The sequence below is a fragment of the Mobula birostris genome, chromosome 7, assembly GCF_030028105.1.
Source record: "Mobula birostris isolate sMobBir1 chromosome 7, sMobBir1.hap1, whole genome shotgun sequence".
NCBI classification, from domain to species: Eukaryota; Metazoa; Chordata; class Chondrichthyes; order Myliobatiformes; family Myliobatidae; genus Mobula; species Mobula birostris.
In genome coordinates this window covers 71,747,429-71,989,865 of record NC_092376.1, presented here as the reverse complement: position 1 = coordinate 71,989,865, position 242,437 = coordinate 71,747,429, and the positions used below count along the sequence as shown (strand labels likewise).

Here is a 242,437-nt window from a genome sequence, read left to right as displayed (position 1 = left end):
GCTAAGTTGGAGCCTGGTCTAGGGGATTATTAATAACACATATATAAAAGGAACAGAAAATGTGATGGCTGACTGTCTGTGAGGTGTTGACAACTTCAAACTCGCTGTGTTAGCCAAATAGCTGATAAAGATGTATATTTGTGTGTACCAAATAATGTATTCATGTTTGTAATTTTTACCCCCCGGTAAAAATCCTTAAAGGGGGGAAGTGTGACAAGAATACACATAGATAAAGATGTAGCTGTCCTGGGCTGGCACCGGTGGAATCAGCAGTTGGTCTGCCACCTATCTTCAGGAGAAAGAGAGATAAGGAAGACAATGGAGCAGCATTTGGAGATGTTAATGAAGGAAGGAGAGCTGTCAAGAGCGGCTCCCCCTTTGAACCCCGAACTGTTTGAAGTGATGGACAGGCGATACCCAGCAGGGGGATAAAAAGGGACAGGTTCGCTAAGGCAGAACACACAGACGATACCCGAGGTAACGAGACCCTGGAAGCGGTGCACCTCTCACAAGTCGGTGGGAAGCTTTTGGATGGCTGATCGCGGGATCAAGCCATAGTTGCTCAGGGTGGAAAGGCACGATCGGCGGGAACCTGGTGTGTGTCCACCCTTGCCTGGGTGCTGGGTTCACCGCAGAGAAACGATCGTATCTGGAAACGGAGGGGTCACGGTCGGTGACCTCAGATGACATCACAAAGGACTCGCCCGAAAGCTGACTGCGAAGGTCTGTGTGGAAGCCTTGAATATTCATTCGTTTTTGCTCTCTCTCTCCTTCCCCCACACCGTCCATCTCCCACGGCAGCGATTACTGCGAACTGAACTGAACTAAATTGAACTGAACTTTGCGTCACTTTGAAACTGGTCATTTACCCCTAGACAACGATAGAGCTTGATTGATCCTGTTATCTGAATTCTGTGTACATGTATGTTTATCATTGCTGAACTGTTGCATTCATTATCCTTTTGATTAGAGTACTGTGTTGCTTGTTTCTTTAATAAAACTTTCTTAGTTCTAGCAATCCAGACTCCAACTGAGTGATCCATTTCTGCTGGTTTGGCAACCCAGTTACAGGGTACATAACACCATATACAACCACCCTTTTCCTTCTGTGTGCAAGCCAATTCTGGATTCACAAAGCAAGGTCTCCTTGGATCCCATGTGTCCTTACTCTCTGAATGAGCCTTGAATAGGGAACCTTAACAAATGCCTTGCTGAAATCCATATACACTACATCCACTGCTCTATCTTCATCAATGTGTTTTGTCACATCCTCAAAATATTCAGTCAGGCTCATAAGGCACAACCTGCCTTTAACAAAGCCATACTGACTATCCCTTATCAGATTATGTCTCTCCATATGCTCATAAATCCTGCCTCTTAGGATCATCTCCAGCACCTTGCCCACCACTGAAGTCAGGCTCACTGGTCTATAATTCCCTGGGTTATCTTTACTCCCTTTCTTGAGCAAGGGAACAACATTTCCGACCCTCCAATCCTCTAGTACTTCTCCCGTCCCTATTGATGATGCAAAGATCATTGCAAGAGGCTCAGCAATCTCCTCCCTCACTTCCCACAGTAGCCTGGGGTATACCTCATCCAGTCCCAGCGACTTACATAACTTAATGCTTTTCAAGGGTCAAGGACATCCTCTTTCTTAATGTCTATATGCTCAAGTGTTTCAGTCTGCTGTAAGTCATCCCCACAGTTTCCAAGGTCCTTTTCACTGGTGAATACTGAAGCAAAGTATTCATTAAGTACCTCCGCTACCTCCTCCAATTCCATGCACACATTTCCACTATCGCACCTGATTATCGCACCTGGTCCTATCCTCACACAGCTCATCTTCTTGCTCTTCACATGCTTGTAGAACTCTTGGGATTTTCCTTAATCCTGCTCGGCAATACCTCCTCATGGCCCCTTCTAGCTCTCCTAATTTAATTCTTAAGCTTCTTCCTAGCATTCTTGTAATTTTCTAGAGCTCTAACAGTACTTAGTTTCTTGAACCTTTCATAAGCTTTTCTTCTTAACTAGATTTTCTACATCCTTTGTACACCACAGTTCTTTAATCCTACTATCTTTTCCCTGCCTGAATGGAACATACCTATGCAGAACTTCATGCAAATGTTCCCTGAACATTTACCACATTTCTGCCATGCATTTCCCTGAGAACATCTGCTCCAAATTTCTACTCCCAAGTTTCTCCCTAATAGCATATTTCCCCCTACCCCAATTAAATACTTTCCCAAATTTTCTGCTCCTATCCCTCTCCAGCGCTATAGTAAAGGAGATAGAGTTGTGATCACTACCTCCAAAATGCTCCCCCACTGAAAGATCTGACACCTGACCAGGTTCATTTCCCAATACCAGATCAAGTTGGCTTAACTACATATTGTGCCAGGAAACCTTCCTGAACACACCTAACAAACAGCACCCCATCTAAACCCCTTGCTCTAAGGAGGTGCCAGTCAATGTTAGGAAAGTTAAAATCACCCATCACAACAACCCTAATATCACTGCACCGTAATAATTGCTCTGCCTCCCGTACTGACTTTAGTTCATCCAACTCCAGCTCCGGATCGTCAATGTGGTCTTTCAGGAGCTGGAGTTGGCAGCAGATGTAGTCATCAGGAAGACCATCAGGTTCCATGAATTCCCACATCCTACAGCACGGAAACAAGCCATCTTGGCCCTTCTAGCCCGTGCCAAACTCTTACTCTCACCTAATCCCACCAACCTGCACTCATCCCATAACCCTCCATTCCTTTCCTGTCCATATAGCTGTCCAATTTAACTTTAAATGACAACATCAAACCTGCCTCAACCACTCCTGCTGGAAGCTCGTTCCACACAGCTACCACTCTCTGAGTAAAGAAGTTCCCCCTCATGTTACCCCTAAACTTTTGCCCTTTAACTCTCAACTCATGTCCTCTTGTTTGAATCTCCCCCACTCTCAATGGAAAAAGCCTATCCACGTCTACTCTGTCTATCCCCCTCATAATTTTAAATACCTCTATCAAGTCCCCTCTCAACCTTTCTCTGTAACTTAGGAGATGAAACCCAGGCAATGTTTTAGTAAATCAATTGTATTGACATCTTTCCTATAATTCGGTGACCAGAACTGTACACAGTACTCCAAATTTGGCCTTACAAATGCCTTAAACGATTTCAACATCACATCCCAATTCCTATACTCAGTGCACTGATTTATAAAGGCCAGCATACCAAAAGCTTTCTTCACCATCCTATCCACATGATATTCCACCTTCAGGGAACTAAGCACCATTATTCCTAGATCCCTCTGTTCTACTGCATTCTTCAATGCCCTACCATTTACCATGTATGTCCTATTTCGATTTGTCCTACCAAAATGTAGCACCTCACATTTATCAGCATTAAACTCCATCTGCCATCTTTCAGCCCACTCTTCTAAGTGGTCTAAATCTCTCTGCAAGCTTTGAAAACCTACTTCATTATCCACAACTCCACCTATCTTAGAATCATCTGCATACTTACTAATCCAATTTACCACCCCATCATCCAGATCATTAATGTATATGACAAACAACACTGGACCCAGTACAGATCCCTGAGGCACACCGCTACACACCGTCCTCCAATCTGACACAGAGTTATCCACCACTACTCTCTGGCATCTCCCATCTAGCCACTGCTGAATCCATTTTACTACTTCCATATTAATGCCTAACGATTGAACCTTCCTAACTAACCTTCCATGTGGAACCTTGTCAAAGGCCTTACTGAAGTCCATATAGACAACATCCACCGCTTTACCCTCGTCAACTTTCCTAGTAACCTTATCAAAAAATTCAATAAGATTTGTCAAACATGACTCCATGTTGACTGTTCCTAATCAGACCCTGTCTATCCAGATAATTATATATACGATCTCTAAGAATATTTTCCATCAATTTACCCACCACTGACGTCAAACTCACAGGCCGGTAATTGCTAGGTTTACTCTTAGAACCCTTTTTAAACAATGGAACAACATGAGCAATATGCCAATCCTCCAGCACCATCCCCGTTTCTAATGACATTTGAAATATTTCTGTCACAGGCTTCTCATGCCTGTGCACTGGCTACTCACTGGAACAACATTCGCTATCCTCCAATCCTCCAGTACCTCACCTGTCACTAAGGATGATTTAAATATGTCTGCTAGAGCTCCAGAAATTTCTGTATTTGCCTCCCACATGGTCCAAGGGAACACTTTGTCAGGCCCTGTGGAATTATCCACCCTAATTTGCCTCAAGACAGCAAACACCTCCTCTTCTGTAATCTGTACAGGGTCCATGACAGTGCTGCTTCTTTAGACTCTGAGTCTGTCTCCCCAGTAAATACAAATGCAGAACATCCACGCAATATCTCCCCCATCTCCTTTAGCTCAACACATAGGTTACCATTCCGATCTTCCAGAGGACCAATTTTGTCCTTTGCAATCCTTTTGCTCTTAACATATCCATAGAATCCCTTAGGATTCTCCTTCACATTGCTGGGACAACCTCATGCCTTCTTTTAGCCCTCCTGATTTCTTTCTTAAGTGTTCTCTTGCATTTTATATACTCCATAAGCAACTCATTTGTTCCCACCTCCCTATACCCACTATGCACTTCTTTTTTAACAAGTCCTCAGTTCTTCCAATCTCCACCCTCTATGCCAATTCATCACCAACTTCTATTCAGCCAACAACAGTGGTGTCATCACTGGAGCTCTTCACTGACCACACAATCATGGGTTTTTCTGGTGGTGGAGGGGAATAAACTGGTCCAAATGTGTTGAATGTTCATCTTCTCTGAGCTCAGAGAATCAACGCCGAAGATTAGTGTTGTGTGGGCTGACTGTCTGAGTACACAAAGGTCCCAGTTATTGACAATGTTGATATGCTAAGTAACAGTGTTTAGTCTGGTATGGCAGTCCTCCTTGACCTCCAGAAGTAGGGTGCAAAGTAACTTGGCTCTAGGTGACTTGTTTGATGTTGGTAAGTTACAGAGCTCCATTGGCTTATGTTTGACTGACGCAGATGAGAACGTCTCATGTTTATGTCAGTTTACAGACCATATTGTGAGTAGCCAGTCCTTTGCTGTGGGTTAGCAGCTGGTAGATACTTTTAATTTCAAAACCAATTATTGCTTTTTCTTTATGCTTCAACAAGTCTTATTTTTGAAAATTGTTTGGTCTTGTTTGTATTCATTCCTGCTCTCCCTACTCAATAACGCCTAAAGATGTCCTACATCTGACAACTCCCTAACACATGGACTTCACTAAGGCCTTGACAAGGACTGCATAGGGCAGTAATCCAAAATTTTAAGGCCTATGGGTTCGCAGATCTGTTAACAAACTGGATCCAAATTGGCAAGTAGCGGGTTGCGGTGGATGGCTGGATCTATGATTAGAAGCCTGTCACTACAAGGCCTTGGTGAACTATAAGGACGGATGCTAGGATCCCTTCAGTCTGTTCCATATAGCTTTGGATATGAATGTAGGAGGTATCCTGAATTCGGACTTCCAAGTCCCTTTGCACCTCTGATTCCAGAATTTTCTCCATGAATTAAGTAGTCCACACCTTTATTCTTCCTGTCAAAGTGCACAAACCCACAGTCCCCATGCTGTATTCCTTCTGACACATCTTTACCCATTCTTCCAACCTGCCTATGTCCTCCTACAGTCTCCCTGAATTCATGATCCCACCCATACCGTCACCAATCTTAGTATTGTCTGCAAACTTAACCAAAATGTCATCAGTTCCTTCGTCCAAGTCATTAATATATAAAGTGAAAAGCTGCAGCCCTAAAATCAACCCCTGTGGAACTCCAGTCGGCAGCAGCAGCTATCCAGGAAAAGACCCTTTTAATCCCACTCTTTGATTTCTAGTACGTTGTCCCTAACACCATGGGCTCTTACCTTGTTCAGCAGCTTTATGTGTGGTACTTTGTTTAAGTGCTTCTGAAAATCCGGACAAATAACATCCACTGACTCTTCGTGCTTGTTACCTCCTCAAAGAATTCTTACAGGTTTGTCAGGCAACATTTCCCCTTAATGAAACCACGCTGACCTCCTCCCAATTTATCATATACTTACAATTACAGACCAGTGAGTCTTACTTCAGTGGTTGGAAAGCTGATGGAGAAGATCCTGAGAGGCAGGATTTATGAACATTTGGAGAGGCATAATATGATTAGGAAAAGTCAGCATGGCTTTGTCAAAGCAGGTCGTGCCTTACAAGCCAGACTGAATTTTTTGAGGATGTGACTAAACACATTGATGAAGGTAGATTAGATTATGAGGACACTCAGTCCTCATTTATTGTCATTTAGAAATGCATGCATTAAAAAATGATACAACGTTCCTCCAGAATGATATCACAAGAAAACGCAGGACAAACCAAGACTAATACTGACAAAACCACATAATTATACCATATAGTTACAACAGTACAAAGCAATACCATAATTTGATAAAGAGCAGACCATGGGTACAGTAAAAAAAAGTCTCAAAGTTCTGATAGCCTCATCATCTCACATAGAAGGTAGAAGGGAGAAACTCTCCCCGCCATGAACCTCCAAGCGCCGCAAACTTGCCGATGCAGCACCATTGGAAGCACCCGACCGCAGCGGACTCTGAGTCCGTCCGAAAACTTCGAGCCTCTGACCAGCCCTCCGACACCGAGCACCATCCTCTGCCGAGCACTTCGACCCTGCCCCGGCCGCCGAGCAACAAGCAAAGCCGAGGACTCGGGGCCTTCCCCTCCGGAGATTCTGGACCACACAGTAGCAGCAGCAGCGAAGCAGGCATTTCAGAAGTTTCACCAGATGTTCCTCCGTGCTCTCACATCCGTATCCATCACATCAGGATTGTGCACGGCACCCTACTTGATAAATAACAGACATCACCACCAGAGTGGCTACTGCAAGCTGCATCACGCTGCCATCTTCTCCTCCCGCCATAGATGTAATGTATATGGATTTCAGCAAGGCATTTGATAAGGTACCCCATGCAAGGCCTATTGAGAAAATAAGGAGGCATGGGATCCAAGGGGACATTGCTTTGTGGATCCAGAACTGGCTTGCCCACGGAAGGCAAAGAGTGGTTGTAGACGGGTCATAATCTGCATGGAGGCCGGTGACCAGTGGTGTGCCTCAGGGACCTGTTCTGGGACCCCTACTCTTTGTGATTTTCATAAATGACCTGGATAAGGAAGTAGAGGGATGGGTTAGTAAATTTGCTGATGACACAAAAGTTGGGGGTGTTGTGGATAGTGTGGAGGGCTGTTAGAGGTTATAGTGGGACATTGATAGGATGCAAAACTGGGTTGACAAGTGGCAGATGGAGTTCAACACAGATAAGTGTGAGGTGGTTCATTTTGGTAGGTCAAATATGATGGCAGAATATAGCATTAATGGCAAGACTCTTGGCACTGTGGATCTTGGGGTCCGAGTCCATAGGATATACAAAGCTGCTACGCAGGTTGTAGCTAAGAAGGCATATGGAGCATTGGCCTCCATCAATTGTGGGATTGAGTTTAAGAGCCAAGAGGTAAGGTTACAGCTCTATAGGACCCTGGTCAGACCCCACTAGGAGTATTGTGCTCAGTTCTGGTCACCTCACTACAGGAAGGATGTGAAAACCATAGAAAGGGTGTAGGGGAGATTTACAAAGATGTTACCTGGATTGGGGAGCATGTCTTATGAGAATAGGTTGAGTGAACTCGGCCTTTACTCCTTGGAGCGGTAGAAGATGAGAGGTGACCTGATAGAGGTGTACAAGATAATGAGAGGCATTGATCGTGTGGATAGTCAGAGGCTTTTTCCCAGGGCTGAAATGACTAGCACGAGAGGGCATAGTTTTAAGGTGCTTGGAAGTGGGTACAGAGGAGATGTCAGGAGTATGTTTTCTATGCAGAGAGTGGTGAGTGTGTGGAATGGGCTGCCGGTGACAGTGGTGGAGGTGGATACGATAGGGTCTTTTAAGAGACTCCTGGATGGATACATGGAGCTTAGAAAAATAGAGGGCTATGGGTAGTTCTAAGGTAAGGACATGTTTTTCTATGTTCAATGAACTTCCACCCTTAATACAGGATAATGGTCTCTAAAAACATAACAACTGTTGTAGCGTGGATGAAATTATGGGAGAGACAGAGTCACTGGTAGATACAGAGCAGCTTCTTTATTCGACACAACAAGGTACAGCAGGCATCAAACAGACGGAGACGTTTTTGGTGGAAAGGTCTGCTAGCCCCATGTGGGCTCGATATTTATATGCTAAACACAAAGGCAATTGCTACTTAAAAAGTTATAGACAATGCATAGACAATGCTTCCTTTTGAAGCTACATACAAAACATCACACCTCCTAACTTCATCCTTTCCTTCTGACACCAACATGTCTGGGTTGGTATCCACAGCCTTTAGGAATGCATTTAAATCCACAATACATTTATTTGGCATTTTACGTGCTAACATAGAAGACAATTAATATTTATAAAGTACAGATAATACTGTCTTTGAAACTACAGCATCTGGTCAAACTACAGCGCCAGAAGCATCTGGTATTCACACCTTTTTAGGAAGCGCATTGTTGTGAACTCAATCCACAGTACTTTGTCAAATAGAAGTCTGGTGGCCAAAGTCATTTAAGTGTAAACAAATCATCTACCCAAAAAAAACACTAACAGTACCTCCACTTGGCCTTCCTGGACAAAATTTAAATTATATCAGGAAAGACCAACCTAGGAGGATCTGCTCAAATGGGGCCGCAAAAATGCCCTGTCTCGAAATTTCCCCCCTCCCCCCTGAATTTTATGTACCTCTATCTATCCTAGCATTACCAAATGTTGAGCAGAGAGGCTGTTCCAAGTCTTTAGAAATGCGGCTCCTTTCGTGTGCTTGTCGGCTCTTTCCCTGCAGGCTGACTGCAGCTTAATCACGTTCCTTTGTCTTCAGCCCTTTATCCTCTGGTCACTGAAACTCTCCTTCCAGGAGCACCTACAGGCTTTCTCATCGATGTACAGCAAGGGGTTGGGGTGGTCTCTATGTAAATGTCTGCAAGGACCTCTCCCCGGTGGCACTCCCTTCCGAACTGTCCGGTCGATCACTGGCCCAACTGCTGAAAAGGGCCCAACTCCTCAGACTCTGGGTGACTGCTTCCAGATGCTGTGTGCAGTCTGAAATGCCATCGAAGTGGTGGAACTTGCTGTCTCTGCTTTAACTCAAAAATCCCTCCCCATCTATTTCCCAGTTAATTTTCTATACTATGCTATAAAATTAATCATCTACCTTCAGCAACCAGCCTTCTTTACAGAGTACCATCATCATCATCACACTTTGCTATTCATGGTTTTCCAACGTGCTGTCAGTGTCTGCTGCTATGCTCTCGGCATTTCCTGCCTTTGCGTTTTCTCCGGGCATGTTTTCATCAGCTGTGGTCAGGTCTGGCATGACCAGCTGGTGTTCCTCTCTTAGGTTCTCTGTAATTACAAGGTTAATGGGTACACTTAGTTCCCATAGAAACCATCCTCTCTTAGGTTCCCCACTCTGTTTGCAGGAGCAACAAGAGGGTGAGTCATACGCTTTAATCTGGGCCCAGTGTTTCCACTGGCTGCCTTGCCGAGTCTGTACACAGACACACGTATCATTGGTTAAGAGTACCATCTGTGTTCCTATCCACCTGGGGGCAAACCCCGGCCTTTCTGGCAGCACCCTCACCACAACTTGGTCGCCAGGCTGTGTATTCTGTTGGTAGTGCGCGTTTGCTGCCCCTGACTTGTCCAGATTATTCCTCCTTTTCCTGAATCTATAACAGCTCCTGCTTCCTATGCCAAGGATCGTGCCCTCATTATTTGGACATGCCCAGAAATACACTGGAAGCTGCACTCCCCCGATTTCAAGTATTTGTGACTCGCTTCTTTCTGCTCTTACCGTTTTCCCTTCTACTTCCATAATATAAATAGCCTGTCTGGTTGTTGGTAAGGGTAGGTCAGTTATCGAAACCGATGCCCCTGTGTCCACTAACATATTGCATTGCCGGCCCCCTAACAATGCTGTTGTGTACATCCGCGGGTCATCAGCACTGGCAGTGGGGGCCGCCGACAGCTATTTTCCTGACTTAGAAACCCTCTTTACTAGTTCTATGATCTGATCAGCAGTCAGATTGGACAGACTGGGTGCTGATGGGGTGAGTGACTGGGTGTCTGCCGTCTCCTTCGCCTGGGTTTTCTCCCTCCCTTTTGGACACTGTCTCCAGCTATGTCCCGATAGGCCACAGCTGTAGCATATCAACTCCTTCATTGTCTTATACCTGGTCCAACAGTCCTTTGCTAGGTGTCCCGGCTGCCGGCATGCAAAGCAAACTCTCCGGGACATCACAACAGCTGCATCCACTATACCCACTTTACGATTTCTCTTGCCTTTTCTTTGGTCTATCTCACTGGCCCACGAAACTATCGCAGAGTAGGTGGACCCTACCGTTATGCCTAAATCTAAAATGTCCTGGTGGGCTGAACTCAGGCCTTCCTTCAGCATTTTTAGGAAGACTGGGTCGTCCCTCCCTGGATTATCCAACTCGGAATACTCCTCATATGCTCGATACTTACGTTCTGCATAATCTATAGCTGTCTCATCAGCTTTCTGAATCACTGCCATTATCATTCCCCAGCTACTCGCACCTCCCCCCAGCTGCTGCCTCACTTCCCCTTTAAAAGAGCGATATCTTTCTTCATTACTGGCACTCCCGGTAGTTGCCTGTGTACCATCCCGCACCCCCTGGGCCATCCTGTCCCACGTATTCCTCGGGCACTTCACTTTCACTAACATGTGTATATCTTTAGGGTGCATCTGGTGAATTTCAACCATTTCCTCGAGCTTGCGCCAGAATTCTGAATTTCCACAGGCGACTTTAAGTGAGGGCAACTCGGACAAAATGCTCTGTCTCTCCCCAGGGATGAAGGCCTTATGAATAGTCGTAATCAAGGTCAAGGGCTGGCTCGGATCATCAGGGTTCTCAACCTGACGTTTCCTGACTTCAATAGGTGCCATTCTAGTTGATCTATCTGGGTAAAACCTCTCCCTGAGATATCTCCACACTAATTCCCACACTACACAAAATATAAACGACGGGTACCAGTTAAACAACACATAGTTAAAACCGCAGAGTATGTATTCCACAATCTGCCACCTTTGAGTACCCGGACTCATGATGCCTGCTGTATTCCTTTGCATTACACCTGCACACACATACACTAAAATGCAGCTCCCCGAACGAGTATACACGCCCCTACTCTGGCGTCTCGAACCGTACCGTTGGTTACCACCTTTTGCAACTGGCGGTCCAAGTCTCACCAAGTTAACCAAGTTAACATGCAAAGATTCCTCACTTACATATACACACATGCACACGCACACACTACTTTTATATCTACCAGTTCAACTCTCCATGTTCGTGATACCTCGTGTTCCCGTGCACCACCGACTGAACAGATCCAAGAGTGAGTGTTATTTTAGAAAAATACTCGATCAACTTAGAATGCTAGGAACACAGGCCACACGATGGGTCACAAATTATCCCACCCCTGACACCAAATGTTATAGCGCGGTCGAAATCACCGGAGAGACAGAGTCACTGGTAGATACAGAGCAGTTTCTTTATTCGACACAACAAGGTACGGCAGGCATCATACAGACGGAGACGCTTTCGGTAGAAAGGTCTGCTAGCCCAATGTGGCCTCGATATTTATATGCTAACCACAAAGGCAATCGCTTCTTAAAAAGTTATAGACAATGCTTCCTTTTGAAGCTACATACAAAACATCACACCTCCTAACTTCATCCTTTCCTTCCGACGCCAACATGTCTGGGTTGGTATCCACAGCCTTTAGGAATGCAATTAAATCCACAATACATTTATTTGGCATTTTATGTGCTGACATAGAAGACAATTTATATTTATAAAGTACAGATAATACTGTCTTCGAAACTACAGCACCTGGTCAAACTATGGCGCCAGAAGCATCTAGTATTCACACCTTTTTAGGAAGCGCATTGTTGTGAACTCAATTCACAGTACTTTGTCAAATAGAAGTCTGGTGGCCAAAGTCATTTAAGTGTAAACAAATCATCTCCCCAAAAAACTGACTCTAACAACAACCACTGAGTTCAGGCTATCGGGCCTATAATTTTTTTGTCTTTTGCCTCACCCCTTTCCTAAACAGTAGTGTCACATTTATGATTTTCCAGTCCTCTGGTACCCTCCCTGACTTTAATGATTCTTGAAAGTTCACCATGAATATCTCCACAATCTCTTCAGTTACCTCTCTCAGAACTCTGCAGTGTTGCCATCTGGTCCAGGTGATTTATCCACATGAATTTTGAGAGGTCTCTAGATTTCTGTTAATCAGACAAGATATTTACTTCAGATATGTTTAGTGTATACAGTAATTTCATTAAAATTCCTTTCAGATTCAACAGTAGTTATTTTAGTAACATTACTCAGCATCCATGTTGGTCATTTTACTTGCTATGAATGGTGCTTCACAATTTCATGCATGAATTTCACGTCATTGTTTGTCCATTTATTTATATTGCCCAAATCACTTCTTAGTTTCTAGCTTCTCTTATCAGGTCACAAACCATGAAGTCATGACACCATTTGGTATTGGCATAAAACAATGATCTTGGCAAGAACTACAGATGATAAATTAAAAACAGATTGATTTAAAACTCATGTGAGTGAGCAATAAAGTCAGCAGTCCAATTGCAATTTTGATTTATTGTCTAAAGGAAGAAACATTAATGAACGCTATTTACAGAATAAAATAAGGATTTTTCTACAATAATGATTAACTCTAAAACGAAAACTGAGTGAATGATTGTAGCTAACTTTGCCATCTGGAAGGGTAAGCCTATCAACAGTAAAGGATGGAGAGATTTGAGTTTTTAAGTGCTTTATTTCCAATGTTTCACAAGGACATTTTGAACAATTGCTTGAATTACTAATTTATTGCTTCACTAATGTTTTTCTTAAACCAAGTCTTGTTATATTTAACTGTGTGAATTGCTTTCAGCAGCTGCATTTGGAGACATGAAAAGTACCTTTGACAGAATGAAGATATATTACACTCAACTTTTCTATAAAGGAAATTTTGGAGATTATCTAGGTCGGTGGTTATTCATAGACCACAATAGTTGCTGCACTTGCCAGGGACATATTATTTATTACAGTGATCCATTGACTAATAATATACAACTTCAATAGTGGGAATGCTCTCGTTTGTAACAATGGGTGACTCTCCAGCAGCTGTAAACTTAGATAAAGATCTGCCTGAGGTAAGATTCATTACCATGTTACCTAATCTACTTCCTTATTATTCAGCTGAATCATACTCTGTCAAGTCAGCTTCTTCAGCGCTAAAGCTGAATCCAGTGATATGAAACGAAATGCAGGTTAAACTTTTGAAAACAATCATTAATACAATGACAATTAACTGATGATTCTAGATATTTTTTTAATTTGATAGCTTCAAACAATTATATTAATATTTATCAGTAGCTTCAAAGTGCAGTAGTACAGATAAGAATCACTTCCCTGCTGAGCACTGAATCTGTGAACACAGTAACATAAGCAATAAGGAAAGAGAGGTGGAGTGAATTAATTTAGCTAAAAGGGCAGCAGGGAGTTATGGATATTGAAATTGTGCACTCAAGATGATAACAGTATTAGGAAAAATTTAACCTTCCCCAACTAGCAAAAGAGCAGTAAAAATGAAATATTACTATAAATTGCATGCGGCAAAGAACCTTTCCAAGTCAATATGGTCATTCTTAAATACAGTGCCTATAAAAAGTATTCACCCCCTCCCTTAGAAGTTTTCAATTTTTTATTGTTTTACAACATTGAACGACAGTGGATTTAATTCAGCTTTTTTGACACTGATCAACAGAAGACTCCTGTGTGTCAAAGTGAAAACAGATCTCTAAATTAATTACAAATATAAAACACAAAATAATTGATTACATAAGTATTCACATCCCCCTCTTTAATATGACACACCAAATCATCACTGGTGCAGCTAATTGGTTTTAGAAATCATATAATTCATTAAGTGGAGATCTGTTTTTGGAGACTGTGCAGTCAAGATCTTTTAATTGATTGTAGTAAAAATACACCTGTATCTGGAAGGTCCAACTGCTGGTGAGTCAGCTTCTTGGCAAAAACTACACCATGAAGACAAAAGAACACTCCAAGGAACTCCACGAAAAGTTTATTAAAAAGCACAAGTCAGGAGATGGATACAAGAAAATTTCCAAGTCACTGAATATTTCTTGGAGTCAATTATCAAAAAAAATGGAAAGAATATAGCACAGATGTAAATCTGCCTACAGCAGCCCGTCCTCAAAAACTGAGTGTCCTTTAAGAAGGGAGCTAGTGAGGGAGGCCACCAAGAGACCTATGACAACTCTGGAGGAGTCACAAGCTTCAGTGTCTGAGATGGGAGAGACAATTGTTGCCCAGGAGCTTCACCAGTCACAGCTTTATGGGAAAGTGGCAAAGAGAAAGCAACTGTTAAAAAAAATCACATGAAATCTTGGTTAGAGTTTGTAAGAAGGCATGTGGGAGACTCTGAAGTCAGCTGGAAGAAGGTTCAATGGTCTGATCAAACCAAAATTGAGCTTTCTGGCCATCAGTCTAAATATTATCTTTGACGCAAGCCAAACACCACTCATCATCAAAAATACACCATCTCCTACGTGAAGCATGGTGGTAGCTGCATCATGCTGTGGGGATGGTGCACTGCAGCAGGCCCTGGAAGGCTGTGAAGGTAGAGGGTAAAATGAATGCGGCAAAATACAGGGAAATCCTGGGGGAAACCTGATGCAGTCTGCAAGAGAACAGCGACTTGGGAGAAGATTTATTTTCCAGCAAGACGATGACCCCAAGCGTAAGGTCAAAGCTACACAGGAATGGTTTTAAAAAAACCTAAGTTAATGTCCTGAAGTGGCCAAGTCAGAGTCCAGACCTCAAACCAATTGAGAATTTGTGGTTGAACTTGAAAAGCACTGTTCACTCATGATCCCCATGCAATCTGACAGAGCTTGAGCAGTTTTGTGGAGAAGAATGGAGTGTGAGGGGATCCAGGAGTGCCCCTATTAACTGTTTGAAGAAAGACAGAGAGAAAGTTATTTACCACTGATGTGTTGCTTTTGAAAAGAGAAAGAGAGAGAGAGGAAGATTAACAGTTGGACTGTCACTTTAAGGCATTGGAAGTAACTTTGGATTTCTACTGAGTTTTACTTTGGAGACAGCACCGAGCAGCTTGAAGGTTGCTATGGTGACCGAAGGTGGTGTTATTTAATGGACACTCTATGTTATGATTTTCAGCAGGTTGTTGATATTTCTTCAAGGACTTGTTGCCTGCTCGTGCATTTCTTCACAGACAAAGGAGGGAGGGACTCTTTGAATGACAGGTGATGCTCAGCCTGGTGAGATAAATGGGAGGTCAGATGATACAGACCTCAGACACATGATCTGGACACTGAGTGAGCATTGTTGTGCCCGCAGAGAAAGTGGGTTTTGAAGGACCGATCAGGCGGATCGATTCCAAATTGCTATCGTGTGAAGAAGGGGTTGACTGGTGGGGAGTTGTCTATGTGTCCCCCCTCACCTGGGTGATAGTTCCACCACAGGAAAACCGGTCCCCCGGTTAAAGTCACAGTTAGTGAGTTGTAAAGGATTTCGAAGGACGACGAGAAGATCGACGGCATCAGCTCACCTGAAGACTCAACTCACTCTCTCTCTCTCTCTCTCTCTCTCTCTCTCTCTCTCTCTCTCTCTCTATCACTACTCAACTAAATACCATGGACTGAACTGAACTTTACTCAACATCATAAGACTGTGTCTTTTTACCCCTAGACTTAAAGAAGCTTAGTTTTTCATACATCTAATTCCACACTTACTTTTATATATAATCATTGCTAACCTGTTTGATTTATTTACATTGATATTACTGTATTGCATAGTTACTAATAAATATTAGTAGTTTATAGCAATACTGGACTCCAAAGTGTTTTCTATTCCTGCTGTTTCTTTATCCCCGTCACAGGGTACGTGACAGGGGAAATATTGCATGACCAAATGTGCAAAACTGACAGAGACCCATCCAACACACATCAAAGTTGCTGGTGAACGCAGCAGGCCAAGCAGCATCTGTAGGAAGAGGTGCAGTCGACGTTTCAGGCCGAGACCCTTCGTCAGGACCCATCCACACAGATTCAAGGCTGTAATTGCGGCCAAAGGTGCATCTACTAAATACTGACTTGAAGGGGGTGAATACTTATGCAATCAATTATTCTGAGTTTTATATTTGTAATTAATTTAGATCACTTTATAGAGATCTGTTTTCACTTTGACGCAAGTGTTTTTCTGTTGATCAGTGTCAAAAAAAGCCAAATTAAATCCACTGTGATTCAATGTTGTAAAACAATAAAACAAGAAAACTTCCGGGATGGGGGGGGCGGGGTGAATACTTTTTATAGGCATGGTATGTCTATTGCATATTGTCAGCTGTTGCTTCAGTAGAGGTGGCTTTCTCATCAGTAAGAGGAACCAGTGCCAGGAGACATCAATAAAGCATTTTGTTTTAATATGCTATATGCAGGGTTACAGGGACAAGAGTGGATCACTTTGCCCGTTTGATGTCTTGAGTCTCCTTTGTCTCTTTCCCACCTAGAGCTCATGACATAAATCATGTGTGTCAAAGATCTTCCCTGTGAGTCTAGATGGAAAAACAGCATAAAAAAAACAACTGAACATCCCATGGTAATTCAAAAAGAGGGACTTTGTAATGAACCCCTCTGTCCCTGGTAATAAGTTTTAACTCTTATTCAAAAATGGCACAGTGTAAAGAAGATTTTCATTTACAATGCACCTCCATGGTCTCTGAATATCGCAAAATGCCTTCAAGCAATGAATGTCTTCTGAAATAATTATTTTTATCATACTGAGACAATTTTCACTGAGTAAGGTTTCGTAAACAATGAGATAATAAGCAGCTAGTCCCTTTTACCATGTTAGACAAGGAGAAAATATCAGATGGACTCTAGAAAACTTCCGCTATTCTCGCAAACACAAGGAAATCTACAGATGCTGGAAATTCAAGCAACACACACAAAATGCTGGTGGAATGCAGCAGGCCAGGCAGCATCTATAGGAAGATGCTGCCTGGCCTGCTGCGTTCCACCAGCATTTTGTGTGTGTTCCGCTATTCTCTTTTACTTTGCACCAATTGATCTTCGATGTCACTGTGAAGGAGAGGTGGGAGCTTGCAACCAAAAACAGGAAAATCCTACAGTGAAGGAAGTTTTCAATGCTGCAATGAAATATCAGTCTACAAGTCTTAAAAATTATTAGCAAAATCCCTGCTGAATAATGTGGACAATATATTGATGAATGAATATTTTCAGAATTAGTTTTGCTTTGCAAAGCCAAACAAATTTGATTGCATAGCTTGTATCAACATGGTTATGGGCAAACATCTTAGGAAGTCATGGTATCAGGACAGCAATCCAGCAATGGCAACAAGACAGCTTGAAAACTAACTTAGGTACTTGCTGCATTCTTTTTTTACATCTACATATAGTAGGTATGTCAATATTTAAACCAAAATAGATTAAATTGGCATCAGCTATGAATCGGTTGGCAGTACTTTAAGCTCTGAATTAGAGGTTTACAATCCTCTCCAGTAGACTGAACACAAATACAAATTCCTCAGTGGGGAGCTGTAACCATACTGCACAATTGAAGATGACATATTTTAGATAAAATGTTTAACTTGTCTGTCCTTTCAGAACATAAAATATAGTGTCAATAAAAAAGGGTAGAGAGTCCTCCCTGTTGTTATGGTCAGTTTTTGTTCTCCAATGTTGTCTGATTATCACAGTGTCACAATGGGGACACTGGTAGTGGACCCAAATGCAAGACACAGACACTGAAGTACATGGAACAGGACTTGACTAGTGTAGGGACGTGACAGATACAGACAAGGAGCAGGGACAAGAACGCAGACTTGGGCTTGGACTCTGAGCCAGAGACTGGACAAGGACCCAGAACCTGGGTCTTGCCTTGGGCTTGGGCCCCAGAATCAAGCAAGGACATGACATGACTGCAGGACTGGAGGCTGGGGTCTTGAGGCTTGAGGCTTGGAGACAGGCTTGGGGTCTTGAGGCCTGCAGGCTGGAGCCTCGGCTCTTGAGTCCTGCAGGCTGGAGACTGGTAACTCAGGGGCTGGAGCTCAGAGACAGACTTGGAACTGTACATCAACATAGAGCCAGGACTTAAGCTTCAAAAAGCCAGGACTCATCTTTAACACGACACTAACATGAGACTGGACAGTACATAGACATAGAGCCAGGACTTATACTTGGACAAACCGGGACTCAACTTTATCTCCACACCAAGGTGGGACAGGACCATCCGTCGGGTAACAGCAGAACAGCCAGACTTACCCAACAGAGGCAAAGACAAGACAAGACAGGTACCCCCGCAGGGCAATGGCAGAACAGCCTGACTTACCCCACAGAGGTGAGGACAAAACAAGACAGATCACCCCGCAGGGCAATGGCCGAAAGGCCTGACTTACCTCACAGAGGCAAGATCAAGGAGAGTCAAACACCAAAGAACAACAGACAGTTCCATCTCTGCATTGGCGATTGAACTCAACAGTGGTGTAGGCGAGGTATCCAGGCAGAGAGTCAGGCAAGAGAGAAAAAGACAGGGAGGGAAACAGGACAGTCTAGCAGGGAATCCCTGGTTTGCAGAGGTATTTAGGTCTCAGCCCTAAAATGAGAATCATGTGCCCACAACAGAAACTGGGGAAAACCAGAAAACCCGGAACAAGGAACCATGGACCGGACGGTGAACCGGAACACGGACTTCACGGAACAGACCATGACACACAGAGCTTGTTTGAAGCACTCAATACAACCTAATCGGCTCATTTCACTCTGGGGCGTATGAAGTGAGGAAAAGCATTACACAAAGATAAGCTTTCTTACTCCTTCCTCTAAAAAATATATCCTCCAAAATGTGTAATGCTTGCTGAAATCCTATGTGGCCAGGAGGTCTATATATGTGTGGTGTCAATGCCACAAAACAAAGCATTAGATGTGCTAACTGGCTGTGTTCTGCTGGTTTGTCCTCGTTGGTCTTGTACTTGCAATTTCAGCATTAAATACTCTGCTTCTCGGTAAGTATAGAACAACAACTCAGGAAGCTAGGCTATAAGGTAATTGAAAGGTTCAATGTGAAAAAGAACACTGTATCATTCTGTAAAAGCACTACTGATTAGAAATATTAGTTGAGCCATTGCAAGATTACAGGACTAAGTGTCTATTCAATCAAACTGCTTTGATTCATGTCAAAGGAATTTGGAAGGTGCTAGAACACCTGACGTTATAAGTAACTGCCTGATTAATATATCAGAAGCTTTCTCAGATATGTTGCCTACAAAAACCGTTGTAGTCGGATTGCTGCTTCTGTCACTTTCATGCTTCCACTGAGCAGCATGACCATTCCTTGGTCCAATATACTTTCCAACCAGGGGCACAGAGGCTGGGCCACAGTTAACAGAGTTCTAGTTTGTGCATGCTCACAGCCACATATTTCACCTGCCATGCAGTGCTCCATCCTCCTTGCCAGGAAAGAAGTTATCCCACTTGAGTAAGAAATCCTCCACAGTGATTAAATCTTCAAGCCTGAATGGGACAAATTAAAGTTTAAGATGCTGCGGATGTCTGTGTATAGTTGTTGTATTATATAATATACCAGGGGTGATTGATAAGTTCATGGCCTAAGGTAGAAGGAGATGAGTTATACAGCTCTCGTTACATGCATATGCAGTTCAACTCTTTGAGTGATTATGCAGAAAGTTTGAGGTTAATAACTCATCGGGGGTGATTGATAAGTTCATGGCCCAAGGTAGAACAAGATGAGTTATTAACTTCAAACTTTCTACATAATCACTCAAAGTGTTGAACTGCATGTGCATGCAACAAGAGCTGTATAACTCATCTCCTTCTACCTTAGGCCACAAACTTACCAATCACCCATGCTGTGGGCACTTTCTGGAGGTCCAAGATCCGTATGCTCCATGACCGCTGGACTAAGTGTGTAAGTATAGGAGGGGACTATGTTGAAAAATAAATGTGCTAGGTTTTCTAAAATTGACTCTTTCTACCTTAGGCAACGAACTTATCAATCACTCCTTGTACAGTGTATATAGATGAGATGCATTCTCTATTGAGTTGGAGCTTATAGCCAAGCAGGGAGGAGTGTTGTGTATCTAATATTTCAATAATATCTGAGTAATATTGTAAATATATTATTTGATTAAACATTCTTGTTTGTTCAAATAATTCATTACGGGTTATATGTAAAAATGCATTAATTTTATACACCATCATGCTACCATGTGATGTGCGTGCCTCCCTAAAAGTAAACTCCATGTTACACCCATATTTCAGACTCCCCACGTCTTCATTTCAACTAATTTAGTGTTTGGAAGTTACAAAGCATAATATAGACCCAATTGATGGGAATTAGGCCTTGATGGTGGAAATTGGATTTAGGCACAAGAAAGATAACAACTAGGATCTGCAGAAATTAGAACAGACTTACTGTAGTTGGGGAAAGAAAATGAAAACAGAATCTCTGACCATAGTTAGAAATTGAGTCAGCATCATTGGATGCAATGGAACCGTCCTTAGCTCTTATCACATGCAGGGGTGCAATAAAAGGGTGTGTGATCATTCAGGCCAAACTGAACATATGTCCAAAGCCTTTCCCTGTAAAAATACACATTGTTAAACAACGTCTGGAAAAGGCTACAAGAAACTAAAATAGTTTGTTGGGAAAAAAAATGGCCCAGATCAAACTCATCAAATGCATTCCAAAGTGGATGTAATCTCACCATGATATACATCAGAAAGAGTTCCAGTATTGACAGAGATATTATTTCAGGACTGTTATAAACCTCAATTGGCACAGCTTTACTAGGACTGCTGTGAGAACTAATTACGTGAATTTATGGAGGACTAATATAATCACTGTAGAATCAGAGGTGGAGATCTATACCATGTAGATGCAGTAGAGGGCAATAGAGTGTTTGTTAAAAGTACTAAAACTTCTGTTAAATGATCTGAGGGAAGTGGTGTCAAGAAACAATGATCAAAATACGATGCTGAGACTGTGATTAATATTGCATTTTTAACCACCTTGATTTGCCTAATGCAGAGCAACCCTTAAAATAAGTCAGGAATTGTCTACTATGGAAATTAAGATCTAAATTAAGACACTTATAGGATGTGGCCATATAATATATAATATATAGAATGGCATGCTAGAGAGCTAAGTCAAAGGATAAGAGGGATTCAGATGGCAGAGCAGCATGAAATAATGTACATACAGCCTATGGGTCTTGCTTGTTGAGGAAACCTGCAGCGATTTGTTGGGGAAAACCTTCCCACCTGGGTGACTTAAGAAAATTTATGTACCATTAGAAGTCACGCAGAGTCATTGTCAGGGACAGAGTAACATCACTCAACTAGGAATACCACAATGTAACACCATCCTACCTGCAGACACAACTCCAAATGCAGAGAAGGTGGCAGTGTACCCGAGAAGCCACTTAATAGATGGTGACAAAGCCCTTAAATAAATGGCTGGGAGAATGGATCCACATGGTTGTCCCCAGACCTGAAAGGATCCTTGTTTGTGCTAATAACACAGTGAATGAATTGAACTGGGATGGGATTTTAAAAAAGGATTCTGGCATTCCTTTACATTGGGAATTATTTTTTTTGCATTGGCCTCTATGAGACTTGGTTAATTTTTTTTTGTAGGTATCTCATCAATAAAGATGAGTTAAAGGATTCAGTCACATCTGTGTGTAGCCAAAAGAGACTGCAGATGTTGAAATCCAGAGTAACAAACAGAATGCAGGACAACTCTGTGGGCCAGAGGAAATAAAGGTAGAAGTCAATGTTTCAGGGTGAGACTCTGAATCAGGAATAAGAGGGAGCAGGAAAGTTTGCCAGAATATAGCAGAATGTAGGGGGTTAGGACACAGGCTGGTAGGTGATAGGTGAAACATTCATCCTTCCCCAAATGGTTTTGTCCATCGACCTCTCTCCATTTTATTCCACCTGTCACTTACCAGCTTCTGCCCTTTAACCGTTAAATACTGGCAACCTTTCCTGTTCCCACACAGTCCTGTTGAGGATCTCACCCTGAAATGGCAGCTCACTCCTTTTGGACCCACTGAGTTCTTCCAGCATTTTATTTTTTTGTTAAATCACCATGTTATTTTATTACTTTGTCAATGCACCTCTGTCACAAAACTTGGCAGAGCTGTTTGAAACACATTTATTGCACTGCTGGGCACAATTACTCTCCTCAGCCAAAGAAACTGTTCAGTACATGCTCCTGGGTTTTATACTTTATACTTTATTGCCACCAAACAATTGGTACTAGGACGTACAATCATCACAGCGATGTTTGATTCTGCGCTTCCCACTCCCTTGATTACAAATATTAAATATGAAAAATATTAAAAATAGTAAAAATTAGTAAATATTAAAAATTTAAATTACAAATCATAAATAGAAAATAGAAAAATGGGAAGCAAGGTAGTGCAAAAAAACCGACAGGCAAGTCCGGATATTTGGAGGGTATGGCCCAGATCTGGGTCAGGGTCCATTCAGCAGTCTTATCACAGTTGGAAAGAAGCTGTTCCCAAATCTGGCCATATGAGTCTTCAAGCTCCTGAGCCTTCTCCCGGAGGGAAGAGGGACGAAAAGTGTGTTGGCTGTGTGGGTCGTGTCCTTGATTATCCTGGCAGCACTGCTCCGACAGCGAGCGGTGTAAAGTGAGTCCACGGACGGAAGATTGGTTTGTGTGATGTGCTGCACCGTGTTCACGATCTTCTGCAGCTTCTTTCGGTCTTGGACAGGACAACTTCCATACCAGGTTGTGATGCACCCTAGAAGAATGCTTTCTACGGTGCATCTATAAAAATTAGTGAGGGTTTTAGGGGACAGGCCAAATTTCTTTAGCTTTCTCAGGAAGTAAAGGCGCTGGTGGGCCTTCTTGGCAGTGAACTCTGCTTGGTTGGACCAAGTCGGGTCATTTGTGATATTGACCCCGAGGAACTTAAAACTTTTGACCTGTTCCACTTGTGCACCACCGATGTAAATTGGGTCGTGCGGTCCGCTACTCCTTCTGAAGTCAACAACCAATTCCTTTGTCTTGCTGACGTTGAGGGATAGGTTATTGTCTTCACACCATGCCACCAGGTTCTTAATTTCCTCTCTGTACTCAAACTCATCATTACCTGAGATACGGCCTACAATTGTTGTGTCATCAGCAAACTTATATATTGAGTTTGATGGAAACTTAGCTTCACAATCATAGGTGTACAGTGAGTACAGCAGGGGGCTGAGTACACAGCCTTGTGGGGCACCGGTGCTCAGAGTGATTGTAGAGGAGAGCTTGTCCCCTATTTTTACAGCCTGGGTCCTGTCTGTGAAGAAGTTGAAGATCCAGCTGCAGATCTGAGTGCTAAGGCCCAGGTTCCGGGGCTTAGGAATCAGTTTATTTGGAATGATGGTATTAAAGGCAGAGCTGTAGTCAATGAAAAGGAGCCTTATGTATGCGTCTTTATTCTCCAGGTGTTCTAAGGAGGAATATAGGGCCAGAAAGATGGCATCTGACATTGACCTGTTGCTCCGGTAGGCGAATTGCAAATCGTCGAGGTTGACCAGTAGGCTATGGATGATGTGTGCCATAACCAATCTCTCGAAGCACTTCATAGCAATTGATGTCAGAGCCACAGGTCAATAGTCATTCAGGCATGCCACCTTGCTCTTCTTCGGCACTGGAATTATCATTGCCTTCTTAAAACATGAGGGGATCTTAGACTGAAGCAAGGAGCAGTTGAGTATGTCAGCAAACACTCCAGCTAGCTCGCTCGCACAGGCCCAGAGAACCCATCCTGGGACGTCATTGGGGCCCATCGCCTTCCTTGGATTTATCTTCAGGAAGGCCCTTCTAATGTCCTCCTCAGTGACAATGAATCTCAATGCCACCAGGTCTGGTTCATTCAGAGGGAGTGGGACACTCCCCTTCTGTTCAAATCTTGCGTAGAATATGTTAACATGAGGAATTCTGCAGATGCTGGAAATTCAAGCGACACACATAAAAGTTGCTGGTGAACGCAGCAGGCCAGGCAGCATCTCTAGGAACAGGTACAGTTGACGTTTTGGGGCGAGACCCTTCGTCAGGACATTAAGTTCGTCGGGAAGAGAAGCACCACAGTTATTGATATTCCCAGCCTTTTCTTTGTGCCCAGTGATCTCATTTAGACCCTGCCATAGTCTACTGGCATCCCTTTGATTAGCCTGGGCTTCCAACTTGGCTCGATATTGCCTCTTGGCACCCTTAATGGCTTTCTGGAGTTCACGCCTGGATTCCGTGTAGTGACTGGTATCCCTGGCCCTAAAAGCCACAGCTCTAGCCTTTAAAAGGGACTTGACCTCATAATTCATGCAAGGTTTCCGGTTAGGGAATACCCGGATCGTCTTGCGAGACACACAGTCCTCCGTGCATTTCCAAATAAAGTCCGTGACAGCTGAGGCATACTCATCGAGGTTAGCTCCCTAGTCCTTGAATACTAACCAGTCCACCGATTCAAAGCAGTCACGGAGGACCTCATCCGTTTCCTCCGTCCAACGTGACACTACTTTTGACACCATGACCTCCTGCTTCAGTTTCTGTTTGTAAGCCTGGAGGAGGAGTACAGCCTGATGGTCCGATTTTCCAAAGTGAGGTCATGGGATGGAACGGTAGGCATCCTTGACTGCTGTGTAGCAGTGGTCAAGTATATTCGGGCCTCTAGTGGGGCAGGAGACATGTTGGTATAACTTTGGCAGCGCCTTTCTGAGGTTGGCCTGGTTAAAGTCCCCGGCTGTAATGAGAAGGGTTTAGACTCTATATCAGTATTACCGAATGCTTACTAGTAATCTTCAGCTCTTTTAAATAGAAAAGGCAAAATTCTATCTGTGCATATAATCTAAGGGCAATTTTACGTAAAAATAATTGATTTTTGTCATCAGATATTTGCCTTGAGTTGTCTACTCCAAGCTGCTCCTGGAGACTGTGTATACAACAGTATGACTAATGTCACCATACCCTGGTAATTGATATGCTGAACAAATCTGTCCTTGGATATAAAGTTAATTCTATTCTATAGATTCTTCACCCTGACAGGTGTGCTGTTAGATGTGTAATGGCACTTTCCGAAGGATAATCTCATGTGTAAAACTGAAGAACATGAGCAAGGTTGCATGGAGAAAGACACTTACTATACATCTGCAGCATCTTTCATTGTCACGTAGGATTCTTCGATGAAGTAAATCTTCCTGAAATGATTCCATGGAGAGGATATCGGTCATATCTGATTAGTGTGAAGAATGGAATATGGTCCTTTATCTACTGAGACTGTGTCAGTACTTCATTGTGTTTAACACGGAATAGTCAATTGCTTCAATCACTTAAACTGAATCTAATGATCTCATGGCTCCAAGCAAGTACCACAAGCACTTTCTCATCCCTGAATGCAAGTGACTTCACGAGTTTGAAATGTTAACCCCCCCCCCCAAGCACTTCCCTAGTTTTTGCATGGAATCTGCTTAATGTATTTTCCACTCCATTGACCATAAAGGTGAGCATCCATCATCAACGTTGATTATCAGGCCAAAGCAAGAAGGTTTTCAATCATGGTTAATATCTCTTACGTGGTGCTCCTACAAGGAGTGTGTATGCTGTGCTGAGGTCAGGATGCTTTAAACAGTGAAATACCAGGATGCTGGGAAAGAGCATCTAAACAGCAAGAACAGTGGTTAATTCCTTAATAGGCTAGCAGTGCAGACAGTCCTGTCAAGATGGAGGGATATTATGCATCTTCTGAGATTTCCCACCTGTTATGTCGTGGTGGCAATGAATGCAGTGCGGAGAGAGTCATTTGTCCTGTGAGAAGATTCAATGATCGTGTCCAGTGTTCAGATGAATCATTTTTAAGGGATCATTGAACTGACCTCTGATATAAAGTTCGATACTGAACTGTTCCCACCAACTAGGGGCTCACTTTCAGGTACTCTTCATCTCATGTTCTTGAAATTTATTATTTATCGTATTTTTATTATTTCTCAGCTTGTTGGTAAAACTTGAGGTGCAAGCATAGCCAAGCACACTCATTTCTCAATTGCTAGGAACTTTTGGACTATTCTAGTGGTGTACAGTATTGTGGCTTTCCGAAGATTTACATAAATATTCTCCTGTAGGCCTAATTGTTTATTGTTATTGTGTAGTGTCTTTGGGATGATACCAGTTGTAGATATTACTATCGGAACAATATATACACTGCTCATGTTCCACAGTCTTTCAATGTCCTCTTTTAGTTCAGCATAATTCTGGTGTTTTTTGCTTATTAATTTCTGATGGAGAAGATCCTGAGAGGCAGGATTTATGAACATTTGGAGAGGCATAATATGATTAGGAATAGTCAGCATGGCTTTGTCAAAGGCAGGTTGTGCCTTACGAGCCTGATTGAATTTTTTGAGGATGTGACTAAATGTGTTGATGAAGGTAGAGGAAGTGTATATGGATTTCAGCAGGGTATTTGATAAGGTACCCCATGAAAGGCTTATTGAGAAAGTAAGGAGGCATGGGATCCAAGGGGACATTCCTTTGTGAATCCAGAACTGGCTTGCCCACAGAAGGCAAAGAGTGGTTGTAAACGGGTCATATTCTGCATGGAGGTGGTGACCAGTGGTGTGCCTCAGGGATCTGTTCAGGAACCCCAACTCTTTGTGATTTTTATAAATGACCTGAATGAGGAAGTGGAGGAATGGGTTAGTAAATCTGCTGATGACACAAAGGTTGGGGGTGTTGTGGATAGTGTGGAGGGCTGTCAGACGTCACAGCGGAACGTAGATAGGATGCAAAACTGGGCTGAGAAGTGGCAGATGGAGTTCGACCCAGGTAAGTGTGAGGTGGTTCATTTTGGTAGGTCAAATATGATGGCAGAATATAGTATTAATGATAAGACTCTTGGCCGTGTGGAGGATTAGAGGGATCTTGGGGTCCGAGTCCATAGGATATTCAAAGCTGCTGTGCAGGTTGATTCTGTGGCTAAGGAGGCATATGGTGTATTGGCCTTCATCAACCATGGGATTGAGTTTAAGAGCTGAGAGGTAATGTTACAGCTGTATAGTACCCTGGTCAGACCTCACTTGGAGTACTGTGCTCACTTCTAGTCACCTCACTACAGGAAGGATGTGGAAATTATAGAAAGGGTTCAGAGGACATTCACAAGGATGTTGCCTGGATTGGGGAGTATGTCTTATGAGAATAGGTTGAGTGAACTTGGCCTTTTCTCCTTGGAGCGGCAGAGGATGAGAGGTGACCTGATAGAGGTGATAATGAGAGGCATTGATCAGGTGGATAGTCAGAGGCTTTTTCCCAGGGCTGAAGTGGTTAGCATGAGAGGGCATAGATTTAAGATGCTTGGAAGTAGGTACAGAGGAGATATCAGGGGTAAGATTTTTTACGCAGAGAGGGGTGAATGCATGGAATGGGTTGGTGGTGGCATTGTTTAGTTCAATATTCTGGGTCTGACAACACTGTGTATTGAGACTGATACCACCGAATGTTCAAGCACATTTGGAGGGAAAAAGTAATTCACATGGATGGTTTAAAAGCTTCTGAAGACTGATAACCCAAACACCTAAAATCAATGTTGTGAGGGCTGAGTCTGAGTAAACTAATATTCCAACTATTGATCGGATATGCCTGTGACCATGTTTCATGTGCTAAGTGAGAAAATCAGTCTGGTCTGCTAGCTTCCTTGGACATAGGCACAATGGTGCAAATAACAGCCCTAATTTGACATAGGCTAGTTAACAACCCCATTGGCTGATGCATACAAGAATGTCTCAGGGTATCTTCACTAAGCAAACCACATCTTTTAGCAAGCAACACCTTGTTGTGGGTCAAGCAAAATGCGCTCTGTAGATGGTGCTGCTTGGTTTTCAAAGCTGTCCTCTTCAAACTGATTGCTGCTTGCAACTTACATTAAGAACTGAAGACTGGTTCTCACTTAAATTATCTGCTATATTCATAATTCCATAACTCCTCAATCCCTATCAATAGGACGGTGAGAATGGACAAATATCATACGTGTGCAGTCAAAAGCTGCAGCCTATCAATGTAAACACTTGACAAAAAGGCCAGGAATTTTTTGGGAACCATTTGTAGAGAACTAAAATGCTAATAAGGAGGGAGAAAATTCATCATGAGAATAAACTGAAAAGTAATATCAAACAAACAGTAAGAGATTCCAGTATAAAAAAGGAGGAAGTTTGCTAAGGTAAATGTGAAACCTCTGAAGGGTGACCTCAGAGAATAAAGACAAAAAAGAAAATAGTTGATAAACCAACAAAGTACATTAATCTTTGGAAATGTCACATTGAAAACATCCCAACAATACCAATGAGCTCATATGAGATGAAGTTGGAAAATATGAAAATTCCTATCACAAAGGACGAAATATTGTAAACATTAATGGGACTGAAGGCAGACAAGTCACCAGGTCCTGGTGGCTTATTGTGGGATTTCAAGGAAACAACTGCAGTGATAGCAAAGCCATTGGTTGAGGCTTTTCAAAACCCATCAAGTTCTCGTAAGGCACGAGTGAAATGGAAAACTATAATAGAGTCCTAGTGTGTATAGGACATAAAGAGCCCTTTGGCTCATCGTGTGGATGCCAGCATTTATATCTTCCTACATTAAGCCAATTTGTCTGCAACAGGACTCTGGTGATATCAGGAATTTCTTTGTTGCCACCAAGGCAGTATATGGCCCAAACCATCATGGCCTAAACCCACTTTGCTCCAAAGTTGAGTAAAGGCTGCTAAAGGGCAATGATGCCATCAATTCTCGATGGAAGGAACACTTTCAGGAGCTACGAAGTCATAGCATCACTGTTGATATTGAAGTCATCAACCAGCTCCCATAACAACCCATGAAGTAGAACATGAGTAAACCTCCTAGTATCAAAGAGGTGCAGATGGCTTGCAAGAAATTGAGGAATAACAAGGCCACTGGGTCTGATGGAATTCCAGCAGAAATCCTCAAGGAAGGAGGCACAGAATTTTTAAATCATATTCATGACCTACTTGTCAAGATCTGGAACCTGGAGAAGATTCCAGCTGACCTCAGGGACACACTGATTGTCACACTCTTCAAAAAGTGTGACAAAGGTGACTGTGGAAACTATAGAGGCATCTCCCTCCTCTCTACAACAGGAAAGGTAGTCACGCAGATTTTATGTGACCGGCTTTCATCTCTGGCAGAAGATCTCCTGCCTGAGTCTCAGTGAGCCAAAGGAACATCTGACATGATTTTTACAGCACATCAATTGCAAAATCTTCCACTTTATATGGCCTTCGTAGACCTTACAAAAGCATTTGATTCAGTAAATTGTCCTGCCCTTTGGCAGGTACTGTCCAAAATCGGGTGCCTGGAGAAATGCCTCAGGACCCTGCAGCTCTTACACAATGACGTAAGTGCAACAGTCACCAGCAACAGCAGCTCTGAAACAGCACCTTTGAAGGTTGAGACTGGGATCAGACAGGGGTGTATCATTGCCCAACTCTGTTTTCCATTTTCATTGCAACTATTCTTCACCTCACATGCCAAGACCTCCCACAAGGAGCCTAGATTCTCTATAGGACATATGGGAGTCTCTTTAACCTTAACAGGTTCAAGGCAAAGAGCGAGGTGTCAACTACTTCCATCATGGAGCTCCAATATGCAGACGACAACACCATTGTAGCTCACTCTGAGGAGGATCTACAGTGCCTAATGGATGTTTTTGCCAGAGCATACGAGCTCCTGGGGCTTGATCTAAACATCAAAAAACCCAAGTCCTGCACCAACCTGCTCCAGGTCAAGCTCCTAAACCTCCAACCATCCAAATTGACAATATCCCTCTGGAGAACACTGATCATTTCCCAGTCTTGGCAGCCTTCTTTCTTCAAGAGCCAAAATTGACCTTGAAATAAATCACAGAATAGGCTGCACGAGTGGAGCTTTTGCCAGGCTGAGAAAGAGGGTTTTTGAAGATCAGGATATCAAGAGCAACACCAAGCTTCTAGGTCTTCCCCTCCATGCTATATGGAACGGAGCCATGGACAACACACAACAGGCATATAAAATCCCTAGTAACTTACCATCAAAGATGCCCCTGAAAGATCCTGAGAGTTAGTTGGAAGAACAGGCATACTAACTCTAGCATCTTAGAGGAAGTTAATATTAGCTCCATAGCCACAATCGTGACTCAACACCTATTGTTTTGGGTCGCCCACATCATCTGTATGCCTGACTCCCGCCTCCCTAAGCAACTCCTGTTCAGCCAACTCAAGGATACAAAGTGAACTCCTAGAGGGCAGAAAAAGTGGTTCAAGGACGATATCAAGACCCACCTGCAGAAGTGCCACATCATCCTGAATGGATGGGAGAAATTAGCACAGGATAGGGAAAACTGGAGAAGGTCTGTCTATCAGGGGACTGCACTACTCGAAGAATACCTCCACCGTGCTGCTGAGACTAAGCGGCTTCAACATAAGGGGAGACAAGGAAAGGCCTAACCAGCTATATCCACCATCCCTTCAATGACCTACACCTGCCAACCCTGCAATAGAACTTGTGGATCACGGATCGGCCTCTTCAGTCATCTCAAGACCCACAAGTGACCAGATCAACCACCAGGAGAAGAATCATACTCGACTTTGTGTGATCGCTGGTGATGATGATTAGGACAATATGCTTCTATGCCCTACCTATTTAAGTGATTCTTAAGTATAGCAATTGTATATGATCCCCCCACATCTTCTCGCAAAATATTCCATTCTCTGTGTAAAAATATTATTCCCCAAGATCTCCCATAAAACCAATACACTTTTGTTTTGATACACCTGTCATAAGGAAAAGATTTTCACTACCTACTGAACTTTTGGCTTAGTAATAAATCGTCTGTTCAAGAGGGAGGAAGACAAAAAGAAGATAGGTACAGGTCTGTTAGCATAACTTCTGTTGTTATCAAGATGCTGGGAAAAGCAAGAGGACTGGAGCTTCAAAATAGGGAAGTATTGTACAGGCAACACACTTGGAGTACTTGATCCCCTTATTATGAAGGGAAAATGGTTAAAATGTAGATTAGCTTGAAGCAATCAATTCAAGTCAATGAGATTTTATGACAGGTAATTTATGTTCAGCAAAGTTGCTAATGTTCCTCAAGGATGAAACAAGTAAAGTTGATGGCGAGGAACTTGTAAATGTAGTGTATTTGGATTTTACTTGAACATGTGAGAAGTATCACATAAAAGGCAGGAAAAGAGTTTACGGTATTAGGGGAACTGTGTTAGTATGAATTGACGAGTGTTTACAGCTTAGAAGATGGAATAAATAAGCCTTTTATAGACTGGAAGCATAACTAGTGTTGTGGCCATCAACAAAAGTCCCCAGGGGACATGCAGCTGATAGTATAGAAGTCTATTTGGTACACACAAGCTGACAGTATTTGGAATCACTCTGGAGGAAGACTCCCTGACCCAACATTACATCACATTTTTATATGCTAAAGAGCATGACAATTTTATATAGTTACAATACATTCATAATCGTTACTTGAATGATGTATAACTTTCAAACACCTAGATCTTCGCACCACCACTCCAGACACCCAAATTGAATGTTAATCACTGCTATCTCTGAGTACACAGACAGGTCAAACAATTTAGCTCATGCAAACAGTTTAGCCCAAGGAGACCAATGTTCTGAGTTGCATTCACGCATATGTAAACATCTCAGGTCAATGGAAGTTTCCTGGTTTGCAATCAACCTCAGTCGGCAGATTAATTTAGCCCAGAAAGACCATTAGTCTGAGCTGCATTTTAAATTCATTTGACAATCCACATTCAGATCTGCGGGATCTCCCAGTGGCCACCCATTTTAATTCCACTTCCCATTCCCATTCCGATATGTCATCCTCTACTGTTGCGATGTCATACTCAGGTTGGAGGAACAACACCTTGTATTCCGTCTGGGTAGTCTCCAATCTGATGGCATGAACATCTATTTCTCAAACTTCTGGTAATGCGCCCCCCCACCCGACTCTTTCACCATTCCGCATCCCCTTTTCCCTCTCTCACCTTATCTCCTTGCCTGCCCATCGCCTTCCTCTGGTGCTCCTCCCCCATTTTCTTTCTTCCATGGCCTTCTGTTCTCTCTTATCAAACTCCCCCTTCTCCAGCCTATGTCTCTTTCACCAGTCAATTTCCCAGCTCTTCTTCATCCCTCTCCTTCCCAGTTTCACCTTTCACCTTGTGTTTCTCTCTCCCTTCCCCCACCTTTTAAATCTACCCCTCATCTTTTTTTCTCCAGTCCTGCCGAAGGGTCTCAGCTCGAAACATCGACTGTACTCTTTTCCATAGATGCTGCCTGGCCTGCTGAGTTCCTCCAGCATTTTGTGTGTGTTGCTTGGATTTCCACATCTGCAGACTTTCTCTTGTTTCAGATCTGAAGACTGGTTGCTGTTGAAATGAATATTTGCTATATTCCATAACACCAGAATACGCTCTAACAATTAGTTTAATTCTCCAAGGATCATTTCTTGGACTTCAATAGACACATATGCTGGAATCTGAAGCAAAAAGAATGCTACTGGAAGAATTCAACTCCCTGCCTATCCTTTCTGTCCATTGTTGCACTGTAACTAATCTGGAGTGGTGGGAGTGCACACAACATTTAAAAGCCTCAGGGGGAGAGGGTAACACTTGCTCCCCCAGAATCCAAAACTCACAGAAGAGGTCACCGGTGGAAATATTAAGCTCTTCACACTTCTAGTGTTTAAAAACCCCTAGCAAAAGGGGACATTGACCATTGGAAAACTCTCCTTGTAATTAGCAAAAATCTGAACATTCACGGGCTATAAACCCTTCCAGTTTATGAACAAATCCTTCATAAACTGGATTGCTTCAAGAGAGGCACAATAGGAACATTAGTGGAGTTGGTAATGGCCTGCATCTCAGGACACAAGATATCACATACTCTTCTTTGTAATTAAGAATACAAACTCATTCTCCTTGAACACAGGCATTGGAAATCCCTCTGAGTACCAGAGCAATTTTTAATTTGCATTAGGGTTTCTGCATCAGCTTTGTTTTGTTCAGTTGTTCTCTTATGCTGCAGTAAGCAGCAGGTTGAGATATCTCACAGCCACCTGGAATGAACTAGATAGCTACAAGTTGAGAATTTCCAACACGTTGACCTCTACAGAAAGAATAGTCGAGATGTGAGAGGATAGCTGAGGGCTATCCCATAGAATGTCACTGATTAATTTATTTTATCCTTTGAAACCTGCGCCCCTGAACAAATTGCTCCTTCCAGAGACTGCAGTACAACCTTGTTAGAGTGAGATTTTTTGGGCAGATGATTTGTTTACACTTAAATGACTTTGGCCACCAGACTTCTGTTTGACAAAGTACTGTGGATTGAGTTCACAACAATGCACTTCCTAAAAAGGTGTGAATACCAGATGCTTCTGGCGCCATAGTTTGACCAGGTGCTGTAGTTTCGAAGACAGTATTATCTATACTTTATAAATATTAATTGTCTTCTATGTTAGCACGTAAAATGCCAAATAAATGTATTGTGGATTTAATTGCATTCCTAAAGGCTGTGGATACCAACCCAGACATGTTGGCGTCGGAAGGAAAGGATGGAGTTAGGAGGTGTGATGTTTTGTATGTAGCTTCAAAAGGAAGCATTGTCTATAACTTTTTAAGTAGTGATTGCCTTTGTGTTTAGCATATAAATATCGAGCCCACATTGGGCTAGCAGACCTTTCTGCGGAAAGAGTCTCCGTCCGTATGATACCTGATTGTTGTGTCGAATAAAGAAGCTGCTTTGTATCTACCAGTGACTCTGTCTCTCCAGTGATTTCATCCACGCTACAACAGACCTCATTCCTGTTCCCAGACAGTCATAAAGCACATGGATATTCTGTGCCCTTGAAGTCTCCAGCTCACCTTGAATTTTCCTTGCTTAGCCAAAGATTTTCACTAATGAAAAGAAGCCATTAAGATGGTAACTGAGGCATCCATAGTTGCTCAGCAGTTAGAGGTTGCCTCTAGCACTGCTTGCTGGTTCAAACACACTGGGGGCTCTGTGAGATCCTACAGTAGCCGTGTTCAGTTGTGGGTTGCCTTGGAAAATGTCTTTGAGTCAACAGAGTGGCCTGTGAATTGCTACTAAATTCTGAATGCAGTCCATTTTGCTCCTTATTCTCCCAAGACTGTTTAAGACACAGCGACATTTTGCAGATGGCTACAAAAACTATTAACTATTCTACTAAACATGCATTTTCTGGACTATGATCACTGCAATCCGCAGCCTGTAATTTCCCTTTGGGAGTTACACATTTGAAGGATCTGTGCAACCTGGCATTTTTGCGGTATCCTGAAAGATTCGGCGAACTAGATTCTTGAGAATGCAGGTAAGGCCGTGGAGGCCACTGCTGATGTGAACTTGGGGCAAGGTTGAAGCTACGGCCCAGATTGTAGCAGCGGAGCCTTGGGCCTAGAGTGAAAAACAAACCAATGTTTAACCAATTTAAACGCCGAGCCAGATAAAAATCATTAAGGCTTCGAGGATGAACCGGTGTTCATCTCACTACACCGTGAGGTTTTACTTGCCTCAACACTGAACTGACACTGTAGCTGTGGCCTGCAACCATCAGCACTCACCTCAGTACTGAACTGGCTCCGTGGCAGAGGACTCATGCTCAGGGACTCTGCTGTTCGTGTTCTGTGTGTTACTTATTTGGTTTTTTGTTGTTTGCATGATTTGTTCTTTTCTTACACATTGGACGTTTGACGTTTGTGTGGGTTTTTTTGCTTGTGGATTCCATTGTGTTTCCTTGTTTTGTGGCTGCCTGCAAGAGAACGAATCTCAAAGTTGTATATGGTATACATACTTCAATAATAAATGTACTTTCCACTTTGAATCTTGAATTATTATTGGTTTCTGAAACTTTTTTGCAGAAGGAGTTGAACAAGACACGAGACAATGATTAGTCTGATGCTGGGAAAATTCCAGATATGCAAACTAGAAATGAAAATTCCCAGGCCATGTTCATAATTTCAACCCAGAAATGGACTACTGATGTCATATAGTAAGAGTAAGTTCAATTTTGAATGAAATAGCATGACAGAAATGATAGTATACAATCGCAGGCAATAAAAATCCACATCCAATTTTACAGTTGAATAAGCAAACAACACCCTTCCCTTGTAGTCCTATCTACAATCTGGGACTTTTGTTTTCACACCTAACTTAGAACGTGTGCTAACCAGTGAGCTGCTCTGAACTGTGGGCCACATTGTTTCTTCCCGTGTGACAGGGTGCACTGCTCAGCGGGAGGCTACACTCAAATGGTCATCAAGCTCCAGCAAACTAGTCCATAGGATCACTCCAAGAACAAGTAGCTAGTTACAACTCAGGAAGTCCTTGATAACATCTGAGGTCCTCCCAGAGAAATCACCAGTTGTCATAGCTGTTGCTTAAGTTAATTGCTTGCAATTAACTTTAAAACTACTTTAAAAACACTGCAAGTACTTTTTGAAGGTACCATTTAAAATCCAAAATTATCAATTACTTTAAGTACCAAAAAGCTCATGCAAACTTAAAATAAAGAACTAATTTAAGTCAACTGAATTAAATCAAATAAAGGGTCTATTTTCTACAGTCCCAGCAGCCGTGCCTTGAAAAATGAACAGGAAAACATTTGTTGAAATGAGACGATATGATTCATTGAACTATTTAATTACACAGGGCTTTACTAATAGTTCCGATAAATAGTTAAATGGTGCCAGAGAGCGTTGAATCTGTGGAATTTGTTGCCACAGGCAACTGCGGAGGCCAAGTCATTGGATATATTTAAGGCAGAGTTGATAGATTCTTGGTTAGTCAGGACATGAAGGGATTCGGGGAGAAGGTAGGAGATTGGGGCTGAGAAGGAAAATGGATCAGCCATGATGAAATGGCGAAGAAGACTTGATGGGACAAATGGTCGAATTCTGCTCCTATATTGTATAGTCTAACTAAAGTCCATAAAGATAACAAGCAGACCCACTGCGCTGCTTTTCTTAGGAGGATACAACCCATTTCCAGTCACCACCTCTGATCTTTCCTCTGTCCTCCAATAATTCCCCTAGTTCTCAACCACAGGGCAATATTCAAGAAAGACAAAGGTCTCAGTTTAAAGCTGCTTCAAATATTGTGGGTGAAAAGCACTCACCACCAGGACTTGGAGAGGTGAATCCAGTCTATGAGACCATTTTCCAAAGGCTTTTGGTAACTACCGAGGGATTATTTCCATTTGTTCTCCGTAGAGAAATTGTGAGCAGATGACATAGATTCAGAACTTAATGTTGAAGAACTCTCAGATTTCTTAAAGTGAATTAAAAACTCAAAAAAACCTACAAGAAAGCATTATCTGTTTGAAGGCAACTTGGGGTGATCATGCCTTCTACTGGTTGGTGGACAGCAGTAGGGTTGATAGTGGTGAGGGAGGCTTTAGTAATTGGCTCTTAAAGGACTATTTACATACTTTCATGAGTCTACCATTTTCTTTCAAAGAATTTTTGTTCTCTGTTTTGGACACCAGGGAAGATTGCCACCAGAAAGTTAGAATGCATAGAGAGGCAGCAGGAAGTGGATGAAAAAAACAGCCATTTATCACCTGTTGGTGATTATATCTAAACTCAAGTGAGTAAGATCTGTTGGTTATAAATGAATCTGTGTGCATTTCGCAATATAAAAACATTAATGATAGCTGAGCAGGATAAGCTAAGCAAATACAACACACCTTTGTGGTCATTGTGCTTTGGTTAGGGTGAGGAAAAGTGGAACAATCACCTTGTAAAGCTTTTTTCAATTAAGCATACCTGAACTGCTCAGAACTCAAGAAAAATACATGAATTGACTTCTGAGGAAAACATTTCCGTGTAACCTTTTTCACTGTTGAAGTCCCAATCCTGGAATGTAAATAGGCTAAAAATACCAGTTACATTTCTGGTTCAACAGAATTTTTAATTGCATGACTGAAGTTAACACCAATTAAAATGAAGATCTGTTGCAATACTGTACTCACTTAAAGGGGCATCATCCTTTAATAATAACATTTTAATATTTTGTTTTATTCTCAATTTGATTATGTAAGGGGGTCCAGAGGAGGTTCAGAAGGATGATTCCAGGAATGAAAGGGTTATCATACAAGGAACATTTCATATCTCTGGGTCTGTACTCGCTGGAATTCAGAAGGATGAGCGGGAATCCCATTGAAAGCTTTCGAATGTTGAAGAGCCTGGACAGAGTAGATGTGGAAAGGGTGTTTCCCATCGTGGGAGAGTCTAGGACAAGGGGGCACAGCCTCAGGATAGAGGGGCGCCCTTTCAAAACAGATGCGCAGAAATTTCTTTAGCTAAAGGGTGATGAGTTTGTGGAATTTGTTGCTACATGCAGCTGTGGAGGCCAGGTCGTTGGGTGTATTTAAGGCAGAGATTAATAGGTTCTTGATTGAACACGGCATCAAAGATTACAGGGAGAAGGCTGGAAACTGGGGTTGAAGAGGTGAAAAAAAAAGGATCAGCCATGATTGAATGGCGGAGTAGACTCAATGGGCCAGGTGGCCTAATTCTGCTCCTATGTCTTATGGTCTTATGGTAAACTGAATTTGAAAATGTATTTATTCATGGGACCTGGGCATCACTGGCAAAGTAAGTACTTGTTGTCAAATCATCCTTGAATTGAAGAAGCAGCAAAGCATAAACTGGATCTGGAGACAGAAAGAGCAACCCAGATATCCCTTCCCCATGAGTATTAATTATCCAGTTGGTTTTTGGTGATAATCAAGTATTTTCATAGTTACCATTTCTAATGACAGCTTTTTTTGTTAAAGATTTATTCCAGATTAAGTGTTTTATTACATCATGTATAAGAACTCTGATTTAAGTGCAGATCTATTTAACTGAATTCGCTTTTGTCAGCTGCCTTGTTAATTTCAGACATGCAAATGGATACTTCTCCTGTCAATGGAGCGACAAGGGAGTATGCATGATGGTATGACAAAACGTAGAAATACAGTTTGTCAGTTGATTAAGAAATTTGGTTCAGTTTTCTTCAAACAGGCAATAAGGTTTCGTAATAATCCCTTTTGTTACATGTTTACTTAGACTTTCCATGCAATGTACATTGTGTTCTTAAAGCACAACGAGTTGGAGCTGATGCTGCCAGGCGATGTAAACAGCAGTTGGTAAAAAGTCAATCATTTCACAAGGACATGAGCTGAATTTTAAGCTGTGCTGGAGGACTTGATAGAGAAGCTATAAAATAGGGTGTAACTTCAGGATAAAAGATCTATTATTTAACACCAAAATGAAGAGGAATTACTTAGAGGGCTGTAAATCTTTAACATTCCTTCTGCTAGAGTTACACAGAATTGACAAGACCAAGCGACTTAATAGATAAGGATACGGGGCAGTGTGATGAAACCAAACTACAGAATCTACCATGGTTTTATTGAATGGTGAGAGAGGTTACAGCAGCTGACAGAATGTACTCAGGTGCACATCTCATGTACTAATTCTTCACTGAGATTCTGATAATGGAACTTTTCATAAACACTGGGTGGATGTGGGGCTCATGCTAACAGTCCTCCCATTAGATAGTCAATGTTACTCGTTTATTTGAGAAAAATAAACACCGCCTTATAGGCCAGGTAAGTGTTATGTCACTGGTGGAGAAATTATTGGAGAAACTTCTAAGGGATAGAGGAATGTCTTGTAGACAGGAGGCAGCGAGTGGGAATAAAGGGGCCTATTCTGGTTGGCTGCCAGAGAGTAGTGGTGTTCCTCAGGTCAGTATTGGGATCGACTTTTCACATTGTTTGTCAATGATTTGTATAATGGCATTGATGACTTTCTGACAAAGTTTGCGGATGTTAGGAAGATAGGTGGAGGGGTAGGTAGTGCTGAGGAAGCCATGTGATTGCAGCAGGACTTAGACAAATTGGAAAAATGAGCAAAAAAGTGGCAGATGAAATATTGTGTTGGGAAATGTAGGAATACGCATTTTGGTAAAAGGAGCAATAGTGTGGAAGATTATTTAAATGGGGAGAAGGTTCAAACATCAGAGGTGCAGAGGAACTTAGAAGTCCTCGTGCAAGACTCCCAGAAGTTAATTTACAGGTTGTGTCTGTGGTAAAGAGGGCAAATGAAATGTTGGCATTTATTTCAAGGGGAATAGAATATAAAAGCACGGAGATAATGCTGAGCCTTTATAAAACACTAGTCAGGCTGCACTTAAAGTATTGTCAACAGTTTTGGGCCCCATATCTCAGAAAGGATGTGCTGTCATTGGAGAGTTCAGAAGAGGTTCACAAGGATGATTCTGGGAATTAAGGGGTTAGCATTAGGAATGTTTGGCAGCTTTGGGCTGTACTCACTGGAATTTAGAAGAATGCAGGGGGATCTTATTGAAACCTACCGAATGTTGGAAGGACTAGATAGGGTGGACGTGGAGAGGATGTTTCCTGTGGTGGGGGGATCCAGAACTAAAGAGCACAGCCTCAGAATGCTCTGGAATGCTCTGCTACAGCCCATGTTGGAGGCCAAGTTCCTGGGTATATTTAAGGCAGAAGCTGATAGTTTCCTGATTGGTCAAGACATTGTAGGATATAGTGAGAAGGCAGGTGTATGGGATTGAGTGGGATCCGAAATTAGCCATGATGGAATGGCAGAGCAGACTCAATGGGCTGAATGGCCTAATTCTTCTCCTCTGTCTTATGGTCTTATCTGGAAAGGCAGGGACTGATTATGAATAATCAGCTTTGAACAGAGGAAATCCTCCCTCACTAATTTGAGAAGGTAACTACAAAGATTGCTGAAGGCAGGGCAGTAGACATTGTTAATGTGTACTTAATAAAGCATTTGACAATGTCCCATGAGATAGCCTGGTCCAAAAGGCTTAAGCAGGTGAGATCCAAGGATAGCTAGCTAACTGGATTCAGAATTGGCTTGGTGATGGGATGTACTGGGATGTGGTGGAAGGATGTTTTCTCTGTTTGGAAGATTGGGCCAGTGATGTGGCACAGGGAATTGTGCTGGACCCTTTTTTTGATGTGACTGTAAGAGGTATGATTAATAAGTCTGCAGAAAATGTGAAAATTAAAGATGCTGGGGCTCATGAGGAAGGATATCTGGCCACAGCCAGATATAGATCAGAATCATACTGATGTGGAGATGTTTCTACTGAGTAACAGAAGACGCATCTCTCGGTCTAGCACACTCACATACAGTCAAGGCCTGGATAAACTTCCTCAATGTGCAACACCTTCCTTGTGTTAGGCTGTGTGCCAGCTCATAGGCAGATGAAACAAAAACCAGTCTATCCAGTGCATATTCTGTCCAAAGTCCAATCAATCCAATCAGGTTCATTTTGCAGAAGCAGACGACGACTGTAATTGAAGTGCATGCTGCACTACTAATCTGACTCCTGATGGATGGTTAAGTGTTTCTAATGAGGACGAACAGCTGGAACTACCAATGGCTTCTCTTAATATTGTGTTTGTCAGGCTTGTTGCTACAAAGTAAGTAATCATTTTTGTATTTGTGAATGGCTTCTTTTTAAAAAAAAGAGGGCAGAATCCCCTCCTAACTCACACTTTGACAAGTTTCAGTCAACATGGGAGCTAGGAAGGGAAACAGATTGGCAGCTGTTATATTGGAATGTGGGAGATAAGGGAGATTTAGTTTGAAGGACAGAGAAGGTAACTTAAGTAGCAGCAACAAGCAAATAGTGAAAAAAAACAAGCTGCTGGTGGAACTCAGCAGGTCAGGCAGCATCTGTGGAGTCTGAGAGAATGTAATTCGGATGCAGGGTCTCAACTCCAAATGGTGGCCATCCCTCTGAGGCTCTGCATCAGAATGACATTCCCTCTGCCCCCACAGAGGCTGCCTGGCCTATTAGGTCCTCCAGCACTTGATTTTTGCTTCAGATTACAGCAACTGCAGTCTCTTGTGTCTGCAAATCAACTAAAACTGATTTTTTGGGATCCATTAGCTCCATGTTTGTTTGTTTAGATGTGGGTGGAAAGGGACAGTGCACATAATGAGATTTGGATGATCTTGGTTCTTGATGATCACCTCAGTTTTGGGCAGCTTTGACAGAGAAGTACAAGATCCAAGTGAGCTTGATGTGGTCTAGCCAGGCTAAAGCCACTACCCTGATCCAGCTGTAAATGCTTTGCCACCACTAATTAAAAACTGATTACAAAGGCAACACACATAAAAATTGCTGGTGAACGCAGCAGGCCAGGCAGCATCTCTAGGAAGAGGTGCAGTCGATGTTTCAGGCCGAGACCTTTCGTCAGGACATCGACTGCACTTCTTCCTAGAGATGCTGCCTGGCCTGCTGCGTTCACCAGCAATTTTTATGTGTGTTGCTTGAATTTCCAGCATCTGCAGAATTCCTGTTGTTTACAAAGGCAACAAGTACTTAATCCCCAAATAACCATTCCAAAACTATCTGTGATTTTCCTATTGTTTTTGGAAGTGAGATAAGTTATTTTAGATCTGTCTTTGGGTAGTGAGACAGGGTTAATTAGGTTCCTGATCGTAAGGGATGTTCTATGGAGACGTGTATTTCACATTTGCTTCCAAGAGGTACCATTTAGTCACAGAAAGCCACTGAAGTGGGTGGGTGGGGGGGGGGGTGAACTGGCAGCAGTAGATTAGGAAGTCTGGTGTAATTATTTTCTTATATTTAAATAATGGAAACATTTAAAGAAATATTTTGGAATTAGAAACATAGAAACATAGAAAATAGGTGCAGGAGTAGGCCATTCGGCCCTTCGAGCCTGCACCGCCATTTATTATGATCATGGCTGATCATCCAACTCAGAACACCGCCCCAGCCTTCCCTCCATACCCCCTGACCCCCGTAGCCACAAGGGCCATATCTAACTCCCTCTTAAATATAGCCAATGAACTGGCCTCAACTGTTTCCTGTGGCAGAGAATTCCACAGATTCACCACTCTCTGTGTGAAGAAGTTTTTCCTAATCTCGGTCCGAAAAGGCTTCCCCTCTATCCTCAAACTGTGACCCCTCGTTCTGGACTTCCCCAACATCGGGAACAATCTTCCTGCATCTAGCCTGTCCAATCCCTTTAGGATCTTATACGTTTCAATCAGATCCCCCCTCAATCTTCTAAATTCCAATGAGTACAAGCCCAGTTCATCCATTCTTTCATCATATGAAAGTCCTGCCATCCCAGGAATCAATCTGGTGAACCTTCTCTGTACTCCCTCTATGGCAAAGATGTCTTTCCTCAGATTAGGGGACCAAAACTGCACACAATACTCCAGGTGTGGTCTCACCAAGGCCTTGTACAACTGCAGTAGTACCTCCCTGCTCCTGTACTCAAATCCTCTCGCTATAAATGCCAGCATACCATTCGCCTTTTTCACCGCCTGCTGTACCTGCATGCCCACTTTCAATGACTGGTGTATAATGACACCCAGGTCACGTTGCACCTCCCCTTTTCCTAATCGGCCACCATTCAGATAATAATCTGTTTTCCTATTTTTGCCACCAAAGTGGATAACTTCACATTTATCCACATTAAATTGCATCTGCCATGAATTTGCCCACTCACCCAACCTATCCAAGTCATCCTGCATCCTCCATCCTGCATCTTAGCATCCTCCTCACAGCTAACACTGCCACCCAGCTTCGTGTCATCCGCAAACTTGGAGATGCTGCATTTAATTCCCTCATCCAAGTCATTAATATATATTGTAAACAACTGGGGTCCCAGCACTGAGCCTTGCGGTACCCCACTAGTCACCGCCTGCCATTCTGAAAAGGTCCCGTTTATTCCCACTCTTTGCTTCCTGTCTGCTAACCAACTCTCCACCCACACCAATACCTTACCCCCAATACCGTGTGCTTTAAGTTTGCACACTAATCTCCTGTGTGGGACCTTGTCAAAAGCCTTCTGAAAATCCAAATATACCACATCCACTGGTGCTCCCCTATCCACTCTACTAGTTACATCCTCAAAAAATTCTATGAGATTCGTCAGACATGATTTTCCTTTCACAAATCCATGCTGACTTTGTCCGATCATTTCACCGCTTTCCAAATGTGCTGTTATCACATCCTTGATAACTGACTCCAGCAGTTTCCCCACCACCGACGTTAGGCTAACTGGTCTATAATTCCCCGGTTTCTCTCTCCCTCCTTTTTTAAATAGTGAAGTTACATTAGCCACCCTCCAATCCTCAGGAACTAGTCCAGAATCTAACGAGTTTTGAAAAATTATCACTAATGCATCCACTATTTCTTGGGCTACTTCCTTAAGCACCCTGGGATGCAGACCATCTGGCCCTGGGGATTTATCTGCCTTCAATCTCTTCAATTTACCTAACACCACTTCCCTACTAACATGTATTTCGCTCAGTTCCTCCATCTCACTGGACCCTCTGTCCCCTACTATTTCTGGAAGATTATTTATGTCCTCCTTAGTGAAGACAGAACCAAAGTAATTATTCAATTGGTCTGCCATGTCCTTGCTCCCCATAATCAATTCACCTGTTTCTGCCTGCAGGGGACCTACATTTGTCTTTACCAGTCTTTTCCTTTTTACATATCTATAAAAGCTTTTACAGTCCGTTTTTATGTTTCCTGCCAGTTTTCTCTCATAATCTTTTTTCCCCTTCCTAATTAAACCCTTTGTCCTCCTCTGCTGAACTCTGAATTTCTCCCAGTCCTCAGGTGAGCCACTTTCTCTGGCTAATTTGTATGCTGCTTCTTTGGAATTGATACTATCCCTAATTTCTCTTGTCAGCCACGGGTGCACTACCTTCCTTGATTTATTCTTTTGCCAAACTGGGATGAACATTTGTTGCAGTTCATCCATGCAACCTTTAAATGCTTGCCATTGCATATCCTCCGTCAATCCTTTAATTCTATTTATCATTTGTAATTCTCAACAAAAGGACATTCAGCTGAACCGTAAATTCTCCACAGGCAAGTTATCCATTCACAGCCAACTAAAGAGTTCAATAAAATCGTTTGATCTAAAGAAGAGGCATCTAATTGTACCAAAAACAAAGCAAGGCTAAGGACAGGAGGCAAAGTGGAGGCCAATGCAGCATCGTTATTCTAGAAACGAAGGAAGACTGAATAAGGGAACTAATTGGCAGTGTCCGAAACCTGTTGTAAGGAAACCTATTAATACGGGCATGGTTACAAAGCCTTTAGGAAATCACATTTGACAAATCCGATATGTCCTTGAAAATGAAGCAGGCAGGGCTGATCAGAAGGAATAAATAGTGTACCTTTATTTTTCAAAAGGAGCCTACAAAGATACCAGGAATGGCAATGATACGTGTCAAATTATCTATATTTTTAAAACAACGTATAGTCCCATATTTTGAATCTGCTCAGTACCCCTTTGCTGATGCCCAGAAATATGTAAAAATGTTCATAAATTTGATATTGGCAACATATCTTGCTCAAAGCATGAGTATGAAAGTAAATACAAAACTGTCTGTCTGCACCTCACCATTAAACAACACACACTAGTGCACCGCCATGGGAAGGAGCTCGAAGGTCATCCAACTCAATTTACTTGGGCGTGACACTGTATAGGACGCTCTCATTTGCCACCCACATCCAAACACTCTGACAGAAAGTTGGCTCTCGCAACTCTCTCTTGAAAAAAATAGTAGGCACGAAATGGGGAGCTAATGCTCACACACTTAGATCAACTGCCCTAGCACTCTGCTATGCACCTGCAGAATACTGTGCACCTGTGTGGGGCAGATCAGCCCATGCGAAGAAAATAGACCCGTTGCTTAACGAAGCCTGTCGAATAATCACGGGCACACTGTGCTCCACACCCACAGACTTGCAGACTTACTGACTTATTTGCAGCCTTACTGACTTACTTGCAGACTTCCAGACTTACTTGCAGAATTTACAGACTTGCAGGCATTGCTCCCCAGAGATCTGAAGACACACTACAACAAAAATTGAAATCGGTAAGTAGAACTTGGATCCACGGCACCCACTACATCATCATGTGCCAGTTTCCAACCACCTAAAACCGAGGAAAAGCTTTGCTACAGTGGAGGAACTACCACACAGAACATCCCCCCAAACATACAGGATTGACCTCTGGCGACAAACAGAAGCCAGAACCCCACCAAACAATACAGTGCAAGACCCCACAGACATGTTACCAGACGGGGCACTGTTTGACAGACGGAAGTGGTGCACTCTCAACAGAGCGAGAGCAGGAGTTTGTAGGACGGGAGACAATATGGTGAAGTGGTGTTTAAAGACCAGCGAATCCTGTGAGTGTGGTGAAAGGGTGCAGAACATTGAACACGTTCTGCACAACTGCCCGCTCTCACCTGATATATCTGACACTGACCTGCTCAACATCAACTAAACAACACTAGAGTGGCTGGCTGTCTGGTGTGACAAGCTATGATGATGACCACCATGCCTAGCCATGTGAAAAACGGTATAGCAATTTTGAATAAATAATTATTTGTTATAAATGAACACCTTTATTTCAAAATTTTTTTGGTAATTTATTTTTTATTGAAGTTCATCATCAAACAAACATTTCCATAAGATGTATTTCAGATATTGTACATAAATATCATATAATCATATTTGCCAGAAATCTCCACATAATATTTATCTGAGGTATACGCCTACAGAAAAGAGAGGAAAGAAAGAACAAGCAAAAGGAGAAAACTATGTACAAGTAGGGAGTGATTTTTTTAAACAACATATTCATTGATTTGTGAGAATAAAATCAGGCCTATGAGGTGTTATGTAGTTGAACCATTTTTCCCAGTATGAATCAAATTGTTCCAACTTATGATTAACAGATGCTGTTATCTTCTCCATTTTGTAAATGTCCATTGCAATTTCCATCCATGCATTTAAAGTTGGGCTCTCCTGTGATAACCATTTCCTGTTAGGAGTCTTTTTACCAGCCACCAGCAGTATATTCATTAAATATTTATCTCTTTTCAACCATTCTTGGGGTACATACCCAAAATATATGGTCTTACTTTCTAAGGGTATTTCACATTTAAAAATGTCTTGTAGGGCATTCTGTATCCCACTCCAATAGTCTTTGATAATGGGGCAATCCCAGAAAATATGATAATGGTTTGCATTTTGATTTCCACAATTTCTCCAGCAAACAGGGAGGTTACTATCATGATGGGACTTCTGAGAGGGTGTAATAAAATATCTTATCAAGTTTTTCCATCCAAACTCCCTCCATTTCTGTGAACTGGTACACTTCCATTGATACCTCCAAATTATTGTCCATTCTTCCTCCAATATAATTATCCCTCCTTCCTTCTCCCATTTTGTTTTAATGTATGAAGTGGAATGTGTCTTAAGATTTGACAAACCCTTATACACACTTGAAATGATTCTACTACCGTTATCTGAATTATATGCTTTCCTAAATAGCTCTATCAAACATGTACTTGCCTTGGTTACATTTTTAACCCTCCTATTAACATACTGTCACATCTGTAGATACCAATAAAAGTCTTGTTTTTCTAATAAGTGTTTCTCTTTAAGCATTTCAAAACTGAACAGTGTTCCTTCTTTCATTATATTGCAAAGAACTGTTACTCCTTTAGCTGTCCAGTCTTTAAATCTAGCAACCAGTTTATTTGACGTAAAATCCGAGTCATATGCACACCATTTGAGAATTGTAATATCTCCCTCTAGTTTACATTCTTTTAAAATAGTTTTCCATATTTTAAGAGTCCATTTCACCCATGGATTATCAATAGTATTTATGTACCTTTGTAGGTTGTTATCAGCCAAAATTGCCTGTATGGGGATGGGAAGTATCCCCTCCTCAATGTTTTTCCATTGAGCGTCATATGATGGGTTGCACCAGCATATCACGGCTCTCAACTGTGCTGCAAAATAATAATCTCTAAGAGAAGGTAGGCCCCATCCCCCATTTTCCTTGGCTAATTGCAAAATTTTCGTATGTTTTTATTGTGAAACAACATCAGCTTAACCACAACCAACAATGTCCAAAAGTACAATGCTTCTTTTTTCTTTTCTTTCTTATAACATAATGAAAGTCAAATGAATGTATGTATAGTAAACAAGCAAAAAGCAAAGGAAACCCTACCACCCCGTCTCCTTTCCCCTTCCCAGCCCTTCCCTCCCCTCACCCCTCCCGTATGTGCTGTTTAGGTCCTACCACCCCCCACACTTAGTTCAGCTGTCGGTCTCTTCTAAATACAACAGTAATGGTTGCTAGATTTTCTCAAATTCCTTGAGTCTGTCCTTGATAATGTATCTTATCCTTTCTAGATGCAGAGTATCCATTAATGCAGCCAGCCATTGTCTGAGTGATGGAGTTTCCTCCTTTTTCCAGAACATCAGTATGAGTTTCTTTCCATTAAGTATGCCATAGGTCAGGAGTTGTTGCTGGGTAGCCTGGAAATTATTTGACCTCGCAGAAGTTCCAAAAATTATTAAAATAGGGTCTGGTATTATCTGAACCTTTAGTACCTTCAATAGGACCTCAATATTTGCTTCCAATGAACTCTAGGCCTTTTACCTTGCCATATATATCTTGATAACATTTTGTTCCATTCATTGAATTGATTCTGTTTAATCTCTATTGGTAGGGTCTGAAAGAGATATAGTAGTCTGAGCAATATATTCATTTTAATAGATTCAATCCTTGAACAGAGACCAAGAAAAGGAATTGGGATCCATCTTGTTATATCTTCATTAATTTTTTTTTATATATAGGCTGATAATTGCATTCTGATAATTTTGACAAATCTTTTGGCATAATGATGCCCAAATATTTGAAAGACCCTGTTTGCCATGCCCAAGTATATCTACTTTCAATTTCTCTTGGTGGGCTATAGTTATATGAAAGTAATTGGGTTTTATCTATGTTGATCTTGTATCCTGATAATTGACCATATTGTTCAAAGGATTGCTTCAATTTAGGTAAAGATTATGTTGGTTGCCCTAGATAGATCAAAATGTCATCCGCGTAACAGGCTAATTTATGCTCTGTCCCTTTAATAGTAATTCCCCTGATATCTTCATTTTGTCTGATGTATTGAGCTAATGGTTCCAGATATAATGCGAAGAGTAGCAGTTGCCATACACAACCCTGTCTTGTGCCCCTTTCTAGGGTAAAACTATTAGATAAATATCCGTTGATTTTAATCCTAGCAGTAGGGTTGTCATATAGTGCCTGTATAGTTTTAATAATTGTGTCATGTAGACCAAATCTATGTAAAACTCTGTAAAGAAAATTCCATTTAAACGAACCAAATGCCTTTTCAGCGTCCACGCTTATCACTATTGGTTCGATTTTATTTTTTTGTATATTATCCATAATGTGAAGAGTCCTTCGTATATTGTCTTGTGTTTGGCGTTGTTATATAAAACCTGTCTGATCCTTATGTATCAGTATGGGTAGAAACTCTTCTAATTGTTTGGCCATGATGGAGGTAAATAATCTATAATCTACATTAAGAACGGATATTGGTCTAAATGACCTGGATTCCATTTTATCCTTGCCTTCTTTTGGTACAGCTGAGATTATCGCCTCCTTCCGGCTGGGTGGCATTTGTGCCTTTTTTAGAGCCCAGTTCAGTGTGGGGAGTAAAACAGGAATTAACTCATTTTTAAATTCTTTGTACCACTCTGCTGTATACCCATCTGAACCTGGTGACTTGCTTAATTTAAGCCTACTAATTGCAGCTTTTAGTTCAACTTCAGTTATGTCAGCAGTTATCGTTCTATTTTGTTCTTCGATCAAGGTGGGTAACGCTAGAGAATTCAGGAAAGTGTCAATTTGGGTTATGCTTCCCCTGGGAACTATGGAAAATAGAGTTTTTTAAAACACTTCAAAAGCTTCTTGAATTTCACTTAGCTTATTTTTTACCATTTTTGTTCTTGGATCCCTAATTCTATGAATTGTATTTTTTGCTATCTTTTTCTTCAATTTCCATGCCAGTATTTTCATAGACTTAGCTCCACTTTCATAATGTCTCTGTTTCAGAAACATTAAATTTTCCCTGATTTCTTGCGTAGCCAAACTATTAATTTCATTCCTTTTTTTTAAATTTCTGCTAATGTATCCTGGGCCAAATTCAATTTGTTTTTTTTCTAGTTCCTTCAGCCTATTTTGTAATTCCTCTAATGTTTTATTCCTTATTTTCTTCTTATATGAAGATATCGCTATAATTTTCCCTCTGAAGAAAACCTTTAGAGTATCCCATAGAATGGGAGGTGAAACCCCCTCTCCGTTATCATTGAATTCTAAGCAAAGGCCAATTTCTTTTTTAATTTGTTCCTTAAAGTAGGGATCATTGAACTTAGTTTCCAAATAATATTCTTTGGTTGTAGATCAAAATCAACAGATAAATATATAGGTACATGGTCACTTACATCTATTGTCCCAATTCCACAGGTGTTTATTTTGGCTTTGTCTTTTCCAAATGTTATGAAATAGTCTATTCTTGTATATACAGAATGGGGGGCAGAATAATGAGTGTACTCCATTTTGTCAGGGAAAAGGTCCCTCCATATATCAATTAGACCAACATCCTCAAAAAATGTACTAACTCTCTTATGTGAGGGTTTTGTTTCATAGATTTTTCTATTGGAAGAGTCTAACTTTGGTTGTAATTGTAAATTTAAGTCTCCCCCACATATCGGTTTCCGTTACCAAAATATTAGTAATTTTCTGAAAGAAACTAATATCACTTACTGGAGGTGCGTATATATTCAATAGAGTAACTGAATTTCCATCTATATTCCCCCTTACCAGAATATATCTGCCCTCCTTATCTCCCATTTCGAATACTTATTCGAAATTTAGCTTGCTTGAGACAAGAATAGCAACTCCTCTCCTAAGTCCTGATTTATACGAGGAGAAAAACAAATTAGTGAAGCCCATTCTCTTTAGTTTTCCATGCTCATTATCACTTGTGAGTTTCCTGTAAATATACAACATGGGCTTGTTCTTTTTTCATTTTTGATAGAATTTTACTGTGTTTGATTGGATTTAACAGCCCATTGACATTAAAAGAAATGAATTTTACTTTGTCCTTAGCCATGTGAATTTATCTGTCAATATATCATTGAAATTAGCAGAATAAAACTTAATTGATCTACTCCCTGAACAAATAAGAACCAAGAAACATGAATAATAAAAAAAGGCAACGAAGGTGTGATTCCAAGGCTGAGGTCACTAGTAGATGACCCTGGGCTGAGCTGGAGGAAACGTCTAGCTGTAGGGGATAGCCCCTCCTCCCTGTGAGCTGGGGCCCCATTACAGTACCCATAAAAGTAAGTGAACAAGTAAGTGAACAAGTCTATGTCCATTACACAGAAAAGATTTCCCTGTGTATTCCTCCCTTATATATATATATTCTCATTTAGGTGGGGGGAAAAGGAGAGAATGAATGAATAAAAAAATTGAGTAATATAAAATCTACATTATAATAAGCATTTCTTGAAATAGGTATAGCACCGTCTATTTTTGCTTCCGTTTATCTTATCAACACTTTTAAAGTTAGCCAAACCTTATGGCTCTTCTGAAGGGGGTGAGGGCTGTCTTCGGAAAACTCACAGTCTCTTCCTGATATTCTCTCACCCTCCTCCCGTCCCCTGTTTTCTCGGTTCTCTTACTATTTCCCAAGCAGATCGGGATAACTGCTCTGCCAGGCTTTCCCTCAGTTTGATTACGCTGATGGGCAGCCCTCTTCTTCATGTCTGTAGTCGTCTCTTCCACTGTCTGATACAGTTGGGTCCCATCTTCATAAAACACCTGCAGTTTAGTAGGGTACGGAGTTTGGAATCTAATCTTTCCTTGCTTTAATATTCGCTTTACTTCAGAGTATTCTTTACATTTCTGCAGGACTGCCTGGGGGTAATCTTGATCGAAATATATTAATTTCTCATCCAAAATACCCTCTTCTTACCCCAGGCCCTTCGTAGAATCTCTGCCTTGGTATTGTATCGAAGGAATCTAATTACTATTGAGCGTGGCTTATCTTCTCTGTCTCCAGTAGGCCTCGGGACGAGCACACAATGCGCTCTCAGCTTCAAGCTCCATAGTCGAGGGAATGTCCAACGCGTCCCACAGCAACTGTCCTACAAACTCCATCATAGACAAACCCTCCGCTCCTTCGGGAACATTGTATATCCTGATATTTTTCTGTCGTGATCTTCCCTCCTGGTCAATCAGTTTACTTTCTTGTTGATTTAATATTTTTATCGTCTTACTTAGTATCTGTTCCACGTTTTGCACACGATCTTCCACCTCCTCCATTCAAGTCTCTGCCACCGCTATTTTTTGATTGACGTTGGCAAGCTCTGACTTAATATCATTAAGTTGCTGTATTATATCTTTTTGGAATCCCCATATCTCTTCCATAATTTTTATCATACTTGTCAGTTCGCCTGAACGAGGCCCATCGTCAGCCTCGCTACCATGCGTTTGGGTAGGAGAGCCGCTCGTTGCACCTCTCTCATCCATAGGCTCCTCAGTGATGCTTTTTTTATCTCCATTCTTCTTCCCCATTCTTGCCCCCTTTATCAATTCAGATATTTTCAAAAGATCTTATATTTGATGGATTAATGGGGCAATATATGCATTTTTCCAGAGGAAATATTGATCTAAGCTGCAATTCCGGACGATGACGTCACCGGAACCTTTATTTCAAAATTCTCAGTAAATTTATTATCAAAGTACACATATGTCACCATGTCCAACCCTGAGATTCATTTTCTCACGGGCATACTCAATAAATCTGATAATTATAACAGCATCAGTGAAAGACCGCTCCAACAGGGCGGCCAAAGACAGCAAACTGTGCAAGTATAGAAAGAAAGAAATTAATAATAAATAAATAATGAGCAAAGAATATCAAGGACGTAAGATGAAGAGTACTTGAAAGTGAGTCCATAGGTTGTGGGAACATTTCAGTGATGGGACGAGTGATGTTATCCCCTCTGGTTTAACAGCCTAATGGTTGAGGGGTAATAACTGTTCCTGAACCTGGTGGTGTGAGCCTGAGGCTCGTCCACCTTCTTCCTGATGGCAGCAGTGAGAAGAGAGCATGACCTGGGTGATGGCAGCAGTGAGAAGAGAGCATGACCTGGGTGATGGCAGCAGTGAGAAGAGAGCATGACCTGGGTGATGGCAGCAGTGAGAAGAGAGCATGACCTGGGTGGTGGGGGGTCCTTGATGATGGATGTTGCTTTCCCGCGACAGCGCTTTGTGTAGATGTGCTCATTGGTGCATGATGGCTTTACCCATGATGGACTTGGCCGTATCCACTACTTGTTGGATTTTCCATTCAGGGTATTGGTGCTTCCATACCAGACTGTGATGCAGCCAGCGATTATACTCTCCACCACACATCTAGAGAGATTTGTCAAAGTTTTAGATGTCATGCCGAATTTTCACCAACTTCTAAGGAAGTAGAGGTGCTGCCATGCTTTCTTCATAATTGCACTTATGTGCTAGACCCAGGACAGATCCTCTGAAATGAGAAATTTAAAGTTGCTGATCCTCTCCACCTCAGATCCCCGATGAGGACTGGTTCATGGGCCTCTGATTTCCTCCTCCTGAAGCCAATAATCAGCACCTTGGTCTTGCTGACTTTGAGTAAGAGGCTGTTGTTGTGGCACCACTCAACCAGATTTTCATTCTCCCTCCTGATTGCTGATTTGTCACCACCTTTGATTCTGCCTACAATAGCGGTGATGTCAACTAACTTAAATGTGACATTGGAGCTTTAAAGCAAATAGAGCAGGGGTTAAGCACACAGTCTTGTGATGAACCTCTGCTGATGGAGATTGTGGAGGAGAAGTTGTTGCCAAGCTGAACTGGCTGGGACCTGCAAGTGAAGAAATCCAGGATCCAATTCCACAATGATATATTGAGACTAATGTCTTGAAACCTATTGATTAGTTTTGAGGAGATGATGGTATCTGAATGCCGAACTGTAGTCAATAAAGAGCATCCTGGTGTATGTATGTGATACTTTTCTAACAATTATTTTGTAAATCCTGTTAAATAAATAGCAGAACTGGACATTGCATTACCTGTGCACTCAGTTCTACTCACATCAGCAGCCATTTTCTGCCGTCAGGGTGGATCCTACATCTGTGGGAAGTGCGGCTGGCTACAACTCCTGACAGACAAGGTCAAGGAACTTGAGGCGTAATTGGCTGTATTCAGAATTATCCAGCAGATCATGGATGAGAGTTTTAGTGAGGAGGTCACACCTCAGCTGCAGGCTACAGATTGTAATCCCACACTCCCTTCACTTATCCTGGTGACCACAGGACATGGTGAGAGAGGCGAATGAGCAGCCAGAGGTTGTGGTCCATATAGTTACTAATGACACAGGCAGGAGCAGGGATGAGGTCCTTCAAAGGGACAAAGGAGATTGGTAGAAGAGCAGGACTTACAGGTTTGTAATGTCAGGATTACTACGCCGTGTGCTAGTGAGGAACAAAGATGGTATAACAAGAAAGACTGGAAGGGGCTGGTGGGACCGAGACCTGGTGAGGCTGAAGGCCTGCAATGGGGCTCTTTCAATGCTCAGAGTGTTTGCTTGAGGATGAGCTGAGAACTGAGATTAGTACGTGGCATTACAGTGTTACCATTTACAGATACTGTACCTGGTTGCGTGATGGGCAGGGATGGCAGTCCTGTGTTCCTGAGTTACTGAGAGATGGAGGAACAGATACTGTATATAGACAGTTTATGGAAAGCTGCAGGAACAATAACGTTATAGTGGGAGACCTTAGCCTCCCCATATTGATTGGAATTTCCTTAATGCATGAGGCTTAGCTGGAGCGGGCATCCTTCAGTGCATCCAAGGTATTTTCTTGAAACGGTATGTGGAGAGTCCAACTACAGGAGAGAACATTCTCGACCTGCTTTTGGGAAATGAGCCAGGCCAGGTTGGTGACAGATCTGATAGTGGGTGAACGTTTTGGAAATAGTGACCATAACTCGTTATATCTTAAGCTGCTGTAGTTATGAACTTACAACATAGAAATCTGCAGCACATTACAGGCCTTTCGGCCCACAATGTCATGCCGACCATGTAACCCACTCTAGAAACTGCCTAGAATTTCCCTACCACATAACCCTCCATTTTTCTAAGCTCCATGTACCTATCTAAGAGTCTCTTAAAAGACCCTATTTTATCCGTCTCCACCATGAGTTGTGAGTAGAATAAAATTACATCTTGCGGGAAGGTACTAAATTGGGCAGGCCATATTATGGTAGAATAAGGCAGGAGTGAAGGGGCATTGATTGAAAGCAACATTATAGAAACAGTGGGGATGGTGCAGAAGAGGTTTACCAGGATGATGGGATGGCTGCACTAGAGCGTATGAGCTATAAGTAAAGTTTGGACAAACTTCGGTTATTGTCCCTGGAGTATTAGAAGCCAAGAGGAGACATGATAGGCTTTTTATGTTATTATTTTATTTTATTATGAGAGGCATAGATAGGGTAAACAGTCAGAATCTTTCCCCCTGGGTAGAAATGTTAGACACCAGAGGACGTGCTTTTAAGGTTAGATGGGGGAAGTTTGCAAGTAATGTGATGGGCAAATCATTGTTTTTAAGCAGAGAAAGAGAGGAAGGTACCTGGAGTGGGTTACAAAGGATAGTGTGGTGGAATCGGGCCGATTGGTTTAAGGAGTTTAAGGAGTTTTAGATAGGCACATGAATATGAAGGGAATGGAGGAATATGGAAGGTACACAGGAGAAGGATGACGTGCAGTATGAATTGTATCAAGAACTGCACAATGTCATGGGCTGGGTGGCCTGTCCTGTCCAGTGCTCTACTGTTCAGTGTTCTATTCCCAGCTTTACTTGCCTGACTCCACCGGTACCATCAGGTGAAATCAACAAGGGAAAAAAAGAACCATCATCAGTACTAAATCCAGCTTTTCACTGTCAAGTTAAAACTGCATAGACAAGAAAAAAACATACATTCTTAATTAATATGAAAGAATGTAATACAGGAAATGCAAATATTTTAAATTAAACATTCATTCAATACAGCTATATTTGCTGATTCATTATACAAATATTAGAGTGAAAAGTGTAAACTTCGACATTAATCATGAACAGGCTGGTTTTTTAAAGTTGTCTTTATGATTGTTCTCCTAAAGCTGACACGTTGCTCAATGACAATTCCTTTTTTTCCCCAATATTTAACATAAGATCTTACACAAACCTATAATCATTTATCCTTTCACAAGCTCATGCTTGTGAAATCGCAATCACAAATAATGTACCTTTTATTTATTTCGCCATTCTGTGTTTAAAATACAGTTTCTATTGACATTGCCCATCAGGAATGAAGAACATGAATTGTAACAATATTTGACTTTGTAAATAAGACTTTTTTGTGCCTTAAGTACAGCTTCAACTCTTGAGACAATGGAATAGAGTTTAACTTCGTAAGCTTTTTCTACGAATATGATTCCTTTAGTGTGCCACACATTTTCAGGTGGAAGATAATGTGTTAGCATCCAGCTCTGGCTGTGGCTATCAATATCACCAGTGTTCGGAGAGTAGCACAGCACAGAAATGGGCACTTCAGTCTGACGGATCTCTGTAACCACAGCATCCCATCTGCTCATCCTAGTTTCCTGCAGACAGACCATAGCCCTCCAAGCCCTTCCCATCCATGTACCTATCCAAATGCCTCTTAAATGCTGTAATTGTACCTGCCTCTGGCAGCTCATTCCAGGTTTTCACTTCCCCCTTTGTAAACAAGTTAGCTCTCAGGTCTCTTTCAAATCTCCCCATTTTATCCTGTATCTGTGCCCAGTTGTTTGGATCTCCTCAATCCTGGGCCAAAGCCTATGACCATGCAATTTATCCATACCCTTCAAGAATTCATAAAATTCGAAGAGGTCACCCCTCATTTTCCTATGCTCCAGAGAATAAAGTTCCAGCTTGACTCATCTCCCCAACAACCTCAGGCCCACTAGGTCTAGCAACATCTTCATAAATCTCTCCTGCACCCTCATCAGCTTGACAACATCATTCCTTTAATAGTGTGACCAAAACTGTACACAATACACCAAGTGCAGCCTCATCAATAACTTGTATAACTACAACAGTATGTCTCCACTTCGAATCTTGATGCCCTGACTGATGATGGGCAGTCTGCTAAACACCTTCTTCACCTCCCTGTCTCTTTGTGTGGCCGCTTTCAATGAAATGTGCACGTTGCTCTTCCAAAACACCCAACAGTGCCCTGCCATTCATTGGCCTACTGCATCACCTCACACACATCTAAGTTGCAATCCATTTGTCATTCCTCAGCCCATCTCCCTACCTGATCAAGATCTCTTTGCAGTTCCTAGTAACCTGGTTCACCATCAACAAGACCCCTGAATTTAGTATCATCAGCAAGCTTGCTAACCATCCCATGTACATTCACGTTCAAATAATTTGCATACAGAATGAATAACATAGGTCCCAACACTGACTGCTAGGTTTACCCCATCAGTCACTCCACTAATCGACATCGACCATCCTAGTGTTAGGGTCCTTGGGTCACAGGATCTTTTCTGGGCTGTAGACATAAAAGAGTGGTGGATCATTTTAGCAACCCGTGCCACTTTAACTCTAAACTTGAACCATTTTGGGCACCAACAGAGTTACGAACCTCCTTGAACCAGCTGTACTCTAAACAAGGTCTGCAGAAAGAATTAGCACAGCTTGATGTTGCAAAGGAGCCACATTCTTTGCACCAAATTGCAGATGCATGACACAAGTATAAACCCATGCCCGAAACAGCAGGTTTGACCGGCAAGCCCAATACTAGATGGAACTTTTCAGGCCTTGCTTGGTGCTTGACGACCATTGTGGGTTAGACTCTTTTGTGTTGTACCTGCAGCACCAAAGGGCAATTCTACAACTGTTCTTAAGTCTCCTGCTGTGTTATGTCCTCAGTATGTTGAAGGAACACAATTTCAGTAGCATATTTGCAAATATAATGAATACATCTGTTTCTGTCATTTTTCAGTTCATGGAGATACAATATCAGTACCTCACTATATTGTCAATGCCACAGTGAATGAGAATGCCACTCTTTCAGTGGACAATATATGCAATAGGACACTTTCTATTAAGTGGAAGCACCTGCTACCATGGGGAATGAAGAACATTGTTGTCTGGAAGCCAGGCAATTATCAAAACATTTCAAAGGGTTATGAAGACCGGATTGAACTGTACAGAAATGGATCTATCCAGCTTTCAAACGTTCAGTTCAATGATGCTGGTTGTTATGTCGTGACTGTAACAGATAAAGAAGGAAGCAGCAAGGATGGTGTTATTATATTGAATATAATTGGTAAGAATCCACTTCTTGTTTTCACTTAAAGTTTCAGTCTTTTGAATTTTTAAATTTCAAAATCAGGTTTACTATCACTGACATATATTGTAAAATTTGTTGTTTTGCAGCAGTGGTGCAGTGCAATACATTAAAAATATCTTTAACTTACCATAAGAAATATATTTTTCAAACATGCAAAAAGAGAATAAAATTTTATCCAAAGGCAAAACTTGTAGCCTCAGCTTTGACAGTGGTACTCTGCTCGTGCTAGCTTTCAGCTAACAGATTCATCATCACACCCTAGGTCTTGGAGTCTGAACACTCACAGCTACAGATCCACCTGTGATTTTACAAAAATCACTGTTTGGGTTGATAGCTGTTGTTTTGGGAAAGATATGCAGCCAAACAAAGTCTTATATCAGTGGGATGAAAGTTGTCCTTGAGCCTGGTGGTACATGCTTTCAGTCTGGAGAAGAGAAAATGTCTGATTGAGCGGAATCTTTGAGAGGATGGAGAAGAGAAAAAGTCTGGCTGTGAGAGCTTTGACTATGTTTGTGGTTTACTAAGGCAGGGAGAAGTGTAGACAGAGTCTATGGAGGTGAGGCTGGATTTTGTGATTTGCTGAGCCGTGCAGTTTCTTGTGATGCTTTCCATGATGCAGCTATTGGTGAATGCCTCCCCTCCTGATATATCACAGCTTGGTATGGCAACTGCTCGACCCAAGACTGCAGGGAGTTGTTGACAGGCCTGTGCAGGAGTGCTGAAATTCCTGGCATCCCTAGGTTCCCACTGTAACCATGGGCAAAAACGTCAGAGTGTGAAGGACAGGACTGGTGCTAGGTTCCCATCACAGCAGCCCTGTCCCTCCTTTTTTTAAAAAAAATGTTGACTCCATGAGTGTCATCTTTCCTGGGAATGCATCTGGCACACTCCACAAGGCCTCATTGTACAATGGGTGGGGAGGGGCGCAGTTAAAACCAGAATACTTACTGTTTCATAATGACTGTTCCTTTTCTCTTTTCACTATCAGCAGGAAAATTCAATGCTAAAAAAGTGCCAATGATTCTTGATGATTTTATTTTAGCAGTCAATTAGGAATCTTAACCTGGGACCCAAGCAGTAGAGATGTAAAGGCACTGACAGTTCCTTTCAGCCAAAATGGACCAGGAACCAGGCTTAGTGCGCCTGCGCCGGTCATGCATGCAGCCTGTTACAGCCGTTCCGAGTAGTATTCTTACTTTTTTCTTCTTACCTTTTTAACTTACGTTATTTTTTGTTTTTTTTTACACGGTAACACGTTGAAGCTGCATCCTTTCTAACATGCTGGTAGAGAGAGTTTTATTTGGGTTTTTAGCGCTGGAAATAGTTACATTCCGACACGTCTCATTAGCGGGGCAGAAGCATGGTCGCATTGTTTATTCCAGGGACCAGCTGACTGCGCTTATGCCGGCCGGTTTAGCGAGCAGAGCGGCGGACACCCCGGCTGAAATCTGGAGGAAAACACACAGAGGGTGCAGAGATCATTCAATTGTAGTCCAAACTTTGCTACAATTGCAACCTATAACAGTCACTGACTAGTGGGATCTCGGGAGCTACCAGGTCTTGTGTGCCTTTATCCCATAAGACAGGCAGAGCCTTTCTGATGAACCTCTTGGTGTCCCATGGCTGACGAGTTCCTGAGGTAACCTGCAAAATTTCCCTTACTATCCAGCCAGGCTTCCAATCCAATGGCCCAGAGTCCACCATTTGCTTTAAAAATTGATGGCAGGCTATTTGCTGATTTCCCCTTACATCATTGTTCTTCTGCCTGGTGATAATGGGGCTAATATCTCCATAATTGTTTATGTCTCCCCATTCACTGTGAGAGGATGTTGATGGCAGTTATATACAGGCCTCCTGGGAGATAGTTGCTAGGAGGTGGACCACAGGTTACAACAGGTAATAGAAAAGATGAGTCAAAAAGGCAATGTTATGGTAGTCATGGGAGATCTTAACATGCAGGTCGATTGGAAAAATACGGTTGGTAATGGATCTCAAGAGAGCGAGTTTGTTGAATGCCTAAGAGATAGCTTTTTAGAGCTGTTTGTCGTTGAGCGATTAGGGAGCTTAAAGTAAAAGAACCCTTAGTGATCACAATATGATTATGTTCAACTTGAAATTTGATAGGGAGAAAGTAAAGTCTGATGTAGCAGTATTTCAGTGGCATAAGGGAAATTACTGTGGTACGATAGAGGAGTTGGCCAAAGTAATTTGAAAGGGGCGGCTGACAGGGATGTCAGCAGAGCAGCAATGGTGTGCATTTCTGGGAAAAATGAGGAAGGTGCAAGACATGTGTATTCCAAAAATGAAGAAATACTCAAATGGTAAAATAGTACAACCATGGCTGGCAAGAGAAGTCAAAACAATTGTAAAAGCAAAAGAGAGGGCATACAACAAAGCAAAAATTAGTGGGAAGATAGAGGATTGGGAAGGTTTTAAAAACCTACAGAGAGCAACTAAAAAAAATCATTAGAAGGGAAAAGATGAAATATGAAAGCAAGCTGGCAAATAATATCAAAGTGGATAGTAAAAGTTTGTTCAAGTATGTTAAAAATAAAAGAGAAAGGAGAGTACATATAGGACTGTTAGAAAATGAGGCAAGAGAAATAATAATGGGGGACAAGGAGATGGCTAATGAACTAAATGAGTATTTTGCGTCAGTCTTTACTGTGGACGACACCAACAGTATGCCTGATGTTGTAGTGTGTGAAGGAAGAGAAGTGAGTGCAGTTGCTGTTACAAGACAGAAGGTGCTCAAAAAGCTGAAAGACCTAAAGGTACATAAGTCACCTGGACCAGAGGAATTGCACCCTAGGGTTCTGAAAGAGGCAGCGTTAAGAGATTGTGCTGGCATTAGAAATGATCTTTCAAAAATCATTGGACTCTAGCATGGTGGAAAATTGCAAATGTTACTCCACTCTTTAAGAAAGGAGGAAGGCAGCAGAAAGGAAATTATAGACCAGTTAGTCTGACCTCAGTGGCTGGGAAGATGTTAAAGTCAATTTTTAAGGGTGAGGTTATGGAGTACTTGGTGACACAGGACAAGATAGTACAATCAGCATGGTTTCCTTCAGGGAAAATTCTGCCTGATAAACAAACCTGTTGGAATTCTTTGAGGAGATTCCAAGTAGGATAGATAAAAGGGGTACAGTGGATGTTATATATTTGGACTTTAAGAAGGCCTTTGCTTACCAAGTTAAGAGCCCATGGTATTACAGGAAAGTTACTAACATGGTCAGAGCATTGGCTGATTGGTAGGAGGCAGCAAGTGGGAATAAAAGGATCCTTTTCTGGTTGACTGCCAGTGACTAGTGGTGTTCCGCAGGGATCGGTGTTGGGCCACCTCTTTTTATGCTGTATACAAATGATTTAGGTGATGGAATAGATGGCTTTGTTACAAAGATTGGTGGAGGGGCAGATAGTGTTGAAGAAACAGGTGTTTTGCAGAGGGACTTAGACTGATTAGGAGAATGGACAAGAAAGTGGCAAGTGAAATACAATGTTGGAAATTGCATGGTCATGATGTGCGGACTATTTTCCAAATGGGGAGAAAATCCAGGAATCTGAGATGTAGAGGGACTTGAGAGTCCTTGTGCAGAACTCTCTTGCAGGTTGAGTTGGTGGTGAGGAAAGCAAATGGCATGTTAGCATTCATTTCAGGAGGTCTAGAACACAAGAGCAGGGATGTGATGCTGAGGCTTTAAAAGGCACTGGTGAGTCCTTCCGCTAATGCCCCACCTCCCCCTCGTACCCCATCTGTTATTTATTTTTATACACACATTCTTTCTCTCACTCTCCTTTTTCTCCCTCTGTCCCTCTGACTATACCCCTTGCCCATCCTCTGGGTTCCCCCCCCACCTCCTTGTCTTTCTTCCCGGACCTCCTGTCCCATGATCCTCTCGTATCCCTTTTGCCTATCACCTGTCCAGCTCTTGGCTCCATCCCTCCCCCTCCTGTCTTCTCCTATCATTTTGGATCTCCCCCTCCCCTTCCAACTTTCAAATCTCTTACTCACTCTTCCTTCAGTTAGTCCTGATGAAGGGTCTCGGCCTGAAACGTCGACTGAACCTCTTCCTAGAGATGCTGCCTGGCCTGCTGCGTTCACCAGCAACTTTGATGTGTGTTGCTTGAATTTCCAGCATCTGCAGAATTCCTGTTGTTTGGTGAGGCCTCATATTGGGTTTTGTGAACAGTTTTGGACCCCTCATCTTAGAAAAGATGTGCTGGCATTGGAGATGGTCCAGAGGAGGTTCACGAAGATGATTCCAGGAATGAAAGGGTTATCATACAAGGAACGTTTAACAGCTCTGGGTCTGTACTCGCTGGAATTCAGAAGGATGTGCGGGGATCTCATTGAAACCTTTCAAATGTTGAAAGGCCTAGACAGTAGATGTGGAAAGGATGTTTCCCATGGCGGGAGAGTCTAGGACAGGAGGGCACAGCATCAGGATAGAGGGGCGCTCTTTTAAAAGAGAGTGGAGAAATTTCTTTAGCCAAAGGGCAGCGAATTTGTGGAATTTGTTGCCAAATGCTGCTGTGGAGGCCAGGTCATTGGGTGCATTTAAGGCAGAATTTGATAGGATCTTGATTGGACATGGCATCAAAAGTTACGGGGAGAAGGATGGGAAATGAGGTTGAAGAGGAGAGGGAAAAAAAGGATCAGCCATGATTAAATGGTGGAGCAGAATCGATGGGCCAGATGGCCTAATTCTTACGGAAACAGGACACTTCTTTTTCCCTTAATAGGGAGAGAGTGCCTATGGTATGTTGAATTACTGAGTGAACAAGTAGTCTTTGGGGTACTGCAAGTCTGTGTCTTTATTGATGCTTGCTGCACACTTGAGTGCTCGGAGAAGGGTGTTGATGCTTTTTTGCTGGTGGAGGGGGGGTCATTGCTTCGCTGCTGCTTGTGGACGGGAGAGGGAGCTGGGAGGGGTGCTTTGGGGTTCTAACATTTAACTCTCATTCATCCTTTGGGGCACTCCTCTGTTTTTGTGGATGTTTGCAAAGAAAAAGAATTTCAGGATGTATATTGTATACATTTCTCTGACATTAAATGTACCTATTGAACCTAATATCCTAAGAACTGCTTGACCTAAAAAGTGTTTTGCCATTGAGTCTAAAACAAGAGTTAATTTCGATAGATTACTTTCCACAGCCTCCTTAACAGCCATTTCCTAATTTGTCTTGAATCTTACTTACACCTGATGTAATTCTAATGATAGCTTAACTATTTATTGGCTTTAGCAAACTTGGCTTGGAAAAACTTTCAAACCCAACATGTTCTCCTAGCACCTTGGGCCAGAAGCTATGGTTGGAAGCCAATTCCAGCACTGTAATTACCAACAAAAATCTGGAGTTTGGAAATTATCAGCACTAAGACAGCTAATCCTTTCCTATCCTGCTGGAAAGTGAGAAGAGGTCTGCCCTTTGGAATAAAGACCTGCTGTGTATGTAAGTCACAGCATAAATTTCATCTTTGCGAGAGAACCATATATAGAAGTTGAATGTTAGAGTATCTCTTCCAAACAGAAGATTATAGCCTTCTGTTACACTCCTGAATAACTCGCAAGAGCTACATTAATTTTCTCATGTCAGTTTTCCCACTGGATTTCAGAGGAAACAATTTACAAAATGAGCAAGACACTAAGAAATCAAACTAGAGTCAGAAATCTAATTATAAATTTTATAACATTTGAACATTTGTCTTTCTACAGAACCAATTTATAAGGACTTGCATTTTGTGGCTGTCATTGTTACAGTACTTGCAACAATATCTATTATTTTAATGTTCTTGCTATGGATCTGCAATCAAAGTGTGGAATTCTACAAAATAAAGAGAACACCGAATGCAAATGGTAATCAAATTGTGGTTTGATGGAAGATCAATTAATTGTTACAAAGGATGGAGTTCAGAAGCTTGGGGATCAGTATTTTGTGTAGTGTAATCAGTGCAATTAAAAAAAAAACTTGTGTAGTAGTTTCATCTCCTTGTCTTATTTCTCATTTATATTCTCCACTTGCTGCCAAGGTGCTTATTCATGCCCTTTACTTTTGAGGCACAGCTAGTCCAATGCTGCTTTTGGCAGCCTCCCACCTAACTTAAACACGCAGAATCTTTCTGCCTGCATTCTAATTTATAGTCTCATTCATTTGCTACAACTATCCTAGAGCAATTCTCTGTAAATCACAATTTTCAAAGTTCTCATGCCTCCATGGTTTAACTTTCATTACTTTTGCAGCCTGCTCCAATGCTAAAACCTTCCAAAGTCTCTGCATTTGTCTGTCCCTTTGCACCTTCCTTGTTTTACTCTGACTGGCACCCCCAACTTCAGAGTCTACACCCTATGGAACTCCAATAAACATCCACTTCTATACTTTAAGACACTTATATAAAATCTACTTCCTTCACAGTCTCACCATCTTTTTGTTTGATAGTAATTGTCCATTTCCATAGATTTCATGCGTTATAGAGTGAGGCCATTGGGCTCATCATGTCTATGCTAGCTTATGCTATGCTGATAGACCAATCCCACACCGCACTGATTTTCCCTGTAACCCTATTCTCCTCACTCCTATTAAATTCTAGCAGTCACCTACATTACAGGCCAAGTAGTCTACAAAATTCACATGTGTCTTGGAGGAAATTAGAGCAACCAGAAGCAACCATTCAGATGGCAAATATGTAGACTCCTCACAGACAGTACCAAATGTCAGGGCTGAATTTGAGTCACTGGTGTTGTGAGACAGCAGCTCTGTTAATTACACCATTGTGCAATCTGTTAAAACATACTCTTAATAACAAAGTTTGTTTGATGTGGTAAAAAAATTCTATTACACTGTGTGGGAAGAAAGGATACACAGTTAAGATATAATTTATAACATCAGATTGCCTTAATCAACATAACAAGCATAGTAATGTAAATCAATACTGAGGCACACCTGTAAAACTGAATGACTTTTCAGATTACGTGCCATTTTAGTTTAACATGACACGTCTAAATAAAAGGCAATGAGAGATACTCACAAGTAAGGATTGTCATGCTTCACCCAAAATCAATACAGCAAGGCATATACAGAAACCCACCAGGATAATTACGATGCTATCTCGATTCTTTATGTTCGTGTGGCATAAAAAAACTGGCATTTATACTTTCCACCAAGACACTTAATTGAAAATATTTATTTCCTTTTTTCTGTTGACCACAGTATGATTTTTTTCTAATATTATGCTTTTTCCCCCTATGTCTAAGGTTCTACAGATATGGAAGTAACAACACTTTAAAGTCGCCAGATCGATTCCAGTTTATATGCTGGATTAAGACTAACAGAATTTGAAAAGAGAACATGGTCACACTTAGAAATATTTGAGAATATCGTCCATATTAGCTATTTACTTTATTTTGACAAAACAGATGAGCCAACGATCATCATGTCACGATAAGTAAATGGTTTCAGCTGTTGTGTAATTTTTTTAAATTAACTTTATAAAAAAGTGCAATATAAGCATGGTATTTGCTATCAATTATTCCACTGTATCCGGTAGAACAGCAAAAACATACACTAGATACAAATTAATTCATTAAGTCAAAGCAAGAAAATTTGAATGAGTACATTCTGTTGACAACTGTTTAAACAGGATTCTTTAAAATGTTGATTTTTGAATGGCTGGGTGAACAAAACAACTAAGGAAAATGGTTCTGATTATCAAAACTGTCTACTTGAAGGAAAAGCAAAGTATATATTTTGAATGTGCATGACAATATTATGAACAATCTGTAAAACCTCTATTAAATTTCAGCTGTATTAATTAAAAGGTTATGTTCATTTTTTTCAAATACTATTAAGTTTACACAAAGTGGACTAAGTACATTAACATTAATTTTATCAGTGATTCAGATCACTTATGGAGTAATAAAAGTCAATAATATTGTTGCTGAATTCATTTTCAATGCATAACTGCAATTTTCAGTGGAATAGGATACCACAGCTTTGTTTCATATTAAAATAAGCAGGCATCAACTTGCCATTCATTCACCTTTTCAACTACTGTGGTGGCCCATAGTACCTGAAAGTTTAACTGACACACATTATCCAAGGTCCCCAAGAAGCTAATCAAATTAGACTAACAGTTCAAGACTACCATTGATTTCTTCAGTTCTTAGTATCACCTGTAGAACCAAAGGGCTTACTTGAAACATCTTTTTACAATTTTTTTCAATTTATATTTTAAATTTTCTAACTGTAAGTTGCAACAGTATTCATAAATTCACAGAAGAAATTTAGATAAAAGCTTTGATCTTTTTGCCCCCAGAAAATTATTAGCACCTTACAGGAAGTCACTTAAAATTCTAGCTTCCTTTGTGGTAGACTTCCAGTTGCTAACCACAATTTACATAGAAGTTCAAAGTAAATTATGAAAGTACATATGTCACCAGATAAAACCCTGAGATTCATTTTCTTGTGGGCATGCACAGTAAATACAAGAAACACAATAGAATCAATGAAAGATCGTACACAACAGGACAAACAAACAATGTGCAAAAGATAACAAGGAGTGCAAAACAAGCAGAAAAAATAATTATAATATTAATATTAAATAAGCAATAAACATCAAGAACATGAGATGAAGAGTCCTTGAAAGTGAGTCCATAGATTGTGGGAGCAGTTCAATGATGCAATAATAACTGCTCCTGAACCTGGTGGTGAGAGTCCTGAGGCTCCTGTACCACCTTCCTGTTTGCAGTAGCAAGAAGAGAGCATAGCCTGAATGGCGGGGGTCCACGATGATGAATGTTGCTTTCCTGCAAAAGGCCTCCTTGTAGATGTATTCAATAGCAGGGAGGGCTTTACCTGCGATGGACTGGATTGTATCGACTACTTTTTGTAGGGTCTTCCATTCAAAGGCATTGGTATTTCCATAACAATCCATGATGCAACCAGTCAATATACTCTCCACCACATATCTATAGAAGTTTGTCAAAGTTTTAGATTACATGCGGAATCTTCACAAACTTCTAAGAGAGGCGCTGCCATGCTTTCTTTGTAATGACACTTACATGCTAGACCCAGGACAGGTTTTCTGAAATGATAACACCGAGAAGTTTAAAGTTGTCGACCCTCTCCACCCTGATCGCTCAATGAAGACTGGCTCATGGGATCTCTGGTTTCCTCCTCCTGAAATCAATAATCATCTCCTTGGTCTTCCTAAGAGGTTGTTGTGGCACCACTCAGCCAGATTTTCAAACTCTCTACTATGTGCTGATTCGTACTATGTGCGGAAGGTGCAGGATCAGTTCATTCCAAAGGGGAAGAAAGATCCTAAGGGGATTAAGGGGAGGCCGTGGCTGACAAGGGAAGTAATGGACAGTATGAAAATAAAAGAGAAGTATAACATAGCAAAGCTGAGTGGGAAGCCGGAGGACTGGGAAACTTTTAAAGAGCAACAGAAGGTAACTAAAAAGGCAATACGCGGAGAAAAAATGAGGTACGAAGGTAAACTAGCGAAGAATATAAAGGAGGATAGTAAAAGCTTCTTTAGGTATATGAAAAGGAAAAAAAATAGTTAAGACCAAGATTGGGCCCTTGAAGACAGAAACGGGTGAATTTATTATGGGGAACAAGGAAATGGCAGATGAGTTGAACAGGTACTTTGGATCTGTATTCACTAGGGAAGACACAAACAATCTCCCAGATATAATAGTGGCCAAAGGACCTGGGGTAATGGATGAACTGAAGGAAATTTATATTAGGCAGGAAATGGTGTTGGATAGACTGTTGGCTCTGAGGGCTGATAGGTCCCCGGGACCAGATGGTCTGCATCCCAGGGTACTTAAGGAGGTGGCTTTAGAAATCGTGGATGCATTGGTAATCATTTTCCAATGTTCTATAGATTCAGGATCAGTTCCTGTGGATTGGAGGGTGGCTAATGTTGTCCATCTCTTCAAGAAGGGAGGAAGAGAGAAAACAGGGAATTATAGACTGGTTAGCCTGACATCGGTGGTGGGAAAGATGCTGGAGTCAATTATAAAAGATGAAATTATGACACATCTGGATAGCAGTAACTGGATTGGTTCCAATCTGCGTGGATTTACGAAGGGGAAATCGTGCTTGACTAATCTTCTGGAATTTTTTGAGGATGTAACTATGAAAATGGACAAGGGAGAGCCAGTGGATGTAGTGTACCTAAACTTTCAGAAAGCCTTTGACAAAGTCCCACATAGGAGATTAGTGGGCAAAGTTAGGGCACATGGTATTGGGGACAGAGTACTGACATGAATTAAAAATTGGCTGGCTGACAGAAAACAAAGAGTAGCGATTAATGGGTCCCTTTCGGAATGGCAGGCGGTGACCGGTGGGGTACCGCAGGGTTCAGTGCTGGGACTGCAGCATATTAATGATTTAGATGAGGGAATTAGAAGTAACATTAGCAAATTTGCCGATGACACAAAGCTGGGTGGCAGTGTGAAATGTGAGGAGGATGTTATGAGAATGCAGGGTGACTTGGACAGGCTGGGTGAGTGGACAGATGCAATTTAATGTGGATAAATGTGAGGTTATCCACTTTGGTGGTAAGAACAGGAAGGCAGATTATTATCTAAATGGAGTCAAGTTAGGAAAAGGGGAAGTACAACCAGATCTAGATGTTCTTGTACATCAGTCATTGAAAGCAAGCATGCAAGTACAGCAGGCAGTGAAGAAAGCTAATGGTATGCTGGCCTTCGTAACAAGAAGAATTGAGTATAAGAGCAAAGAGGTCATTCTGCAGCTGTACAGGGCCCTGGTGAGACCAGACCTGGAGTACTGTATGCAGTTTTGGTCTCCAAATTTGAGGACGGACATTCTTGCTATTGAGGGAGTGCAGCGTAGGTTCACAAGGTTAATTCCCGGGATGGCGGGACTGTCATATGTCGAAAGATTGGAGCGACTGGGCTTGTACACTCTGGAATTTAGAAGGCTAAGAGGGGATCTTATTGAAACATATAAGATTATTAAGGGATTGGACACGCTGGAGGCAGGAAGCATGTTCCCGATGATGGGTGAGTCCAGAACCAGAGGCCACAGTTTAAGAATAAGGGGTAGGCCATTTAGAACAGAGTTGAGGAAAAACTTTTCCACCCAGAGAGTGGTGGATGTATGGAATGCTCTGCCCCAGAAGGCTGTGGAGGCCAAGTCTCTGGATGCTTTCAAGAAAGAGATGGATAGAACTATTAAAGATAGCGGAATCAAAGGTTATGGGGATAAGGCAGGAATTGGATACTGATTGTGGATGATCAGCCATGATCACAGTGAATGGCAAAGCTGGTTCAAAGGGCTGAATGGCCTACTCCTGCACCTATCGTCTATTGTCATCACCTCCTTTGATTTGGTCAACAGTGGTGTTGCCATACATTTGGCATTGGAGCTGTGGTTAGCTTCATAGACCTAAGTATTAAGTGGGTAGAGCAGTGGGCTAAGCATACAGTTTTGTGGTGCACCTGTACTGATGGAGATTGTGAGGAGATGTTGCCAATCACAACTGAATGGAGTCTGCAAGTGCGGAAATTGAGGGTCCAGTTGCACAAAGAGGTATCGAGGCCTAGGTCTTGGAGCTTTTTGATTAGTTTTGAGGGGCTGATATTGAATACCAAGCTGCAAGTCAATGAAGAGAATTCTGATGTATGCATCATTGCTGTCCAGATGTTCCGAAGTTGAGTGAAGAGCCAATGAAATGGCACCTGCTGTTGACCTGTTATCACAGTAGGAAAATCAGAGTGGATCAAAGTTGCTTCTCATCACCAGGCTCTCAAAGCATTTCCTCATAGTGGATTTAAGTGCTACAGGATGTGAATATCTGAAAATATTAAGGTGCAGCCTTCTTCATCTCGATTTATTGGGATATAGTAATGCAAGAGCTAGTATACTGAAATTAAACAGATGAAACATAGAATTCTACAGCACATTACAGGCCCTTTGGCCCACAATGTTGTGCCCACCATGTAACCTACTCTAGAAACTGCCTAGAACTTCCTTACTGCATAGCCCTCTACTTTTCTAAGCTCCATGTACCTATCTAAGATTCCCTTAAAAGACCCTGTTGTATTCACTTCGACCACCTTCTCTGGCAGTGCATTCCACACACCCACCACTCTCTGTGTGAAAAACTGGCACTCCCCTTGCACCTACTTCCAGGCACCTTAAAACTATGCTCCCTCATGATAGCCATTTCAGCCCGGGCAAAATCCTCTGGATATCCACACAATCAATACCTGAAGCAGAAATAGTAACATTTTATATTTTTTATGGGATATAGATCAGCTAGTGATGTTGAAGTTATGGTAATTTAACCATTTGTCAATGCTTGCCTTTACAACTCCTACAGGATGTCTACAGGATGTCTTTCCCGTGGAAGTTACACTCTATTCAATGAAACTGGGCTCTATATCAACACACACAAAATGCTGAAGGAACTCAGCAGGCCAGGGAGCATCCAGGCAAATGAACAGTCAATGTTTTGAGTCAAGACCCTTCTTTCCTGTCACTTGAACTACAATGCATATTACATTCACCCTGCACTGCCAGTGTAGGAGGAGAGGGATAGAAACCAGTCAGTCTGATGCATCTGCATTATTAAACAGAAATCATTCACAGTTCATATGGCGCTTACATTGAAATTTAAGCATAGTAGTTTAATAAAATAAAAATAAATAACTTTAAAAAGTACAAGTAATGAATAAGATCAGAAGTTTTAATGACATAAATATCCTTTATGCACCAGGATTTAGGCCAATATGATCAAAGCCAAGATAAAGTATATTTATAAATGCCAATGCTTTTAAATAAAATATATTTATAAATGCAATAGGAGACTAAATATACATTACAGAACATTTCTCTAATTAGCTAAACTGGCACCATTAACCAAGAATTTCATAATGGATTTTGGTCATCAGAAAAAGGTTATTAAAAGGAGTTGGGTTCCTTTTACACAAATAGACATTTCACTGGCCATTTGTAGAGTTAGTATCCCAGTTCCATTGCCTGGGGAAGTATACACAAGAAATAAAAGTTTTTTGGGTGACATTTTTGTAATATAGCACTTCTATTATGATGAGAGACAACTAATTCAGTTTCAGAGCTCAATGATATGACTGTTATTGCTGGCTTTGTTAAATAATGCAGACATTTGCAAACAAATCATTTTACTTTATTCACAAACCATAGAAAATTATACACAGATGAACTAAAGATACAATAGCACCTTAACCACTAATTGCCAATGAGTATCTATTAAAGCTTTCACTCATTTCCATAATTAGTGGAACACATCTTTTCAATTTCAGTAAAACAAAGTACACTCAATGGCAGTTTCAAATTTGTATCCTATTTCTTCAGCAGAACTCTGGAGAAACTAAGTGGAAAGTTCTGACACAAAGATGCTGATCTGTACAAAAATCATCAATTATGGACAAGGAGCAAGAGCTGCCATCAGGAGTTCCATTTTATAAACAAAGTTACGTCCTTCCATCTTACTCCACAGTACTTCCTTGTATGGTCCTCGAAGATGATTCCATTTACTGTCCTGCATCACATCACTCTTGGGAAGATCTTTGCACTGACTTCTAGGAAACTGAACCACCACTCTACAGCCACTTTCAGGCCCATTCCGTACTGTAACAAGAAATGACATATGATAAGAATCTTTAAAAAATTTACACACTTTCCACATAAGCGTACAGTAACAACATCGGAACGTAGGAGTGCTCACTATCCAACAGATGTTTATGCCGCTGCACTGGAAACCATTTAACACCAAAAATTAAAAAGAAACACTGCAAGTGACTTAAGATTCCCAGCCATTGTTCTGCTTGCTAATATTCTACAAAGGACAGAATACACTTGGAATTGAAAAGCAGCTGAAGGAGGTATATATTAGATATACAAATGCACTTAAGCTGTGTAATGTATCCGTGTTTGCTGAACTTAAATGATAATGTTTCAATTATTGTAAGATATACATACCTGAAATTGAATATTCTCCATTGGGTGAAGCTACAGTTATTGCAGAAGCATTCCCAATACTCTCCACTGGACCCAGGCCCACATGATTGCTGAAGCTCAGCAGGTGCCAGCCCATTACTTTGGCCAGCTGCTGAACTGCATGCACCTGGTGTTGTGACATCTATTAGAGACACACAAAAGACTTGGTTACATACAAATCAGGGCTCTGCATTATGACATCTGAAAAGCAGAAAGTTATTTCTTTAATATGAAATCAAAGCCTTCAGGCTGTTCGTCAAATGACACAAGATTATCTCTACCTTGTTCATAATGTGCCTACTTGGATGCAATCCTTCAGGTGCAGTGGAGTTAAGGACCATTAGCTAAGCCATACAGGTATACGACAAAATATATTTTCATATCCTCAAAAATATTATCAAACCAGACATCTTATTCTATAACATGCAAAAGAAAACCAATATGTACACAATGTTCTAAAAACACCATTCAGGCTGCTGGAAATGGCAGCAATTCTACGTTGATTTTCCATCATTTCTGCACACGCATATCACCAAGCTGATGTGCATGGAGAAGTGGTAAATTTAACCACTCATGTGCATGGAGAAGTGGTAAATTTAACCACTGATTCTCCAAAAGCACTTTGATCTTGGTCCCAAAGCAGAGCATCAACTTGTCACAATTCCCATTCAATAAACCTACAGAAGATGGAATATCTAGTCTATCTACTTGAAATGAGGGGGAGGGCTGTGAGGGAATTAGGAAATTTAAATTGAGATTATGTTTAAAATTTTTCCCAAGAGCTTTGCTTTAACTTTTAATTAAAGTTATAATTCAGTGATTTCTGTTAGTTCTTAGATGTTCTTGAATAAGACATTCAGAAACGAAGTCCTTTAGAGTCTTGATTGTTGGTCAGATGTCTTAAACCTTGAAGATCTAAGGTCTATTCACCTTGGACAGATTCAACCTTAGGAAGCAAATTCAATGCTAAGGGGTTTTGGAAACCAAGTCTGAGTTGACTAGTTGGGTCTGCGAGCAGCACGTTCTAATTCCATATATTATAAATATACTTTATTGTACAATGTAAAATAAGTATGGTTATCACTGCCAGGATTAAAAGCGGCATCATTAAAACCTTGTTGTTTTAATGCATTTTTATGCCGTGTTTTTATATCATTCACAATAATTTGATTGTTCATGATACCATTTCTTTCATATGGTTACCTGGGAGAGAAGGAAGTCCTGCAATTCCTGCTCCTGATGAGATATCGTAATTACTCTACCATCTCTGTGCACCACCTTAATCTGTTCAATACCAATGTTTAATTGCAGCTGAATTGATCTGAGATGAGAAGAAAAAAGTCACATTGAAGCAGGAATGCCATTTCTGATTCCAGCACTACAACTTTCTTATAAATATAAATCTATATAGTATTGCAGATGATGAGAATGCAAGGAAGAACAAAATATCATCTATATTGAAATGTGGGTAAATAAAGGGCTAAACTTGGTCAGGTTAACAGAAATAAAATAATTCATCTCTCCCTCTCCCCCCTCCTCTCTCTCTCACTCACACACACCACTCAAAAACCTTAAGATCAGAAAAGTCTCACCTCAAACGCTTTGAATATACCCCATCTTCAAATACTCATATAAAGCACCTTAATTCAAATGTTAGCAAAGATCCAAATACAATCAACATTTACTTTTTTAAAAACTCTACAAAGTCATCATTGTACAATTACTCACTTGCAAATCTGTTCATAGCCTTGGGATGTTATCAACACTTTAACACTAGATTCATACACATCATTAATGTTCGACCAATGAGCCTGTATCTGTGGATCTTCAATACGACTGGCCAAGCTATCAATTGTCCTTGCAGTTCTAAAGTTAAAAGCAAACAGAGAAAAGCTAGTATGACTATTGAAAATTCCTTGTAATTTGTTTCATATGATTACACTTTGAAATTTAAAAAAAAAAGAACCTAGCGCTTTCCCAGTGTATATGACAAATAAACTCTCCTTGGGCATCCAGTGGGTACAGGTATCAATTACAACAACGTTTCAATGTCAGATTCTGCCAGAAGATGGCAGAGCTTGTCATCAAAATGTCAGTTATAATTGATATCTGTATCCGGCTGGAAGTCTGTAAAGTTTATTTGACACCTTGAAATACTTTGGTATGCTTAGGGTTGCATGTTATCTACATAGGATTTATTTGAAAATAGGCCAGGTAGCACTCCATTGCCTTCTGTCTTTAATGGGTTTGCTACCCTTCTTTTAAATGCTTCTATAACCATTGCTTGTGGTACAGAATGCCACTTATACACCATTCTGAATAAAGAAGTTTCTTTTGAATCCTCTTGCATATCTTGATGAGCATCTAATAATAATGGCCTTGAGTTATGCTTTTCCCTATAAATGGAATTCTCTCTGCATCCATTTGTGGGGGAAAAAACATAATTTTGTAAATCTACAAGCTTTTAATTCACTTCTCAGCTTTTCTTCATGAGAAGGAAAGACCTGGTCTATTCATCCTATCCTCTTTTCTGGTATCACCCTTGTAAATTCTTTCTGCACTCTCCTATTACATCAGTATCCTCTTTATAATACACATCCAGAACTCAGTGTGTTCAGATACTGATCCAAAATTATAATCTCTACTTTTAATTTTTATCCCACTAAACTTTAGCACTCACTTTTTATTTTAAAAGAAGCACTGCTTAGTGAGTAGTGAGTAGTTTATTTGTTCTCCAAGATCATTTTGTTCCTCTACCTCAACTAAACACTGACCTTCCCAGTTTTCTTTACTGATCATTAAACAAAATTAATAACATAATTTTAAATTAAATACTAGATAATTTTAGATAAGAGAATGCTCTATACACAGTGCTTGCTAGTCCTCAGCAGTGGAGGATTTCATACTTTTTAAAATCTAGTAACATTTATTCACATTACCTTTAAATTAAAGAATGCAAAATTACTTATCCTGAAAGAGCCAACAATAATATTCTGCTCTGAATACTTCCAACAAATTTAGTATTTTTCTACATCTACAATTTACTCACCTACGTCTCAAAAAGATGTGTTTAGCCTGTTTTATGATCTTCTCCAGTAATCCTTCATTCTGCTGTAAGGCACTGATCTCTCCTTTGTCATATGCCAGGGGTCCTGCTAACCTCATTCTCTTCAGCCCAAAAGGTGCAGTAGCTGGGTGGGGCATCACTGAAGAACTCAAGGTCTGTTTATGGAACTGCAAGATAAATTTTAAGGTTTATTAAGCACACAAGTAGAATGGACTACACAGTTCCTCAATCCTGCCCTACCATCCAATAAAATCATCAGTAACACTGGGATGGTATTGGGTTTGCTGACCGCTACGTTCTAAACTCAAACGGAGATCTTAAGCCTTATCTTATATAAATAGCAATGAGAGAGGTTATGCCGTAGCTCCCAATCTTCAAAGACAATTTCACTTTCCTGTTTATCATCCACGGTGAGCTTAGCTACCAATTCCCACTATTCAAGCAGTGAGTCCCGTCTCCCAAGGAGAAGATACTTCCAGCTAACAAAGTAGCTTAAAATACAGTTCATTTATTTTCAGTGATACACATTTAAATCCAAACAACACTCTCAAAGCACATTTAAAACTCACATAGGATTTCTGTCTTAAGCATTTCCAAAGCACAAAGTATTTCCAAAACATAGGTACAATTTCTATAATCTAAAAAGACATACAAAGAAGTCATTCATCACAGAAATTGAACCTAGAGGAACAGATTCCAGTTTACTCTGTGTTTTTTTCATGCTTCCTGATGCTCCTTACACCATTTCTAATAAGCCTGAACTGCTGTCTACATAAATACAGCTTCTTAGCCACTTGGATGACTTCACACATGTGATTATTTCCCCAGCTACACTCCTTACACAAAGTCTAAAAGCCTCTTGAAGACATAGTTACCAGCTACCTCCAATTATGCTGTAAAGCTAACTTCTCTAATTACACAAAACTCCCAACTATAAACACATCAGTTATTGATATGCTAAATGGCATTATCCATCTGGCCAGCAAGCTTCCTTGAACTAACCAATTTAGCATTGTCTGTTTTGAAACAAACCAAATTAAATAACCCATTGTCTTAGACTACATCTCCCAAGCAGCAATAAACTAGATGTTGTGAACTAGCATCTGCTTTATACAGCTTGTGTGTAAAGCTGCTTTTTTAACTTCAAGCTGATTACTGCTTGCTATTTACATTTAAAAACCGAAGACTGACTCCTGTTTACAACAAGAAGCTAACTAAGTATTACTTGTAAGTTTTCTTACAACTGTTTGTGATCTTACAAGTGGCAGCTGCTGTGTTTAGAAAGAGAGCTTTGCAAACATGAGCAAGAGGCCCACTGGCCCAAGAAGCAAACATCCATCACAACTCAAGAAAACGTTTCCATCTGGTCTACACATCTTGCAATTCCATTTGTGTATTGCTCTCAGCTTTCAATACACCTTGCAATTTTTTCACCTCCAGCTTCCTCCACTTTACATTTCACTCCAAATCTCTTCCTCACTTGTTATAGCCATATCTCTAAAAAGTAACACACTCACTTTACGAGCAAGAGAAAATCTACAGATGCTGAAAATCCAAGCAACACACACAATATGCTGGAGGAACTCAGCAAGCCAGGCAACGTCTATGGAAAAGAGTACAGTCAACGTTTTGAGCCGAGACCCTTCATAGGGGCTCATTCCTCCAGCATTTTTTGTGTGTAACTTTACTATTGTTCCTCTTTTCATTAACTGACAGGGTGATTGTGACCCTTCGTTCCTACGTAGGAATCATCCTGCCCAATGCAATATTCACCAATGCCAGATACAATCTGTTTAATACCCATGCCTGTAGGTTGCCTCCTTAGGTGGCTTGACCTATACTGCTCTCAGGCAATAAATACTTCCATGTTAATGCAACTGAGAATACACAACAAATATCATTTTCTTTTCAGTAAGCACAGAGCCCAGAATAAAACAGGATAACAAACCTTCACATTATGCTCCTCAAAATTCTTAATTTTTTCTCAGTTTTATTCAATAATCCCCTCCACAATTCTTAATTTCTCAAAAGGTTTCTTCTAAACAAAATAAATAAAACAGATCTCTCTACTTAATTTTCTGGAAAATTATTCAAACATAACATAGTAAATATGTGCGTTCATTCCAATGAAATAATCAACCTGGAGCAGGATCAATGTCCTTTGCCCCTTGTTTGACTTTTCTTTTTAAAGAATTCCTTGTATCCATCTTACATCATTTAAACAAACTTCCAGCTTTATTTATTTCCTACCTATAAAACTATTATTTATCAACCAAAACAAAATTCTTTCCTCATGATGTATTCAGTTTTCCATTTGCAAAAACAAAACTAAGGTAGACTATGTTGCTATAGAGACAAAGAGCTTTAAATTTTTTTTAACCAGTTTGTTTTTGCTATTTTTAGAGTATCAGGACAAGTGTTTTGACTGGCCCCAGTGGGTTTGAATTTGTGATTTTTAGTCTAAATGGCACAAAGGACAGTAACCGGCTTTAGAAGATCACTTGAACTTTGCTTACTGTCAGAATTTTTCACCATGTCAACAACTTAATGACCAAACAATAAAATTCAAACACAGGATTCTAACCTACTGGAAATGTAACGAGTACCTGAAAACCTCACTACAACTTTGTCCACTGCTTTTTTCTGCCCAGTATTTAATCCCATATCTATGGACTACAAAATTTCAAAATAAAGTTCGAAAGTAAATTTATTTAAGTACAAATGTCACCATATGCTCCCATGAGTCATTTTCTTGTAAGCATTCACAGTAAATACAAAAAACACAATAGAATCAATGAAAGACCCACAAAACAGGACAGACAACCGATGTGCAAAAGACAACAAACAGCACAAATACAAAAAGTATTAATAATAATAAAACAGCAATAAATATCGAGAACATAAAATGAAGAGTCCTTGAAGGTGAGTGAGTCTATAAATTGTGGGAACAGTTCAGTGATGGGAGTGAGTGAAGTTATCCCCTCTGGTTCAACAGCACAATCATAACATGTAAATTTGATGAGAACAAAGGCCTATTCATGGTGGAAATCCAGTTCACTAGTATTTCCTCTCCTTGACCATTTACATTGCTTGCTTGTTTTATTAATTAATTAATTAATGAGCTGCAGCGCAGAATAGGCTATTCCTGACAATCCCCTAATTTAATCCTAGCCTAATCATGGGAAAATTTACAATGACTAATTAATTTACCAACTGGTTTGTCTTTGGGCTGTGAGAGGAAACCGGAGTACCCAGTGGAAACCCACGTTTCACAGGAAGAACGCACAAACTCCTCACAGGCAGCAGTGGGAATTAAACTCGGGTGGCCTATGCTTGTAAATGTTGTGCTCACCACTATGCTACTATGCACATTTCGTGTTGTGCAAAATTCAACGTAGTTCACTCTACCAGAAGGCAGAACAAAAAGTGGCCTAATATTTTAAAAAGCTTTGAACATTACATGCCTTAAGATCTCCAAGATTATTATGTTCAGATCCTCCACATTTCTATTATTTATGCAAACAATTCCAAAAAGAACTGCTTGGCCTTTATTGCTGCACAATCAATATGCCTAAATGCCTAACAGTTTGACAGTGCAGAAAAGGGTGCTTTGGCCCACTGCATCCATGCCCACCTCTACGCAAATCTACAATAATCCCATTTGCCACATGGGTCCTATTTGCAATTAATTATACATACGTATACACAGATACACCTATATAACTCCACCACCACCTCCAGCAACAAGTTCCAGGTATCAACCAACCCTTCTGTAAAAAATGTTCCCCCAAAATCCTCTTCAAAGCTCTACTTTCATTTTAAATGGACCCCCTACTATGGGGGGAAAAAAGGATTCCGGCCATCCACTCTATATACGGCTCTTGTAATTTTGTATTCCTCTATAAGGGTCACTCCTCAGCCTCTTTCATTCCAGTGTAAACAAACACAGCCTAGGTAATCTTTGCCCATAACTAAAGTCTCCAATGCAGACAACATCCAACTGGAGAGAGACTGTATTTTCATTTTTAAATCTTTTTATTAATTATTATTGAAAATCAACAACAGAGAAAAATACATCAAAATAATCAAGACAACATATCCATATGTAGAATAAGAGTTAAACTATCAACCAAGCTGAACAGTATATCAATAATAATAAAAAAAACAAAATGTTAAAGCTTTCTTTTTATGGAAAAAGAAAGAAAAAAAGAACCCCTGCTAACTAAAACAGAAAAAAACCCCTAATAACAAAAAAAGGGGGAAAAAAACCCATTTGGAGCACAAACCCAGAGCTATACGCCATACAAACTTCCATTTAAAAAAAGACATCAATCCGCCAACCAAATCCATTTACCCAAGCATCAGAAAAGGACCATCTTAATTAACTCAAATCAAATGATAATAACGGGCAAAAGAACCCCACCTTTTCTTGAAGTCAAATCAAGGATTTTTTCAACTTCTGATTTTTTCCAAACTAAGACATAACATCACCTGAGAGAACCATTGTATCAAAGTGGGAGCAGAGGCATCTTTCCATTTTAATAAAATAGGCCTTCTAGCCAATAATGTGACAAATACAATTATGTATTGGTCAGATATAGAAATACCGTGAATATGTTGAGGAATTATACCAAACAAAACTGTCGATTTATTAGGTTGTAAATTGATTTTTAAAGCTCTAGAAATTCTAGAAAAAAGATTTCCAAAATTGTTTCAATACAGAACACGACCAAAACATATGTGTCAATGTAGCTGTCTCAGTTTTGCATCTATCACACTGACTATTTACATTAGGAAATATTTAGACAATCTCTCTTTGGTCAAATAATAGCGATGTACAATTTTAAACTGAATTAGAGAATGACTGGCACAAATCGAAGAAGAGTTAACCAGCTTCAGAATTCGCAACCAATCCTCTGTTATCAAGGTCATGTTAAGCTCTCTTTCCCAATCTTGCTTAATCTTAAGTAAAGGATAGTTATCCTGTTGTAATAGTAAATTATAAATTTTCCCAATGAAACTTTTCACTAAAGTGTTTTGTAAAGTTGCAACATAAAGTACCAGACTTTATTCTTTCTTCCAACCTATGAAGATAAATATGCCATCAGCATTTGTCACCAAATGTTTCCAACTTCAGGGAAGTATGGATAATAATGACAAGAACAAAGTTCAATGTTCCATAGCATCCTACCAAAATGACTTTCCAAACTGTACACTTTGCATATGCTGGCATTAAATTTTATATATGTCAAGCTATAGCCTTAGGGAGCCTTCGTGCTATGCACACCACCAACTTTCTTGTCATTTACAAGCTTACTGATCATCCTTCTTACACTCACATCCACGTTGTTAGCATACACTACTAAAAACCAGTGTCCCAGCATCAATCCCTGCAGTACACCATTGGTCAAAAGTTTGGTCAGAAAAAAAATTCCTTTTACTGTTACCTTCTGCCTTTTATCACCAAGTTATTTTAGGTTCCAATTAGCCAACTTGCCTTGGATCCATTGTGCCTTAATTTTCTAGATCAGTTTACCATGAAAAACATCAAATGCCTTACTAAAGTCCATGTAGAAATTTACCATACCCTTCTTAAATACCCCTACAAAAAACTGAACAATGAAGCCATGCTGAGTACCCCGAATAGCCTTTGCCTTTCCTAATATATATAAGTTAAATCCTTGGGATCTCCTCCAATAATTTCTTTATCCACGACACAAGGCTTCTAACCTGCTCCAGATTTTCTATACATCCTTTTCTGAACTCACTATCTTCCACATCCTTCTTGGTGAACACAGATAAGAACTATTCATTAGGGCCTCACTCACGTCAGGTTAGAGATTGCCCCTCTAGTCCCCAATTCTCTCCTTGGTTATCTTCTTGGTCCTGGCATACTTACAGAACAGCTTGCGATTCTCCTTAACCCTAATTGTCAATATTTCATGGACCTTTTATGTGCTCCTAAGTGCTTTCTTTCTTCCCTCTTTACTTCACTCCTAGAGGGGGACTCCAAATTCCTTTTTAAAATTGGCTTTTCTTATCAAACATTTTGTCAGAAGGCACCTAAAGAAATTTATTACATTAAAATCTAATATAAAATTGTTACAGCAAGTGATTTGCTCAAACTAAATTGTTTGAAGATATTTCAATACCTCTCTCATTAGCTGGTGAAGGTTGTGTTCTAGCACATACAGGTGATCATCAGGTCGTTGCTTTTCAACAGAAGCTTTCTGAGCCTTCTTATCATTCACAAAATGGCATAAGGAAATGGATAACTGCAAACCTGAGAAGTATTACACAAATTAATTTGTATATGCTATCCAGAAGATGCAAATCATATATAAAACTTCAATAAACCAGCACTTACAAGATATTTTTCAGATTGTTAGATGTTACCACTATTAATAGCCAAATCTATGGGTCTGAACCACAGCCCCTGGCCACACAGCTTACTTACCTCTGGACCCTCCACCCACTTTGCCAGTTCACATTCTAGACCACAAATGAACCACATGCCAGAGTATTAGGATTTCCAAATAATTGGGTGCCAGATTATTGGAGTTTTAGGGTACAAGGTAAATGCAAAAACAACTTGAACTTACCCAGTTTTGTTAATACCTTTTTTTAGATAGTACATACTTGTAAAAAGACAGATCAGAAAAACACCACATTTGGTACTTTATACCTGCTGATTAATTTCTTCACTGTACGATGATATAAGAATTTACTTTCCAGTAATTAACTTTGGAAAGAGATAAAATATCGAACTAGAACATTACAACAAAGTACAGGTCCTTCGGCACAATGTTGCGCTGAACAATATAAAGCCACTCTACGATCAATCTAACCCTTCCCTCCTACACAGCCCATAACTCTTCACTTTCCTTACACATGTTCCTATTTGTCTTTTAAATATCCCTAATGTATTAGCCTCTACCATTACCTCGGCACTCTGTGTAAAAAGAAACTACGTCTGACACCTAAACTTTCCTCCACCCACCTTAAATGGATGTCCTCCGGTACTGGCCATTGTCGCCCTGGAAGAAAAGTGCTGGCTATCTACTCTATCTATGCCTCTCATAACCTTATACATCTCTAGGAAATCGCCTCTCATCTTCTATCACTCCAAAGAGAAAAGCCCTAGCTTTTGTCTTATAAGGAAAGCTTGAAAGAATTCAAAAATCTGCCCATTAAATTATTCCTATTCAAATCCTTATCCAGCTCCTTTTTGAATGGTGCAGATGAACTGGACTCCACTATTCCAATTCTTACTACTCCTTCTTTCAATTTGTATATGCTATCCAAAAGAAAGTTTTACCCTTTCCCAATTATTTTCATTCAATGCTGCTTAGTTTTGACCATTCCATTAATAAGAATAGTTTCTCTGTATTTGCTTTGGGCCACCAAACTGAATATTTTGTTTCGATAATTCCTCCATGACTTACACCAGGAGAATTTGTGTCAGTCATAATTTTGGGGGGGGGGGGAAAAATCCCATAGGAGTTACTTAAAAGAAGCCAAGAAAAATTCTGTACAGGCCATCCTGGGTTGTAAATGCCCAACTAATGGACTATTACTTGTAATCCAGCTCCCATAACATAATTAAATTCATGCCTGGTGTACGTACAGATATTCATCCTGAAATATGGCAGAATCTTGTTTCTTCTCTTTCTACTTTTAGTGATTATTTCAGAAAAGCATAGACTTATTATAGACAGTCAACATGACTTACTGCAGGGGAGGTCATACCTCACACATTTAGCTGAGTTTATTTTTGAGGTGACCATAATTGTTGAGGGAGGGCCGTGGAGGTTATATACAAACTTTCAACAAGATTTCTTATCGTAAACTGATCCAGAAAATAAAGGCAGATAGGATCCTTAGAGAATTGGTAGACTGGTTTCACAAATAGCTTGAACATAGAAGACAAGAGAGCAGTAATGGAGACATGTTACTCTGATTAGAAGTCTATGACCAGAGATGCTCTGTATATAATGTTGTTTCTGATATACATATAAACGGCTTTGAATGAAAACATATGTGAGTTGATTATTAAGTTTGCAGACGACAAGAAAATTGGCAAGTTGTGGATAGTGAGGAAAGTTGTCAAAGGAGGATATAGACCAGTTGAAAATACATACTGGGAAATGACAGATGTATTTTAACCCAGACAAATGTAAGGTGTACTTTGGGAGGTCAAATGCAGAATAAAAATGCAGTAAATGGCAGGACTCTTAGAAGCACTGATACATAGGGGGATCTTGCAGCAAAAGTTTCTTGAAAGAGGCAACACAGGTAGGTGGTGTGATAAAGACAGCAGGCAGTAGACTTGCCTTCATCTGTTGACGGGTTGAGGATAAAAGTCAGGAAGTCCAGCTGCAACTATATAAAACTTAGTTTAGATTTCATTTGGAATATTGTGTATATTTCAGATCATCACATTCTTAGGCTTAGAAAAACAAAGCTTGTGCAAATGTTGTCAAATTTTACTGCAAGTCATTCAATACTGTTGCACAATACTATAGGGATATGATATTGTCACATCTGTAACATTGCTGATCGCAGGTGAGTCCTTCCCTTGCCTCAGTCCAAGGACATATGAACAAACATTTCAGACTTCAGTAACTACCTGTGAATGATGTACAGGACAGTAACAGTACAGTACAGATTACAGTGTATGCCTTACGGTACTGAGTGAGTGGTTAGTTGTCTCCCACCACTGCTCTTGGCTTGTAATCACTGGAGCTAAGAAGAATGAGGTACGATCTCATTGAAACCTATCGGATATTGAAAGGCCTAGATATAGTTTTCCTATAGTGGGGGAGACTAGGACCAGAAGGCACAGCTTCAGAGTACAAGAACATCCCTTTAGAACAGAGGAGGAATTTCTTCAGCGAGAGGGTGGTGAATCTGTGGAATTCACTGCCGCCAACAGCTGTTAATGCCAAGTCATTGGGTATATTTAAAGTGGAGGTTGATAGTTCGTGATTAGCAGGGGTATCAAAGGTAGAAGACAGGAGAATGGGATTGAAGGGAATTATAAATCAGCCATGATGCAATAGCGGAGCAGACACAATGGGCCAAATGGCCTAATTCTGCTCCAATATCTTAAGAGTTTTATCGTCTTATGCTGATAATTTTAACTGCATCATTCATGCACTTGGACGATCTGACAAGAGACTGGACAGCAGCTCAAACCCCTGCTGGAAATGTTAAAGATGAAAAGTTATGTGATACATTTAGCACCTCTGCAGCCACAGCACATCCACGATACACAGAACTGGAACAGACAGCTCAGTAGAATCCCGGATAGACTTCTTCTTCACATCAAAGGCAATCATGGTCAGAACAACCAATGTCACACTGGTCTTCTTCTCTGCCCACTGCCTCCCATCTCCTTCAGGAGGATCTTACTGACCCCAGAGAAGATCGAAGAACTAAAGAGGGATTACGCAAGCTGGAGAACTGCAAGACCTCTCTTTGGCTCTCCAATTCATTGATGGGAAGCAACCAAGGAGAACATAAAGAGGTATTCCATCCTCAACTGTGTTTAGAAGCAAGATAATTTCAGAGGCAATTGTGCCAACTCCAAATAAACTTGCAGCAACTTTTCCTTTCTGCAGTCCAGGGGGCTAGATGTGAGAAGGGAACTTGGAGAGGTGAAGAGCCGACAAGGTATGGTCTTTGCCTCTGAATCTACCAAGATCATCTTCAAATCCAGGATCAGCTTTATGGAGCAAGATGAGAAATGCCCAAGGTTCTTCTTCCAAAAGATTCACAGGGAGCTCTGTGATCCACTGCCTTAAGGGAGATGACTTTGTGACATCATCAGACAGACACTAAAGATCTGCAGATCCTGTTACGCCAGTTTGTATGACGATAAGACCACAGACAGCATGGCCTCCGAAAACTTCCTATCCTTGATCATAGAGATGCTAGATGACCTGGAACAGTCACTATCCCCAATTTCTTTCTTTATTCTCTTTCTACTTCACTCCCACAGCAGATTGGCTCCATCTCGTCCCTTGGCATGTAGCAGAGTTGGACTCTACTCTATGGGACTGGATAGATGAAGAACTGCTGGAAGTGTATAACGCCATGCTTCTGGCTGGAAGCATGTCAGACTCCATGAGAAAAGGCATCATCTCCCTCACCAACAAGCAGAAGGGAGGGAGGGAGGAGATCAGGAATTAGAGAATAATCATTTTTGAATGTGGACTACAAGATCCTGTCCAAGACCAGCAAAGACCCAATCAAGTCTGCTCTGGGACAAGTGATTCACCCAGACCAAATGTGTGCTGTATTAGGCAGAGAAACCTTTGATGACTTGCGCTACTCAGGAATACCATTGATTACAGGACAGAGGAGTAGATGGTTACCTGGTCAACTTGGACCAGGAGATGACCTTCGACAGGATATCATACACAAAACATGGCCATGCTCTCCAAAATATTTGTAGGAGAGGAAATCAGAAATTGGATTCAACTGCTATACACTGATAGTTGTAGTATAGTTCAAGTTAATGGGGGAGACAGATAGTTTCTTCATCAGGTATGGATGTCCACTCTTCCATCTTGTTTGTGTGTTTCACAGAACCCTTTGCTGAATCCATCAAGAAGGATGAGGGCATAAGATGGGGGACATTTCCAGATAATAGAAGCACACAAAACAAAATCTTCCTGTACATGGACAATGTTGCTTCTTTTACTCACATCCATGGTCATTTTGCAGATTGATAAGCATCTACAATCAATTCAAGTTGGCATCAGGACTAAGAGTCAACCGCAGGAAACGTAAGGCTATGCTCTTCAGTAACTAGCCCCAACTGATCCAAAGCACCCTTCACTGTCAGGCCTGACTGCCTGAAGGTGCTGGAGTTTTGGTTCAGAGGGGCTGAGGTGTAACAAGAATTGGCTGGAGTGGATTGGGAAGATCAAACAAAAAACAGCTTTGTGGAAATGATGTTCTCGGTTGATAACCAGGAAGAATCTGATCATCAGGTGCAATTATGTACTCAGAGCTGCCGCACCTGGTACCCGTTCCTCGGTCTTCTGCCTCAGTAATAACTTAGGATCTTTTCCAGTTTATCAGAGGGCTCAAGAAGGAGCAAGTCCAATGGGTAATGATGAAAATGTCTGCTGACAATGGGGGCAAAAGTGTACCTAACATTTCCTTCATCCTGATGGCCACCTTCATATATGGCTGCATTAGTTTGTGTGTGAACACAAAGTACATCGACACCAATTATAGCTACATATTAAGGTCCTACTGAAGAGAGGCCTAGCCACTCTAGTCAGCTGAACATTGCTGGAGGAGTACTCTGTGGAAGTGTTCTTCCAAGTAATCATCTCTGACCAGAAGTCCATAGGCAGTGGTCAGTATAGAATGTACTTCTGTCTCTACAGGAAAGGGAACTGTGGATTCTATGGGCTTGTTCCCTGAAAAACAGTCCAAACCATATGGCAGAACATCTCACCATCAGATCCGACCAACAAGCACTAAGACCTCTTTTACTTGGCAGTGAGAGAAGCCCACCCAGGCAGAGCTTTCCTCTACAAATGACTCATCACTCCTAATATAAATTGCCCTCAGAATGTCTGCTGTGGAGAAGCAACAATCACCCACCTCTTTGCAGAATGTGGATTTGCTAAGGGGGTGTGGAGGAGGATGCAAGGATCCGTGACTGGTTTAGACCCAGCAATTGTGTAACAGAAGACTCATCTACATGCTGCTCCAATGGACACACACCAAGACAGATATCAAGTGCTGCTTGAAGGTCATCAACGATAAAAGATGCCCTCTGGTCTGCCCTAAATGTAGCACGAGATCCAAGAGAACACTGCAGGCTGCCTCAGTCCAGCCTGCAAATGTACATGCTGAGGGATGCACTAAAGCTTCATGCAGCCAATGCTAAGGTTCTCTGCAGAAGAGCCGCTGCATAGGCTCCTTCTCTCACCATACAAACAGGGGCTGAGCGGGCCGGGGGGGGGGGGGGGAAGCCTCTCAAACAATCAAAGGCTATATTACTTCAGGATGCCACATAACAGGCAATGGCAATATGTTTCTTTGTGCCTTTATTTCTTTAGAATTTACAGTACGTTTTGCAGTACCAGTAACCAGAGTTCAATTCCCGCAGCTGACTGTAAGGAACTTGTACGTTCTCCCATGACTGTGTGGGTTTCCTCCTACAGTCCAAAGACATACCAGTTGGTAGGTTATTGGTCAATGTAAAATTGTCCCATGATTAGAATAGGGTTAAATCAGGAGTTGCTGGACAGTGTGGCTCAAAGGGCCGGGATGGCATATTCCGTGTGCAGTATCTAAATAAACAAATGTACCGACCATGAATATAAAGAATTTTTTGCAGTTTCTTCCTTTATACATTTAAAAAAATAATGACTAAAGGTTAGTTTTGAAATATAAAACTTATTGCCCCACAGTATTGAGTGACTAAAAATAAAAATTGACAAAAAAGTTGTTTCTTTCATAGTTTTGTTTTTCCACCACAAATTCTGCAAGACAAAAACTACTCCATATCTCAAATTTTTTGAATTGTGCTGGTGAATTTCCACTACCTGGAGGGTTCAGCTGTTTTGCAGTCTTAGCTTATTGTCTTTGATAAGTTTGCCTTTCATACATTTGCAGCACTAAAACCCAAGAAAAAAAATTACATATGAATGCAAATGCTCCCCCAGTTGCAGTATGCTGAAACTGCTGGTGTTCTAATAGATGACATGAAATTAAACCATGAAACATTATCAAAATGTGAAAAAAATTATAATCAAGTTGAAACATTTCAATCAGATTTAGTGATACAAAAAACAGACACAAAATAAACATGCTTCTAATCTTACATTTAGTCCTGCATAGAAGTTTTCCTCTTAAAGTTACAAGCATAAAACAAGAGCACTTAAAATAAATGCTAGAACAAATTCAGTTCTTACCTGGAAATGGTTGAGAGATGATCTGGTTTTTTACTACAATATGTGGTACCTGCGACTTAATCTGAACTGCTTCTCGGGACAGCTGTGCAAAGATTTCTTTACACAACAGAACATTTTGCGCTTCTTCTAGCTTCGTCTGCCAGTGTGCGTTACCTATAAATTATGTGCAGTTTAAAATCTACTCAGAACATCTGATGTATACTTTCATTACATAAAATATTTCTCACTTGACATATCTATTATAACGTTTCCAGATTCATTCATTTTCTTAACAGATTCCTCCAAATGAAGTCAGTTTTGGTTGCAATTTTGGCATTCACCCTGCATGAAACCATTTTAACACAATAAGGAGAAAGTTCTTGATCACACAAAATAAATTTTTCCAAATGTTCTATTGTCCATCGGGCAGCCAAGAGCAGAAAGTAGGCAGGAATCCTAACCATCCCCCTCCGTCTCCCACCACCATACATATTTTTGAGAGAGACAGATCAATGGCATCAGAAGAATGTTCTTCAGGTGCATAAATCTCATAATAGATCAGAAGCACAAAGGATTTCCAGCACAATTTTGACAATATGAAAAATATTTATTAAAAAAGCTGTTAATGTGATAAAAAGTTCCACATTAATGATTAATAACTTAAAAGTTATTTTCATTATATAGAATCATACATAGTAACAGGCCCTTTAACACACCAATACTTATGCAAAGCATCAAGAACTTACAGAATCTCCTGCAGTCTTTATTTTAATTGACTTCCTATTGAAAACTACCCTAACTAGAATGTTTGCAAGAGAAAGTACCATTGAGAAACAATTTAAATTACAAATTGCTATGACTACCTGCTGGAACCTCACTCCTGCAACACATTACAAAGATAACCACACTTTGTGTGAAAGCAAGTTACTGTATACTTTTCTTATTTGAAAAGGAACAAGGGCAAGACAGTCTACAGAGAGGAGGTGGAAGAGTCCAAAGCCAGGAAAATAACCTCTTCCTCAATGTCAACAAGATAAAGGAGATTGTTATCTACATCAGGAAAACTCAGACCTCTCTTTACATCAGCAGCACAGAAATGGAAACAGAGTAGTTTCAAACTCCTGAGAGTGCACATTTCGCACAACCTCTCATGGTCCCAGAACACATTCTACACAATCAAGGAAGCTCACCACCGCCTCTACTTTCTGAGGCTGAAGAGAGCTGGACTATGCACATCTACAGCATATTCACGTAATTCTAAGGATGCACAATAGACAGCATCTGAACAAGCTGCATCACTGCATGGTATAGGAACTGCACTGTGACACAGCAAGGCTCTACAACGGGTAGTCAAAACTGCCCAACACATCACAAATCCAGCCTACGCACAAGAACATATACAGAAAGGAGCCAGAAAAGGACCAGTAACACCATGAAGGAACTCACTCACCCTGCTCATAGACTGTCTGTCCCACTCCCATCAGGAAGGAGGCTAAGTAGCATGTCCACACCAAGACAACCAAACTCAAAAATTGTTACTTTCCCCAAGCAGCAAGACTGATCAACACCTCCACTCAATAAGCCATCCCTCCATAACCATTAGTATTTTATCATTTCCTGTCAGTAACCTTACATAGACATTCCTGTGCCTAGCAGCACTTTATAGACATAGAAACAATCTACGTACAAGATATCTTATGTATTTATATTTATAGTGTTTTTTTAATTATGATTATTGTGTTCTTTTTATCAAAGCCGGAGTACCAATTACTTTGTTCTCCTTTATACTTGTGTATTAGAAATGACATTAAACAATCTTGAATGACAAAATAAACATACCTGAAAATTTGCCTTTTTTTTTCTAATTCATTTACAGATGAGGGCATCATCAACAGCTGATCTTTACTGCTCAACCCTATTCGTTCTTTAAAATGGCAATGAGCTATCTTCTTCAACCTTACTGTGGCCTTTTGTGAAAATACTTCTAAGCTGTTGTTGGGAGTGAATTATATCCAGCAACAATGAAGAACATTTTTCAAATTTAGAGTAATGTTCACAAGGGATAAGAGCTACAAGTCATGACATTCTCAGGTATCTACTGCCTTTGCTTTCCTCGATGGAAGAGGTTAATAAAATTTTAATGTTCGATGTTGCTTTGAAATTACTGATTATAGAAGAGTCAGCTTGTAGTGTTCGACACCAGGCTAGCAGCATCGAAAATGGTTTTGCCCTCTAGAATGGTATACCTGAAAGACATTTATGTGCACTATTATCTCCAACTGTGGATTTACTATTCATGAAAAGAAAGTCAGCTGCATAGTTGCACCAGCTGCTGCAAGGTGGAGATGTAACATTGAACTGACACCACCAATGACTTACATTATGTCTTAATTTTATCTATTTGAAGGCCTGCTGTCATGTCAAGACAGCACAAAATGATGGTATGTAATCATCTTTGTAACCACTTAAATAAAGGGCCATCTATATTTCTACACCTTAGAAATCTTTTTTTTTTCTTTTATTGCTTGTTATTTGTTAATCTTCCTTGCCTCCTTTACCTGCATTCCTAAGACCTTCACAAAACCAAAATATCTCAAAGCCCTTTACAGCCAACTTTGCTTTGAAAGGTAGGAATTGTAACTGCTTTAATAGTAGTGTTAACTGTAGTATAACAATCACTTGGTCTCTGGAAAGACACAATATGGAATCTTTTATTCACATGAACTCAGTTTAACATCTCTGCCAAAAGCTGCCTTATCTGATGGAGCAGCACTTCTAACCAGGTTACTCTTTGTACAATATTATTCAGGTAGAGGAACTGTGATATAATCCTCAAACAGCAGTGCCAACATTCACACTTTTGTGTTGGATGTCACACTACTGGAAGATCAGCCATTTTAGTTTTCTCTGAGTGGTAGATCAAGAGAGACTTAATCTACCCTTTGGTAATATACCAAAACTTCTTCCTAAATCTGTGTGTTATATCTTCATCTTTGGTGTGGAACATAAATCTACCACAAATAATGCAAAGGGTGATACACTTAGGACAGATTATAGGCAAATCAATGTTGTGAAGTTTTCATCTATATAAAAAAAAGTTCCTAGAATCATTCCACTTTCAAAAAGGCAATAAATATGTACATTAAAAGGTAAGATTTTCTATTGTAACTACCATACTAATCATGCAACAGGATTTACATCAAGAAGCAAATGGTAATTCCAAATATAAACCAATTTTTGATTCTGAAAATCTAAGTACCTGGACTAGGTTTCTGTGAAGGTCTTCTAAAGAGGTTGACTGTGCCAAGGTCTCCAATATCATTAGCTTGCTTCTGTATAGAAACCTTTAAAAGAAAATTCATAGATTTACAATAATTTTAGGCCATTTGGCAAGTAGCACAGAAAGGTTATTAAACACATTTCCTCATATATAAAATTTCACTGCTTCACTATTGATCCTTCAGAATGTGTGTTGGAATAGGTTCACTGTCCTCCATTCCTGGAGATTTATTTGCACTGTCATAGTAAAATGTTTGCCAATCTGCATCTATACTGTATTTTGTACTTCCTCCGACACCATTCATCGAGAACAATGACATAATAGTGCTTTCATTGTTAACAGGATTCACCTTAACTTGTTCTGTGTATCCTTCAACTTGACTTTGAAAAGATAATGCACCTCCTCTAAAAAGTCACAGCAAGCTATAAACATTAATATAAAACTCGATCCCATTAATGCAAGTGAAAAAGGCGAGAGGTCCCTGGACATCAGCCCCTTGTTAAATCTTGACAATGGAAACAATTCTTAATTATGTGGACGGATTAAAAGTTGCTACCCTTGCAAGTGTATTTTTGTTACAATTGGAAGAGGTATTATTATGGAGAAATGGAAAAAGATATAAAACTGTGGTTAGAAGATTTGAATAAATGGCACGTGCCTCCTTGATGATCCACAATAGTAAGGTCATTATACCAAGACCCAAAATAACTTGGAATAAATCAAGCAACTGGTTACTCACTTAAGGTTTACACAGGTAGCACAGAGCTCTTTTGAAAGAGGATGCCCTCACACTTTACCTCAAAATATGAAAACTGTTCCTCCTGCCAAGGGTAATTCTAAGTTAATTCTACCTAGCTCTACCACTCAAAATACAAAAATGGTCAATTCCCCAGCGGTCTGACAATCTGAGGATATCACTATTTCTCTACCTGACCAATATTGTGCAAAGAATAACCTGGACAAAAGAGCCTTGTTCATCAATGATATCATCTGTTTACATGCACTTATCAAGGAATTGGCTGACAACAACCAGGTTAAATCTTGTTTTCTAATACCATTTCATTGTTACAACCCATGGATCATTGTGCTATCAAGGCATTCAGGTACCTGTAATGATCAGTGAGGTATATCAATTCTGAATCAAGCAGCAATGACAAACCCAGCATTCACACCTGACAGGTGCAATATCAAGAAAACTACGGCTACATCAGTAATTCTTGAAATAACACAACTCAAGCAACAATGAATTGTGTATGAAGTTTATTATGGCCAGAGTCATTATAATTTCTTTGAGCTGCAATGGTCGCAAGAGTAACAAGCAGTTCCCAGTGCAGGACTACCAACACTAACAAAACAGTTCATTACAAAAAGGCTTTTGGAGGTACTCAATAAAGTGAATGAATGGCAGCTTTATTGAAGAACAGTGAAATACAATCAAATCAATGAAAATTACACACAATGACTGGCAAGCAACCAATGCGCTAAGAAACCAAGCAGTCCAAAAACACGAGGGGGGATGGGGGACAGAGAATCAGAGGTTATGCTCAGTAACCAGTTCAGTTTTGAGGTGAGTGAAATTACCCATGCTGGTTCGGCAACTGGATGGTTGAAGGTTAATAACTTCTCCTAAACCTGGTGGTGTGGGAGCAAAAGCTTTACTGAAAAGTTGTTATCGACATTTTCTTTAAGCCTTTCTCATCAGCCACTCAGGAACAAAATAAATCCTGACCATTTAACTATTTATTACTATTTTCTATTACTATTCTATTACTATTTATTATTTCTATGACTATTACTATTTACTAATAGTAATATTACTATTACTATTTCTATTACTACTTATTATTTATGGTGCAACTGTAACGAAAATCAATTTCCCCTGGGATCAATAAAGTATGACTATGACTATTACTATGATGACTAACACCTCAAATTGCACCACATCTACAGATTTACTATTACTATTACCACCATCATCATCTGAACACCAGTCCCAACACAGCCTCCCACTTCACTTTCTACTATCTAGACACGCAGAGCCTCACTGCCACTTACACACAAGGAACGGGAGTACACCACTCAGTCCTCTTAACCTGTACCACCATTCACTAATACTTATTTGATTCTTCATTCTTGTCTACTTGGACTGGGGTAATCTCACACTCCCTTACTTCTCAAGAATCTGCCACAAAGTAGGTTCTAATTTCACAAAACTTCAGGAAAAACAAACATACCTCATCTCTTATCTTAAATGATAAAGCTCTTATTTGGAGATAATGACTCCTAGTTCCAACTTTTTTCATAAGAAGCAATACCTTTCCATATTCACCTATCAAGACCTCTCTGGAACTAACACCTTTCACTTCTTGAGTCCCCCTTGCTTTATATCACTTAAATTTGAGGTTTAATTGCTATAAAACAGCACTTAATTTATTTCAGTTGCTTTTGTTATTTGATTCAAGTGTATCTTTTCCTGCTTGAACTACTTAAGTTCTAGAATGCAACTAGGTTTTGCATGGGAAAATAATGGGAAATGCTTTTCAATTTACAAATATTCACTTTATAAAACATTTTGTACAAATGCAACCCTTTCATAAACTGAATAGCTACACTATTACAAATACAACAGTTAATGTCAATTTCACATTTTATCTGAGGAATTCAAAAGTATAATGGTTTAGGAAATTACAATGCTAAATAATATTGTTAGCTAAATTCATTTCAGTTGCACATTTAATACAAATTAATATTTAAAGCAGGATTTGTAGTACAAGAAAATACAAGTAATAATAAAGCAATTTGAACAGGAGTATTTTAAATTGAGATATATGAAAATTGTAGCAGAGTTTTGGATAGGAGTCTAGAATAACAAAATCTGGTGCTCAAAAAGTAGACCTGAGGATTTCAGCAAGAAAGGAGCCAAAACAGGTATTGAGACATCAGTGCAGTGCAACATAAGAGAAAACAGGGGGTATTTGGAATGAAAACAAACCCTGAAAGATCAGGAAATATTAACAGTGAAGAGTCTCAATAAGCCTCTCCAGAAGTGGCCAAGAGAATGGAACTTGAGGCAAGACATCCTCCCAACTTGCGGTGTTTGGGGGGGGGGGGCAGGGGGGAGTGAAAAGAAGGCAGGCAAAATGACTACAGATCACCAAACATCATTCATGAGTTAATAATTACCTTAATATGTGCTGATCCCTCCAAATCACTAGGAATCAATATATCAAGAGGACAATAATCATCTGGAATTTTCTTATCTAAATCCAGATCAGTATTCTTTATTACTTCAAATGTCCCATGATGAGGAAAAAGGGATCCTGTGGGGAAAAAATTGTTTAATGGAAGTGTGTTTTACTATCCTTCATGGGAAATATCCATTATTTCTAAAATTTTAAGCATACAGATCAGAAACTGAAATATTCTCTTGTGAAGATGAACAGCGCTTACTGGTGTTACCCAACTAATACTACTGGATGTCAGGCATAACATTAGGTAGGAGAAAGAAAATTAATAAATTAAAGATAGAATGAAAGGTAATATAATGTTCAAATAAAATTAATTCAAATATTTAAGAACTTAGATAACTGCTTCTTATTATGCATGCAAGATGCAAGAATCAATACCAATCTCTCAGCTATTTACAATCCATATTAATGAAACAGGTGAAAAGATTGAGCTTCACATGCAACTGTTTGCTGACAATAAAACATTAAATGGAAAATTGAGGCGTGAAGAAGATACCGATAAATGAATAGCAAAGAAAATAGCAGATGGAAATATGCGGTAACTTTCTCTGGTAAATACAAGTAATAAAACAATGCACTTTAAATACTGGGAAGTAAATGCTGATTTATAGCTGGAACTTCGCACACTGCTTCATGAAACAAAGATTTAATTACACAAGCAAATAAAAAAGCATAGTATATTAATTGCAAGGAGACGGGAGTGCACAAGTAAGGGATCTTTATGCAATTAAAATCAGACTTTGGTAACACTAGCAATAATGGTGTCAATTTATCTCTATATCCAAGTAAGGATGTCTTTGCAGAGGAGATGAGATAATGTACACCCAGTGGATGACAACTTACATACCAGGAAGAATCAAGCAAGAATGAGATATTCAAGATTGGTTACTGTCATTTCTTGTACACAGGTGTAAGGAGAATGAAATAAATGTTACTCCAGATCCGATGCAGCACAAAAAATAATGAACATAATAATAATAAACTCAGTAAGTCTATATACATAAGATAGCTTATACACATAGACTGATTGTATGTCCATCAAGTGACACTAGGTTATATATAAGGTGACTGACAGGAGATATTAAAGTCGTGGTCGAGTTAGTAGATGAAGGTATTGATCAGTCTTACTGCTTGGGGAAAGTAAATTTTTTTGAGTCTGATGATCCTGGCATGGATGCTCCGTAACCTCTTCTCCGATGGGAGTGGGACAAACAATCCACAAGCAAAGTGTGTGGGATCCTTCATCATGTTACTGGCCCTTTTCTGGCACCTTTCTGTGTACATGATGGCAGGTAGACTGGTGCCAGTGATAGGTTGGGCAGTTTTAAATACCTATTGTAGAACCCATCCGCTGCAGTGCACTTTCCATACTAAGCAGAGATGCAGCTTGCTAGGATGCTCTCTACTGCACATCTGTAGAATGACACCAGTATGGATGTGTGAAGTTCAGCTCTCTTCAGACTTCTCAGAAAGTAGAGGTATTTGTGAGCTTTCTTGACTGTGTAGGATGTGTTCTGGGACCACAGGAGGTTGTGAGTGATATGCACTCCCAGGGGTTTGAATCTGCTGTGCCGCTGACCGCTGACGTACTGGGGGGCGGGGGGGGGGCGGATTCTCTACAGACTCCTTCTCATATCTGCTGCTGTTACAGACACTGGCTCCAAAGTCTAAAAGAATACAAGGCAATCTTAAAAGGATTGGAAGTTACTACTAAACAATGATTTCTTCAAACTGCAACATCTAGATGTAGGGGAGCAGGTTGAGGTTTTGGTGTTGGCATTTAAAACTAACATCAGAAATTTCTTAACTCAGAAACTGAGTACTTTAAGAATTCCCTACTTCAGAAGATTGTGAATGAATGTACTTAATTACTGAGCTTAGAATATTTTTAGACACACATAAAATTAAGCATTGTGACACCACATACCTGCACTTCTATAACTCAAATCCCCAAGGATCTTGTCACCCACTTTTCTTAGTTTCCAGTGTTGTCGTAGTCTGAGGAGTTCTGAATTGAAGTCTCTTTGATGTTTATGTTCCAGGTTTTCTGCAACTGATTTATTTAATCTTTCTGCTCCTTTCAAGAGAATCTGAGCAGCTCCTGCCAGAGATTTTTTCTTCCCACACAGTTGTAAACCCTGAAGAAAAATAAAACAATAGCTGATCAACATGCAGGCATGAGGAAAGCTCTTTTATTAGAACTAGTTCTTCAAATGAAACCTCAAAACATTTCACAGTCCTGATACTGGGCCTCAACCACGCCCCCTCAAAAAAAATCAATTCCTTACCCCCCCATAGTAACAGTTTGACCAGTTAAGCTTCTTCAGCAGTTTGTGTTTTTTTGCTCCACATTACAGTAACCCCAGTCAAACCCCCAGAACATGTGTACTATTTCAAATGTTGAAATACAGTGGATTCTGGTTAATTGGGCCATTGGTTAATCTGAGCAGCTGCTTATTTGGGACGACTCTTAAAGAACAAAAACTAGTCAAGAACATTGCCGGATTCCCTTCATTTATCTGGGACACCATGGAACTTAACTGGGAAAGGAGACTGTTATTAAACAGTTTCTAACCAGCATCAGTCACATGCACTTGTGTGGCTATTACAAACTCTACACTGTGCTTAGAGGAAACAGTTTTTAAACAGCATCAGTTTGGAGATATTGCGTTCAAAAATCAATGATTTCTGTCACTGATAGCTGGTGAGAAATAAGCAGTAAGACAATTCAGACTGTTTTTGCTCACTGCGGTTTCAAGTATTTAGGCTTGCAGATGCCAGAAACAGCCGGGAGTGAAAATGAAACAATTTCACTACTTCAACAAGTTAGAAACTGCAGAGAAGTTAAAGGCATCGACAACCACCTTGAATGTTACGATGAAAATGAAGATTTGGAAGATGCGATCATCAAAAGCACCTTATGAAAACAGTCCATTATCTGCACTGATCTTGTTAGCTTATAGACAATCAAAAGAACCCAGCAAAGTACACTGGATGAATTCCTATATTGATAACTATTAGGAACCAATAAACCTTTTCATCGTACTCTAGCAGTGTTGGCAGTGTTCTAATTTATTCTGTATTTCATTTCAATACATAATCTGTTACTCAGTTAAACAGTAGTTTGTCTTTTTTCATACCTTTTAAGCTATTTCCATGAAACTTTCGCTATTTGGGGTAGCCCAATTAGTGGGCCAAAATGTACTGGTACCAGTGTGTCCCAATTAATCAGAATCCACTGTATTCCTACTAAAAGATAGCAAACTGAGATTAAAAAAGTATAGCTATTCCTAACAATGAAAACAAATGTACTTAAAAATAAAAACTTAACATTTTCAGCAAATCAATAATCTAATATGCTTCAATTAAAATTATTTTTGCTGCAGTAACTTCTTGTCATGGCATTATACATTAAAGGCAGCAGACTAAAGTATTTTCATTAATTTGTGATCCATAACTAAAATATTTCACTATGGAGTGAGAGACTGATGTAATTTTGAGGCATTATAAAGTGTGAATACCTGTTTGGAAGGCGGTGACTCCTGAGAGACTGGGTCCAAGGTCATATACTTCTTCTCCTTGAGGACATTAAGCACATCATAAAGTACACACATTTCTGTCAGCGTGCTCCTCAAGTTATTTCTAACTGTATCCCATGGCCACAAAGAGGGCTGAAACTTCAGCATTGCTAAAAATAAGTAAAATAAAATAAAACAAAATCAAAAGGAAGATCTTGCATTTATAGCTCCTTTCACTACTTCACCAATCAAGTTTGACACAACACTCACTACATTGAACTAAATCATAAATACAAATAGTCCTTCCAGGTGAGGGAACACAACTTGTGAGTCTTTCAGGATCACCTGGTGCTTCCAGTGCAGCCTCCCCGATGTCAATGAGACCCAGCGCAGACTGGGGGACCGCTTTGTTGATCAATTTTGCTCCATCCACAACAGACAGGCATTCCGAGCGGCAAACCACTCCTATTCCATCTCCTATTCCTATTCCAACTTGTCGGTCCATGGCCTCATCTACTGTCACGATGAGGCCACTCTCACCTCATATTCCATATGAGTATCCTCCAACTTCTGGAAATGTTTCCCTCTCCCCTTCTCTCTTCTTCCATTCCCCATTCTCCTGCCCTCTTACCTCGTCTTCTCCTTAACTGCCCATCACCTCCCTCTGGTGCACCTCCTACTCCTTCACTTTCACCCATGGTCCACTCTCCACTACTATCAAATTCCTCTTTCTTCAGCTCTTTACCTTTTCCACCAAACACATTCTAGCTTCTTACTTCAGCTCTCCCAAGAACCCCCCCTCCCAACCCACCTGGCTACACCAATCACCATTTGTACTCCTTACCACCCCACTTCCTTTCCAGTCCTGATGAAGGGTCTCTGCCGAAACATTGACTGCTTATTCCTCTCCACAGATGCTGCCTGACCTGCTGAGCTCCTCCCACATTCTGTGTGTTACACTGAAATAAATCACCAGTTTCATGTGTTTGAATTATTGTATGAGAACACGAAGAAATAATGTTCTGCTAAAATATTACTACTGCGATGAGAGCAATACCCAAGATAACAGAATGCTTTAGCACAGAAAGGACATGTGGACATTCAGTCTTCTGGTACTTTCCTTCAGTGGGTAAAATTTAGCCTAACTTTACTCTCCTTCATACTCCCCAGTTTACACATAAAGTCAGATCACAGCTGACATTTTCCCAATGACATTTCAAATTACTGGTTCATTTACTTCTCAAAGGAGGCTTCAACATCACCCACTACAAAAGCAGTAGACAAGATCTTGCTGAAATTTTTTGCAAGTGCTCACCCATTAAAAGATGTGAGAATCACTGCCTCCACCACCTCCTCATATAGTACATTCCAGCCACCTTCTAGATGAAAAAAATCTTCCCAGTTTCTGTTCCTTACCTTAAAACAAATCCATCTGTTTTTCTACCTCAATCTGGTCCACCCTCGGACACCTCCACTGCTAAATAAGGCCCAATGAAAACTAGAACATCACTTCATATTCTGCCCAACCCTACGGTATAAACACTTAATTTTTGAACTTCAGGTAAACTTCATCTCCTGTGTTCCCCTCTCTCTTCTTCTGATCCTCCCAATTTTGTTCCCTTTTCCATGTCTTCCTCTCCCCCACTTTTCAGAACTGATCACCCACTTTTGTCTCCTTTCCTCTCCTGGTTCCATGCAGTTACTACCAACACATTTCATTCATCGAATCTTCTCCCCTCACCTGGTTCCATCTGCCCTTCCTATCTCCATTATCACCTTCCTTACTGATCAGATTCCAGCTTGTGTAGGCTTTGTATCCCTGCTCATCATCCACCACCTGCCTCCAGCTTTATTTTATTTATTTAGCAATACAGCACGGAGTAGACCCTTCGAGTCACCTTTCCTCCCCACCTGGCTCCATCTGCATTTTTCCCTTTTGTTTGCTTCCACCTATCACCCACCTGCCTGTTCCCTAACTCATCATCACTCCACAGCCCACCAGTATCTGCTTCAACCTTCTCCCTCTCTCGCTATACCAGCTATCTTCCCACTAGAGTCTCAATCTTGAAGAAGAGTGACAATTCTCCCATCCCATTACCTCTTCCCCAATAGATGCTCGAGCTGCTGAGCTCCCCTAACAGTTTGCATTTTGCTCCAGATTCCAGCATCCTCAGTCTCGTGTAGTTTACTACACACGTTCATTTTTCTCTTCACTTCCCACCGAAGGACCAAAACAATTATTCCAAGAGAAACAGTGATTCATCTATACTTCACCCAACCTAGTTTACTGCATTCAGTGTGGTATTTTCTACATTGGAGAAACCAAATGGAGATCTGCAGAGTACCTATGCTTGGTTAGTGGGCTCAAGACCATAAGATATAGCAGAATTAGACCACTTGGCCCATCGAGTCTGCTCGGCCATTTCATCATGCCATTTTTTCCACTCAGCCTCAATCTCCTGGCATCCCCGTATCCCCTCATGTCTTGACCAATCAAGAATCTATCAACCTCTGCCTTAAATATACGTAAAGACTTGGCCTCCAAAGCCACCTGTGGCAATGAATTCCACAGATTCGCCATTCTCTGGCTAAAGAAATTCCTCATCTCCATTCTAAAAGGACATCCCCCTATCCTGAGGCTGTGTCCTCTGGTTCTAGACTCTCCCATCATTAGAAACATTCTCTCCACATCCACTCTATCTTTCAACATTCAACAGGTTTCAATTAGGTCACCCCTCATTACTTTGAATTCCAATAAATACAGGCCCAGAGCCATCAAACGCTCTGCATAGGACCTGTTCAAACCTGGAATCATTTTTGTGAACCTCCTTTGAACCCTCTCCAGTTTCAGCACATCCTTTCTAAGATAAGGGGCCCAACACTGCTCCCAATACTCCAAGTGAGGCCTCACCCAGTGCTTTATAAAGCCTCAACATTACATCCTTGCTTTTATATTCTAGTCCTCTTGAAATGAATTCTAACATCAGATTTGCTTTCCTCACCGTCCATTCAACCTGCAAATTTACCTTAGGGAATCCTGCACAAGGACTCCCAAGATCCTTTGCGCTTCAGATTTTTGAATTTTCTCTCCATTTAGAAAAACAGTCAACCCTTTCATTTCTTCCACCAAAGTGCATGACCATACACTTATTAACACTGCATGATCCCAAACTTCCTGTTGGATGCCACTTTAATTTTTAATCCCAATCCCATTCAACCCATCTGTGCAAACCCACTGGAAGAGCATCTTATCTTCTGCCCAAGCGCTTTGCAACCTCAGCAAAATTTCCAACTTCAGGTAAACTGCTCCCTTCTCACATTATCACACTTACTTCCCTCTCAACCTATTTCTTTAAGACGTCTCGTTAACAACAAATTGGTTTATTATTGTCACATGGACCAACCTACACTGAGGCAAAACAATAACAAAATTGAGAATGAACTGCTATAGTACTCACGCAATTTACCACCTTAGCCTTTGGGGTTATATAACATAACTTACTCCCCCCCCCCCGGTTCTGCTTTGAAAACTGTTGTAAACTCTCCTCTCTCACCCCTCCCCCACACAGTTTTGAGAAAATATTGCCGACCCACAATGTTGATTTATTTCTCTTTCCACAAATGTCGCTGATTAAAACAACCGACACTCTTTGGAAAGAGCTCTTCGGCAGATCGTGGAAGGAAACTTCTAAGTAGCTTTAGAATTTCACGATCTGCCAAATATCAAACTTTACATTTGTAGCTCCGAGGTCACAAAGTGATTACTGTAGGCACAGAGCAGCGCACTGCCCCGGAGACCCACGCCTTGTGTTATTTACACAATTCGAGGCAGACAGCGGCGGCTAAGTTTGCCCACAGACATTGCTGCTGTCTCCTCTGGGTCACCGCACCCACTGTGAGACTGAGAATAACGGGAGGGCTCTACCACCCTCTCCCAACCCGCCACCACCGGGCCGTCGGCTTACCCTCCTCATCGTCGCTGTCCTGCTGCCGCTGCGCCCACTCTTCCCCGCCCTGGGCCTCGGCCTCTTCTCCCTCCGAGTCGCTCCGGTTAAAGTCGATTTTCTGCGCCAGCTTGGCCAGATTCTCCGACATGGAGAGCGGTTGCACGTATGCCTCCGTGCCATCGAGAGCAACTTCCTGCACCTGATTCTCACAGGTCGCCTCAATACTGATGGTGACAGGGGGGCCGGCCGCCATTCTCCGCGAATTCGGCTCTCGCACCAAGCGCTAGTCAGTCAGGCCATGCGCAGCCTCCGGGAGCCGGTCCTCCAGAGGGGTGGCGCTGTCCTAATAACGGCCAACAGCGGTGAACAGGCAGTCGGTCAGCGGCGGAAGATGAGGCAGTCAATCAGCAACTCACCGTACAGCACTTCGCATGGAAGCGGAGACTGATGTGTATTCCTACAGCCCTGTTCGGGTCTTCCCAAAACCTCTTACAGCTATTGTTGGTGAAATTGTATACAGCATAGACAATATTAAATGACGACTCAAGAGATGGCTGATGCTGGAATTTGAGACAAGAAACTGCTGAAGGAATTCAGCGGGTCTGCAGGGGAAAGAAATTGTGAATATTGGATTTCGACCCGTAACGTCAGATCCTTCTTCACCCTGCTGCCCAGCCCGCTAAGTTCCTCCTGCAGACTGTTGGTTGCTAATTATTTAAAATGTCCTTTATTAATGTTGTTCGAAGGAGCAGTTTGGACACCTTGGCTAATACCCTGCTAGTGCATAAGGTGCCTTGGGAATATTTGAAGCGTTGATGCTCCCACTGACATGACAGTGCAACATTCCTGCAGTACGATGGTAAAGTAACAATTCCATTCTAAACAGATCTGTGGATTGACAATTAAATATTAAGCACTTCGATTCGTCAGAAAGGTCTATTCAATAAACTTGCTTTCTTCAAAATGGGAAACACCATTCTTGGGTGTCGTTTTTCCAGTTCTTTGTTTTTCATTTTAAAAATGAATACGTTAAATGGTCACGTTGCTATTAAATGTAAAATATGCTCAAGATGTTGCTGAGTAACTCCTGCTTTTCATGTGTTCTTTTGAAGAACAAGGAGGATGGAATCTCAATACCACAAATGGAGAATACTTGTGGCATGCTTCAGTAAAATCCCTGGATCAGAAATACCAAGAGGTCCTTGGCCATCATGCCAACAATCGGTTAGTTGGTTTATTATTATCACATGTACAGTGAAAACCTTGTTTTGAATACCATTCATACAGATCAATTCCTTACAGCAATGCACAGAGGTAACACGAGGTAAAACAACAACAGAATACAAAAGACAGTGTTACAATTACAGAGAAAGTGCAGTACAGGTAGATAAGATGCAAGGTTATATCAAGGTAGGTTGTGAGGTCAAGTGACTACCTTATCATAAGTCCATAAGACATTAAGATATTGGAGCAGAATTAAGCCATTTGGCCATTCAAGTCTGCTCTGCCATTTCATCATGTCTGATCCATTTTCGTCACAGCCCCAATCTCTGTATCCCTTCATGCTCTGACTAATCAATAAATTATCAACCTCTGCCTTAAATATGCCCAATGACCTAGCCTCCACAGCCACCTGTGGCAACAAATTCCAGAGACTCACCACTCTCTGACTAAAGAAATTCCTCCTAATCTCTATTCTAAATGAATATCCCTCCACTCTGAGGCTGTGTCCTCTGGTCTTAAGACTCCCCCGCACTGGAAACATCCTCTCCACATCCACCCTATTGAGGCCTTTCACCATTTGATAGGCTTCATTGAGATACCCTGTGATTCTTCTGAATTCCAGTGAATACAGGCCCACAGCCATCAAATGCTCCTTATATGATAAGCCTTTCAATACTGGAATCATTTTTGTGAACGTCCTTTGAACTCTCTGCAACGTCCATGAGACCATAAAACATAGGAGCAGAATTAGGCCATTCAGCCCATCCAATTCACTCCGCCATTCCATTATAGCTGATCCCATACACCTGCCTTCTCGCCATATCTTTTGATGCCCTGACCGATCAGGAATCTATCAACTTCCGGCTTAAATATAACCACGGACTTGGCCTCCACCACAGTCTGTAGCAGAGCATTCCACTGATTAATCACTCGCTGGCTAAAAAAAATTCCTCCTTACTTCCATTCTAAAAGATCACCCTTGTTTTGAGGCTGTGCCCTCTAGTTCTGGATACCCCCACCAGAGGAAACATCCTCTTCACATCAACTTTATCAAGTCCTTTCGACATTCGGTAGGTTTCAATGAGAGCCCCCTGCATTCTTCTAAATTCCAGTGAGTACAGGCCCAAAGCTGCCAAATGCTCCCTATATGCTCACTCCTTCATTCAGGGAATCATTCTTGTGAACCTCCTCTGGACTCTCTAATGACAGCACATCCTTTCTGAGATATGGGTCCCAAAACTTGGCAATACTCCAAGTGCAGCCTGACTCGTGTTTTATAAAGCTTCAGCATTATTTCCTTCCTTTTATATTCTACTCCCCTTGCCAACACTGCATTTGCCTTCTTTACCACAGACTCAACCTGTAAATTAACCTTCTGGGAGTCTTGTGCGAGGACCCCTAAATCCCTCCGCACCTCTGATGTTTGAATTTACTCCCCGTTTATATAATAGTCCGCACTATAGTTTTCGTTTAACCAAAATGCATTATCACACATTTCCCAACACTGTATTCCATCTGCCACTTTTTTGCCCATTCTTTTAATTTATCTTAAGTCCTGATACAATCGCATGGCTTCCAAAGCACTACCTACCCTTCCACCTATCTTTGTATCATCTGCAAACTTTGCCACAAAGTCATCAATTCCATTATCCAAATCACTGACAAACAATGTGAAAAGTAGCAGCCCCAATACTGACCCCCCCGAGGAACACCAGAGGAACACTAGTCACTGGCAGCCAACCAGCATAGACCCCTTTATTCCCACTCGCTGCCTCCTGCCTATCAGCCATTCCTCTATCCATGCCAGTATCTTTCCTCTAACACCATAGGATTTTATCTTGTTAAGCAGCCTTATATGTACTGCCTTGTCAAAGAACTTCTGAAAATCCAAGTAAATGACATCACTGGCTCTCCTTTGTGCACCCTGCTTGTTACTTTCTCAAGGAACTCTAACAGATTTGTTAGGCAATATTTCCCTTTACAAAAACCATGCTGACTTAGACTTATTTTATCATTAGTCTCCAAGTTCCCCGAAACTTCATCCTTAATAATAGACTCCAACGCTTTCCAAACCACTGAGGTCAGGCTAACTGGCTTATAATTTCCTTTCTTTTACCTTCCTCCCTTCTTAAAGAGTGGAATGACATTTGCAATCTTCCAGCCCTCTGGGATCATTCCAGAATCAAGTGATTCTTGAAAGATCATGACTATTGCCTCCATTATCTCTTCAGCAACCTCACTCAAGAATCTGGGATGTAGTCCATCTGGTCCACGTGACTCATCCACCTTAAGACCTTTGAGTTTGCTTAGCACTTTTTCCTTTCTAATAGCAATGGCACTCACTCTTGTTCCCTGACACTCACTGACCTCTGGAACACTGCTAGCATCTTCCACAGTGAAGACTAGTGCAAAATACCCATTAAGTTCATCTGCCATTTCTTTGTTCCGGGATACTACCACAGCAGCATTGTTTTCCAGTGGTCCAACATCAACTCTCACCTCACTTTTACTCTTTATCTAACCGAAAAAGTTTTTAGTATCACACATCAAAGTTGCTGGTGAACGCAGCAGGCCAGGCAGCATCTCTAGGAAGAGGTGCAGTCGACATTTCAGGCTGAGACCCTTCGTCAGGACTAACTGAAGGAAGAGTGAGTAAGGGATTTGAAAGTGGGAGGGGGAGGGGGAGGGGGAGATCCAAAATGATAGGAGAAGACAGGAGGGGGAGGGATAGAGCCAAGAGCTGGACAGGTGATAGGCACAAGGGGATACGAGAGGATCATGGGACAGGAGGTCCGGGAAGAAAGACGGGGGGGGGGGGACCCAGAGGATGGGCAAGAGGTATATTCAGAGGGACAGAGGGAGAAAAAGGAGAGTGAGAGAAAGAATGTGTGCATAAAAATAAGTAACAGATGGGGTACGAGGGGGAGGTGGGGCCTTAGCGGAAGTTAGAGAAGTCGATGTTCATGCCATCAGGTTGGAGGCTACCCAGACGGAATATAAGGTGTTGTTCCTCCAACCTGAGTGTGGCTTCATCTTTACAGTAGAGGAGGCCGTGGATAGACATGTCAGAATGGGAATGGGATGTGGAATTAAAATGTGTGGCCACTGGGAGATCCTGCTTTCTCTGGCGGACAGAGCGTAGATGTTCAGCAAAGCGGTCTCCCAGTCTGCGTCGGGTCTCGCCATATATAAAAGGCCACATCGGGAGCACCAGACGCAGTATATCATCCCAGTCGACTCACAGGTGAAGTGTTGCCTCACCTGGAAGGACTGTTTGGGGCCCTGAATGGTGGTAAGGGAGGAAGTGTAAGGGCATGTGTAGCACTTGTTCCACTTACATGGATAAGTGCCAGGAGGGAGATCAGTGGGGAGGGATGGGGGGGGATGAATGGACAAGGGAGTTGCGTAGGGAGCGATCCCTGCGGAATGCAGAGGGGAGGGGAGGGAAAGATGTGCTTTGTGGTGGGATCCCGTTGGAGGTGACGGAAGTTACGGAGGATAATATGTTGGACCCGGAGGCTGGTGGGGTGGTAGGTGAGGACCAGGGGAACCCTATTCCTAGTGGGGTGGCGGGAGGATGGAGTGAGAGCAGATGTACGTGAAATGGGGGAGATGCGTTTAAGAGCAGAGTTGATAGTGGAGGAAGGGAAGCCCCTTTCTTTAAAAAAGGAAGACATCTCCCTCGTCCTAGAATGAAAAGCCTCATCCTGAGAGCGGATGCGGCGGAGACGGAGGAATTGCGAGAAGGGGATGGCGTTTTTGCAAGAGACAGGGTGAGAAGAGGAATAGTCCAGATAGCTGTGAGAGTCAGTAGGCTTATATTAGACATCAGTGGATAAGCTGTCTCCAGACTGTCTTTAGTATCCTACTTTATAATATTGGCTAGTTTGCCCTCATATTTCATCTTTTCCCTTTTTATAGATATTTTAGTTGGTTTTGTTTGATTTTAAAATCTTCCCAATCACTTTTGCTATCCTATATGCCCTTTCCTTGGCTTTTATGCAGTCCTTAACTTCCTTTGTCAGCCAGGTTACCTACCTATGCCATTTGAGAACAACTTCTTCTGTGTGACACATCTATCCTGCGCCTTGTGAACTATTCCTAGAAACTTCAGCCATCTCAGCTCTGTCGCCATCCCCACCAGTATCCTCTTCCAATCCACCTGGACAAGCTCCTCTCTCATGCCTCTATAATTCACTTTATTCCACTGTGATGCTAATGCAAGTGACTTATGCTTCTCCCTCTCAAATTGAGCATCCTCAGAGAAAGGCTAGCTCAAGACATACTTTCTCCAAGTAGTTTCAAATACAAGCTGCTCTAAAAAACCATCTCATATGCATTCAAGAAATTCCCTCTTTTGCGATCCAACACCTAGCTGATTTTCCCAATCCCTTTGCAAATTGAAATCCTGTCAGTACCTCCAGTTGAACTCTGTCTTTCTGTGTTTTCCCCCCAGCTGTCAGTCTGTGGTTTTGTATTGCCATATGCTCCTATCCCCACTCCTGCTCTACTCTGCTCCGGCCCCTGTATTACTGAGTACTCCATCTCGCATCTACTTCTCATTATTACCTGTTTTGCTGCCACCTGTGTCTCATTGTGCTCCACCTATCAACTGCCTCTCTGTTTATTGCTCAGTGTATTTCAGTCCTGTGTTTTCAGCAGATTGTGCCAGGTGGTAATGCACCATTAAGCTGGCTGCCAGCTGCCATAAAACAAGATACAGACAGATTGTGCCAGTGAATTTTCCAGAGCCTTTCCAGTATCTGTACTCTGTCTGAATATTGACTCTGCTTGTTTCCTAATTTTGGAATTCTCTGGATGTTTTGATCTTGCCTGAACTTTGATACTAACTTTGTTTGCACCTTGGGATTTGTTACTCAATTAATATCACTGTGGCACAGTACTGGGTCTGTGATTAGATCCCTGCTGCAGCAACTTGACAGTACAATCTGGCCAGAATGGATCCAGCATTCCCCAGTCGTCTGAGAGCTATCTTGGAACAACAGGGATTGATGTTGGTGAGACTCTAGAACCAGCTGGAGTCTGCGTTCAGGGCAGCGGAGTCACTTTCTGCTGATGTAGCCGATCTTGGGGTCCAGGCTAAATCACTCCAGCTGCCCCAGAGTGTTCATGAACATTCTGTGACTGCATCTTCTGCCCTGCTCTCCGCGTCCTCGCATGCTCCTCCTGTCCAAGAGCCCCACCTGCCTCCTCCGGAAAAGTACTTAGGTGAGCCTGGTACCTGCCACTCCTTTTCTTTCTCATTTTTGAATTGCAACCAACAACATTTCCATCTGATCAAGCCAAAGTAGCCTACATCATCACTCTAGTGAGGTGAGAGAATGGGGAGCAGCCATCTGGGAGGTAGGCTCCCCTTTCTGCAGTAGTTTTCAGTCATTTTCTGAGGAGGTCAGAAAAGTATGTTCCTGTTAGGTTGAAAGGAAAGGTTAAAAGTTTGAGAGAGCCATGGTTTTCAAGGGATATTGGAAACTTGGTTCAGAAAAAGAGAGAGATCTGCAATAAATATAGGCAGCATGGAGTAAATGAGGTGCTCGAGGAATATAAAGAATGTAAAAAGAATCTCAAGAAAGAAATTAGAAAAGCTAAAAGAAGATATGAGGTTGCTTTGGCAGGTAAGGTGAAAATAAATCCAAAGGGTTTCTACAGTTATATTAATAGCAAACGGATAGTGAGGGATAAAATCGGTCCTTTAGAGGATCAGAGTGGACAGCTATGTGTGGAGCCAAAAGAGATGGGGGAGATTTTGAACAATTTCTTCGGTATTCACTAAGGAGAAGGATTTTGAATTGTGTAAGGTAAGGGAAACAAGCAGGGAAGTTATGGAAACTATGATGATTAAAGAAGAGGAAGTACTGGTGCTTTTAAGGAATATAAAAGTGGATAAGTCTCTAGGTCCTGACAGGATATTCCCGAGGACCTTGGGGGAAGTTAGTGTAGAAATAGCAGGGTCTCTGACAGAAATATTTCAAATGTCATTAGAAACGGGGATGGTGCCAGAGAGTTGGCGTATTGCTCATGTTGTTCCATTGTTTAAAAACCTAGCAATTATCGGCCTGTAAGTTTGATGTCAGTGGTGGGTAAATTAATGGAAATTATTCTTAGAGATGGTATATATGATTATCTGGATAGACAGGGTCTGATTAGGAACAGTCAAAATGGATTTGTGCGTGGAAGGTCATGTTTGACAAATCTTATTGAATTTTTTGAAGAGGTTACTAGGAAAGTTGACGAGGGTAAAGCGGTGGATGTTGTCTATAAGGACTTCAGTAAGGCCTTTGACAAAGTTCCACATGGAAGGTTAGTTAGGAAGGTTCAATCGTTAGGTATTAATATTGAAGTAGTAAAATGGATTCAACAGTGGCTGGATGGGAGACGCCAGAGAGTAGTGGTGGATAACTGTTTGTCAGGTTGGAGGCTGGTGACTAGTGGTGTGCCTCAGGGCTCTGTACTGGGTCTAATGTTGTTTGTCATATACATTAATGATCTGGATGATGGGGTGGTAAATTGGATTAGTAAGTATGCAGATGATACTAAGACAGGTGGCGTTGTGGATAATGAAGCAGGTTTTCAAAGCTTGCAGAGAGATTTAGGCCAGTTAGAAGAGTGGGCTGAAAGATGGCAGATGGAGTTTAATGCTGATAAATGTGAGGTGCTACATTTTGGAAGGACTAATCAAAATAGGACATACATGGTAAGTGGTAGGGCATTGAAGAATGCTGTAGAACAGAGTGATCTAGGAATAATGGTGCATAGTCCCCTGAAGGTGGAATCTCATGTGGACAGGGTGATGAAGAAAGCTTTTGGTATCCTGGCCTTTATAAATCGGGGCATTGAGTATAGGAGTTGGGATGTAATGTTAAAATTGTACAAAGCATTGGTAAGGCCAAATTTGGAGTATTGTGTACAGTTCTGGTCACCAAATTATAAGAAAGATGTCAACAAAATAGAGAGAGTACAGAGAAGATTTACTAGAATGTTACCTGGGATTCAGCACCTGAGTTATAGAGAAAGGTTGGACAAGTTAGGTCTTTATTATTTGGAGCGTAGAAGGTTGAGGGGGAACTTGATAGAGGTATTTAAAATTATGAGGGGGCTAGATAGAGTTGACGTGAATAGGCTTTTTTTCATTGAGAGTAGGGGAGATTCAAACATAAGGACATGAGTTGAGAGTTGGGGCAAAAGTTTAGGGGTAGCACGAGGGGGAACTTCTTTACTCAGAGAGTGGTGGTTATGTGGAATGAGCTTCCGGTAGAAGTGGTAGAGGCAGGTTCAATCTTGTCATTTAAAGAAAAATTGGATAGGTATATGGACAGGAAAGGAATGGAAGGTTATGGGCTGAGTGCAGGTCAGTGGGACTAGGTGAGAGTAAGCATTCGACATGGACTAGAAGGGCCAAGATGGCCTGTTTCCGTGCTGTAATTGTTATATGGTATTTGATCACTCCAAACATGGAAGAGAAGCTGCCTGTGAAATGCTGCACGTGCTCCAGGGGCGCAGATCTGTGTCAGATTATGCCATAGAGTTCCGGACCCTAGCCACCTCCAGCAGCTGGAACTCGGAGGCACAGTACGACACCTTCCTGAGTGGCCTCTCCGAAGACATCAAAGATGAGCTGGTCACCCAGGACCTTCCTGCCACCTTTGAAGCCCTGGAGGATTTGGCCATCCGTATTGATGTTTGCTTTCAGTAGTGCTGCAGAGGGAGGGGTTCCAGAGGGTCCCTGGGGGCACTGGGTGAATTCCAAGCTCCTCGTCAGTCTACATTGCCCTGCCGTTTGTCCCCACCTACAATTCCGTTCCAGAGCCTGAAGCTATGAAGGTTGACTGTACCCTCCTGATGCTGACTGAAAGACAAGGGAGAATCAGCACCCATTCCTATCTGTACTGTGGCCAACCAGACCACTTCATCTCCACCTGCCCAGTAAAAGCCAAGTGCTCACCAGTAGGATGAGGAGTACTGGTGAGTGTGACCCCTGTCTGGCCGTCCTCGACGCCATTCACTTTCTTACCTGCTTCTCTGGAGTGGGGCGTCCAACAGCGAGCAGTCTCCGTCTTTGTTGATTCTGGTGCATAGAGGGATGTTTTATCGATTCCGGCTTGGCTGCCCAGAGGGGGTTAACCACGTGTGCTCTCCAGTTAACATTGGTGACCAACTCCTTGAACGGTCAGAGACTGGCTAACATCACCCATGTCACTGCCCCGGTGAGTCTGTTTATACGGCAACCGTCATGAACAGTTAACCCTTTATGTTATTGACTGTCCTCAAATTCCCATTGTCCTGGGCCATCCCTGGTTAGTTAAACACAACCCCCACATTGACTAGCTCAGTCGCAAGATTGTAGGCTGGAGCCCGTTCTGTCACTCCCACTGCCTCCGCCATGCTCAGATCCCCTTGTCTCCAAGCCCAGATCCTCCCGAGGAATTTCTGGACCTTAGTGCCATCCCTCCTGAATACATGAGCCTCAAGGTGGTGTTCAGCAATTCCCAGGCCACTTCCCTACTGCCTCATCATCCATATGATTACACCATTGACCTCTTCCCTGGCACATCTCCCCCAAGGGGCCGCCTGTATTCCCTGTCCGTACCTGAAACAGAAGCCATAAGTAAGTATATTCAAGAGTCTCTGGCTGCAGGCATCATCCAGCCGTCGTCTTCCCCTACTGGGGCCAGTTTTTTTTCTTTGTTGAAAAGAAAGACAGCTCCTTGCGACCATGCATTGATTACCATGGACTGAATGAATTCACTGTTAGGAACCATTGCCCTCTTCTACTCATGACCTCGGCATTTGAACTGCTGCAAGGAGCCTCCGTTTTCATCAAGCTTGATCTCCGTAATGCCTACCACCTTGTCCGCATCTGTGAAGGGGACGAGTGGAAGACGGCCTTCAACACCACCTCAGGCCATTACGAGTATCTGGTCATGCCATTCAGTCTCACCAGTGCCCCTGCTGTCTTCCAAGCCCTGGTAAATGATGTTCTCAGGGACATGCTGAACCAATTTGTTTTTGTGTATCTCGACGACATTTTGATTTTTTTCTCTAAGTCCCTTGCTGAACACACAGGTCACGTCCGCAGAGTTCTCCAACTTTGTGAAAGCTGAGAAATGAGTTTCATCACAATACCATCTCTTTCCTGGGGTATGTAATTTCAGGCAGTTCCATTCAGATGGACCAACAGAAGGTCAAGGTGGTGGTCAAATGATCCCAACCCTCGACCCTGCAACGCTTCTTGGGCTTCACTAACTTCTATCGCCGCTTCATCAGAAATTACAGTACACTGGCTGCACCACTCACTGCTAGGGGTGTCAGATTCTTCTGGTCCCCTGCTGCTGAAAAAGCATTCTCTGACCTGAAGGAACATTTCACCTCTGTCCCCATCCTGATTCAACCCAACACCAACCAGCAGTTCATTGTGGGGGTGGAAGTGTCTGACACCGGCGTAGGAGCTGTTCTCTCTCAGCACTTGGCCGAGGATGAGAAGGTACACGCCTGCGCCTTCTCTCACCGCCTCACTCCCTGGAGTGGAATTACTATGTTGGAAACTGGGAGCTGCTGGCTGTGAAGCTAGCTCTGGAGGAGTGGAGGCATAGGCTGGAGGGAGCCAAGGTGCTATTTTTAGTCTGGACTGATCACAAGAATCTGGAATATATCCGTACGGCTAAGCGCCACAACTCCTGTCAAGCTTGTTGGTCCCTGTTTTTCTTAAGATTCAATTTTACTCTGTCCTTCCACCCCGGTTCCAAGAATGGAAAACCTGATGCCCTCTCCCAAAGATTTCCTTCCTCTGAGACCCCTGAGGTCCCCGATGTCATCCTCCCTGCTCACCGTCTCATGGGTGCAGCACAATGGGACATTGAAGCCATGGTGCAAGCTGCTCAACAGAGCGAGGCAGCCCCTAGACAATGCCCCCCGAACCGTGTTTATGTTCCCAACTCTGTCTGCTCACAGGTATTGCAGTGGGGTCATTCTTCCCAGTTATCCTGTCACCCCGGAACCAAGCGTACTCAGGCCTCCATCAGTCAGCGGTTCTGCTGGCCTTCCATGGGAGATGACATCCGCAACTTTGTCTAGGCCTGCTTGGTCTGTGCTCAAGGCAAGAACTCTAACCGGTCTCCCGCTGGTCTGTTACAACCCCTGTCTATCCCCAAGAGACCCTGGTCCCACATTGCCCTGGATTTTGTCACCGGTCTTCCCCCATCAGATGGTAACACCACCATTCTCACAGTTGTTGATCATTTCTCCAAATCTGTACACTTCATTCCTTTACCTAAACTCCCATCTGCCAAAGAAACAACCGAATTTCTAGTACTGCATGTTTTTAAATTGCATGGTTTACCTGTAGATGTTGTGTCAGACAGGGGCTCTTAATTCACATCCAACCTCTGGAGGGCATTCTGTAATCTTCTGGGCGCCTCTGTGAGTCTGTCTTCACGGACTTCCGCCTGCGGCTCGATGGAGTAATACATAAATTTTGCGGCTGCCTTTAATTCCTCCTTTTCCCCACTTTAAACCTTGAATTTTTAACTTTTATTTCTCGGATCTTAGAGGGAATTAGTTGTCATCATGTCATATCCTTTACGAAGTGGAAAGCAGCCTTTTGAATCCAGCAATGGAAAGGGAAAAACTTTGAAAGAAAAATCGGAAGATATGCCTGTCTGGGCTGAGTGTTTGGAACGCGTGTTGATGGCTCTCAACAACAAAATAGACAATAACACTTCTGAGTTGAAGTCGTTCCAACAGAGTTTTCAGACTCTTGAGGAAAATATTATTTCCTTGAATACTGAGTTTAAAGAATCGAAACGTCAGATTGTGGATATTTCAACCCGCTTGGAACAGGCTCAACGTAAAGTTGTCAATTTAGAGGCAAAGTCTCGTCGAAATAATATTTGAATTATTGGACTGAAGTAAGGTTCTGGGAGTGGGAATTTATTGGACTATTTTGCCAATTTGTTTCAATCTTTGTTTCCGGATATTCTACCTCAACCTCCCGATATTGAAAGAGCTCATAGAATTTTCATTTCAAATCCTCAGATTTCAGGTAAACCTCGGCCAATTTTGGTCAACTTTCTTTGCTTTAAAGTTAAAGACCAAATCATAAAATGTGCAAGGAAACAGAGTTTTTAAATTTAACGGTTCCGAGATCCGTTATTATGAAGACTATCCACGGGAAATTATGGAACAGTGGATCAAATTTGTCCCAGCTATGAAAATTGCTCATGCAAAGGGACTTTTTCCATTGCTTCGCTACCCCCCTAGATTAAAATTATTTCCTGAAGATTCTACACCTTGTGTGTTTTCGGATCCCCAAGCAGCATTGGACTTTAACTCTATCGTGGAGCTGGCTGTCGCATGAAGGATCTTTGGTGTGCTGAATAATTTTCTGAAAGAAAACAGGCTTTGAAGATTTTTGATATACTGACGATTTCCTTTGATCGATGAACTATTTAAAGAAGAGGTGAACTTCTTGGTTTGACTAATGAATGACTTTTTTGAAGTCTCTTTGGTATTTGGAGTGAACTAACACAGTGGACAGATTATTAACTGGTTTGATTATCTGCTTCTTTCTTCCTTTATTAATTAAGTGATAGTTTTCATAGTTTATATAGACTATTTCTTATATAGTGGAGAGTGCTTAGAATAGACAATTAGCTTTAGTTTCCTTTGTCAAAGTTGGGTAATAAGCTAAAGGAATAATGGTGCCTTATTTTTGTTAGGGATTGTATTGTTTAGGTTGAATAGTGTTGTTTTGATGCTTCTGGAGACTGGTTTTGCATTCGCTAGTTTATTTTCAATGATTAACTATAAACATCCTTTTTCTGCTTCTCTGCTGGGCTTTCTTATCTCAGGGTCATGTGTTTTCTTTGTAAAGGGGAGGGGGGGAATTTGAAGATAAAAGTAATAAGCTACTAGCATCCCAACTAAAAGCAGTTAGAGCTAAAAGACAAATTTTAAAAATTCGTAAGGGAGATGGTAGTTTAGCGGGTAAATATGAAGATATTAATAACATTTTTCAGGACTATTACAGTGAACTCTATAAATCTGTTTCCAGCTGACCCTTCTAAAATGAATGCCTTTTTACAAAAGATTGATTTTCCTAGAATATCTGTTGAAGATCAACAAATTCTTGATACTCCTTTTACTGAAAGAGAAATTCAGAAAGCTATTTTTTCAATGCAATCTGGTAAAGCTCCTGGACTAGATGGTTTTTCTGTAGGATTTTATAAAAAATTTGAAAATTTGCTTACTCCTTGTATGTTGGAAATGCTTAAAGATTCTTTTTTGTTAGGAGAGTTACTTTCTACATTTTATGAAGCTTCTATTTCTTTAATTCTTAATAAAGATAAAGATCCTACGGATTGTGCTTCATATAGACCTATCTCATTATTAAATGTAGATGCCAAAATTCTTTCAAAATTAATGGCTAATCAGTTGGAGAATATACTAGCTAAAATTATTTCTCAGGACCAAACAGGTTTTATAAAAGGCCGTTATTTTTTTAACACTCTGAGACTGTTAAATGTTATATACTCATCCCCCTCGAAAACTCCCCAATGTGTTGTTTCTCTTGATACTGAAAAGGCATCTGATAGAGTTGAATGGAAATATTTATTTAACGTTTTACAGAAATTTAGCTTTGGTACTAATTTTAGAATGATATATAAAAGCCCTCTTGCCACTGTGATTACTAATAACCGTAGATCCCCCTTTTTCAACTTTCGCGGGGTACGAGACAAGGATGTCCGTTAAGTCCTTTGTTATTTAATTTGGTGCTGGAATCTTTGGCTATTGCATTTCGTGAAGCTAAGGATATTCAAGGAATTTCCATAAATGGGATTATTCAAAAGATTTCCCTTTATGCTGATGATCTCTTAGTTTATGTTTCAAATCCTGAAGAATCTATTCCTAGTTTATTGAAATTAGTAAATGAATTTGGAAAGTTTTCAGGATATAAATTAAATCTGCATAAAAGTGAATTATTTCCTTTAAATTATCCTGCTTTTATGTATAATGATATTCCTTTTAAAGTTATGGATTCTTTTAAATATTTAGGTACTGTCATCACTAAAAATTATGGATACCTTTATAGAGCTAATTTAGTTCCCTTAGTGGTTTTTATGAACCAATTATTTTCTAGATGGAATCCTCTTACACTTTCGTTAGTTGGTCAAATTCATGCAGTTAAAATGATGATCTTACCAAAATTTTTATATGTATTTCAAAATATTCCAATTTTTTTAACTAGGAAGTTTTTTGATCAAGTTGATTCTATTATTTCATCTTTTGTTTGTAATAATAAAAGACCAAGAATTGGAAAATGTCATTTACAAAAATTAAAAAAGGATGGAGGTCTTGCTTTGCCTAATTTAAGAATGTATTTTTGGGCGGTTAATATACGCTATGCGTGCTCTTGGTTGTATTGGACTGATTAAAAATGAATGACTACCATGGGTTGATTTGGAATTGAAAGCTGTGAAACAATTTTACTTAACTTCGTTATTAGGAGCTTCTTTACCTGTATAACTAGCCAAAATTTCTATTTTAAATATAAATCCTATGATTAAGCAGTCATTATGAATTTGGTACCAGTTTCATAAGTTTTTCAATCTTAAAAAATTTAACCTTCTTAGTTTAATTTATCGAAACTATTTATTTAAACCTTCACTTAGTGATCCTACCTTTTCTCTTTGGAGGAATAAAGGAATTTATTCCTTTATGGATTTGTTTCGAGAAGGCCGGTTGATGTCCTTTGAGAAATTAGTAACTAAATACTCCCTTTCATACTCACACTTTTTGCAATATCTTCAGGTCAGACATTTTTTTTACAAGAATATTTAAGTAATTTTCCATATATACAAGATTCTGACCTGTTAAATGAACCCTTTAGTGAAATGTTTTATTGGGAAAATTTATAATTTACTATTACAACAGGATAATTATCCTCTTTAAGATTAAGCAAGATTGGGAAAGAGAGCTTAACATGACCTTAATAACAGAGGATTGGTTGCGAATTTTGAAGTTGGTTAACTCTTCTTCGATTTGCGCCAGTCATTCTTTAATTCAACTTAAAATTATACATCGTTATTATTTGACAAAGGAGAGACTGTCTAAAATACTTCCTAATGTTCACAGTCAGTGTGATAGATGTAAAACTGAGATAGCTACACTGACACATATGTTTTGGTCGTGTTCTGTATTGAAACAGTTTTGGTAATCTATTTTTTCTACGATTTCTAAAGCTTTAAAAATTAATTTACAACCTAATAAATTGACAGTTTTGGTATAATTCTTCTGTATATTCATGGTATTTCTATATCAGATCAACATGTAATTGCATTTGCTACATTATTGGCTAGAAGGGCTAATTTATTAAAATGGAAAGATGCTTCTGCTCCCACTTTGATACAATGGTTCTCTCAGGTGATGCTATGTCTTAGTTTGGAAAAAATCAGAAGTTGAATTTTTGATCCTCAATTTGACTTTGAGAAAAGGTGGGGCTCTTTTGCCAGCTAGTATCATTTGATTTGAGTTAATTAAGGTGGTCCCCTTCTGATTCTTGGGTAAATGGATTTGGTTGGCGGATTGCTGTCTTTTTTTATATATATATATATATATAGAAGCTTGTATGGCATATAGCTCTGGGTTTGTGCTCCAAGTGGGTTTTTTTTTCTCATTTTCTTTTGTTAGCTGGGTTTTTTTTTGGTTTTAGTTAGTACGGGTTCTTTTTCCTTCTTTCTTTTTCCAAAAAAAAATAGCTTTAATGTTTTTTAAATTTATTGTTATTGATATACTGTTTAGCTTGGTTAATAGTTTGACTCTTATTATACATATTGATATATTGACTTGATTATTTTAATGTATTTTTTGTTGTTGATTTTCAATAATAATTAATAAAAAGATTTAAAAATGAAAATGAGTCTGTCTTCAGGATTCCACCCACAGACCAATGGCCAGACTGAGCGGGCCAACCAACAACTAGAGACAGTATTGCGGTGTCTGGTCTCCCAGAACCCCTCCACATGGAGTCAGCAGCTACCCTGGGCTGAGTACACCATAAACTCTCATCAGTCCTCATCCACCAGTCTGTCCCACTTCGAGTGCTGCCTTGGCTACCAACCTCCACTGTTTCCTGCCCAGGAGGAGGAGGTTGGTGTTCCATCTGCGGAAGCATTCATCTGCCATTGTCAGCAGACGTGCAGGCACACTCGCTCTGCCCTTCTCTGTGCCTCTGCTAGGATCAAGCGTCAAGCTGACCACCCTCGCTCCAAGGCCCCACGTTACCACCAGGGACAGCGTGTGTGGCGTTCAACCTGAGACCTGCCCCTCAAAGTGGATTCCCACAAGCTTGCCCCCCTCTTCATCGGCCCCTTTCCCATTGCTAAAGTTATCAGCTCTGCTGCTGTCCATCTCAAGCTCTCCACCGCATTCATCCCACGTTCCATGTGCCTTGCATCAAGCCTTTCATGAGCCACTCCGTGTCCTGTCCCCAAACCCAACACCCCACACGGCTCATCGATGGGTCAGAGGCCTTCACAGTGCGTTGACAGCTGGATGTTCGTCGCTGGGGCCATGGACTGAGGAGAGGTGCTGGGTCCCCGACTGTAATATCCTGGACCCCTCTCTCATTAGGAACTTCCTTCTCCTGGACCAAGCTCTACCTGCCGTGTCACCAGGAGGCTTCTGTGGGGGGGGGGGGGGGTTACTGTCAGTACCTCCAGTTGAACTTTGTCTTTTTGTGTGTTTTCCCCCTAGCTGTCAGTCTGTGGTTTTTTATTGCCATGTGCTCCTGTCCCCACTCCTGCTCTACTCCGGCCCCTATATTACTGAGTATTCCATCTCGCATCTGTTTCTCATTATTACCTGTATTGCTGCCACCTGTGTCTCATTGTGCTCCACCTATCATCTGCCTCATAGACAATGCTTCCTTTTGAAGCTACATACAAAACATCACACCTCTTAACTTCATCATTTCCTTCCGACGTCAACATGTCTGGGTTGGTATCCACAGCCTTTAGGAATGCCAGTTAAATCCACAATACATTTATTTGGCATTTTACATGCCAACATAGAGTACAATTAATATTATAAAGTATAGATAATACTGCCTTTGAAACTACAGCATCTGGTATTCACACCTTTTTAGGAGGTGCATTGTTGTGGACTCAATCCACAGTACTTTATCAAATAGAAGTCTGGTGGCCAAAGTCATTTAAGTGTAAATGAATCATCTACCCAAAAACTCACTCTAACAGTCCCTCCTCTTGGCCCTCCTGGACAAAAATTTAATTTGTATCAGGAAAGGCCAACCTAGGAGGATCTGCTCCAATAGGGCTACAAAAATGCCCCGTCTTGAAATTCCACCCCCCCCAATTTTATGTACCTTGATATCTATCCTAGCATTCCCTAATCACTACCTACCAAATGTTGAGCAGAGAGGCTGTTCCAAGTCTTTAGAAATGTGGCTCCTTTCGTGTGCTTGTCGGCTCTTTCCCTGCAGGCTGACTGCAGCTTAATCACATTCCTTTGTCTTCAGCCCTTCTTCCTCTGGTTGCTGAAACTCTCCTTCAAGGAGCACCCACAGGCTCTCTCATCGATGTACAGGAAGGGGTTGGGGTAGCCTCTGTAAACGTCTGCAAGGACCTCTCCCCGTGGCACCCCCTGCGGAACTGTTCAGTCGATCACTGGCCCAACTGCTGAAAAGGGCCCAGCTCCTCAGACTCTGGATGACTGCTTTCAGATGCCATGTGCAGACTGAAATGCCATCGAAGTAGTGGAACTTGCAGTCTCTGCTTTAACTCAAAAATCCCTCCCCAACTATTTCCCAATTAATTTTCTATACTATGCTATAAAGTTAATCATCTACCTTCAGTAACCAGCCTTCTTTACAGAGTACCATCATCATCACACTTTAGCAGGCTATTCATGGTTTTCCAACACACTCTTAGTGTCTTCTGCCACGCTCTCGGCATTTTCTGCCTTTGCGTTTTCTCCGGGCATGTTTTCATCAGCTGTGGTCAGGTCTGGCATGACCGGCTGGTGTTCCTCTCTTAGGTTCTCTGTAATTACATGGTTACTGGGTACACTTAGTTCCCCACTCTGTCTGTGGGAGCAACAAGAGGGTGAGTCGTATGCTTTAACCTGCTCCAGTGTTTCCACTGGCTTTCTCGCCGAGTCTGTTCTGTACATAAACACACGTATCATTGGTTAAGTGTACCGTCTATGGTCCTATCCACTTGGGGGCAAACCCCAGCTTTAATGGCAGCACCCTCACCATAACTTGGTCTCCGGGCTGTGGAAGGACTATCCCCTTTCCCCTCTGGCTCTCTCTGATCAGCAATTCGCTGCTGTTGTTTCACTCGGTCTTTCAACACTTTAAGTTGGTTACAAAGGTCTTTTGCATATTGGGTTATTCTATCCCTGTAAGCCCCAGGCTCCCCACAACCCGTAATTACCCCATAAGGGAGTCGCATTGCTCGCCCCATCGAAACCTCTTAGGGGCTGAGACCCAAAGTGCGGTTCGGGGTTGTGCGCAATCTCATCAGGATTCCTGGTAATACATCAACCCATGTCTTTCCTGTCTCAGCTATAGCTTTGGTTAACGCATTCTTGATTGTTCAGTTCATCCTTTCTACCATCCCTGAACTCTGGGGATGGTAGGGTACGTGGAACCGCTGTCGAATTCCTAGCAGTTGGCACATTTCCTTCATCACTTTCCCTGTGAAATGTTCTCCCTGATCTGAATCCACCTGAACTGGGGTTCCCCATCTTGGGAGGATTTCCTGAACTAGGATCCATGCAGCGCTGCGGACGGTGCAGTCCCTTGTTGGGAAAGCCTCTACCCACCAGGTGAACTGATCCATAATTACTATTCAGTAGCTTTTCCCCCTGCTTTTTGGCAGGGGCCCCGTGAAGTCTTTCTGGATGTCTTCCCAGGGTCCCCTTGGCCGAGGCTGATTTGCCAGCTGTAGCTTTCTGCCCTTACCAGGGTTATGCTGGGCACAAATGATACAACGGTGGCAGAATTTCTCAACCTCCCTGCCCATCCCTGGCCACCCCCAGTCCTGCCGGAGGGTTGTGATCATGCTCTGCCTTCCCTGATGCATCACCCCATGATAAAACTTCAGTAGTATCTGTCTAATACAGGGTGGGGCCACTGCGACTCTTTCCTCCCCGTGTGTCCAGCACCCATCTGGTCCCTCCTTTCCTCCTCCATTTTCCATTCTCTTCTGCCTCTACCTCTTCATATAATTTTACTAAGCTGGTTTTTGTCGTTTCCTCCTGCACACTTGCAATTTCAATTGCCTCTTGTCCCCCTGCTGCTTTATTCGCAGTAATGTCTGCCCTCGGAGGAACTGGGAAAATGTTATGTTCTGGAGTGGCCGCAGTCTCTCTGAGTATCCCCTGGTGTTTTTGTTCCTTCGCTATACCCTGAACAGCGATCAGTGTGTCAGTTTGTACAGGGTCCTGCTTAGGGGGTTTATACAGACCCTCCTCTATTTTAACTGGGTTTATCTTTACTCGACCACAATCTTGCTTGTGTGCAACCCACACTGCTGGGAACTACTGACAAGGTAACCCATAGACCCCATCCAGGCTGCAGTCTCTGATGATCGGGGCAGCTGTGACTATGCGAGGCAGGTTGTATATTCTGTTGGTTCTATGCGTTCACTGCCCCTGACTTGTCCATATTATTTCTCCCTTTCCCGAATCTATAACAGCTCCTGCTTCCAGTAGGATGTCTATTCCAAGGATTGTGCCCTCATTATTTGGACATACCCAAAAATACACTGGAAGCTGCATTCCCCCAATTTCTAGTATTTGCGACTTGCTTCTTTCTGCTTTTACTGTTTTCCCTCCTACACCCCTGATATAACTGGCCTGTCCGGATGTTGGTAAGGGTAAATCTGTTATCGATACTGATGCCCCTGTGTCCACTAACATATTGCATTGCCATCCCCCTAACAATGCCGTTGTGTACATCCGCGGGTCACCAGCGCTGGCAGTGGAACCCGCTGCCACATCTTTTTCTGCCCTAAGAGGCGCTGTTATGTCTCTTTGATCTGATCAACAGTCAGATTGGTTGCTGATGGGGTGAGTGACTGGGTGCCTGCCGTGACCTTTGCCTGGGTTTTCCCCCTCCCTTTTGAACACTGTCTCCAGCCATGCCCCGATTGGTCACAGCTGTAGCATATCAACTCCTTCCCTGTCTTATACCTGGTCCGGCAGTCCTTTGCTAGGTGCCCTGGCTGCTAGAAAGCAAAGCAAACTCTTCAGGACATCACAGCAGCTGCATCCACTATATCCACTTTACGATCTCTCTTGCCTTTTCTTTGGTCTATCTCACTGGCCCATGAAACTATCTCAGAGTAGTTGGACCCCACCATTATGCCTAAATCTAAAACTTCCTGGTGGGCTGAGCTCAGGCCTTCCTTCAGCATTTTTAGGAAGACTGGGTCGTCCCTCCCTGGATTACCTAACCCTGAATACTCCTCATATGCTCGGTATTTACATTCTGCATGACCCTCTGGGTCACTGCCATTATCGTTCCCCAGCTGCTGCCTCACTTCCCCTTTAAAAGAGTGATATCTTTCTTCATTACTGGCGCTCCCGGTAGTTGTCCATGTATCATCCCGCATCCCCTGGGGCCATTCTGTCTACATATTCCTCGGGCACTTGGCGTTCACTAACATGTGTATATCTTTAGTGTGCATCTGGTGAATTTCAACCATTTCCTCGAGCTTGCGCCAGAATTCTGAATTCCCACAGGTGACTTTAAGTGAGGGCAACTTGCACAAAATGCTCTGTTTCTCCCTGGGGGTGAAGAGCTTATGAATACAGGTGTCCCCCGCTTTTCGAACGTTTGCTTTACGAAACCTCACTGTTTTCAAAAGACCTACATTAGTACCCTGTTTTTGCTTTCAGAAGGTGTTTTCAATGTTACGAAAAAAACGCGCAATAAAAAATCAGCGCGCGATAAAAGGCAGCGCATGCCCCAAGCAGCCGCTCTCCCCGGATTCGGAACGGCATTCTCGCTGGCATTGCTTAAACACAAACCTGTGGCAGTCGTTTGCAAGGTGAGTTCTATGGTATCAGAAAAGCCTAAGAGAGCTCGTAAGGGTGTTACACTTAGCGTAAAACTAGACATAATTAAGCGTTTCGATCGTGGTGAACGAAGCAAGGACAAAGTGAGTTTGGCTTGTGGAAGCTGACGAAGATGATGTTGAAGAGGTTTTGGCATCCCATGACCAAGAACTGATAGATGAAGAGCTGATGCAATTGAAAGAAAAAAGGATAACAATCGAAACCGAATACAGTTGCAAACTGAACGTGAAGCAACTGCGTGAGATTTTCACTGCAATGATAAAGTACGACTTTAATTTTGAAAGGGTACGTAGGTTTAGGGGATATTTGCAAGATGGTTTGAGTCCTTACAAAGAACTGTGTGATAGAAAAATGTGCGAGGCTCAGCAGTCAAGCAAGCCTTCCACATCAGCCACAGCAGACGATGAACCTCGACCTTTGACATTGAGGCAGGCAGAGATAGAAGATGACCTGCCTGCCCTAATGGAAACAGACAATGACGAGATGACACCCCAGTATCCTACCACCCCAACCCCCACCAACGGACAGATACCGACTCGCGGAGAATGCAGCGGTAGCCAGGAGGCACACAGCACATCTAAGAAAAAAGCCAAAATAAACACGCTAATTAATTAGGTGCCGCCCGACACGTAATTGTCGGCCCAGATCAGAGACGACACAATCAGAAATTGGCACTGATCTGGGCCGACAATTACATGCCGGGTGGCACCTAATTAATTAGCATGTTTGTTTTGGCTTTTTTCTTAAAGATGTGCTGTGTGCCTCCCGGCTACCGCTGCACCCCTGCATGCTTCGCAGATCGGTATCAGTTGTTAGCCCAGAGGGTGGGGGCCACTGCACCACCCCAACCTGTGACAACTCAGCCTAACACACCATCATCAGTGTGCTCGGCGCTGTCCCGATTCCGGTAAGTGATACTACACTGTACATATATTATTTCTACTTTATATAGGCTGTGTATTTTCACATGTTAATTGGTATGATTTGGCAGCTTCATAGCTTAAAGGTTACTGGAGAGCACTTGCGCCATGCTTTTGCCAACAGCGCTTGTGTGAGATTTTCGCTACGGGGAACAGTGCAGTAATGATTGTGGAAAAAGTATTTCTACTTTATATAGGCTGTGTATTTATCATATCATTCCTGTTTTTACTATATGTTACTGTTATTTTAGATTTTATGTGTTATTTGGCATGATTTGGTAGGTTATTTTTGGGTCTGCGATCACTCACAAAATTTTCCCATATAAATAAATGGTAATTGCTTCTTCGCTTTACAACATTTAGGCTTACGAGCCATTTCGTAGGAACACTCTACCTTCGGATGGCGGGGGAAACCTGTAGTCATAATCAATGTCAAGGGCTGGCTTGGATCATCAGGGTTCTCAACCTGATGTTGCCTGACTTCAATAGGTACCATTTCTAGTTGATCTATCTGGGTAAAACCTCTCCCTGAGATATCTCCACACTAATTCCCACACTACGCAAAATATAAACGACGGGTACCAGTTAAACAACACATAGTTAAAACCGCAGAGTATGTATTCCACAATCTGCCACCTTTGAGTACCCGGACTCATGATGCCTGCTGTATTCCTTTGCATTACACTTGCAAATGCATACACTAAACTGCAGCTCCCCGAACGAGTATACACGCCCCTACTCCGGCGTCCCGAACCATACCGTTGGTTACCACTTTTTGCAACTGGTGGTCCAAGTCTCACCAAGTTAACCAAGTTAACATGCAAAGTTTCCTCACTTTCATAAACACACATGCACACACTACTTTTATACCTACCAGTTCAGCTCACCATGTTCGTGATACCTCGTGGCTGTGCACCACCGACCGAACAGATCCATGTGTGAGTGCTATTTTAGAAAAATACTCACCGACTTAGACTGCTAGGAACACTGGCCACACGACGGGTCACGAAGTATCCCACTCCTGATACCAAATGTTGTAGTGTGGATGAAATCACTGCAGAGACAGAGTCACTGGTAGATACAAAGCAGCTTTTTTTATTCGACACAAGGTACAGCAGGCATCATGCAGACGGAGACGTTTTTGGTAGAAAGGTCTGCTAGCCCAATGTGTGCTCAATATTTATATGCTAAACACAAAAGGCAATCGCTACTTAAAAAGTTATAGACAATGCATAGGCAATGCTTCCTTTTGATGCTACATACAAAACATCACACCTTCTGACTTCATCCTTTCCTTCCGACGCCAACATTTCTGGATTGGTATCCACAGCCTTTAGGAATGCCAGTTAAATCCACAATACATTTATTTGGCATTTGACATGCTAACATAGAGGACAATTAATATTTATAATGTATAGATAATACTGTCTTTGAAACTACAGCATCTGGTCAAACTACGGTGCCAGAAGCATCTGGCATTCACACCTTTTTAGGAAGCGCATTGTTGTGGACTCAATCCACAGTACTTTGTCAAATAGAAGTCTGGTGGCCAAAGTCATTTAAGTGTAAATGAATTATCTACCCAGAAAAACTCACTCTAACATGCTCTACCTATCATCTGCCTCTCTGTTTACTGCTCAGTGTATTTCAGTCCTGTGTTTTCACCTGTTTGTTGCCAGATTGTACCAGTGAATTTTCCTGAGCCTTTCCAGCATTCGTGTCTGTACTCTGTCCATCTGAATATCGATTCTGGTTTTTGGATTTCTCTGGATGTTTTGATCTCTGCCTGAACTTTGACACCAACTTTGTTTGCACCTTGCGATTTGTTACTCAGTTAGTATCACTGTGTGCACAGTACTAGGTCTACAACTGGATGCCTACTCCAGTGACTTGACAAGTCCCCCATTACAATTGTGTCATTACCTTTATTACAAGCCTTTTCCAGCTCCCTTTGCATTCTCAACCCCACATCTTGGCTACTATTTGAAGGCCTATATATATGATTCCCATAATTTTTTTTACCCTTGCAGTTTCTTAAATCCTCCCACAAAGATTCAACATTCTCTGACAATGTCACCTCTTTCTAAAGATGTAATTCCTCCTCTTACCAACAGAGCCACACCACCGCCTATGCCTTCCTGCCTGTTCTTTCGATACAAAGTATATCTTTTGATATTAAGCTCCCAACTATGACCTTATTTCAGCCACGACTCTGTGATGCCCACAATGTCATACTGATAATCTCTAATTGTGCCATGAGTTCATCTACCTTATTCCAAATACTACGTACATTTAAATACAGCATCTTCTGTCCTGCATTCTTTGCCCTTTTGAATTTTGCTTCTATGGTACAATTTAACTCTTTGTTCTGACAACATTTGTACCCAATCATTGGCTTGTCCTTCTTTACATTCATGTTACACCCATCATCTACTTGTAAACCTGTTGGCTCATCCTCAGCTCCATCATACTGGTTCCCATCCCCTGGCCATATTAGTTTAAACCACTTCCAACAGCTCTAGTAAACCGGCCCACGACTATTGGTCCCCTTGGATTCAAGTACAACCCATCCCTTTTGTACAGGTCATGCCTGCCCCAGAAGAGGTCCCAATTATCCAGAAATATAAATCCTTGCCCCCTGCTCTAACCCTTCCACCACATTTATCTGCCACCTCTTTCTATTCCTATCCTCACTGTCACATGGCACAGGCAGCAAACCCGAGATTACTACCCTTGAGGTCCTGCTTCTCAGCTTCCTTCCTAACTCCCTGTATTCTGTTTTCAGGACCTCCTCCTTTTTCTACCAATGTCTGTCTGCTCACCCCCCCCCCTTCAGGATATTGTGGACACGTTTAGAAACATCGCGGACCCTGGCACCTGGAAGGCAAACTGCCATCTATGTATTTTTTCACATCCACAGAATTGCCTACCTCTCCCCCTAACTATACAGACCCCTATTACTGCTGCCATCCTCTTCCTTTCCTTGCCCTTCTGAGCCACAGGGCCATACTCAGCGCAGAGGCATGACCACTGTTGCTTCCCCCGGGCAGGTCATCCCTCCCCCCACAACAGTACTCAAAATGGAGTATTTATTGTTGAAGAGGATGGCCACAGGAGAGCTCTCCACTCTCTGATATTCTCCCTTCCCTCTACTGACAGTCACCCATTTATTTGTCCCCTGTAGCCTTGGGATGACTACCTCCCTGCCTATCACCTCTTCACTTTCCCTACCAAGCCAAAGGTCATTGAGCTGCAGCTCCAGTTCTTTAATACGGTCTCTAAGGAACTGCACTCGATGCACATGGTGCAGATGTGGCCATCGGGGAGGCTGGTCATCTCCTGGAAATCCCACCTCTGATACTCAGAATAGAATAGTAGCCCTGTAGACGTACCCCCTGTTCAGGGGTCCCCAACCTTTTTTGCACCGCGGACCTGTTTAATATTGACAATATTCTTGCGGACTGGCCGACCGGGTGGGGGGGGGGGCGTTCAAGTAGGGATAAATTCACCTCAACATGTCTTTTACAGTTAGGGTTGCCAGCTTTCTCACTCCCAAATAAGGGACAAAATTAGCAGTCAAATCCAGGGATCTTGTGTTTACCCCAAGAAAGACTACCATGACCATGAAGCTTTGCACGGGCACCTGTGTGTGCATGCGTGATGTGCGCATGTGACGTGCGCATGTGCGTACGTGCCAACACAAATTGGTTCTGGCTTAATATTCTCGACTATACAAGACATACATTATTTCTACTTTATATAGCCTGTGTATTTATCATATCATTCCTGCTTTTACTATATGTTAGTGTTATTTTCGGTTTTATGTGTGATTTGGTAGGTTATTTTTTGGGTCTGGGAACACTCAAAAATGTTTCCCATATAAATTAATGGCAATTGCTTCTTCACTTTATGCCATTTCGGCACAAAAGGTTTCATAAGAATGCTCTACCTTAGCGGGGGAAATATGGGACAAGGGCAGTCCCGTATGGGACAAACCAATTTAGCCCAATACCCGATATGTCCCGGCAAATACGGGGCAGTTGGCAACCCTATGTTCAAGTTCAACAGTGCATGACAGGGAATGAGGAAAGGTGCAGCTGACTCGTATCGTTTCCTCGCGGCCTGGTAGCACATGCTTTGCGGCCCGGTGGTTAGGGACTGCTGCCCTAGTTAAATAAGAAAATGAAATAAGGAAGAACTTACCTATTTACCTTGCCTCTGCCTGTTCTCGCTGAAGCCCTGTTGAGCAAAGCCTTATCACTCTGACTCAGACCACTCCAATGACCACTCCCATGATTGCTCTGCTAGACAGTACCCCTCCTTTATGGAGACTAGGTTTTTAAAGCTCTTCGCCAGACTTGCACAGTATTGCTTCTCCTGCAGCTGCAGAGTACTCCATCATTTCCTAGATAAGGGGACCAAAACTGCTCACAATACTCCACATGAGGCCTCAACATTACATCCTTGCTTTTGTATTGTAGGCCTCTCCAAATGAATGCTAACATTGCATTTGTCTTCCTCACCAATGACTCAACCTGAAAATTAAGCTTTAGAGAATCCTGCACGAAGACTTCTATTCCTCTGCACCTCAGATTTTCGAATTTTCTCTCAATTTAGAAAATAGTCTATGCTTTTACTTATTCTACCAAAGTGCATACACTTCCCAACATTGCATTCCACCTGCCACTTCTTTGCCCATTCCCCTAATTGGTCTAAGTCATTCTGTATCCTCTGTGCTTCTTCAAAACTAACTGACCCTCTTCCTGTCTCCATAAAAGGTGCGGGATAGATTCAAATCTCTTACTAGCTCTTCCTTCAGTTAGTCCTGACGAAGGGTCTCGGCCTGAAACGTCGACTGTACCTCTTCCTAGAGATGCTGCCTGGCCTGCTGTGTTCACCAGCAACTTTGATGTGGAATGCTCTATCCCTGCCAGTATCTATCCTGTAGCACCATGGGCTCTTAACTTGTTAAGCAGCCTCATGTGTGGTACCTTGTCAAAGGCCTTCTGAAAATCCAAGTACACAACATCTACTGATTCTCCTTTGCTATCCTGATTGTTATTTCTTCAGATTTATCAGGCAAGACTTTCTCTTGCTGACTATGGCCAATTTTATCACGAGCCTCCAAGTACCTTGAGACCACATCCTTAACAGTCAACTCCAACATCTTCTCAACCACTGGGGTCGGACTAACTAGCCTATAATTTCCTTTCTTCGGCCTCTCTTGCTTAAGAGTGGAGTAACATTAGCTATTTTTCAGTCCCCCAGAACCATGCCAGAATCCATTAATTCCTGAAAGATTATTACTAATGTCTCCACAATCTCTTCAGCCACCTCCTTCAGAATCCTGGAGTGTAGACCATCTGGTTTGGGTGATTTATTTACCTTCAGACCTTTCAGTTTCCCAAACATCTTCTCACTCGTAATGGCAACTTCACACACTTCTGCCCTGACACCCTCGAACTTCCAGCATACTGCTAGCATCTTCCACAATGAAGACTGATGCAGAATACTTGTTCAGTTCATCTGCTATTTCCTTGTCCCCAATTGCTCTCCAGAATCATTTCCCCACAGTCTGATAACTACACTCATCTCTCTTTTACACTTTACTGTATGTATCTGAAGGAACTTTTTGTATTCTCTTTCGCATTTTTGGCTAGCTTGCCTTCACATTCCATCTTTTCCTTCTTTATGATTCTGAATTGCCTTCGGTTCATTTTAAAAGCTTCTCAATCTCCTAAATTCCACCAACTTTTGCTCCATTATTTGCCCTCTCTTTACTTTTATGTTGGCTTTGACTTCTGTTGTCAGCTACGGTTGCATTATCCTGCCTTTAGAATGTTGCTTCTTTGGGATTTATCTATCCTGCACCTTTCAAGTTGCTCCCAGAATTTCCAGCCATTGCTGCTTTGCCATCATCTTTGCTAGTGTTCCTTTCCAAACAATTATGGCCAACTCTTCTCTCATGCCTCTGTAATTCCTTTTACTCCACTGTAATACTGATACAACTTTCTTTAGCCTCTCCTTTTCAAATTGCAGGGTGAATTTCATCATATTATAATCACCGACCCCTAAGGGTTCCTTTCCCTTAAGCTCTCTAATCAATTCCATACTGGGGATCAATTATCATAGTAGGGATCCATTTGATATTCTTATAATAGTGGGTTAGAAACTGTTCTTGAGCAAAAGATACAAAAGCCACCAGGCTCAATGGGAGCAGGAAGGGGAGAGAACGTCTGGGATCTTTGATTACTGTGGCTACTTTACTGAGGAAGCAAAAAGTATATAGAGTTCATGGATGAGAGCCTGTAATGTGCTGACCTGTTACATCTCTCTACAGCTTATTAATTGGGGAAAGAGCAGTTGCCATACTAAGTCTAGAATGCATCCAGATAGGATGCTTTCTATGGTGCATTAATTAAAAAAATTGGTAAGGCAAAAAGAGACATGACAAATTTATTTAGCCTCTTGAAGCAGAGGCACTAGTGAGCTTTCTTGGCCATGTCACGTATGTGGCTGGATCGGGACAAGTAATTGGTGGTGTTCATTTCTCAAAAGTTGAATCTCTTAAGCCTCTCAGGCTCAGCACCATTGATGTCAACTAAAACACAGTTAGATCTCCTCCACCAGATCCCAACAAAGAAAACTGGTAGTTGCCCAACTTTGATGTTTATCACCCCCTACAAATTGTCTTTGATTCAACTATGTAGTTCAAAAGCATATCACTGAACAATATGCTCTTGCGGGGTCCAGACCTCTATAATAGTCTGCTCAGTGTCCTCATGCACTTCAGAACTGAGTCTGTTACAATGGTGGCAGACATTGAACAAATGTTCCACAGCTTACCAGTGAGAGAGGATCATCAAGACTACCTCAGATTCTTGAGGCTTCATGACCACCTCAAGATTCTGGAGCACTGCATGAAAGTTCATGTATTTGGTGATGGTCCCTCACCAGCTGTGGCAATTTATAGCTGTAAGAGGACTGCTATCGAGGGAGAGAAGGAATTTGGGCCTGCAACAGAGAGATACATAGAAAGGTTTTTCTGTGTTGATGATTGTCTTTTCTAGTGTAGAAGCAGTCAGTGTGCTGCAAGCAGAGTAAGACATGTTAGCACAGTCTAATCTCAGACTGCATAAGATTGCATCCAAAAGTGCTGAGGTCATGCAATGTTTCCCATCTGGAGATCTGGTGAGGGGTCTACAGAATCTTGATCTTGGACAGGAACTCCCTTCTATGCAGCACAGTCAGGGCTTTGGATGGGGCCTCATTACTTACACTCTTACTTTCCAGGTTGCTGATATTGAATGACCCTTTATGTGTTGCGGCATGCCATCAACTATCAACAACATATTTGACTCTCCTAGATTTACTGCTCCAGTCAGTATCCAGGGACACTTCATATTTAAGAGAGTCGATTTTGGACACTTGTGGATGGGATGCTCCACTCCCTCAGTGTTGGTCTATGGCATAAAAAAAGGTGGGAACTTCTGCCCCAGAGAGAAACATGAGCAGTGGTGTTCTTCTCTTCATGATCTTAAAGATTTGAAGACTCCATGAACCCCCAAAACATCACTATTGTCCAGGGCTCAAAAGAAAGAGGTCTGCATCTTCTGTAATGCATCAGCTAAAGCTATTGTTAATGTTGCATTGCTAAGATCATAGACACTGCTGGATATAGTGAAGTTGTATTCATCCTGGATAAGGCAATGCTTGCTCCCAAACCAGGTCTCACCATAATGAGGCCTGAACTCAGTGTTGATGTTCTAGCAGACGATGTAGCAGAGATGATATATGAACAGCCAAACACAGAACTAGATAATGTCATATTTTCTTACAGACAGCAAGGTTGTGCTTGGTTATATATTTAACGAAACATAACAGTTTTGAGCATTTCTCAGCTGGAAGTCACTTACCAGAGCAATTCTCTGCAGTCAACATATTGCTCATTCCTTTGCAGAAGTAGTCAAACAGTCTTTGCATATTAGTAAGCAACCTCTCAGTGCAGAGCAACTGTATCAGGCAAAGGTTAGACTCCTTGTTGTTCAAGGACAGGTTTATGCAGAGGAAGTACAGTGCATCGCAAAGCAGGCATCTCTCGCAAGACAGTCTCCTTAGTAAACACTGTCCCTTTCTTGACTCTGAGGGGCTAATGCGAGTTGGAGGACGTATTAAGAAGGCACAACTCATTTCAGAGGAAACTCATCCAATCATCATTCCGAGTAAGCATCATTTAACCTCTCTGTTCATTAGACATTACTACAAACAAGTATGTCATCCAGGTGGGCATTTTACTTAAGGGGCCATACGAACAGAAAGTTTATGGATTGTTGGAGGGAAGTGAACAATCAGTAGCCTGATCTACAGTTGTGTGACATGCAAGACCAGAAGATGGCAGACTTGCCAGCAGATCACTTGAACACCGACCCTGCATTTACATTTGTGGACTTGGGTGTGTTGGGTCCTTGCATGGTCCATCACTGCAAGGAAAACACATGGAGGTCATGCAAATTCTGAACTTTGGGTCATCATTTTTATGTGCATGAACACATATGCTATTCACATTGAGTGATGAAATTAATGGACACATCTGGTTTCATCAATGTTCTCTGACACATCTTTGCAATCAGGGGACCAGGGAAGCGGTTACAATTCAACTGTGGCACCAATTTCACCAGAGTCTGAAGAAAGCTCCAAATCGATGCCAAGAGCTGCAACAATAACAATGTGACTAACTACTTCTCTGATCAAAGCTGCACGTGGATTTTCAAACCCCCACATGCTTTACATATGGGTGGCTCTTGGGAAAAGATCCTTGATGCAAAATTCTGTAAAATTGGGCCTTCGAAGCTCATATGTGACAACCTGATAACTTTCATGGCTGATGTTACAGCTATTGTAAGCTCCCAACTGCTAATTTCAGTCTCTTAAGATCCAGATGAGCCTATATTTTGCCCCCTACTATGCTTCTAACACTCTCCTCCTGTTCTATCAGGTCATTTTAACAAATACTGACTGTAATGGAGGCAAGTCCAGAGTTCAGCCAACACCTTTTGGCTAAGGTGGTAAAAAGAGTAAATTAGCAATCTCCAGAGCTGGAGAAAGTGGAGAACTGAGAAGCCAGATTTACAAGCAGGTGATGTCACCTTACTGGAAGACAAGCAACCAAGAGATATGACTGGACTCCAGGGTTGGTTGCACAAACTTTCCCTAGTGAAGATAAGAAAATTAGAAAACTTGAGTGGCAATGTAAAGATGATGTAGTAAGATGGTTTTCAAGACCAGTTTCTGAGACTATCCTCCTTTTGCCAAAAAATTTATAAAATGATCATTTGACTTTTAGTTTCAATAGTTAAATTTGACATCCTATGTATACCAGGCAGGGAGTAATCTGGTCTCTGGAGGTGCAGTTCATTTTGTATGAACATTACTTCCTGTACACAAGCTGTATTTATTTACATCATTTCCTGCGTAGGTCACTTTCAATTCGATATGAAGCACACCAGAAAGACTTCCAACTCCACCCTCTTTACATGCCCTTGAAACAGCAATATCTGTGAGTACAAACAAGAGAAAATCTGCAGATGCTGGAAATCCAAGCAACACACACAAAATGCTGGAGGAACTCAGCAGGCCAGGCAGCATCTATGGAAAAAAAGTAAACAGTTAACGTTTTGGGCTGAGACTCTTCATCGAGACTGGGGGGGGGGGGTGGAGAGAACAAGTCAGAGCAAGAAGGTGAGGGGAGTGGAGGAATTAGTACAAAGTGGTAGATGATAGGTGAAATGGGGGAGGAATGAAATAAGGGCTGGGAAGTTGATTGGTGAAAGATAAAGGGCTGGAGAAGGAGGCATTGAAAGGAGATCAGTGATAAGGTGAGGGGGGAAACAGGAATGCGGAATGGTGAAGGTGGGGAACAATTATTGAAAGATCGAGAAATCAATGTCTATGCTATCAAGTTGTAGACTACCCACACGGAATACAAGGTGTTTCTTCTCCAATGTGAGTGAGGCCTCCTCTGCAAGGAGGCCATGGACTGGCACGTCGTAATGGGAATGGGAAGAAAAATTGAAATTGGTGGCTACTTGGAGATCCCACTTTTTCTGGTAGGTGCTCGGCGAAGCGGCCTCCCAATCTATGTTGGGTCTCACCGATATATAGGAGGCCTCACCAGGACCACCAGATATAGTAGATGACCCCCAACAGACTCATAGGTGAAGTGTTGCCTCACCTGGAAGGACTGTCCAGGGCTCTAAATAGTAGCGAAGGAGGTGGTGTAGCACTTGTTCCTCTTGCAAGGATAAGTGCCAGGAGGGCGATCACTGGGGAAGGACAAATGGACAAGGGAGTCGCATAGGGAGCAATCCCTGTAGGAAGTGGAATGTAGGGTGGAGGGAAACATTGCGCTTGGTGATGGGGCTCCATCGGAGATGGCAGAAGTTACTGAGAATTATGTGCTGGATGCAGACACTAGTGGGGTGGTAGGTGAGGACAAGAGGAACTCCCATCTCTGGAGGGGTGGCAGGAGGACAGGGTGAAGGCAGCATTGATGGAGAAAGGAAAGCCCCTTTCTTTGAAGGAGGAGGACACCTCATTAGTTCTGGAATGAAAAGCCTCAACCTGAAAGCAGATGCGGCAAAGATGGAGGAACTGCAAGAAAGGGAGTTTTAAGTTTTTGTTAATATTGGTAAACATTTAGCTATATTTTGTTCATTGTTATTAAGATAACATTGCATCATGAGTTACTCGTCTATGTGGCTTAATTATGGACTTTTGCATGCGTATTACCTTGGTTAACATTGAATATAAGAATAATTGACACTCTTAGCATATTCAGGCATGTGATGATTTTGTATTGGATTTAAAATGTACTTTACTGAACTTTCTGCAGTTTCATATTACAGATCCCATCAGAAACCCTGAAGGAAGCTTCCATACCGGGTGATTTTTTGATAAGTTGTTTAACTTGTTGCATAGCTGTGTAGAGACGCATTGTGAGGGCAGTAGAAATATAAACATTTGGTACTAGTTGTAGCAAAAATACATTGGTGTTCAATTTCTACATGTAACGAAGGACTAAATCTTAATTTCCAAAATGCATAGATAAAGCTCAGCTAAGAGGTTTAAAATTTTAAAGAATTGTAAATGTGAATGTTGAATTACATCGCCATCTGAATTCTGGTTTTCATGGAAATAGGGAGGACAATGACCAATTTAATAATAAAATTATTAAATTAAAGATTAGTTACTTAAAATTGTAATTAAGTAACAAGCTTTTAAAATATTTTATTACTCCCTCTCTCCAACACTTGTATTCTCTCTATGGATTCCCTGTAGTCTTAACCTTGCCAGCTTCTTGTGGCCCTATGTTGCAAAATTATCCAGTTAATGTATCTCTAGCCTAATCATGCTGGCTGATTGCAGAACTCAAAATTATTTTTAAAAAGTTCTTTCCTAACCACAAAACAGCCCCTCTGGACAGTGTACATCTCTCAGCTGCACTTCAAAGTAAATCTATTAAAGTACGCATATATCACCATGTACTGTACTGAGATTTATTTTCTTGCAGGCATTCACAGTAGAACAAGAGAATCAATGACAGCCTACACACAAAGACTGACAAACAACCAAGGTGTAAAACACAAACTGTGCAAATAAATAGGTAAAAAGAAATAATGCTGAGAACATGAGTTCTAGAATCCTTGAAAGTGAGTCCATAAGTTGTGGAATCAGTTCAGTGTTGAGGTGATTGAAGTTATCCACACTGGTTCAGGAACCTGATGGTTGAATGATAGTAATAGTTCCAGAACCTGGTGGTGTGGGACCTAAGGCTTCTGCAATGGCAGTAGCAAGAAGAGAGCATGGCCCAGATAGTGGGGGTCTTTGACGATGGACGCTGCTTTGTTGTAACAGCACTCCTTGTAGATGTGCTCAATGGTGGCGAGGGCTTTTTCTGTGATGGACTGCGCTGTATCCCACTACTTTTTGTAGGCTTTTCTGAATCAGGTTTAGTATGTTGGTATTTGTTAACCTTACAGTAGCAGTACAATGAAATGCTTGAAAAGTGTAGAGAAAACGGAATTACAGTATGTCTATTAAATAGTTCAAAGATTCTTTTTATTAATGTACAGTATGCAGAATACTTGAGATTTGTCTTCTCCAGATAGCCATAATACAGAAAAACCATACAAGTAGTTGAAAGACATTTATCTCCACCCCCCTGCACAAAAAGAAAAAGAAACAAATACTCACAAACCCCAACCCCCCCTCACACAAAAACTAACAGATTACCCACATGGAGAAACAAGAACATCAAACCCCAAATCCTCAGCCCACCAATCAGCAACAAGAAAGAATGGCTGAGAACACAAAAAAATAACCGAGGCCAAAATGAGCTACAGCTAGTTTGAAGTTAAAATAATAAAAGTTAATATAGCTAACTTCAAACTAGTAACAATAAGTTTAAGTTAAAATAAGTAATACAAAACAAACAATAAAAGATAGTGAGGTAGTGTTCATGAGTTCAATGTTCATTTAGAACATGGGGGGAAAAAAAGGTGTTGCTGAATCGGTGAGTGCATGCCTTCAGGCTTCTGTACCACTTTCCTAATAGTACAATGTTCCTGGATATTGGTGTTTCCATATCAGCATTCGATGCAACAAGTTAGGATATCCTCCACTGTGTATCCACAGAAGTTTGTCAAAGTTTTAAATAACATGCCAATTCTGCTAAAAACTTCTAAGAAAGAAGAGGTGCTGTCGTGCCCTCTTTGAAATGACACTTACATTCCAGTGCCAGGACAGGTTCTCTAATATAGATAGATGGATAATTTATTGATCCCAAAGGAAATTAGTCAGAGTAGCATTACAAGTGCACAGATATGCAATATACAAATATTAGGAAAGAATTAAGAACACAAAAAAATAAGTTACCTCGAACAGTCTAACAGGAGGGGGTCATCACTTCCCTGGCTATAGGTTGACTCATCATAAAGCCTAATGGCCGAGGGTAAGAATGACCTAATATAGCACTCTTTGGAGCAGCGCATCTGTCTTAACTTGATACTAAAAGAGTTCCTCTGTTCAGCCAAGGTGGCATGTGGAGGACGAGAAACATTCTCCAGAATTGCCAGGATTTTCCATAGGGCCCTTTGTTCTACCACAGCCTCCAGTGTGTCCAGTTTAACTCCGATATCACAGCCAGTTGGCATCACCTGAATTGATGCCATTGCCGCAGCACATCACTGCATAGAAGATTGTACTGTCAACAGCAGACTGGTAGAACTTGTGAAAGAGTGATATGATAATGCCAAGGAAATTTAATGTTACTGATTCCACTTTCAATCCCCTAATGAGGACAAGCTCATGGACCCCCTAGTTTCATTCTGCTGTAATCAATGATCAGCTCTTTGGTTTTGCTGATATTAAATAAGTTGTTGTTGTGGCACGACTCAACCAGTTTTTGAATCTCCCTCCCATATGCTGATTTGTCATTTTAAAACTTAAGGTTAAAGATACAGGGATGTTCTCTATGGAATTCTCTGTTAAGTTTCACAGTACTAAACCACATGGTGTATGAGGCAGTATTCAATAAAAGAACAAAAAAAATATCTGTGGCTGTTACTCACCACCACTAAGCACATCTACACAGAGCTCTGCTAATGGAAAGTAGCATCCATTATTAAGGACCCTCACCATCCAGGCCACGTTCTCTTCTCGCTGCTGTCATCAGGAAGTTACAGGAGCCTAAGGGCCCACACGTCCAGGTTTAGGAACTATTATTACCCCTCAGCCATCAGGCTCTTAAACCTGAGGAGACAACTTCACTCACCCCGTCAATAAACTTCCCACAACCTATGGACTCACTGTCAAGGACTCTTCATCTCATGTGCTTGATATTTATTGCATATTTATAACTAATATTTTAAATTTCTCTTCATTTTTGAATTTGCACACTTTTTTCTCTTGCACAAAAAGCCCCTTTGATGCAAATCAAGAATAATATATACACAAAATGAGATGCAACTCAATCACCATTGGGGAAAGTATGATTTATTTATTTACCATCAAAGCTTTGATAAAGTAAATGTCAGTGAAGTCAGAGTTTTATAATTATCTTGTGACTTTTAAAATGAATTAATCTAAAGTAATTGCTGCAGTTCAGCACAAAGTATTCGTTCTATTTGAGGTATTTCATCCAAAAGTACACAAGGACAGACAAAGTGACACTGATATTAGCCATGAGTTTTACTATTTGCATCATTAGAAAAGAACATGGTCAATCAATAGCTAATAGTTTAGAGGAGGAGTCTTTTGTACTGTTATAATATTGCCAAGTAAACTTGAACTTGAGTGAGGTATTGGTATTTATCCAGTGATTCAGTCCAAGTAATTAACTTCCAGTTTAAAAAGCAATAGGCGGTTTTATCGAAAACTGTGTCTATGAATTAGATAAATATGAAATGTAATTTACAATGTCTATTTAGAATAAGGAATTATACAAAACTTACAAAAAAAGATCCAACATTCTGTACTCACCTACACATTTGTACAATGGTCTAAATAAATATAAAATTACAAATGATGTACTTATTTAAAAATAACAAAATAGAAGTCCAGGAGTATATTAATATACATACTTATATACATCACGATGCAATTATTTTTGATTGATCCAAAGGTCGCAGATGCATCACTTGCGAACTCTGTTTGCTCTTAGCTTTTCCAATGTTCTCTTTAATGGGGAAGAATGAAGTAAAGAGAAGCGTTTTCAGTAAGTATAATCCAGAAGTTTAAAAACTACATGTACTTATAACATTGCATAGCGCTATACATATTAAAAAAAATACTTTACCATTTTTGGAGGTTTTGGAAATTCCCATTCCAGAAACAAGGCTTAGTTGATGGAGCACAAGTTTCTCCTGGGCCTCTGCGCATGATGTTATACAAGTAACTACAGTTACTGAACCCATTATACACTGCAGAAATATACCCTTCAGCCCAAATGGACCATGCCAAAAAGGATGCCATATCCAAGCTACTCCTATTTGCCAGCATGGAGCATATAATCTCCTGGACACTTCCAATCTACGTATCTGTCCAACTGGTTTAAAAGTTATCTCTGTACTTCTATAACTCAGTCCCTCAAGTCCTGGCAGCATCCTTGTAAATCTTCTTTGTACTCTTTCCAGTTTAATAACATCTTTACCTTGGCAGGGCAACCAAAACAGAACACAATACTCCACCAGCACCATGACCTCCCAAATTTTACACAATGTCTTACATGCTCTTGGCCATTCTCCTGCCCATCATCCCTATTCTGTCACTTCCTGTCACTGACTTCTGCATCACTTTTCATCCTCTCATTAGCCTTCCAGATTCTTGGGATACAACCCATTACCCTCCTCCCGTTCCCCCCCAACAATCTTTAAAAACCACACAAATTCCATGAGTGAATTTTATTTCATACCCCAGATGTACTGGGAGTGATTTATGAATTCTGCAAAGGTGAATTTCCATTATTTGAGCTACAATATTATACTGTAAGTATCTAGCAATCACAATGAGAAGTCTAGACAATGGAGCAAGATAGTTTGAGGCACCAGTAAAGAAAGTTATTCGGATGGATGGTAAACAAGTTCAAACCAAAGCAGGCAAGGCATATAACAAGCAAACCATCCCAATGTCTCTGGTAACAAAGGTTGAAGTGGTGGGAAGATTAGTATTACTAAACATTATTATAATTCCTCAGAATTTTTTTTATTTAGAAGCAAAAAAAAATGGATAAACAGAAAAATTACCTTCTGAAATTCTTTTGCTTTTTCTCGATTTCTAGCACAAACTGTTTGTCTGTTCACTTCCCTTTTCTTGTTTTTCACTTCTTCAAGCTGACTGTAGAGACTGAAGAGAAAATATTGTTTACAGAAGGGTAAATACAAACTGACAAATGTAATTGCATAGCTTTTCCAGGTATTCAAAAACACTTTTATATCTAGAGTTCCTAACTTGGAACTTAGTATGCAGGTGAAAATAATAGCTTTAAATGTACCAGGGCCAAATGCATTTTGCATTTGCCTACAAGTTACACTACATAGCAAAAATGCTTCCTCATAACCCACCAAATACATATGTTAACTTAGAGATAAGAAGTTATCTTTCCACTGCTGAAGATCCCCTCCCACATCTAGTACCTCCATGCCCACTTTTTTCCATTGGCTTAAGCCCAGAAACAACCCTCATACCTCTCTTGCTAGTCTGCTGCCAAAGCCAATGTCAGTCTGACAGGCTCTTAATGAAAATCAGTACATTAGTAATCGTCTTGATTTTAAATTTGACAGGTTTCAAGACAAACTTATTCTTACAGGTTTCCTTAAACAGTGCTTTCCTACTTACTAGTAACTCATTTTTCCAAGAATCTGCTGACAATAAGACACAAGTAGTAGAAATCTTGTTTGGAGCAATAATCCATTATAAAAAAATGAATTTGCGTTAAACATTTCATTGTACATACCCAATTCAAAGTACATTTATTATCGAAGTACGTACACATTATACAACCTTGAGAGTCGTCTCCTTACAGGCAACCACAAAACAAAGAAATCCCAAAAGAACCCCTTTAAAAAATAACGTCAAACACCCAATGCGCAAAAAGAAGAAAATTGTGTAAACAATAAAAGTAAGCAAAAAGCTTTAAATGTACCAGCTTTAAAAGAACTGAAGTTTTACGAAAGACATGAAGCCAGGCATCACTGCAGCTGGAGCAGGCCATAGCCTCAGTTCACTGCAGAGCTGAATAAACGTCACAGGGCCACAGACACGAAGCGAGTCATCATCGCAGCCAGAGCAGGCCACAGCCTCAGTTAAGTGCAGAACTGAATAAATGTTGCGGATCAGAGAGTAGAACCAGGCAGAACCAGACTGTCCCTCCCCTCCAATCCCATCACTTTGACCTTTTCAATCTGGCCCAGCACTTAAATCACTCAAACATTGAGTCGCCGTTTGTTGTCGGACGGCTCTGGGGCCATGATTTGGCCTGGCGCTTAAATCAATCAGACATCAGGACGTTCCTCGCTCCTGCCTGCACTAGTCTCCACCATGCCTCACCTTGCCTTCTATTGTTAGTGGTATTCATTATTAATAAAATATTATTCATAGTGTTTAGTAGTTTTCTTCGTTTTGTATTTTGCTGACTGTAAATAATCGCTGGATATCACCAGCACCATCTTAAACTGGAACAATTTAAGCCATCCAGCACTTTCAGATACACATTCAGCTATTTCCTTACCTCTTTGTACCTTTCTTTCAAGTGTTCTTTAACAGTACTTCATCAGCTAAACTTTTGGTCACTTGATATACATTTTGGTGAGTGTGTGGCAAATTTAACACTTTTATAATTTGAACTTTAATCATGGAAACACAAGTTGATAATAGTGAAACAAACTACAATTGAAATTAAATCTAGTCAAATTTCAGGCCCTTTAATGGTAGTTAAGGTTTCCATGTATGGCTAACCATTAGTGAATAATACAATCCAAAGATATCAAGTAAAATGTTATGTGGTAGATATGTCTCAACTTCAATTGAAACCAAGTTTATTTTTTTTCTACTGTACCGGAGTGTTCTTTGTCGCATCTCAACTTCTACAGCTTTCCTGTCCTCTGGAGTGGAGACTTTTACTTCTCCCACCATCTTCAAATGAGTTGCCACTGATGATGATGCTGCTGCTGCTGCTGTTTAGTACACAAATGAAACAACTTAGTATAACCATTTATGAAAGAATAGTAAAAAAATTAGTACAGTTCTTACCAAAACCAGAAGTCTGTCCTTGCCCATGACTAATTGGTCTAGCATATAGTTCAGACTTCACTACTCCAGATTTTTCTTTCCTTTTCAAGTCTTTTATGCGTTTTGCAGAATTTGCAAGAAATTTCTGTTTTCTCTTCAAAACTGCTTCATTCAAAATCTTAGCAGATGGTTCAAACTCAAATATTATAACTGTGAAAAGTTAATATCATGAACAATGAATATTTTGTCTTGAAAATTGAATCAGATTTAAAAGATAAAGATTGTTTAAAAAATTAGCTTCATTCATCACACGTACATACATCCAAACATGCAGTGAAATGCATCAGTGTCCGAGTCTGGGGATGTGATGTTTCTGGCACCAACATAGCATGCCCACAACTTATTAACCCTATCCTGTACATCTTTTTGTTATGTGGGAGGGAAAACGGAGGAAACCCACATGGTCACGAAAGTATAAACCCTTTACAGACAGCTGTGAGAATTGAACTTCCAATTGCCGATGCTGTAAAGCGTAACACTAACTGCTACATTGCCATGCTGCTCGGATTTAAGGTGTCTGAAAGGCATTTTCCTCCAAGCTATTTTAAGGGTGATTAAATAATTGAAAGTAATGATCCAGTAGCTGTAAACTAAGTCGAAAGATTGTGGAATTTCATGTGAAAAATTTTACTACTTTGAGAAACAAAACGTGATTTATTTCTATCTATACTTTGAAGGTCTATACTCTAAAGGTCTTTACAACCACACTCTATGGGAACAAATATGACTAGAATACTGCTAGAAGTGCAAGTAGCAGAACAAGTTACTATGGTCACAAATAGTAGTCTGAGGCACACATTCTGCACTGCTGCAGTCTACCAGTAACTGGTGTTGGAATATTGGAATATAAAAGTGATAAAGGCATAGTTCCCGCTCCCAATAGGTGTTGTACAAAATGAGTGGTTATCAAGATGAAAATAAGGATCCTTTGATGGAGTGGCCAGAAGCCCAGCTCAAGTTAAACAAGCCATCAAGGTTGCAGACAGACTGATTTGACCCAAAACGGTGAATGGGGGACAGAAGAACCATTACAGAAATAAACTTTCTAACTCCTTTTGCTATTTGATAAACTAAATGACGCCATGTAAAACTTCCTTGAATAAATGAGAGTTGAACAAACCATGTTCAATGATTACAGAGCTAACATTCCTAAAACAATTCCCTTTACCTTCAGATTTTTGTGATTCAGAACTTGTGTTCACGGGAATTACAGGCTGTATTCCATTTGCCTGCATAAAAAAAACAAGTAATACTCACATCCATTAATAACAAGATAAAAATCATAAAACTGGATCAAATTCTAACCAGTTTCTTTGCATACTCTGTTGCATTAGGCCACAGAAATTTGTTAATGCAATTCTAATGGCCAGTCAGAACACTGACCTGCATCTCTACATTAAGTAGATCATAGCTGATCTGCACCCACACAATAAATCACTTTCCAATATCAGCAAGTATTTTGAGCACAATTAAATCATATGCCCTTTTTTCTTAAAATAAAATCAAAATATATGGGGTAAAGGTATAAAAACACAGAAATGGAACCAGAATGACAGATTTTTAAAAAAAATCCTAAAGGAGGTGCTGCTTCATTTTCAGCAATTTTCTTTTATTTCAGGTTTTTAATATCTGCAGTTTTGAGTTTTTCCATTTCTGAGAAACTGGTATGTAGGCCACTTGAGAGGCAATGCAATTTGAAAAGCAAACAGTAGAAGCGTTTTTTTTTCTAAGTAACACCACACTCAGCAAAAAAGACTACTTAACTTTTCAGAATGAAATGGATAAAAATTGAGACTAAAAACTAAAACAGTGATTAAAAAAAAGTACAAAAATAGCCAAATTTGAAAAGTACAAAACTAAAAGTGGGCAAGGAGATACAAAATTTGAAGGTGACGATCAAGTATGATAGAAGGAAGTTAATGGTTTTAGGGATGACAGGAAGTTTTTGGGGATACTAGAGAACTACTAGCAGACAAGATTTGAGATAACACAAACCCTAAATTGGCTGAAAGGAAGAAATGTTATGAATGAAATACATAACATCGCAAAAGAAAACATTTTAAATGTTAGTTAAGTAAAATCTAATCATTTACAGAAAAGTAGACAAGTAATAATGGAGGTTCAACAAGATACAGGATAGGGTTTTACCAGACTGCGCTTAATTCTGAGCATTGATTGACTGTATGATATCTTTATTATAGTAAAAAAGGAACAATTTGGATAAATGGCCCTCTTTTTGGTTCTGCTCTCACTCAGACATGTTTTGAAGTCAGTTTTTGAAATTAATGTACTTACCAACAAACAGAAATGAGGTAACATAAATTTCAGAAGGGAATATCAAGGTTGACACGACTGAAGTTTTTAAGTGACAGACACAAGTCAAATGGAAAAAAAATTAAGTAGAGGAATTTAACAAATGAAAATCCTCATCGGTGGCAGCTTTGTGAGCCATTACATATTCACCCAGATAATAAGTGTACAATCTTTCACAATTTTTACCTTTGCAGTTCCTTGACAAGTGTTACATGTTGGAATTTCCACAATTTTAAGTTCAAAGTACATTATGTATACAGTATCACACAAAATGCTGGAGGAACTCAACGTTTCAGGCCGAGACCTGAAACGTAAACTGTACTTTTTTTTGCATAGATACTTCCTGGCCTGCTGAGTTCGTCTAGCATTGTGTGTGTTGCTTGGATTTCCAGCATCTGCGGATTTTCTCTTGTTTATGGATATAGTATACAACCTTGAGATTAGTCTTCTTGCAGGCAGCCACATAAATTTACACATTAGAACCAATTTAAAGAAAAAAACCCACACCAGCCCAAACACCCAATCTGTGAAAAACTAATTGTGTAAGCAATAAATAAACAAATAACATTAACTGCGGAATTCCCAGAAGTGAGTCCACTGCCATGGAGCCCGAAGGCTGCAGGTCATAGCTGCAGAGTCGATTCAGCACTAAAGGAACTAGATCAAATTGTGCAAGTAGTGCAAAAAACAACCACAAGGAACATGTACTACAGAATCTCTGAAGGTGAATCCACAACTGTAAAGCATGTTCAACACGGAGGTGAGTGAAACCTGTTCAGTACAAGTCCAAGACTCTTGCACCTTCCTCCCAACAGAATCAGCAAGAAGAGACTGGTCAAATGCAGGCAGATGGTTCTGAGCACCTGTTCGTTCTCAGCTCTCGTCCTCGACTATTTTAATCTTGCTTGATGCTTTAATCAATGCGGAGTACTGGAGCCAACCACGGGTTTGTGTTCCGCCATTATGATTTAACGCAGTGTAACTCCCAGCAACAGCCATAGTAGCTGCACTTTCTGCTGTCATTCACACATATGCCCCAGATCGCAAAAGCAGCAGTTTGTTTAGTTGGCTTAAAAATGCATTCTTAGAAGGGAAATTACAGGCTGCAAACAATTGCAGTTCAGAAGAGTACCTAGTAGTTTTGTGAGCTGTCTGCAGGATGCCAGCATTGATTGTTGGTGCCATCTTGCCATTTGTCAATTTTAAAGGGAATGTTAAGGCTAAGTGTGCAGTTTTCCCCTACCAAACATGTTGAAGCAATACCTAATGAAGCTACAGGTGGGGCAATCATGTTTTGTCTTTGAAATTTAGCCAAAAGTAGATTTTTCCATTCCACTAGAACAGTAAATTGTACTGGTGTTCTACAGAAACGCAGTCACGAATTTTCTGTTGTTCATTGTGATTCAATAAAAGTACTTCAGTTAGGTCCACCCAAGTATTTAGTACCTCAAAAATAGATTTAAAAATAAAGCATATATTTTCAATGGAGGGTATTAAAATTAAGCCTTCTTTGGGCAATGTAAGGCCTCCTCTTTTATTTTTCCCATAGAAACTTTGTGGATTACAAATTACAGCAGGAGATAGAAAAGGCATGTCAGAAGGGCAATGTCATGATAATCGCTGGGGATTTTAACATGGAAGTGGATTGGGAAAACCAGGCCAGTACTGGACCTCAAGAGAGAACTTGTAGAATGTCTGAGGGATGGCTTTTTAGAACAGCTTGTTGTTGAGTACACTAGGGGATCGGCTGTGCTGGATTGGGTGTTGTGCAATGATCCGGAGGTGACAAGAGAGCTTAAGGTTAAGGAACCCTTAGGAACAGTGATCACAATATGATCAAGTTCACTTTGAAATTTGAGAAGGAGAAACTAAATTCTAATGTGTTGGTATTTCAGTGGAATAAAGGAAATCACAAATGGCATGAGAGGGGAACTGGCCAAAGTTGACTGAAAAGGGACACTAGCAGGAATGACAGCAGAGCAGCAATGGCTGGAGTTTCTGTGAAAAATGAGGGAAGTGCAAGACAGATATATTCCAAATAGAAGAAATTTTCATGGCTGACAAGTGAAGTCAGAGCCAAAGTAAAAGCAAAAGAGGGCATAAAAGGAAGCCCAACTTGCAGAAGGAAACTAAGGTCATTAAGGAAAAGATGAATTATGAAAGGAAGCTGGTGACTAATATCAAAGAAGATACTGAAAGCTCTTTTTTTTTTTAAGTATACAAAAGGGTATGAGAGAGTTGAGGGGAGATATAGGACCAATAGAAAATGATGCTGGAGATACTGTAATGAGAGACGCAGTGATAGCAGAGGAACTGAATGTGTATTTTGCATCAGTCGTCACAGTGGAAGACATCTGCAGTATACCGGACATTCAAGAGTGTCAGAGAAGTGAAGTATGTGCAGTGAAAATTATGACTGAGAAGGTGCTCAGGAAGCTTAATGGTCTGAGGGTGAATAAATCTCCTGGACCTGATGGAATGCATCCTCGGGTTCTGAAGGAAGTAAGTATCTGGAGAGATTGCAGAGGCATTAACAATGATATTTCAAAAATCGATAGATTCTGGTATCATACCGGATGATTGGAAAATTGCAAATGTTACTCCATTATTTAAGAAAGGTGGGGGGCAGCAGGAAGGAAACTATAGACCTGTTAACCTGCCATCAGTGGTTGGGAAGTTGTTGGAATCAATTGTTGGGGATGAGATTATGGAGTACCTAAAGGCACATGACAAGATAGGCCAAAGCCAGCATGGTTTCTTGAAAGGAAAATCCTGCCTGACAAACCTACTGCAACTTATTGAGGAAATTACAAGCAGGGTAGACAAAGGAGATGCAGTAGATGTGGGGTACTTGGATTATCAGAAGGCCTTTGACAAGGTGACGCACATGAGGCTGCTTAGCAAGATAAGAGCCCATGGAATTACAGGGAAGTTACTAGCATGGGTGGAGCATTGGCTGATCAGCAGAAAACAGAGAGTGGGAGTAAAGGGATCCTATTCTGGCTGGCTGCCGGTTACCAGTGGAGTCCCACAGGGGTCGGTGTTGGGACAGCTGCTTTGTACGATGTATGTCAATGATCTGGACTATGGGATCTGGATTTGTGGCTAAATTTGCCAATGATACAAAGATAGGTGGAGGAGCGGGCAGTGTCGAGTAAACAGAGAACCTGCAGAGAGACTTAGATAGTTTAGGGGAATGGGCAGAGAAGTGGCAAATGAAATACAATGTTGGAAAGTATATGGTCATGCATTTTGGCGGAAGAAATAAACAGGCAGACTATTATATATGGAGAGAGACTTCAAAATGCAGAGGTGCAAAGGGGCTTGGGAGTCCTTGTGCAAGATACCCTAAAGGTTAACCTGCAGGTTGAGTCGGTTGTGAAGGTGAATGCAATGTTGGCATTCATTTCTAGAGGTATAGAGTATAAGAGCAGGGATGTGATGTTGAGGCTCTATAAGGCACTCGTGAGATCACACGGAGTATCGTGTGCGGTTTTGGGCTCCTTATTTTAGAAAGGATATACTGACATGGGAGAGGGTTCAGAGAAGAATCACAAAAATGATTCCAGGAGTGAAAGGGTTACCATATGAGGAACATCTGGCAGCTCTTGGACTGTATTCCCTGCAGTTCAGGATAATGAGGCGGGATCTCATAGAAACATCTCCAATGTTGAAAATGCCTGAACGGATTAGATATGGCAAAGTTATTTCACATGGTAGGGGAGTCTAGGACAAGAGGCACGACTTCAGGATTGAAGGGCGTCCATTTAGACCAGAGATGCAGAAAAATTACTTTAGTCAGAGGGTAGTAAATCTGTGGAATTTGTTGCCACAAGCACCTGTGGAGGCCAAGTCACTGGGTGCATTTAAGGAGGAGATGGATAGGTCTTGATTAGCCAGGGTATCAAAGGGCATGGGGAGAAGGCAGAGGAGTGGGGATGACTGGAAGAATTGGATCAACCCATGATTGAATGGCGGAGCAGACTTGACAGGCCAAATGGCCTACTTCTGCTCTTATATCTTAAGCTAACAGTAGGGTGTAAGGTTTTCAGATTTTGGGTTTGTTTTGTTATTGAGATTGGCCATGGACACACTGGCACCTTCTGATTTACTTATAAGCAATAATATAGCATGCCTTGTCCACCCTACCAACAGGTGCTGCTTGGCCTGCTGAGTTTATCCAGCAGTTTGTTTGCTGCTTCAGATTCTAACATTTGCAGTCTTGCGTCCTTATAGTTAGCAGTGTTGATTTGTAAAAAATTAAGCAGACTATTTAACACTGTAACATTGGCAAGGTGGATGGAGAGGGATTAATTTACAAACACAGCTACAAATTACAAATTCAGTTAAATTCCAAACTGTTTTAACTGGAATGACTGAATTTTCCTACTAATCCACATGACTACATAGAAGAATAGTGACGTCTAAACATAGGTGGTAGACAAAACCATACAATTTAACTAGCATAGTCCATTCAGCACAGAATACAAAAACAAAAATAGAAAATTAATTTCATACTAAATAAATCAAAATATTAGCACTGTATTTAGCACAATATATCTTTTGTAATGTTTCTTTGTCACGATTACACAAATGTTCCATTTAAAACACCATTAGAAAGATCCAATAACACTATATCGGTAGCACACTTCAGTGTTCACAATTCATAGTGGGTGGAACTAGATGGCACTCAATGGCAACTTTGAGTTCAGCTATGGAAACAGCTCAAGTTCTACTTTTAGTTTCTCTCGTTTTCTTTTTCAAGGTGGATGGGGTTCTGTCATAGACCCTGACCTGGAGCTACACTCAAATTTTGATTCTTTGTGACACTTCCAGAGCTTACTAACTGGCTGTTTTTCAATATCTCAAAGATGTGGCCCAGAAAACAAGCGCGCCTTCGGGGTTCCGAGGTTTTGCAACTTTGGGGGATAAGCTGATTCTACAACTCTGCCGCCAACTAAAGCATCATGGGAGAAATCAGAACACCAGATCAGCTGTTGGGGGCTCTGTACTTGTCAAATCACACACCCACTCTCTTTCTCTGATTGGTGGGGAAGAGTTTGTTGCTGATTCTCAAGTCAGAGAGCTCGGGAAGAAAAAAAGTGATGTGGCAGAATTTAACACCACAAATCAGGGAGTTGTTTTATGTCTCCCCTCTCATGGGTGACACCTCTCTGCCTCTGTTAAGGAAAGAGACAGAGCTCTTGTGGTATGTGGAATTGTTGGGTGAATGATTAGTTTTTGTTGTATTGCAGATCATGATCTTTACTGGGGGATCTGCTATTGCTTGCTTGGTAGGTGGAGGGCACTGATACATTTTTTTTTGCTAAGGTAGTGGGGGGAGTAGGGGAAACTTTGGAGTTCTAACATTTTTACTATCACTTATTCTTTGGGGCACTCTTCTGTTTTCACGGATGTCTGCCAAAAACAAGAGTTTCAGGTTGTATAGTGTATACATTCTGATATTCAATGGAACTATTGAACTATTGAATTTATCCAATACCAGATCCAACAGTTATCCAAAACTGGATTATATTAAAATTGATTTGTCATATATTGCCAAACCGCTGTGCACAAAGTTGTAGCCTAATATTTAAATCAATATCACAACCACCAAAACTTAATGTCTTGGTGAGAAAGCAAGACATGTTGTAAATCAAACCTGTGAAGACAAAGATGTATTTGATATTTTACCTGAGAAGGTGCTTGTATTTCATTTAAATTATTTTCAGTAGTTATATGTTCAACTGCAAACTCTTGACCTAGTTCATCATCTAATAACGTTGACTCATTCAGTGTTAGCTGTGTCAGTTCTGGTTCTTCCATAATTCCAACATCTGATTCTGTCCCCTAAAACATGTCAGACACTTTTGAACGTGTATCAAAGAATACAGTAAACTTAGTTTTTTTTTTAAAAAAGTTGGCATAGCAAGTAATTCCACACATTTCTCATCTCTAATTTCCTCAGAACATAGTGTACTACTACTGCCTACGTGATGAAATTAATTCCCAAAATACTGTTGAGTACACAGAATTCTGGATAATGGATGAGAGTTGACAAGATGGAACAAGGTATGACTTGTTGTTTTTGCTTTTCTAGCTAACAAATATCACAAAATATGGAAGACTTCCTTCAAAAAAAAATTGGATTATTGCAAAATATGTAGCATTGGTCTGCCAGTGGGAGAAAGTGAACAATGTATGGAACACAACCAAACAGCAACTGTGGAATTTAGTATTGATCTAAATATAAAATGTTTCCACACTCTTGACCTGTGGTTTGAAAGACTAGTAAATTCAACAGTACAGAAATTGGAGATGATGACTGGCAACAACGTCAAATGATGCTTTAAGCACACAATGAAATTTTTTCCCATTTTGCTGCTGCACACTGGCATGGGCCTCCCAGAATGAATTTTAATTTTACTTAATCATTAGCAAATTTCCTCACATGGCCTCACATTGGAAAGGAGGCAATTGACAAACAACAAACAGTTTGGGTCTAGGACACTGCCCTTTCAAACTCCCACAGCAATGTCTTAGGACTGAGCTTCAACAACGATCACTCCTTATATGGGATGTAGCTCCAGTTAGTAAATAGTTTCATTTTTTAAAACCCTTATGAATTGTTTTTTGTGCATGATCCTTTGGTTTTTAAATAAAGAGTATTTTTCAGCAGTTAATTCTCATTTTACTCAAACCTTGGAGAACAGTGAGCCCCAAGAAAAGGTCTCACTATTCAAATTAATGTAGTAAATGTATGACGAATTTTTCCTGTTACTACTTTCTGAACACATTTTGTTTAGGTAATCTTGGCACTTCAGTAAGAATGTCCATTTCTACAGTACTGATAATAATCATTAGCTTGTATCGACACTAAAGCAACAAATGTGGCTTAAGTTTCTCAAGCTTCCTCTATCATTCAATTAGATTATGGACTATTGCACTTTAATTCCTCTTTCTCTCTAACTTTCCACTTGTTTGGGTAATTTTACACATTAAAACTTGTGTGGATGATCTCACCACTTAACTGAAAAATTTGTTTGGATCTTTTCAATTCCTGTTAGTACAGAAGTTTGAGAACCTCATTGTTCTTTGATTTTCATATAGTAATTGTGAGGATTTCAGGCACGATTAAGCCAAAAGTAAGCAAATAGAACTATCATAGATAGGCATCTTGGTTCAAACTGAACCTGATATCCATTCTTATCCTACGGTTCATAATGACTAACATTTAGGGGTTGCCATATTCTGTGAAGTTCTCCGAGAACATTATGAAAATGAGTTAGGGAACAACTTAATTTTCATTATGCATTACCAACACTGATTGATCACAGGAACAACCACCCAGCATGAAATAAGGAATCATAGCCTAATGTAATATCTTCCCAGCTTCAATAAATGTCAGTGATAAATAGAAATTATATTCCACACAACCACATGACTCCAGTGGCATCCAATGCATTAGAGGCAGAGAAAAGAGCAGACTGTTATTCTGGTAATAAGAGACAACTAGCAACCAAGATGAAGGCAGGAGAAAGGACATCTCGTGATAATTCTGTGGGGCTTTAGTGAAACCACATCTGAAGTATTATGTGCACTCATCATCTCCTTAACATGAACTTTCCTCAGATTGATTATAAAATTCCATAGACCCATTCCTTGAATGACAGGACTAATCTCTCCTCAGAGGGGAGGATGGCCTTTAATGGGTGGCAGGGCCTTTAATTATTATGGCAGCTTTTTTGAGGCAGCAAGAGATGCAGACAGATTCCATGGAGAGGAGGCTGGTTTCCATGATGTGCTGAGCTGCATCCAAAACTCTCTCCAACCTTTCCTTATTGTCACCATACTCTAATCTACAACTCTACCAATTTCCGTGTTATCTGCAAACGTATAGATCAGTCTATCCAAACTTTTGTCCAAATCATTTATATACATCATAAACAGCAAAGGACCCAAAACTGATCCTGATGGAATACCACTAGTCATAGACCTTCAGCCAGAATAACATCACTCCATCATAACTGTTTCTTTTCTATGGCCAAGACAATTTTGGATCGTATCTCCCAACTCCCCTTGTATCCCAGTTGCCTTAATCTTCTGGATTATTTAACCAATGTGGGAAGCTTTACTGAGGTAAGTGTACAAAAGATCAATTGCTTTACCTTCAATAATCTTCAACTTCTCAAAAAAAAACCTCAATCAAGCTAGTGAGACATAACCTCCCCCCATCCAAATCCATACAGACTATTGCTGATAATAATAGTAATAGGCATCCGTTGGTCTCATGAGACCATGGATTTGTGCCTTGGAAGGTTTCCAGGGCGCAGGCCTGGGCAAGGTTGTATGGAAGACCAGCAGTTAACCATGCTGCAAGTCTCCCCTCTCCACGCCACTGATGTTGTCCAAGAGAAGGCCATTAGGACCCATACAGCTTGGCACCGGTGTCGTCGCAGAGCAATGTGTGGTTAAGTGCCTTGCTCAAGGACATACATGCTGCTTCAGCCAAGGCTCGAACTAGTGACCTTCAAATCACTAGAAGAAAGCCTTAACCACTTGGTCACACGTCAACACATTATTGCTAATAAATCTATGCTTTAAGATGTGAGTAGGTCCTATCTTTAAGATAATTGTTTCTGAAAATGGAAAGTATCTTGATGCTGCAGAAACCAATGTTTATTACGACAAGAATTAGTTTACTACCACACAACCTACACTTCACTGAAGATCAGTGACAATTGTAGCGAATTGAATACTATTTACCAAGTGACAAGTAAGTTTTTTTTAAAAAAGTGCATAAATGTAATAAAAATTAAAACTTTCCATTCCTGTAAAAGAATTATCAGACCTATTATGACATGTATCTTGTTAATAAATGAATACAAAAAGGAAACAATTCTTGGCCCAGTAGCACCTCTGAATCAAAAACACACTAACTTACTGGTGTAAGTGTCCCTAACTGGCAAATCCCTGGCATTAGATTTGATGCCGATGGTTGAGACCGATCCCAATGAGGTTCGAATTCACCCTCACGTTCCATGACAGTGTCAGTTCCTTCCTTTGTATGAGGTAACTGTTTAGATTGCATCATGGAATTCTGTTCTGTAATTTGGTGCAATTTACTATAAACACAATTGTCTTCTTCCGATAACATTAACTTAGAGGCTTCAATACATAGACTTTCCAGAGTGACCTTGTCATCTGAATTTATTGTCTTGGTGAAGGCAACTATCTGTTTTTTAGACTCGCAATCCTCCAACCATTTTTCATCTTGGTTAGGCATTTCAAACTCACTCACAGTAGTCAATGTTCCATTTTGTTGGAAGAATGAATCAGCATGCTCTTGAGAATTTTCTCCATCACCAACTCGCAATTTTTCAATGCCTGGTTCAGAATAAGACGATTGATTTATGGAATCCACAGTCAATGAATCGGCAACTACCCTTCCAGCTCTTGACAGGTCAGATGGAACATACTCAGTATTTGTTGAATTTTCAGTATGACATTCCTGCTCTAAATTTTCACTAGAATGATCAGTGTTTGAATTGTATTGTCTTGGAGTGATTTCCAGATGTACAGGTTGGAAAAAATCCAGACTACTGTTTTCTGCAAAATGAAATACATACTTTAGTCACAAGAAAAAAATGACCTAATATAAGGCATTACCAAATCATCTTGCACATTTCCTCTACTTACAGAACAAAAAGAGTATGTTGTATTTATTGAAGCTGAATTTTTATAAATACTTTGCAAACATTTTGCCATTTTCCTGCACTAAGGAGTAATTTACAACAGCCATTTAGTCTACCAGCAAGTCAATGGAACATTAGGAAACCAAAGCACCTAACAAAAGTGAAAGGAAATGTATGCAACAAAAGTACAAATAACATACAAGATCTTGAAACAATTATTTTTAATATTTTACCCCTAACATTAAAATCAGTAATGGCAGAATATAAGATATCAAAAAACTTGCCAAAATTTAGTCTTTCAAAAAAAATTCTAAGGCCTCTGACAATTTGCTGTCATTTGCATAACATATGTCACCACTCCCAAAAATGGTCCATTACTTCAGTTACAATAAAACTGAAAATTCCTTATGAATGCAAGAAGTCCAAGGGACTAGAGAAGTAAAAAAGCTGCTACCCAAAAATCTGGGACTTCTGAATTTGTACAGGTATGATGAAAGAACTAATGTTGCAGGCACTCGTGCTGAACCACTATCACCATCCAATATCACATTTTCAGCTTCAAAGTAAATTTATTATCCAAGTACAAATATGCTACCATATACTACCTTAAGATTCATTTCCTTGCAGGGATTTACAGGTAATAAATACAATAGAATTTGACAAAAAAAATCTATACATAACAAAGACTGACAAGCAACCAATATGCATAAGATGACAACCTAAGGAAATAAATAACATTGGGCACATGAGTTACATAGAGTCCTTGAAAGTGAGCCTGTAGGTCTTAAAATCAGTGCAGAGTAGTGGTGAATGAAGTTATCCATGCCAGTTCAGGACCCTGATAGTTGTATGGTACTAACTGTTCCTCAACCTGCTGGAGTGGGATCCAAGGCTTCTGTACCTCCTACCTATTGATAGTAACAAGAAGAGAGCACGTTCTCAGTAGTAGGGGTCTTTAATGATAGATGCTACTTAGTGGCAGCATTCCCTGTAAATGTACTCAATGGAGAGAGGGCTTTGGCTGTGACAGACTCAACTGTATCCACCATTTTTCCATTCTTGGGCATCAGTGTTTCCATACCAGACTGTGATGCAACCAAATGGAATACTCAAACAAAAAAAAATCTGCAGATGCTAGAAATCAAAGTAATACGTACAAAATGCTGGAGGAACTCAGCAGGCCAGACAGTATCAATGGAAGAGTAAACAGCCGACATTTTGGGCCAACACCCCTCATCAGGACTGGAAAGGAAGAGAAGTCAGAGTAAGAAGGTGGGAGGAGGGGAGGAAGAAGTACGAAGTACTAGATGATAGCTGAAACTAGGAGAGGGCGAGGGGTGACTTCCCAACTCTTACTTCACCCCTCGCCCTCTCCTGGTTTCACCTATCACCTACTACCTTGTACTTCTTCCTCTCTTCTCCCCCCCCCCCACCCCCCCATGTTCTTACTCTGACTTCTCCCCTTCCTTTCCAGTCCAGATGAAGGGTCTCGGCCCGAAATGTCAACTGTTTATTCTTTTCCATAGGCGCTGCTTGGCCTGCTGAGTTACTTCTGTATTTTGTGTGCATTGGAGTTGGGATACTCCCCACTGTGAATTTGTCACCAAAATCTTTCACAAACTCCTACATGCTAAATCTGCACAAGCTTCTAAGAAAGCAAAGGTGCTGTCTGTGATAGCATTTGTGTGTCTGTCCCAGGATATATCCTCTGATATGTTAATACCAAATAATTTAAAGCTATTGACCCTATTCCATTAAGAAATTTAAGAGAGTTTATAGCAATATACAGCATGAAATCACTCCTACAACTGGACTGGCCCATAACCTGAAAACCTTTCCTATCCATGTACCTGTCCAACTGTCTTTTAAAAGTTATATATGAGCTACCCTACTCCTAGTGAACCCAGGCTCTCAGAAAGGTGGCAGTCTCTGAACTGTCCTTAAATGACACAATCAGATTACAGTGCATCAAAACAAAACGATTCTCCTTTTAACAATGCATCGTAGAGTACTAATGTGATAGCCTTTCTCAAATAGCATTAAACACTGATCTGTCCTGTGATTGCAATATCGTATGGAGAAGTAAACAGATTTGCTGAGGTACAGTTTTGACAAGGGCTAAGCCTGGAACTTAATAATCAAGTCCAACATGGAGAATTGCCAGCCAACATCTTCTGCGTAACATTATGACTACTTTACATTTTATTTTGTCCTAATTGTGTTCTTTCTGGTAAAAAGATGTGCATAATTTATGTTAGCTAATGTTTTCCTTGTGAATGCTCTGCCCCTTAATGCTGTGCACATCTGATGCTATGTGCATCTGATGCCATTTCAAGTTTTTAACTGCACCAGTGCATACATGTACACTGTAAATTGGATAATAAGCTTGACTTTGACATATTAACAAGACATTTCCACTTTCTTCATTTAGAGCCAAGACACTCACCCTCATAGGACTGCTGAATGTGGTCCTCTGGTTGATCTATATCTGAGGCTGTTATGTCAGAGGCTAGAGTGTTGCTAGAGGATTCTTTGTCTGAAGTTGCAGTTGGGATAGAACGCTGATTTCCTGAGGTGCTGCCAATACTTGGGAAATTTGAATTCTAGATTTATTAAAATAAAATGAAAAATCCTCAGCTTTTCTACATTTTCAAAGTTTTTTTTAATTTATAGACAATGTTGTGTTTTGAGCCTCAAGTAAATGGATTTTGTACTCTATGAATAAAACATCACATCCAGCTCATTGTAGAGCCAAGACAGCTATTGATAATGTCAACTCTATGCTACAGTTGGTCTTCAGGGCTTCCAGCATTTCCCACATCTTAGGAGAAGTACATAAAAATGAAGTTGGTAAAACTGCAGTTTATAAAATTTAGAAAAACTACTTGGCAGTTTGAGTAATGGAGATTTGTTATTACATAATTCACAAATCACTACCAAAAGGTCTGAGATATAACCAGAATACCCTTGCTACACACCTGCAGAGGCATCACTGTTCAGAGAAAAAACTTCCCATAGGAGCATCTCTTTACTTAAAGTGGGATTGATTAGAAAAAAAATTCACATTATAGAAAATCTTGACAAGGTAAGTTTTTTAAAAAAAATTCAACTCTTCTGTAAAACAGGGATCCACTGCAAGTCATTTTAAAATTAAAACGCCAAGATAATGTTTAAAGCAAATAAAGGCCCTTGCAGGACAACAGCAGTTTGAAAAATATCTTGGAACATTATTCATATTGAAGATTTCACAGTGATGTCCTTTTGAAGTCTCAAAACAATTTAAGCAACATAGCGATCCTTTAATTACAAGATTGTAGCCATCTCAAAATGTTTACCCATCCTACTTTCTGAGAAGGGATCCATACATCCTCATACAGCTGTCAGATTCTCCAGTCTTTTAAGCTGAACCACCTACAGATTCCAGAATTTAGTACAATATCAAACTGTAGCTTGATCAATACATATTAGCACATTAATACGGTACCTTCAAAAGCTATAATGTATAATAGCTGATTCTAGAAACATTAAAGGATCCTCAAAATACCCAGCAGATCAGGTGCAGCTATAGAGGTAGAAAATAGTGCTATGTTGAACTAGCCAATATATTAAAAAAAATTAGAGAACTAATGTGGTACAAAGCTGGTATTGCTTACAGATCCAAATTTCTAGATTTTCCTCTCATTTGCCTTAAAATACAGAAGTGTGGGGACAATTCGGTAATGGATAGCAATGATTTCCAAGTCAACAAAACAAGGATTATTGATTTTTTTTAAAATGAGATAAAAAATTCAGTGTTAATCTTAATATCCTAATGTTGATAACTGTGCTAGGGTTATCTATAATACCAACATTTAAAGATTTTACCCCCACAGCTGCTTTTGGAAAAATATATACACCTTCTCAGTGTTAAATCTTTACTTCAAAAATATACAAATCCAGAAAATTCCTTATTATATTTCCTGTTAGGTGACTCTTATCAGTGAAACTTCCATTAAGAGTATTTTTTTTTTCACCACTACAGTTTAACCAGGTTATATTTAACTCCTGGCTCAGAGAGTCTTGGAGGCAACAATTGGTTGGTATATTTTTCCCTCTACCTTGCACTAAGATTGCCTTCCATGTTGGAAAGATTCAAGAGGAAAAAAAAGAACTTACTTAGAAGTGACTTTATCTATAAACTTCAATATGCTTCAGTGTAGATATAAATTTTGCTGTCATTAACTATACAATGAAACTGGGATAATCCAACACAGCTAAGGCTTTAATGGTGCTGGACATTTTTACATTTTATAAGATGTCACTGAGTCCTATAATACATTCTCCTCTGGACTGGGTAAGATTCAGGGAAGCATGGGCCCTGGTAAAAGACTGAGGGGAGCAAAGGCCTAGTGAGAGTCAGAACAGCAGCAGCCAGCAAGAAATGCAAATGCAAATGCATGAACCTTAACTTTACTGTAAATTACTAAGCAGATAAATAAAGATTGATGATGTAGCCTCAAGTTCAAAATTAATCTCAGTACCTTGCTAGATGTCAGAGATAATGAAGAACTGTTAATGCTAAAGTCAGGTCTGCACTCTAAAGGCTGAAATTCAAAATCCGAATCCTGTTGACAATTATGCCGCTGAAGAAAGGGGTTGAGGAATTCCAGGTTTGAAATATCACAACCAGTTGTGGAATCTGTAACAAATAAATAAAATAATAATAATAAGTTCCTTAATCAAAACAACAGAAATGAAACACATGGGTGATAACTGCACCAAGGTGAATAAAAACTTCCCAAACCACACAAGTTTCTGTTCGAACTCAGTGGACCAGGCAGCAGATCAGGGCTCATTTTCTTTCATAGCTGCTGCCTGGCTTGTTGAATTCCTCGAGAGTCCTGTATATTGCACATACTCCAACATCTGTAGTCATTTGCTCTCCTAGGCATCATGAAAGTTGACTTCTGTCACAACAGGGCTAATTAATTAAACAAGCATTCTCCATTGACTAGGCAAACAATCTAAAGTTGATTAAGTCCTAACATAACAATAAAAATACAAATACTGTATATGGAGAATGCTATTCCGCCCTACATGCTTGGTCTATCATTCACCAAGATCAATACAGTTCTTTCATCTTATCTCCATTTTCCTGCACTAATTTTCATTTCCTTCACAAGCAAAAATTTGTTGATTTCGTTATTGAAATTATTCAGCAACTGAGCCTCCACAGTTCTCTTTCACAGAGAATTCCAAAGATTCTCACTTCAGTCCCAAATGAGAATGTTATTTCATCTCTAGACAACCAAATGAAACACCTCACCTCCATCTATCCTGTCAACCCCATTAAGAATTTTGTATGTTTCAATGAGATCACTCCTCATTCTTCTGGAGAGTGTATAGGTTGTATAGGTCAATGTGAATCTCTCCTTAAAGAGAACATTGCCCCATTCCATGAATCAACCTGTTGAACTCTCACTGAACTTCCCTTTCATTCCTTGGGTAGGAAGACCAGATCTGTACATAATATTCCAGATTCTATGAATTCCATAATTATTACCCTTATATTCTTACAATAAAGGCCAAATTGATCCTGTAATTGCACAGTGACATTCAGGTCCTTCTCATAAATTTAAAAAAGTACTTACTTCACTATCAATGACTGCTGAAGGTGCCAACCTCCATTTTTCACATTATATTCTATCACATCCTTGTCTCTGCACTTAGCCATATTATCTTCACAACCTACATGTAGCTTTGCATCAACAAACAGGGATAAACCACATTTGGCACCCCTCCAAATCACTGTTACAGACTACTGGGACTTCCCTTGTCAGAGCCTCCCAAACCAAAAAAAAAAATATGTCCATTCATACTCCACTTTACCTCCAATACAATCTAATAAATTTGCTAAACAGCCTCCTGTGTGAAAAGTCCTTCATAAAGTTAAATTCAGTCACGGGGGGGGGGGGGCTTTTTTCGATTTTACTAGTAATAACCTGAAAGAAAGAAACGTGTCAAACATATTTTTCTTTCATTCGTGCCAGCTCTGCCCAACCTTAATAGACTATAGTTTATTCCTTACTACTGATACCAGGTCTCTCCTTTCTTTCCTATATGGTATTAATTTGATAGTTTCCAATATGTGGTAACCATTACAGAATTAATGGAATTTTGGAAGATGTTTTCTGAACATTCACTATATCCATAACTTCCTCTTTCAAAACCTTGGAATTCAAGTCATCAGAACATATTCCAGTCCCATTTTCTCCAATAATGTATATTTAGCAAACTTTAATTTCTTTCAGCAAGTCTCACTCAGAATTGGGGTGCCAACAAAAAGGTATAATTTCTACAGAAAATATACACATGATGCAAGAATAGGACTGCAACAATTTGACCAACAGTGAGAAGATATGCGTCAAACATAAACCCATCAACAACTCAGGTAACACTGGAGTTGGATCTGTTTAATTCTTAGATTAGACTTCAATTGTTATTTCCTTTTAACAATTATCTGCTTGCATTTTGTATAATTAGTTATATGCAAGTAACTGCTTATAATGCTTCTTAGCGGTCACAATAAGTATATGCAAGTTCAATGCATTCCCTAAGTGGTTATATGCCGTATGATTCTGAATGCTTCTTTGTTCTGTGTTATATGAATAAAAGCCCTCTCATTTGTTTACTCTTATCTTCAAATTTGAATGGAATTTTCCTCAGTTCTGTAAGCTGCTCCGTGCTGGGTGCCATCTTGGCTTTTTGTTTCTCCTTTCACTTAGCAGGCTTCTATCACTGTTCTCTTCCAATTTTTCTTTGTTCTATCAACACAAGCAGTCGTGCAGCAACAAGTTTTGTGTCTCTTTCCTAACTTCTGAAAGAACCTTGGATTAATATCAGAATCCAACATTAGGATTGATTTGACTGCAACAAACTATAATGCTTAAAAAAAAGATCAGAACAACAATACTAAGAAATAGAAAAGTAGCAGCAAAATAGTTACAAAACATTCGAGTGAGGTGTGACAAATTCTGTAAAATAAAAAGTTTAAGATTGAGAAATAAAGTATTATATTTTGGTTGTACGAATGAATATCAACTCTACAACTAAAAAGTATGCCAAGATATACATTTTCTCATCTGTATTCACCAAAAGAGAAGGATCTGGAAGATGGCCAGTTCAGGAAGCAGTATGTTCATATTCACAGTCAGAACAATACAACATGGATCCAGGTCCTTCAGTCCAACAAGTCCATGCTTACCATGGTGCCCACACAGCTAAACCCAATTTCCTGCACATATGCAAGCCCCACCCCTCTACTTAATTAAACAAGTGTTTCTTAAATTGTACCTGCCTCAACCACTGCATCTGACAGTTCATTCCATATACTCAGCACTACGAGGGTGAAAAGGTTGCTCTTCAGATTCCTTTTAATCTTTCTGCTCTCACCACAAACCCATACTTCCTACATTGGGGAAAAGACTTTAAATCCACCTTATCGATACTTGTGATAATTTTTAAATATTTTTTATAAGATTATTCCTCATTCTAAGTTCCAAACAACATGAGCTTTACAATAGTGGTAGAAAAATTATTGCAGAAAATTCAAAAGGAGAAAATTTATGCATATGTCAAAAGTCAGGAGCTGATGAGGGATAGTCAGCATTATTTTGTGTGGGGGAAATGCTGTCTCATTAATTTGATCCTGTTATCATTGATTTGAATCATTTTTGAGAAGGTAACTAAGGGAATGAAGGGAAGGGCCAGGACAAATGGATGGTAGCACTTATACTTACATACAGGGGTGTGTATTCCACCCAACTTCCTGAAGTCAATGACCAGCTCCTTTGTTTTGCTGACATTGATGCTTATGTGAGAAAACTGTTCCTGGACTACAGTTCAGCATTCAACACCATAGCTCCATCCAGATTCCACTAGAAGCTCAGAGACCTTGGCCTTGACCCTGCCTTGTGCAGCTGGATCCTGGACTTCCTGTCAGATAGCCAGCAGGTTGTAAGAGTGGGTTCCCTCACCTCCACCCCTCTGAATACAGGAGCCCCTTGGGGCTGTGTACTAAGACTCCTCCTTTACTCCCTGTATACCTATGACTGTGTCACCACCCACAGCTCTAATCTGCTAATTAAATTTGCTGACGACACTACATTGATTGGCCTTACCTCAAACAATAACAAGGTGGCCTACAGGGAAGAAGTTATCTTTCTGACACAGTGCTGTCAAGATAACAACCTCTCCCTCAATGTCACAAAAACAAAGGAGCTGGTTGTGGATTACAGGAGGAATAGAGACCGGCTCACCCCTATTGATATCAATGGATCTGGGGTTGAGAGGATAAACAGCTTCAAGTTCCTCGGCATCCACATCACCAAGGACCTCACGTGGTCTGTACACACCAGCTGTGTGGTGAAAAAGGCACAACAGCACCTCTTTCACCTCAGACAGTTGAGGTCGTTTGGTATGGGCCCCCAAATCCTAAGAACTTTCTACAGGGGCACAGTTGAGAGCATCCTTACTTGCTGCATCACTGCCTGGTATGGGAACTGTACCTCACTTAATCGCAGGACTCTGCAGAGAGTGGTGTGGACAGCCTAGCACATCTCTAGTTGTGAACTTACCATGATTCAGGACATTTACAAGAACAGGTGTGTAAAAAGGGCCCGTAGGATCACTGGGGATCACAGTCATCCCAACCACAATCTATTCCAGCTGCTACCATCCAGGAAACGGTACCGCAACATAAAAGCCAGGACCAACAGGCTCTGGGACAGCTCCTTCCACCAGGCAATCAGACTAATTAACGCATGCTGATTTGACTGTACTCTATATTACATTGACTGTTCTATTTATTATAAATTATTATAAATTACTATGATTGCACATTTAGACAGATGTAACAAAGGTTTTTACTCATGTATGTAATGGATGTAAGAAATAAAGTCAATTCAATTAAGGAAAAAGCTATGTCCAAACACCATGCCACAAGGCTATCTACCTCCTTCTAGTACTCCACCTCATTATTATTTGAGATCAAGCTGCTACGGTGACGTTACCTACAAAATTGTAGATGGAGCTGGATCAGAAATTGGCCATAGTGATGAGCGTATAAGTAGTATAGCAAGAGGTTGAGGACGCAGCCCAGCAGGCCACTGGTACAAGGATAACTGTGGAGATGTCGCTGCTTATCTTTACCAGGGATGTGGTCTGTTCGTAAGGAAGTCAAGGATCCAGTTACACTTGCTTATACGAATAACCACCTGACACAATCGGCAATCGCCTCTGATCTGAGCCAACATTTACATGCCGGGTGGCATCTAATTAATTAGCTCGTTTATTTCAGCTTTTTTCTTAAAGATGTGCTGGGTGCGTTCTGACTACCGCTGCACCACTGCATTCATCACGGCAATGTAACGGTCAGCGGCCCGGAGGTTGGGGACAACTGCTTAAACTATGAAGCTGCCCTCGCCACAGAAACCGATGAAACCACCCATGACTACCTTTAAATTCCACTTTCATCACCATTGTCCAGTGCTTTCTGTTTCAGCTTATTAAAAAGACTGACTGATTTCTCCTTAAGTATAAGAAAACTCAACGGAACACCACGCTTTGTACACCCATCAATCCACTCAAGCAATAGACTTTGCATTTTATCCATTATTGGATGCCGACCAAGACAGACCACTTTGCTACGAGCAGAACCAACCATAACATTGGCAGCTTTCAAAATTCTCTCTCTGCGTATAAATAGTGCGAATGGTGGATGCAGGCAAGTTCAACATGCGGACAATGTCCTTACTTCGTTCACCACGAACTAAACGTTTAATTATATCTAGTTTTACACTAGGTAAAGCGAGCTCTTTTAGGCTTTTCCAATACCTTAGAACTCATCTTGCTAATGGATGTACAAAATAAATCGAGATAAGGCACATGTTTAAGCAATGCCGGCTTGAATGCAGTTCCCGGGGAGGAGCTTGGCTGTTCGGGCACGCGCTGCCTTTTTTCGTAACAGTGAAAACACCTTCTGTTAGCGAAAACAGGTAACTAATGTAGGTCTTTCATAACAGCGAGGTTTTGTAAAGCAAACGTTCGGAAAACAGGGGCCACCTGTACATAAGCTTGTGGCTGACACGAAAAATGGTGGTGTTGGGAAGACTGTCTAAGACTCCAGTATGATAACGATTAAATGAAAAAATATGCAGTGTTGGCAGATAGAATGTAATCCTGAGAAGTTCAAGGTAATGCATTTTTGGGAAGTCAGATAGGAATAGGACATATTGTAATTAGTAATCCACTAAGGAATGTTGATAAGTAGAAGTACCCCAGGGTTCAAGTCCATAGTTCTCTGAAAGTGGCATTGCACGTAGATAGGGCCATGAATAACCTCTCAACTTTTATATTCTATGCCCAATTTCATAAAATGGAATTAGAATATAAAAGTTGAAAGGATATGTTGCAATATTACAAAACACTGGTTAGATCTCACTTGGAGTATTCTGTGTACTTGTGGTCACATTATAGGAAAAATGTGATTCGCTGTGGAGAAGGAGAGAGCATAGAGGAGATTTGCCTGGATTGGATGGCAAATTGTGGGGAGAGACTGGATACGCTGGGCGTGTTTCCCCGGTTCAATAGAGGCCAACAACTGAAGAATATAAGATTTACAAGAGGCATAGTTAAGATAATAATATATTTTAATTGTGGTAGGGGTTTCAAACACAACAGGGTATAGATTTAAGATAGATTTTAAAGGGAATCGGGGGGGATTTTGTTTTTAAAACAGTCTAGAAATCACTGACAGATGAAGTGGTGCAAATAGATTTAAGAGACATGTAGACAGGCACTTGATTAGACATGGCATAAAGAGATACAGTCCAAATGCAAGCAAATGGGATTAGTGTAGAAGGGCAAAAAGGCCACCATTGATGTGATGGGCTGAAAGTCCTGTTTCTATGCTGGATGGCCAGGAGTCTATAATTTGTGCATTTCTGAAGATTTATGCTAAAGCTTAAAAGTACACAGCATTGATACCTTTAGGAATGCATTGCAGAATCTGATTATATGATAAAGTTAAGGAAGATGCAGAATGGCATGAGAACATTTGGTCTAAATAATAAAACTTTTATTATGGCATTTAACATAATTATCTCTAGACTGAAACACTTGACCGAATTCAGCCTGCTGCTAATGGTCCACATTCGAATGCACACAACTGAACCAAATATGGTGTGAGACAAGCTAGTTTTGGCCTCCAGAAAGAAGTATTTGGTGATGTGTACTAAGGTCTCAGTGACATAGAAAATAAAACATAGAATAGTATAGTTCAGACTTTTGTGGCCCATAATGCTGTGCCGACCTTTTAAACGACTAAGATTAACCTAACCCTTCCCTCCCACACAGCCCTCCGTATTTTTTTTCCACCCATGTGCCTAAGAGTCTCTTTAATGTCCCTAATGAATCTGCTTCCAACACCACATTCCTGGCACCTACCACTCTTGTGTATGAAAAACCTACTTCTGACATCTCCCCCTATACTTTACCCCAAGAACCTTAAAGTTATGCCCCATCAAATTAACCATTTCACCCCTGACAAAGTCTCTGGCAGTCCACTATATCTACAGTATACCTCGTATCATATTATATATCTCTATCAATTTACCCCTCATATCCTTTGCTCCAAGGGGGAAAAAAAGCTGTATATCATTAAACTTATCCACACAAGACATGCTCTCTAATCCAGGCAACAACTTGGCAAATTTTCTCTGCACCCCCTCTAAAACCTTTACATCCTTCCTACAATGAGGCAACCAGAACTGAACACAATACTCCAAGTCTAACCACAGTTACAGAGTTGCAACAATACCTCACGGCTCTTAAACTTAATCCCTCGAACAGTGAAGGCCAACACACCATATGCCTTCTTAACCATCCCACAACTGCAGCTTTGAGGGATCTACGGACATGAAACCCTCTGTTCCTCCACACTACTAAGAATCCTAAAATTAACCTTGTACTCTGCCTTCAAGTTTGATTTTCAAAAGTGTATCACTTCACTTTTTCAGGTCCAACTCCTGCCACCTCAGTCAGCCCTGCATCTGAAAAGTGCTCCTGTGTTATCTATGACAACTTTCTACACTATTCACAACTCCACCAACTTTTTGTGTCATCTGTAAACTTACTAACCCACTCTTCCACTTCCTCATCTAAGACATTGAGAAAAATCACAACAGGAGTTCCAGAACAGATCATTGTGGAACATCATTTGTCACCAATCTCCAGGAAAAATACACTCCATCTACCATCACTGTCTGCTACGTGGGCAAGTCAATTCTGAATTCAATGAGTAGGCCTCAGGTCACTCCTCCTCAAAGATCCACCAGCCTTTCAGATAGCAAGGCTGGCAGTAGAATCCTGTCTTCTGTCAAAGTTACCAACATTTTAAAGTGATTCTGATATTCAACTTTTAAAATTTTAGTGATAATTGTAAAATTTAAGAATTGTAGGTTAAAAACTAGAAACACTAAAATCATGTGACTAGTGGTTTGAAACTAGTAAAAATAAAAGTTTTCCACTTAATGAAGACTCAAATACATGGAGTCTCTAATCCTGATGCCAAAGTTAAGATTTCTTAGCACACCCAGGCTCCACCATTGGTCTCAGTATGGGGGACAGTAATGGAACAAACAGTTGGTGTGCTGACATATTACTTAGTTCAGAACAGCTAAACATTGGAGAAGGCATATGAAAACCTGATTGGGTTAAATGCAGGTCCTGAAGACAAAGATATGATTAATTCCACTCATATTTAACTTACCCACTATAGCATGCAATCTTAATTTTGTTTAAAGCCTGATGGGCTTTTAATGACATTTTCTTGGTTTGTTATGCATTTTCAAATAAAACTTGATACTTACCTTGACATTTTCCACCTGAATCCAGTAATTTGCTTAGATCTTGGGTATACTTCTCAATTAGTTTTTCAATATTGCTTTCATTGGAAGTACTTCTTTCCTCACTGGTGCTAAAAACATTACTTTGGGCCTTCATTGTATACTGGTATTCAGGAAATGAAGGTGGCAAACTCCATATGCATACAGGCGAAGTAGGAGTTGACTGTCTACTAGGAATGTTGTCAATGGTACATTCATGGTCACCTGCTGAAAATAAAGTAATATGAACAGTATTCTAATAACTCAGTAATTTTCAGTATGGACATAACACATTTTGGATTACAAAAGTCACCTATAGAAAATATCTTTTTAAAAAAAAAAGGCTGAATATTCAGAAATGTTATTTAGGATTTAAGGCACAACAATAGAAACATACAAACTCTACAGCATAATACAGACCCTTCGGCCCACAAAGCTGTGCTGAACACATCCTTACCTTAGAAATTACCTAGGGTTACCCATAGCCCTCTATTCTTCTGAGCTCCATGTACTTGTCCAGGAGTCTCTTAAAAGACCCTATCGTATCCGCCTTCACCTGCAGCCCATTCCATACTCAGCACTCTCTGCGTAAAAAAAAAACTTACCCCGAACATCTTCTCTGTACCTATGTCCAAGCACCTCTCGTGCTAACCATTTCAGCCCTGGGAAAAAGCCTCTGACTATCCACACAATGTCTCTCATCATCTTCTACACCTCTATCAGGTCACCTCTCATCCTCCGTCGCTCCAAGGAAAAAAGGCCCACTTCACTCAACCTATTCTCATAAGGCATGCTCCCCAATCCAGGCAACAACCTTGTAAATCTCCTCTGCAACCTTTCTATGGTTTCCACATCCTTCCTGTAGTGACGCGACCAGAACTGAGCACAGTACTCCAAGTAGGGTCTGACCAGGGTCCTCTATAGCTGCAACGATATCTCTCGGCTCCTAAACTCAATACCACAATTGATGAAGGCCAATGCACTGTATGCCTTCTTAACCAGAGTCAACCTGTGCAGCAGCTTTGAGTGTCCTATGGACTCAGACCCCAAGATCGCTCTGATTCTCCACACTGCCAAGGGTCTTACCATTAATGCTGTTATTCTGCCATCATATTTGACCTACCAAAATGAACCACCTCACACTTATCTGGCTTGAACGCCATCTGCCACTTCGCAGCCCATTTTGCATCCTATCAATGTCCCACTGTAACCTCTGACAGCCCTCCACACTATCCACAACACCCCCAACCTTAGTGTCATCAGCAAATTTACTAACCCATCCCTCCACTTCCTCATCCAGGTCATTTATAAAAATCACAAAGAGTAGGGGTCCCAGAACAGATCCGGCACTTATATTGTTAAATACTAGAAGAAACTAGATATTTTTTTAAAAAATCTATGTTACAAACCTGAATTTAAGGGACCAGGAGCTGTTTGTTCATGCAAAGGAAAACTTCCAGTGGACAATGTTGTGGTAGATGTTTGATCTACTTCACAGGTTTTTTCAACAGCATTAAAACATGAGTCCTTTGAATAGTGAGGAAATACCTACAAGCACAAAAAAAAGTTAAAGCACAATGATAGTATTAAAAACAGAATATCTTGTTGCAAATAACTGTAACCACAAATTTCAGGAAGAGAATTATTTCCATTTTGTTTGATTTTTTTTTGTGATGTAGGCTTCACTGGCAAGATCAACACTCACCACACATTAATCATTGCCCTCAGAAAAGTGGTGGTGAACAAGTGCTTCAATCCATCCTCCAAAGGCAACCCCACAATGTTGCTATGTAGAGTATGCTAGAATTTAGATCCAGTGATGTTAATTTCTACTCTGATTAATCACTTTCTTGATGAAATTAAAATGACTGGATGGCAACTATCTGAAACGACCAGCAAATAGGATAGTTCTAGACTTGTACTTAAATTTATAGTTATCCCAATCTATGGAAAGGTGCCGCAAAAGGAGCTGATTGAAGAATGAAACACGAGACTTAATGTGTCACTTCCACATCATCATCATCTTTGGAATGGAAAGCACTGAGAGCATGAAATAATCAGCTTTTCCTCCAAGTCATATGACATACAGTAACTTGAAAAAGTATTCAACCCCACAACTAATTTCACATTTAACTGTCTCGCTTTCTAAATTTAAAATATATTGCAGTAAGATTTTTGAGCTAATCTACAAAATATTGTGCATGTCAAATCAAAAAGAAAAATTCTAAAACCTGTCAATCTACCAAAAATTTAACAACCAAAATTGAAGCTGAAAAAGTATTCATCCCTTTTAATTACTGTATACAGGTGCATTACTGTATGTTATCTTACATCTCACTCAATTTGTTAATGTATCAAATTGTAGCCACTGCCCTCGCCCGCCCCCCCCCCCCCATAAGGTTCCAACAGTGTGGTATATCTTCAACACACCAAACCAAAATAAAGACAAAAGAGCATTCAAGGCAAGTTGGGGAAGTGGCAATAGAGAAGTACAACTCTGGGGAAGGGTACATGACCTTCTTAAAAGCACTGAACAAACCTTGGAGCTCAGTGTAGTCCATTGTGGCAAGAGGGGAAAAATATGAAACCACAGCCACACTGCCTAGGTCAAGACGCTCCTCCAAACTTAGCCGCTGCAGAAGAAAGGCACTTGCAAGAGGGGTTACTGAGATGCCAACAGTCACTTCGAGTGAGCTGCAGAAGTCAGTGGCAACTGGAGATGAAGTTCATGGTTCCACAATCTCCAAGGCCTTGCACAAAGGGTATTTATGGAAGAGTGGAAAGGAAGAAGCCCTGGCTAATAATAAAAACAAAATATCTTTGCCCATCAGGACTTTGTAAAGCATCACCTAGATGATACTGTAAAGATGTGGAAGGTGGTCTAAAGTGGAACTTTTTGACCTCAATACTAAGTGGTACGTGTGGCGTAAATCTAATACTTGACATCAGTCTGGTAACACCATCCCTACTATAAAGTATGGTGAAGGTAGCATCACCCTGTGGGAACGCTTTTCAGCAGCAGGGACTGGAGGTCTGATCAGGATTGAAGGGAAGATGAATGCTGCAAAATACAGAGAAATCCTGGCTAAAAACCCATTAGCCTCTGCCAGAAAGCTTAAACTAGGGAGGAATAAGTCTTTCATCAGGACACAACCCAAAGAACACTGCCAGAGCAACTATGGAGTGGTTTCAGATAAAGAAAATTGATGCCTTTGAGTCAGAGTCCTGACCTTACCAAATCAAACATCTCTAGCAAAACCTCAAGATTGTTGGCCACCACCACTCCAACTAACCTGGCACAGCTTGAGCAATCTTGCAGAGGAATATACAACATGTGCAAAGCTAAAAGAGATTTATCTAAAAACTACTACTGGCTGTTATAGCTGCGAGAAGTGGTTCAACTAAGTACTGAGCAAAGGGGGATAAATTAATTTTGAAAAATTTTGTTTTTCTTGCTTTACAATTTTCCTTGTTTTTATGTGGGGGGGGGTGGAACGAGGAACATGTGTTTCACAAATAAAAATTCTCAGCTAAATTGATCAAAATCCTTGGTTTGTAATACAGTTTCCCCCACCATCCGAAGGTAGAGCGTTCCTATGAAACAGTTCGTAAGCCGAAATGTCGTAAAGCGAAGCAGCAATTACCATTTATTTATATGGGAACATTTTGTGAGCGTTAGCAGACCCAAAAATAACCTACCAAATCATGCCAAATAACACATAAAACCTACAATAACAGTAACATATAGTAAAAGCAGGAATGATATGATAAATACACAGCCTATATGAAGTAGAAATACTTTCTCACAATCATTGCCAGCACAGACCTCCATAGCGAAGATCTCACGCAAGCGCCGTCGGCAGAAAATCTCATGCAAGCGCTGTTGGCAAAAACACTCTCTCCAGTAACCTTTAAGCTATGAAGCTGCCAAATCATACCAAATAACACGTAAAAATACACAGCCGAAATAAAGTAGAAATAATGTATGTACAGTGTAGTATCACTTACCGGAATCGGGACAGCGCAGAGCACACTGATGATGGTCTGTTAGGCTGAGTTGTCGCAGGCTGGGTGGTGCAGTGGCCCCCACCCTCCGGGCCACCAACCGATACATTGCCGCGAAGCACGCAGGGGTCCAGCGGTAGCTGGGATGCACCCAGCACATCTTTAAGAAAAAAGCTGAAATAAACATGCTAATTAATTACATGTGGGGCAGCAACTAATTAATTAGCATGTTTATTTCGGCTTTTTTCTTAAAGATGTGCTGTGTGCCTCCCAGCTACTGCTGCATTCTCCGCATTTGACTGCTGAGCCTCGTGCATTTTTCTATCATACAGTTCTTTGCAAGGACTCAAACCAGCTTGCAAATATCCCCCAAACCTACGTACCTTTCAAAATTAAAGTCCTACTTTATCATTACTCATTCGGTTTCGATTGTTATCCTTTCCTCTTCCAATTGCATCAGCTCTTCATCTATCAGTTCTTGGTCATGGGATGCCAAAACCTCTTCAACATCATCTTCATCAACTTCCACAAGCCAAACTCACTTTGTCCTTGCTTCGTTCACCACGATTTAAACGCTTAATTATGTCTAGCTTTGCGCTAAGTGTAACACCCTTACGAGCTCTTTCAGGCTTTTCTGACACCATAGAACTCATCTTGCAAACGACTGCTCACAGACACTTGTTAAAGCAATGCTGGCGAGAATGCCGTTCTGAATCCGGGGAGAGCGGCTGCTCAGGGCGCGCACTGCTTTTCATCGCGCATTGAATTTTTTTCGTAACAGTGAAAGCACCTTCTGAAAGCGAAAACAGGGTACCAATGTAGGTCTTTCGTAACAGTGAGGTTTCGTAAAGTGAACGTTCGAAAAGCAGGGGACACCTGTACATTTCAGTGAACAAAAGGTTGCGGGCTGAATACTTCCACAAGGCACTGTACTTCATTTGAGAAATGCACTGAAAATATTCAGTTTTATAGAAATCATATTTAATAAGGAAAATCACATCAAAGTAATTCACAGGAAAATGTGCAAAATTTGATGATACCACTTAAGATACTGAGGCCAATAACAAAAATATAGTGACAACAGTAGGTCTTAAAGAACCACTTAGAGATATTGTCTGAAGGCATACTGATGATTGCAAGATGTCCAATTCCATTTAAAACTCCTCAGCAAATAAAGCTGTTCGTGCCTGCACGCAGCAAGAGCTAGACTCCGTGGGCTAGTAAATGATAATTAAGATTTGTGCCATTTATAATTGACCAACCCCAATACAGGTAAATTTATTCACCAAGCATTAACATCCTTTGACATTGCCTTCATTCAATCACACAAGAGCATCTTTGTGGGTCAGCATTGACCATAAACGTAACTGGACTAGCGACGTAAATACCACGCTGCAAAAGCAGGATGGAAGCTAGGTATCTTGCAGTGAATAACTCACTTCCTAATAAAATCACCAACTCCTTTCCACCATCTTCAAGCTATGAGTCAGGAGTGCAGATGAATAAAACTTCACTCAAGCATGACACAACCCAGGCAAACAGTCCACTTGATTAGTATGCAATCAACTGCACACTACCCTAAACGTTCAATTCCTCCATTGCTCATGCCAATATAAAAGACACATTAGTTTCTCATTTTGGCAGCTCCAACATTTCTTAAACCAAATAACTCTTACCAAAAACATGAAGAGCAAACCTACTGGAACATTATCACTGACAGATTCACCTGTAAGTCACACACCATTTTGACTTGGAAGTATATTGCTGTTCTCCATCAACACCACAGCCAAATCCCAGAAATCCCCTCTGGATTCCATCGGGATTAATGATAAAAATACCACATCATTGTGACATTATTATCATAAGGAGGACATGATTTCAAAGCAATGGCTCAGCATTACCTCCTAAAGGTAAACTACGAATGGTCAATGAATTCTAGCCTTCCCATCAGTGCTCAGATCCCCAAAAAACAAGTGAATTGCAAGAAAATTTAGGTACGGAATCCCAGTTTGTTTTGATGAAGGATACTGACCTAATACTGTGCAGCCTGTGAGTGTTTCCAATATTTTCTGTTTTTATTTCAGACTTTAGAGCTTTGGCAGCTTATGGCAGATACCAATGACAGAGCAATTCAAAGCAAGGATATTTGAAGTCAGAATTAGATGGGTACAGAAAACTCAAGGGGAATGGTGGGTTGAAGGTGTCTATACACAGAAGGATGGATGAAGTGATGGAGAAATTTTAAAACAAGGAAATAATTCATAATAAGCCGCCACTCAACTAGGAGTCAATGTAGTTTGCAAGTACGGTGACAGAAGAATAGGAAACACACTGAAATTTTAACATCTGGTTAGTGTTCGTGTGGAAGCGTCAGAAATGGGTGGTCTTGGATGGGCTCAGATGAGTGATCCAAACTTTATCTTGAGTTCAGATATGCACCAAAATTGCATATCATCTGGCTCAGGCATGGAGAGCTGCCAGAAAGACAGCGTCAATGCACATGAATAGATTTTTGTTTTCTGAGAACCAAAATACTAAGACTTCTGTCTTCCTAATAATTAGGACACTACACAGATGCTGACAGTTCAATGTACATGGTAATCCAAACTGTCCGTTTAATCAAGTTCTGGAATGGCATTAACTTATCTGTTATTTTAGTAAATAACAATATTGCAAAGTAGGTTAAAATGTTGGGATCAGATGAATATTTTAAACATAAAAAAATCAAAACAATTTCAAAAAGCAAGCAGTGACTTAGTCTTACTATAAGTTGTAATCATACTCTGAGGCTCACACTAACACCGAGTACTTGATGTAATAAACCATTTAAAAGCCTGTGCTTCCAACTTAAATTTTATCTAAAATCACAAATTTCCAAGTATACTTGAGTGATTGCAGCTACCATAGAAATTACCTTGTATTGACGTTATTATTTCCTTTAAAATTCTTTATGGAAGATTTGAATGCCAAGTTAGAAATATGATGACGTCTAACTAAAATTATAATAACCATGCAACAAAATGCTACTTCTAAAGGTGGATTGAAAGAAAATTTGCCCCAAAAAGTTCCATACATTTTACTAGTGAATAAATTTCCATAAAAATGTTAGAAAAAACGCTAGTCATGGTCATCTATATCCAGATCAGTAATTCCCAAGATTTCTGAGCTGCTAACGCTAATTAGAGCCAGAGTCATAGTGCTGACTTGAGAGACAGATTTTGAATGGTTGATTGAGATGGGGAAATAATAAAATAACATAGCATAAAGCAATGAATCATATTATTAAGAGAAACATATAAATGAGCCAATTATAAACCACTGAGCTCAGTTCAAGTGTAGTGAATATTACTGAAGGTATCTTTGAATACCACTAAGTGCTTACATCATTGCTCAGTATAAAAGTCTCAGTTAAGCAACAGCCAGTCACACATGCAAATAATGCATTCCACGCAAAATACAATCCACAAAAGCCACACAAAAGCATACAAAATATTGAGCTCAGTTCAAGTGTAGTGAACATCACAATTTTAGAAATCAGTGTGAATGTTTACATCATTGCTCAGTACACACACACACACACACACACACACACACACACACACACACACACACACACACACACACACACACGTACGTTCTGCTTCTCTGGTCACTGCACCAATCATTCATTATTTAGTTCAAATAATGATCAGATTTGGCTATTTTTCATCACTGACCCACTGAACATCTCAGTAGATCTCAGAAGAAAAACCACGCAGAACAAAATGCTTTTGAAAAATGGAACATTCGTCCAGGCAAGACAGCTTCTCTCTCTAAATTATAAGTTGTTAATTTTTGTGTTTAATGTTTCATTAAAGACAAGGCAGCAATTTAAAAATCTTATGTTAAGAATGCCAATCATATCTTCTGGACACATGACACCCATTTTACAGCCAATGAAGTATTCCAAGTATGGTCACTGCTCACTGCAGTAATATAGAAAACTTGACAGGATTATTTTTCATTCTTTCAACAAGGTGGTTAGAAGCAGCCAAGGTAAGGAGAAAAACACTAAGTCACCTCAATTCACAGACCCAATTTCAAGGAAATAGTATGAAGAAAAATCACTCCCCTGTGTGCCTATACAACCCTAGAGAGTGGCTTGTTTCGGTGTATCCTTTACCAAAAACTGAACCTCTGAACTATGTGAACTGAGTCACAATCTACAATATTCCTAGCTGTCTCTACAAGAAAGGCAGGCAGCAACATAAGGCACCATTATCCCCCTGTCACAAATTACCTTTTCCTACATTATTATACTGCTTCATAAGTACTTGATTAGTACTAGTGTATCTGGAATATGGCAAGGTATTATTAACACACACCCATGTAGATGCTCTGGTATTGACTTAGCGCTCAGCATGTATTTCCAGGAATGACCACTTAAGGAATCAGCACTAGAAGGAGCTCTTCTGGCATTATATGGAAGGGCTAGATTGGTAGATCTGCCGTACTGGGCAGAAGACCTTACATTCCCTTTTATGTGTATTCATATGTGTGGATGAATGAGAATTAAACTAAGAGCAGAGACTGGAATCTTCAGGTAACCCTGTCCTCTACACTGCTGTACCAGGAATTTGGTACAATCAAAGCCCTCTCGTGGTATTCTCCCTGCAATGAATTGTTCTGTATCTCTGTGTGGAGAGGTTACCTGTGAGGGCTGGTGTTGGGTGATCTTTGAATTCAGTGCTGCAACCTGGACAAAGAGCTACATCCTGTATAGCATGGTGAATGCACTAATTGCAAAAATAGACTATAAACTCTACTTGTAAAAATGACATACAACAAAAACTGTATATGGCTTTCTTTATTTTCATACTTGCATTTAATTTCTTCTTTCTTAGTGTTTTCAGGTGTATATATTGCAGCGTTAGTACAAGACCATGTCACTTCTTTAAGCATTGCACACTCAAATGTTTGCAAGGCTTTTCCACTGAGCTTAGCCTCTTAATTTCATGTGTTTCTAGCAGCACAATGTTCTTCTTGATTCACGTCCCTGGGAACAGCCATGGATCAGAGTCCTCTGTAATGCACTTGTTTAGGACAAACCTCAACAAGAACCCTTTCACTCTTTCAAGATCCACAGTCCACAAGGGTGATGATGATCCTATGGTCATCACAACTGTCGAGGGTAATGCAAGCTGCAGGTGAGACACTAAGATAGATCAGAAGGGTAGGGTTCCTTACTGCCAGCCAAGCAAGGTGCCAAACTGACATGGTGAGAGTAGATGATTGCAGGAGATGAGCATTGGCAGCACCAGCTCCAACTGCTGAAAGACCATCTAGACCCTGTAGTTTTTCTTATCATAGAAACATAGAAAATAGGTGCAGGAGTAGGCCATTTGGCCCTTCGAGCCTGCACCGCCATTTATCATGATCATGGCTGATCATCCAACTCAGAACCCCGCCCCAGCCTTCCCTCCATACCCCCTGACCCCCGTAGCCACAAGGGCCATATCTAACTCCCTCTTAAATATAGCCAATGAACTGGCCTCAACTGTTTCCTGTGGCAGAGAATTCCACAGATTCACCACTCTCTGTGTGAAGAAGTTTTTCCTAATCTCGGTCCTAAAAGGCTTCCCCTCTATCCTCAAACTGTGGCCCCTCGTTCTGGACTTCCCCAACATCGGGAACAATCTTCCTGCATCTAGCCTGTCCAATCCCTTTAGGGTCTTATACGTTTCAATCAGATCCCCCCTCAATCTTCTAAATTCCAACGAGTACAAGCCCAGTTCATCCAGTCTTTCTTCATATGAAAGTCCTGCCATCCCAGGAATCAATCTGGATTATCACAATCCATTTTTGGAAGTGACGAAAGCTGCTGTTGCCCCACTTTGTTTAGCTACACAGCTCTCACCAGAACAGAGATCACGCCAAGAACGCAATGCCAGTGACCACTATACATGAAAAAAATCTCCGGGCTATGCAGTCAAACATAGGATGTAACAACTTCCATCATATCTGATATGAGGCGATGAGAGAAAACGTATTTTTTTTGTTGAAACCACTCCCAGCAATGGCCTGCCTTGCCAAGCAAGCCAGCATGCAGACTTGAGCCTCACACCTTAGTGTGGTCAGCCCCTCCTCACAGTCATGGGATATCATCCCTACAGGATAATACTTTACCATAGGAGTAATAGAGGAGGACAGGATTTCCTCTAGATTGCTGGCATAGCAGTGCACAGTCCAAGAAGAGACCTTTCTCAAATTACTCTAGGACCACAATCTTTGTTACAAACTAGCATTATGTATGATTATTCTAAGCACGAAACCAGTTTATTGATCATTAAGCCAATCTAACTCTGCACAGAATTGCAAGGATTATAGTCATTCATAGTCATACAAGTGCCAGGAGAGATTAGTGGGGAGGGATGAATGGATAAGGGAATCACGAAGAAAACAATCTCTGTAGAAAGCAGAGATTGGGCTGGGGGCGGGGGCGGGTGGTGGTAAAGGTGTGTTTGGTCATAGGGTCCTGTTGAAGGTGGTAGAAGTTACAGAGAATGATGTGCTAGATGCAGAGGCCCATGGGTCAGCACTTAGCCCTGCAAGTGGAAGTGCTACTCCTGCTCACTCAAATCCTCCCTTACCTCCATTCAGAACCGAAACACTCTTTCCAGGTGATGCAACACTTCACCTGCAAATCTGTTGGGGTTGTTTACTGTATCCCGTGCTCCCGATGGGGGTTCCTTCTACATTGGTGAAACTCGATGTAGACTGTGACATTGCTTTGTTAAGCACCCTTACTACATCAGCAACAAGCAGGATTTCCAATGGCCTACCATTTTAATTCCAACCCCCATTCCAAAGTCAGTTCATGGTCTCCTCTATGCCATGATGAGGCCACTCTCAGAATGGAGGAACAAACCCTCATTTTGTGGGTCACCTCCAACCTGATGGCATGAATACTGATTTATCTAACATTTGGTAATTTTCCCCCTCCCTCTTCTTTCATTTCCCACTCTGGCTCCCCTCTTCTCCTAATCTCAGTGCTTCTCCTCCTTCCTTTTTGCCACAGTCCACTCTCCTCTAACAGATTCCTTCTTTTTCAGCCCTTTACCTTTTCCACCTAGCACATCCCACTTTCTCACCATCTCCCCTCCCCTATTTACCTGGCTTTCACTATCACCTTCTAGCTTGTAATTCTGCCCCTCCCCCCCCCCCCCACGCTGTTATCCTGGCTTCTTCCCCCTTCTTTTCCGATCCCGATTAAGGATCTTCACCCAAAGCGTCGACTGTTTATTCCTTCCCATAGATGCTGCCTCACCTGCTGAGTACCTCCAGCATTTTGTGTGTGTTACTTTGGATTTCCAGCATCTGCAGATTCTCTTGCTTTTCAGACTACATTTTTCTTTCTTTCTTAGGTTACTAATAATAGGTAATAAATGCAACTGTCACTATCACGCTTTTTTAACGTGCTCCGTTTTGACATATTACTGCAGAAATCTGACAGCCAACATCATGAGTTCATTCTCAAGCAAAATTTAAATAAGGATCATAATAAAGCTTAATTTATTGCATTTAAAGACAACATTCTGCAGCATTACAGAAAAAGGGACAGAAATTAACTTCATTAAATTAGCTCATTCTGTGCTTTCATTTACAACTTGCTAATTATTAAGAGTTAAGCAAACATCAAGTATTACTCTGGTATGCTTTATGTCAGAAAGAATAATACAAATATCCAGAACAAATTTCAAAACTCCAAAGTGGTGATGATATGGATAGTAAAGTAATTACTTACCATACTATTTATGTTACATGAAGCTGGGTCACTGTATTCAAGCCCATCACTTTCAATTTTGGGAAAACAACTTGGTGACTTTGAAAGAGAAGCTGAAGACATTACAAAGAGGCTCAATTTGTAACCAAACACATGATAAATGATTAGTTCTAGTGCAAACAATAGTATGCTTTTTGGTCTAACATGATCGTCAATATTATTTTATCAGCTCTACTACACAGTACAGATCATAGAATACTGCATTATACAGGCCCTTTGGCCCACAGTGTTGTGCCAACCTAAACAGACCTATTCCATGATCAATCTAATGCTCATCTCCTACACAGCCCATAACCCTCCATTTTTCTTACATCCATGTGCCTATCTCTCTTTTAAACGTCCCTATTGTATCACCCTCTACCACCACTCCAACAGTGTTCCACTCACCTACCACCTGTCCGTGTATCTAAAAAAAACACTACCTCTGACATCTCCCCTAAACTTTCTTCCACTTTACCTTTAACAGATGTCCTCTGGTATTGACTGTTGCCACCACAGAGAAAAAGATCCTGGCTGAACATCATCTATGCCTCTCATAATCTTATACATCTCCACCAAGTTACTTCTTATTTTCTATCACTCCAAAGAGAAAAGCACTAGCTTGCTTAACCTTTCCTTATAAGATTTGTTATCTAATCCTGGCATCGTACAATTATATCCTCTCCAAAGCTTCCACATCCTTCTTATAATAAAGCGAACATAACTGAACACATTGCTCCTACTGTGGTCGAACCAGAGTTTTATAGAGCTACAACATAGCCTTGTGGCTCTTGAACTCAGTCCCCTGGCTAATGAAGGCCAGCACATCATAAGCATTCTTAACCACCCTGTCAATTTGTGCAACAACTCTGAGGGATCTAGGGACTTGGACCCCACACTCCCTCCATATAGCCAATTAACCTTGTAATCCTGCCATTAACCTTGTAATCTGCCTTCAAGTTTGATCTCCAAAAAGTTCATCACTTCACACTTTTCTGGATTGATCTTCATCTGTCACTTCTCTGCACCATTTACAACCCTATAGTAACCTACAACAACCTTTCACACTATCCAGAACACCTCAAACCTTTGTCATATTCAAACTTAATGGGGGAGAAAATGGTTTAATGGTTCCAGAAAAGATGTCTGTGGAACACCACTAGTCACTGATCTCCAGGCAATATATATCGATCTACAACCACTCGTCCCTTCTGTGGGCAAACCAATTCCAATTCCACACAGCCAAGCGTACATAGATTCCATGCTTCATGACTTGATGGATCAGCCTACCAGAGGGATTTTTGTCAAACTTCTTACTAAAATCCATGAACAGTATATCCAACACTCTACCTTCAATTTCGTTTCTAATTTCCTTGAAAAAAGTAGTTAGGTTCATGAGGCACCACTTGCCCCTCACAAAGCCATGTTGACTATCCCCAATAAGGTTATGCTTTGCCAAATGCTCATAAGAATTCTCTTCATTAGATTGCCCATCACTGACACAAGACTCACTAGTCTATAATTCCCAGGATTATCCCATGATGTTTCTTGTACAACAGAACAAGATCTGTCATCCTCCAATTGTCTGGTACCACTCCTGGGAGCCTGAGAGCCAGGGAGGACACATAGGTCATCATCAATGCCCCAGAAATCTCTTTCTTTGCTTTCCTTAGTAGCTTGGAGTATACCCCACCCAACTCCAAGGATTTAGACATCCTAATATTTTTCCATAAGTTCCAACACTGTCTGTTTCTTAAACTCAAGATAGTTCAGCACATTAGCCTATTCTACACTGACCTCATACTCGTCAAAGTCCCGCTCTGGTCAACATGCAGCGAAGTATTTACTGAGGACCTCCCAACCTCCTTTCCCTCCAGTTGCATTTCCCCCTTTACCCAAGTATCCTTCCCTCACACTAGTCATTCTCCTATTCTTCATGTACATTGGAGTTTTTCTTAATCCTACTCGCCAAGGTCTTCTCACATCTCCTTCTAGCTCCAAGTCCCTGCTACCCTACAGTTCAAGAGCCCTGCCCAATTATTGCCTCTTAAACCTAAAGTTAAACCTTGATCCTCTTAACCTAATGCTCCACCTCTCTTGTCAACTGTGGCTCCTTTATCCTACCATCCTTTCCCCATCTCAGTGAGACAAACCTATCCAGAACCCCATGCAAACCCTTAAAAGACCTTGAGATTTCTGCTATGCATTTACCTGAGAAACTGTTACCAATTTACACTTCCAAATTTGTGCCTAATACCAGCATAATTAGCCCTCCCTCATACTGTCTCCTACCTTTGTCCATGTATATACTAAAGGTCAGGGAGATGTGGTCACCATCTCCAAAGTACTTGTGCACTGAAGTTTATCATCTAACTAAATTTAGAAACTTAAATGATTCTATTCCAAGATTGAAAACTCATTTTTTAAATTAAGTATATAAAGGTTACGCAATAGTTTAGCAGCACAGTGATAATCATTGGACAAGTTATCAAAAGACCCTGACAAATAATCAAGGAAAAAGTTCAATTTCACCATTTCATCCATGCATTTTAAATTCCATGGGAAGAGACATACACATTAGGGGCATTTAATAACCTCTTAGATAGGCACATGGAAAAATGGAGGGCAATGTAGGAGCAGAGGATTAGAGAGATCTTACAGCAAGTTAAACAATCGGTACAACATCGTGGCTGAATGGCCTTTACTATGCTGTAGCATTCTATTTTCTATGAAATAAACTTCGATTAAAGTCTAGTTCCCATTCAGGCGGAGCAATAATTTCAAAACTTTTTCATGGCCTTTAAAACATGCACTTTCCATAACTTAAGTCTCTTTTCTTTAAGAAGGTTTAACATTTTTGATTTGGATCACTAACTTATTTGATTTGGCAATAGTATGACACCACACAGCAGTAAATCTGGTAATTAAGAGTTAAATTAACAGACTTGAATAATGAAATTAGATTGTACAAAATAAAAAATATTCTGATTCCTAAAAAATAAATTTTGGAATACTTCAATAGAACTCTTTATTAGGAAATAATTAGCTGAACACAAGAAAGGTTATACCAAATGAATTAAAAATCTTTAAAATGAATGCTGTGAATGAGTGACTGAAAATACAAGATTACTGCAAGTGACATAACAATGGCTACTTAAAAGTAATAATTTCCTGAGCTCTAAGTTTTTATTATGAATTCCAAAATTAAACTTGTTCGGTCTAACAATAAAAATATCAAAATGTATATAAGGAAATCCAAATCATAACATCAACAGCTTGCAATCACATAGCTAAACATCAAATCTGTTTCACAGAAGTCTAAAAACATTGATAACGAAGATGCTTCAGGGGCAGAATTCCGAAGGTTAGAGTTTTGGCAGCTGGATGTACTTGCGTCAATGGTGGAACAATAAAACCTAGATCATCACGAACACAAGAGATTCTGCCATGCTGGAAATCCAGAATAACACATACAAAATGCTGGAGGAATTCAACAGTTCAGACAGTATCTTTGGAAAGGAATAAACAGTCAACGTTTTGGGCCAAGAGCCTTCATCAGGACCGGAAAGGAAAGGGGAAGAATCCAAAATAAGAAGATGGGAAGTGGAGATGATCACGAAGCTACAGTTAGAAGAGTGTTAACACCAGTGGGAAGTATGGTTAAATGGAGATTATGGGGAGTTCAAGACCACAGACAAATGTGAAAGGAATGATGAGAATACTTTACTGAAAAAAAGGACACTGCAGAATTAGAAACATATGGATATTAGTAAGAGTAGAAGTGGTATGGGGAAAATAGAATAGAATGACAGATAATGCAAAAATAAAGTTTATGAAGATGGAATTGAGACCAATCAGGGATGTGACTGCCAAGTTTAAAATTCATCTTGACCTTAAATATTACACACTTTGATTCAATTTAGAGTTACCAAGAGAAAATAAGCTTGTGGATAGGGACCCAGTGTAGGATAAAAGACTTCCTACTCATACAGAACCAGGTATCAGATCAGCAAATCTGACAATTTAAGGACAGAATGAAAGAGTAGGACAGGAGGTGAAATGGAACTCAAAAACTTTTACCTGAAAGTCTTAGAGTTTTAATTAATTACACATACAAGAACTCACACAAAATTGTTTACCTTGCACTGGAAGACTGCCGGTTTCCAAGTTAAGCTTCTCTCGCCAAGTCATTCTGCCTGTTTGAATAGATTCTGCAGTACTTTTTGGCACACTAGAATTTTGACTACTGTGTGTGGACATGTTGGACAAATCCAATTCCATTACTTCAGAGGAATGAGGAGGATCCATTATACTTGGTATTAACTCTTCAGCTACTGATTTATAGCAGTCGTTTGACTTTGTCATCCTGTCAACTATCAAAGAGCAAACTACTTCAATTAAGGCCATAAATTAAGCAATCAAAAAAAGTAAAGCAGCATTAAAGCGTACATTTTAATGGCTATAACAAGTCAAAAAGGAACCCAAAGAGAAGGCAAGTAGCAAATTATCACCCAAAAAAAGTGTAAGAAACAAGTTAAACTCCTCGCTGTCTATCTAAAATTAGCCAGTCTCAGGCCTTACCAACTTAATTTGTTGAAACTATCAAGCAATTCAGAGCTAACAAAACACCTGGCTAAAGCAGTTTATTCTCACTCATTTGTGCAAAAAAATTGGCTAAAATAGTGTGCCTAACACTTAGACTAACTATCCCCTATTCACAATTCCTGCTCAAGATTGCATCTAAGTGATCATTATCCTCAAGGTTGATCACTTAACTGCACTTTAACTTTAATTTGAAAGCTGAGTTTTATTTAAATTCAATATGGTTGGTCAAATCTTTGATTATATCAGAAGGTGGAAACAATAGCAGCATAACAGATCTTTGGTTAAAAGTTATATCTATTCTACTTGGTTGGGGAATTGGGACCACAAATATACAACTGGCCAGTAATTGAGAGTGCATTAACAAACAAGGAATCAAAATTGCCACAATACAAAAGTAATTAAGATTAAATAATACACAAATGCATGATACTAAAGCAAGATTATACTTTAAGTTAACCATAGAAAACTCTGATTGTATAGCAACATGCCAAAAAACAATCAGAAAGATACAATATGGAAACAGTCTATCATTCACCAACTACTTACACTAATCAAACATTAACACCATTTTCTTTATTCTCTTCACATTTTTATTCGCTCCCTCCAAATTCTACCATTCATCTCACCAAGGAACACTTAGGGGCAAATTAACTTATTACTCAAATATCTTTAGGAGCACCCATTTAACCCCTTTAATCTGCTATTTTAAAAAACACAAAAATCCAAACGGAATTACAATACTAAATATACAACCATATACGCTAATGTGGTCATAGGGAGTATGTGCAAACTCCATATAGATGCCACCAAAGGTCAGGATTGAATTTGGGTTTCTGGTAGAGAGACGGGGCTGTACTAGCTATGCCTGATAAATTCCAGCGTTTGGAAATAATGTTTTGCAAAAAGTCAGTCTGTGATTCCTTCTTCTAAAAGATACTATCCATCTTGTAAAATGTGGTAATGCCCCATTATCACAAGACTGGAATTTAAAAAAAATCTTACCATACATAGACAGTCTGTCACTTTTAGGTGATTCCACCTCCTGAATGGAACTTAATTCATGCTGTTCAATTACTCCACAAAGCCCCAACCTTGTCTTAGTTACAGGTGGCTTAGAACGCTTGTAATATCGAGTTTCTCTTATAACAGCTTCAACATTGGAACATTCTGTAGGATAATTTAATAAATACTTTTTCAAATCAAATTTGTTAGACAAAAATGCTCAGATGCTTAATTTGCATTTTCTCCATCATTTTAAACAACCCTCCCCAAAACATGCATCATGCGGTAATGTTGCACATGCTCAGAGGCCATACTCAAATTCTTTCACAACCATACACCCACTTTTCACAGATCCTCTACCAGTCTTCCTCTGCTGCATCACACTGCCTCCAATATCCCATGGAGACCCCAATTACATTGCCAGAAACACTGGACATGCCATGTTGTTCACAAGTCTGACTGGAGGAAATTACCAGGTGGACAGAGTAAAAGATTCAAGGATGTGCTCAAAGTTCCCTTGAAATAAATGCAATATCCCCATTGACTTCTAGGAATTTTTTGGTCTATTAATAAAAAGAATAAGGATTCTCCCCAGCCACCCACCATGTTAATCCCCACCTGCCCCACCTCTACAACAGACTGCAATTCCCACACTTGCCTCATCAGCCATTTCAAAATGATCAACAAAACTCAAAAGGAAATAATTTGTTCTCAACCCAGAGGGACTGTCTAATGTGGTGGCTTGGGATACATGCAGGCAGGAAAATTGATTCACTATATTATTTAACAATGCACCAAATTCAAAGCCACAAAATAATGGCTGCCATTTTTCCTGAGCATGTTTAAAGTCAAAACTAACTAAAAGCAGACAAATATAATGGTAACTTCATAAAAGCTTCCATATTTATTAAGGGTCTCCAGTCTAAAAACTAATTATTAAAAAAAAAGAAACAATTCAAACACACAAATACAGCTATACAATTTATAGTTAAAGTTACCAGCTTGTTTTGTTTTGAAATCATTATACCAAAAAGGCAATAATGCTTCATTTATTTGAACTGATGGTGCTGGACCTTTGCCCTGCTCTTTGTTGGTGAAATCAGGATTCTTATTGGTTGATCCAGTATTAAAATTCTCAAAGGAGCACATCTGGTACGGCATGACAGTAAGCTGCTTAACATTTTCACTTGCAGGCATTACCTCCTGTAAGGCCAGGTGTCCAGACTAGAAAGAAGAACATTTAGAAGTGATGCCTCAACAAGCACGTTTTAACCCCTTTGATCTGCTATTTTAAAAAACACAAAAATCCAAACTGAATTACAATACTATACAACCATATGCGCTAATTGAAAAAAAACTTTTCAGAAATAGCAAAATGTGTTGAATAATTGGGTCTGAACAACCCAGCCTGCTACAGTTAGCTGGAAGAATCTCCTTGGTAGAAATGGAGAATCTACCCACTTAAACAGTGGGTATTGCAGCTAAATGCACTGGAAGATCAACAAGGAAGTCATCTAGCCTTTAAAGAGTAGGTGGCTACAACCATAACCTCTTTTTAGTGAGGGCACCCATAGCCATCTATAATCGAATAGGGCTTAATATCCTAGAGTTCAGCAAATCCAATACCAGCACAGACTGAAACAAAGTGCCAAGGTGGAGCAGATGTTTTATCCTGTAGGAGAATCAAGATGTACGAGTCATGGTTTAAAATAAGTAGTTACTCACTTCAGACAGACAAGGTGAAATTTTCCCTCTCAGTTAATTGTGAGACTTGGGAACTCTATTCCTCAAAGAGCAGTAGATACAGAGTTTTTGAACATTCTTAAAAGATGAAAAGTTACAACGAGTAGGCAGGAATACAAATTTGACATTACAATCCATATTTTATTTTAAATGAGAAAATTAAATAACCAACCGTTGCTCCTAATTTGTATGATTATATGTACATTTTGAAGTCCCCAGTAGATCCATCTCATCAGCAAATATTAATTCAATTCCTAACATTCATCAATGCCCAATTTGTGGGCAAACCACAGTGACCTTTCCATGAAGGCAGCTGAATGTAGCAGCAAGAAGCCATGATAAAGCAGAAGGCTAGGACATCAAAATAAATGCACTCAAGTTTTTGTACAAAGGAACATGGCTGTCACCCTTGGACAACAATCATTCCAACCCTAGTGACCAGAAAGTGAACTAAACCCCACAAATACTATGGCTACTAGGGCAAGTCTAAGAAATGGGATCCTGTAGTAAGCAACTCATCTCCGGTCCCTCTAAAGCTTTTCCACCATCCACAAAGCACACAACAAAACTGAGTGGGATTGTGATCTGTAAAAACAACACAAAGAAGCTTCAAGGTGATTGACACAAGTTGAATTTGTGGGCAAATACATGCAAATGCAGTATAATGTGGATAAATGTAAAGTTATTCAGTTTGGTAGAGAAAATAGGATGGTAGAGATTTTTTTCTACCACTTCAGTAGGGAAAACAAAACAGGAAAAACTTCTCCCCTTCCCCTACCAATACACGAGTCACTGAAAATAAACAGACAATAAGTTCACTAAATTCATACTTGTGGCATTGTGCGCACAGAAGGTATATAGCCAAGGAGATTGCAAGATGCCACGTGAAGAGCGATCTGGACAACTAAAGCTGCATTAAGAATTTAGAAGTGTAAGAGGGAATCCGATTGAAATTTACAACACTCAGACAGTTAGAAGACTAAGTATGGGGTGAATGCCTCCCTGGTCAAGTTGTCTGGGACAAACCATCACATTCACAGAGTATTTTAGGGTAAACACAATTACGATTTTAATTAGTAATTTTTTCACCCAGATAACAATGAATGGAGAATTCTCAACAATAGAAGGGAATGGAGGCCAAGTCCTTGGATATACTTAAGCAGGAGGTACAGTGTACGTAGATTTCTAAAAACAAAAGATCTGGAAAACGAATAGATGATTATATTCAACTGCAGAGCAGGCTCAAATAGCTTAATACCACTCTTATTTTGTATGTTTCCATGCAAGTCAGAGGTATGATGGTATACACTCCACTTGCATGGATGAGTACAGTCCCAATATGCAAAATACTCATCAGCAAAGACAAAGCAACCCACTTGACTGGCACACAACCACTCCTCTAATATCTGCACCTTCTACCATCGACTCCCCCTACCTGCAATGTAACCTGCAATTACTAAACTAGGCCATCTTGGTAGCATTCATCATACCCGTAGCCTTTACCACCAAGGAGGACAAAGTGCAAGCACATGGGAACATCAATGCCTGCAGGTCCCACAAGTCACATACCATTTTTATTTGGAACGTATTCAGTCCTTGAATAATGCTGGATTTAAATCCAGACATACATTACAAGTGCCTGAAGATAGCTCATCAGCACATTTGAGAGTATTAGACATAGGTAATAAATGCTTCACCAGTGACAACTACAAGTGGGAGCAGTTGGCAACAGAAACAAATGATCAGCAAAGAGTGAATGCAAAATAATTAACTGAACTCACCAGAAATAAATCCAGAGTATTGAAAATGATTACTTGAATTTATTGAAATTTTGAGTCCAGAAAACTAACGTATTGAGCTGAAAATGAGCTGCTCTTTTAGCTTACAATTAGTTTCAGTGGAGTAGTACAATATGTCAAGGAAGTGTTTGCACATATGCATGAGGGTGGGTAGGTATCATCATTCAAGTGATAGTGGAACAGACAGTTAAAAGGATTGGAATCAAACTTGCTGATTGGCTTCCTAAACTGCTCCATTGAAGTGTAACATAAGCTCAAAGAACAGCAATTCATTTAATTAGGCAAAGTACAATCTTGAAGTCAGAGTTCAACAATTTTGGATATTTAGCATTCCAAAATTTCATTTCAAATTTTCTACAATTATACCACCTCCTCCAGATTGATTGTTTCCCCATGAAAACATTATGCTATCACTCCTGTCATTTACCCCACTAGACCATCTCCTCTGTACTGTCTTCCACAAAGTTGTTACCCAATCTGCAACCGCATTTCCCAATGTACAGCTCACACTGTGCTGAGTGAATGCGGTGCCACAGTTAATTTGTTGTTGTTCATGGAAAGAGAGCTTGGTGCGCTGGAAGCTAAAAGCAGAGCTGATCCATTTCCTGCACTTGCACTAAATTGAAAATATAATCCATAAATGTGACAAGCTCATTCTGATTTCTATGTTTGGCCCCAACACAATTCCATCAAATCTCACAAGTTCAGGGAAGAACATCTTCTGACCAGGTACATTACAACCTTCCAGACTTAGCTTCAAGTTCAACAGCTTCAGGTAATATATAGTTTGAAGTGTTTATTTGAAATTTCCAACATTAACAACACACTACACATTCATGACAAATCTGAATTTATACCACTTTCTGACTGACCTTATGCTCATTACGACCTTCCTATCACTCTTTGTCATTTTATTTACTTTGTACTGCCTTTCAGCCCTCAGATCTTTGCTCTTCTAACGCTCCCCCATATTAAGCTGCACTTATAAAATCCTGTTTAACTCCAACTTTTCCCAGTTGTGACATTCAATCCCAAATGTTAACTTTCTCTCTCCATATGCACTACAAGTCCTGCTAAGTATTTATACTTTTGTTTCTAATGCATTACTCCAAACACCCTAGTATAAGTTCCACACTTGGGAAGTCATAAATCACCTACCTACATAAATATATTAGTTTGCATTGCAATCAGATTCTTCACTCTGTACGTGGAAGCCACTTTGAGATGAGCAACATTTACCTGATTTCCAGTCCATTTCTTCTCCATGCCTTGATATTGCTGTTGCTGCATCTGTTCCATTAATTGGTTTTGTCTACAAATGAATTCTTGTTGTACTTTCTGTGTGGCAAGAAGATCTTGCCTCTGCCTCCATAGTTGTTGCTGCAATCCTATTAAGTGTTCTTGCTGGAAAGAAAGATCCACTGATGAAGCGGATACTCTTTCCTGATTCTTTAGTATTTCAATAGGTTTTGTCAAGGGTATCGAACACATTGACTGCTTCAATCTTTCCTCTGCAATTTCTGTTGTTCCTGGTTGTGTACGTATGGACTTCAATTCATCCTCCATTAAACCCACATGACTCAGGACTTGCTCTGACTCAACTGCATCTAAAATCGTCAGGCAAGGTTCTAATACTTTCACACCATTTACTTCAAAACCACGCCTTTCAGATCTTAAAAGATCAAGGTGATTCTTGCTTTCACTGTGCACCTGGCAGCTTGCAGAAGTGGAATCAGAAGGCAATCTTTTTTCCAACAGATATTCATTTAATTGTTTCCTGGTTTCTTCCACTATTGTTTTATGTAACCTTAAAATAAAATTGATTTGTGAAATAACACTTTAATACAACAATACTGATTGCTTTCTTACAGAAAAGATACAAATGTAAACAAAAAATGAAAACTGACTTAAACCCAAAGGCAAGCTCCCAAGTAAAAATATATCATTACTCTCATGAAGAACATTTAGAATTCAGTTGTAAATAACTGTTACATCTTGTATTATAATTATTATGATAGAATGTTTTTCTTAATTCCACTGAAGTTTTAAAAATGAGAATCATAAAATAACTGGTGTTAGAAATCTAAAATAAAAACAAACACAGGAAATAGTCAGCAAGTCAGAATGTATCTGTGGAAAGACAAATTAATATTTTAGGTCACCCCCAGTGAAATACGCATGATTTAATCTAACTCTGATAGATAGCTGCTGTGATGAAATGTCAGCACAATTGTCGAGTCCAGGCCTGAACTGCATTGTGTATTATTTTATCAACCTTTCTTTAGATGGTTTTCAATAAATCAATAACTGCAACAATCATCAACTTATTTATACCGAGCTTTTCACCTGTTTTGCTCAATAAGGTGCTGCTGATACTGATGGATTTCATCTTCTGGAGGAACTTCACTTGACACAATGCTCTTGGAATGTTTCAACTGCAAAGAACAAAATAAACCAAGCAATTTTCAGCAACTAGCCTAAACATGACAACACATCCATATCAAGCTTTGATTCACATTTAATCCACATTTAATTCTCTAACTCCATTTACATTTTACTAATTTGCACGTGGTTAAGGCAATGATCCAGAGATTATTGCCCTTATGGCTCTGCTTTTCAATTTTGCCCTGAGCTCTTCACAATCCTTCAGAAAAATCTCTTTCCTTATTGTACCTGTGGCTTTAGTGCCTACATGGACCATGAACACCGGATCCTCCCCCATCCTATTCCAAGCTCTTCTTTAGTCCAGAAGCGATGTCCTTAATGCTAGCATTGTGTAGACAATACAGCAATTTACTCTCTTTGGTGCAAGGCACAGTAACTATTCCCATGTTGAGCCCTACAAATACTACATTTCTCTTTGCTCCTCACACTTGAATAGCTTCCTGTACCATGGTGTTATGGAAGTTTACACATCCTATCCGCAGTCCTCGCCCTCAACCCGACATGAACATCCTGTCTGTTAGACAAGGACAATATAATTAGCAATCTGGAATTAGCAAACTATTTAGTTGCTTGCTTTTAAATAAAATGCCATACTAAATGCATGCCAGATGGTAAGTTTACCTCTCACGTTCTATAATGAAAATGTTTATTTAATGACAAGATAAGGTTTCAGGTTAAATGCTTTACTTGCTACAGCATTCATACGCATGGGTGCTCTAAATATCTCAATGAGAAGAGCAGATTACTCTCAATCCTTTTTTCTCCTGATACCTCAAAAAAAATGTTCTACCTGTTCATTCTCCTGCCAGGTTTGCTTTTCAGAATCACTGATCAGTCTTTCTTGTAGTTGTGTTGCTCCTTGCAGCTGTTGTAACTGAGACATTCGCAAATTAGCTTCAAGGTCATGCTTTTGATGTTCAGACTGCCACAGCAAAGCCAACTGTTCTTGCTTCTGCTGCTCCAAGTCATGCAACTGATGAACAAAAAAGTATCCAAATTTTAAACAATTTAATTTCCAATCTTTTATCCTATATCAATTTCAAGAAAACCTTATTGGATGATGCAGCAAGATAGAAAAAGAATGCAGAAGCCCTTCACAAATCTGTAATTTAGGAGCTTTCTGCCTACAAGAAGAGTTTTCTTCTCCACGGGAGGAGCTGCTACAAGCAGCTCCTCCCGTGAAGGGTCAGACACCCTGAACCAATGGACTGGTCCTGGACTTACTTCCATCTGGCATAGTTTGCATATTGTTGTTTGATTGTTTGTGGTTTTGTATTGCTATATTTATGCTCTATTCTTGGTTGGTGCAGCTGTAACAAAACCCAATTTCCCTTGGGATCAATAAAGTATGTCTAATTCTGTCTATTTATTACATCTTCACCAACAATACGAGACCTGATGCTATCAATGCACTGTTCACAGTAACATGCATAAATTCTAGCCTCGTGTTCCACCAGAAACACTAATTCTAATCTCATTCCAACGTCCCTGAAGTAAAATAATCCAAAAATAAGATTAGACAGACTACTTCATGAATCAGAAAGAATTAACAGATGTAATTTACTGAAAGGGAAATCTATTCCCTTTTGCAAAGGCTTTGGAAAGACAAAACCTACAAAACTAAAAAGACCCAGCAGCCATGTGATTCACCAATAGCATATCAGGATAGTAGTTAAATGTCTGTTTAGACACACTACCAACAGCAGTACTGCCCAATGTAATATTGATCTCAAAGGTTTCTTTCAGCTTTTCTTTCCTCCTCTAATTTCTCAGCTAGATTACAAGTGTATTTAAATATTAGAGACTTGCCCAAGTGAACAATTCACAAAATCATTGAATTTATTCCTAAACAGATCACAACTGATTTCTGATTACGTGCATCTAGAAATATGGCAATTGTGCAAGAAAATGGCATTGACGTACATGATCGGCCATGACTTTGATGGCTTACTCCTGCACCTAACTCTTACGTTTCTTGTTTTATTAATTGGAAATGACATGCTAATATTCATAAGCAACAAAATCAAGTCTACACAGTGAACTCTGGATAGGTTAAAAATCCACTCACAAAATAGTACAGCATGCATCAGTATTAAATGCTATTTTGTAGGAAGCTAGATAAGTTTTACTTTTCTGAGGATAAGAGATATAGAACAAAGAAAATGCACAGAAATATAATCGTTGAACTTAGCAAATGCTCATATTGTGTTTGCACAAACATACCTGCTTTATTCGGTCAACATCAGATCGAATTCTATTTGCTTGCTCCTTTGGATGGAACAAAGTAGTATTCCCAGCTACTATGGTTTCTTCAGAAGTTTCTCTTTGATCTAAGAGTGCATAAGAACTTAAATTATGTTTCAAACATATCCCACACCTGGTTCATATGAGAGAATGAAGAGGCAAAAGATGGGAGTAACAGAAAGGTAGTCACCCATAAATTACAAGAGGCAGGTGCCTGGGTGACAGTCAAGAGAGGGAAAAGGAATAGGTAGCCAGTGCAGAATACCCTTGTGGTCGTTCCCCTCAATAATAAGTATACCACTTTGTATATTGTTGGGTGGAAGACGTTCCAGGGAGAAACTGCAGTCAACAGATCTCTGGCAGCGAGTCTGGCTCTGTAGCTCAGAAAAGAAGGGGGCGGAGGAGACAAGTTGTAGTGATACGGGATTCATTGGTTAGGGGAACAGAAAGAAGATTTTTAGAAAAAGAATGGGATTCCCAGATGGTTTGCTGCTTCCCAGGTGGCAGGGTCAGGGACATCTTAGATCAAGTCCACAGCATTCTTAACTGTGAGGATGAGCAGCCAGAGATGACGCTATATAGGATGGGTAACAAGGTCTTGCAAAGTGAGTTCAGAGAGTTAGGTGCCAAGTTAAAGGACAGGATCTCCAGGGATGTAACCTCTGGATTGCTACCTGTGCCATGTACTAATGAGGCCAGAAATAGGAACACCATACAGTTTGATAATATGGCTAAGGAATTGGTGCAGGAAGGAGGGCTTCAGATTTTTAGATCATTGGGCTCTCTTCCAGGGAAGGTGAGACCTGTACAGAAGGGACAGTTTGCAGCTGAAATGGAGGGGGTTCCTAGCAGGAAGGTTTGTTGGCGTTTCACAGGGGGTGGGGGAGGATTTAAACTTGAGTTGCGGTGGGGGAGGGGGAACCAGAGCGCTAGAACAGATTGTGGAGTGGTTGCAGAAAAAGATATTGTTAAGCCTACATAGAATACAATGTCAGGAATCAAAAAGTTGAGCATGTTCTGAGCTGCATATATTTCAATGCAAGGAGTTTCATAAGAAAAGCAGACTAGTGAGACTTGGTTGCAGAAGGGGCAGGAGCAGCTCAGTATTCCAGGGTTCTGTTGTTTTAGACGTGGTACAGTGGAAGGGATGAAAGAGGGAGAGGTGGCATTACTAATTAGGGAAAATATCACAGCAGTGCTGAATCAGGACAGACTACAGAGCTCATCTAGTGAGGCTTATGGGTAGAGGTCAGGAATATGAAAGGTTATGCGTTATTATAGACCACCTAACAGTCTATGGGATTTTGAGGACCAAATTTCTAGAGAGATTGCAGACTGTTGCAAGAAACAAGGTTGTGATAGGTGATTTTAACTTTCTGCATATTGACTGGGACTCCCATACTGTAAGGGGCTGGATGGAAAAGGTTGTCAAATGTGCTCAGGAAACATTCCTCGATCAGTACATAAAAGTCCCAGCTCGACAGAATGTGATACTATATCTCCTATTAGGAGATGAGACAGGACAGATGACAGAAATTTGTGTAGGGGAACATTTTATATCTAGTGATCATAATGCCATTAGTTTCAAGGTAATTATGGAAAAGGACAAGTCTGATTCTTGGGTGGAGATTCTAAATTGGAGAAAACAAACCTTTATGGCATCAGATAGGACCTGGCAAGTGTGGATTGAGATAGGTTGTTTTCTGGCAAAGCTGTACCTGTTAAGTGTCAGGCTAACAAAAGTGAACAGCTAACAAGAGTGTACAGTCTGAATGTTCCTGTCAGAATAAAAGGCAAGGTTAACAGGGTTAGGGAACATTTGTTGTCAAGAAATTGAGGCCCTGGTTAAGAAAAAGGAGGTACATAGCAAGTACAGTGCCAATAAAAAGTATTCAACCCCTTTGCAAGTTTTCATGTTTTATTGTTTTACAACATTGAATCACAGTGGATTTAATTTGGCTTTTTTTTTGACACTGATCAACAGAAAAAAAATTACAAATATAAAACACAAAATAAATGATTGCACACGTATTCACCCCCTTCAAGACAGAATTTAGAAGATGCACTTTTGGCAGCAATTACAGCCTTGAGTCTGTGTGGATAGGACTATCAGCTTTGCACATCTGCACACTGGAATTTTTCCCCATTCTTCATTACAAAACTGCTCAGCTGACAGAATGAATGAGGATTGTGAATGAATAGCCCTTTTCAAGTCCAGCCACAAATTATCAATTGGATTGAGGTCTAGACTCTGACTTGGCCATTCCAGGACATTAACATTGTTGTTTTTAAACCATTCCTGTGTAACTCTGGCTTTATGCTTGGAGTCATTGTCTTGTTGGAAAATAAATCTTCTCCCAAGTCGCAGCTCTCTTACAGACTGCATCAAGTTTTCCTCCAGGATTTCCCTGTATTGTGCTGCATTCATTTTGCCCCCTACCTTCACAAGCCATCCAGGGACTGCAGCAGTGAAGCATCTCCACAGCACGATACCACCACCACGCTTCACAGTAGAGATGGTGTGTTTTTGATGATGTGTGGTGCTTGGCTTACACCAAACGCAGCATTTAGTCCAATGGCTCAATTTAGTCCAAAAAGCTCAATTTTGGTTTCATCAGACCATTAAACCTTCTGCCAGCTGACTTCAGAGTCTCCCATATACCTTCTGGCTAACTCTAGCCAAGAATTCACGTGAGTTTTCTTTTAAAACCCTCCCAACAGTGGCTTTCTCTTTGTCACTTTCCCCATAAAGCTGTGACTCGTGAAGCACCCGGGCAACAGTTGTATGTGCAGTCTCTCCCTTCTCAGCCACTGAAGCTTGTAACTCCTCCAGAGTTGTCATAGGTCTGTTGGTGGCCTCCCTCACTAGTCACCTTCTTGCATGGTCACTAAGCTTTTGGGACAGCCTGCTCCAGGCAGATTTACAGCTGTGCCATATTCTTTCCATTTCTTAATGACTGACTTCATTGTACTCCGAGGGATATTCAGTGACTTGGAAATTTTCTTTTATCCATCTCCTGACTTGTGCTTTTCAATATCCTGTTTGCTGAGTTGCTTGGAGTGTTCTTTTGTCTTCATGGTGTCATTTTTGCCAGGATCCTGACTCACCAGCAGTTGGACCTTCCAGATACAGTTGTATTTTTACTACAGTCAACTGAAACACTGACTGCACAGTCTCCAAAAACAGATCTCAATTTAATGAATTATGTGACTTCTAAAATCAACTAGCTGCACTCGTGACGATTTGGTGTGTCATATTAAGGATGGGGGCCGGTGAACACTTATGCAATCAATTATTTTGTGCTTCATATTTGTAATTAATTTATATAACTTTGTAGAGATCTGTTTTCATTTTGACATGAAAGGGATAGTCAGCGAGGCTAGGTGTGAGGAGGTTAGTTCACAACAGGGGGATGGGAACCAGTGCAGAGAGACAGAGGGGTGTAAAGTGAGGGTAGAAGCAAAAAGTACTAAGGAGAAAAGTAAAAGTGGCAGGCCGACAAATCCAGGGCAAGCATTAAAAAGGGCCACTTTTCAACATAATTGTATAAGGGCTAAGAGAGTTGTAAAAGAGCGCCTGAAGGCTTTGTGTGTCAATGCAAGGAGCATTCGTAATAAGGTGGATGAATTGAAAGTGCAGATTGTTATTAATGACTATGATATAGTTGGGATCACAGAGACATGGCTCCAGGGTGACCAAGGATGGGAGCTCAACGTTCAGGGATATTCAATATTCAGGAGGGATAGACATGAAGGAAGGGGAGGTGGGGTGGCATTGCTGGTTAAAGAGGAGATTAATGCAATAGAAAGGGAGGACATAAGCCGGGAAGACGTGGAATCGATATGGGTAGAGCTGCGTAACACTAAGGGGCAGAAGACGCTGGTGGGAGTTGTGTACAGGCCACCTAACAGTAGTAGTGAGGTCGGAGATGGTATTAAACAGGAAATTAGAAATGTGTGCAATAAAGGAACAGCAGTTATAATGGGTGACTTCAATCTACATGTAGATTGGGTGAACCAAATTGGTAAAGGTGCTGAGGAAGAGGATTTCTTGGAATGTATGCGGGATGGTTTTTTGAACCAACATGTCGAGGAACCAACTAGAGAGCAGGCTATTCTGGACTGGGTTTTGAGCAATGAGGAAGGGTTAATTAGCAATCTTGTCGTGAGAGGCCCCTTGGGTAAGAGTGACCATAATATGGTGGAATTCTTCATTAAGATGGAGAGTGACATAGTTAATTCAGAAACAAAGGTTCTGAACTTAAAGAGGGGTAACTTTGAAGGTATGAGACGTGAATTAGCTAAGATAGACTGGCAAATGACACTTAAAGGATTGACGGTGGATATGCAATGGCAAGAATTTAAAGGTTGCATGGATGAACTACAACAATTGTTCATCCCAGTTTGGCAAAAGAATAAATCAAGGAAGGTGGCTGACAAGAGAAATTAGGGATAGTATCAATTCCAAAGAAGAAGCATACAAATTAGCCAGAGAAAGTGGCTCACCTGAGGACTGGGAGAAATTCAGAGTTCAGCAGAGGAGGACAAAGGGCTTAATTAGGAAGGGGGAAAAAAAGATTATGAGAGAATACTGGTAGGGAACATAAAAACTGACTGTAAAAGCTTTTATAGAAATATAAAAAGGAAAAGACTGGTAAAGACAAATGCAGGTCCCCTACAGACAGGAACAGGTGAATTGATTATGGGGAGCAAGGACATGGCAGACCAATTGAATAATTACTTTGGTTCTGTCTTCACTAAGGAGGACATAAATAATCTTCCAGAAATAGTAGGGGACAGAGGGTCCAGTGAGATGGAGGAACTGAGCGAAATACATGTTAGTAGGGAAGTGGTGTTAGGTAAATTGAAGGGATTGAAGGCAGATAAATCCCCAGGGCCAGATGGTCTGCATCCTAGACTGCTTAAGGAAGTAGCCCAAGAAATAGTGGATGCATTAGTGATAATTTTTCAAAACTCGTTAGATTCTGGACTAGTTCCTGAGGATTGGAGGGTGGCTAATGTAACCCCACTTTTTAAAAAAGGAGGGAGAGAGAAACCGGGGAATTATAGACCGCTTAGCCTAACGTCGGTGGTGGGGAAACTGCTGGAGTCAGTTATCAAAGATGTGATAACAGCACATTTGGAAAGCGGTGAAATCATCAGACAAAGTCAGCATGGATTTGTGAAAGGAAAATCATGTCTGACAAATCTCATTGAATTTTTTGAGGATGTAACTAGTAGAGTGAATAGGGGAGAACCAGTGGATGTGGTATATTTGGATTTTCAAAAGGCTTTTGACAAGGTCCCACACAGGAGATTAGTGTGCAAACTTAAAGCACACGGTATTGGGGGTAAGGTATTGATGTGGATGGAGAATTGGTTAGCAGACAGGAAGCAAAGAGTGGGAATAAACGGGACCTTTTCAGAATGGCAGGTGGTGACTAGTGAGGTACCGCAAGGCTCAGTGCTGGGACCCCAGTTGTTTACAATATATATTAATGACTTGGATGAGGGAATTAAATGCAGCATCTCCAAGTTTGCAGATGACACGAAGCTGGGTGGCAGTGTTAGCTGTGAGGAGGATGCTAAGAGGATGCAGAGTGACTTGGATAGGTTGGGTGAGTGGGCAAATTCATGGCAGATGCAATTTAATGTGGATAAATGTGAAGTTATCCACTTTGGTGGCAAAAATAGGAAAACAGATTATTATATGAATGGTGTCCGATTAGGAAAAGGGGAGGTGCAACGAGACCTGGGTGTCATTATACACCAGTCATTGACAGTGGGCATGCAGGTACAGCAGGTGGTGAAAAAGGCGAATGGTATGCTGGCATTTATAGCGAGAGGATTCGAGTACAGGAGCAGGGAGGTACTACTGCAATTGTACAAGGCCTTGGTGAGACCACACCTGGAGTATTGTGTGCAGTTTTGGTCCCCTAATCTGAGGAAATACATCCTTGCCATAGAGGGAGTACAAAGAAGGTTCACCAGATTGATTCCTGGGATGGCAGGACTTTCATATGAAGAAAGACTGGCTTGCACTCGTTGGAATTTAGAAGATTGAGGGGGGATCTGATTGAAACGTATAAAATCCTAAAGGGATTGGACAGGCTAGATGCAGGAAGATTGTTCCCGATGTTGGGGAAGTCCAGAACGAGGGGTCACAGTTTGAGGATAAAGGGGATGCCTTTTAGGACTGAGATTAGGAAAAACTTCTTCACACAGAGAGTGGTGAATCTGTGGAATTCTCTGCCACAGGAAACAGTTGAGGCCAGTTCCTTGGCTGTATTTAAGTGGGAGTTAGACATGGCCCTTGTGGCTACGGGGATCAGGGGGTATGGAGGAAAGCTGGGGCAGGGTTCTGAGTTGGATGATCAGCCATGATCATAATAAATGGCGGTGCAGGCTCGAAGGGCCGAATGGCCTACTCCTGCACCTATTTTCTATGTTTCTATGGCTTTGTGCATGGTAGGTCGTGGGTAACCAGTCTTGTAGAGTTTTTCGAGCAAGTTAAGAGGAAAGTTGATGAAGGCAGTGGATGTTGTCTACATGGACTTCAGCATGGCATTTGACAAGGTCCCATATGGGAGGTTGGTCAGGAAGGTTCAGTCACTTGGCATTCAAGACGAGGTAGTAAATTGGATTATACAGTGGCTTTATGGAAGAAGCCAGAGTGTGAAAGTAGATGGTTGCCTGTGACTAGTAGTGTGCCGCAGGGATCAGTGCTGAGCCCATTGTTGTTTGTCATCTAAATCAACAACCTGAATGATAATGTTGTAAACTGGATCAGCAAGTTTGGAGATGACACTAAGATTGGGGGTGTAGTAGATAGTGAGGAAGACTATCAAAGCTTGCAGAGAGATATGGACCAAGTGGAAAAATGGCAGATGGAATTTAATGCAGATAGTGTGAAGTGTTGCATTTTGGGAGGACAAACCAAGCTGGGTCTTGCATGCTAAGAGGTAGGACAGCGAAGAGTGCGATAGAGCAGAGGAATGTGGGAATATAGATCCATAACTACTTAAAAATAGCGTGACAGATAAATAGAGTCATAAAGAAAGCTTATGGCACATTGGCCTTCATGTGTTGAGTAAAGGAGTTGGATGTTATATTGAAATTGCATAAGACATTAGTGAGGTCTAATTTGGGGCATAGTGTCCACTTTTGGCCACCTACCTACAAGAAAGATGCAAGTAAGATTGAAAGACTGCAAAGAAATTTTACAAGGATGCTGCTATGGCTCGAGGGTCTGAGTTACAGGGAAAGGGTGAATAGTTTAGGATTTTATTCCCCAGAACGCAGAAGATTGACAGATTTGAGAGAGGTATACAAAATTATGAGGGTATAGGTAGAATAAATGCAAGCAGGCTTTTTCCATTGAGGTTGGGTGAGACTACAACTAGAAGTCATGGGTTAAGGGTGAAAGGTGAAAAGTTTAAGGAGAACATGAGGGGGAACTTCTTCACTGAGAGGGTGTTGAGAGTGTGGAATGAGCTGCCAGTGCAAGCGGTCGATTTCAATATTTAAGAGAAATTTGGATAGGTACATGGATGAAAGGGACATGCTGGGCTATGGTTTGGGTGCAGATCAATGGGATTAAGCAGATTAATAGTTTGGCACAAACTACATAGGTCCTTCGGCCTGCTTCAGTGCTGTAGTGTTCCAAGGACCATAGCAGTTTAAGAAGGCAACTCACCATCACCTTCTCGAGGACAACTAGGAATGGGGAATTAAATATTTATTCAGCCTCTCATGCCCACATCACTTCAATGAATATAAAACTTAAATCATACAAAATATCAACATTTTATTGTTAAAGGTATTTATATTCTAACAAACCTAGATTTGGATCTACATCAATTCAAATCTATTCAATATCAAAATACAAAAACTTCTGGAAGGCCATATTAGAAGGAAGTTTTGATGAAGATGAAATCTCAAAAGAGATTTTGAAAAAAGACTTACAATTACTATCAGGGAGCACTGAACGTACTTCTGGCTGTTCTTCACTTAAATTTGCATTGCTTGTAGATTCAGCCAAAGTTGTTTGTTTGGATTCTTCAACAGTTATGGAACCAGAGTTAATGGTCACTTCTTCGTTTACACTATTAGATTCAGATCTTGTCATACAATGGTCTTTTTGCTTCCTTATCTTAGAAAGGAGTTTCATCAAGGCAGCTTTAGAAGGGCTTGCAGAGGGCTGACCAGTTACAATTAATGGTGAAACTTGAGAGGAAAAAAAAGTGTAAAATTGGTTACAGTGTGTAAACAAATCCCAATTTCTATTCCATTCACTTATTGTACTGAAAATTAAGCAAAAATTGTTCCAAAAATAATAACTGGAATACAAAACAAGAATGCACACATATGGAAGAAATAAATGATCATAACACTAGTACTGTTCATTGTTCTTTACTACATTAAGTTGCAAGAAAAAATTTGCAAACCCATTGCAAACACCTGGTTTTCTCCATTAGTTACTCATAAAATGTGGTCTGATCTTCATCTATCACAATAATAGACAAACACAATCTGCCTAAGCTAATAACACACAAATAATTGTGCTACTTCTCATCAATACTGAGTACATCATTTAAACAATCACTTTTTTTTCCAAAAAAAGTATGTGATCTTCTGGGGTAATAACTGCTACAAAAGCCATTTGGAGTCAGGTATTCCAATCAATGAATAGTGAAAGAGGTGAAAAAGAACCCAACAGCAAAAGACCAGCAGAAGACTCTAGAACTTCCTAAAATCTCCGTTCATATGTCCACTACAAGAAAAGCACTGAACAAGAATGGAAAACCACTGTTCTCCAAAAACAAAAACATTGCTGCACTTCTCAAGTTTGCAAAAGACCACCTGGATGTTCTACAATGTTTCTGGGACAATGTTCTGTGGACAGATGAGACAAAAATTGAACTTATTGGCAGAAATGCACACCGCTACGTTTGGAGGAAAAAGGCCATCGCTCACCAACACCAAAACCTTATCCCAACTGTGAAATATGCTGGAAGGAGCATCATGATTTGAGGATGCTTTGCTCTCAAGAGTCTGGACAGCTTGCAATCATTGAGGGAACAATGAATTCAAAATTGTATCACGACATTTTACAGGAGAATGTCAGGGTATGGTCCAATCACCTGAATCATAATAAAAGTTGAATGATGCAACAAGATAATGATCCGAAACACAAAAGTAAATCACAACAGTGGTTTAAAAAGAAGAATCTTCGTGTTTTGGAATGGCAATGTCAGAGTACAGACCTTAACCCAATTGAGATGCTGTAGCATGAACTGAAAAGGGTTGTTCATGCAAGGTATCTCAGAAATATTAATGAACTGAAACAGTTTTGTATATAGGAATGGTATAAAATTTCCCCTTGCCCTTATGCAAGCCTGATCAGCAGACACAGGAAATGCTTGCTTGCCTCCAATACAGATAAAGCCAAATAAGAACTGTACCCATTTTCTGCCTGGACCTGTTGCGGCCTATCAGGCTTTATATCAAATTCTACAACTTTCAGTAACTCACATTTTCTGGCCATATCAGAACAGGTTAGGTCATGCATTTGTTATATCGGCTCAGCTTTTATTCCCCCCTCACAAACACGTCCGATTGGATGTCCCAAAGCTTTGCATTTCACAACTTCTCCATTTATTTCTGTGTTCCAACTCTCTAGATGGCATCACTTCACAGCTTTCTGAACAAAGGAATACATTTTCTCTCCCTAAGTACCCCCAATAACTTACTGACCAGATGACTGTTTACTGCTTACCCTTGGGCAATCTTAGCCTCATCATATCAGAGATATCCCCTTTGTCCTATTCATGCCTATCCCATAGACCCTACAACTTGATACTCACTTGCTCTACTTCAGTTCTAACAAAGCTGACCTGCTGAGTTTTCACAGCAATTTTGTTTATAGACCACAAGACATCGGAGCAGAATCAGGCCATCTGGCCCATCGAGTCTGCTCCACCATTCAATCATGGCTAATCCTTTTTATTCTACTCCTCTTCCTCAAGCCCAGTTTCTGGCCTTCCCCCCATAATCTTTAATGCCATGTCCAATCAAGAACTTATCAATCTCTGCCTTAAATACACCCAACGACCAGCTGCATGTGACAACAAATTCTACAAATTCACCACGCTTTGGCTGAAGAAATTTCTCCACATCTGTTTGAAAGGGCACTCCTCTACCCGAGACTGTGCCCTCTTGTCCTAGACTCACCCATCATGGGAAACATTCTTTCCACATCTACACTGTCCAGTATCTTTCAACATTCGAAAGGGTTCAATGAGATCCCCCCAATCCTTCTGAATTCCAGACAGTACAGACCCAGAGCCATCAAACATTCCTCGTTTGATAACCCTTTCATTCCTGGAATCATCCTTGTGAACATCTTCTGGAACCTCTCCAACGTCAGCACAACTTTTTTTTTCTTTTAAGATGAGGGGCCCAAAACTGTTCACAATACTCAAGGTGAGGCCTCACCAGTGCCTTTATAAAGCCTCAGCAATACATCTTTGCTCTTATATTCTAGACCTCTTGAAATGAATGCTAACATGGCATTTGCCTTCCTCACCACTGACTCAACCTGCCAATTAACCTTCAGGGTGCTCTGCACAAGGACTCCCAAGTCCCTCTGCATCTCAGATTCCTGGATTTTCTCTCCGTTTAGAAAATAGTCCACACATTTATTTCTACTACCAAAGTGCATAACCATGCATTTTCCAACACTGTATTTCATTTGCCACTTTCTTACCCATTCTCCTAATCTGTCCAAGTCCTTCTGCGTCTTACCTGTTTCCTCAACACTACCTGCCCCTCCCCCAATCATCTGCAAACTTGGCAACAAAGCCATCTATTTCATCACCTAAATCATTCACATAACAGCATAAAAAGAAGTGGTCCCAACACCAACCCCTGCGGAGCACCACTAGTCACTGGCAGCCAACCAGAAAAGGATCCTTTTATTCCTATTCACTGCCTCCTACCAATCAGCCAATGCTCTAACCATGTTAGTAACTTTTTTGTATTACCATGGGCTCTTAACTTGGTAAGCAGCCTCATGTGTGGCACCTTGTCAAAGGCCTTCTTAAAGTCCAAATATATAACATCCACTACATCCCCTTTATCTATCCTACTTGTAATCTCCTCAAAGAATTCCAACATGTTTGTCAGGCAGGATTTTCCCTGAAGGAAACCACACTGACTTTGTACCATCTTGTCCTGTGTCACCAAGTGCTCCACCACCTCATCCTTATCACTTGACTCCAACATCTTCCCTACCACTGAGGTCAAGCTAACTGGTCTACAATTTCCTTTCTGCTGCCTTCCTCATTTCTTAAAGAGTGGAGTGACATTTGAAATTTTCCAGTCCTCTGGCACCATACCAGAGTCCAATGATTTTTGAAAGATCATTTCTAATGCCACCACAATCTCTAACACTACCTCTTTCAGAACCCGAGGGTGCAGTTCTTCTGGTCCAGGTGGCATGTGCCTTTCGGTCTTTTAGCTTTTTGAACACCTTCTCTCTTGTAACAGTAACTGCACCCACTTCTCTTCCTTCACATATTACAACATCAGGCATATTGCTATTGTCTTCCACAGTGAAGACTGGGGCAAAATACTCATTTAGTTTATCGGCCATCTCCTTGTCCCCCATTATTTCTTCTCTGGCCTCATTTCCTAACAGTCCTATATGCACTCTCATTTCTGTTTTATTTTTAGCATACTTGAAAAAACTTTTACTATCCACTTTGATATTATTTACCAGCTTGCTTTCATATTTCATCTTTTCCCTTCTTCCCAATCCTCAATCTTTCCACTAATTTTAACTTTGTTACATGTCCTTTCTTTTGCTTTTACAATAGCTTTGACTTCCCTTGTCAGCTACAGTTGTACTATTTTACCATTTGAATACTTCATTTTTGGAATACGCATGTCCTGCACCTTCCTCATTTTTCCCAGAAACAGTCCCCGTCGGGTTCAGTACAACCCGTCACTTTTGAGCAGGTCATACCTCCCCAGAAGAGATCCCAATTATCCAAGAAACTGAAGCTCTGCCCCCTGCACCAGCTTCTCAGCCACGCATTTACCTGCCAAATCATCCTGTTTCTACCCTCACTGGCGCGTGGCACAGGCAGCAATCCAGAAATTACTACCCAGGAGGTCCTGCTCCTCAGCTTTCTCCCTTGTTCTCTAAATTCTCTTTTCCTTCCTATGTCATTGGTACCAATATGTACCAAGACATCTGGCTGTTCCCCCCACTTCTCCAAAATGTTGTGAACATGATCTGAGACATCCCTGACCCTGGCACTTGGGAGGTAACATACCATCTGGGTATCCCGTTCACGTCCACAGAATCTCCTGTCTATTCCCCTCACTATAGAGTCCCCTTTCACTACTGTTCCCTTCGTCTCCCTCTTTCCCTTCTGCACCATGGACCCATGCTTGGTGCCTGTAACCCGGTCGCCGTGGCATTCTCTCGGGAAGTCATCCCCCACAAAAGTATCTGAAGCAGTATACTTGTTTTTGAGGGGAATGGCCACAGGCATGCGCTGCTCTAACCGTATTTCCATTTCTCCTGACAGTTACCCAGCTACTTGCCTCCTGCAACTTTGGGGTGACTACTTTCCTGTAACTTTGACCAATTATATCCTCACTCTCCCGTATAAGCCGAAGATCATCCAGTTGCTGCTCCAGATCCCCAACACCAAAGGTCATCCAGATGCTGCTCCAGATCCCAATTTTTAATTCCTACTTCCAATGCCTTTTTTTCTTTGCTTTTCAACACAAGCTGATCAGTTTGTGTTGTTCCAGCATTAGCTTTGTGAAAACAGGATGATCCCCTCAACATCTTCATTAAGTTACTGTACTTCCATATTAACTGCTGATTACCCTTTCCACAGAATGCCAATAATAATTAGCAGTATAAGAAACATTTCAATTACGTGATAATAATTGCTGAGCAGTTAATTGACAGAATAGAATCTGTTTCAAGTTCCAAGGTGATGCAAGATTTTTTTTAATTCCTTTGACTTCTACTCAACCTATACTTTCCTTTTCACCATTTCTATTCCTGTAATTGATGAGACATTAATTTAAGATGAATTAATTTTCTTTAATTCTCAAAGTTGTTTCACTTTGGTTTAGGATATATCATGTTTGCCCTATTGTTCACCACTGTCCCATGAAGCCCAAGCTATACTCTTTCTAGCTAACGTTCCCAGCACCTTTGAATGCACCCATTTTTTAATAACATCTAAATATGTATGAAGAAATCTAATACAGCAAGTCACAATGTGTTTGCCACAGGCAAATATCCCTGCCAGAACACTATAAATTATTTCACTCAAGTATTTTAGAGATAATAATCATATTAATAGGATTTGGTGCAGTACAGTCTTTCATTGATTCTAAGCAACAACACAAAATGCTGGAGGAACTCAGCAGACCAGGCATCATCTATGGAAAAGAGTACAGATAATGTTTCAAGCTGAGACCCTAATGTCAACTGTACTCTTTTCCATAGATAGCTCCTCCAGCATTTTGTGTTGTGTTGCTTGGATTTCCAGCATCTGCAGATTTTCTCTTACTTTTCACCGATTTTTAGATTTACTGAGTATGCCCGCAATAAAATGAATCTCAGGGTTGTATATAGTGACATACATGTTCTCTGATAACAAATTTACTTTGAACTTGGATTTATTACCTTCTGTTTTTCTAAAGTGTTTAATCTCAGATTCTTCTTGATCATCTTTTGCACATTGCTCCTCTTGAAATCCTTCCAGTTCCACAGAGAGATCTAAATCTTCATCCCGCGTTTCAACAGATGGGGCTGGTAATGGTTCAGGCTCAAGACGTAATAACACATCACCTTTGATTTCTGAGTAAAATAAAGGAAGAATTACTAAACATCACAATAATCTGTCACAAATTACCTAACATTTGACCTGGAATCTGCATACAGACAAAGTATCATTCATGACAACCCGTGCACGAGATAAAAAGCACAAACTATTTAGAGCACTGAAGTGAGTAAACTAAAAGACCTATACGGCCAAAATATCTGAAATGGTTTTCAACAACAAAGTATATTGAAAGGAAAGATTTAGAAAATGATTTTATGGCTTATAAACAAGTCCATTATTTCTAAAATTATGAAACAAACAAAAGTTGCACATCATACAAGGCACAAAGTTATACAAAAACAAGGGCAATACCAAAATTATAAGGCTTTGTATTCTGAATTATTTATATAGCATCGTAAATGGAGCAAAAGATCTCAAAATTCTTCATTATAGTAATAAACAAAACTGACAAGACCAAGCAGAGCAAATGTTTATTCAAAAGATGTCGGATGTGCCTTGGTGATGAAAGAAATTAGATCAGGAAATTCCATTACACTGAACCTCTGCAGCAATTTCAAACCTGCACTAACTCAAATTATTAATTATAAAAAACCTCCTTCAAAACACTGTAAATGAAAAACATACAAGTGTAGTCCTATACCAGGTTAATTGTTTTTTTTCCCCTCTGTACACAGTCCTCAACATCAATGCAGGTGTCCCCCGCTTTTCGAACCTTTGCTTTAAAACACCCTGCTGTTACGAAAGACCTACATTAGTTACCTGTTTTCGCTAACAGAAGGTGTTTTCACTGTTACAAAAAAGGCAGTGCATGCCCCGAGCAGCCAAGCTCCTCCCCCGGAACTGCATTCTAGCCAGCATTGCTTAAATACGTGCCTGTGGGCATCTGTGCTTTATGTCGATTTATTTTGAGCATCTGTTTGCAAGATGAGTTCCAAGGTATCAGAAAAGCCTAAAAACGCTTGTAAGGGTGTTACACTTAGCGTAAAACTAAACATAATTAAGCCTTTTGATCACGGTGAACGAAGTAAGGACAAAATGAGTTTGGCTTGTGGAAGTTGATGAAGATGATGTTGAAGAGGTTTGGTATCCGATGTCCAAGAACTGATAGATGAAGAGCTGATGCAATTGGAAGAGGAAAGGATAACAATCGAAACCAAATGCAGTAGCGAATGGACTGAAAGTGAAGTCATCCAGGAACTGAACGTGAAGCAACTGCATGAGATTTTCGCTGCAATGATTGCAGAAAAGTACGACTTTAATTTTGAAAGGGTACGTAGGTTTAGGGCATATTTGCAGGATGGTTTGAGAGCTTACAAAGAACTGTATGATAGAAAAATGCGTGAGGCTAAGCAGTCAAGCATACTGTCGTTTTTCAAGCCTTCCACATCAGCCACAGCAGACAACGAACCTCTACCTTCAACATCGAGGCAGGCAGATATAGAAGATGACCTGCCTGCCTTGATGGAAACATACGACGATGAGATGACACCTCAGTGTCCCACCACCCCAGTGGTGATTGTGGCCTCTGATCTGGGCTGTGTATTTTTACGCGTTATTTGGTATGTTTTGGCAGCTTCATAGCATAAAGGTTACTGGAGAGAGTGTTTCTGCTGAGAGCACTTTTTTCTGCATGAGATTTTTGCTACAGTGGACAGTGCGGTAACGACTGTAGAAAAGTATTTCTACTTTATATAGGCTGTGTATTTATCATTATCATTCCTGCTTTTACTATATGTTACTGTTATTTTAGGTTTTATATATTATTTGGCATGATTTGGTAGGTTATTTTTTGGGTCTGCGAACGCTCCCAAATTTTTCCCATATAAATAAATGGTAACTGCTTCTGCGCTTTACAACATTCCGGCTTACATAGGAACGCTATACCTTTGGATGGCGGGGGAAACCTGTACATGTAGAAGGTCCCTGCAATCATTATCCACACATACTTAAAGGTGGCAAGATAGGACAATAAACTGGTTAAGAAACTGTGTGTATGCTTTTCTTTATCTGCTGACATACAGAATACAAGAACAGGGAAGTAATGCTAGAATTGCATACAATACCAGCCAGACCACAGGAGTATTGCATACCATTCTGATCACCACATTATAACAAAGATGTAATTGTACTTAAGGGAGTACGGAGGTGAGTTATGAGGATGTTGCTGTGAAAAAAAGATTCAGATAAACTAGATCTTTGGAACAGAGGCAGTTGAAGTCAAATACTGCTGAGGTACACAAGACTATGAAAGACCTAAATAAATAAAGGTTTGGCTAACTTTAAAAGTGCTGATAAACTAAACAGAAGCCAAAATAGACGATGATATACCAATCTCAAGAAATACGTACTATAATGTGGATTTTATATTACTCAATTTTTTAAAATTCATTTATTCCTTCCTTTTTTCCCCCCACCTAAATAAGAATATATACATGGGAGGAATACACAGGGAAATCATTTCTGTGTAATGGACATAGTTTTTTTTTCAAAAACTTACTTTTATAGGTACTGCAACGGGGGCCCTCAACTCACAGGTATCCCCCACGGCTAGACATTTCTTCTAGCCCAACCCAGGGTCATCTAGAGACCCCAGCCTTGGAATCACACCTTCGTTACTTTTTGTTTTTAAAATTATTTGTGTTTCTTGGCTCTTATTTGTTCAGGGAGTAGATAGTTTAAGTTATATTCTGCAAATTTCAATGATATACTAACAGATAAATATACATGGCTAAGGACAAAGTAAAATTAATTTCTTTTAATGTCAATGGGCTGTTGAATCCAGTCAAGCACAGTAAAATTCTATCCAAAATGAAAAAAGAACAAGCCCATGTAGTATATTTACAGGAAACTCATTTAAGTGATAATGACCATGGAAAATTAAAGAGAATGGGCTTCACTAATTTGTTTTTCTCCTCATATAAATCAGAACATAGGAGAGGAGTTGCGATTCTCATCTCAAGCAAGCTAAACTTTGAAAAAGTATTCGAAATGGGAGATAAGGAGGGCAGATATATTCTGGTAAGGGGGAATATAGATGGAAATCCAGTTACTTTATTGAATATATATGCACCCCCAGGAAGTGATATTAGTTTCTTTCAGAAAATTACTAATATTATGGTAACAGAAACAGAAGGTCTCTTGATATGTGGGGGAGACCTAAATTTACAATTACAATCAGACTTTTCCAATAGAAAAACTTATGAAACAAAGTCCTTACATAAGAAAGTTAACACTTTTTTTGAGGATATTGGTCTAATTGATATATGGAGGGGCCTTTTCCCCGACAGAAGGGATTACACTCATTACTCGGCACGCCATTCCGCATATACAAGAATAGACTATTTCATAACCTTTGGAAAACATAGGGACAAAATAATCACCTGTAAAATTGGGACAATAGACGTAAGTGACCATGCATCTATATATTTATCTGTTGCTTTTGACCTACAACCGAAGAATACTATTTGGAACCTCAATTCAAGTCTACTCAATGATCCCTATTTTAAGGAACAAATTAAAAAAGAAATTGGTCTTTACTTAGAATTCAATGATAATGGAGAGGTTTCACCTCCCAGTCTATGGGATACTCTGAAGGCTGTCTTAAGAGGGAAAATTATAGCGATATCTTCATATAAGAAAAAAAAAAGGAATAAAACATTAGAGGAATTACAAAATAAGCCGAAGGAACTAGAAAAAAAAACACAAATTGAGTTTGGCACAGGATACACTGGAGGAAATTTAAAAATTAGGAATGAAATTAATAGTTTGGCTACACAAGAAATTAGAAAAAAATTTTATGTTTCTGAAACAGAGACACTATGAAAGTGGATCTAAATCTAAATCTATGAAAATACTCGCATGGAAACTGAAAAAAAGATAGTAGAAAATACAATTCATAGAATAAGGGATCCAAGAACAAAAGTGATAAGAAAAATAAGCCAAATGAAATTCAAGAAGCTTTTGAAATGTTTTACAAAACCCTATATTCCAAAGTCCCAGGGGGAAGCAAATTGACACATTCCTAAATCCTTTAGAGTTACCCACTTTAAGCAAAAAAATAAAATAGAACGATGACTGCTGACATAATTGAAGCTGAACTAAAAACTGCAACTAGTAGGCTTAAATTAAGCAAGTCATCAGGATCAGATGGATATACAGCTATAAAGAGTTCAGAAGTGAGTTAATTCCCATTTCACTCCCCACACTGAACTGGACCCTAAGAAAGGCGCAAATGCCACCCAGCTGGAAGGAGGCGATGATCTCAGCTATACCGAATGGAATGTGGATCATTTAGACCAATATCCATTCTTAATGTAGACTATAGATTATTTACCTCCACCATGGCCAAACGATTAGAAGAGTTTCTACCCACACTGATACGTAATGATCAGACAGGTTTTATACAACAACGCCAAACACAAGACAATATACGAAGGTCACTTCACATTATGGATCATATTAAAAAAAATGAAATTGAAGAAATAGTGATAAGCGTAGATGCTGAAAACACATTTGATTCGGTTAATTGGCATTTTCTTTAGAGTTTTACATAGATTTGGTCTACATGACACAATTATTAAAACTATACAGGCACTATACAACAATCCTACTGCCAGGATTAAAATCAGTGGATATTTACCTAATAGTTTTACCCTAGAAAGGGGCACGAGACAGGGGTGTGCATGGTCACCACTACCCTTCGCATTATATCTGGAACCATTAGCTCAATACATCAGACAAAATGAAGATATCAGGGGAATTACTATTAACGGGACAGAGCATAAACTGGCCTGTTACGCGGATGACATTTTGACCTATCTAGGAAAACCAACATACTCTTTACCTAAATTGATGCAATTCTTTGAACAATACGGCCAATTCTCAGGATACGAGATCAACATAGATAAAACCCAACTACTTTCATATAACTATAGCCTACCAAGAGAAATTGAAAGTAGATATCCTTGGGCATGACAAACAGAGTCCGTCAAATATTTGGGCATCCTTATGCCAAAAGATTTGGCAAAATTATCAGAATGCAGTTATCAGCCTATATATAAAAAAAATTTAAGGAAGATATAACAAGATGGAACCTAATTCCTTTTCTTGGTCTCAGTTCAAGGAATGAATCTATTAAAATGAATATACTGCCCAGACTACTATATCTCTTTCAGACCCTACCAATAGAGATTAACCAAAATCAATTCAATGATTGGAACAAGATGCTATCAAGATATATATGGCAAGGTAAAAGGCCTAGGGTTCATCTCAAAACTTTGCAATTAGCCAAGGAAAAGGGGGGGGGGGGAGAGGGAGAATGGGGCCTATCTTCTCTTAGAGATTATTATTTTGCAGCACAGTTGAGAGCCGTGATATGCTGGTGCAACCCATCATATGACGTTCAATGGAAAAACATTGAGGAGAGGATACTTTCCATCCCCATACAGGCAATTTTGGCTGATATGGAAAACTATTATAAAAGAATATAAACTAGAGAGAGACACTGCAATTCTTAAATGGTGTGCATATGACTCGGATTTTATGCTGAATAAACAGGTTGCTAGATTTAAGGACTGGACAGCTAAAGGAATAACAGCTATTTGCAATATAATGAAAGAAGGAACACTGTTCAGTTTTGAAATGCTCAAAGAGAAACACTTATTAGAAAAACAAGGCTTTTACTGGTATTTACAGATGCGACAGTATGTTAATAGGACGGTTAAAAATGTAACCAAGGCAAGTACATGTCTGATAGAGCTATTTAGAAAAGCATACAATTCAGACAACTGTAGTAGAATAATTTCAAGCGTTTATAAGGTTTTGTCAAATCTTCAAACGCAATCGACTTCATACATTAAAACAAAATGGGAGAAGGAAGGAGGGATAATAATATCTGTGGAAGACTGGAGAATAATTTGGAGGTATCAATGGAAGTGTACCAGTTCACAGAAATGGAGGGAGTTCAGGTGGAAAAACTTGATAAGATATTTTATTATACCCTCTCAGAAGTCCCATTATGATAGTAACCCCCCTGCTTGCTGGAAAAATTGTGGAAATCAAAATGCAAAGCCTTATCATATTTTCTGGGAATGCCCCGTTATCAAAGACTATTGGAGCGGGATACTGAATGCCCTACAAGACATCTTTAAATGTGAAATACCCTTAGAAAATAAGACCATATATTTTGGGTTTATACCTCAAGAATGGTTGAAAAGAGATAAATATTTAATGAATGTACTGCTGGTGGCTGGTAAAAGGACCCTTACCAGGAAACGGTTATCACAGGAGAGCCCCACTTTAAATGTATGGATGGAAATTACAATGGACATTTCCAAAATGGAGAAGATAACAGCATCTGTTAATCATAAGTTAGAACAATTTGACTCATACGAGAAAAAAATGGTTTAACTACATAACACCTCATAGGACTGATTTTATTCTCACAAGTCAATGAATACGCTGTTAAAAAAAAATCACTCCCTACTCTGTACATAACTTTCTTGATTGTTCTTTCTTTCCTCTCCTTGCTATAAGTGTATAAATATCATGTGGAGATTTGTGACAAATATGATATGATATACATGTAAGTATCTGAAATACATCTTATGGAAATGTTTGATGATGAAATTCAATAAAAAAATGAATTACAAAAAAAAGTGTCATCTTTAACTTTATGCCTTCTGGAAATCAGTTCATCTTTTACTCACTTAGCTATTCACAGTAACAGAAATTTTGACCAGGGTGCCCAAACTTTTGCATGCCACTGTAAATATCAGCATCCTGCACACACTGAACTTGCAGTCAATACATAGATCTTATGCTTGGGTTGGGACAGATAGCAAGAAATACCAAGGCTTTTTCATGCAGCCAATTAGAAGTTCAAAGTTGCTTGGAAATGCAAGAATTATTTATTGGTTTCTATAATTGAACTAAGTATCTTCTTTTTCACACACCACTCTACATGTTACTGTACTAACAGACAAATTCTTTAAAGAAAAATTTTCCTAACTGGATGGTCCAATGGCCTAACTGCCTGCTGCAGTAGCTTAGTGAGCACTTATCAAATTTAAAATGGGCATCATAGGTTCCCCTCAGGGCTGTGTCCTAAGTGCCCTCCTTTACTCTCGAAACACCCATAACTGTGTCTCCACCCACAGCTCGAATGTGCTAACTAAATTTGCTGATGATACTACACTGATTGGCCTAATCTCAAATAATAATGAGGCAGCCTCAAGAGAAGTCATCATCCTGACACAGTGGTGTCAAGAAAACAACCTCTCCCTCAATGTCGCAAAAACTAAGGAGCTGGTCGTGGACTACAGGAGGAATAGAGACAGACTAACCCCTGCTGACATCAATGGATCTGAGGTTGAGAGGGGTAACAGCTTTTAAGTTCTTCGGCATAAATATCACCAAGGATCTCACGTGGTCTGTGCATACCAGCTGTGTGATGAAATGGCACAACAACACTTCTTTCACCTCAGACAGTTGAAGTTTGATATGGGGCCCCCAAATCCTAAGAACTTTCTAAAGGGGCACAATTGAGAGCACCCTGACTGGCTGCATCACTGCCTGGTATGGGAACTGTACTTTCCTCAATCACAGGACTCTGCAGACAGTCCAGCGCATCTGTAAATGTGAACTTCCCACTATTCAGGACATTTACAAAGACAGGTGTGTTAAAAGGGCCCGAAGATCACTGGGGACCCGAGTCACCTCAATCACAAACTGTTGCAGCTGCCACCATCCGGGAAACAGTACTGCAGCGTAAAAGCCAGGACCAACAGGCTCCAGGACAGCTTCTTTCACCAGACTGATTAATTCATGCTGATACAATTGTGTTTCTATGTTATAATGACTGTCCTGTTGTACACACTAATATAAGCCACTATAAATTACACACTTAGACAGAGACGTAACAAAGATTTTTACTCATGTACATGAAGGATGCAAGTAATAAAGTCAATTCAATACAATATACAAGGATTACCAATGACACCTACACAGAATGATTTTATTTTCAAAACAGTTATTTCTATTATGAGTAGTTCATATGCATCAAAATAACACCCCAAGTAATCCTCCTAAGGTACTGCATGATCAAATTTTGCACATCAGTTCCTCAAACCCAGAAAATCAAGAGTTCAAGTTATGCAAGTTTTGCTTTACCACCTTGCAATTTTCATCCATCCTACAGACCCCCACACCATTCCAACTCCATGAATTTACAATGTAACAGCTGTCCACCTGTCTTAATCTGATAAAATTTGCATCTTTCACCTTTCAAATTGTCATGTTTAGTTGTTTTTAAAAAGGTCTACAAATTCTTAGTAAGAGTAGAATGCAAGTGCTCATACACAAAAATTTCCAGAACTTCATTTCACATCTTTCCACTAAATTCCCAATAATTTTTTTTAATTGTTTCACAGCAATAACTTTCAAACTAACCATACTTAAATATTCTTGAACTTACTTTTATCATCAGCATACATATCCTCAAATGCAATTTCCATCTCTTTCTGCCGATCCTTGTTTATCTCCACTCGTCTATATGGTGGTTCAAACAGCTGCTGTGGCATTTGAGACACTGCCTGCCTTCTATGGGTCAAGTCTGCAAGCTGCATTTGTTCCAGCTCCTTGATCAGTTTCTCTTTGTCCTACAAGAATAGATGAATAAATGCTTTTGAATACATATTGATGCACTTCACACTATTCAATAATATCACAAATTTGTGAAATGCAATATTTTTCAACTACTTATGCAAAAAAATGTAGTAATGAGGCTAATGTAAATTACAGCAAGTTTTCAGTACCCACCTATATCTCTTTTAACTGGGATATCAAACTGAAATTAAATTTAATTTGGACAAAAATTTTAAATTATGCATTACATTTACTAGCACTCCTTGTTTATGGTCTATGAACATGAAGAACAGCAATTACTTATTCAGTAGTAGAATATACAGTATAGCTGTGATACAACTTCACATTTGGCTCCATAATTTGCTTTGAATGCCCAGAGTTATACGCCAGAGTCTAAGTTTCCAGATGCATATCAAATAACTACATTGCTAATGGTTTGTAAAATACAACTTAGTTACACAAGTGTCACTGAAAATTAACATCAGGGATCTTGTGCCTAATTGATCACAAGATGCTAGTTTATAATTCGCAATACAGTGTGAATACCATACAACCCTTTTAACTGTCAGATTACATCTTTCGAAATAAACTTATTGATAATACATTGTTCAAAACTTGCTCCCTCACTTAAGGGGCTGTCTTAATTACCTGCATCAAATGAACTAGTTGGAGAGCACGACTGCCTCTCAATCTAGCTTTCTCAAGCTGCTCTTGTCTTTCCATCTCAGCCTCCTGTTTCAATTCCTCTAAACGCTTTTCTTCCTTTTCAGCAGTCAGTCGAGCACTAACCTATTGAAAAGGATTGCTTTAGTCAAATAAAACACATATGACACAGTAAATTTCCATTGCCAGCTGAGAAATTATGTTTAGGTAAAAAGTTAGGATATTGAGTAGCGGGTTATATCCAATGATGTTTATGTTATAGAAAACAGATAACAAATTATAGGCAAGACAACAAAAATAGTACAGATGAACTGCTATTTAAAAAGTTTCATGAATGATATACAAACATTGCAGAGCTCCATATATTTAAAACTGGCAAGAGAGGAAAAGAAACAAAGGTATTGTATTAATAACAAAAAGCAAATGGCAGGTATAGTAATGAAGAACGAAACAACAAATAATACAAATAAAAATTACAAAAATGAAGGGAAACATTAAGGCAAGTGATCATAGTATCATTCCATTTCATCCACTTACCTACCTTCTCCCTCATCGATTTCCTGCCAATTTATGCTCCCTCCCTCCCTATCCCACCCCCCCCCCATCTTTTTATTCTGGCTTTTGCCTCCTTCCTTTCCGGTCCTAATAAAGGGTCTCAGCCCAATTCATTTACCTCCATAGACACTGCCTGGCCTGCTTAGGTCCTCCACCATTTTCAATGACAAGATTACGACAGGATAAGGAAATGACAGAAAAGGAAACATTTAAACATTTTTTTTTCTGTCTAAGCTTGGTGCTTCGATGAGGAAAATAGAACAGAAATACCAGAGTCCCATGATCAAGTCCAGGACCCACTCGATGAGAGACAGTGCTTCTATTGTGTCCATTAAGCACATTCCTGCCTTATTACAATTTCCCCCTATCACCACTCTGATCCTACTCCAGATCAGGCATGGATTGTGATCCACTGATCTCAATGGAAATTCCAGATGTGAATGAAGAGACACAGGGGAAAGCACGTTATTTTTCAATGATAATTTTAGTTTAAGGGTCAAAAATATTTTCAACTGTAATACCTTTCTGAATACTGTAACTATTAAAATCACCAGTCATTTTAACAGAAAGCAAAGCACAGTTCCCAGTTTTCCCCTTTGTCAGAAGCTGGAAAGGGAATACTGGCTGCAGAGCTTTTACACGTTATGGAAGACTTTCACCATCACAAGAATGCACAGGGCCATTTGGATAAATTTTCTGCACCCAACCCAATTACTTAAATTATTTAAATTGCATTTAAATTATTGAGGAAAAGCAAAATGTTCTACAGGCACACAGCAATGATAAGAATGAGAGATAAAAATGTGCTGCAGGGGGGTTAAGTGGTCTGGGGTAAGAAAGGCAATAGAAGTAACAGAGAGGGTTTAAAGATTAGACCAAAAAGTAATGTAGGATAGGCTTCGTTTCATTTGTCTTGAAAAGACTAGATTAAACCAAGGGCAATCTCTCAAAGACAATAATTTTTGATAGAATTAATAGATTACTAGTAAGCAGTCAAATAGAGAACTCAGGTTAAAAACTCATTACCCTGAGTGTGTTGCTTGCTACCAAAGAAAAAGATACAATTACAGAATGAACAAGTAAGAACAAAGGATCAGAATAATGGCTTCTACTGAATGAATTAGATAAAGAAAGTTGAATGGTCAAGTAAGCATAAGCACCAACATGGACCAAATATTTAACTGCAGAGCTTTATATTCTCAATTACTATTAAATTACACTCACTTGTATACATATTAGATACCTGTTTTGAGTTCATTTCCCTGTTCACATAAGGCTCAGGCAGATGATAGTGTGTGGCAGAGAAGCTGTCAATATCATACATCTTCACTGTTGGGTATCTTGGAACTTCTAGATCCTATAATTTAAAATTATTATAAAAGTGCCTCAGGAAAATAATTATACAATTGCAATTAGATATCCACAAAAACATGCATCATACTGTTCAAATTACCTCAAATGTCTTTGCTCCAGTCTCTTAAAGACTATAATATCACTTGCAGACAGTCCCTATTAAATCAGTTAACAAGCAGGTACAGTTTCAGACAACCTTATTTAATTATTTTTTTTAAAAAAGACACAAAATTCTCTGAATCTACATGCCTGTGATGCTGTTGCAAACAAGATTTTCATTGTGTAGCTCACTGTATTTGTGTATATGGCAATAAATTCAAATTGACCCAAGCAGGCCAAGAAGTCAATGTTGGTGTTAACTGATGTCATCTTAATCATAAACTTTAGTCATGTTGCAATTATCCATCTGCTCTTATTCTCCCTATCCAAGCCCATTTTCAACAACTCTTCAAAACTAATTTAAGAACTGATGTGTTTTATTGTCATGCAACAGTCATATCCATCAAAATACAAGTTCCCCTGGACATTAGAAGGTCTTGTATAATGTTATCTGTAAAAGACCTTCTAAAGTTAAATATTTAATATAACATGTGAAAATTTAACAATTAGAAGCTTCCTATTAAAGAACTAACTACTTTTTCTGTTAAATTGTTACAGCCATCAGTCTTTGAAAAGGCAAACAAGGTGTTCAGCACATTTTCAGTGGGTAAGCACCATTGATATTACATGCAGAGAGCAAAATTTTTAAAAAAGATAAAATACAAATGATTTCAATTTTACTACACAGGTTGAGTTAAGAATTTCGAATGGTGTTGGATAATTCTGCAATCATCAGCACAAGAAAAGCAAATTTGAAACTAGGCATTTTTAAAATCAATTTTCCAGTGGAACAGTTTGCATCTACATTTTTCTTAAAACAACAATCTCCTACAATATGTACTGACAAATCTATCCAGTTTGTCAGGACCTAGCATTTAAAAAACTAATAGTATTCTGACTTCAGATTTAATTTGGTATGGGTTGTATTTGAATACATGCTTCTCACATAGCAAGATAATAAGTTTGCTTCACAATGGACTGTATTTTTAAGTTACTTAAGAAAAATACTTTAAAAAAATACTTACAGCAAAGGGGTTGGTTGGAGGTGGTGGAAGGTGTGCAATTGTTATTGCCCTTTTTTTCTCAATGAGTAGTGCTTTTTTGCGAGTTTTGATATACCTGAATAAAGAAAGGAAAGTCTTTGAAATGCAAACACAGAAGAAGTCTTTTTTTTAAATAGTTCAATATATCAAACTTAAAATTCTTTCCAGAACAAATATTTTAATTATCGGTCTTTTTTTTTATTATTGTTACACTCTAAACCCATTTCAAAGTGAAATACCAAAAGTTAACTAAATCAGCAGAGTAGATAATCTGATCAGCAAGAACTAGAATACACACATTTGACTCCACATATGTGTGAAAATACTGTGCCCTAGAAGCTGGTTTAAAAAAAAGAAACTCAAAACACTTGCTTATGACTAAAGATGACAGGAAGATCAAGAGAAGTATTGCAATGCAAGCCACTTCCATTGAAAACACCCTGTTAAAAATTCTAATGTTTATTTAGAGATACAACATGTCAAAAGGCCCTTGCAGCCTAATGAGCACATGCCACCCAATTACACCCATGTGATTATTTATCCTAGTAACTATAGGTCTTTGGACTGTGGGATGAAACTGGAGCACCTGGAGGAAAGCCACATGGTCAAAGAGAACATACAAACTTCTTAAAGACAGTGGCAGGAATTAAACCTAAGTTGCTGGTGCTGTACTAGCATTACGTTAATCTCCATGATACCATGACACGATACTGTAGCGGTTAGCACAATGCTATTACAGCTCGGGGCACTCCAGAATTCTTTCTTTCTTTCTTTCTTTTTAAATCTTTTTATTGAATAAGTTTACAAAGGGTAAACCATAAAGGCACTAATACACTGTTAGAAATTACAGGAGATATTAATACAGAAGAAAAAATTGATACAAACAGTGAAATTTAAACATAAAATAATATGGTAAAATAATAGTATACTAATTTTTATATATATATCAATAGAGAAAAGGAAAAAAAAACCCCCAAAAAAGACCCCCCCAAAAAAACCCACCGTGCAACTAAACTAAAAGCAAAGCAAAGCAATGGGCTAACTTGGAAACAGGTAGAGTTAAAGAACTTAAAATCACGTCCTCAAACCCGACCTCCATTAAAAACAGTTAAGGCAAGAAGGGAATATAAATATGGAACAAAAGAGAAAAAAAATTACATTAAATGAAAATATTGAATAAAAGATCTCCAGGTCTGTTCAAATTTAAGTGAGGAATCATAAAGATTACTTCTAATTTTCTCCAAATTCAAGCATAATATCATCTGGGAAACCAAAAAAGGTAGTTGGAGCATTAGGCTCTTTCCAATGTTGTAAGATACATCTTTTCGCCATTAAAGTAAGAAATGCAATCATTCCACGGGCTGAAGGGGAAAGATTACTGGAAATTTTAGGTAATCCAAAGATAGCAGTAATAGGATGAGGAGAGATATCTATATTCAATACCTTTGAGATATTATTAAAAATGTCTCTCCAAAAAGTTTCCAGAGTAGGACAAGACCAAAACATATGAGTTAAAGAGGCTATCTGCCCCGGACATCTATCACAAAAAGGATTAATATGAGAATAGAAACAAGCTAATTTATCTTTGGACATATGTGCTTTATGAACAACTTTAAATTGAATTAGGGAATGTTTAGCACAGATAGAGGAAGTATTGACTAATTGTAAAATCTGCCCCCAGTCATCCACAGAAATAATAGAACCCAATTCTTGTTCCCAATCTGACCTAATCTTATCAAATGGAGCTTTCCTAAGTTTCATAATAATATTATAAATAATAGCCGTTACACCTTTCTGACATGGATTAAGGTTAATTATAGTATCTAAAATATATGTAGAAGATAGCGTCGGAAAGGAAGAGAGTATAGTACTTAGGAAATTTCTAACTTGGAGATATCTAAAAAAAATGTATTCTTGGTAAATTATATTTATTAGATAATTGTTCAAAAGACATAAGGGAACCATCTAAAAATAAATCCAAAAACCGTGAAATACCCTTAGTCGTCCAAATTTGAAACGCACTATCCGTGAAAGAACGAGGAAAAAATGTTACCTAAAATAGGGATCGCTAGCCCAAATTGGTTGAGATCAAAAAATTTTCTGAATTGAAACCAAATACACAAGGTATATTTAACTATCGGGTTAGAGACCAGTTTGAGGCATTTCAAATCAAAGGGAAGAGAGGAACCTAAAATAGAGCCAAGTGCATAGCCCTGAGCAGATTGTAATTCCAATACTACCCATTTAGGAATGGATAGTGTATCTTGGTCAAGTAACCAAAATTTCATATGTCGAATATTAATTGCCCAATAATAGAATCTAAAGTTAGGTAATGCTAGACCTCCATCTCTCTTGGCTTTCTGTAAATGTATTTTACCCAATCTCGGGTTTTTATTTTGCCAAGTAAATGAAGAAATTTTAGAGTCAACTTTATCAAAAAAAGATTTGAACAAAAATCGGTAATGCCTGAAATATATATAAAAATTTTGGCAGAATAAACATAGAAACATAGAAACATAGAAAATAGGTGCAGGAGTAGGCCATTCGGCCCTTCGAGCCTGCACCGCCATTTATTATGATCATGGCTGATCATCCAACTCAGAACACCGCCCCAGCCTTCCCTCCATACCCCCTGACCCCCGTAGCCACAAGGGCCATATCTAACTCCCTCTTAAATATAGCCAATGAACTGGCCTCAACTGTTTCCTGTGGCAGAGAATTCCACAGATTCACCACTCTCTGTGTGAAGAAGTTTTTCCTAATCTCGGTCCTAAAAGGCTTCCCCTCTATCCTCAAACTGTGACCCCTCGTTCTGGACTTCCCCAATATCGGGAACAATCTTCCTGCATCTAGCCTGTCCAATCCCTTTAGGATCTTATAGGTTTCAATCAGATCCCCCCTCAATCTTCTAAATTCCAATGAGTACAAGCCCAGTTCATCCATTCTTTCTTCATATGAAAGTCCTGCCATCCCAGGAATCAATCTGGTGAACCTTCTCTGTACTCCCTCTATGGCAAGGATGTCTTTCCTCAGATTAGGGGACCAAAACTGCACACAATACTCCAGGTGCGGTCTCACCAAGGCCTTGTACAACTGCAGTAGTACCTCCCTGCTCCTGTACTCGAATCCTCTCGCTATAAATGCCAGCATACCATTCGCTTTTTTCACCGCCTGCTGTACCTGCATGCCCACTTTCAATGACTGGTGTATAATGACACCCAGGTCACGTTGCACCTCCCCTTTTCCTAATCAGCCACCATTCAGATAATAATCTGTTTTCCTATTTTTGCCACCAAAGTGGATAACTTCACATTTATCCACATTAAATTGCATCTGCCATGAATTTGCCCACTCACCCAACCTATCCAAGTCATCCTGCATCCTCTTAGCATCCTCCTCACAGCTAACACTGCCACCCAGCTTCGTGTCATCCGCAAACTTGGAGATGCTGCATTTAATTCCCTCATCCAAGTCATTAATATATATTGTAAACAACTGGGGTCCCAGCACCGAGCCTTGCGGTACCCCACTAGTCACCGCCTGCCATTCTGAAAAGGTCCCGTTTATTCCCACTCTTTGCTTCCTGTCTGCTAACCAACTCTCCACCCACACCAATACCTTACCCCCAATACCGTGTGCTTTAAGTTTGCACACTAATCTCCTGTGTGGGACCTTGTCAAAAGCCTTCTGAAAATCCAAATATACCACATCCACTGGTTCTCCCCTATCCACTCTACTAGTTACATCCTCAAAAAATTCTATGAGATTCGTCAGACATGATTTTCCTTTCACAAATCCATGCTGACTTTGTCCGATCATTTCACCGCTTTCCAAATGTGCTGTTATCACATCTTTGATAACTGACTCCAGCAGTTTCCCCACCACCGATGTTAGGCTAACCGGTCTATAATTCCCCGGTTTCTCTCTCCCTCCTTTTTTAAAAAGTGGAGTTACATTAGCCACCCTCCAATCCTCAGGAACTAGTCCAGAATCTAACGACTTTTGAAAAATTATCACTAATGCATCCACTATTTCTTGGGCTACTTCCTTAAGCACCCTGGGATGCAGACCATCTGGCCCTGGGGATTTATCTGCCTTCAATCCCTTCAATTTACCTAACACCACTTCCCTACTAACATGTATTTCGCTCAGTTCCTCCATCTCACTGGACCCTCTGTCCCCTACTATTTCTGGAAGTTTATTTATGTCCTCCTTAGTGAAGACAGAACCAAAGTAATTATTCAATTGGTCTGCCATGTCCTTGCTCCCCATAATCAACTCACCTGTTTCTGCCTGCAGGGGACCTACATTTGTCTTTACCAGTCTTTTCCTTTTTACATACCTATAAAAGCTTTTACAGTCCGTTTTTATGTTGCCTGCCAGTCTTCTCTCAATCTTTTTTCCCCTTCCTAATCAAGCCCTTTGTCCTCCTCTGCTGAACTCTGAATTTCTCCCATGAATGCATCTTAACTGCATTAATACGACCAATCAAAGTTAAATATAATGGAAACCATTTAGATGAAAGTTGAGTAATATGATCAATTAAGGGTAAAAAATTAGTCTTAAATAAATCTTTGTATTTACAAGTAATTTTAATCCCAAGATATGAAAAATAATTATTAATCAATTTAAATGGAAAGTTATGATACAAGGGAAGTTGTTTATTAATCGGAAAAAGTTCACTCTTACTAAGGTTTAATTTATAACCTGAAAAAAGACTAAATTGTGCTAATAAATCTAAAGCAGCAGGGATAGATTTTTGAGGATTAGAAATATATAAAAGTAAGTCATCAGCATAGAGTGATATTTTATGGGACTTTAAGCCCCGAGTTATCCCAATAATATTTGGAGATTCTCGAATGGCAATTGCAAGAGGTTCTAATGCAATATCAGATAATAAAGGACTAAGAGGACAACCTTGTCGAGTACCTTGAAAAAGAGGGAAAAAAAGGTGAGCTTAAAGAGTTAGTACGGACCGAGGCCATAGGAGAATGATATAACAGTTTAATCCAGGATATAAATTTCGAGCTAAAATTAAACATTTCAAGCACCTTAAATAAGTAAAGCCATTCTACTCTATCAAAAGCTTTTTTAGCATCTAAAGAGATAACACACTCAGGAACATTTTGTGAGGGGGTATAAACAATATTTAACAGTGTGCGAATGGTTATAGAAAGAGTAACGACCTTTAATAAAACCCGTTTGGTCTTCCGATATAATAAAAGGGAGTACTTTTTCTAATCTGTTTGCTAATAATTTAGAAAAAATTTTAGAATCAACATTTAATAAAGATATAAGATGCACATTGAGCAGGATCTTTATCATTCTTTAATATTAGAGAGATTGACACTCTATAAAAGGATTCGGGAAGTTTACCAAGTTTTAATGAAGCCTCCAAAACCCTACAGAACCAAGGGAATAATGAAGGTAGAAAAAACTTATAAAATTCCACGGTAAACCCATCAGGGCCAGGAGCTTTCCCCAGGTTCATAGAGGAAATAACATTCTTAATCTCATCAGTAGTAATGGGAGTATCAAGCATAGAAGACATATCCTGTGAAATCTCAGGGAAATCTAGGTTATCTAAAAAGTCATTCATATATTTAGAGTCTCATAAAGACTCAGATTGATATAAGGAAGAATAAAAATCAAAGAAGGTTTGATTGATCTCCGCATGATCAAATATCAGTCGATCATTTTGATTATAAATCTGATTAATTTGAGATTTAGTATAATTAGACTTCAGTTGGTTAGCCAACAGTTTACCAACTTTGTCACTGTGTACATAAAATTCACTTCTTGTTTTCTTTAATTGGTTTACAATCGAGGACGAAAGTAATAAGCTGTGCTCCATTTGAAGTTCAGTTCTTTGTTTATACAGCTCCTCAGAGGGAGCTGTAATATATCTCTTATCAATTTCCTTAATCTTGTCCACAATTACCAACTCCTCCTGCTTCAACTTCTTCCTCAAAGCAGCAGAATACGAGATAATCTGACCACGAATATAAGCTTTAAAAGTATCCCAAAGAATGTTCACAGAAATATCCTCTGTGTAGTTGATTGTAAAAAAGAAATCAATCTGTTCATTCATAAAGTTAACAAAATCCCAGTCCTGAAGCAGCAACGAATTAAAACGCCATTGTCTACTATTTTGTGTATTGACCTGAATTTTAATAGAAAGCTTAAGTGGAGCATGATCCGAAATGGTTATAGAATCATAATCACATTTAATCACTGAAGGGATAAGCCGAGAGTCAATAAAAAAATAATGAATTCTTGAATAGGAATGGTGAACATGTGAAAAAAAAGAAAAATCTTTTTCCTGAGGATGCAAAAAACGCCAAATGTCCGTCGACCCAGAATCAGAGAGGAATGAGTTAATCAAAGTTGCAGATTTATTGGGTAAGGTCCGTAGAGGAGCCAAACGGTTCAAAACTGGAGATAAGCAAGTATTAAGATCTCCGCCCCAGATCAATGAAAACTCATTCAAATTCGGGAACCGACTAAATAATAATTTATAAATTCCGGACAGTCCATATTGGGAGCATAAACGTTAACCAAAACTACCTTTTTATTGAATAATAGACCACTAACCAGTAGAAGTCTACCATTCGGATCAGAGATAATATCATGTTGTACAAAAGTAACTGAGGAGTCTATAAAAATAGAGACGCCTCGAATCTTAGCGTTAGAATTGGAATGAAACTGTTGTCCCTTCCAGAATTTAAAAAAACGTAGTCTGTCCCCCCTCCGCATATGGGTCTCTTGTAAAAATAGAACATGTGCTTTAAGTCTCCGGAATACTTTGAAAACTTTTTTCCTTTTAATAGGATGATTAAGACCATTAGTATTCCAAGAGACAAAATTAATAATAGACTCCATAAACCCTAAAGTCAACCCGCAAAAAAGAGGATTGACGATAAGTTCGACCCACGAACCGGGAAAGGGAACAGAACAAACCAGAGATAACGGGTAGGAGAACGCAACCAATGCTTCGGTAATGTAAATAGCCCAAGAAGAAAAAAAACTAAAACGTGAAGCCCCTCCCACCACCCCCCACCCCATGACCCCAAGGCTAAATCTAAAGCAGATCCGCCAGAAAGAAGCACTAGAACTACCCCCATGACTTCCGATAGACGCTCACTAAAAAGTGTAAATATAAAAAAAGATCAGCTAGTTATAAAACAGTAAAAGAATAAAAAAAAGAACAGTTAAGACAAACACGATATAAAACAGAGAGAAAGCCAGAAAATATAAAGAAAACCGTAACAGACCACAGACCCTATGATAACCAAAAAAAAAAGAAACAAAATTATTAATATAAAACTAGTTAGGAAAACCTACAGAAAAAAGTACATTTAAAGACTACGAAATTTAAGGCCTCAAAGGAAATACACGAAATGATGCTGAGGGAATAACCACCTAGAATCCCCAAGGAAAAAGAAAGGAATGATGCAGTTAGAAAGAAAGTTTGGTAACCATATTAATTAATCAAAAATAAAATTTTCTGCCCATATAAAGCAACCAAAAATTAAACCCAACAGATTCACAACCTCCGATCAAACGGAGATAATTAAAAATTACGATTAAGATGTTGAAGGTGAAAATTGATCCAGATAACTCTGGGCATCCGATGGAGATTCAAAAAAACAAAGGGCTCTGTCAGGCGTACGAATCCTTAAACGCGCAGGGTAAAGCAGCGCTGGTTTTAAATCGATCTTGTAGAGTTCCGACATCACAGATCTGTAACGAACCCGCTGATCCCGAATCTGTTTGCTGAAGTCCTCCACAAATCGGAACTGAAGATCCAAAAAGTCAATATAACCTTTAGATCGAACAAATCGAAGCAGTTTCTCCTTGTCTTGAAAGTAATGAAAACGTAAAATGTCGAGGTTTATCTGACTTAGACGAACATGATGGAACTCTGTGAGCCCGATCCAGTAACGGTGGTTGGTCAGGAAATACGGTAGGAAATGCATCTTTTAAAAGTTGAGAAAAAAAACTTTATAGGTTTGTCAGATTCAACAGCTTCACGAACACCAATAATTCGAATATTCTGCCGTCACATTCTGGATTCTAAGTCAGAGTTTTTAAAAGTCAGAAAGTTCAGTTTTCTCTTCATTGAAGTAATTGTTTCTTCAATTTTCTCCATCTTGAGTTCATTTTGTTGCGTGGATTTTGGAAGATTAGATATAGCCGACTGATGTTCCGTGATAGATGTTTGCATTTTATTGATTGAATCCGGAATTTTCTGGAAATTAATTGAAATTTCCGCACGAATCAGCTCCGTTATAGAGGTTGAAATTTCCCTTTGAATTAAATCCGATATAGCTTTCAGAGTCAACGGTGGTTCAGTCGGAGGGAGATCTGTACCTTTCGGTCTACCCGGAGGTTTGCCGTCTTTCCCATTTTTTCCGTTCTTGGACATAGCAGACCTTAAAAGCATCTGAATATCAAAAAGCCCAATTTGTTTCAGATTATTGTAAAAGTCGATGCCTTAATGGTTAGTTAAATATAGCTGATCATAAGAAAAAAAAACTCAGAGGTAATGGAGCAAGTCAAGAGCACGACTTCACTCCATGAGCTCTACCGGAAGTCTCCGGCACTCCAGAATTCAAAGTTCAATTTCATGTGTAAGGAGTTGTAAGTTCTCCTCAATACTGTCTGAGCTTTCTCCCATATTCCAAAGATGTTAGGAGGCTGACTGGTGATAGTAAATTGTCCTGTGATTAGGCTACGGTTAAATAGGTGGGTTGCTGCCTGGTGCACTCATTGAACCGGAAAGGCCTATTCCGCACAGAACCTCTAAATAAAATCTCTTTCCTTTTTCAGCAGTTCAGGCATGATGGGGAGGGGAAGGGAGGGTCTAATCACTTCAGTTTGACAAATCATTTAGTAGAATTACAGTACATCATGAGAGACACAGAGAGTTTATGTACTCATGGAGGGGGGGGTTTAGGGAGAGAAAGTGAACATGCACATACCTTTGACAGCACCTGCCTCAAATTCTACCCTGCACAGGGCTGTGAATGCTGCAGATTTCAAACTGTAACACTCTTAACAAACAGGCTAAGAGCAGCATAGGCATTAGTATCCTACTCAGAACGCTGCTGGAAAGTATAACCAAAATTTCTGCCTAAGGTAGATGGATGCCTTCTTTACTTCCAAACATTAATGATCAGTGCTTCCATCTTGTCCTTACTGTTCATTTCTAAGCCAGCACTACCTGTCTCAAAATCATCATTTTCATTATTTGTAAAACAAAATTACACTTTGACTCATCAAGCTGATTACCTATCTACTCCTTCATGCCTTTTGCCAACTTTCATCTGCTGGACCTCCATTATTTCCTCATAGGATTTCATGCAGATGAAAATGACTATCACCTTCAAATGGCAAACCCCCACCACCCCAAATTAATCTGTCCAAACCTCTCTTACATACTGGTTCCTTCCCTAATAAGCCTTTCTGTACTGCAGCAGACTGGAAATAGTCAAATCTACCATGAACAATGTCTCAATTTATTCGCAGCATCTTACATTTACATCTTTACTTAGCAGATTATTGCACAAAAGTTAATGTTCCAACCAAACACAAGCACAGTTACAAAGAGCTGAACTTAGCTGAAAACCCTGCCTCGTCACTGCAGTGATGTACAATGGAATTACCATTAATTCCAACCATATTAAAAAATATGAAAAGCAAGAAATGTTCTACTAAAAGTGTTACAAAATATTTCAATGATTGGAGCTCTGGGATTCTCACCCATACCTCTTTACATACATACCACAATCCTAAAGCACAAAAGAAATAAAAGTCAAAAGTATGTGGAGATACATCACTGTATTATTCAGTACATTAATTATCTTAAAAGATTTTAGTCAGAATATTTAAGATTATTTGAGATTTGAGATTGATACACATAAGAGAAGTGTCGACAGAAATGCACACTTTAATGCACAGCATTTATAGAAGCAAAAGCAAACCTGGTTTGAACTTCATGTTCTTTTTCTCTTTGGTGCTTCAACTCCCTTAATGCTTCTCTATGTCTTTTCTCAGCCTTTTCTCTGTTAACTGCTGCCTGTTTTGATTGAATTTTCAAGTCTGGCTCCTTCAAAGAAAGTATATTTTAAGAAAAAAAATAGAGGAAGACATACATTCTCTGTGGTGAAAATCAATAATATACAAAAACCAAAGATGAAGATTAAGAAATTAATTTTAATTAAGAATATAACTGAAAACCATCATATACAGATGATACCTTCCTGGTAGAGAAATATGTATAAATGTTAGAAAGCAGTTAGAATTTTAAGAATGATAAAAAAAATTGAATGACAGAGAAGACAGAATTTTTTCCTCAGTCTTCAGTTTCTGAGGACAATTAATTCACCTGCAACTTGATAAGTAACTTGATAAACTAAAATAAAAACATACGTTTGGAAATTTCTTGAAGCTTGAATATCCTTTCTAAGCAAGAAATCCTTTGCAGGTTAGAAAGATTTTGCAAGTTCACAATCCTCTGTGAGCTTTCAATCTATGTCAAGAATTATTAATCCAAATTAAATGTGGATCACTAAACACAAAATAAACTGTTTTAAACCCACCATGAGCTGGACGTATCCCCTCCTTGGTACTGAAGGGGTACACACCATTCAAAATAGTGATTATTTTGAATGGGCTGGCCAGGATGTTGGTGGGGGTGGGGAAAAGAGAAGGCACTTTGGGTAAAGAGGAGCTGACCTGGCTGTAGACAGTGTTGATGCCCGTTACTCGGAAGCATCAGTGTTGGTGCACTACAAGCATGGGAGATTGTCTCGGATATTTCACTTGCAATCACAAGATTCTGTTGGCAGTGATAATGCACGTTGCTGCAGGCCTGTTACCCTTGTCTGGTGGAGGGCCTGATGACATGGGAGCTGTGCAGCCTCAGTTGTAGCAGGGACTAGGTCTCAAGCCTCAGGCCTGCCTGCAGCTGCAAACCAAGTGAAAGACATAGAAGTGTTACAGCATGGCATCTGCACTCGGCCGGGGCCCAGTCTCGCCCATCGGTGCTGCCCTCCCACATACGAGCAGTGCAATGACAGGCTGGATTGCATGCACCTGCACATCACCAGGAGAATGCACCCTTGATTGCTGGACATTGTTACTCAGGTCCTAGGTCCTGATAGCACATAATCGCAGAACATTGAAAGCAGCAAGCGATGAGATTGCTTGAACTCTGACAAAGGCGAGGTCCCAGAGGACTGAAGAGTAGCAAATGTTGCTACTTATTTCAAGGAAAGGAGAGATAATCCAGGTACAGGTTTCCCCCGCTATCTGAATGTAGAGAATGCAGGCTTGTTACCGGAATGGCATAAAGCGAAGAAGCAATTACCATTCATTTATAAGGGAAAATTTTTTGAGTGTTACCAGACCCAAAAAATAACCTACCAAATCATACCAAATAGCACATAAAACCTAAAATAACACTAACATATAGTAAAAGCAGGAATGATATGATAAATACACAGCCTATATAAAGTAGAAATAATATATGTGCAGTGTAGTTTCACTTAACAGAATTGGGAAGTTTGAGACAAAACCGATTTGTCGGGGGGAAAAAAAAAAATCGGCACGTACACACGTGCACATCATGCATTTGCACGTGCACGCACGCACACATACACGCATTCACACGTCACGCATGCGCACACACCTGCCCATGCAAGGCTTCATGGTCATGGTAGTCTTTCTCAGGGTAAACACAAGTTTAAAGTGAGCATTTTTTTTGTAAGAGCGAAAATCCTCTTTCGAGGATTAATGAAAACAGGTACTAATGTAGGTCTTTCGTAAAAGTGAAATGTCGTAAAGAGAACACTCGGAAAGCGGGGGACACCTGTAATTATCAATCAGGGAGCCTCAGGGCAGTGACAGATAAGCTACTGGAGAGGACAGTGAAGGACAGGATTTATACACTATTGGAAAGGCATGGCCTGCTTAGCAACAGTCAGCGTGGCTTTATGCGGGGCAAGTCACACCTAACAAACTTAAGTTTTTTGAGAAGGTGATTACAGGAACTAGATGAGGATAAGGCAATGGATAATATCTACTATACATGGGCTTTAAGGCATTTGATAACGTCCCTCATGGTAGAAAGTAAAGATGAATGGGATCCAGGGTGAATTGCGAGTTTGAACTCAGGACTAGCTTGGCCATAGAGATCAGAATAGGGGTGAAAGCCTGATATTCTGACTGGAGGCCCATGACCAGTGGTGCTCCAAAAGGATCAGTGTAGGAACCCTTGTTGTTTATTATATACATCAATGATTTGGATGAAAATGTAGATCAGATGATAGCAAGTATACAGATGACACCAAGACTGGAGGTGTTATGGACAGTGTAAAGGACAAAGAAACAGAGGCATATAGATCAGTTACAGACATGGGCAGAAAAGTGGCAGATGGAGGATATGGTTTTAATAATAAGAAAGTAAAGTTATTAAGATGAGTACAAAAGTGGCAGGTATCTGGAATAGGCTACTAGGGGTGATCGTGGAATCAGGCAGTATGGTTGATTTTAAATGGCTTTTGATAGACCTATGAATATGAAGCGATATGATCGATACAAAAGGACATGTAATATAAATTGACACAACATCATAGCCAAATGACCTATCCATTACTATACTGTTGAAAGATTTTGGATAGGCATAAATACAAACCCCATTTCCAGAAAAGTTGGGATATTTTCCAAAATGCAATAAAAACAAAAATCTGTGATATGTTAATTCACGTGAACCTTTATTTAACTGAAAAAAGTACAAAGAAAAGATTTTCAATAGTTCTACTGACCAACTTAATTATATTTTGTAAACATACACAAATTTAGAATTTGATGGCTGCAACACACTCAACAAAAGTTGGGACAGAGTTAAAATAAGATTGCAAAGTGCACAGAATATTCAAGTAACACCGATTTGGAAGACTCCACATTAAGCAGGTTAATTGATAGCAGGTGAAGTATCATGACTTGGTATAAAAGTAGCATCCATCAAAGGCTCAGTCTTTGCAAGCAAGGATGGATTGTGGCTCACCCCTTTGTGCCAAAATTTGTGAGAGAATTGTTAGTCAGTTCAAAAGGAACATTTCTCAATGCAAGATTGCAGAGAATTTAGGTCTTTCAACATCTACAGTACATAATATTGTGAAAAGATTCAGAGAATTCAGAGACATCTCAGTGCGGAAAGGGCAAGGTCAGAAATCACTGCTGAATGCGCGTGATCTTCGAGCCCTCAGGCGGCACTGCCTAAGAAACTGTCATGCTACTGTGACAATTATAGCCACCTGGGCTCAGGAGTACTTTGGAAAACCATTGTCACTCAACGCAGTCCGTCGCTGCATCCAGAAATGCAACTTGAAACTATATTACGCAAGAAGGAAGCCATACATCAACTCTATGCAGGAACACCGGCAAGTTCTCTGGGCCCGAGCTCATCTCAGATGGACCGAAAGACTGTGGAACCGTGTGCTGTGGTCAGATGAGTCCACATTTCAGCTAGTTTTTGGAAAAAACGGGCGTCGAGTTCTCCATGTCAAAGATGAAAACGACCATCCAGATTGTTATCAGCGAAAGGCGCAAAAGCCAGCATGTGATGGTATGGGGGTGCATCAGTGCCCACAGCATGGGTGAGTTGCATGTATGTGAAGGTACCATTGACTCTGAGGTGTATATTAGGATTTTAGAGACATATGTTGCCATCAAGGCGACGTCTCTTCCCGGGACGTCCATGCTTATTTCAGCAGGACAATGCCAGACCACATTCTGCACGGGCTACAACAGAGTGGTTTTGTAGACACAGGGTGCGTGTGCTTGACTGGCCTGCTGCCAGTCCAGATCTATCTCCTATTGAAAATGTATGGCGCATCATGAAGAGGAGAATCAGACAACGGAGACCACGGACTGTTGAGCAGCTGAAGTCTTATATCAAGCAAGAATGGACAAAATTTCCAATTGCAAATCTACTACAATTAGTATCCTCGTTCCAAAACGATTAAAAAGTGTTATTAAAAGGAAAGGTGATGTAACACAATGGTAAACATGCCTCTGTCCCAACTTTTGTTGAGTGTGTTGCAGCCATCAAATTCTAAATTTGTGTGTGTTTACAAAATATAATTAAGTTGGTCAGTAAAACTATTGAAAATCTTTTCTTTGTACTCTTTCAGTTAAATAAAGGTTCACGTGAATTAACATATCACAGGTTTTTCTTTTTATTGCATTTTGGAAAATATCCCAATTTTTCTGGAAATGGGGTTTGTAACAGCCAAGACTGTGATATGCATTGAAACCAATCATTGTAGAAAGAATAGAAATTAGGAAGTTTCAGATAAACTTAAGAGTAGGCCCTCAGAAAAAAAAACAAACTTTAGAATTTATTTTTCTGGGGGGAAAAATAGATTTAAGATATGTGACCAGAGTGAAGATAATGAAATGTTAACCTTGAGAATGTGCTGCGGCTTGTCAAGAGACTTGGAGTACAAGTCTTAAATGCAAGCATCAGATAAAATACCCCACTGACTAAAATATGGAAACTTAGTAGCACAACAGTTTTAGAAACTGGCATTGATGCATTTACACAGTTGATTGAATGAGAGCAGAAAAAAAATGCTTTGTTGGATTAAAGTTATCAAAAAAAGATGAGGAAGTTCATGTGGATCATAAACCTAAAGACCCAAACATTCTCAATACAGATGAAGGATCATTTCCCTGCACAAATGTTGCCTAACCTGCAAAGTTCCTCCAGCATCTCGTTTAATGCGCTCTGTATCTCACTCTCACATCTAAACTTGCAAGTAAGGTTCAACAAATTATAAAGGAAGCCAATGCGCAGCTAGGTAGATAGCGAAAGAAAATGACCACTTGACCAGTCTGATGACAAGTTTTACAAGAGCTGCAAAACAGCAATGTTTCTACTGGCATCAGAATGTTTCTGATGAGACAGATCAGCAGAGCACATTACTTAAAATCAAGGTAAAGATGCTGGCATGAACACAACAAAAGAATTCAAGAGGGAATGAAAATGTTTGGTTGAGAAATTGGGGTTATTTAGCTTGTAGTAAAAAGGGAGATTTGAAAGTGGTATGTCAGTGACAAGTGTAGGCAAAGAAGTGCTGTTCCCACTGGCTGATGATAAAGGGATTAGAGATTCCAGATTCTGAGCAAAACAGTGTCAGGGAACGTGAGGAAAGATCTTTCTTTCCCCCATATAGTAAGTGGTAATTACTTGGAACCCATTGCTTAGAAGGGTGGTAAAAGTGCAGACAATAAATTTGTTGAAAAGGAAAATTAATAGATACTTGAGGGAAATAATTTGTAGAGTTACAGGAATAGAACAGGAGAATGTTTTTGGACCTCCCCTCCATAGACACTATCTATACTTCATGCTCCTCAGTAAAGCAGCCATCATAATCAAAGAGATTTCTCACTGCAGGTATTCTCTTCTTTCCTCTCCCTTTGGGCAGAAGATGCAAAAGTCTGAAAGCACATACCACTCAAGGACATCTTCTCACCCACTGTTATAACACTGAACAGTTCCTAGTTCTCCTGACCTCACAACCCATCTCATTATGATTGCACCTTGCACCTGATTGTCTACCTACACTGTACTTTGCAGAATAATGTGTTACAATTACAGACATTGTTTTACCCTGCATTACCTCTATGCACTGTTGCAATTAATTGATTTGCATGGCACTTGACAGCAACTCCTTTGAGCTTATCTGCAGAAATAGCTTAATGTCTTTCATTTTCCTCTTCAAGGTGGATGGGGTTCTGTTGAAGACCCTGACCTACAGCAATGCTCAAACCTTGGTTCTTTGCAGCGGTGGGACCTGCTCCCGGGGCTCGTCAACCAGCTGTTTCATCAATCGGCACCTTTGGGCTTCCAAGACTTTGCAGCCCTGGGGACAAGCCAATTCTATGCCAGTGCTGCCGACAGAAGCAACGCTGGAGAAAACGGAACATCAGATCAGTTATCAGGGGTTCTGTACACTGCAAATTGCATGTTCATTCGCTTTCTCTCATTGGTCAGGGAAGAGTTTGTTGCTAATTCTTGAGTCAGAGAACTCAGTGGGAAAAGCGACATGGCAGGTTTTAACACCATAAATCAGTGAGTTGTTGGTCTCCCTCCTCACTGTGAAAGGGGGACAACTCTGAACCTTCATTAGGGAGAGAGAGCCTGTGGTATGTCAAATTATCAGATAAACAATTAGTTTTTGTTGTACTGCAGGTCATGGCCCTTCTTGGGGGCTTTGCTATTGCTTGGTTGGTAGATGGAGGGTTCGGATGCTTTTTCTTGCTAAAGTGGGGGAGGGAAGGGTCATTGCTTTTTTGCTGCTTGTGCGTGGGGGGTGGGGCAGGGAGTAGGGAGGGCTTTAGGGTTCTAACGTTTTTACTGTCACTCATTCTTTGAGACACTTCTGTTTTCATGGATGTCTGCAAAGAACAAGAATTCCAGGTTGTATACTGTATACATTCTCTGATATTAAATGGTACTATTGAATGATTAAACTATTGATTGGTATGCAAGACAAGTTTTACACTGTATCTCAGTACATGTGACAGCAACAAGCCAATTTACCGTCCTTGTAAATCTCCTCTGTACATTTTAATATTTTAATATTTTTCCTGAAGCAGGGTGATCAAAACTGAAGACATTCCAAATGCAGCTTCATCAATATCTTTTATAACTGCAACATAACAACCCAATTTCTACACTCAATGCCCTGACCATTGAAGGCTAGCATGCCAAAAGCCTTCTGTACCACCCTGTCTAACTGCGATGGCAGTTTCATGAAACTATTGTACTTGTACTCAAAGTTCTCTCTGGTCTGCAATATTTCTTGGGCCTTACTATTCACTCTTAAAGTCCTACCTTCATGTCTTCTCAAATTGCAACACCTCACACAAATCTCAATTAATCTTCGCTTTCCATTCTTCGGCCTACTTCACCAATTGTCTCTGTAAATCTTGATAACCATCTTCACATCACGACTTATTTTAGTATTCTCTACAAACCTACTAACCAGGCCTTTATGTTCTCATTCATATTTTTGAAATGTGGGAGGAGTAAAAGAGTGTGTCGCTAGAGATAGGTCAGCACAAGGAGGAGTGATTAAAATTTTAAGTCCCATATCAAAAAAGCAGGAAGCAGCACTACCCTTAGGTTAACGTGTCCTCGCGCATAAAGCTTTCATAAACCAATGGTTCCTTTACAAGCCAAAACCTTTTTATTTGCGACTACTTAAGGGAAGAAACACATGACTTTAGCCATTTATTCTGATTTGAGATAACTGCTTAATGCACTAGATGTATTCACATTCACCAGTCATTCATCAGCATTTCCCACATGATGGAAAATGCCAAAATGTCAAACCAACTTCTGCAGACTGCTTGTGAAATTAGCACTAAATAAAAGACAAAGGAAGTTACTTACATTTTCTTGAGCTTGTCTGTGGCCTTCACCAACTGCCTTTAAACTACTAAGATACAACTTCTCTAGACTCTTTGTTTTTTCGCCTTGTGCCAATTGCCATTCAGCCTTCAACTCATTTGCCAGTTGCTCAAGTTGTTGATTACGACACTGCTTTACTTTTTCCCGGATCTGCTCAGCAATGAAACGCTCCTGTTCTCTGACCTGCATCATAAATAATGTAGCAGCTTAAAAGGTAATCATCTTAGCTATAGTCACAATATATGTCTGTTCATTACATGAAAACACAACCAAGACTATTAAGCTAAGTGGTATAGTACATTGGAACACTATTGCATTGGATCACTAGAGAAGATAATTCTCAATTATATATTTTAATATTATATATTTTCTTTCACTTCTTCAGAACCAGCAGGAAAAAGCACAATGGAAATACATTTACAACTGCTACAAAAACAAGAGATTTGGCAAATACTGGAAATCTTGAGCAAAGCACACGGGCAGGGAATAAATAATTGACATTTCAGGGGAAGACCTTTAATTTCCTTCCACAGATGCTGCCTCCCTTGTTGAATCCCTCCAGCATTTTGTGTGTGCTACAACTGCTACAAGCTTTAAACGCAGAAATCTTGCAATTATCAAGCTTTTATCTGGTACCATAACCAGCCACAAAGTTAACGCTAAGCATCTTTTCACATAGGCTAAAATTCAAAGTAAGTTTTATTTCAAGTTTGTTGTCAGTTAACCATAACATGAACACAGTTAAATGAAACAGCGTTCCTCTGGGGCCAAGGTACTAAACATAGAACCAACAGTTACACACAGCACATATAGTAAATACAATTATGATGGCAGAAAAAAGTTACAAAAAATATTTTAAAATAATGTAGCCCAAGTCCCTGAGCATCATGGCCTGTAGAATGATGGCACATGGATGTTGACCTGGAGACATGTTTCTGCAAGAATAGCCTGCAGCGGTTCCAAATATCACACAGTGCAAAGGCTACCCAGCTTGTCTTCCTGGGAGCAACCACAGGAAGGCAACACCAACAAAAGGGGCTAGCCTTCAAACCAGCATAGAATCCAACAGCACATAGCTGGTAACTACGAGCCAACAACGGGCTTAACTGAAAATGGCTTTAGACGTTGAATAAGAGCATTAAAGGCAGTTTTTACTGCTGATTTCAAATCTGGATTTCACAGTCCCATCCTTGCATGCTTTATTAAATACAAAACACATACATTTAAAGAGAAAATTATTATTTTTAATAACCCTAAAATGCATCACAAAAAGGACCAAATATAGAAATATTGCCATTATTCTCCATTTTATTTGAAAAGATTAGTGATTTCTAACAGATTGGCATCCCTAATTGATCATACCTGTTTTATTCTTAACCTCCTTCGCCTCTCGTGCTCCTCCTTTATCAAAAGTGCTTCTTCATTTGGACTTAGACGAAAGCCACTCAACTTGGCCACTTTTCTTTTCATCTTTCTCATATCTACTGGAAAAATATCTAGAAATAAATTTCTGTTTCTCGTTATTTGAATAGTTTATGTACAAAATATCAACCACAGATTGAATGTTTTCACACAACAGATTCAATGGCATTTAGCTTAAAATTTTATTACAACATAGGGCAATTCCTTCAAGAAACAAGGACATATTTCCCCTCAAATGCAATTAATTCAGTCTCAATTTTCTTTCATACAAATCAATCACAATTTGAAATATTTATCTAAAAGGAGTTAAGCACTATGTGAAGATAAGGAAAGGTGTTAGGACACAGCCTTATGGAAATACTGCTGGTGTTTTTTTTCCTTGTGTTCTACAATATGGTCACCCAATTGGTTACTTGGTTTTTACAAAGTAATGGGGATCATGTTGTGGGCACAGAATGCAGTACATTAAATTGGAACAAATGCAGGTAAATTGCTGCTTTATGTGGAGGGTGGTTTGTGAGGATGAAAGGAGTTAACAGAACAGCTATTGGTTTCCTATAGTTGAATGGAAAGGTGCTTTGATAAATGGGATTACAGTGATCCCTGTGGCATACCTTTTATAAATAGATTTCCAATCCAAAAATCACCCATTTTTCACAACATTCCGTTAGTGAGTCAATCTCTTTCTCTCCTCCAGAACAGTAATGTATCACTCTTAACCCCATGCTCTTATGTGTGTAACCCTACCCAAAGGCTTTTGGAAATCCAAATATCCTGCTATTACCAAACATTTTCACCAATGGCTGTCATGCTAACTGGCTTATAGTTTCCTGCCAAATGTCTCCTTTTTATTTGGAACAATTTATCATTTGTCTATACTCTGGGAATTTCAAAATACAAGGAATTTTTCAAAAACAAAGCTTTATAAACATAAATCTGTCTGTCTTGGTAGTTAACTAATCAAAGCTTCCGTTCTCAGCAACTTGACTAAACAGCTCTATTTTGTCCCGCAATACTGATGGCAGGCTGATATGCTGACAAAATAAAATAGAAAATTCTGGGGATACTCAAATTAGGTAGCATCTGTGGAGAGAGCTGATTTACATCGTCCTTCATCAAAGCCTTAAACATTCCCTCTTCATTGTTGTTGCCAATTGTTGACCTGTTTACTTTTTTTGGGGGGGGGGAGGGACAAGGACAAAAACCATTATCTTCCCCACTAGTATTTTTTTCTTACTGATATGGATATGAAGCATGCAAAGTCAACAATCTTGGTCAAATATCATCAGTCAGCACTTATACATTTCATAGCAAATGATGTGGAAGAATAACCAAATGGATTAATAGCACAATGGAATGATTTTCAGGGAAAGAAATATTACAAATTAATCCCGACCTTAACTCTCGCTTGCATTGGTATTTTAATTTACTTCTTTTCAGTGTATGCACAGATGAAACAAAATTAGATTTATTTTTTGATACTGAGAATTTAAAATATCTGAAATCAAATCAGTAGATCAACTAATGCAACAATTTTTTTGAAACACAAAGGTCAAAATAGCCTGAGCTGGTGCTTGGAATTCAATGCTGCTAGAAAATCAATAAGGGCTTACAAATAAAGGACAGGCTCAGAAAAAGAGCAAGGCAGGGGTTGATGATCAAGAATGGGAATGCATACCCCAAAAAAAGAAAATGTTACACAGCCGGTTTAACAGAATATTCATTCTTTAAAGCAATTACTATCATACCACTTCTCCCAAAAACCGTAAAAAAAAATTCTATATTAGAAACAAAACGTTGGGTCATAGAAGGGAGAAGCTGTGTAATCACTTTACCAAGATCAGATTTACATCTACGAGTAAACTTAAGCGTTTCTAACACCAGTCACTCAAGTTAACCACGGGCCCAGAACTGATCCTCTCGTTCTCTACTCTATTCTTCCTTTCACTGTCAAGCTAAGAACGGGGGGGGGGGGGGTCTAAAATCATTCGTTCCTTTGATTTTATTGTTGCAAGAGAGACCATCACACCGGACAGCACCGTGGACACGCCGCCTCAACATAAGGAATACAGCCAGTTTAGCCTACGTGTCGCTAGAATTTTTACAGAACAATCTATAGGAAGCCTACGCGCACAATGCTTTATTAATTTTAGTAATTTTAGTACACGTCGAAGAACCAACCTCCATCCAGCAAAAACTCCCCGATTTAAAATTCGACCGCAGCCGTCGCTCGCCGCCATTTAATAACGACCATGGCTTAATGACATCATTTCCGTGATTTAAAATAAGTGCCAAGACAGCGTGTGTCGCGCCGCAGCGGGTCCCATAGCAACTGGAAGCATCTGTGGAAAGAAATATCCACGCTCCACCTTGACAGTGTAGGCAGAGAAAGCATAGGTCATCAAGTTACAAGTTGTGGCGGAACCTGCTTCTATATGCTTTCAGTACACCATGGATAATCGAATTTGACTTTCTAATGAATCAATACTATTGCGGTGGTATCATACAGCACAATGGAAGGAATGGAGATACAACTCCTCCGTAAGCATAGTACAATTGGCATTATTTTAACACTGCAGAGAGCAATGAGATTGGTGAAAATGAAATGGACTTTCCCTCCAGTGAACTTACTTATGCCTACTCTGGCAGCTAAACCCTTAAGAACTCATCTCCATGTTCTCTGGAGAGAATGGTGAAGACTGATGGAACCAGACAATTTGAACTGTTACATTACCTCCCCACTGATCCACCTCCAGACACTTATCCCTGCAACCAGACTAACTCTTACACCTGCCACTACACTGCCTCCCTCAAACTTTGCAACTCCTCCCTTGGAGGGTCAGACACCCTGAACCAATAGGCAGGTCCTGGACTTATTTCATAATTTACTGGCATAATTTACATTTTACTATTTAACTATTTATGGTTCTATTACTATTTATTATTTATGGTGCAACTGTAACAAAAACCAATTTCCCCTGGGATCAATAAAGTATGACTATGACTATGACTAATACCATTCGGGTCGGGGAGCAGGCACTACAGACGTGAAATGATCAATCATTTACCATCTGGTGCTCCTGCTATAGCTTCCTGTACATTGAAGAAACCAAACGCAGATCAGGGAATTTCTTCTTCTACCATAACAGCCAGGATCTCCCAATGGCCAGCAATTTTAATTCCATTTCTCACTTCAACACTGACATATCTGTCCGCTGCCTCCTCTTTTGCCAAATTGAGGTTAGAAACACATTAGAAGAACAACATTTCATATCCATCTTGGTAGTCTTGAACAAAATAGCATCAGTATCAATTTCTCTAACTTTGATAACCCCACCCTTTTGCACCCCTCCCCTTTGTTTTTCCTTATCCCTTGGGCCCATTGCCCATCTCTTTTCCTCTACCCTACCCTCATGAACTGCCATCACCTTCAGCTTTTTCCCTCTGCTTCCTCACCTCCTTCCCTTTATCATATGGCTCACTGTCCTAGCCTATCAGATTCCATCTCCTTCACCCCTTTGCCTTTTCCACCTATCACCTCTCAGCTTCTCATATCATTCCCACTCCCCACCGCAACCTACCTATCATCCCCTTCACCTGGATTGACTTATCACCTGATGGCAAACTCCTGGGCTAACTTGCAGGGGCACAATGATTCTCACCCTACTAAGGGAGTGTTGCAGGAGTGCTGGGAAAATGGGAGGTTTCAGAGGGATACCTTTAGTTGGGTAGGGAATGATATCAGGAAAGAATGTGGAGTGTTTGATCTGAGGATAAGTCCATCAGTAGTTTATCCGGTTGTAGCTCCATGGAAGCTTGTATGGCCTGACATAGACTGGCATTTGTTAGAGGTAAAAAGGAAAGAAAGATATAAAACAGATTTGGTAAATGCATTTAACTGTCATGTGATGGAAAAGTATAGTGATTATACTCACATTTATACGGATGGTGCGAAGGAACCTGAAACAGGAGTGACAGGGTTTGGGGTGGTAATACCAGCAAAAGAAATTGGAATCAGCAGAAGAACATCTAATAAGTTAGGGGTGTTTACAGTGGAGATGCTGGCAGTGTTGATTGCGTTGCAATGGGTGCAGAAAGCCAGACAAGCCAAAGCATTGATATGTTCAGATTCATCCTCAGTTCTAGCAAGTTTAAGGTCTTTTCACACAAACAGTCGGCAAGATGTACTTTATGAAGTTCTTCAGTTAGTTACAAGAAGTGCAAATCAGGGAGGTCAGGTAAAATTTCTATGGGTTCCAGCACATGTAGGGGTGAAGGGGAATGAGAGGGTGGATGAGTTGGCAAAGAGGGCGTTAAAGAAAGAAAATGTGGAAATGCACATTAGTATCAGTAAAGCAGAGGTTAAGTGTGTAATCTGGGAAAAAGTCAACCGAATGTGGCAAGAAAGATGGGACAGGGAGGGGAAAGGGAGGCATTTATATCAAATACAAAAGAATGTTGCAGTTACTAGGGTAGGTAATGGAAACAGAACAGAGGAAATTGTGTGGACCAGGTTAAGGCTGGGGCATTGTGCATTAAACAAAACATTGAAAATGATGGGGAAACACCAGACAGGATTGTGTGAGGAATGTCAGGAAGAGGAGTCAGTAGAACATGTAGTTCTGAGTTGCAGGAAGTATGGGATACAGAGAGAGATGATGAGAAATAAATTAAGGGAGTTGGGGATGCAGGAATTCACATTAAAAGGGTTGCTGGGCATGGGTGAGAGAGCACGTCCGGGTATTTTTAGCGTTTTTAAGGGGTACAGGGGTTTTTTTATACAATATGACGAATAAACAGGAATAGGATACTAGGATGGTCAAAGATGGGAGGGTGAAGTGTAGGTTTGTGTATATATATATATATATGTGCGCGCATGCGCGCGATTGGGTGAAGG

General features: G+C 40.2%; 3 protein-coding genes, 2 long non-coding RNA genes and 2 other non-coding genes across 15 annotated transcripts; 3 read left to right on the top strand and 4 right to left on the bottom strand.

The window, feature by feature from the left end:
* Positions 1–40,746: 40,746 nt before the first annotated feature.
* LOC140200762 (V-set and transmembrane domain-containing protein 5) lies at positions 40,747–65,484 on the top strand. The gene is made up of 4 exons (XM_072264362.1): positions 40,747–40,830; positions 57,364–57,690; positions 63,429–63,569; positions 64,965–65,484. Exons 1-4 carry the CDS (start codon positions 40,761–40,763, stop codon positions 64,994–64,996), a joined length of 570 nt encoding a protein of 189 aa, XP_072120463.1. The 5' UTR covers positions 40,747–40,760; the 3' UTR covers positions 64,997–65,484.
* Positions 65,485–70,412: 4,928 nt separating this feature from the next.
* Positions 70,413–102,020, bottom strand: med17 (mediator complex subunit 17). The gene is made up of 12 exons (XM_072263390.1): positions 101,732–102,020; positions 97,770–97,936; positions 96,176–96,386; positions 94,184–94,320; positions 90,980–91,064; positions 87,742–87,894; positions 80,950–81,080; positions 74,780–74,964; positions 73,459–73,596; positions 72,934–73,051; positions 71,713–71,872; positions 70,413–71,361 (listed from the first exon to the last, which is right to left on the bottom strand). The coding sequence occupies exons 1-12, from the start codon at positions 101,964–101,966 to the stop codon at positions 71,153–71,155; spliced, it is 1,929 nt and encodes a 642-aa protein (XP_072119491.1). The 5' UTR covers positions 101,967–102,020; the 3' UTR covers positions 70,413–71,152.
* Positions 102,021–102,364: 344 nt separating this feature from the next.
* On the top strand, positions 102,365–133,534 carry LOC140200287 (uncharacterized). Its single transcript, XR_011886590.1, has 3 exons — positions 102,365–102,572; positions 102,826–102,937; positions 133,451–133,534. It is a non-coding gene; the product is annotated as an uncharacterized lncRNA (long non-coding RNA).
* A 4,252-nt stretch (positions 133,535–137,786) lies between these two features.
* Positions 137,787–239,807, bottom strand: cep295 (centrosomal protein 295). Of its 9 annotated transcripts, none has more exons than XM_072263380.1 (29): positions 239,722–239,807; positions 237,481–237,602; positions 236,101–236,301; positions 228,617–228,741; positions 218,613–218,706; positions 217,379–217,492; positions 215,566–215,706; positions 214,748–214,931; positions 206,115–206,288; positions 200,360–200,620; positions 192,374–192,480; positions 190,941–191,123; positions 190,052–190,140; positions 188,945–189,512; positions 185,162–185,387; positions 184,164–184,328; positions 182,696–182,929; positions 178,539–178,630; positions 168,160–168,298; positions 166,736–166,978; positions 158,348–158,505; positions 156,274–156,430; positions 153,077–153,741; positions 149,827–149,982; positions 142,988–143,048; positions 141,781–141,969; positions 141,587–141,704; positions 139,776–139,875; positions 137,787–138,709 (listed from the first exon to the last, which is right to left on the bottom strand). In XM_072263380.1, the coding sequence occupies exons 2-29, from the start codon at positions 237,595–237,597 to the stop codon at positions 138,668–138,670; spliced, it is 5,103 nt and encodes a 1,700-aa protein (XP_072119481.1). In that variant the 5' UTR covers positions 237,598–237,602; positions 239,722–239,807; the 3' UTR covers positions 137,787–138,667. The 9 variants fall into 9 exon arrangements, with proteins under 9 accessions (XP_072119481.1, XP_072119483.1, XP_072119484.1 ...); XM_072263382.1 differs by having other exon boundaries at positions 166,736–166,975; XM_072263383.1 differs by having other exon boundaries at positions 185,237–185,387.
* LOC140200286 (uncharacterized) lies at positions 138,683–160,253 on the top strand. The gene is made up of 3 exons (XR_011886589.1): positions 138,683–138,748; positions 150,101–150,204; positions 160,118–160,253. It is a non-coding gene; the product is annotated as an uncharacterized lncRNA (long non-coding RNA).
* On the bottom strand, positions 174,249–174,316 carry LOC140201044 (small nucleolar RNA U2-30). The gene has a single exon (XR_011886771.1). It is a non-coding gene; the product is annotated as a small nucleolar RNA U2-30 (small nucleolar RNA).
* On the bottom strand, positions 174,400–174,472 carry LOC140201045 (small nucleolar RNA U2-19). Its single transcript, XR_011886772.1, has one exon. It is a non-coding gene; the product is annotated as a small nucleolar RNA U2-19 (small nucleolar RNA).
* Positions 239,808–242,437: the final 2,630 nt, after the last annotated feature.

What these genes read in the sequence shown, in the direction of transcription:
- LOC140200762 (XM_072264362.1), top strand. Translation starts at nt 40,761, where the DNA reads ATGAGGACGAACAGCTGGAACTACCAATGGCTTCTCTTAATATTGTGT. An exon ending in GTCAGGCTTGTTGCTACAAA is followed by an intron (nt 40,831 to 57,363) that starts GTAAGTAATCAT and finishes GTCATTTTTCAG; the next exon opens with TTCATGGAGATACAATATCA. An exon ending in TATTATATTGAATATAATTG is followed by an intron (nt 57,691 to 63,428) that starts GTAAGAATCCAC and finishes GTCTTTCTACAG; the next exon opens with AACCAATTTATAAGGACTTG.
- med17 (XM_072263390.1), bottom strand. Translation starts at nt 101,966, where the DNA reads ATGGCGGCCGGCCCCCCTGTCACCATCAGTATTGAGGCGACCTGTGAG. An exon ending in CACATCTTTTTGAGACGTAG is followed by an intron (nt 73,597 to 74,779) that starts GTGAGTAAATTG and finishes TTTTAACTTTAG; the next exon opens with AACTGCAAGGACAATTGATA. An exon ending in TGGAGAATATTCAATTTCAG is followed by an intron (nt 71,362 to 71,712) that starts GTATGTATATCT and finishes TTCTTGTTACAG; the next exon opens with TACGGAATGGGCCTGAAAGT.
- cep295 (XM_072263380.1), bottom strand. Translation starts at nt 237,597, where the DNA reads ATGAGAAAGATGAAAAGAAAAGTGGCCAAGTTGAGTGGCTTTCGTCTA. An exon ending in GGGAAATGAACTCAAAACAG is followed by an intron (nt 215,707 to 217,378) that starts GTATCTAATATG and finishes CCTTTTCAATAG; the next exon opens with GTTAGTGCTCGACTGACTGC. An exon ending in AACTAGTTCATTTGATGCAG is followed by an intron (nt 214,932 to 215,565) that starts GTAATTAAGACA and finishes CTATTCTTGTAG; the next exon opens with GACAAAGAGAAACTGATCAA.